The sequence below is a fragment of the Camelus ferus genome, chromosome 5 (assembly GCF_009834535.1).
Source record: "Camelus ferus isolate YT-003-E chromosome 5, BCGSAC_Cfer_1.0, whole genome shotgun sequence".
NCBI lineage: Eukaryota > Metazoa > Chordata > Mammalia > Artiodactyla > Camelidae > Camelus > Camelus ferus.
Genome location: NC_045700.1, coordinates 34348090 through 34591882, shown reverse-complemented (window position 1 = coordinate 34591882; position 243793 = coordinate 34348090). Strand labels below are relative to the sequence as shown.

Sequence of the window (243793 nt, the reverse complement as noted above, 5' to 3'; positions counted from 1 at the left end):
AAATGCTGCTGGACCTTCCTATAGTACCTGCTTTCCTTGACAGCTGTGTCTAATCTAGGGCTCTTACATATAAATAAATCAGGTAGCCTGAGGGTAATATAAGAGGGAAAGAGTGGGGAATGAGACACACTGAAGAGTATGTGTCCAATCAAAGGAGGCAACTGTTACTCATTTCCAGCTGATTGCTGCCCTACAAAACGATGACCTCAGGCTGCCAAATTTTCCAATTTTTAAGATAAGTCAGAACTATAGATTGTTACATAAAATCTGCCAAATTTAAAAACATTGCAAAACCAAGAGGATCTAAGGTCCAAATTTTCTACATGCATTCTATGTATTTTACTTTTTAAAAAGAGCTAAATAATAGTTGTCTTTTAGATGATTTGTTTAGCATGTAGAGACAAAGACACACAAAAAAAGGTAGTTCATGATAACATGCAGTAACAGAGCCAGACCAAATGAATCATGAGGCTAGTAGATAGAAGCAAAGATTTCAAAAGGAGAGAGAACAAAGGTGGGGAAAGAGATGAAGGGAGAAGTGTAGAATATCTAACTGCTAGCTCAAATAAGGCATTCATTAAATCTCTTCTCTCACTAATGTCTGTTCATAGGCTGCAGCTAAGGGGTTGTAATGCCTTGCTGTTGTGGTGTCAAAGTGACAGGGTGGCAGACTCATCTGTTTGGAGTTTGGGGGAATGTTTTTCTGGGTTGCTTACTTGGGAAAATCTACCTTGTGGAAGTGTTTTCTAGGAACTCCTTTTGCCTACCATCTACAAATCTTTATTAATGTTTCTTATGAGCAAGGCCCACACCTCATACAAGGATATTTTTTTTTTTCACAAAAAGATGATTTTGAAATACCATAGGTTCATATAGAATGCGTTTAAAATTTCTTAAAATTTTTAGAAATCAGAATTTATAGAAAATCTTGAAAGATGGCGTCATCTTCAGGAGATTGAGAAACATTTTCTAATATTTATGAATGTTTGCTCAACACCTTTTATGCACCATGTATAGTTGTAAGCAACTTTCACCGAGCAATGGTAGGTAAGAAAAGCTGTGATATCTACATTTTCAGAAATGTACAATTGGCTTGGGTAGAAAATAAAGCCAGCTGAAGGGGAGTGTGTTGCAAAATAAGACTGAGGAAAGGAGAGAAATCAGAAGAAAACATGCATTCTGACTTTTGGCTGAGAGTTTCTTTGCCAATTTCTCTTCACACATGAAGGCTTATTCTTTGCACACTCTTGAGATCTGTAATATTACAAAACACAGTCAGCTTTTTCTCTACTATTTTAATACTCAACAAGGCCTAGGCCTCATTAGCTTTTGTTACTTGCTGCAAAAACTTAATTGGCCTCTGAATAACATCATTCTCAAGCATGCTCCTAATTGCAATTATGGTACCCAAGGTCACGTTAGATGTTGACATACATGAAAAATGAGAAAGATTAACTGAATAAAACCAGGGTGACATCACCAAGACAGCAATATAGGTCATTCCTAACTTTACTCCCCCTCATAAGAATAACAACTACTCATGGACAAGACACTACTGAGAAAATCCTAGAACATGTGGGTGAGTTTGAGCACCCCCTGCACAACAGAAATCAGAACAGACCACATTAGAAGGGTAAGAAGAATGGCTATACACTACATTGCTCTTCCGTACGCTAGCATAGCACAACATTTGAAAGGTCTTGCTGACCCTCCAGATCCTCCAATGGGAAAAGAGAGCCCAGAGTGGACATTCAGCTTTACTAGCACTGTGGGTCATTTCTTGGAAATCTTGGCTCTAGTCTCACCCCACATAAATTGCAGGGAAGTCTGCTTGTGGACTTGACCACTGGGATTCTGTTTGTGAATAAGAAGGGTATAGGGGCTTGCAACAACTGGCACTTGGATCTTGGCAGACCATGTTCCTACCTGCAGTGCCCAAGCAGTAATCCCAATCAGCAGCTCTGCTCATCTGCAAAACCAAGTCAGTGGTGCCGTTTGATCAGGGAACGTGGTGGGGTGCGGGAATGCCTGATTTGAGTTTTTAATGAAGAGTCATGCCAGCCCTGGACATTGCTCTGCCCCTGCCCGGGTAGGGGAGCTGAGTCATAGCCTGACATACTGCTGAGTATAGGTCTTGACTACACCTGACCAAAAAGGCTGGCCAGAACACCTGGAAAGCGTGTAGCCCAGCAGTGCTAGAGTAGAAAGTAGGGCAGGTAGAGCTGATTGTCCACAGAGCAAAGCCATTTGCCAGGGAACTTGAGGAGTGGGTTGGCTTGACTCAAGACCACAGACAAGAGCCTTGCTAGGCTTGGAGTTGATTCCCCTATTCCACCCAGGGAAGAGAACTAATTCGTAACCCTTTCTGTTGCTGAGAATAGCTTTTGGTCCCTCCCAACCAGAAAGCCTGGTCAGGAACACCTGGGAAGCTGCTTGAAATTGGCCCTCCTGTTCCACCTAGGCAGGGGAGCTAATTCATAGCCTCACCCACTGCTAATAAAACTATCATCCCTGCCTGACCATAAAGACTGACCAGAGCACTCAAAGAGTTGTCTAGCCTAGCAATGCTAGAACAAAGTCCAGCAGGCAGAGCTGATTATCTGCAGAGTAAGGCCAACCACCCTGTTTGGCCAGGAAACTTGGGGCATGGGTCAGCTAAGAGTTAAGACCACAAACAAAGAGCCTTACTGACTTTGGAGCTGCTTCTCCTGCTCTGCCTGGGTAGGGAAACTAATTCATAGCCCTACCTATTACTAAATACAGCCCTCGGCATTCCCCACCCAGGGAACCTACCCAGAGAACAAGGAAACCTGTATAGCTCATCCAGTAGCCCTGCTTACAGTGGCACTTGAGCAGACAGCATAGTCCATGATTTTCCCCATCTATAGAAAAAAACCAAGGTCCCCATCTAGCCAGGAAATTCAGCACATAGTTTGCTTCACTTGGGTTCCCAAAGAGCAAGACATGTGGACCCTCAAGTCAGTTCTACTGTTCTATCGGGACATGAAAGCTAATTCATAGCTCCACCTATTATGAGTATAGTATCATCCCTATCATCTAGGAAGTCAGACCAAAGCACCCAGGCAACTGGGGAACCCGTCCTACACAGGGATCAAGCCAGCGGTCCTGTTAATTTCTTCTCAGTGGCAACTCCCCAAACTGGGAGCTTGGGCAGTGGCCATGACCAACAATAGACAATGCTAGTAAGCCCCATCTACCCAAGAATGTTATCAGTTGACATATCCAGAAATACAAATTGAGCTGACAGGTGAAGAACCGTCCCCATCAAAGGGAATCCATAAAGTCTGGAAGAAGATATCGCTCACTAAAATGCACAGATACCAATGTAAGGAATCAGAAAACATAAAAAAAAATCTGGTAAACATGACACCAAGGTAAATTAAGTTCCAGTAACTGACCCTAAAGAAATGAAGATCTATGAAATGTCAGAAAAGGAATTTAAAAAATTCTCTTAAATGTAGTGACACATATAAAGGCAACAAATGACATTAGGAAAACAATGCATGAACAAAATGAGAGGTTCAAAGAAATAAAAGCCATTAAAAACCCCAGAATTTCTAGAACTGAAAAATACAACAAATGAACTGAAGAACTCAATAGAGAGCTTCAAAAGCAAACTTGACCATAAAGAAAACAAACAATGACCCAGAAGACAGGACATTTGAAATTACCCAGTCAAAAGAGAAAAAATAAAGAATGAAGAGTGAAGAAAGCCTGCAGGACTTATGGGACACAATAAAACCCCCATAACTGCATTACAGAAATTCAAGAAGGAGTAGAGAAAGGGACCAAAAGGATATTTAAAGAAATAATGGCTGAAAACTTCCCAAACTTGGGAGAGAAATGGACACCCAGATTCATGAGGCTCTGACTCCAAATAGGTTGAAACTCAATAGGGCTACACTAAGATATATTATAATCAAATTGTCAAAAACAACAAATTTTAAAAGCAGCAAGAGAAAAGAGAAGTTACATATAAGTAAACCCCATAAGACAATCAGATTTCTCAACAGAAACTTTTCAAGCTAGAATGGTATGAGATATCCAAAATACTAAAAGAAAAAAACTCAACCAAGAATTCTATACTTGACAAAGCTGATCTTCACAAGGAGACTTTCCCAGATAAACAAAAGTTCAGGGATTTTATCACCACGGGACCTGTCTTACAAAATACGCTAAAAGGAATCCTCTGAGTGGAAGAAAAAGGACACTAATTATCACCATAAAAACATAAGACAGTAGCATGAAATTCACTGGTAACGGTAAACATATAGTAAAGGTCTGAATCTGTATAATGATAATAATGGTGTGTAACTTACAACTCTAGTTTAAAAGTAAAAGATAGCCTTGATAAAAATAACCATAATAACAATGTGTTATTGGATATACAACATAAAAATATATATAAACTATAACATAGTAACATAAAATGTGAGGGAAGAAGAAATAAAAGTGTAACAGTTAGGAATTCTATTGATGTTAAGTTGTTATCAGTTTTAAATAGGGTGTTATAAATTTTAATATATTTTATGTAAGCCTCATGATTTCCAAAAGGGAAAAAACCTGTAGTTATTACACAAAAGAACATGATAAGAAAAAAAAGTTAGAGCATCCTGCTAATAAAAAGCTTCAAAACAAAAAACAGCAGGATAAGAAAAAAGAACTGTGGACCAAAGCAGCCAGAAAACAATGAACAAAATGGCAGTAGTAAGTCTTTATCGATCAATAATCATTTTAAACACAAATGGATTTCTTTAAACATAAATTCGCCAGTCAAGAGACATAGAACAGATGAATGGAGGAAAAAAACAAGATCCAACAAAATGCTGCCTGCAAAAGACTCATTTTAGCCATAAAGACACATACAGAACTAAAGAATGGAAAAAAACTTCAAGCAATTTACATAATTGAAATGATCAAGTTAAAGAGGATTCTGAAGGCAGCAAAAGAATCAGTTACAAGGGAGCCCCCATAAGACTATCAGCTGATTTATCTGCAGAAGCTTTGCAGGCTAGAAAGGAGTGGCATGGTATATTCAAAGTCCTGAGAGGGGAAAACCTGTAACCTAGGATATACACAAAGCAAGATTATCAATAGGAGAGAAGAAAGAATCTTCAGACAAGCAAAAACTACAGTAATTTAGCAGTACTAAACATACCCTAAAGGCAGTGTTAAAGGGTCTCTCTAAATAGAAAAGGAGGAATAATCTATAGGAAAGTGAAAAATCCAATAGGAAAGGCAAATATATAAAAGGATTGAAGATTACTTAAATAAACTAGTATAAAGATTAAAAAAACAAAATAATAAAAAAGATTATAAATACAGCACACAGTGAAAGGATACAAAGAAAGATGTAAGATAGGACATCAAAATCACAAAATGTAGGGGAGAGGAGTATAACAACCTAGATATCTTATAATGTTTTCATACTGCTATGACTATCAATTTAAAGCAAGTAGAGACAGTTATGGGTCAACAAACTTAACCTCCATGGTAACCACAAATCAAAAAACATACAGTAGATCCACAAAAACCAAAATAAAATAAAATAAAAGGGACTTAAGCATGCTACTAAAGGAAATCAAATCACAAAAGGAAAAACAAAAAAGTGAACAAAGAACTACAGAAACTACTAGAAAAAAAGGATTAAAGTGGCAACAAGTACAGACCTGTCAATAATTTCTTAAAATGTTAGAGGACTAAATGCTCCGATCAGAAGAGTGGTAGATTGGATTAACAACAAGAACCCAAAATATACTGCCTATAAGAGACTTACTTCAAGGTAAAAGACACATACAGATTGAAAGCAAGGTAATGGAAAAAGATACTCCATGCAAATGGAAATGTGAGGTAATGGAAAAAAGATACTCCATGCAAATGGAAACAAAAAAGCAAGGTAGCAATACACTTATCAGACAAAATACACTTTAAAACAAAGGCCATAAATAAAAACTAAGAAGGGCATTATGTAATGATAAAGGAATCAATACAAGAGGAGGAGATTACACTTGTTTACATGTATGTACCCAATATAGGAGCACCTAAATACATAAAACAGATACTAACAGAACATAAAGAGAGAAATTGACTATAACACAGTAATAGTAGGAAGCTAACACCTTACTGACATCAATGGACAGATCATCCAGACAGAAAATAAAGCAACAGAGGTCTTAAATGACATAATAGATCAGATGGAATCAACAGATATCAATAGGACACTACATAAAAACAAAACAAAACAAAACAAAACAAAACAAAACAAAACAAAACAAAACCAGAATATACATTCAAGCTTGCATGGAACATTCTCTAGGATAGACCACATACTAGGTCACAAGCCTCAAAAGGTCTCAAACAAGCCTCAACAAATTTGGGAGGATAGAAATTATTGCAAGTAACTTTTCTGACCACAATAGTTGTAACTATATTCCAACCACAGAAAGAATAAATACATGGAATGTAAACAACATGCTACTAAAAAATAAAAAATCAATGGCTCAATGAAAAAATCAAAAGAGAAATCAGAAAAGATCTTGAAAAAATAAAAGTATAAACACAACTTTACAAAATCTATGGGATGCAGCAAAAGTAGTTCTAACATCAAGGTTCATAGTGATACAGAACCTCCTTAAGACACATGACAAATCTCAAGTAAACAATCTAACCTACCACCTAAAAGAATTAGAAAAAGAACAAACAAAACCCAGCAGAAGGAAGGAAATAAAGATCAGAGAGAAAATAAATAAAATGGAGAAAAATAAAACTAGAAAAGATCAATAAAACCAAGAGCTGGTGTATTGAAAAGACAAAAATCAACAAACCCAAACCAAAAGAAAAAAAGAAAAAGACATGATACAAAAGAGGAAAAATAACTGATACCACAGAAATACAAAGAATCATAAGAGAATACTACAAACACTTAGATGCCGACTAATTGGACAAAAGAAATGGACCAGTTTCTAGAAACATACAGCCTGCCAAAACTGAATTGAGAAGAAACAACTTGAACAAACCGATCACTAGGAGTGAAATAGAATTTGTAATTAAAACAAAACAAAACAAAAAAAAAAACTGTCCTACAAATAGAATTTGTAATAAAAAAAAATCCCTGCAAAGACCCCAGGACTCAGCTTCACCAGGGAATTCTATCAATCATAAAAAGAAATTATACCTATCCTTCTCTAATTATTTAAAAAAATTGAAGAGGAGGCACCACCACCAAATGCATTCTATGAGGCCACCACCACCCTGATACCAAAACTAGACAAAGACACTACAAAAAGGAAAATTACAGGTCAGTATCTTTGATGAATATAGATACAAAATTCTGCAAAAATTCTGCAACAAAATATTAGCAAACTGAATCCAACAATACATAAAAAGGATCATACACCATGAGTAAGTGGGATTTGTTCCAGGGTTGCAAGTATGGTTCAACAGACCCAAATCAATCAGTGTGATCCACCACATTAACAAAAGGAAAGACAAACCACATAGTCTTGTCAAAAGATGCAGAAAAAGCATCTGACAAAATTCAACATCCATTCATCATAAAACCTCTCATCAAAGCAGGTATAGATGGAATATATCTCAATATAATAAAAACCATTTATGACAAATCCATAGCCAACATAATACTCAATGGTGAAAGGCTGAAAGCCTTTCCACTAAATTTAGGAACAAGACAAGGATGCCTACTCTCACCATTTCTATGTTCAACATAGTACTGGAAGTCCTAGCCACAGTAATCAGACAAGAAATAAAAGGTATCTAAATTGGAAGTGAAGAGGTATAACTGCCACTATTTGCAGATGACATAATACTCTATCAAAAGCCATAAAGCCACTCAAAATATTAGAATCTGTACATGAATTCAGTAAGGTAGCCAGATACAATTAACATACAGAAATCTGTTGTATTTTTTTCACTAAAAATGTAGTATAAGAAAAAAGTAGAAAAACAATCTCACTTGAAATAACATCAAATAAGTAAAATACCTAGGAATACAATTAAGCAAGGCAGTGAATGACCTGTATGCTGAGAACTATAGAACACTGACAAAGGAAACTGAAGATGCAAAGAAATGGAAAGATACCCCATGCTCTTGCACTGGAAGAATACTGTTAAAATGGCCATACTACCCGAAGCAATCTCTATCAAAATGCCCAGGACATTTTTCACAGAACTAAAACAAACAATCCTAAAATGTATATGGAATTACAAAAGACCCAGAATTGCCAAAGCAACCCTGAGGAAAAAGAACAAAGCTGGAGGTATAACTTTTCCAGACTTCAGAGGTAGAGTAAACATAACAGCATGGTATTGGCACAAAAACTGACATATAGATCAATGAAACAGAATAGACAGCCCAGAAATAAACCCATGCACTTATGGCCAATTAATCTATGACAAAGGAGGCAAGATCATTCAATGGAGAAAAGACAATCTCTTCAACAAGTGGTGTTGGGAAAGCTGGACAGTTAGTTACATGTAAATCAATGATATTAGAACACTCCTGCACACCATATACCAAAATAAATCCGTAATGGTTTAAAGAGTTGAATGTAAGACATGAAACCACAAAACTCCTAGAAGAGAACATAGGCAAAATATTCTGACATAATCTGTAGCAATATTTTCTTAGATCTGTCTCTCAAGGCAAAAGAAATAAAAGCAAAAATAAATAAATGGAACCTAATCAAACTTAAAAGCTTTTACACAGCAAAGGAAGCCATCAACAAAATAAAAAGAACCTACAAAATGGGAGAAAATATTTTAAATGATGAAACTGACAAGAGGATAATGTCCAAAATTTCAAACAGCTTATATAACTCAACAATAAAGAAAAAAGAAATCAATTGAAAAATTGGCAGAAGACCTAAATGGACATTTTTTTTTTCCAAAGAAGACATACAGATGGTCAACAGGCACATGGAAAGATGTTCAACACTACCAATTATTAGAGAAATTCACATCAATACCACAAAGAGGTATCAACTCATACCTGTCAGAATGGCTATAATCAAAAAGTTTACAAATAATAAATGCTGGAGAGAGTGTGGAGAAAAGGGAACTTCCTACATTGTGGGAATGTAAATTGGTGTAGCCACTATGGGAACAGTACAAAAGTTCCTTAAAAAAATAAAAATAGAACTGACATATGATCCAGTAATTCCACTCCTGGGTATATATCTGAAAAAAACCCTCTAATTCGAAAAGATAACATGCACTCTAAAGTTCATAGCATCACTATTTACAATAGCCAAGACATGGAAACAACCCAAATGCATATCAACAGATGATTAGCTTAAGATAGGGTATTTATATACAATGGATTACTACTCAGACATAAAAAAGAATGAATTACTGACATTTGCAGCAATGTGGATGGACCTAGAAAATACTATAGTTAGTAGAGTTAAGTCAGATAGAGAAAGATAAATTTTACATGATGTCACTTCTATGTGGAATCATAAAAATACAAGTGAATCTATATACAAAATTCTAACAGACTCACAGACATAGAAAATAAACTTATGTTTACCAGAAGGGGACGAGGGACAAATTAGGAGTATGGGATTAACAGATACAAACTACTATACATAAAATAGTAAGCAACAAGGATTTACTTTATAGCTCAGAGAACTATATTCAATATTTTCTAATAACCTATAATAGAATATAATCAGAAAAAACATTTCTGGGAATGTAATGGCAATAAATACAATTAACAATATTGTGTGTGTATTTGAAAGTTGCTAAAAGAGTAATCTTAAGTTCTTATCACAAAAAATGTATAAAAATGTGAGGTGATGAATGTTAACTATATTAATTGTAATCATTTCACAAGATAATATGAAATCATTATCCTGTACACCTTAAATTAATATGATGTTATATGTTAATTATTTTTCACTAAAACTAGGGGATAGATAATAGAAATTGAATCCAGCAACATATACTTTGCATCCAGCCACAAATGAAAAATGAGGTGTTTATTTCAAGAATGCAAGTTTGGGTTATCATTCAAAAATTCATGTATTTCATTATATATTAAAAGGATGAAAAATACCACATGATAAGATTAGTAGATGTACAAAATGAATTTGACAAAACTTAATTCCTAACATGATAAAAAAAAAAAAAAAGCTCTCAGTGATAGAAATAGAAGGGAATTTCTTCAACCTGATAAATGGCAGCCATGAAGAACCTACAGCTAACATCACGTTTAATGGTAAAATATTAAGTTTCTTTCCCTCTAAGACTAGAAACCAGACAAGAACATACCTTCTTTTTAACCCTGTATAACCCTGTATAAAAGATCCCAGCCAGGCAATAAGGCAAGAAAAAGTAAAAAGCACATAGATTAGAAAGGAAGTAGTAAAACTATATTCCTAGACAACACGATCATGTAGATAGAAAATCCTAAGGATATAGCCACTAGAATAAATGTGGTTAGCAAGATCAATTTATAATAATCAATTGTACTTTTACATACTAGCAGCCAACAATTGGGAACAGAAACGAAAAACAGTGTGTATCACTTACAATAGCATCAAGTAGCATCACATCTGAATATTGCAGGTGGGAATGTCATTAGTCACCAATTCCACTCTCAGGTATTTGCACAAAAGAACTGAAAACATATGTCCACATGCAAATAAGGTAAAAGACATTTATACTTTTGTTAGTGAATTAAAAATAAAACCTATTTCTATAAAAATAGAAAGTGATAATATTGCCTCCTTCCCCAATCCCATTTTCTAGATATATTCACTATTAATAGTTTATCATATCATTCTAGACTTCAATGCAAAAATAAACACTTAAAGCTATAAATACTGTTACACAGTGTTTTATCACAGCATAATGTAGCATGGCTATTATTTGTGTTAATAACTTGGTATTTCCAAACAGCTGTTGATGGTGCCCCACTGCAATTTGCTTAATAGATTTCTTATTAGGCAATGAAATTATTAGTGTTTTACAAAGCAGAAGGTGTTCGTATGTTTTTATATACTTGTGCAAATTATCCTTTAGAATTCTTAGAAATGAAATTTTAAATTCTAATAGCTACTGGCAAATTGCCCTTTAATATTTTGCCAAGTACACAACTACAAACAGCTTCTTTAAAAAGTTACTTTAAAATTGGATAATGCATAAGCAAATGTGTTTATTTTTTCTTCACTGCTCAACTTTGAGAAAGTGTCTCTGTTTTGCTTATAGCTGGGTTAGTTAGGGAAAGCTAAGGGACCATACAATCAACTTCTTTGTAGCTTCAAGTTCAAGATACCAATCTTAGAACACTAAATATCATTCATAGGTGTTATTTATTGAGCATTTCTTATTCCAAATATTTAGAAACATCTAGGGGCCCATATTTTTAAATGGTGAAAATCAAGTGTAAGACTAGTAGAATTCATTTTCTTGATTTTGATTTTGATTTTACCCTTATTGTTTCTTTTAAGACGTGTTCTCTTTTATCTACTGATAAACTTCATACTAATGTAGTTTTTCCATTACGCACTTAATTCACTGAGAATGGAATTCCCTTTTCTACATCTAACACTGCTAAGATCTAAAGCAAGCACTCAAAATACTTTGGGTGGAAGGGTAAGATTTTCAAGCAGATGGGAGTGGTATTTAAAAAAAAAAAACCCCACAACTAATTAACTTTTATATTAATGGATGCTAATGGGCACTTATAATGATAAGAAATTGGTTAAAAATCACTCTCCATCGCTTAGTAAAACTGTAAAACCCTACTGTGTGTAGAACATTGACAGGATTTAAACAGACTGTGTACTTTATCACTCTATTAAGCATTTGATAAGTGAGATCAGAATCTTTAGTAAACTGAAGCCCTGGAAAAAAAAATCACTTATATGAGCTCTTTCACCTTAGGAGAAGGTAATTACTCAAAGCTATTGCTCCACAGGTGGTCAGTACAGGAGTCCTGTCTATCTTCCTCTGAGGGTGCAAGACCTTTATTGGGTAGGGAAATGAACTTGCTTTTGCTTGAGCAAAACTATAAGGCTGCTTGAAATGTAAGTTGGGCTACTTAAGCACAGTTTTTATTACATGGTCTAAACTCTTTGAGCCCATACTCACGCATCTATTCGAGTATAATATTAAATGATGGTAACACATGAGGTGTGAATGTAAAGTAATATATCTTTGGGATTTTTTTCATACCCTTTCTCCCTCCTGACAACCTCACAGCCCAGGAGGACCTGATGCCCAGCTTCTTTAAGGCAAAGCACTGTGTTTGAATTTGAAGAACACTTAATATTAAGGGGGACTGAAGACCACTCAAACATCATTGATTTTGACTGGGGAGAAGTGAGAGCTCCTTGATAGAATGAAGTTTGAGGGAACACAACTTTCTCAGTGCCTGACGTGACACAGTAAATTTAGTGTTGGTGCCCGCAAAGTAGGATTTGTTGGTAATGCCTCAAGGCTTCATATATCCCGCGCTGTACCGCTTGATAAGCCTCTGAAAGAAAAGACTCCAGGTAGTGGTGTGTAGGGGTAGGTATAGTGGAGGAGGGGCAAGTGGGGGGTGGGGGTGGGGTTCCCTGCTCTCTACAGACACTGAAATACAGAATAGACCGTGGGCTGTGCTCTCATAGAGCTTAGAATCTCATACTGGAGACAAATCTCTATATTTACAAATGGAAGTAAGTCCTATGAAAGAAAGGAATTCAATCTATAAAGCAAAGGATAAGCTCCCTGGAGGAAGTAATGTTTGAGGGAGCTCTGAAGGAAGAAATAGGGTTTAATCGTGTACATGGAGAGCTGGAGGGGGAGGGGAGGAATTGAAACATGAACAACAGCCAGTGTAGCTGGGAGTGAGTGCTGAGGGCTGGAGGCTGGGCTAGCTCAGTGGGCACGAGTCTGGCCATGCAGGCCTCGCAGGCCTTGTAGCCGTGGTAAGGCTTATGTTTATTTTAAGAGAATGGACAACCACTGAAAGGCTTTAAGTAGTGAGAGTATGAGATCAGGTTTAGCTGCACTGTAGGAGAATGGATCACCACAGCATTCACTCATTTCTTCCCCAAACCTTTATGACAAACCTACTAGAAAGGCACTGCAGTCAACCAAATTATAGAGAATATAGTGTCATCCTTTTGAAATGCTCAGCCTGATTGGGAGACAGGCATATGTTTTGGGTTCTTAACAAATTACCACGCATTTAAGGCTTAAAACAACAAAATTTGTTATCTTACAGTTCTGGAGGTCGGAAGTCTGAAATGGGTTTCACTGAGCTGAAATCAAGGTGTTAGCAGGATCATGGCTGTTCTGGCAGAGAATTGTCGTTTTTCCGCGTTCACTTTCTAGAGGCCCCCTGGCCCTGCCCGGGCCTCTGCCATCATAGCTCCTCTGACTCTCCTGCCTTCCTCTTTCCCGTTTAAGACCTTGTGACTTCATTGGGCAACACCTGGATACTCTCCCAGCTCAAGATCCTTAATTAATTCCATCTGTGAAGTTCCCTTTGCCATGGAAGGTTACGTATCGACAGGTTTTAGGGATTAGGCCATGGCCATCTTGGGGGAGGGGCACTATTCTTTCTATCACAGCATGTAATTAAATAACAAACATAAGGCTGAAGGGGAAGATTTGAACCAAGACAAGACCATCTCTCCAATTTACCTTATTTTTGGTAGTTACCTAAGAGTTTACTGCCATGATTCTGCAAAGGACAGTTTTCTTCTGTGTTTAAAATCAGACTAATTCTGGAATTGTATTTTATGTCTTAAGTGAAGAAAAATCTACATAGAATTTTTCAAAACATCATTATATAGAGACGAGACTGATTATTATTTTCGTGGTCTGGTAAATAGCAAATTTCATCAAGGTTTATGTCTAGCTCCTAAGTGTAAATTGAACGAAGCACAGAGCAGATCTTTCCAAACTTTAATGCACATTCAGATCTCGTTAAAGAGCTGATTCATTAGATCAGGAGTACAACCTGAAACTTTGCTTTCTAAAATGCTCTCAGGTGAAGTGGTGCTGCTTATCTGAGGACTGTATTTCAAATAAGCAAGGACCAAAAGTTCCGTCAAAAATCCTCCTAATATGTACAAAGAACATACAGAGCGCATAACTTGGGGGAGAAAGCAGACATTAGCTCATGAAGAACGTAGTGAGGTTTGTGTGTGTGTGTGTGTGTGTGTATAGATGGAATAATTTGTTAACTAGTTATACTATTTCATTCAGAGGAAGAGCTTAGTATCTATGCATTTTCTTAGGACCAAGGATGAAGAAATGGAGAAAATGTTCTGCCTGTAAACTTACCTGGTCTGAGTTAGAAAACTGAAGGGCTTTCACTCCTCTAAGGATTATTACAGGTAAACTGTTTTATTTTACCTAATCTGCCTGTTAGTTGAAACTGTGGATCCAGGGAGGTGTCAGTGCTAGTGATTGTGAAAGAGTTAACAATTCTGTGAGCTGGTTGCTAATCCATTGGTAGCCTGATATCATCCCTGGTGGAGTATTTACACCATGGAAATTGAGAAGTGCTACAAACAGGGCTGGCTTGCTTTCCTGCTTTCCCCTAGGGAGCTGGTTTACTAGCACACCACTGCCACAAACCCACTATTTCTTTTAATTTGTACATTTTAGCAACTGGCACAGGTATGCTGGGTCTAGACTCAGTCTTTCTCCCTAGCCCACCTGCCTATCCACGCTGTCAATGGCTTCCCCTCTGTAAATGCGACTCTATGTGGGCAAGTGGTTTCACACAGCATCCTCTAACCCTGAACTTCTCCTAGTTTCCCAGAGTTTGTTGTTTTGGGCTATAAGTGAATTTCTCAGAAGTAATTTTATATACTTAGAATCATAAACTCCATTTGATTTTTTAGACTCTTCTTGTAAGATGCTCCAAGGGCATTTTGGAACAAGCTATTTATCCACAAATCACCCCTTGTAGGAAGAAAGTTGGGCCAGTCATGATATGTACTCTGTAGTTGGTGGTCTAATCTGAAGAGGAACAATCAAGCCTGGTGGGTGTGAGTGGGAAAAGGCGGCCCAGGGTGCAGCTGGAGCAGGTGAGAACAGAGTTCTAGTGGTGTGGTATTTGTGTGTGTATGTGTGTGTTTGAGGCATTATGAACAGGGATTAACAGGTAGGGAATGGGGTGGAGGGAGAGAAAAAAAGAAAACAAAGGTGGTAGTTTTCCAGGAGACCCAATATTAGTTGGTTAAGCCTCCATGTTTATGTATTGTTATTAACTAATTACTCTGGCATTAAGCATTTTATAAAGTGATTTTATGAAAATTGTCTAATCTGATCCTTTCTTCTCATATTTATATGTTAGCTGAGATGGTAGCAACATCCTCATTCACTGATGAAGAAAAAAAACTTTAAGTGACTTCCCCCAAGGTCACAGAGCTGTTATTTATACAGGAAGGGGGCAGAGCCCACCCATTCAAGGAATGCTACAGCAATTAACATCAAAATGGTGAAAGATTCAACCCCCAGTAGGCCTTGAGGCTCAAGATTGTGGGAGATTTAACTTCTAATAGACCTTGAGTTTCATTATACGCCCATTGTAATATATTAGCCTGGTATATAACATGCCCACAGGCACCATGACAGCCCCAAGGCTAGCCACAAAAGGTCAAAGAGTGGGAAATGGCCAACTTCCTGGGAATCCCAGACCCTTCCGCAGGCTAGTTTGACTGGTCCTTCCACTTATTAACATATGAAGCTACTGAGCCCACGGGCAACACTGCCCCTCACAGCTGCCGCCCTCTCTCTCTCCCTCTTTGGAGACGGGCTCACACTCTTGTCTATGGAGTGTACCTACTTTTAATCTGGTCACCCAACCCCCACACCTCGTGGCCTTTCTCTTGCCTTTCAATGTATCTCTCTACATAAATCTACCTTTACGCAACTGTGGCTGGCTCTTGAATTCTTTCCTGCACAAAACCAAGGACCCACACTTAGCGAGGCACGTCCCAGGGGCTCAACCGAAGCCTGGGACACGGCCGTCCTCACGCCCCACATCCGTTTTTCCTGCATAGTTATCAGGCCAAGCTCAGACAAGGGGTGGGCAGACTGCAGTGAGTGCCTGTTTTTATGAGCAAAGTTTTATTGGAACACAGCTACGCCCTACTTTAGACTCCTGCCTGTGGTAGCTTTTGCCCTAGAACAGCAGTTGATGAGTTATGACAGAGAAGTCTTGACAGAAACTGTATAGCACACAAAACCAAAAAAGCTCTATAGTCTGGCCCTTCACAGAAAAAAATCTGCTGACCCCACCGTTAGATTCCTGATTGCACTGTGCCAGCTGAATCAGTCAGACTGATGCCAGCGGTGTATATGACCACAAAGTTGACGTAGCTTTAGGAGTATGACAGACCTCTGGTGCAAAAACAATACCAAAACAATACCATGGTAATTAAAATTCCTACCATTAATCATTTCTGCGAATTAAAACATAGAAGGTTTTATTTAAAATATTATCTAAGGAAAAATGATAACTTAAGTATTAGTTTTTAACATTGTATGAAATAAACCTTATTTATTTATCAGCCAAAAGGCAGGTATGTCCTAAGTGAAAGGGCCATGAGGTAGAAAGTTTTGATGAGACAGCAGATGTCATCTAAAGCAGCATGGTGTGCATCTTAAGATGAAAACTAAGAGAAAACAAGCTCCTTGGTGGCCAGGCAATCAGTGTTCTAAAAACACCAGTTAAGGGTGGCCTTGGAACTTTCTAGGGTTATAGAAATATTCAATATCTTGACCTGGGTGATGGTTACATGGGTACACCCATATGTAAAAAAAACCCCCATCAAGCTGCATACTTAAGAGCTGTGCATTTTGCTATATGTTAATTAGACCTAAATTTTTTTTTAAAAAAAGAATAAAAATGAGAGAAGTTTGCCATTGGTGGTCAAAAACAGCATCTGGTGGTTTAAGAAAGCATTTAAATTAGGTTTTCTTTATGGATAAAATAAGCAAATCTCATCATCAGTGATATACCAATGTTCCCACTCAGATCTCACATCTGATTAACCAGGATGCCTAAACCTGCAAGGGTCTGGAAGTTTATGACACCTGATAAAATAGAGCCTGAATAAAGATCTTAATACAGCCTAGTTATTGGTCTTCAAAAAAGAGTAATAATATTAGCTAACATTTATTGAGTGTTATGTGCCAAGGAATATTGAATTCAGCATGCATTAACTCATTTAATATTCCCAATAACCCTGGTATGTAGGTAATATTATTATCCCATATTACAGATGAAGAAACTGAGACACAGTAAATTGTCTAAGAAATCTAGGCAGATTGGCTCCAGAATTGCACTTTTTACCACTTGGCTACATAGCTTCAAAATAAAGATTGCCATTTCCTTTGGAATTCAATTTTACGTAAGGACTATGATACTTTTTACTGAGAAACATGGGTTTGCTTCTACCACCTCCAGGTCTTTATTTGGATCTCTGGATTATGCTTAGTAAATATGCAATAAATATTTGGCAATTAAATTAAAGCACATGCAGGCCATGACCAAAAGCACAAGCAACAAAAGCAAAAATAGACAAGTGGGACTACATTAAACCAAAAATCCTTGTGATTAAAGGAATTAATTAACAGAGTAAAAATGCATCCCACAGAATGGGAGGAAATAATTGCAAACCATATATTCATAAAGAATTAATATCCAAAATATATAATGAACTCCTACAACTCAATAGCAAAAACAAACAAAAAACAAATATCTCAATCAAAAAATGGGCAAAAGAATTTGAATAGACATTTCTCCAAAGAAGACATACAAATGGCCAACAAGGATCTGAAAAGATTCTCAGCATCACTAATCAACAGGGAGATGATCAAAACCATAATGAGATACTACCTCACATCAATTAGGATGGCTATTATCAAAAAAAAAAAAAATTAAGCACTGGTGGTGATGTGGAAAAGTTGAAACCTTGTATACTGTTGGTGGGATGGCAAAATGGTGCAGCCACTTTGAAAAACAGTAGGGAGGTTTCTCAAGAAATTAAAAAGAACTATCATGAGATCCAGCAATTTCATTCAAAAGAATTAAAATCAGGATCTGGAAGAGATATCTATACTCTCATGTTCACTGCACCATTATTCACAATAGCCAAGCTAGGAAAACATCTTAAAAGTTCATTAGTGGATGAATGGATAAAGAAAATGTGGTATATACATACAATAGAACATCATTTGGCCTTAAAAAAAGGCTGCGATCCTGCCGTATGCAACAACATGGGTTTGCCTGGAGGACATTTTGCTAAGTGAAATAAATTAATCACAGACGGACAAATATCACATGATTTCATTTATATGAGGTGTCTAAAATAGTTAAACTCCAAGAAACAGAGAGTAGAATAGGGATTGCCAAGGTCTGGAGGGAGAGGGAAATGGAGAGTTACTTTACAAAGGGTATAAGGTTTTCGATGTGCAAAATGAGTAAATTCTAGAGACCTGCTGTACAACATTGTGCCTATAGTTAACAATACTGTATTGTACACTTAAAAATGTGTGAAAAGGATCGATCTCATATTGTGTTCTTACTACAATAATAATAAAAAAGGAAGAGAAGCTGGCACCACGCAATATATAATTAGATCATACCATTTACTCAAAGCTTTTTGTCTCTTCCTTTGATGTTCTCCACTCAGCTAAACTAAGTAAACTCTTTTTTATCCCAGTCTTCCTTTGTTTAGCTCTTTGTTATACCTTATCTATAAAGGAGCTCAAAAAATTTTTTTAATGATAAAGCACATAGGTGAAGCCAACAACATTTAGTCAACCCTTAAAAGCCTGTCTCAAATGTTACCTCCTTTGTGAAGTGTTCCCTAAATTTTGAGGCAGGATGAATCTCTCCTTTCTCTCTGTTCTTATAGCTCTGTGGCTGTTGGGTTATTTTGGCATTTATTACATGTGTAACTCCATATAGAGAAGAAGTGTATCATAAACAGTTTTATATCCCAGAGCCTAGCACACCTGGCTTATAGTAGATGTTCTATAAATATTTGATCGCTGAATGAAGGACAGCCCTTTTAGAGGTGCTTGGAAACTTTGTGTTATTTCATATATAAAGTAGCATCCTTAAGTTGATTGAGTGGCAACTGAAACTGACAAGCACACTAACATTAGGCAATGACTGATTGCTAATTAGTAGTCTGCTCCAATCGTCCTTGCATTTGTCTGGTTACTAAGCACAAATTCTTACCCCAAAACTCACAGGTGATTTTTGAAGCTATTGACATAATCTTTTCAATGTGTTTCTCCTGGGTTTCCCCAAGCCCCATCTCTAACCAACCATCTTTAGGAGTCCACTAATGTGTTTCTCAGTTTAATTCTTAAAGTATTTGACAGATTAAAGCATTTTGTAATTCTGATTTCCTGTTTCATGCAGCAGTCTAAATATTTGTGTTTAGGTTTGAGCTTTGGGTATTTACTTAGACTATTCTACCAAGTGGCCTAGAAAGAATAATTGGGCCTGTACATCTCCTACCATGCTCAAGCCCCTGGCTGATCTTTTGAACTAATTATAGCCTTCCTCCCTGCAGCTTCTGAAACTTTCTTAACATATTGCTCAAGACATTTGCTACTAAACAACAAGATGAGGCCTAGGCAGTATTTATGATGCCCAACATTTATCTACCCATACCATTGGTCTACCTTCCATGATTTCCCAATCATTGCCTCTCTCTCTCTCTCTTGCTTTCTCTCTTTCTCTCATTCTCATTCTTTCATATGTGCCTAAACCACCTAAAAACCCAAATCTGAAAAGCTACAACAGTTATCAAGGTTTTCCTTGTCCTGGGGCCTTGAAGTTTTCCCTACTCTTTCAATTCTTGGATGTCTCAAGGCCTCAGTATTTTGCCTGGACTTCAAACAACTAGCATTCCTCTCTCCATGAGTATTTCTTTCCTTCTCACATGGGATTAAGAAGATTTGGTTCTTCCTCTCAGTCTACCAAGGTCTTACAGATGGGACTTTAGTAAGTACAATTCCCTATGCTTCTGAATCCACTGAAAAAGAAAAGAAGTGTGAAGACTACTAGGAACCATGAGCAAAAGAACCTAAAAAGAATCTTGAGGTCCTATTGAACATGCATAGTCTTCATACTCTTCAAAAGCACATTATCATTGTGAGTGCCAGATGTGTTAATGGTCATGCTAGGAGCTGGGTCCCCAAGGAATAACATATTCTCAAGAGTGGGATCTTTGATGATTGGAAATACCTGAAAGATGGGATAATTCATATCTAACATATGTGACATCCCCAGCTGCAACTGTCCAGTCTTTCACCTATGTCTAAAGTCAGTGACTCTTGCTATATACAACCTGAAACTCAAGGAATAGCCATGTTTAACAGTTGATTGGCATAAATTAAGCTAAAATGAGTAATTTCAGGTCTGTAACAACACTTCTTGACTCCCCCTTTCCAGTGCTCCTTTCCACTGAGAAACTGCTCTTTCGTTATCCCAGGTGATTAAGACAAAGGGTGTCAGGTTGACCAAATGGTCTAAGGTACCAGACTCAAGCTCTGCTTCCCATGTAATTAATATTCAGTCAGTCATCCTCTGTCCATCATGACTGGTCCACAAAGCAGGCCAGTAGAGTTCCTCCCAGACACTTCCTAAATATGGGTGCTAAGAAGGAAAGTTCTCTAATCTGAAATGGAAAGCTATACCAGCCACATAAGACTCAAGTTGATGCTCATAACTCACAGCATGTGGAGAAAACCACCAAAAATCAAGCCAACATAGAGTAAAGCAGAACCAAGAGACAGAGAGAAATAAATTCCTCATGACATTACCTGAGCATCTAGATCTATTCATACCCGATCCATTTTATCACTGACCTTGTCAATCACATTGATCAGTAGAATGTTTTTTGGCTTAAAGTAGTTTACAATGTGTTTCTGTCACCAGAAGAAACCTGATTAATACACAAACATATATGAAATATCTATTATTATATTATATTATATTATATATTTTATATATATATATGTATATATATATTTTATATATATATTATATATGATATTCCAACTTGCTTCATCAAAATGACTCCCCTGAGTTCCTACCACCCAAGACCTAAGGATGAGCTCAGAAACAAAAGCAAGAACCATCTTGACTAATTTCACCTCTGGTTAAGTGGATCCACCTGCCCTTTGAATGCAGTTTTCCTACCTCCTTTATATTACATCTAAAGCCATTAACATCCCTACCACTAACATGGCATGTACTCTCTTACTTTATAGTAATACTTATGTATGATGTCTTTCTCCTTGACTAAATTGTAACACCCTCAGTGACAAAAACTTTGTTTCATACTAGTTTGAATCCATCAGAGCTCAGAGATGAAAGTCTAACTGTCTCAAAAATGTTTTCTCGGTTTTTTGTTTTGTTTTGTTTTGTTTTTTAATTGACATGTGAAGCACTGATTTTCCACAGAAGACTGCTTCGGTTATTCATTGTGATTCTGCAAGTTTCATTAGAGGCAACAACTGTAAAGCAATTACTAAAACAGATTCTTAGTGGAAAAGTTTGCTACTGTTGAATGTGGGCTCAAGCCTACAATTCTATAGACTCAGGTTCTTTCATCCCTAAGTTAAATAGTCTGGACAATTGTTAGTTTATTTACTTCTTTGAGGGAATCTAGCATTCTGGTGAATTGCAGTTAACCTGAAATCTCTTCACATTCCACTATTATTGTTAAAAACTTTTCTGAAATGTTTAAGATTCCATCTCATAAAGATAAAACATAATTTTTATTTCATAGAGGTATTAAAATGTCTTAAGGTTATCATTTGGAACATCAATTCTCTTTATCATTTAGATATAAAAGTGTATAGAATGTGGCCCCACATCTCTTCAGCCTCAAGATAGATACCAGAATGTTAATTTTTATTTTATCTAAATTCCTGTCAGGAACTTGTTTCTCTAATCTAGAAACTGAGTGCAGAGGAATAAAATCAAATAAATTGAAGCATTTGCAGATCTACTATATTGTACTTGAATGGTGTAAAAATTCATGAATGAGGTGTTATATAATGTACTAATTGTGTAGCCTTTTGTAAACCCCCAAAAAGCCAGAATTGACACATTAAGAGACACAAATTCTATTATGCTACAAACACATTGAGACCTAAATTTTTCAAGACATAAGGAACAGTAGAATTGCCTCATACGTAATTTAGTCAGCATCTCTATTTGTTAGAGTTGGGGGAAGAGAAGACCTTCAAGTGTATGTTTACTTTCCACTAGAAAGAGATTTGGGAAAGAATTCCACAGTAAGAACAGTAGAAGAGATTTCAGTCACAAATTTTTGGAAGCTGGAAAACAGATGACTTAGCAGACCCCACAAGCTAAATCCTAAATTGATAGGAGAGCTAAGAAGTAACTCATTTTATAATGTAGAACCTCCAAAGGCTCAGAAATTACTCACACTAGGTATCTCTAGAGATGGTGTGAAGGTGGGATTAAAATTAGAGTGGTTGGTTCCAACTGTGTTTAAGAAAAAGTTAGCTTCCAAGATTCCCTCTCCCTCTTGTGAAAAGATCAGAGTTACTCTCTAGAGAAGGTAAAATATAGAGTCTGTGGCTGAGGACCCCAAACCCAGTTGACAATGGGTTCTTAACCTGAAAAAGAAGATGTATAAGAGTTTGCATATTAAATGTCCTGCTCTCAGCCGTTTGCCCCATTTGGATTCCAATGCAGCCTAGCATATACCCTCTGGGTCAAAGATTGTAAGAGTCTCTAAGGAATCTGACCAGCCAAGAGGAAAAGTCTTTGAGACAATGACATTGGAAGCTCTTTAATTAAATGTTTCACCCATGCACAGACAGAGTTCAATCAACTTTTCAGAGTCCCACTCTTACAGATAATCAGCAACACCTGGGGAACAACTCCAACAGGAATACAGAGATCAAAACTGTCAAGAAAAAGATAAAACATAGATAAAACAAAGAATTTATTTTTATGAAGAAGCAAACCTAGAAAACAACACATGAATTATAATTAATATTCAGAAAATTCGAAGACAAATGCTGTAAGCATTGAATAAGATCAGAAATGTGTGTTTGTGTGTGTTTCTGTGTGTGTGTCTGTGTGTACATACATATATTTGGAAACAACAACAATAAAAATTCTTTAGAAATTTAAGTGAGAGTAGAAATGAAGAAATACAAAGAATTAAAAGGTGGGGCTGAGAAAATCTCTTCAAAAGTCAGGCAGTATGACATAGTATGGAAATAACAGAAAACAGAAGATTTCAGGAAGAATCTAGGTAGTCTAAAATCTGATTAAGAGGTGTTCCAGAAAGTGAAAACAGAAAATGAAGACAGGTAGTTGTCAAAAAGCAATTTGAGAAAATTTTCCAAAACTCAACATAATTTTGTAGACTAAAGGGGCTCATGAAAAGCTCAGTATGATGGAAGCAAAAAGACCCACACTGTATCAGACACCTCTTAGTAACACATCAGATCCTCCTGATCTCTTGTTTCAGTCACTGCTATGGCAACCAGATCTGCCGGCTCCAACAAGGTTCACATACATCTCACCTCAAATCAATACTGCATGCCTCTTGATTCCTGCTCTGAGGCTTTTCTGTTGGCACTAAAGAGTGGAATGTCCCAGAAATCTATTTGAAGCTCACACAATTTTAACATTTCCTTACCTAGGAAACCAATGTTAAAATACATGAAGCTATATCGTTATGAAATTTTGGAACATTAGGGATTAAAAAAATCCTAAAAGCTTCTGGAGAGAAAAAAAAAATACATTACATACAGATCAAATATCACAACACCAGAAAGCTAGAAAAAAAATGAAGTCAAGCTTTTCAAGTTCTGAGAGCAAAAATTTTTCTATAACCAGAGTCGTAGATAAGGCATTTGATAAATTTCAACATCTCTTCATGGCCCGTGTGTCTGGGTGGTGGAGTGGTCGCTCGCGGTCACCTCTGCAAATGGGCTCCGTGGCCTAGCATCCTGGTCCCCGCCACCTGTGATCGTGCACCGAGGTCCACGAGGGGTCGCCACCGAGGTTTCCACCAGCCCACAAGCAAAACCACGGCAGCCACCCGCTCCAGCGGCTCGCTCGTGGCCACCCACGACTACTGCCGGCGCCGCCCGGGCTCCACTTCCAGTAACAGGTGCTGCGGAAGTGCGGGGTACCCTGGGGAAGCCATCCCCCCAACCCGGTCTCCCCAAAGCCGACCCGGGTCACTGGTGGGCTAGCTTCTTTTTCAGGAAGTCCACTCTCCCATTCATGGCCACAGTGTTGGAGTCCCCAGAGCACCTGGAATCGCCCGAGAACTCCACCAGCACGATCACCTGTGACCTGGGTCAGGAAGACATGGGGAGGCAGCAGCCTGGCGGCAGCCTGGCAAAACCAACTCCTGGTCTCATCCTGAGTGGCCGCCATAAGCTGCCAGGCTTCCTCCCAAGGCGCTAGGCTCATAAGAGCCCTCCCCGTTCTCTTCCCTCCCCTCCCTGAGACGAAGCAGGCTACAGCCAGCAGAAACAGTTGGGTTCTTTAATATCAAAACAGCGAAACACCAAAAAGGAGGTTGAGAGAACCCCCTCTTTACTACCCAAGCCACATGAGAGCCTTCCTGACACCTTATAACCCTGTGCCTTGCATCAAGTAGAAAATAAACTCCAAGCAGCAATCAAAAAGAAAGAAACCCCAACCCCCTCAAAACCCACCTATTTATGAAAAAATTCTTAGCAAACAAGGAAAAGAGGAAATATTTTTAATCAAATAAAAACTGTTTATAAAAATATAACCTGCAAAACTGTCGACCAAATATGCAGGTAAAATAAAGGCATACAACTTCACAAAAAGCAAATAAATAACATAACGAAACAAAAATATTTTCATGTATCTTTTCTCACGTAGTTACCAGAGGATTTGATCCACCAAAAAATGAAGTGGTAAACCAAGAAGAAAGAAAACAAGGGATACAGGAAACAGGCAGTCTAAATCAATAGACAGGCAAAGGGAATCCCTAGGATGATGGTAAAGGGAGATGTCAGGGAAAATGTACAAAGGATCTGGATGACAAGGAGACCAAGTCAGAGAAGGTCCAAAGGCTCTAGGCTCTAGAAACTTCTTCAGTAAGATGACAGAGCTAGAAGGGACAGAGCTAGAAGGGACAGATGGTATTGGGAAGGAATGAGGGCCAAGTTTTATGTATGGAGTAAGGGTGAAAAATGTGACAAAAAGCCAAATCTCTGTGTTCTCTGGCAGAAATTCAATGTTTAAAAACAAAAGACTCAAGAAACAGCAACATAAGCAAAATTGAAGTAAATATGAAAACAATCAACAGAAACATTTGAAACTGATGGCCTTTGTGAGTGAGTATTGGGGTCAAGAACAGGGGACTGATATTGTTTTGTTTTATTTTATGAAAATACTGGAAAATTGACTCTTAAATCTCTATCTATGTATAACCTTGGATAATAATTAAAATTAGGATTTCTGCTTCTAGCCATTAGGAAGAAATAAAGTTTGGACTTACTGTCAGGCCATAATCAATTAGAAAGTTGAGCAAAATATATGAAACAACAATTCTCAGATATTAACAACAGGTAGCACGGGACTGTGATAGCTGACATATGGGAAACTAACAAGGTACACCCTGTGACTGCCAGGAGTTCTGCCTGGAGGTACTTTCTCAAACTCAGTGCAGAAAGAGGGAACCGAAAGGACTCTAGCAACCTCACTGGGTAGAGGAGACAATTCAGAGTCCAAGGAGTCTGGGGGAGCCAGAGTATACAGGGATGAGTAAGGGAGAGAAAAAATATCCATAGGGTTTCCTTTAGTGTTTGATTAAATATCAATCTGCACATTCTACAAATACACAAAGAATAACTTCTAAGGGGAGAACAATTGCCAGGAAGTTGGAAGCAGAACAACCACAGAGTTCATACATCACTGGAAATATATTGAGTTCCCAATAGTCAGGGTGAAAGTCTTTATTAAACAGAAAAACTATTTGGTAGAGACCACAGAAGAGTGATTAATTTGCCATAAAGTGACGTGTATAGTAGACATGCCCTAATAAAGTCTTTTAAAAATACCCTGGAAAGAATCAAACTGATCTGACAAAAACCTAAATGACTATCGGAACAAAGCTCAAAAAACACTTTTTGAAGGACTACAACAACATTCAGCACTCTGATAACATAAAATTTACAATGATCAGAATCTAATAAAGAATTACTACATATGTATAAAAAGAGAACATATAACCAATAACAAGGAGGAAAATCAGTCTGTAGTAACGAATCTAGAAATTACAGTGATGCGGAGTTAGTACAGAAACTTTAAGACAGCTGTGATCATTATGCTTTAGAATTCAGGGGGAAAGTGAATACAAAGGAGAAGGGACATAGAAAATATAGAAAGAATCAAAAAGTGACTCCAACATATGGAAACTATAAATCTAAAATAAAAACTTCACTGGATAGAATTAACAGCAGATTAGAAATTGGAAGGAAAAAAAAAAAAGAAAAGAAAAGATAGTGGACTAGAAGAAAATTCTATGTAAATTCTCTGAAATGAAGCATAGAGAAGAACAGCAACTACAACTCCAACTCCAACAACTCCAACAACAACATGCGTATGACTGGAATCCCAGAAAAAGAAAAAAAGAAAAAGAAAAAGAAACAAGGGGCAGGGGTGGGCACAGAGACATGTGAACGTGTAATGGCCAAAATTTTTTTCAAATTTGAAGAAGACTGTAAACCAAGACTCAAGAAGCTTGATGATCCCCAAGCAGGACAAGTATAAGGAAAACCACAGTGCATCATAATCAAATTGCTTTAAAAAAAAAAAAGAAAGAAAGAAAACAGTGATAAAGGAGAAACCATTTGAGTCAGCCCGAGATAAAAATGTCATTATATAGAGTGAACAAAGATAAGAATCACAGCAAGTTTTTCATCAAAAACTATGAAATTCAGGAGACAATATAACAATGTATCTAAGTTCTGGGGGGGAAATGTCGATCTAAACTCTATACTCAGAGAAAATATCTTTCAAAAATGAAATATTTTCATATAAATAAAAGTTGTGTGACTGCATTGCCAGCAGAACAAGAAAAAAATTTATATCAGATGCCAGCTTAAATAAGGAGGACCAGCAATGATAAATGGGTAGATAAATAGAAAAGGTATCATTTTTTCATTTAAAAAATTTTAAAAATAGCTATTTAAAGTAATAATGAAAACAATGTATTTGGAGGCTTATAATGTAAAATGCATAAAATTATGCCACAAAAGAGAGAAGAAAGGATGTTAGTTATACTGTTGTAAAGTTCTTACATTTTATATGTGAAGTTTTGTGATGTAGTTTGAAGATAGACTGTGTTAAGTTTAAAATGCATATTGTAAAGCTTACAGCAAACACTTTAAAAGACAAAACACATGGGTATACCTAATAAACCGCTAGTGGAAATAGAATGAAAGGGAAAAAATTGGGAACTAATTGAAAAGAAGGCAGGAAAAGAAGAAATAGACAATGAACAGATAGGACAGATAAAAAACAAATTGTTAGATTTAACCTCAAACATATCAATAAATACATGAAATGTAAAGAGCTTATACTCTACAATTAAATGTCAGAGATTGTTGGGCTGAGTAAAAAAATGCAAGATGTATACCAGCTTTCAACAAATCCTTAAATATAAAGACACCAGTAAGTTTTTTAAAAAGCATGGAAAAGGTATATATTGCAAATAGTAACCAAAACAAAGCTGGAATGGCTAAATTAAAACAAGACAATGTAGACTTCAAGACAAGGCTCATTGCAATGGGTCAAGAGGTTTATGTAGAAATTGACAAGCTGATTCTAAAATTTATATGGAAGGCAAAGGACCTAACATAGCCAAAAGACTATACTCAAAAAAGAAAAACAAAGTTTGAGGGCTTATATACATCTTATTTTAAGGCTTATTAAAAAGCCACAACAATCAAGAGTGTTTGTTGCTGGCATAAGGATAGATATATAGATAATGAAATGGAAATAAATTACATATTTATAGTCATATAATTTTGGACAAGATGCCAAGTAATTCAATGGAGGGAAAAAAAGACTTCAACAGGTAGTACTAGACCTGGGTATCTATATGGAAAGCAGTGAGATCTGTACCTTATATCATGTGAAAAAAGTAACTTGAAATGGACTATCAGCCTAAATATGAAAGCTAAAAAATGTAAAACCTGTACCACTTCTTGGGAAAAATGTATGAGAAAGTCTTTGCAACCTCGGAGTAGACAAAGATTTCTTAAATAGTACACAAAGACCATGATAAAAAAAAAAAATAAACTGGCCTCCATCAAAACTTAAAATTTCTCTTTGAAAAAATGATCTACAGAAAATGACAAGCCAAAAATTGGGGAAAATATTCATAATACATATATCTAAGAAATAATTTACACGGAAAATAACATGCCAAAATTATACAACCCAGTAATTAAGAGAAAAAAAATTAAAAATTAGTAAAATATTTAACAGAACCATCACAAAAAATATACAAAAGGTCATTAAAGCGTGAAACAATGTTTACCATTGTTAGTCATCAGGGAAATGCAAACTAAATCATGAGATACATTCACTTCACACCTAGGATGGCTAAGTTAAAATGACAGAGAATGCCATGTGCTGAAGAGAATGTGGGGCAATGGAAGCTTGCCTACTTTTTTAGGTGGAATGCAACATGATATCAGCATTTTTTATGAAGTTAAATATACACCTAACATATGACTTGGCAATTCTACAAAAGAAATGAGGATATGTATCCTCACAAAGACTTATAAGTGTTCATGGCAGACTTATTCCTGATAGCCAAAATTTGGAAACAACCAAATGCCCAATATCTGGCAAATGATGAAACAAACTGTAATACATTCATAATAAATAGACTACTTCACAGCAGCGAGAAGGAACAAACCCTGGTGCACACGCAACATGGGTAATCTCAGAGACATTATGTCGTGAGAAAAGAAGCCAGACAGAAAAGAGTACATACTATAAGATTACATTCATATGAAACTCTAGAAGAGACAGATCCAATCTATGCTGATAGAACGTAGATCAATGACTAACTATGCTGGGATTGTGAGGTGAGGATTGACTGGGAAGATGTACAAGGCTACCTTTTGCAGTGATGGAAATGTTCTATATCTTGATTGTGGTGGTGGATTTACCTTTGTACACATCTTTCAAAACTCTTCACCTGCACAGCTAAAATGTCTGCATTTCATTGTACATAAAGTGGACCTCAATAACATTGATTAAAGGACTAAATTAAAAGGGGATGAAAAATGAAGAGACAGCAAAGGGAGAGGAAAAAGAATATGTGAAATAAGAGGAAAACTATGACTGGGTTAGGAAAAGGAAGAGCAAAAAGTAAGTTGAAGAAAACAAAAGGGTAAAATGGTGCGGGGGTTTCAAATTAACTCTTACAGTGTACACTACTATGGGCTTGGTCCTTTACTCTTTCCCTTAATCCTCACAACACCTTGCAAGTTAAAGATAATTACCCTCATTTTATTGATATGGAAACCGAGAACCTGAGAGTTCAAATGTTTTTCCATATTTTTACTTTTTGTTATTGGCTCCCAAACTCTTTCTGCTACATGTTACTCACTTCCTTTGGAAGTCGATGTTCATTGAGTGGGTTCTCTAGATGCTGAGATGGAGTTTGCATACAGAGTAATAATCAGGGATCAACCTCTGAGGGAGTCAGGAGGAAGAAGTAGGATTGGACAGCAGCAGAAATCAAACTACAATGCAGGCTCAACAAAGCATCTGCCAACACAAGGGGGAGCACTGAAGAGTATATGGACCCTCAGAGTGTCCCATGTGGCATCTGCTGTGGGGGGGAGTCTTTTCCGAGAGATCATCCACCTTCCACTGAAGTGTTTCCAAGACAAGAAAGGAAGGTAAAAGGAATTATATCAATAACTATAATAACAAAAACTGTAGTAAATATGTTTTATGTGCCAGGCATGGTTCAAAGCATGTTTTAACTCACTGAAAACTCACAACCCTCCCAGGTGAACACCATGTTTAATCTCCACTTTATCATAAAAACTGAGGCTGAGAGAGAGGCTAGCCTAAGGCTACACAACAGAGAGAGGAGAGGCAAGGACAGGATACCATAGTCTGGCATCAGACTGTGCTGTCCCAGGGTCAAAAAGATGCCTAGCCCCTTTTAGTGACATACTCCAGATATACTTCATTAAGTGCCACCTGGAATCTCATAGCTCCTCCAAAAAAAGCCACTCATCAATATCCTCAGGTTGCTCTCCATTTGAAATAAGAACCTTCTAATTAAATACATCTTCCTCCTCAGGCAATTGGTTCTGACCCACATGGCCTTGAAGTTGTTGAGCTTTGCCCATAAGAGTAAGGCTTTCAGATGTGAGGGGAAAGTTCTAGCTAAAGCAAAGAGCCACCCTGAGGAAAACTGGAGTGAATTTACTTTTAATTTGAAATGCAGGGTTTTTGGGTGCCGTTACCCTGCCTCCACCAAGCCCAGATTGGTCTGTAACACAATCTGACTCTTGAATACTTAAAAATAGAGATAATTGAACACCCCACGCTGTGATGTGGGGCCTTGAAATTCAGTGCTGAATTCAGCGGTGGGAGTGCTGATTTGCATTAACTTAGTCATGCCCACCTCATCAACTTAGGTAACTGATGTTAGGTTCCTAGGAAAACACTAGACAAGGAAGCAGACCTAGATTGTATTCCTAGTTCTGCATTTAAGTAATTCTGTGACCTTAGACAACTCACTCTCACTCAGTTTCTCTAGGTTTCAGTTCCTTTATCCACAGACTTTGGGGCTTGGATTGGATAAGGTCCCTTACTGTTAATTCTGCAAGTCTCAGAGATCAAACAGGGAACTTAAAGAAGACTTGAGTATAGGAGCTAAAAGGCTTTAATTGGAAAACCGTCCTTCCATAAAATGTTTTCCTGGGACTTGCTTAATAACTGCAGGAGCATATTTCCTTCTTTTATCCCACAGTAAGCCTCTTAAAGCAAACACTGTCCCCAACATTCTTATGTTTAGATAAATGAGGTAACAGACAAGACCTAAAGGGGTCAACACATTGTCAAGAAGCAGTATGATCTGTGTGAAGAGTCAGGACTGGGAGAGGACTCTGGCATAGCTCTGCCATAACTCAACTTACCTTCCTCACTGTCAGACAGGCTTCATGATAACTGTGTCCTCCCAGCAGAAAGAATCAGAGAACAAAAAGAACTCTTAGGAAATAAATTTTGCCTGTAAGTGATTTGAGCTCAAGAACAAAGAATACAGAGCTTACTTCAATGAGTATGTAGGATGTACTTTGAGTTCACTAGATTTCATTCATCTAAACAGAAGGCATGTATTGAGTATGGCTACCTTCAACTCCACAGAAAATCAAAGGGCTAGAAGGGAAAGCTGAATGGGGCCTCGTATAGACCAGCTTCCCCGTTTTACTGTTAGGGACAGCTAGCAAGAAAAAGTGACTTGCCCAAGTTTATACAGAAAATTAGCTTACAGGTCTATTACTAGGACCCAGATCTGCATTCATTTATTTATTCAACAAATATTTGTATTGGCACCTAGATGGAAAAGACACCATCTTACTCTTATGGGGAGACAATCAAATAATCCCATCAATAAATGTAGAATTAGAGCAGTGGCAAGTGATCCAAAGTAAGGCACACAATGCTAGGAGAACACATAATAGAATATGGTCTGCCCGTAGACCTGAGGAACTCTTCTCTGAGGTTTAAGCAGGAAGGAAGGGAAAGTATGTTCCTAGTAGGCACAATAGCATGCATAAAAGGCCCTGGCACAGGAAGGAACAGGGCAAGTTTTAGAAGTTTAGGGAAAAAAAAAAAAAAAAAAGACTGGAACACAGAGAAGGAGGGGCAGGGTGGTAAGAGAGAAGACTGGAGGGGGACTTTGAAGGTAGACCATGAAACTGTGAAGGTCATGTTCATTCATTCATTCATTTACTTATTCATTCTTACATCATTGATTTATTCATTCAACACATTTTTTGAGCATCCATCAAGAAACAGGTATTGTTCTGAGCACCAAAGTTTGAACAATGAACACAGTAAATTCCCTGCCATCATGGGGATTATATGGGGAGGGAGACAAAGATAACAAATAGATAAACAAAAAATACAATGTGTCAGGTGGTGATAGGTGCCGTGAGAATTAATGTAGCAGGGAAAGAGGAACAAAGAATGGTGGTATGAAGTACTATTTTACAAAGGGTGACAAGGAAAGATTTCTTGTTAAAATAAATTTTTAGCAAAGACAGAAGTAAAGGAGGGAGCCATTTTGCTATAAGAAGAGTGTTCCAAGTAAAGGGAACAGCTCAGGCAAATGTCCTGAGATAAGAACATGTTTAGACTGTTTAAGAAACAGCAGAGAAACCAGTGTTCTTAGAACCTAGCCAGCGAAAGGAAGATTGAGGGTCTGGGAAGAGATCTTAGAGGGAATCTTAGAACATTGGAGCTAAAGTTCTCAACTTTGTATGGGATACGAAACCTTGGAGCATTTTGAGCATAAAAATAAGATAATATGACTTATGTTTCAGAAGGATCACCCTGGCTTCCATGTGGACATAGACTGTAAGAGGGTAAATGTAGAAATAAATGAAACAGTTGGGGATCTATAGTAATAATCCAGGTGAAAAATGATGGTGGCTTGGATGAGGGTGGTAGCAAGAGTGGTGAGGAGTAGTCAGATTCTGGATGCATTTCAAAGATAGACACTACATGATATACAGATAAATTGGATGAAGGATGTTAGAAAAAGAAAAGGAGTCAAGGATGACTCCAAGGGCTTGACCTGAACTGAAGGCTGAATGGAGTTGCCATTCACTGAATGAGGAGAGGCCACTAGGCATTTAAGTTGAAGAAGGAGGACAGCACGACCACATCTGTGTGTCTAAAAGATCACTTGGCTGCAATATGGAAAATGGGTTGGGGACGGTCAAGGCTGGATCTGAGGTGACTAGTTTGGAGACTGACTAGGTAGTCCAGACAAGAGATTCATTAGTGGACCATCCATGAAATTTTTTTCCTATTTTAACAGTTTAATTTAGTAGTTATAGATGTATATTAATGTACATTAGAAAAAACACACCAACCCTGTGACTTCAGAAAATTGCTTAGGAACAGGGAAATATGGTACCTTAAATTTGATCTAAGAAGTATATTTAGTAAATAATAGGGTAGTTGGTTCTTGAAAATGGAAAAAAATTATATTGGTGGTATGCAGATACTAAAATTTGCGAAAGCATACTATATTACACTGTCTGTTTGATAAGTCTCATTGGTTAAGTGAGATTTTTTTGAGTGAGTCACACTTTGGGGTATACACCCAGCACACAGACTAAATTATCCCACACTGTCTTGAGAAATTTTCTTTACTTGAACTGCAGCCATGTTTATTTGGTGTGACTCAGTCACCTGGGTATGGCAAATGGGACCAAGCAAGAACCAATCAGAATGCAGATTTATGACAATGGAATGCAGACTTATGACAATAACATCAAGCTAGTTTCTGTGTACAGACTAAATGATAATTTGTAAACTCAGGAACTTGGGGTGGTTGTTGTCTGATCTGTAGTCTGGAGAGACAAAGGGAGCTGGCTGCAAAGAGAAAGCAGAATGAAGTAGATGCGTAGAGAGATGCTGAGGTAAGAGAGAAAGAGGATTGAAAGATTTTCAGTAACTAGTTCTGGTCTTTTCCTGTGGCTCAGTAGCCTTTCTGCATTTGATGCCTGAGACATTCTATAGCAATAAGAAATACAACTGTTAATTTAGCTCCTTTGATAGTTTTTCATATTTGCTACCAAAGGGTTATACCTAATGGCTACTTCCACAATTAAGAAATGGAAGATAAAATTTTTTCTTTAAAATAAAGAACCACTTAGGGAATTCCTGGGGTTCCTGTATCTAAACTCACAACTCCAACAAAAAAAAGTTCTAAGTTGTCCAATAGTGGGATAGAGGATTCATATGGCTTTGAACAAGCTTATAGAAGCAGTAAAAAGAGTGAGTCTAATGGATGGAGGAAGTAAGCCAACACTGGTTGAGAGAAAAATTAAGAGAAGATGCAGCAGTAATTCCATTTAGGAGGAAGAAAGAATCAGAGATATTTTTCAACGACGAAGTTGCAAAGGAATTGTTTTAAATGAGAAATTTTATTAAAATAAGTTTTAAAATTATTTTCAAACATTAAAAATATTAGAAGATGTCACATAAAAAAATCACCATTTGAATTTCCATATTGTGTAAGACTAAGGGAAATCATATCAAACTGAGAAGTCTATTCCCAGGTGAAGCAATGTTTTGATGTTTTTGCTTAAAAAATATTATAAATCATTGTATACTAGGTTTCTTCACCTCATCCCTAACACTATCTCATCCCCCTCTGCCATGACCATTTTCTCTCTTCTCCCCAAAAATCTGAAAGGGAAAAAAAAAACGTGTGGCTGACAGAAATATTATAGAGCGTGCCAGAATAAAAGAAAATGCACACAGAGAGATCACGACGGTGGAGTAGGAGGACATGGATCTCACCTCCCCCCAAAACACTTCAAAACTGCATCTACATATGGAACAATTCTCACTGAAAATTAACTGGAGACTGGCCGAAAGACTCTCGTGCAACCAAGGCTGTAAGAAAAATCCACACGGAATCTGGTAGGCAGGAAAGAGAAGTGATCAGGTCAAGACCTGTGGCCTTTGGAGGGGACTCAGAGAAAAAGAGAAATTATACAGGCAGAGGTTCTCCCTGAGGAGTGACTAGTTTTAAGCCACATATTGGGTGCGCCAGTCCTGGGGTCCAATACGGAAAGACATGCCCCCTTGGCTGGACTGGAGGGCCAGTAGGACGAACAGGAGGGCCGTGGGAAGCCTGGACCCTGCTCCTGAGGAGCACTTACACACTTGCTGGCTCCTGAATCAGGACAGAGAGGATGGAATGAAAACTGCCTGGGTGGCTGATCAGTTTCCCACAACTGCCTTGAAGCACACGCCAGCCTCAGCCAAGCAAATGCTCCAGTCCTTCTTGCTTTACAACACAGCTCCACACTCGTGCGAGGGTTTAGCTGTGAGACACAGAGGCGGCTCAGATGTAAAGCGGCATCTGAGCAGGACAGGGGCAGCCACTACTGGTGCTTAGACTGGCAGTGCATCAGAGTATAGATTATACTCCATTTAAAGTTATTACAAAATAATGCCTATATTTCCCTGTGCTGTATAATATGTCCTTGTTGCTTATCTATTTAATACCTAGTAGTTTGTATCTCTGAATCCCATACCCTATCTTGTTCCTCTCCCCTTCCCTCTCCCCACTGGTATCCACTAGTTTGTTCTTTATATCTGTGAGTCTGTTTCTGTTTTGTTACATAGATTCCTTTGTTTTATTTTTTAGCTTCCTCATATAAGTGGTATTATACAGTATTTGTCTTTCTCTGATTTATTTCACTAAGCATAATACCCTCTAGGTCTATCCACATTGTTGCAAATGGCAGAATTTTATTCTTTTTATGGCTGAGCAATATTCTATAGTATATATACATATACATTGTGTGTGTGTGTGTGTGTGTGTGTGTGTGTGTGTATATCCATTGGCATTTAAAGTAATTATTGACAGGTATATACTTATTGTCATTTTATTACTTGGCTTCTGGTTGCTTTTGTAGTTCTTCTCTATTCTTTTCTTCTTTTTGTTTCTTCCCTTGTGGTTTGATGATTGTCTTTACTGGTATGCTGTATTCTTTTCTCTCTAGTTTTTATGTATCTATTGTAGGTTTTTGATTTGCTGTTACCAGTTCATATATGTTGATCTATAACTATATCTACTTGTTTTAAATAGGTAGTCCTTTAAGTTCAAACACATTCTAAAATTTCTGCATTTACTTCCTTCCCCCACATTTTGTTTTTAATGTCATATTTTACATCTTCATGTTTATTCCTTTAGTCATAGTTGATTTTATAATTTTTTTGTCTTTTAATCTTTATACTAGCTTATTTAAGTGGATGATCCTCAACCTTTATTATTGCCATTATTAGTCAGATTTTTCCTTTTCTATAGATTCTTACTTCTTGTTATATAGTCTTATAGTCTTTTCTCCTTAGAGAAGACCCTTTAACACTTCTTTCAGGGTAGGTTTGGCATTGATGAACTCTTTTAGTTCATCTCAGTGTCTGAATAAATTCTTTCTCCTTATTTTTTATTTTTTTAATTGAAGTATAGTTGATTTACAATATTGTGTAGTTTCAGGTGTACAACAAAGTGATTCAGTTATATATTTTTTCAGATTATTTTCCATTTTAGGTTACTACAAGATATTGAATATAGTTTCCTGTGTTATACAGTAAATCCTTGTTGCTTATCTATTTTACACATAATAGTTTGTATCTGTTAACCCCATATTCCTAATTTATTCTCCCCCACTTTCCTTTCCCCTTTGGTGACCATAGGTTTGTTTTCTGTGTCTGTGAGTCTTCTGTTTCAGTTTTGTATATAGATTCATTTGTATTATTTTTTAGATTCCACATGTAAGTGATAACATACAGTATTTGTCTTTCTCTGCCTGACTTACTTTACTTAGGATATTCTCTAAGTTCACTCATGTTGCTGCAGGTGACAATATTTTATTTTTTTAAGGCTGAGTAATATTCCATTGTGTATATATTTATCACATCTTCTTTATTCATCTGTTGAGCGACATTTGGGTTGCTTCCATGGTTTGGCTATTGTAAATAGTGCTGTTATGAACTTTGGGGTGCATGTATCTTTTTGAATTAAAGTTTTCATCTTTCCCAGATATATGCCCAGGAGTGGGATTGCTGGATCACATGGTAGCTCTTGTCCTTCAATTCTAAATGATAATCATGCTAGGTAGACTATCCTAGGTTGCAAGTTGTCCCTTTTCAGTACTTTGAAAATGTCATGCCACTCCCTTCTGGTCTGCAATGTTTCTGCATAGAAATCAGCTGATTGCCTCATGGAGGGTCCTTTTGTATGTGATTCTTTGTTTTCTCTTGCTGTCTTTAGAATTCTCTCTTTATCTTTAACTTTTGCCATTTTAATTATGATATCTCTTGGCGTAGGTTCATTTTGTTTGGGACCCTCTGTGCATCCTGTACCTGAATATCTTTTTTCTTCTTTAGGTTTGGAAAGTTTTCAGCCATAAGTTCATCACATGCATTTTTGATCCCTTTCTTTCTCACTTTTCCTTCTGGGACTCCTATAATGCAAATATTGTTATGTTGATGTTGTCTCAGAGATCCCTTAAACTGTTTTCATTTTTCAATTTGTTTTTCTTTTTGCTGTTCTGATTGGGTGATTTCCATTATTCTATCATTTATGTGTTCTGTATCACCTAGTCTGATGTTAATTCCTTCTAATATGTTTTTTATTTCAGTTATTGTATTCTTCAGTTCTGTTTCTTTTTAGAATTTTTAGTTCCTTGTTAAAATTCTCACTATGTTCACCTATTTTCCCAAATTAAGTTAGCATTCTTACTATGAATGCTTTGAGCTCTTTATCTGGTAAAGTGTTTATTTCTGTTTCATTACTTGCTTTTTCAGGTTTTTTAATCTTGCTCTTTCAATTGAGAAAAATTCTTCTCCCTTCTAATTTTGATTAACTTTCTCTGTCTCTATGAAGTTAGATAAAATAGTTGCTAATTGCAGTGTTCAAGGTATTCCTTATGGCTGTCCCTATTCAGTCTGTGTGTGCCCAGAAAGCACCTAAGGATGGGGCAGATTTCCAGTGGAGCTAATCATGTGATTAGAAAGTTGGAACTTTCAGTCCAATCCGCCCCTTTCCCCACACATGTTCCATCACCCCCATGGGGGTTCCATGGGGCGAAGGGCTGGAGATAGAGGTCAATCACCAATGTACAATGATTAAATAAATCATGCCTATGTAGCCTCCATAAAAACCCAAAAGTACAGGTCAGGAGAGCTTCTGGGTTGGGGAACATGTGGAGATGCAGAGAAGTGGCATCCCAGAGAGAGCATGGAATCTCTACACCCTTTCTTCATAACTTGTCTTCCATCTGTCCTGATGTGTATCCTTTTATAATAAGCCAGTAATCTAGTGAGTGAAATGTTTTTCTGAGTAAATTAATCAAAACCAAAGAGGATCATTGGAACCACTAATCTACAGCCAGTGGGTCAGAAACACAGGTGACAACCTGGATTTAGGATTGTGTTTGAAGCAGGGTGGCCTTATAGGATTGAGTCCTTAACCTGTGGGATCTGATGCTATCTCCAGTAGATAGTGTCAGAATTGGGTTGATGTAGGACATCTAGCTGGTGTCTGAGAATTTCTTGGTGATGGGGAGAAAAAAAACCCTAGACATCTGAATGTAATTGATGAATGCATATGGTAGTTAGTAATTAGTAAAAATGGGACTGAAATACAAGGCTGTTGGAGATTGCTGCATTTGAGTGTCAGGATTGATCTTTACAAAGTAGTAGCTGTCTCTCACTCAGGACTGAGACCCTAGAATCTTAGAATATTCTCCTAGCACATGGGCACATTAAAATTAATACAATCACTTTCAAAGTCAGGCTTCACTCTCCTTGAGTGGACTGCCACAGCATTTGAAATTTGAACCTTGGTAGAGATTAAAATAGGAGAACATCAGTCTCAGTTTCTTTGAGAAAACAGTCTACAATCAACTAAGTTTGGATAATATGTTGTTTCTTCCCTCTTGGGGTTCCTCTTGCAAGTTAGTGTATTAAAGGGACTAAGAAGTAAAGAAACCTTTAACTAAATGTTACCTAAAAGAATTCAATCCCAGAATGCTTTTTATCATTTCTAAAACTTTATCTCCAGCTTAACATTTAGAAAATTGAACTCATTACTTCGTTCCAAAAACTAGATGTCCTTCTTTCCTAACTTTCCCAATTTGATAAAATTACGTTCTTGGATATAAGGCAAGATGGCAGAGTAGAAGGACCCTGAACTCACCTCCTCTCAGGAGCACACCAAAATTACGACTATTTAGAGAATAAGTATTGATGAAAATGTCTGGAATGTACCAGGAAAATTCCTTTATAGGTAACAATATAAAGAAGAAACTACAACAAGGTGGGTGGGAGGAGTGAAGTCATTGTATAGTCAAGTCCCATATCCCCAGGAAGGGAGAATAATTACAACTGCAGAGATTCCCCCCAAAGTGAGGCATCTGAGCTCTGCATTAGGCTTTCCAGCCCAGCGGTCCTGCACTGGGAAGATGAGCCCCCAGAACGTTTGGCTTTGGAGGCCAATGGGACTTATTTGGATAGTTTCAGAGACTTGTGGGAAATAGAGACTCCACTCTTCAAGGGCACACACAAAATCTCACATACTTTGGGACCCAGGGCAGAAGCAGTAAACTGAAAGGAGCATGTGTCCGACCTACTTGCTGATCCTGGAGGATCACCTGGAGAGGCAGGAGGCAACTGGAGCTCACAGACACTGGCAGCAGCCCATTCTACCACATGGACACTGGTGCTGGCAAGCACCTATTACCTTAATAGCCTCAACACGCAGACCCACCCTGTCCAACAGCCAATAGAAAAGACTGATGAAAAAACTGATGAAAGAGTTGGCTCTTTGAAAATATAAACAAAATCGATAAGCCATTAGCCAGAATCATCAAGAAAAAAAGAGAGAGGTCCCAAATAAATAAAATCACAAATGAAAAAGAAGTTACAACCAACACCACAGAAATATAAAGGCTCATAAGAGACTATTACAAACAACTGCTTGCCAATAAAATAAACAATGTAGGAGAAATGGAAAAATTCTTAGGAAGGTACGGTCTCCCAAGATTGAACAAGGAAGAAATAGAAAATACTAAAAGACCAATTACCAATACTGAAACTGAATCAGTAATTAAAATATTCCCAATAGATGCCAAAGCACATTATGGATAGCAAATAACTTTTAAAAAGTTCAGTCAGCCTCTCCCCTCTCAAAGCCATCAGTACCAACTACAGCCACAGAGGAAAAGAAATCAGAAACAGTGAGATGGACACACAGAGAGTGGGCATTTTTGTCATTGCAATAAAATGGAGCACTGAGGCATGTAATAAAACAGCAGTTGCTTCTGACCAGCACCATGATCCTTCAGAGTCGCTCTGGGATTCAACAAATGCTCAGATTTGTTCTCCTTCAGAGTCCAAGTATGTGGCTTCTTAATAGTGCAATTTGAGGACTGCTTGGAGTTTCTCTGGCCCCTAGAATAGTCACCTAGTCAGTTTCCATAGTTTTAAGATTCCATTGTTAAGGTTCTGTTCCTTGAGGTTATAAAGTATGGCTTGTTAGCATAATGATACTCCTGAAACCCATAAACATAGGCCACCGTGAGACAGCCTGATAGTATTTGTTCGAGCGCAAGAAATAAGTTGATTGCCATCAAACAATGCTTCCATGTGAATACCAGTAAAAGCTGTAGAATATTCTGTAAGTTACTTAGAGGCAAGGCAGTGAATGTCTCCAGTAGCACATGGTGTTCCTTCTTAGAGCAGGAGATTTGTTTTCCCTCCCCAAACAATCTGAAATAAAATCTGGAGTCATGGACACAGAGTGCTCTCTTGTTGTGGCAAATAAGTGGTTCCAGTGTGTCAACTGGGAAATTTCATAAATCTCATCAGCTTCTTCACTGTAACATTTAGTCACAGGGAGGAACACATGAGAAGTTGGTTTGTCTGCCTGCTTTGGTTGCTGTTGCTTTGCCCAAGATTTTTATTTCACTAACCTTGGGCTCAGATCCTTTTGTCAAAGAGAAAAGAACACTCTAAATCTATTAGCTTATTAATTTGGATAAAGCACACTTTGTATATTTTGGACCCTGAGAAGAGTAGTTCTAATCACTCTCAATTCACCACTGTACCTGGGGACAGGGTTTGTTTAGAAACCGTGGTTTTGATGTCATCTTTTCCTGCCCTTACTACATCCATTTTTATAGCTAGTAACTAATAAATTCAATTGATTTTAATATATTTTTCTTTATCTCACTTTACATTTCCCTGATGCAAATTCAAATGAATCAGTTAAAATAAAAATTATGTCTAAAAGAGAGAGAAACAGAAGAGATCTGGATACTCCAAAATGGATACTCAGGCCTTTGAAACATGTAGCTGGTTCTATAGATTTGCTGAAGCAGGCTCTCAGCTGGGCAGGGTGGGGGACGCTGGCCCAAGGGGGTTGACAGACCTAAATATCGGCGGTGCTCCCTACTACCCTGCACAACACAGTGCCCCGGAGCTCAGGGAGCATTTATACGGATTTAAAATTCTGGACTATGGCAAGTTGTTCTCATCAAATCCTTTGCAGTTATAAATGCAGCCTCCACTTCTAGGGAATGAGGACCCCATACAAATGATCCCTACATCAAGGGTGAAGTCTACCTCCTCTTCTTGAAGCAGGCTGTTTCAACCCAAATAAACTCTGCGAATAAGTGGAATCCACGTCTTTTCCTGCTGATTAACTGATTTAAAAGTTTCTAAGATTCTAGTTCAGCAAATACTACCTGCTCTGGGCCAGGTCCTATGTCTGCACATGCTCTTTCACTCACTCTTTACAAATTACCTTGTAGGATAAAATACTATCATTTCTTTGACAGAGGAGGAAACAAGTATTCTAGCCACTTCACCATGCCACACTGGGTTATGAGTGGGTTAAAAAGACCTCCTTTATTAATTCATTGTCAACAAGTAATGATTAAGGCAACCGACATACATCGTGCTAGCCACTGTGCTCAGTGTTGGGAATACAGCGGTAAATGAGTCACTGTTTTTGCCCTTATGGGGACCTATGCCAAATGGGAAGACATGAATTTCATTTTTCATTACAAACTTGAGTTGCTGCTTTTGTTGTTTCAAATCTCTTGTATTGCTTTTACTTGGCTTTAAGAGTATACTTGCTATACGGCCCGTGCTGAGTAGAAACAGTACAAAATGGCTTAGGCAGAGACTCTGCTCTGAACGTTTGCACCTCATGACAGACATCACAGACATGGAGATGACTGAACAAAACTGTAAGGCAACGACAAGTGTGCTCATTAACTACAACAGCTCACTAACTTAAGAATCTCAAATTTTGAAAGATAACTTTCATCCAATAAGTAAAAAATAAACCTCTGAGTACCCAAAATAGAAGTCACTGAGTCTATTTAAAGCTCATGTACTTTATTTGCAGGGAGACAATTCAGGCCCTCACTTTCAACCATGTTACTCTTACCTCACAGAACTTTAACACAATTGGATATCTGCTTGCAGCTTACGGTAAATTAAAAAAGAAACTTGCTTATCCTTGGGCATTGGATGAAAAAAAGAAGAGATTAGATTACCCCCAAAAAACTTATTAATAATTTTGCTGAAGGCTGATTTTCTCCACTGGAACTGGGAGATAGTGCGGAAAATTTATTTAAAAGAGTTTAAAACAAACACATTTGATTTGGCTTTCCTATGAAGCGTATGATTGAGTTTGTCATTTTCAAAACCACAATACCTTTTTCTGAAAGCAACTGCATCCTTTACCCTTTTGCTGCATCCCCTCTCATCTCTCATTGGTTGGTGAGCATGGCTCTCATGTGTTGATAATAGCTCCTGTCAGTCATTACCTGCAGAGTTTCTGCAAACCTGAAATGAGTGGTTTTCAGTTTTGCACCCCCAGTTTCCCAGGGACATGGACTTGAGGTGGAGAACATTAACCTAGATTTTCACCATCTTTTGGCAAAACAGTGCTTCCTGGAGGCTTGCCTAAGGTGTTTCATGTTGTCATTCACTAGACTAGGCTTCTTCAGGAAACAGCTACTCTGATAAGAGAGGAGTCCTTATGAAGCAGAGGAGAACCAATGGGCACACTAAATTCAGGGACGAAATTCTAGCTATCTTGGCAGTGGGATTATGGATCTTGGCTTAAGAACTTCCATTTTTAGGTGGTATACAGGTTACTTTGTTGACTTGTGAAGAGTCTTTTTTTTCTTCTTCTTAGGAGTATGTGACTAATTATTTCTGAAAATGGATTTATAAACTAGTATCCAGTGGTGGCTCTGTTCTTGAGGGAGAAAAAGAGGAAGTGAAAAAGGGTACCAGAGGGCTCCATTTTGATATTTTGAAGAATTGTTCTATGTCAGTCACCTAAGGAAAGGTGAATCTTTGAATCTGAGAGTGAATTATCAACTATAAGTTCCTGTTTTTCTTTGAATGATGCAGGGAAGTGTAATGTTCTTTCCACTTTTAAAAATTACATATGTGGACACAGAGTAACGCAGAATTTTGACCAAGGGTAGCAGAGTAAGACAAAATGGGGAGAGCCAGAAATACATCACAGATCCCTTCACTCAAACGTTTACATGTTCTAGTCTCATGTTTTTAGAACTCATTTTGATAAATTGCCCACTCTTCCAGGGTTAACATTTTATGACCAAGTGACTGAGAGACATTTGTCTCCAAGTCAGGATGGTGAGAGAAGCATGGTGTGGGGGATACTGTGGGATGAGAACAAAGTAAAGAATAATAGACTTGATATCACTCTCAAAGAATCTCTATGTCTAATGAAAAACTTACATTTGACTCTTTTTCAGTGCCTATAACTTGAAGTCAAATGTTTAAGTTTAATGTGATTGTGTATTTAAAATAATTAATAGAATTGGGGATTTATTTATTCAATGATTAATTGTCTAAGGTAAAAGTTGGCTTAAAAATGATAAACATAGACAAGACTTAACATTACAAAGTTTCTTAACTGAGTTTCTCTTTGATCATTATGTATAATCACATTTTGTATTTTCTAGAATTTTATACAGCTTGTAGATGATCCAAATATTTTTACCTTACTTTTTCCTCTCATAAGGCTCAGTTCATAAAATCACCATCATCAATACCACCACCACCACCACCACCTTCATCACTGCCATCATTATTATTGAGAATGCTATGCTCTTGACACATATTAACTCATTGATAACTCCCAATAATCAAATGAGGTAGATATTATTGCCCTGATTTTCGTGATGAGGCAACTGAGGCACAGAAAATTAATAATCTGCCCCAATATATATACTTAGTATATATCATTGAGGATAGTCTTTTAAACATTATTCTATATTGCCTTAGGCCTGGCAAGACCTTAGGGAAATTTTAATTTTAGCCTTTTATTTTTCAAAATGAGGAGCTAAGGAGCACTGAGAACTGGCTTTCCTTTGGCCAATTCTTGGCAGAACTTTGAGTGCAATTCACATTTTCTGATTTCCAGGAGAGTGATCTTTCTAATATTATACTTTGCCTTTTTTTTCTAGGTAATACAATCTTCACCAGAATGTCCACTTTATAAGGGAAAAAAATGCAGAAACCAAAGCTCTTTACTCTTCCGTAAGTAAAATGTTTGGTAAGGATGGAGACAGCCTATTGATCAAAATAGGATTCTTGGAATATTTTTACATATCTCCCTGGCCCTGTTAGCATGGACATTTCATGGAAGGCATAGAATATCAACCATCTTTAGCTTTTTAGGGAAGTCATTTTACCACCAATGTCCTTAATTATGAAGGATTGTATAGGTCAGTATTCTTACTCATTCTCTTTAATATCATTCAGAAGTGCTTCAAATTGAGTTATACTGTAAAAACACAGTATACATTTCTCATATCTAAAACGATAAAGTTAAACATCCACATTCTTGGAATAAAGTTAAACTGTACTTGGGTAACTCTGAACAGGACTTGACTTACCTTCTTCAGTTCTTGGAGATTTCATAACCATCCCAGGTCTAGTTCGTTAGGCATCTGCAAGATAAGTGACTTCTTTTGAAAATGCAAAACTCATTGTTGGTTAATATCTGTCAAATACAATTAAAGATTCAAGTACGCTAAAGAACATGTGGAAAACATGCTTTCTCTCCAATAAGAGTTGACATTCTAAAAAATCTGAAAGTAAAGTTCTTCTAGTACTTTGGGGAGTGCTCTAGGGTTTTTAAGTGTGAAAACTATAGAACATGATTCTTATAAACTGTGTTAACTACAGAATAGAATTTCTGTATGAAACTGAATTAATTTTAATCCTTCTTTGTGGTGAGGAATTTAGATTATGAAGTACCCAAAGGACTTCATTATGAGGCAGCTTCACTTACAAGCAGAGCAACAACCTACCTATTTTGCTTTTGAGCAAGATTCTAACTTATGGGTAAAATATTCCCTTGAGGTAAAGCATATGCCTTGAGAAGCTGCATTAATAACTATTTGCAGTAACTATTTATGATTCATGAGCTAACTGGGTTATTTTCCTATGGCTCACCAGACCATCTGTAAATTGGCCTGACACAGGGCTTCAAAAGGATAAATACATAGTAAAAAATTTAGAGTTAGAATTGAGGCTGTTTTCTTTTTTTTTCTTTTCTGGGGGGGAGGGATAATTAGATTTATTTATTTATTTATTTATTTATTTATTTATTTATTTATTATTATTATTATTTTTTAAATGGAGGCACTGAGGACTGAACCCAAGAACTTGTGCATGCTTGGCACACACTCAACCACTGAGCTATACTCTCCCCTTCATTTTCTTAACTTAATGTGAAATCCCAGTTGTTGTTTTAACCTAATCAAGCACTTTTTCTTTTCATTGAGGTCTAAATGTTGACTGTAGGTTAATTTCAGCATATAAACTTTAACATATGGTAAACAAGTAAATATTTCTCATTTATTTTACATACATTTCCTAATGTTTGAGTATATTGCATATACTGGATAGAAAATATGCATGTCTGTGAAACTCAGAGAAAAATAATAAAGTAATAATAAAATAATAATTAAAAATCACAAGGTAGTAATGCTATATAATCACCAGGTCTCTGACTTCTCCATTCTCCAAATACAAATAAGGTCTCAGTGACTTTAATTACATGGATAATATATTTAATGATAAATGTAATACATTATCTTGTACAATTCAAACAACACAGAGGTGAATAAAAAACGAGAGTGATTACCTACCACTACCCTGTTTTTCAAGTATCCATAGAGTGTAAAATTCCAGGCCCGGTTTCACGAACACTCCTAGATATGTGCATATACATATACATACGTAGTCTTTGTTATATAAACATTGGGACTAGATTATACTTACTGTATGGTGACATGTTTTTTAATCTTAAAACTGAACAACCATGTATAAACACAAGTTTAATTTTTTAACAACTACACATTATTCCAGGTAACTTTAAAAAGTTATGTCTTTGTTGATAAACATTGAGGTTGCCTTCAACATTTTTTTCTATAAAAAAAAGTGCTTCCTGTTGAAGATATTCTTATAAATTTCCATAACATTAATCACTACTATTTTAATAAGTAAAATTTATACTTGATTCAAAATTCAAAAGGCGCACAGGAGTATATGATGAAAATGAAAAATCAACCTCTCTCACACTCCTATTTTTTCAACCACTCTATCTCCTTCCTTTTCTTGTGAATTCTTCCAGAGATTTTCTGTGTGTGTGTGTGTGTTTGTGTGTGTGTATACAAAAATTTCCCTCATATATGCTGCCATAATCTATACACCCCTCTATGCCTTGCTTTTTAACTTCATAATAGTAGTCTATTTGAGCTGCTATTTCTTTTTGTTGACTCTGAAGTATTCCCTTGTATGGATTAGTGTAATTTATTCACCTTATTAAATATTAAATAGTCCCATATTAAGTTCTACATGATTTAGGGAATTAATTGCCACATCATAGAGAAAACATAGAAACAATCTCAATATCCATCAATAGAGGAATGGTTGATATGAAATGCTATATAACGGTTAAAAATCACGTGGTAAATTCTGAGAAAAGGTTTCCCAAGCATATTATTATAAGAAAAATGCAAGTTGCAGGATGAAATGTATGGTGTGATTCCAGAGTAATAAGAAATCCTCCAGAGAAAAGTACATATGGTGTATGTAACTATGTAGAAGAATGTCTGGGAAAACGCATACCTAAATATTAGGGTGCTTCTGATGAGGAGGGTGGGATCCTTTGGGGTGAGGGAAGTGGGAGGTAGGAGAGAGAGTTTGGGAGATTTTCACTTTTTATTCTCTACACCTTTTGTTGTTTAAAGGTTTCTCACTAGAATGTAGTCAACACTTGTGTGACTAAAACTTAACAAAAATGACATCATGGTTATCCTTACACAGTACTCCTTACCATGAAGTTTAATGGAAGAGTTACTTCTAAAATCTCACCTAAGGTTATTTATATTTTCAGAATACAATTGGAAAACCAATTATGAGATCACAAATAATCAGGGCGTATAACAAGATTGCCACAAACCACTACATTTTGGACTGGCTTTGGCCCAGCACATGTTTAGAAAATGCCGAGGTCCTCATTAGAGCTGGTGCCAAGTTATAATGAGGTGATTTTGCTGACAAACTGCATGAGCCCCATCATACTAAATTCTGCACTGCAGCAAGTAGTGTCACATTCTGGGACGGACTTTCTTTCTCTGCTGCAATCCTACTGAACTTTTACTCTTTAACATATAAGAAAAACAGTGGCAGAATGAAACTTCCCTGGTATCATTAAAATTGTGAAACTGACTTAACAGTTGTTTGGCAAAGCCATTGCACAAGAACATCATTAATCTTTCTTGAAATTTCATGAGAAAGGGATTGATGCTCTAATATTCATGAATTTTCTGCCTCTAAGAATGGCCTTTTATGGTCTGTCATTTGCTTTCCTGCTTTTGACAAAGACAAGGGTCCAAAAAATATTTCACTTTCTTCTTGTCTGTAGACACTACATGCATAAGCAAAGCAAGAGTGAAAGCATAATGTTAAGCAGCAGTGATATTCATCTGCAGTAGCAGGGAGGCATCAGGGAATGAAGAGGACTGTGACAAAATAGTAAGTGCATGCCCCATCCAAAGAGGTGGCTTTGTTCAGTTCTAGCTGGTTGTTACTATGTTGGAATGGAAGTTCAGTGTTACAGGTTTTCTAATTTTTAAGGAGAAGCAAAAAGAATAAATCCTAATTTTATGTGATTTTCCCTGATTTTTACATATTGGGAAATATAAAATATAAATGCAAAATATAATATATAAAAATCACTTAGCCCTATAAAACATATGAAAGAAATTTAGCTTATGGGCCTACCACTTTGCAACTTTGGATCTATGTCATTCCTTTTGTCCTGAATGCTCTGCATCATAGGTTCCCAAACATGGCAGTGCAAAAGGATTATCTGTGGAAGTTATTAAAAATACAGGCTATCACTAAGACCCATTATCATATGATAACACTTATATGTGATATCTTAAAAAAATGATGAATTTATTCACAAAACAGAAATAGACTCACAGACATAGAAAACAAGCTTACGGTTACCAAAGGGGGAAAGGGGAGAGGGATAAATTAGGAATTTGGGATTAACAGATACTACTATATATAAAATAGATAACCAACAAAATAGATAATCGTAAGGAACTATATTCAATATCTTGTAATAACCTATTTTGGAAAAGAATCTAAAAAAGAATAGATATATATGTGTAAGTGAATCATTTTGTTGCACACCTGAAACCTAGTAAATCAACTATACTTCAGTTTTTAAAAAAAGAAAAAGAAGTACATAAAGCTGTAAAACTTACTGTGGTGGTTGGCAACGGTTATATCATAAAATAATGTGAAAGAGCTGAACAGTGTTTTAAAAACATACAAAGTATCAGGGTCCACTCAGTGTACTATATTTACAACTGTATTTTTAACAAGTTCCTCTATTGACTGTATACAGCTAGCCTGACAAGAGCTTCTGGATAGCAGCCCATCAGCTACAATTGGAATGGCAGATGGGATCCATCCTGAATGCAAAATGCAGTCCATTAGTGGTAGTTGCCCTGAGCACTGATTTGAGGAGGGCTGTGTGACTGCAACCAGGTTCAGTGAGGAAAGACTGGTGATCTGTTAGTGACGTCTCCCTTGGGCAAAGACAGGGATAAAGGTGGTCTGTGTATAGTTTCTTTGCTGATCATCATCAATTTGTTATAATCTGTGCTTTTAAAAATAATAAATCACTTCATGTCATGGCCCCACCTACTCCTCTAGTCTCATCATCCACTCTATCCTGCCTCATATGTGAAGCTCCAATGACAGTAAAGTATTTGTTGTTTCCCACATGTGTAGTTCTGGTCCGCTGCTATGTGGCTTTGCTCCTACACTTTCCATCCCTTACCCTCTCCCTTTCTGGCCAGTTCTGCTCTCTGGTTGGGGCTCAGCTTGGACATCTTCTTCCAGAGGAGGAGATTTCTGACCTCACCTCCTTCTCCCTTTATTTCAGGAGGAATTGCCTTGTGCTTCCTTGTATTGAGTGTCCTAAGAATCTCTCTATTATGGCATTTCTTTCATATTATTAAAATGATCAGTTCACACTTGCCATTTCCTCCCTAAACTTGAAGCTTTCCCATCTTGAATATTTATATGTATAAATGCACAATGCATGATCAATTAAATAATTGAACTACATCTGGTACATCTGCAGTGCTGAATTAATATTTATGAAATTGAACTTTACCATTTTTACCATGGATAGCCTTGCAGTATATATATTTGTATTGCAGACTTATCTTTCTTGGTGAATTACAGCTTGCTTAAGGGCAAGGTACATGGAAACAGATATTAAAAAATACTGAAGTGTAAAAGAGCCTTAGAAATTATCTTATTAATATATTTCTCTTGCAATTATATACAAGAGGAAAATGAGGTTAGGAGAGGAGGGAAGACTATGTGGTTAAGCTTAGTTTATGGAATCACACTGTCAGGGTTCAAATCCTGGCTTCACCACTTCCTAGCTGTGTGAACTTACCTGTAAATTCTAGGCTTCAGTTTTCTGATATGAGAATGAAGCCAATAATATTAAGTCCCTACGAGGGATAATAAGTTGTTTAAATGAGAAAACCCCCTTTTTATGCTTGGTAAAATTCCTATCATGTTGCAAGGACTAAATACATGTTGGTTGTCATAATAGGTTAAATAGGTTTGCCCTAAAACACATACTAGTTAGTGGAAGACCCAGAGAAAGACCTCAAGTTTTCTGACCTGCATTCTAGTTACTCCAGCAGTTTACCTGATCCTCTTTTATGGCAGACTAGATGTTTCCTAGTTTTGTCATTGACCTCGCCCCTGAACACCTAAAACTTAGCATGCTTTCTCAGATGAGGGCTTTTTGCTGGAGCCTTTAAAAGTAAATGCTAGCAAAGAGAAAGCATTCTTAAGCAAAAACAAGACAAAATGAGAACAATGACAAAAAATTTGGACTACATGAATAATCCTAGATAGAAAATTCTTTTTCTCACATGTAATATGTTATGTAAAGCATTTACATAAGCTACTGAATACATTTCAAGTCAAGTTTGCTCACAGTGGTTTAAAAAAATCATCCAAGGTGAATTGAAGGGAAACATGACTGGCTGTGTCCTCTCAATGACATCCTGGTTATCAAATGGTGAGCTCTTGCGAGCCCTTACTAAAATCATAACATTTATTTGAGCCATGATCACTTTGAATAGTATGAATAAATTGTGCTGTTAAACATTGTCTGTAGCACTTCATAATGTTGAAGTTCTTGTTTTTAAATCAATTTGGCAGGGATTCTCACAATCTGAAGAAACCAAGGAATATTTTACCATTGCAGTGGGGCAACCGATTATGCGTCTCTTCAGCTTCATATAGACTCTTCTGTCCAGTGTAACCCTGGCATCCATTTCCTTGCCTTGCCTACAATATCCTCTTCAAGACAATTTTGTTAGCCATGCTCACTGGAAACTGATTACTTTGATCATTTATATAATCAAATTAATCAGTTTTTACTAGATATTATTTTTAAATTTATCTATTTTAATAGATATTATCAAATGTCTTTGGATAATTCCAGCTTTGATGCTGACAGAAATCATTCTGTTTTTACTGAGAACAATAATGCTTAACTATAGATTTAGATCAATGTGTGGTAAGAACCTAAGTTCTTTTTCAAAAAAGTAGGGTATACATCATTCATGCAGAGTTGAGACTTGCATGGAACCTTGGTTCTTTATGACAATGTGACCTACCAAACCAACGCTGAGACTGCCCACTTTCAATTTTTTTGTTAACGAGTAAGAACTGTGTCATATGCCTATTACAAGACCAATCACTGGCAAAGGGAGTGACTTGGACCAATGATAATTTATTACAGGGGGCCGGAAACATTGCAACCAACAAATCAGAAGGAAGGAGATAATGAGTGATGGGGCAGTAATCAATAGTATGTGCTCATTCACATCGAGGAATCAATTTGAAGAATAGACTCTAGAGATAGGATGATGAGTGTTATCTCACACTAAAATGGCACTCCTAATGATCAGGCATTTATGTTCATAACGAAAGGTGTACAAAAGCAATAACTATCACGAATTTAGACATACACTGTTTAAAAACGTCTGTAGCATCTATGCATATATGAGATGTATTTAGGGAAATTTTAGTATTTCAGGCCACCAATGGGTGCTAGTTAGTAAAGAGGTATTAGTTAATAACTAGGATTAGTGTTACACAAAGAGTTTCAGTAAATACTAGTTGTTCCCAAACCTGGCTGTGAATCTGAATCACATGGACTTTTGAAATTCCAAGAGGCTGTGGGATAGATGAAGAAGCATTAGTATGAAAAATGGAGTGGTCCAGAGGTGTTTGTAATTTGGGATATTTTGTGACCTATAGAGTTGAGAGTAACAATATATGAAATAAACACAACTACCCTGAGCACATTGGTATTCTTAAAAGACAAATAAAGTGTAGTCAGGTGTGAATAGAAACCTTCATTTAAAAAATGGAACAAACCCGCTTGTGTTTGCCCTATCCAGCGGTTCTTAACTTTCTTGGATCAAGGGCCTCATTGAGAATCTGAACAAGGTTATGGAATGCTTCCCAGTGAGATGCACATTTGCATATTCACACAATGCTTTGAATATTAATACATCCTTCTCTAATGTTCTTGGTCTTATTAGAAAAACTGAAGCAGCATAACTAATAATTAACAATAGATACCATTAATCAAGTCCTTACCAGTTTCCCAAGTTCCACTTAGATCTACTGAACTAGAAGCTTCAGGGGCTCAAAAATACACAGTTTTATAAAGTTCCTTTCATTATTTCTGATGAAATTAATTGTATCCCTCTTGACTAGTCAGAGAAACAAGGGCTTTAGAGTTAGGCAAACTCGAGTTAAAAATCAAAGCTTCACACTCAATGTGCAAGTCACTTAAAATCTGTGTCCACCTCACCTCTAAAATGAGAAGGGTAACTGTCCTTATAAAAGTGTGGTAAAAATAATGTGGGCTAATGTATGACAGCATCAGAGCACACCCCTAGCGTACAGTTAGCACTATATGCATCTTTTCTTTATTGTAGGTAGTCATAAGGGGTCTGATATTTCTGCAGTGAGGATATTGTCCAATTATTAAATAATTACTTGAGCTAAGAAATCCATGGCCATAATATTTAAATTGTTAAAAACAGAATCATGATACTAAAACAAAGATAAAGTAGCAATGGCAAGAGCTGGAGATGGTTTTTATTTGACCCACATAATGTATAAACGTATTAGCAAGGCAGAGCTTCAGAAACAAAGCTCACTAACCCCTAGATCCACAGCTCTCATCTTTAACCTTAATTTTGCAAGGCTCCAATTCCTAAAACTTTAAAATTTTCATATCAATATAGTGAATTCTTGGGTGTGTGAAAGGAGACTCAAGTGTTCAGAATGGTTCTGAATTGGTAAAAGGATGAACAAATCATGTCTTATGTCTAGCAACAAACAAAAAGATCTTTGAGCATGATGCAATAAACACTGAGGAGAAGGGTCAAAAACCTAGACACTCACTATCCCATATTCCAACCTGGGCTCTAAATACAGTGATTAGTGAACCTTCTAAATTTATATACTACATTGTGTGTGTGTGTGTGTGTGTGTGTGTGTGTGTGTGTGTTTGTGCGCGCGCGCGTGCGCGCGCACGCGCACTGTCTGTTTTTCTGGAGACCCACAGCTTTAAGCAGATTCCCTTCGGATACCTAATCTAAAAACGTACAGAGTCAGTCATCTGGTGATGTCAGAGAGTAGCTGTGGATTAAGTTAGGCCATCAGAGCCAGATATTTAGGCCACGCTGACTATCTTCCCTCCACTTCTCTCACCTCACAGAATTGCTGTTATTAAGTTGTTTTTGGAATAATGTCCTAGTCTTGAACTGAAGAATACTGCCAGGAAGGCCTGTATAAAATCTACTACTGCATTTACTTTAGGAATATTTTTGAGTATGTTTAAAAATATATCTTTCAGTGTCTTCTAAACAAAACACCAAGCAATAAATTACTTTTAGAAGAGAGAAAATACGTTCCTTATGTATAGTAAAGAAAGCAATGATGTATCCCTTTACTCAAAAGCCAAATTTTCAGACTCAAATCTGCAATCCAACTTTAGTACCTATGTAGGAGTCTTTGGCGTGCATATTTCCATTTTACCTCAATCTCAGTTACAGCCATCTACTCCAGTTTGTATTTTCCCTTGTTTTGTATGTGTGCGTGTGTGTATAAATAAATAGATATATTTCATTCCATGAATTTTGGTAAGGCATTTCAAATTTCTTATGGAACACAGAGGAATATAAATTAAAAATTTAACTTTTTCTCCTTCTCCTTTTATTTTAAACCACTCCTTGCCTAAAAAGAGGCAGAGATTTAACCTAGCAAATATTTTTTCTTTAATGCCTTAACTTTCAAAGATACAAGCAAATGATCTCCAGTTAAGGCAATATAGCAGATTGAAATAACACAAATGCCTTCAGTGACACTTTTCCTACTGATTAACTTAGTAGAGGACTATATCTTGCTTCTCTCCTCCCCAACAAATATTTTCTCAGACAAAAATGGATTTCTTTCATTCATGATTGGATTTTCTGAGAAGTATCTGCATTGTAGCTATTTTGTGTTGTGAATTAAATGAACGCTATACTCAGATTTGAAGGGCGAAGTTCTCTTCCAATTGTGTACACTTGAGTACATGAATGTGAAGTCCATCCCAGTCAAAAAATCAACACACCAGTGCAGGAGTTAGCCAATATGCTGGTATTTATGCATACAGTCAACATTTTTCTCAGGAAATAACTCTGGATTTTCTTAATCAGCTACAATAAGTAATTGGTTAAGTGTCTAAACCTTGATGCCATAGAGTATGACTCTTGAAAACATTATAAGTCAGATTGAACCAATTGTGCACTCTGTTGGGAGACTATAAAAAATCGAGAAAAACCCTAAGACAGCTACAGTGCATGTCTGCTCTGAAAAACTGTGTGTAGAAAATCTTATCCACAGCCTTGGCTTTAATTACCTCCTGCATACCTAGAGAACTCTCCAATTTTTGCTTCTAGCCAAGACCAATCTTATAAACCCTACACTTTCATATCTCACTGGCTCCTCAGCCTTTACGCATGTCTCGAAGTCACTTCTAACTCAGTATCTGAAGTGAAATGCATACACATCCAGACTGACTCTTCTCAGGGTTCCCTCTTTGAGTGAATGGCCCACCCAGGCCAGGCATCAGAATCCTAGGGGGTACCTTGAATCATTCCTCTCCTTTCCTGTCCCCTCCATCTCCTTCAACACAGTTCTCTCTCTCTTTTTTTTTCTGTCTCCTTTGCCAAAATTGGTTCCTGCCAAAAGTCTTTTTTCAGGCAGATGACTGAGTAATCCTCCCAGCCAGCGACCTAGATTCACTCTGGCCTAGGCACAGCCCCTTGCCCACATTGGAAGCTGGAGTGATATTTTAACATTTCAATCTGATCGTGTCATTACCTTTATTGAAAAATTTCAGTGACTTTCCACTGCTTTCAAAATTAGGATCCAAATTCTTAACGTGGCCTAAAAGGCACCCACCCGACCTAAACACTTCACACTCATCTCTGACACTCTCCACATCTTGCCACATTGGCCTTACTCAGATTCCTCTAAAACCAAGTCTCTTCTTGCCTTGAGTCCTTCATACACACACACACACACACACACACACACACACACACACACACACACAACACCTAACTAATTTCTATCCTACTTTCAAGCTCTGCTCAACAGAAACTTTCCTTGCTGTCTCTGACAGATCCACCCCATTGTAATTTCTAAAATACCCTATATTTGCCATTTCTAATACTTATCACAATTTAACTAATTATGCAACTAGTTGTTTAAGATCTTTTTCTTTTGTTTGACATACATTTCATAAAAAGTAGAGGACATTTTTCTTTTTCACACTGTCTACCCAGGGTTTGGCATAGTGCATTGCACAAAGTACATATTGGCTGAAGTAAGTAACAATTGAATCACCTGCCTGAGTTAGGTGCAAAATGCCACTTTAAACAGTTATATGATTTTACCTTGTGGAAATTATTAAACATTAATGTTACTAACTATTCCTATTTCACTTAGGGAGAGGTTAATTTTAAACACATTTTAATAAAAACTGGGAAAGAAGAGGATGGGGATTTGCATGTACTAAGTGCTTACAATGTAGAAGGGCTCTAGGTCATTAAGTAATACCAATTCTAGTATAAGTCTCATAACTTCCCAGTGAGAATTCTTGAGAAAGGAATGGAGATCTAAGGAGTAGCTTGCCCATAGTCCACAGTTATCAAAAGGCAGAGATGGTAATCATTCAAAGGTCGCAACAAAATAAGTCCACATTTTGAAAACAGCATGATCAAATTTATCTTCTTATGTATTATGGGATTATGAAATAGTACCTTTTATATTGTAGGCATTCAATATTTGACAACAACTATGTCAATTATTTAGATTTTTATTAACAAAGAGATGCTGGGATCTAGTTTTGTTTAACTCAAGTGTCAAGAAACCATTTCCATCATATAATGGTCACTCCGTTTATGGAATGAACGACGAAAAGAAGGCTATTAGCAGTAGTGCTTTGATATATACACTGAAGATGTATTAATTGCCCACAAAACTTAAAAGTAAAGTGAAACTTTGGGGCTTTGTGGGAGCCCTCTTAATTAAATCAAGATAGAAAATAGCACATTTTCCATCTGCTTCTATGCCATGTGCTATCAGATACTTTGACCTTTTAGATTTATGGAAGACTCTGAAAAATATCCTTGTTCTCCATTTTGTTTATCCTAAGGACATAAGAACTTGCTAATGTGTCTTCCACGACCTTAAGGAAGCAGATGACAACTGGTTGTCCACTTCTCTGCCTCTATCTTGTATTCTGGGCTTGGTCTCTTAAGAGATAGCTGCAGCAGAGTAACGAGACAGGCGCCCCCTTCAGCAAAACTCATCTTTGGTGCTTTCAATTGCAGACTTGACTGTCAGTCATCCACAAAGAGATACATCTAATGCTGAATTAGGTCCCTTGCTACTGTGCGTGTGTGTGTGTGTGTGTGTACACACATGAGTGTGTGTCTCTTTTGGTGCTTTGGATTCTGATATGCTTCTCCTATGAAGCGGTAAGGCCACACCTAGGTGGGTGGGGAAAAAAGTAAGGGGCCTCACTTTAAAATGGTGCATATTCCTGGAATCAATGATGCAGTGAAGAGGAGGATCCTCAGAAAAGAATGAGCATTTAGAAGGTGGGCTTTAGAAAGAGAAGTGGGAATGGTGGTTGTTCTGTGGGGTCAGCCTCCCCCTCAGTAAAGATGGTGAGAGTTCACAGAGAAAGGAGCCTAGAGCTGGTGGGGAAGTGCCTCCTTAGGAGACCACAAGATAAAACACAAATGAATGATAATTTATGAACTATGTTGCCTGATTGTATGTTCCTATCTGGTTTTGTTTCCCTTTCTATTACATCTGAGCTTCAAGCGAAGTTTGTTTAAATCCTCCAGCTCTGCATCAATTCTAGTACTTGGAATTTAGAGAACAGTTGTGTTCCACATTTAAGCCGTACTATCATGGGTGAACATTGTCTTCTATTTATGTCCCTCATGTCCCCACTCTCTAGGCCCATGTGCTGGTGGCCAACTTGGTTTTCAGTGATGGACCATGTATTGGGTGACTTTCTCCCCAAATCACAGCAGAGTTTCTTAAGAAGAATCTGATTCCCAGAGAATTCATAAGCAGAAATATCAGTGTATTTTACATCTCTATACAACAGATAAGGAGAAGGGGCACACCAAGAAAATAATGTACCCCATCTTCCAAAATGTCATGGTTTGCTGTATAGTTAATAATCTAACGTAGGAGTCACCTCAAAGGAAATGAGTGGGTTGATAGACTTGTTATGAGCCTCTAAGAGCAGAGGCACGTGTGGGGGCCCTTATCGCAAGACAAGTACCCGACTTGGTCCCAGGACAGTAAAAGCTGTTGGGCCACGTGGACAATCCAACAAGAAGTTGTTGAGTGTGGATTTTGTGAGATCTCTCAGCATCCTTTGCATCACTCTCAAATTTGCTACTCTGGAGATTTGAGCAGTAATGCTTTCTACCATTGTTCTTTTTAGTTTCTCATCCTGTTAGGTTGTGAAAGAATCCTTGACTTCTGAGTTTAGGGACAAGTGGCTTACTCTCTGTGGATAGAAAGTAAGTATTTTTGATAAATATTTTTAGGGCTTTTGTCATTTGCAATCTTTTTTATTTTGTACTTTTATGTTTTACATTTTGTTTTGAAAATCATAGAGAAGTAGGGCTCTGCCAGACAAATACAAAAAACAGGCAAATAGAAAGGAACAAACACAATTATGTGGTCCCTTTCATGTGGAAACAGGTCACTCATGGCAATGAACATCTGTACATAAATTTCATTTATTATCATAACAGAAAAGAAAAACAAACATCCAGTATTTTTTAAAGAATTTCACCAACAACAATACTTGTAAATTTTAATTACATTTAAGTATTCTTTTCCTTCTCAGACAAGCGATTAAAAGTTTGTTCCTTGTATTTGTCCAACTTTTTTTTTTAAATTCAAAAAGCCTTCCAGGTAATTTTTATCTCATTATCAAAAATTTTGTGCATGGGAAAGTAGTATTATTCCAAATTTGTGATAATGATAGTATTAACACATATTTGCATAATAATCCAAAAGTACTGCATTCACAAAATAAACCTTGGAGGTACATTTCCCCATTTTATAGATGAAGAATGTAAAAGGTGGTAAAGTTGTGGGTAAATAGGGCTTACCGGAGGTCTGAAACCTTAATTTCTGGCTGTAATTTTGTAAGGATTAAGTAACTTCCCTAAATTCCGGAAAAGGGGGATTAGAACGGGCTTCCCAGATTGTCATTCCATTTGGACCACCAGTACCTTTGAACATTTCATCCTTTTGAGGGATTTCGAGGGAATTCCCTACTTTATGCATCCTTACCACTCTCTATCAAAACCTGATGTTCAGTCCCCAAGCCTCCCTTGAAGCTCCAGTTAGGGAGAAGGAAGCCACAGCTAGTGTTCAGGTGCAGCAGGAGGAGAGGTCCTAGCACAATCACTCACTGTCCAGCCTCAGGGTGTTGATGGAGCCAGTTGCACTGTCTGTGCCCAGTGCGAGGACAGACCAGAGCATCTCTAGTTCTGTAGCAGGATGTGGCATATTGTCCCTGCCTGTGTTACTTCCAAGCTTAATTCGTGGGCTTTTCCAGAGAATCTATGAGCAACTTAATATTCTCTAACAAATGTAATTCCTGCTTAAACTTATTAAGGTAAGTTTCTTTTATTTCAACTAAAAAACTCCACTGATACAGAGCTCAAATTTCTTTTACTAGGATGACTTAGCCCTCAAGCCAGAGAGTTCTTTAATGAACATTCTTTGGTCCCTTTTAAGGTTTACTCACTCAGTTTTAACATTTGCTCTCATTATGTGAACTGACCCAAACTACCATCTCTGGTTTGGCAATGTGAATACAAAGAGGGAAAAACTTTAGTTACAAAAATGTTGCTGTAGTTGAGTTAACTCATTTATTTAACCAATACAGTGTTAGTGTTGGGGGAGAGCAAGGGAAAGATGAACATACAGTTGGAAAAGCAGGTTTGGAGCAATATGGTTGAGGGTCTTAAATGTCATTTACTTATTCATTCAATCAGTATTTATTGAGTGCTTATTATGTGCCAAGTTAATTTCAGCTGCCAATGTCAAAACTGCCAGTGTTAGAACTAGCAACATGTATTAGGTAGCTTTCAGTGATATGATCACATTTGTGCTATAAAAATATGCCTCTAGCTGAAGAGTCTGTGAGAATAGAGTGAAGAGGAGTGAACCTCAAGGAAGGGAGACCAGATAGGAGGCATTTTTGACATTGTAAGTAAAACAAGATGATGATCTAAAGCAGGATGGGCAGTGAGGTGGCAAGAAGTGAAAAAAAAATTTAAGAGATTTTTATAAAAGTTAGAATCCATAGAAACTGCTGATTAATTGGATGCAGAAGATGAGACAGAGGGAAGAGATAAGAGGGAAAAAACAAGGCATTTGTCAGGGGTTAAAAATAACTGTAATTTGAGTGATTTACCCAGGAAGGAATGGAGCTATCCTGAGTCATCTAACTCTCCTACCTAGCTGTGACCTTACTTTGGCAGAGTATAATTATGGGCCCATTCTAAGGAAATGATCTAAGTGGTGGTGGCTTGCTTACTTGGAACTGAATCTCTGACCTGCCTTTCACAGATAAAACCTGTGCTGAATGCAGCCAATCAGCTCAGCACACTATTAGTCATCGGAAGGGGAAACAGACAAAGTTTGAGTTTGTGGAAAGACCATATAAATAGTATTAGAAGCACATGAAAATCAGTGAAGGGGTGCAGGCATTTTCGGAAGGTGGTGAAAACAGATAGTGGGAATACTTAGAAAAGACTTTAAGCTTCAGGCAGTGGCAGTCGAGCTAAGAAACTGATATTTCCCCCATTGTCATGTCCACAGAGGAGGGGGGTCATTATTTTTCTTCTTTATAAGACCTGAGCTGTCCTTTGGGGTAGACACTTTGAAGGTACAAATTGTGGAATCTCAACAAAGGTCCTAAAACAGATGACTATTTTCATGGAATGGAATTAACAACAGAAGAAGAAGGTGAAGAACAGAAGTGAAACCAAGATTCCCCAGTGCAAGATTTCTAGGATTAAGAGATGAGAAGAGTGGAGATGAATGTGTCATGCACTTCTTTAGAGAGACTGTGAGTTTAGGGAAGGAAAAATGCAGTAAAGTGAGAAAAAAATTAGACCTTGATAGTATATAGGAAAGGATCGTAGTATGCCTCCTCACCATATGCTTGTTTCATGACAAGTTCATGTTCCAAGATGAAATGAGAAATTAAGATGCATGGCGTTGATGCTTCTGAAAAGGACAGTAATAATAATACAAGAAACCTGTATAATAAGAATATCCTAAACAACCACACCCACCCAATAGTCATTTTCAAAGTCCAGTTATTACACATATTTATTTCCCTTATTAATTTGGAATATTATTCTGCAAATGTATCAAATCTTTACAATTTAAAGTCCCTTTACAATTTAAAGTCCCTGCTTCTTTTGGTTATGTAAGATTTACTCACCCAAAGTCTGTTTTGCTGATGGGTTGAACTCCTCAATTATTGATTGTTTCTGTTTTCCTTTGATGATGAGAATCCAGGAGTCATGATGTAATGTTGCTATGGTAATGAATATGTACAACAGATGATTAAGGGTGGGGGTAAGGTTAAATCTTGAGAAACATATTTGCATGCAAATTTCTTTCCAGTGAAATAAAAGAAAATGGCTCACATAAATTTTTTCCAGTTATGTACAAAAATATGAAAAATGTACTATATTATATTACATCTTGAACAATGCATTTGTGCTGCTTATATTAAATAATGAGAGTCACTCACTATGCTCCAAAGAGTACTTTCTTAATAATAGTTCATTAAAAAAGATGTTGATCATCTGTTGATGGACATTAATGTTGCTTCCATGTCTTGGCTATTGTGGATAGTGATGTTATGAACATCGAGGTGCATGTATCTTTTCAAATTAGTTTCCTCCAGATATATGCCCAGGATCATGTGGTAAATCTATATTTAGTTTTTTTGAGGAGTCTCCATACTGTTTTCCATAATGGCTGCACCAAACTACATTCCCACCAACAGTGTAGGAGGGTTCTCTTTTCTCCACACCCTCTTCAGCATTTATCATTTGTGGAGTTTTTAATGATGACTGGATAAAGAAGTTGTGATATATATACACACACAAACACACACACATATACACAAAATGGAATACTACTCAGCTGTAAAAAAGAATAAAACAATGCCATTTGCAGCAACATGGATGGACCTAGAGATCATCATTCTAAGTGAAGTAAGCCAGAAAGAGAAAGAAAAATACCATATGATGTAACTTATATGTGGAATCTAAAAAAAAATGACACAAAAGAACTTATTTACAAAACAGAAACTGACTCACAGACAGAAAACAAACTTATGGTTACCAGACGTAAAGGTGGAGTGTGGAGGGATAAAATGGGAGTTTGGAATTTGCAGATGCTAACTACTATATATAAAATAGATAAACAATAAGGTCCTATTGTATAGCATGGGTAACTATATTCAATAGCATATAATAGCCTATAATGAAAAAGAATATGAAAAGGAATATATATATGTATAACTGAATTACTATGCTATATACCAGAAATTAATACAACATTGTATACCGACTATACTTCAATAAAAAAAATTTTTTTAAAGATATTGGATTAAGACTGGATTGATTTCCATAGGCGTGTTTATGTGTATGTGCATAAAGCGAATAAAGTACACTTTCTTAAGTAAAAATGGGGACAAATTATAAGGATGAAGCTCTTTTCTTGGTTGCTTCAAAAGGTAGCATTAAGGATTCAAGCATATCAGAAACATTTGTAATTGTCTAAGAGTATACTTTGCCAGCCATTGGAATTCAATACATTAAGAGTGATTAACTCCTTACTTCAAAGTTTCCATAGTACTAATGTTGGAAGAACATGCACTTAGGACAGAAGAAAATGGCATCTAAAGATGTGGTTTAAAATAATTCTACAAATTAAGTATTTAGATTTGACATGTTAAACTTTTTGTTGTTGTTGTTGTATCACAGAACTTTGCACCAAGAATTCAAAAGTTCCCGCATCCTTCATTGGCTGGCCACGTGTTGACTGGCAAGGCACCTAACAACTCTTGGCTTTTTTATACTGTGCTTAAGACAAAGGTAATGATCCTTCCCATCTGAGAAGGAGTCATTAGACTAGCACTGACTAATACAGATCGAACGCAAGCCATATATGTGATTTAAAATTTTTCAATAGCCATATTAAAAAGTAGAAAGAAATAGGTGAAACTAATTCTAGTAATATATTTTATTTAACCAAATATGTTCAAAATATTATCATTTCAACATGTAAGCAATATAAATATTATTAATGATATACTTTACATTCCTATTTTGTAGTAAGTTTTTGAAATCCAGTGTGTATTTTATACTTACAGCACACGTCAATGTGGACTAGACACAGTTCAAGTGCTCACTGTTCACATGTGGCTACGGATACCATAGTAGACAGTGCACCTTTAGACTAAGGGGAAATTGCTGTGTTTAGAATATTGAGGTTATTCAATACCAGACTTCTTGAGATAATAGCCTTGCTTTCTTAGAAGATGAGCGCTTTCCAACTTGCAGGGACATTGCTTATTGTATTCAAGAGACACAATAAAATATGGAGGGTGAATAACTGACTTTAATTTAATGCCTTACGGTTTAATGCCTTATGTTCATGTTCACTACCCCTTGTAATCCTATCGTGCTTCTGAGAAAAAGGGAGGAATGAAATGTCATTGACTTTTAGGGAAGCAGGCACAGAGAGGATGATAAATTCCCATCTTTAGGCTCCAAGTCACATGATCCAATGGTGGATACAGTCTAGGGTATAGTTACCAAATAATGAGCAAGCCAAGTCAGCCAAAATATAATGCAGCCTAGCATTTTCTTGCCTTTTTTTTTTTTTTTTTTTAAAAAAAGCATCTGTTTTGTAGGTGTCTGGAAGGGCTCAGGCTTGTCCCACATCTCCATTTTCTGTTTGTTTTGTTTTGTTTTGTTTGCTTGCTAGCTTGGATCCAGAATGAAATGAGAACAAATTCTTTTTATAATTATTAACGTTTAGATTCATTCACGGTGGTGGAGGGGGGGGATGAGATCCTCAGGATGGATACCACTGTGTCTTGGAGTCCGACAAACAACCCAACCCCAATACTGGGCTTCTATGACGAAGCCAATTGTATACTTCATTTCACCATAGATCTTTCATAGACCTCAGTAAGAATACACATTATTTAGGGTTAGGTGAAAAAGCAAGTAATATGTTTTATACTAAAGCAATTAATTTATATGACAATCACTTTTCAAGGATCTCCCTAACAGCAGCAATATCAACACTACTGGATTCTTGGCTTTTTGTATTGTTCAGTTTAAAATAATCCCATTCACTTTAATGTCTAGGCTACATGCATTGAATTCAGGCTAATGTCTATTAATTGGTAACTCTGCCCTTATATTTTCAAACACAGTCCACCTGGGAAGCACGCCCATTTGATAACAAGCCACAGGGATTTAATCAACACACAAAACAAGTTTCTAATGTATTACTTTAAATTATTCTTCACCTCGTTTTAAACCGCCCCTCAGTTTAACAGTCGCTGAAATTGTAGTTGCTGAGGTATCTCGCGAGGACGGGCTCTCTACTCCCAAACCTGGATTACACATTGCGGATGACCACAACACCTGACGCAGGTAGTCCAGCTTCGGCCGCCATTCCTGGAGGGAGGGTCGCCTGAAGTCCTCAGACTAGAGCTGAAGTTTTTGTTAAACCAAACTATAGGTAGCCGGGGCAGTGTGGCAATTGGGTTGTTTCCAGAGCTGGACAGAGAGGGCGCCGTCCACAGTCGCGCGCAGAGCGGCGACGCGGCGGCGTGACGAGCGCGGCGGGAATATCCTGGGTGTCTCAGAGCTCAGTCTACTCAGAAAACCCTTAGGGCACTGGACGAAAACGAACGTCAAGAGTCCTGGACGCTTGGACCTTCTGTGGAGACTACAGAGCCGACCACCAGGAAGCAACTGCTGCGGGGTTTAAGTTTTCCTAAAGTCTCAGGAGGGCCTTCCCTCCTGTCCCGACCCCTGTCCCAGCGTATCCAGCCTTGGGGGCTCCGCGCCACCCCACCCCGACTCTTCCACCCCCACCACCCCCACCACCCACCTCACCCACCTGTCTGGGCGGTCTCACTGCCTCGTTAGCGGGCTGCTTTTGCCCGCCTGCCGGGCAGCGCCAGGCCCCAGGCGGCTGCCAGGGAGCCCTGGGCGCGGAGGCGCGGCAGGGGCGGGCACTGTCGCCCCCCCGCCCCCCTCGCCAGCCCGGCTGACTGGGCCGGTGGCAGGAGCGCCGCGCGCCGCCAGCCGCGGGGGGCGGGGGATGGGGGAGGCAGGAGAGGTGGGCGCCCGCGCGGATTAGAGCCAACCGCACACTTTGAAAGGGTGTCGAGCTGTGCATCGCTCCTGCGCCCCGGGAACTTCAAAGCGGCCCGCGGTGCCCCGGCCGCCTCGCTCCGCTCTGGGGCCTCGCAGCCCGCGCACGGCGCCTGGTGGCCATGACCCGAGCGCTCCGCCAGGCTCTCCTGCTGCTCGCCGCGGCCGCCGCTCTCTCCACAGGTACGGCGGGCGCTCCTTGCTCCACGCCCGCGAGGGTGGGAGTCGGGGGCGGTCTGCGTGTGGGCACCAGGGCTGAGGGGGGAAGGTGCTACGAGCAAACTGACCTTCCTCGGGGCGGAGTGGGAAGCGCCAATTGGACTGAGGGGGCACCGGATAAGGCGCAGCGTGGGCACCTGACGTCTGGCAGTCGTAGGAGTAGACAGGTGTATTGGGGATGAAGCCACCAGGAGGAGGGAAAAAGCGACAGAGACGTGGGGGTATGGGATTAGGGGTGAGGTGGGTGACAAATTTGGGGCAGTTTGCAGCGGAGGGAGTAGGAGAGTGTTTGTGGGTGTGCGCCGGACTGGCAGTTGGGTGGCACCGTGAGTTCACTCTGCAGGGGCTTTGGGGACGCTCTGTGCTGAGCTGTGGAGAGCTGAGCAAGGATGATGGCACAGTGGTGGTGGTGGGAGGGTGGGAAGTGGTGGTGGCGATTCAGTCTGAGTTTTAGGAGATGCGGGATACGTCAAAAACCGCTGCTGCCAAGCTCTGTAGGCGGGAGTGGGAGCTTAAATCTGCGTGGTTTGCAAGGCACAGTGCTTTCGAGGTATGATCTTTACCAAGAATTGCAGGGAAAAAAATTTCTGGCGAACGTCCCAGCTTTTATAACAGGTCTGTTCTTTGATAGGCTAAATAGAGCCCTCGTCCCAGTTAGAAATTAAGCATTTCTTTATAATGTTTACTAGAAACTGGGGCAAATGCATCTTTGGTAAAATCATACTGTGCTATGATGAAAAACCCTTTAACTCAAAAACTCTTTTCATTACAACATTGTTCTAGGTTAAGGAGAGAGACCAAGAGCAGATTCCTTCCTAACTCATTCTTCAAACATTTTAGACACTTAAGACGTTTGCACATAAAAACCTTGTGTTTTCCATAGGGCTGTACTTTGTCCGAAGCTGATTTTGATGCACTTTTGTTTTCTCAGATGACAATCTGTTTGACATTAATAGCTATACTCCAGGGTGGGTAGTTTTCCTCTTAGTGACATTTGGGGGAGAATGTTTTGAATAGTATGACTGCTGTCATGTGCAGATTCCAGTGTTTCAGATGGCCTGAGAGAATCACTAACTACAATATTCAAGGGAAAATTTGATTATTGGAAGCAATCAACTGATACAATATGAAGATTAAAGCATTTTGGTTATCTTTGAAAAAGCACAGCCTTTCAGGAAAGCAGTTACCCAAAGGCTTGTCAGAAAGATGATAGGATAAAGGGAAATATTTGAATTCGGAGTTAGTATATTCATCAATGGGAAGAAAAATGACTATGGAAAAGTCTTTAAAAGAAATGGGTGGAAACTCTGCTAACTTGGAATATCCAAAGTGCTCTTGATGATTTAATAGAATTTACACACATGCACAAAGTTTTCTGGAGATCACAGTTTTGTATGTGTGTGTGTGTGTATATATACATGTATATTTTTTAATTGAAGTATAGTCAGTTTACAATGTTGTGTCAACTTCTGGTGCACAGCACCATGCTTCAGTCATACATGAACATACATATATTTATTTTCATATTCTTTTTCAACATAAGTTATTACAATGTATTGAATATAGTTCCCTGTGCTATGTGGTATGAACCTGTTTATCTATTGGAGATCACAGTTTTGACTCAGCACCTGTGAAATTTCCTCTAAAGGCCATCTGTACAACCCTTTTTTATTTTAGGGAGCTAATGGCATTGTTGCAGACATTTTAAAAAGTAGACACAGTTATTTGCCATCCAGCTTGAAAGGTGTGTTTTGTTATATGACAAAATCTTTAGAAAATTTCAGAGACCTTGGGCATAACAACATAAGAAAACATGCCCTACTATATCCTTAAAAAGTCATGGAAGCATTAGACATTGTAATGTATAAAAAAGAAGAAAAAAATAGATCATCCATTCAAATTTATTTCCTTAAAATTTGAAGGCTAAGAAAAATTCCTGATATGGAGATAAAGTATCAATATAGTAGAGAAATACTTATCAAAATTGAACTTTTACAATGAACCTTTCTATGTCGAATGCAGTCATTTTGAAATCTCTTTAAGAAACTTTACTCCTCTTTGTGTCCCACAGAAAAAAATGTCTATTGCAATCTACACTTTTGATTCTTAAGTTTTATACAAATCTTTGATTATTTAATAGAGGGATTCAAGGTAATTTGTTTATTTCATCTTTTAAATTGTTTTTCTTATGTGGTTACCTTTATTATTATTATTTTCTTTTTTTACATTTTTTTATTGAGTAATAGTCATTCCACAACGCTGTGTCAAATTTACCTTTATTATTTTTAACCTGGTCAATTTTACAAATTTCATTCTTAATCATATTGACCATTTTTGTAAATGTACTTGCCATTGTTGACATGTTATATGAGAAGTGCTGGTGACACAGTGACATAGCAAAACCCCATGACAGAAAACACCACTTTCCACTTTGGCTCTGCTGAGTACCAGGCCTAGGACCCTAAAAATCTGAAGACTTTGATAAACCAATAAACCTTTTTGCTTTGGCTGTTCTTCCCCAGCATTTCTGTCACCTGAGGCCTGTTAAGCATTAACAGAAGAGTAGAAATCATTGCTCCTTGAAGAGAATCTCAGAGGGTAACCGCTGATCTGGTGGAAACTTAGAGAAAATATTCATTGATCTGGACAGGTTAAAAAAATTAGACTGCTCTGAGTTGCTCTAATTATCCAGTTTCTGGGTTCCTTGATGTTTGATAAGAAAGATCTGACATGACCTCACAACATTTATCGTATGTACTAAACAAAGAATTGCCAGAAAATGTCCTGGAGTTCTCAAATTTGAAGCAATGACTTGGATATTATATAGATGTACACATTGTGCATTCTCTACTAATTTCATGAAACTCCTTTATCTTCTGGTTAGAAAAGATTGTTAAGAGTCTGGAAAGCTAGATGCTGTTACTCTAAAAGTAAAAAAAGAACTGTTTTATTTAATAACCAGGGTGGGGGTGGGGTTTCAAGTAATGAATTTTTTTTTTAACCCACTTAACAGCAGTTAGCAGTTCCTACTATAAATTTTAAGCTGTGCTGAAAGTGAAAGCAAAAGCCTTGGATTGACTGAGTTTATAATGCAGAAGATGTCACCTTTGCCCTTCTTTAAGCACAGCTGCTTGTTGCTTGATTGACACAAATGGGGCAAGAGGTTCCCTGGTTCCAAGGAAGAGACATCTCTGGCCTAGGAGAAACTCTGTGCACAAGTTAATGACTTGTTAATGCCCCTAACGTTAGGGGCATATTTCTTCATCGACTGTATCACCTGAACCTGTTTTCTAGCCAAAACTTACAGAAGTATAAAATAGCGAGTTCTTCCGATTTGCTACAATCATGCAAAAATAAAGGATTTGAGGTGTGAGAATGAGAGAAGAGCAAAAGATGATACCAAATTTTGACTGAAACAATGGAAGAACAGACTGCTAAGTGGGATGAGGCAGACTGCAGGAGGAGCAGGGCTGGGGAGAGGTGGGATACGGTGGCCGACACCTGGAGCTCAGTTTTAGATGGGCTGAGTTTTAAATGTCTATCAGACACTGGAGTGATGTCAGGTAGTCAATGGGTTTTATGAGCCTGGAGTTCAGTGGATAAATCTGGCTTGAAGATAAAGAGTCTAGATAGAGCCAAGGGCATTTCCAGGTAATTTTTAAAGACATATAAAATGGGGCCCCAGATCTAGCAAATCACAGAACACCCTGTTAAATTGACTTTCAGATTAAAGAAACCAAATGATTTAACTATATGACAAATATGACATGGAGCATATGTATATTAAAAATCAATTGATGTTTAATTCCAGTTTAGCTGGGCATTCTGTACTTTTATCCAGCAACCCAGCATTAAAGAAATACTCTGGTGAGATGAACTGATTCTGATACATAAATTCCCAGCTATTTTCTAGCCTGACTTCTGTTCTATCTGTGTTGCTGTCCCCATGTGCTATCTCTGAATGGGTCACTTTCAGCTCTTTGCACTGGATGTCTCTACTGCTTCTGAGTAAACAGAGAGGGGTACCCGGCCTTTCCAAATCTTACATAAGTATCTTAACATGAAAGGATGTGTGAAAAAGAATAACTCTCTAGACTTTGCAAATGATTTATTGTTATGTGAAAGCAGTTGGGTTTTGCCCAAAGTTATGGTCTTTTGAATGTGATTGTTATTTTCAAATGCATTTTAGAGTACAGAGGGACCCTTGGGATACCACAATTCAAGTCCCTTGTGTAAAACATTGTAGTATTTGCATATAATCTACGGACATCTCTAGATTACTTGCAATACCTAATACAATGTATGCAATGTGAATAGTTATAAATACAATGTAAAAACTACATGAAGAGTTGCCAGTGCATGGCAAATTCAACTTTTGATTTTTGGAACTTTCTGGGGTTGGTTAGTTGAATTTGCAAATGTGGAATGTTGGATACGGAGGACCACTGATATTTTCCTTTTGAATAAATGTCCATGTGTTTCTCTTTAGGAGAAAAACTTCTAGCAGTAGCTGACATCCAGTTTGTTACATTTTTCTTGGCAGTACTTGGCATCTCTTATTGTAAATAAGAAAGGGCTAAGAGTAGAGGAGAATGAATACAGTCATACAGGACCTGATAATCTGACCCAATTTGAGGTTCCAGAGCAGGTTCCTAGGAGAATGATGCCGAGTCCTTCAGGAGAAGGCCAGGGATACAGAAATATCAGCCAGAGGCTGCTTAGTTCCTGCTCTAGCTAAGTCTTGACCTGCTACCAAATTATGAGTATTGGCTTCCTTTTGAGATTTGTAGGGAAAATGCTTATAAATGAACTGTAGGCACAGATCATTAAAAAGCCCAAAAAGATATATTCACATGTATATAAAGAGTTTAATTTTAATAAATAATAAAACAAGAGGGTTAATTTTCAAATATAAAATAGAAAACAGAACCAAACAGGAAAAAAGGGGAAAAATTCTAAGCACAAATTATGTATGTATTATCTATCATTCCTTATCATTTATATCTGTGAGACTTTTTCTGGATTTTTCATTGTTTAGGACTTTTATGTTTATTATTTTTTAGAGCTAACAGTAAAAATCTCAAGGTTTATCTTTACATTGTTTAAGAAATTGGTATAATGTTGGCATGTGTTTCTAAGTGGTAAGTATCATTTTTGCTAAGGGACCTAGGAATACCTAAATACTGTCTTGGTTCAGCTGTGCCTCTCCAGCCTAAGAGGGGTGACCCTAAGGGGGGCATCTAGAAAAGGGAGGCAAAATAAGGCAAAGAAACTTTTTTTTTTTGTTACTTGATACTTTGGCCACAAATTGCATGGCAGAACTCTAATATACTCTCTTTTTCTAAACTTTTAACAGTTAAATAGCCTAGGAAAAAGAAAGAGGGTTGTGATAAATCAGAGTCCTGGATCCTGACACTGTGATACCATCAACAGGTCTTACAGTGCTTAGGTGAAGCTAGAGTGACCTCTGTCTCCAATAGCTCACATTGGTTCAGCTTTCATGGCAGCTGTAACAGGAGTTCCAGGCCATAATCTCAGGGGTGACTGCTAAGTGAGGAAAAGGCAGAGAGTCTATGGAGAAAGATGTCTGGTTCTCTTCTATGAGGAAGCAGTCCCTGCCTTCCCACACTTGCTATGAAAAGAAGACAGAGCCATGACCAGGAGCCCTGTGCCTTTCGTGTTCTTTGAAAGCTGGGTCCCTGAAACATGTAGGCCTCTTGGTTCCCTGGAATCTGAACAATACAGATCACTACTCCTCTCACTGAGGGATCCAGCAAAAAGTAAAAGAGAAGGAGGAGGTGAGTGGGAGTGTGAAAGAGACAAGGAAGACTTTATTTCCACAGAAGCCAACACTCCATTATTTTTCAGGGGACACTCAAGCCGTTGCTTTATCATGCGGCTTTTGAATTCATTTGCTCTGATTGGCCAACCAGGCTAACAAGGTTCTGTTCTGTCCTGATGCATCCCTTTTTCACCTCTAGAATAACTTCCCTTTTCTGTTGTTTTCTTCTGTTTTTTTTTAGAGTAGGTATGTGACGATACTGTTTCTTTGGAACTGTTTTAAATTAATCCCCTCAAGAATTCATGGGTGAATCATTCAGTATGACTCAAGAGCTTGGCTTATTATTTTTTTTTTAAACAATTTAAATTTGCCAGTGACTTAAGCATCCCAAATTAGATCAATGTACTTTTTCATTAAACTTTTCACATCGAGAAAATGATTAGGATGCTCTAATTTTGAAATCGAAACACATGCATTTTCCCTAATCTGTGTTATCATCCTTGTCTCATGCAAAGGTAAAATGACAGAGATAGATGCCACATCTCTGCATGTTGATTAAGTTCCTTATAAATTTTTCATTCAGTACCATGATTGAACTGATACTCTGTGGTCAAAAATGGGATTAGAAACAAAAATCCAATCCATCAGGAACTGGACAATGATCATTTTAATGCAAAATGTTTAGCTTCATAAATGCATGCTTATCCTAGAGATGCTAACTCAGACAATGGTAATCCAGATTAACAAAGCTTTAAGGAAACAGATTGTTTTAAAACAGAGCCAAAATTAATTAAAGAATATTAACTCATCACATCTCACAATTTAATATGATGGCATTTTCCTGGCCTGATCCCCTAGAAATGTGTTTTTCTCTTGTCTTCTCTCCATTCCCATTACTGCTCTTCAGGAGTAAAGATCTACTCTGTCAGCACTTGCCTCTCTAAAATCATAGCGAGACTGCGTTCTCACTCAAATCCAGTTGGAATCAAGAGTGTGTATTTCCTGGAAAGACAATACACTCTAAATTTGATACACTGAATAAAGAATAATTATATGATTAGCAGAATATTCATTACAGAATAATAAATGCATAGTTGAACGAACCTCCCCCTCTTTTTAAATTGTTCTTTCCTACAGCCGTTCTCTAGATATCCTAGCTATATTATATTAAAAGGTGCTGCTTTTTGACGCATAGAAAAAAGTTGACTTTGTTAAAACAGCCAGACCTCTTTAAAAGGATTGACAGTTATTGTGACAAATCAGGATGAAGATACTCCTTTAGAATTTTACTGAACTCTCCTTTGGGTATTGTCATTATCATAAAGTTTTTCATAATACTTCTTTATTATCTTTTAAATATCTATAGTATCAGTACTGCTGTGCCCTCTTATATTCCTGATTTGAGACTTTTTATTTTCTTTCTTTTTACCTTGATCAGTCTAATTGGAGGTTTATCAATTTTATTGATTTCTTTCAAATAAATAACTTTTGGTTTTATTGATTTTTCTCTATTTTTTCCTTCAATTGTTTTCTGCTCTTATTGTCATCATTTCCTTCCTCTAATTACTTTGACTTTAATTTATCCTTTTGTATTTTAGCTTCTTAAGTTGGTACCTTAGATCAAGAGTCAGCAAACTTTTTCTTAAAGGGTCAGATAGTATATATTTTAGTCTTAGTGGCCATACAGCCTCTTAATTCTGCCATCATAATATAAAGTTGGGCATAGACAATACACAAATAGGTGTTGTTGTGTTTCAATAAAACTTTATTTATAAGTGGGACAGCCAGTGGGCCATAGTTTGCTGATAGTTTGAAGTCTGTTCTCTCTGATATTAATATAACCATACCAACTTTCTTATGCTTTATATTTACATTTATTTTTTTCTCCATCCTTGTACTTGCAACCTATCTGTATCTTTATATTAGAAATGTACCCTTTGTATATAACATGTAATTGGTTCTTGATTTTTATCCTTTAACTATTTGACAATGTCAGCCTATTTGAGTGGTTATCCAATTAATATTTAAAGAAATTATTGATACAGATTTAAGCCTACCATCTTACTATTTCTCTCCTCTTTCTGTTGTTCCTCTGTTTCTTCCCTTTTGCCCTCTTTTTGTGTAATCATTTTTTGGGTATTCACTTATTTCACTTATTGATTTATTTACTCTCACTTTTAATTATTATTTTTTAGTGGTTAGTCTAGACCTAACTACATTCTTTCTTAACTTAATGTTTATTTTGAGTCAATGCAGTACTATTTCATACACCGCTCTTTACAGCTGATACTGCATTCTTCCTACTTTACTCCCCTCTATCCTGTGACACCTCCCACTTTAATATAAAGTCCATATAACAATATGATTGCATTTACCAAGAGTATGATTATATTAATATTAACAGAAATTTACTAGAAACACAAAAAATCAAATAAAAAACCTTACTGCCCAGAGACAGAGCACTCAATAGAATCTGATTTAGATACAATGCAGACATTAGAACTATCATACGTGGGATTAAAAATAACTAGATTAGAAGCTGTGGTGGAAAAGGTGAAAAATATGCATAAACAGATGTGGTATTTTAGCAGAAATATAGAATGTAGGAAGATGTCAAATGGAAATGCTAGATATGAAAACATGAAAATAAGAATGCTCGTGATGTGCTTATCAGTAGACTCAACACAGCCAAGGAAAGAATTATGAACTTGAAGACAGAACAATAAAATTACCTTATAATTATGTAATTATATATTATAAAGTCATTACACTAAAATGGAAGATGTCAGGAGGTAAAGAGGAAATAATGAAAACAAAAACAGAGCATCCAAGAGCTGTAATACAGTATCAAGTGGTATAACACATGTGTAAATGGAATCCTAGATGGAAAAGAGAATGGGATAGAAAAAATGTCTGATGAGACTGGTTAATAACTTTCCAAATATTAATGAAAGTCATCAAGTCACCAACCACAGAGGCTCAAAGAAGCCCAAGCAAGAGAAATACCTCTCTTCCCAAATTCCACACTGTTAGATATATCATACAAACTGATGAGATTCAAAGATAAAGAGTAAATCTTGAAGGAAGCCCTATAAAGGAAGCCCTTGAAAATAGACCTATAACATACAAAGGAACAAAGTTAAGAATTACAGTGGACTTCATTATCCCAGGAATGCAGATTTTTCAATATCTGCAAATCAGTCAAAAGTGATATACCACATTAAGAAATTGAAGAACAAAAACCATATGATTATCCTAATAGATGCAGAAAAACTTTTAAAAAATTCAACATCCATTTATGATAAAAATGCTTCAGAACATGGGCATGGAGGGATCATGCCTCAACATAATAAAGGCCATATATGGCAAACCCACAGCCAACATCATATTCAATGGTGCAAAGCTGAGAACATTTCCTCTAAGATCAGGAACAAGACAAGGATGCCCACTCTCACCACTTTTATCCAACATGGTTTTGGAAGTCCTAACCACAGCAATCAGAGAAGAAAAAGGAAATAAAAAGAACCCAAATTGGAAAGGAAGAAGTAAAACTGTCACTGTTTGCAAACAATATGATACACAGAAATTCCTAAAGATGCCACCAGAAAACTACTAGAGTTCATCAGTGAATTCTGTACTGTTGCAGGATCCAAAATTAATATACAGAAGCCTGTTGCATTTCAATACACTAACAGGGAAACATCAGAAAGAGAAATTAAGGAAACAATCCCACTTACCATCGCATCAAAAAGAATAAAATACCTAGGAATAAACCTACCTAAGGAGACAAAAAACCTGTACTCCAAAAACTAAGACACTGATGAAAGAAATTGAAGATGACACAAACATATGGAAAGATATACTATGTTCTTGGATTGGAAGAATGAATATTGTTAAAGTGACCATATTACCCACGACAATCTACAAATTCAATGCAATCCCTATCAAATTACCAATGGCATTTTTCACATAACTGGAGCAAAAAATGTTAAAATTTGTATTTTAACAAATAAACATAAAAGACCCTGACTAGCCAAAACAATGTTGAGAAAGAAGAAGAGAGCTGGAGTTTTCAATGAACAATGCTGGAATAATAGGCAAAAAAAAAAAAAAAAAAAAAAGAAGAAGGAACAAAAGAACTTCAAAACGTGCCTTGTAAGCTGTAATTGTTAAGTCAGAATGGATCATGGACTTAAAAATAAAACCCAAAACTATAAAAACTTCTAATAGAAAACATAGAAGAAAACCTTCTGACCTTGGGTTAGGCAACATTTCTTAGATAAGAGTATCAAAAGTATGATCCATTAAAGGAAATATTAATAAACTAGACTTTATCAAAATTAAAAACTTCTATTCCTTGAAAGATGCTAAAAGAATGAAAAGATAAGTCAAAAGCTGGGAGATAATATTTTCAAGACACATATTTGATAAAACACTTGAGTCAGAATATATGAAGACTTAGGACTCAGTAACAAGGAAACAAAGAACCCAATAAGAAGTGGGCAAAAGATTTGAACAGATATAAGGAAGAGATTTGGACAGAAATAAGCACACCAAAAATGAGGAAATGCTTATTGAAATCACAATGACATACCCCTGCACACCTATGGCTGAAACAAACACATAACAGTAACAAACAAAACAAAACAAAACCAAAGACTGCAACTTTCATACATTATTGGTGGAAATGTAAAATCTTACAGCCACTTTGAAAAACACTGGTAACTTTCTATAAAGTTAAACACACACTTTCTATAAAACTTAGTAATCCCACTCCTGGATATTTAGAGAAGGGAAATGAAATTTATCTCATATAAAATATATATATTAATGTTTATTACAGGCTCACTCCTAATCAGCAAAAACTGGGGGGGGGGGGGGGAATGTCCTTTAGTGAATGGATCAACAAACTCTGGAAACTTCATTCAATGCACTATTAATATATACAACAACAGGAATGAATTTCAAATACCATAAAGCAAATGACAAGAACCAGAATCAAAAGGCCACCTTCATTTGACATTCTAAAAAAGGTAAATGTATAAGAACAAAAAAACATTGCTTGCCATGGGCTAGGGCAGCAGGAGGAGTTGTCTAAAAGGGTGTATGAGGAAATCTGGTGGGGTGGGGTGATTGAACTGCAGTTGTCAAAACTCATGAGACTGTATACTAAAAAGCGTGAATGTTACCTATGTAAAATACATGTCAATAAACTTGACCCTCCTCCCCAAATTGTAGGGCATGTATAAGAAGTCTTATATAAATTAGGAAGTCAGCAGATAAATGTTCAAATTGGTTAATCAAGAATAGCACTATATTTTTAGAGTTAATGTCCTAAAATAATGTTCTAGAAGCAAGAACAAAAATAGTTAAAAGTGGGTGCATCTGGGAAGTTTGACTGGAGAGAAAAGGGTCACTAGACAGATTCTTTTCATTTTAATTCTTTTTTTTTTTTTACCACTTGCATTTATGACATTGATTAAACCAACAAGAAAATTTTACATTGCAAATAATTGATTTACTTTTGTTATATCTTCCACGTAAGTAAGGGATTTCTGTATGTATTAAAATGTTTTTTTTGTGTGTATCATCTTCAGTGTGTAAAATGGCATAAGGTAGATAGAAATGAAATCAAATTAGTATAAATAAGGCTGTGTTTCATCCATTAGCATGGAGTAAGTGATTTCTTCTGTTAGCAAAGGAAATTACAACTGAGGGACATTATCCATACATAGATAAAGCCTGTTGTAAATGTGGCATTGCTCACCTGCTGTTTTAGGTGAAAGCGTTTGATTCAACTTGAAAGGTCATTTGTCACCTACAAGAGAGCACTTATGGGCTGCTTTGGCTCTTTCTGTTGGTTTACTATAGCATTAAGCTTGCTTATGGAGAATTTTGCTTACATCTGCAGTCTATACACAGACCCATTAATGCATTAACACACCTTATTTTGCTGAGTCAGGATAGAGGTACCCCTTGTTTAGTACAGTGTCATGCACACAGTGGGCAGTCAGCATTTTCTTGGTTGTCTTCTACACGGTCAGGGAAAGTTACATGCCTATTTTGATCACCTTCTAAGACAAATTAAAAGATGAGAGGAAAAGTCATAGAAAGATAATCAGGCTAGGCTAGTCTGTTGGTTTATGTCCCTGAGATCAGCAAAGTTTCTGGTGTAGAGTGGGAGTCATTATGTGGTATTTATGTATCTGAATTTTCAGGGATAACCCTGCTTTCAAATATGCTAGCCTGTTTTCAGAGCACAAATTACAGTTCTTGGACTTGAAAATAGAGTGGCTATAAGCAGTGGGGTGACATGGCAGCATGCATGTGGGTGAATACCAGACTCCACCATCAGTGTTACTTTAAAGGCACATGCAGAAGAGCCGACTGAAGTTCTCCCTGTGATATCCTCAGTGGCTCCTATGAACTAAATATTTTGACAGAGCAAGAATTGATGTTAACAAAATCTTGTTAATTTCTGATTATAGCATTAATATATGTTCATTATAGGAAATTAGGAGAAAGTGTTGAAAAATGTGAAAATCATCTCTAGTTTGACACCTCAGAGATAACCACTATTAATATTTTGATATATTTCCTTCTAGTCTTTATTATATATGCAAATTAAGATCATATTCTATATGTTTTATCATTCTACATTTCATTTAATATTTATAGTGAGCTATTTCTACTCTAAATACTATTAAAACAGAATATTATGCCATCATACTTATTATCAAAATTTATTTAAGCATTTTGATTTGGTGTTATTTAGATTGTTTCTATTTTTTATTTTTGTATATAATAACTCTGCAATGGAAATTTTAAATAAAATTTTGTTTTTCTGATTATTTCATATAGAGAAAGTGGAAATACAAGCACAAAGATCATTAACATTTTTAAGACTCTTGAGACAAATATGTCAGATTGTACTCCCAAAAGTTTGTACCAAATGGTACTTCAGCAACTGTGCACAAAGATGAAATTTAATTGATCCCCTGTCATCATTTCTGGGTGTTATAATTTATAAAATAATTTTAAATAAAATAATTGTCTGTTTTGATTATTGATGAGATTAAACCTTTTGATGTTTATTGATGGTTTTTATTTCTCTGTTCATCTACTTTGTTCATTCTTCTATTGACATATTTGTCTTTTCCAAATTTATTTTTCAAATTCAAGAAATCTTTGATTGAGAAAGGGGGAAAATTAGTGTAATAACCAGTATGAGACTTAATATTCTAGATACTTTTACTCTTTGATCATGCTCAGATGCCAAAGTTTGGGTTTTTGTTTTCTTTTTTTAAACAAAAAGAATATTATGCCATCATATTTATTATATATTGTCTGTTTAGTTTTGGAGCTGCTGATTATATCACCATAGTGGGACAGTTTCTCTACCAAAGAAGAAGTTAATGAAAGCCAGAAAATTTTGTCAGAAACACTCAAAGTTGTTTACAAGGAGTGTGACTTGGGCTTTGAATGTTGAATTCCGATCCGCCCATAACTTATAATAGCAGGAACTTAATTTTTAGGTTTTTGTTTTAACATCTGCTGTGTGTCAAACGTTTTACATAAAATACCTCTTTCAAACATAAAAACCTCTTGGGCTTGAAATTATTATCCTTGCTTCACCAGTGCATAGTCACATGCAGAGAGGTGGAGAGACTTCTGGGCCAAGCTGGCCTAGCCGTGGCTCAGGATTTCAGCTTCCGATGTATAGTCTTCTGAAGCACGGGGTCTTTTCACTACACCTCGCTGAATTCCCCCAATGTTTAACTCTAATGAACAGAGCTACAAAGAAAGGGTTTTTGTGGTTTTTTGTGTTTTTTTTTTTTTTTTTTTTGCTATACCTTTTTGTTTTTGTATTGTTTTATACTGGCTTATCACAGCAGAAGCAGCAAAACTCGGGATGGCTGCCTTAGACTTTCCTTTTTTTCTGGCTTAATATGAATTCTCTGAGACTTCTCTGAGCTCCTTTAATTTCTTTCTTGTATTTCTTCACTTTTCTGTCTTGAAGTAGATTTGTGTAGCTGACAAAAGTAAGCAATTATTTTCATCAATAATGCTTTGATAAACAAAAGGAAAATACAATTCCAGGGAAAGCCATGTAACCACTTTCTAGAGCAGCTATGATAAATCCCTAGAAGTCTGAGAATTACATATAATTTTTAAATTATAGATTTAAAAATTCTGTCTCCCACTCCTCAGCTCCCATTCCTTCCCCATCTTCTTTGAACAGAGGAGCAGTTAATGCTGCCCATTTTATGCCTGTACAATATGAGTTCTTCATAGTACCCAAGCTAAACCTTTGAATTTGGGGGTCAGTGTTAGGAAGAGGCCCAGTTGGGATCAGCCTTAAAGAAAACTTTCCTGTTAAAGCATTTGCCCTCCTCTTCCCCTTTCAACTCTTCACTTGCCAGTCTATTTTTAGTTAGAGCAGCTTCTTACTTTGGATCATTTCTTTTTATTTCTAGATTGAGAATTAACTATTCCTTACCATATCTGATCATAGAAATGAATAACTGTGGATAGTGATAAAAACTTCTGACAAGTGAGTCCTTGAGAACTCAGAGGACTTTAATTTTTCAATTTTCTTTGCTACTTTCTTTCTAAACTTGAGACAATTTTGTCTCTTTTTCTATCTGCGTATTCTTTTAGCCCTGTAGTTTGACTATTCATTATTAGTTTTTTTCTTTATTGATTGTTTTTCATTGCTACCTTTAAATAAGTCAGAGCTTCCTTAGGTTTTAAGACTTTACCTTTTATCAACATTTTGTATTTTATTTCATCTTTCACAAATAGATTAAATATGTCACTTGCTCCTGTTCTCCTTTCACCACCAAATTCTCTGTAATCCTCTCCCATTTGATTTCTACTCCACTTCATGGAGATTGAAAACACAAAACTAGGTTTCTGTGACTCAGTGAATTTCCACAGTATGAATTCCATGATAATACACTTCAGTCTTTATCAGACTGATAAAATAGTCTCCTGAATAAGTTTCTTTGTGAACTATGATTCTGGGACAATGACTTCTTTGTTCTCTTGGTGTGGAGTCACTCCTATTGCTCTTTCTGATATTGCATGGTGGCCATTGATGCATTCACCTCTTAGAGTCATAGAACTTTAGAACTGGGGGGTACACTGGAGATCATCTAATTGATTTCTTTCTTGGATGGATCAGTTGAGATCAGAGAAGTCTCAAACACCAGGTTAATATAACTAGGATCAACCCCTACCCCCAATCTCCTAACTTGGGTCCAAAATACACTGGACTGAATCAGAACTCCTGGGCCATTCTTTTCTTTATGTAGGTTCATTTCTCCATGCAACAGAGTAGGAATCTCTGCTTATCACTACAAGATGTTGCTGGAATTCATATCCTTCAAGAGTTGGTTATAATTGGTAATAATTTCTCATGGAAACAATATTAAACTTACATGATGTGTTCCTGATCAGGAGTTCATCATCAAGTAAATCATAGATTTGAGAAGGAGTATATTGAACACAGATCAGTAATAATTCAAAAATCACCATGTCCAAGAAAATAGACCTAAATATGCAGGTTGATCAAATACAGGGTTAATATCTGTGCCCCAATACTGGTTGAAGCATTACAAAGTCAGTCTCTGGCAGGTGGACATTTGCCTAGAGTCAGCTCGCCGAGTTGAGTCCACAAGGCCCAACAGTCCATTTCCTGAGCAAGGAAATCCCTTCTTAGCCAAACACTGGTCTCTCACTCTTAGTTTTCTTTGTAGCTTGGGGTGGGCAGCCATTATTATTCAGCTTTACTCAGTTTTCTGAAACAGTCCATATTGAAGAAAATTAGCACTATGGAATTTTGCCTCATCCATTTAAGAGAACATTCCTATGTGGATTGTGGCCATGGATCATGGATTTTGGAACAAATACAGGAACAGGTTGAACACTCCAGTTCTACTTTCTGATGCACAGTTCCCCCTCAAATTAACAATTTGTATCAGGAAAAGACAAAAGAAATGTAACACTATAAAATATGATTATACTTTTCAACATTTGAAAATTTAAAAAGATATCCTTGATCTTGGTAAGATTCATTCTTAAATCTGTGGTTTGTATCCTCCTTTACTTGGTTGGTATTATAGTTCCTTTTCTTTTTTGGAAATGATGGTAATAGAAGGTGCTTCCCCCCACCCCCACCCACCACCACCCCAGTATTCTTCCTTGGGAAAGTAGAAATTTAGTTCAACCCTTGATTAAGTCCCAAAATTATTTTTGAAATTTTATAGGTGGGTGATATCCCCAAATCTGGTAACCACTACTATCAAGTATGATTGTATGTTCACATCAACGTAATAGCTCTATGGCCAACAGGATCTAAATGCAAATAGTAATAAGTATTAAAGACTTAGTTACCAATTTTTGTTTTCTTATAATTTGGAAAGACTTCACTAGTAATATTTGGATAGCTGGAATCTTTTGGTGCAAGCAAGAGATTTCTCTTAATAAATTCCTATGTAGCAAGCAGTTTTCAAAGCCTTTCCCCTAGGATAGAGCCATGATATTCAAGGAAGTTAGAGAGCAGAGGACCACTTTTCCAATGGAGAAGCACATTCACATCACCACTGTGTTGATTTGTTTCTAGGTGAGCTATGTGTTTTATTTCAAATAATAGAAAACTAAGAGTGTCTGATTTCTATGTTAAATTAAAAAAGATACGAGTTTTTAAAATGCTTGAAAAACGCTACTCCAGAATTGAGGTCATTCTGTAAAAAGTAGCCCACATCCTTTCTCTGTTGCTACTAGATGGTACCCGGGATCACCAGGAAAGTGTCCCAGGAGTAAGGCTCTCTCTGAGGGCGGGGGGTGAAGCCAGCCAGAGGTGACAGGGTCTGGGATTCACTTACGCCAATGCCTGTCTGAGCACTTAAAATTGTGTTTATAGCTAGAATTCAACTATGAAGAGTTATTACAGAAAAAAGACTAGAAGAAAATATACCACAATGAGAATATTATGGGGTTTTGAGTCTTTTTATGAGTTCAGCTATCCTACATTCTTCTGTACTTTGCAGTTTTTTATAATGTTTAATTTAATGTATGTTTATTGGGCTTTTCTCATATGCCATACCCACTTCTAGATATTGGGGATATGATGGTAGATAAGGTAGGAAAAGATCCCTGTTTTCATGGAATTTTCATTCTACTGAAAGTAGTATAATAATTTCAGTTAGTACCAGATTAAATTGCAGTTAGTACCAGAAAGGATGGAGAGCAGATCATTTGTCAAGAGGAGTCTGTGAAGACTTCTTTGAGGTGGTGATGTTCAAGCTGAGATCTGAAGAATTAAAAGGAAAGAAAGAACATGACAAGCAAAGCAACAGTCTGAGCAAAGGCCATGAAGTGGGAAATAACTTGTTATTTAGAGCTACAAAAAGGAGACCAGTGTGTTTGGGGGGGCTTAGTTGTAAGAAATGAGGTTCAAAGATTGAGAAGAATCCAGACCTACTAGCCTATTAAATCATAGTAATGATTGTGGATTTTAGTTTGTAAAATGCAATTGGAATCCATTGAGAATCACTCGTCTCCTAAGCAGAAGGCAATACAAAATCTGAAGACTTGAAGGAACAACTTGATAAGGAACCACTTAGGCTGCCAAGACAAAAAAATAACTTCTCAAATTCAGCAAAGATTATGGGAGGGTAGCAGAAGAAATATATCGTGCGATTAAGAACAGCCTTTTTTTTTTTTTTTGATATGATGATTTGAAATGGAAGACCCCAAATAAGGTCAGTCCTTTTCTTCTTTACATTGCTACAATCAAAGTCTAAAGTTGTGGTCATGTCTGTACTGGGATTGAGGAATTAGTCAAGAGTCTGGCTGTCTAGCCCAACTCAGAAAGGCTGTGAACTCTCCCTCTACTTCCCAAAAATATCATGCTGATATTGGAAAGAACTTTAGGTTCTCAGATGATAAATATAAAGCAAGATAAATCATCTTTAATATTGACTGGAGAAATTTTGTTGGATTATAAACCACTAGGATCCACCAATCCACTGAAATATCAGTGTGTGAATTTGGGGATGCAAAGCAGTCTTTCACTGGGTGTTCATATTTCTAACTTCAGCTGTCTCTTTATCTATCATAAATAAGATAACCCTAAAGTTACTTATATTGAGAAATGTGACCTGAGCTCAGAGCAACAGAGGGCTGTAAAACCAGAGGAGTCTTCAGAAATCCTCTAATCTACTACCTGACCTTATGATATTTCAGATGAGGAGTTTAAGATGTGGAGAAATTGAGAAACTTGTCTGAAGTCTTAGGTGGTTTATGGTAGAGATGGGCTGAAACCTGTGTTCATTTAGTGCTGCTTTTAGATTGAGGACATTCAAAATGGCTAGTACTAAAATTCAGCATGTGCTGAACTCTTCCTAAATTGAACCCTGCAGCTGGAGGTGAAAGTAGTTCTTCTGGACAGAATCCCTTCTGTTCAGATGGTTCCATTCCTTCTCAGCTGGGAGGATGAGGCCTTCTTGAATAGGGAACATAACTGCCACTTGCACAAAGGAACAATTTTCCTTCATGCTGAATATATAGGCCTATATTGTAGGAATTCTGAATTTCTTTGGATACATCTAGGCAAATAGAATTTATAGAAGTTGAATTTGGCCAAAAGCTGGAAAGTTGAATTTATTGAAAGCTCATTTGGCCAAAAAGTTTGCATTTATATTACTCATATTTTATTAATGCTACTTTCTTTATTTATTCTATTTTTCCTTACCATGAGGAGAGACAAATGCTTTGAAATGACCACATGACAAAAAAATAAAGTTTTGAAAAGGAATAGAAAGGGAAGACAAATCTTTGCCTGGTTTCCCTTGACCCTGTCTGGCTTTACTTCACAGACAGTAGTGTTAGTTGTCCTGGCTCCTTTTCTGTTGCTGTACTTTCATACTCAGCATACTGATGAGCTTGAATTGTTTCTTTGTTAACTCTGGAGTCTGAAATTGATGTAAGGCAGGAGGTCAAATTTGGGACATTTTTCTGAATTAAAAAATATTTTGTGTTTAATGTCTTGCTCCAAAATTGAAATTGAATCAGCTAATGTCTGGAAAAGAGGAAAGAGTATGTGTCAGAAATTAATGTGAAGCACTGGCTAGTAGATATTTTAGCATATAGATCCAAAATGTAGGAAACCAGCTTATTGAAAATAGTATCTAATTCGAAACAACTAATATTTCCCAGCCAACTATTAGTAAGGATGGCACGCAAATGCAAGTGATGCATTTGGCTCTTTTTTGTACTCTGATAGTTTTACGGCTCTAAACACCAGGGTGTGCTTGCCATCACATGTAAATATGGATGAACATTTATTTTCTGGTTGATTAGGAATGTGCACATCCTTTGGTTTCATGTGGGTAACAGATGTCTTGTGGGTAACAGATGTCTTGGCTCTTATAGACTAATTGGCAAAAAGGGGGAAGGAGAGGATAATTAAAAGGGTGGAAGGAGACACAAGAAAAGTACAATCTTCCTTGTAGGGAAAAATCTAATAGACCTCCTTATTACGGATAATTACCTTCTTCTTCAACTTTCCACATGACTCAAGTACAGTATAATGGGAAAGTATAAAATGAAAAAAACTAAGTCTGACCTGTTGTCTGCTAACAACCAGATTTTTCCTGTTATGGGATATTCTAGTATAATTGACTCAACATCATTTAAAAAAAAATATGAACACATGCCTCGTCACTAATGGTAACCTATCCTTTAATTGACAACACTGAGGTTCTACATTCAACCTTGCATTTTCCATTTCCCACCAATCCACTGTGTGCAAGACTGAATATGTTGTAGGTTATGTGTTAGATATACATCATAGGTTCCTTTTGGTTTGCTGTTTCTTCTCTGTCAGTCTACAGTACAGCCAATTGACCTGAAATAATGAGAACATTTAGCAATTGTTGAAAGCCATTATCGTCAACAAATTCTCAATTTTGTCAGTGTTTGCCATCGTGCAAAATTTAAAGTAAGGTGTCATTTACTGTGTCTTAACTATATCACCTCGGTGTGTATTATTATTCTTCTGACTGGTACCTTTTACTTTAAACTGAAGGAAATTTTTATAGCCTGCTAAACCTTCAGTGAGTATACACGTTACTCCTTGATAAGAACTGTTATGTAATCATTTTTATAAGGAGTTAATAGTGCTTCCAAGAGAAAGCATCAGATTAGGTACTTAGAAGCTTATACTTAATACAAAACTTAAACAGAAAGATAAGATTATTTAAACTACATGTAAGACATATGATACAAATTTTTATTTGACCATCTGTCTCACAAAATAGTAGGTAGAATTTGTTTAAAAAGGTAATCAAGACAATAAAGATCAAAATCTCAATTGCCAATCATTAAGTAATTATTAATTTCTTTTTGCTGTATTAGGATTATTTTTTATTCTAAAAATAGAATATTTTATTGTATATAAAATATGAATTTTATGAGTTATATTTTATTCACAGTTTCTAGAAACTGGTGAGGTGGGAGAATGGGTTTTGTATGCATCTTTTTTAAAAATGTCAGCTTTGGTAGGATAGAAACAACATTGTTTGAGTAGTCTAATGATTGCCACATAAATTCAATCACTTAATCTTTTTGAGCCTCATTTCATTAACTGTAAAATGAAGAAAGTGACAGCCAACTCCTATAGTTGTATCAGGAATTATAAGCAATGATATGCACACGTGAAACTAACATATGTTTAGTTGTTGAGTGCTTTTATGGTTGTCTTCATTCAGTGGATCCATATTACTTAGTTACTTGCCTCGATTTCCATGCCAGGCTTATTTATTTATTTACTGAAGTAGAGTCAGTTTACAATATGTCAATTTCTGGTGTACAGCATAATGTTTCAGTCATGCATATACATACATACATTCCTTTTCATATTATTTTTCATTATAGGTTACTACAAGATATTGAATATAATTCCCTGTGCTATGTAGTAGAAACTTGTTGTTTATCTATTTTATATATAGTATTTAGTATTTGCAAATTTCGAACTCCCAAATTATCCCTTCCCACCCCCTTTCTTTGGAAAATAGAAAATCCAAGGAGACTCTGATGAGGAGTCTGGTAACAAATGATTTGAGATTATGTGTCAGGAGAGCTATTCTTCCCAACTTCAGCCTCTTAAAATATGAGACTGAAGAATAACCACAATGGGGTAAGTTTGTTAGTTGTAAAAGAGTTTTCCATATTTTGTAATTGCAAATTTCAACAAGTTTTAAATTCGTAAAGTCATAAAACATTTGCATTCTATGAGACTTTAAGATTTCTGGACCCACTGCCCCTCCCCTGTTTCATTTCCTATTTTCAGAGGAAGGCACTAAAGCCCTGTAAGGTTAAATATCTTCTCCAAAGTCAGTCAGCAAATGAGTGACAGAGCTAGGACTGAAAACTTTGTCTTTTCCTGAATTCTTTATCTGTACTATCACCAGACAACCCTGCTGTCTGACTGGGATCTAGCGGGGACCATTAAAAGAATGAGAGCATCCAACTTACTCGGCAGTGAAGAAACAGATGCATTTCTTTGTTACGCTTTTTAAATGGTCTGTGTACCTTAGTTCATTCAGCCATTCCTCTGTGGATTACAAATATATTTTGATTCATAGGACAACTAGCTTTAACTCCTCCAGTAAAAGACGACATAGTCAGTAATATTTACATAGTACTTCCTATGTGCCAGGCATTCTTCTAAGGACTTTTTATATATTAACTATTTTATTCTCCACAACAGCACTATGAGGAGGTATATCTTATTTTTCATATAAGGAAGTGGAGGCACAGAGAAGCCAAGTAACGTCCAAGATTATAAGCAGAATTTGAAGGCTTTTGTCAGATTGGAATCAGAAGATGCTGGAGAGACATTTTGCTGTCAGAAAATGCCTCAGTGAATGGATCTTTATTATATGAGCTCTCTTTCATAAGACATTTTCAAATCACCTAGATTTTATATATCTAGCTCTACTGAATCAAAATCAATATAGATTAAAAGGTCCTACTATAGCACATCAATATCAACAAAAGATTATATTTGTTTATATTGATAATCACTGGAATAAATAGAAGAATAAGACCAAGAAGAATTTGGTCTAATGTTGATAACAAAATGGTATTTCATTTCATGATTGTAATTCCCTTAGCACACAGTAATAAAAATATTTAAAGGGATGATATTTTACTGACCAAGAAAAATTATTAAAAGTAAGGTAATTTCTACTGATCCATATGTGGTTTGTTCTTTCTTACACATGCAGTCATATAGGAATACTATCCATATTGCTTACATTGATATTTAAAGTTGAGTATAAAAATGGCCACTTATGTATCAGGTATTTTACAGGTATAAATTCAGCTCCAATTTGAATAATTAGCAATTTAAAGGCTTTGAGTAAAAATTATTGTATGGAAAAACTTTGGACATTCAGAAATTTTAGGGGGCTGTTGTGATTTAACAAAAAGTTCATTAAAATATAATACAAAAAGCTTATTCAGCACTGTTCTATTTTAAAATAATTTAATTAAATAAAATTTGAATAAATTGCAACCACTGGACTTTTCATGATGATGGATATTTTATATCAGAAGTACTCTACCACTTTGAACTTGCAAGTTAATGTGTGTATGTGGTTAGTAAGTGAAGAATGTTGAGGAAACTTGTGAAGGGAATAGATTAATATAGTAAAGTCTAGTTTTTGAAAGTTTTATTGATACAGATATATTATTCTACGATTGATGTGTTTTGCTCTATTGAATAGATGTGTTCGTTAAAAAAACATTACCAGAAGATCATGGTCTATGTTCAAATGACTCTCATTCTAAGATGTATTCTTTAGTGAAGAGGGGGAAGTATAATGGCTCATCAGTGCCTTAAAGGTACTATGACAATAACAATATTGTTAAAATGCCACAGAATATAAATGTAAATAATCACACTATTTTTAAAGCCATAAATATCTATAGTTAGGTTTGTGTTTGGCACATTCACTTTGAAGTTTAAAGGAGAAAGAGTAAATGTACAGAATACACAGGATTGTTTGGTTACTCAGGTCCTGTAACAACACTTTAATATAAGTGATCACTGTAAGTGATGCTGGACAGTGCCCCTACGTTGCTGAGTTACCATGTCCTAGCATTTAATAGCAGCTACTGATGTAGGAATGAGCTGATTGAGCTTAAAAAAGGAGGAATTTAGACAACAGATGAGGAAACTGGTTTAAAATATAGCAGCAACTGAATAAATTACTTGTAAAAATATAAACAATAGTAAATGATGATTGGGCAACCTTTCTGATAAAACACATGACAGAGAGGGAGTAACAGCATTAGCAGTTGTGTTTATCCAGTGCTATTTACTTGTTTGTTTGTTTTCGTGGGGGGCAAGGTAATTAGGTTTGTTTACTTATTTTTAATGGAGGTACTGGGGATTGAATCCAGGACTTCATGCATGCTAGGCATGCACTCTACCACTGAGCTATATACCCTCCCCTGCCCAGTGTTATTTAAATCCTCTTTCAATTTTTGTTAAGATTGAATTTCTCTATTCAAGTATTATGAAATAAATTTGCATGATGTCTTTTGTATCTGAAAGCTTTTTTCCTTACCTTTTCCAGGTTTGAAGTGTGTTTGTCTTTTGTGTGACTCTTCAAATTTTACCTGCCAAACAGAAGGAGCATGTTGGGCTTCCGTCATGCTAACCAATGGAAAGGAACAGGTGATCAAATCCTGTGTCTCTCTCCCAGAATTAAATGCACAAGTCTTCTGTCATAGTTCCAACAATGTTACCAAAACGGAATGCTGCTTCACAGATTTTTGCAACAACATAACACTGCACCTTCCAACAGGTAAGTGGTTTGTCTTTGTTCATTCCAAATTTAATTTTACTCTTGAGAAATTATAAGCATGATAGAAATCAAAATGTTTTGTTTCTTTAAATAAGAAATTCTGCTTTACAGTTCTCTCTTTCTTTGACTGGTAAAATTCTCTAGAGCCTAGCTGAGGTTGATTTTTTTTTTTAATTGCACAAGACTATCAAAACACTGACAACAGCATAACAATTTTGAAGAAATTTGTCCATGTGAATTGTATTTTTTGAAGTGATTAATGGACCTAAGATAAAATGTAAATTTTTATAGATTCCTTTAAAAGGAAGAAATTTAAATGTATATCAAGAGAAAAGAAAGAAAAAAGAGCAAAACTAAAAATAGTAGATTGCCAACTTCTATGAAGACAGAATCTTTTTTTCATGGGTAACTTCTGCATATCTTCTTTGCCCACACTCAAGTGAGAGCACTCATTAGCAGAAAGACAGATAGAATGGAATTTGATCTTTATTGTACAGATATATTCCCGCCTTTCCCTCAATTTCATTGAGTTTTATCCTAATTTACAAAATACAAAATCTTAATCTCACCTTTTATCAGTAATCTGGTATCTGAAACTTTGGGTGTTATTAAGATGCAAGTAATTAAAATTAAAAATAATTTATAACATGAAAATATCCTGCTCATACATTTTTTAAAATTTTATTAATACAGTAATAATTCAGTGCTTATTGATATGTTAATACTATATACAGATACATATTCTTTCTTACAAATTAACATTTTAAGGTACTGTTATCCAATCTCAATTATTACTATATCAGTATTCTACTATAGTATTTTTAACCTATTTTTTTTTTAGTAAATTAACTGCTCTTCCCCCCTCCTTTTTTTTTTTTTAACTGAAAAACATTTAGTTTATGCAGAAACTTGGCATTATTACCACAAATGAAAAACCAGTTTGCTTGCCATAAAGAGAAGATAACTACACAAATAAATAAACAAAGGTACCAACTACATTACTATTAGCTATTTTGTATTTTCTTTTTGTTTAAAAGAGAGAATAAAGTGGTGTTAAAGTCATAGTAGCATGAAATGATACATAATGATACATAATCAGAAAAACTAAGAGAACTAGAGAAGAAATCCTTGTGTGATTCAATGTTATTTAGTATTGTGTTTGTTTACCACTCCAGTTTATGTTAAGAACCCTTAAAATCATTTCATGTACCACCTCTAATACATGTCCCACTCTTTGAGGGTATTCTAAGGCATTATCCTATATGTAACAACCTCAGAAGTCATACTTGGCATATTTCATTCCCCAAAGCTACTTTCAGTCTTGGATTTTAGACCATACTTATTCTGTCTCAGGTTGTATTGACTTCTTTGGTTTGGTTGTGACCTGGTAGCTATTCTGATACAAGAATTTTACTTTCCTTTTAGAATCAGTTTGATACTTTTCACAATTTTGATTAGATTGAGTTAAATATAGATTATCTGGGGTGAAAAAGTCATGTTAGTAATATTAACTCTTTTGATCCACGAACATAGTATGTTTTTCCATTTATTTAGTTTTTCTCCGGTTACTCTTAGTGTTTTGTAGTTATCAGAAAACAGGTCTTATACATATTTCCTTGAGTTTATTTCTAAGAATTTCATGCTTTTAGATGCTACTGTAAATGGTGTTTTTAATGTCTCAATTTCTAAATGTTAATTGCTAGTATATGAAAATAAAGTTAATTTTGTATATTGACCTTATATCCTATAAGCTTGTGAAAATAACTTATATTAGTTCTAGTAGCTTTTTAAAAGATTCTTTGGCATTTTCTACATACATAATCATCTTATCTGTGAGTATAGACAACTTTATATCTTCCATTCTGATCTCTGTGCATTTTATTTCTTTTTCTTGCCTTTTTTGCACTAGCTAGGGCCAGTATGATGATGAATGGGAGTGCTTAGAGTAAAGATCCTTGCCTTTTTCCCGGTTCTGGGAGGCACACACTCTTTATTATTAAGTATGAAGGTTTTTTTTTTTTTGTAGATCCTTGATATCAACTGAGGAAATTTGCTGTTATTCCTAGTTTGGGGAAATTGTAAATAAATATTAACATTTCAAGTATTTTCATGATTTTTTTGAGATTATAGCATGATTTTTCATCTTTGGTCTGTTGATATGATGGATTAATTTAATTGGTTTTCAAATATTTCTTAAACAAGAAGATATGTTTTATCTAGCCAGTAATTAATATGGCTACAAAAAATGCTTCATGACATTTAGTTGATAACAAGTTTCTTTACATAAACTAAGAATTTGTTTCTTTTAGTGACTTGTTATGGTAAATTGACATTGAATTGAATAGGATTATATGTGCAGCCATCTTGTGTTGGGTTGTTCTCTGTGAGTCAGCATTGAGTGGTTATTAGCTGTATTTGAAACAGCAGCTTTTGGAGAGGAGTTGGGAACCTCCAGAGTGAGCAGTGACACAACCAGTGCCAAGAACTCTGCTGTTTTTGTGTTATCAGTGAGTGTGATTGATACCTCTTACTCTGCCTAGTAGGAATTTATCAATTTCAAATGTGATTTTATATATATATATATAATATATAAGCACTCTGAAAAGTAGATAGTGTGACATTTCTATAGTGCTTAATACTCTGTGTCACCTTCATGAGCAATACAGTAGGAAAAAAGGTCAGGAGGTAAGCAGAAGAGGTTAGAGAAAATCTAGGATTTACCTTTTCAGTTCCAGCTGAAAGCCAAGTGAAACTTGCCCCTTGGCTCTTTCATTCATCACCCCAGATCGTGGGGTCATTTCTGGATAGTTGACTTGATGTAGGCACAGTAACCCACTCTTGTCATATTTCAGCTGGTCCTTTTCTGTCCTTAGGTCCTGTTTATGATGATGGGGCTCTTGCTTTGTTTCTTTGTGACAAAATTTGTGTCTTGAATACAGCTTGTGACATTTTTCTCCCCACTTCCTCCCCCTACTGATGTAGTAACTCAGCAATTAGAGATCTGTAGGCACAAAATGTTGCCCTCCTAAAAATCCTTTTAAGTGTTTAACTCTAATTCTTAGAACCTTAGGCTAGTGGCTTTCATACGGGTTTCCATTATGATATATAGAAATACATTTTATATAATTTCTCTCAATCTGCATCCATACATATCTGAAACAAGAAATTTACAAAACATTCTTATCCTTAAAATGTGTGAGTTACTCTGTGCTCTTCTATTAAGTAAAAATGCTGGTCAAACTCCACTAATAGGTTGTTGATACATTTACAGTTTAAGAAACATCACTTTAGTTGATATTTAAAATGTGTTAGTTTTAAATAAAGCAGACACTTATTATTTTAATTTACTAGTTCAAAAATCTATTAAGGATCTACTTACTATTTTAATTTGCAATATTTTCCCTTTAAGTGGCCATTAGAAACCTTCTTAACCATTCATTTTTAATACTAAATTGGATTAAAGTTGAATTAATTCAGGTCATTGTAAGCAAGATTTGATTTAGATCACATTAAATTCAATCTCTTGTCCTTAAAAATACTTTCTTGTTTGACTTTGCATGTGGGTTTAATTTTAAGGAGTCAGTTTTTCTTGATAGAAGTAATTTTATGGTTTGGTAGAAATATAGCATTAGAAAAATTACTCCTTTCCCTGAAGCTTATTGAAGTAGGTATCTTTGGTGTCACTGGAGTGATCTTCCAAGTTCAACTACTATCACAAATATTTAGATGATTTTTTTCCATGTAGAACTTTAAAGGCAGCAACCATTTCCAAAAACAGCACTTTGAGTTCATGTCTGTACTAACAGTAAATATGTTATTATTTTCATAAAACATGCATAGTACTGAATACTTAAAAATTAAAATTAAATATAGGCTATGCAAATCAGTTAAACAAGAGAAACGTATATATTTTATGTAGTGTAACCTATCTAATTCTTACTACTGTTTATTTTTAGACTAGGTAAGAATAGCTTTTTCAACTCCAAAAGTATTTACCCACCTTTCTGGTTGCTACTTGTATTGCTTTGATTCCAGTGACCTTTGATTTAGTACTCCCAGACTTTATTAAATTTCCTGCACAGTAACTCAAGCAGATTGTTTACTCACAGCTTCCTCTGAAATTAGGAGAGAAGCCACTTTGGTAGGAAAAATTCACCTTCAAAAGTTAGTGATATATTCTTAACTCTTCAAGAGTATTTCCATTTCAAAAAAAGGACTTATTTATGCAAATTTGTGGATCCTTTCAGGGATGGAGGATGGGAAGGGGGATTTTTGGTAGGGTAAACAAACACCTAATAGGTGACAAAGTTCCATTCACATTTGGAGATGTTTTGGATGTGTGTCCCTGTAATGGGTGTATCTGTGAACCCTCTAAGTTCTCACAGTTCCTTCATTGATTTTGTGTATGTTGGGCCTTCTGTATCTATTCTCCAAGCTTCTTAAACTCTTTTCCCTATATTTTCTAATATTTAAATCTCAGATAATTTTAATATCTATAGGTTCTGTGTTTGAATCTGCTATTTTTGATTCTGCTGACTCATATTCTTGGTGGCTACTTTCTTTCTGTGTTTCGTAATTTTGGGTTATGAGCTCATGTTTTGAAAACCGTATCTGGAGGAAACCTTTGAAGCCTATATTTAAAATATGCTCCTCCAGAGGAGATTTATATTAGCTTCTGCCAGATATCTGGGGCTGCTACCAACTGAAACCCATTCAGTGTTATGATTAGGTTTTTTGGCCAACATATGTCATGAATTCTGGCTCTAAGCCTACCTATATGGATGCACACTTGTGAAGAACTCTTAAAGATAATTTTTTTCTGCTTTACCTAAAGTCAAGACTTGAGACAGACAAATAGATGACTATACACTCTGTCTCTGCAGAACATGTTCTGGTTTATTTTATTCTCAATATAATGTCATTTATATTTGCCTGATTTATAGAAGGATCTCTGATCTGACCTTTCACAATTTCAGGAACCATGTTTTATCTCCTGATCTTGTGATACAGTCTGATAAACTAAGCACTTAACCATCAAGAACCAGCAGATGCCTCAAGGATAAATGGCAGCCCCAGTGCTCAGATATCTCTTTGGATTTACATTTTAATTTTGGCTGCTGAACAATTCATTTATTTTCCCACCAGCTTAATCATGTAATAGAAAAAAGAATTTTTCACTTATATTTTATTCAGCATTTGTGTGTGTGCTGTACCAAGAAGGGCTTCTGTGGACATCTAAAGTGTAAATTGGCAGAAGTGGAAATTCCAGGACAGTTTATTTTTGAAATGATGCTGGCATAATTATCTATCCATCTGGAAGAAAACAGGGCTGTACCACAGTGTCATACCATATACAAAAATAAATTACAGCTTGATTAAATATCTAATTGTGAAACATAAAACAAATTAAATGTCAGAGGAAAATTTAGAAAAAAAGATTTTTATGACTTTGTAGTATGGAAGCTGTTGTTAAATAAGACAGGAACTCCAACTACTATAAAAGGAAAAGATGAATATAATTGACTACATGCAAACTAAAATAAAAATAAGTAATAAAAGACAAATAAACCAAAGATAAATTAAATATGGGTTAGAAATATTTATAGCGCATATAACCGGAAATAAAGGTAACTATTTAAAAGATAAAGAGCCTCTGTGTGTGTGTATGTGCATATATGTGTGTGTGTGTGTGTGGTGAGAGAAAGAGTGGAAAGAAAGAGAAAAAGGGAGATTGCTAAATGAAAAATAGGCAAAAAATACACATGAAAATTTTACAGAAGATGATGTTGAAAGTGGTCAAGTGTTGAAAAGATGTTCAACAGCACTAATAGCTGGAAAGATGCAAATTAAAACAACATATCATTTTTTCCACTCATTAGATTTTCAAAATTTAAAAGAGTAATGTATCAGTCAGGATGTTTTCAACTAAAAGTATCAGAAACTTAGATAATAATATCTTATCCAATAAGGGAGTTAACAGCCTCAACATAAGAAATTAGGAAATAGTTTCATTCTATGATTTGTTAACAAAGAGACTCAACAATGTCACCAGCCTACTTCCAGTTTTCTTTTTATGTGAATTGGTGAACACCATTATTGTTTAAGACACAATTATATAACTTTCTGATACTTTAATCTGATATTTTTTTCCTCATATGTGTCTGCTTTTTCTAACAAGAAAAATGTTAGGTTCTGCTATTAGTAATTTCAAGATTCAGGGAAGAAAAAAGTAAAAAAACATGGTTTGCTCAAATTGGATATTCTAATAGAAACTGCCATGTTTAGCAGAGGTATCAAAGGTCTCTTTCCTTATTGCAAGTTTAAACCAGATATAGTCCCATCTCCTTCTAACCCCAGGGTGGAGGCTTGGGCTTGTTACTAAGCAGAGCAGGAAGCAGGGGGAGAAAAGAAACAAGGAAAAACAATAGCAACCTAAACACAAACCAAAAACCTAACTCCAGAGAAGCTTTGGATATAACCTGGCTATCACATGCATTTTAAGCCTGAGTTCCCATTGCCTGAGTGGCACTCTCCAGAAGAAAAAAATTTTTTAAGTAGTCCCAGACTAATAGTGCTCTCAGTTGCCTACCGGAAGAAAGTTCAAACTCTCTGGAGAAAGGCACTGTAATATTAGGCCTCAAAGAGACGCAACAAACACTTTTGCAAGGACTTGAGCAGTACATAATGAAAAACAAGTACCCCAAGTGTTCAAAACAGCATGAACATGAGCCTGTAGAAGACAACACAGTAGAAACAGATCACAAAGGTTTCATATATTTGAATTAGCAGATGATAATTATAGACCAACTATTCCAAGTTTAAAGAAACAAAAGGCAAATTTGAAAACATTTTTTAGAGACTAGAAAATTGTAAAAAAGTGACCTAGCAGATTTGAACAATAAAGAAGGAAACTTTTTAAGGATACAGATATAATAACAAAAAATAGAAAATTAATGGATAGGTGTAACAATTGGTATAACAACACTGAAGAGAGAATTAGGGATCTGAAATACAGGTCAGAAGAAATTATTTTGTATGTAGTAATATATAGAGAGAATATGTAATGGGAAATATGGAAGAGCAAATGACAAACAGAGGAAAGTATAAGAAGGTTTGATATATATTTTTACATATACCATGCACATACTAAATTGTTGACATTTATATTAATAAGCAAAATTAACATCAATACAAAATTTTACTAGAGTTAAAAAAGTTTACTCTATAATGATTAAATTTTCAACTTACCAGGGATTCTTAATAAATTTAAATTTCTGTGTACTTAAGAATATAGTCTCAAAAATGAAGAAAATAGTTACAAATCTATAAGAAAAAGTAGAGAAATCCATGATCTCAGAAGGAGATTTTAATATATAACTGCTTTGGTAATTGATATATATAGATAAAAAATCAGTGAGACTATATAAGGTTTAAACAACATGATTTATGAGCCTCATTTTTAGAAAAGTATAATGTAAATTATATTAGTCTTATGACATATCTGTAAGGAAAATTTCAAAGCCCAAGAGGTTCTACCAGAAAATTTGGCTGAACTTCCAGGAATGGATAATTTTTACACAAACCCTTCCAAAACATGGACAAAGAGGAAACACTGCTTAACTCATTTTATACATAACCTTGAAATCAAAACCCAACAGAGACAGTATGAAAAAAGAAATTACAAGCCATTCTCATTTATGAATATACATGCAAGTATCCTAACTTTAATCTGTAACCATACAGGAAAAGGGGTTCTGGGAAGCACAGTATAAGCACAAATAAATGATTATTCCCTAAATCAGGATAATGGTTACCCTGGAAGATGGGACAAGGTTCATGTAGGGGTATCTCTAAGTAGGCGAACAGGTAAGGGATAAGGGGGCTGGTGATGGATGGAGGCTTATAGTTACTTTTAAACTCAACCTATATACTGTATGCACATTTCTTTATATTGCTCTCACAACAAAAGAAGAACCAAACATCAAATTTCAAAATAATTTTTGAGTAGGGTAAATATATGGAAATTAAAAAAATTTTATACTGTATGATTTGGTTTTTTTGCACATATTCTCTCTCTAATGAAAAAAATCTAACAGATCAAAGTTTACTAAGAATATAAATGTGTTTCAGAGACATCTAGTTTCCTGCAATACCCATTTAGTAGCAAACCCTAGACTTAGCTCGTTGTATGGCTGTCCACTTAACAGACAGTATTTTCAGCTACTCTACAGGTAAGTGTGGCCATGTGACTACATTCTGGCTAATAAGATGACTGGCAGTGTTTTAGAGAACATCTGAAAAGACTCATTTAAAACAGAATTGGCACCTTATTATGCCATCCTCCATCATGCTGCCTGGATATAAAGGATGGAGTTTAGCACTTGCCTTGGACCATGAGGATAATGACTACATGATAGGGATGGAAACAAGGGAAATGAAAGGAGCCTGACCAAAAACTTCATGGAGCCACCCTGCTGACATTGGACTACCCATCTTCAAATTTCTTTCACATGAAAGAGAAAAGGAAACTTCTATATAGTTTCCTCTGTTATTACTAGCTAAACCCATTCCTAATGAATATAGAAACAGCAAAGCAAGTCATCCAGAGTCCTACCTGCTTACAGATTGTATCTGACCCACAGATAGGTTTTGTTCTACCTATGTAGTTTCTGGAGGGAAAAAATGAATTTCTGTACAATGTTAAAAATTAAGAGTCTTAATATAAAAATCCAGATGTCTGGTTTGTCTTGAAAAAATCCAAAGATTTGGCATCCTAGAAGTCTCCTTGCTGTCAATTGGCTGAAGCAGAAGTGACTGACTCCCTTGTTGGGCATGGGCTTTTGCTGTTCATTCGTTCATTCATTCGTTCATTCACTAACTATGTATTGAGCTTATATACACTGGTCTAGAGTTCCGACTATCAGTAATTTAGTATATTTTCTATTTTAATATAGTTGAGTTATTCTGTTTAATACAATTTTATATCTGACTTTTCTTTCTTATTATTAAAGCATGTCTTTTCCCATGTGAAGTAATCACATTTTGTTGCTTGTTTCTCTCCTAGCTGGGTTGCATTTCGATTTGTAACAGAAGTGATTTCTGGTGACTCTAGGTGACATCAGAGACATGCTCAGAAAAATAGTAATGATGTCAAGTAGTATCAAGAGCACTCTAAAATTGTCAATGAAAATTGATTCAGGATAAGGTTAGGAAACCTGGGCTGGAGAAGCTGGTTATTTATAGGGTTAATTTTTATAGGAATTGCTATTAGTTTATGCATGCACTAATTACCACCCTTCATATGGAAATAGACTGTTCAACAAAAACATTCAAATTCTGGGTATCTTTGTTCCCATTTTGCTACCAAAACACACAGTGCTTGAAATGGTAAGTGTAATAATAATTTCTTATTTTTTCCTTTCAGAGTTCAATACACTATTTTAATAATGCTATTGTATTTTTGACTAATTCAAATAATTATTTTCAATAAAGAAAGTACACGCACAACATTAAAATGTGGGTGCTTTATTAACCTCAGTAAAATTTTCACCTTCTTGTTCTCTTCTCAGCTGTGTAAAGAAAAAAGAACAATTTATGATTTATATCAGCTAGGATAAATGAACAATGCATATTGATTAGGCGCATGTCTAAATTAGACTTTAGTTTAAACCAAACTGAAGCATTGCATTTGAAGGAAGATAAACTGCCAAAACATTAGAAGTAATTTATCAAAAATTAGTAATTTTAAAGTGTGCTATAATTATAAAAATTTGCAGACTCAGATAGTAGTATTCTTTGGGAGGTTGGGAAGTCTTGTTATTTTAATTCCTTTAAAAATCCATTGTATCTTAACTTTTATAGTTTTCTATTTTAAACATATAAATTCATTGCTCTGGTCAGCGTAAGGTGACATCAGCATGCTGAGAAATACTCATGGGACCCCTTGTGGAATTGTTCTGCCATCACATGAACAAATCCATTTATAGCTCATTCTCTGAGGATTCAGTGCACACCTGACAGGTGTGCCAGAAAGGATTTTTTTCCCCCTGTAAACAGAAAGATGCTATGATTTTTACATTTTGGAAAGCCTATGCAATATAAGCATTCAAGAAAGTCAAACTTGTGCTTTAAAAGTTTGATATAGGAAGCATTTCTTGTCTTAGGAAACAAGTACGCTGATTTCAATGATGAAATTTTTGTTCATAGGGATGTAATATGAAATTGAAAGTAAAATTTATAACCAATTCTAAACTGAGGATTTTACACTATGTAAGCCCTACTCTTCTCAGTTATGTAAATACTGTTACCTGTTTACTCAAATATTTTTGGGGTGATTATCACATACAGGATGTTGAGCTGGGTCAAAATATTATTATCTCATGTTGATCTTTCCAAGTGAACAAAGTGCTTTGTGTGAATGTATTAGCTGTGGGAGAATTTATATGAGCATGAACTTTAGGACAGAGGGGTGTAACTTTCCCTTTGTCATCAATGTTTTTGAGTGCCTTGTCTGAAGAACATGCTCTCTGCTGTGGGATAGGGTGCTGCTTCCAAGGAACTATCCTTTTTCTTATGTAAAGAGTTAGCTTAAGAAAAGAAAAACTAAAACATTCCTTGTATAATTATGATCTAATTTCTTTACAGATATGTATCATTTGAGAATATGTGTTTTGATGGTAGATTAAGAAGGCAATCTCTGGGTGCATGCCCTGAAATTAAGAAAACCTGTGGAGCTGATTTGAGTTTTTCCTTCATTGTATTAATCTCACGCCTGCTTGAGTCAAAGTTCTTTCTTCCCCTTATTCCAAAGACGATATTCTTCAATCTAACATTCCTATTTCCTTAAAATATAAAAACATTATTTTTCTTAAATTCAGTTGCTAGTGGACAAAGATTGGAAGCTTCTCAGTGTTCTTCATGTATTCCCAGAAAACCAGCAGCACAAGGAGAACTAGCCAGGAAATATTTTAATGCATAGTGCTTCCTGTCTGTTACGCACTCATGAAATCAGGCCAGATGAAGACAGTGTTTATAGACTGAACACCGGAGGATGGATGGCCCATCAGTATACCATCTGATTGAGTTAAAAGGCACAAATAAATTCTTATGTTATTTCTGTCACCGTCATGGCTCTCGAGTTACGGTGACTCTCTAGATTAGAATAGAAAATATTCTGCTGTTTTTCAGTACTTGAGGTTCATGTTGATTAGAAACAACCCGTTGGACATGATTATTCTCGCTTTGTGAAGAAGAGAGACCATTTGTTGTTCCCTATAGTGAAGCATGTTGGAGGGATCTAACCGAATTAACTTCTAACTGCGTTTTTCCTGATAACTTTTATAAGGATCACTGTGAAAAAGTAGGAGACTAGGACAAACTCCAGTGGGTGGCAGTCGGGGGGCTTCTTGTAATCAGTGAGTGAAAAATTACATGAAAGTGTTAGACAAATAGAACTGGTGTTTGTGACTTAACTCTTCAGACCCATTCTACTTCCCCTGTGTGTACTTCACACATACAAGTGTAGTTGCATATTCTTTATTGCTGGACTGATTCATCACAAATGAAACTCTTCATGATGATTTTTTTCTTATCTCCCATATTCCTTGCTTCTTATATACTTGCAAAGTTGCTTTGGAATTGTACCCTACCTAGGTCATGTATTCCTTAGTAGATTTTAAATTCCACAAAGATGTGAACTGTTCCTCAGTCTCTGGCATCTTCCTCCCTGCCGCCCCCACCATGAGAGTTGTTCTCAGTTATACACACCAAGCCATTTAGTTTCAGTCTCTGAACCAATTTAAGTAAAGCAACAAGAAGCCAATTAGAAATGTATTTTCATTACATCAAGCAAATGTTTGAAATTATGGTGCCCATATTTAAGGATGCTTTGAAATGGCAGGTGAAGAAAGTTCATCTTGAAGATTTGGGAGATTTCTCATTGCTTGGCATGTCACTCTTTTTTTGACAAAAGAAATTATTCTTGTTGAGCTAATTAACAAGGTAGCTTTGAATATCTTAGAGGTAATGTATTTCTGTCTTCTTTTTCAGCTGCACTTATTATTTCCACATTCTCCCCTCCACCCAGAAACCTGTGAACTAAACAAAAAGTCCTTTAATTGAAGTCATAAGTCATAAAGGTTTATGGGGTAGATAGATGGACACTACATCACCGTGTCATTCAGTTGGTCCCGGTGTAAGGACAGAAACAGACCCATCAGAAAGAGTCTCAGACAACATCGTCTTTTTGATTGGTTTATTCTGAGAACATTTCAAAGCCACAAACTGGAAAAAGAGATACTTCCCTTTTCTAGGAGTGAGGGGACAGTGGGGAGGCAGCAGAAGGCCTTATATTTATACGTTTATGGGTTCAACCTTGAAAAATAATATCTTTTCACTTGGGCAGAATCTTTAATAAAAGGAAGAGAAGTGGTTTTAATGCTAAATTAGCCTGTGGTTTCTTTAGGGGTGTTTTGGACCCTTTTAAATTTATGTAGCTAACTTACTATAGCAACTTTTGGGAGGGAAGCATTAACCTTGAAATGTTTCATAAAAATTCACTTTGTCTGGATGAAGACTCTATTTTCTTTACTCAGACTTGTTTTTAAATAGCTGTGCAGCCAGTACATAATTCTTCAGTCACTCTAACCTCTTTCTATACATTGCTTTGTTGTAATATCTTAGTTCCTAGTCATCCAAATGTCATTCAAATACAGTGAAAAAATGTGCCTTTAAGTTGAACATTAATATTATACTACAAGATTTTTGTGACAGTGGTCAATATGAGTTATTTGAAGTCATTGATGAAGTCCACACCTCCACTTAGTTCTAAGGCATCTCCTCCTAATTGTAAATTAATATAAAGGTCATTAAATCTCATAAACATCAACAATTTTTCATACTTTTAATAAAGAAAGAGAAGCAGTCCGCAGGGGAGGAAACATGGAGCTCATGCCCACATTTTCTCATCTTTTTCTTTTCATTTTGAAGAGTTTGCCTCCATAAAGCCAGAAATAGGAGGTGGCAAGGAGGTAATGGGAACTGTCCTGGGGAAAATGGAGGCATTTAAACTGGTTCTGAACTTGATTTGGAACCACTGACTTTCACCATCACCAGTTCCACTGAGGTCTCTAGGAAAAATTGCAGATTCATAGAAATAGATTTAAAACATTTCTCCTTTCTTCTTTTTTTCCCTTCTTCCCTCCCTCCCTCCTTCCTTCTTTCCTTCCTTCCTTTATCCTCTCCTCTTTTTTTTTTTTTTTTTTTTTTTTACAGTCTTTTTGCCTGCCGCACGATTTCCTCCAGCTGCCCAGAATCTGCCACCTCACACATTCCCTTCTTCCCACCTTGTTAATACTTCCTTCCCCTGTGCTGTCTTGGTTTAACATGTAGAATTTATAAAGGGGAGATTTTTGTAAACTAGGATCTCATTCCTTTGGGCTAGTGCTTTCTCTTTTTTTCCATCCTCTTCTATTTAATTTACTAGGGAGTGAAATAACTAGAATTAGCAATGCAGCGCTCCCCAGACCTCACTTTTGGGATTAGCGTATGCCCCCATGGAGAAAGCATCTCAGTTAACACAGTCTCAAAAATTGGAAATTATCAAACAATAAGAGTTCTTCTATGATCAAGAATGTAAAACCTGCTAGAAAAATTGATACATGCATCAGAGACAATCTATTAAAATGTATTCTTAACTGCACTATTGTCTTTTTCTACCATGACTCATTGGGTGTAGACTACAGTTTTTCTTCATTTGTCTCCTGTAGAGAGTAGAGAGTACAATCAACATTTGGTTTAGAAGATAGTCTTACAAATGTTTGCTTTAAAAATTGCTCAGTGCTTAAGGAGCTCTTTCTGGATGGTGTTGCTAGCCTTTTTCTAGCCGAGTCATCTTTTTTTTCTTACTAACTTGTATCAGTAAATTTGTTCACAAAAGTAGAAACATTGCCCATCTGTAATAAACATCCCTGAGTGCTGTAGCCATCACTAGAGCAGTGTACTTTTATAGATATTATTCCATTTTCAGGGTTGCTGACCTTTTGCCTCTTTATTGGTTGCCATAGTAATGATCTGAGCTCTGCTTAATAGAGCTTTACTAAAATGATGTATAGAGGCTTTCACAATGCAGTACAAAGCTCACTTAAAAATAAGCATCCTGGTGCTTGGAACTGATACCTCTCAGTGAAGGAAAGAATTTTAGGGAAAAAGAAAAGGTACAGTGCCAAGTGAGACAAATCAACCAAAAAAAAAAAAAAAAGTATATAAAATCCTGTGAATGAAAGACTTGGAAGACAAGTGCTTAGGTACAATCTACAAAATAAAACTATTATCCCCATGAGTCTACTCACATTTTAAATGTATTTAGATATTTTGTGTTTAGCAGTATAGTCTTTTTAATTTTGTTATTATTCATTTTTCATGTTTCATTTTGTCCTTTTTAATGTCCCTTTTTATTTTTTATTTATCTTTTCCAGCAAAATTGCCTTATGTCCAATTAGTTATTTAGCAAAAACATTTTTGGCAAAAATGCTGATAGTGAAAATACTGGACACATTGTAATTGGTCTCTTAGCTTTTATTCTTGCATCCCTAGTGTCTATTCACACAGTGGCCACTCAGAATATAAGTTAGATCTTGTCTTTCATCTGTGCAAAACCCTACCACAGCTTCTACTTGGAAAAAAACTCACAGTCCTTTTAACCTGAGACCCCACATGATCTTTCTCTTTTTCACTTTCCTTACCCCATTTTCACCTACCTTCTCCTTGTTTACTGCACTCTAGGCACAGGTTGCTCCTGAACACGCCAAGTAGGTCTCCACCTCAGGGCCCCTTACACTTGCTTTCCTTCTGCTGGGAACATACTTCCCTGAGAGACTCCCCTTGTTGCTCCCTGATACCTCCCTGGAGCAGCCTTCCATGACCCATCTCTCTAAAGTGGCATCCCACCATCATTGTCTCTTTGCTCTGCTTCATTTTTCTTCATAGCTCTTATGATTTCTTGCTGTTGTATTACATGTCCATCTGTGGTATATGAGAACATAAGCCCCACAAGAGCAAGGATTTGGGCTTTCTCACTGACTGCTCTCTCTCCAGCACCTGCAACAGTTGCAGCCTATTGCAAGAGCTTAGTAATTATTTGTGGCATAAATGAATGAATGTATTTAAAGATGGATTGATTAAAAAAATGGGAAGAAAATAGTAGCAAATACCAAGTTGTTTGGAGGTTTTGAAAAGGAACTCAGGTGCTGGTGCTTTCCGTGAGTCTAATTCTGTCTCCCATTGTCAACCTGGCATAACCTAAGCTCTACTGCATCCTAACCTCAACTCCTATTCCCCATCTTTGCTTTTACTACAGAGTCTTTACCAACCAATATGAGTGCATACTGTGTAGCTGCACGTTATAGATTCACATTATAAATGTGAAATATTGGTGATTGCATTTCCAATTTCTAAAATACTTAAAATGGGTTGACTCATGGTCATGTTCTTTCTTTTTTTAATTAAAGCATCACCAAATGCCCCAAAACTTGGACCCATGGAGCTGACCATCATTATTACTGTGCCAGTGTGCCTCCTGTCCATAGCTGCAGTGCTGACAGTATGGGCATGCCAAGCTCGACAGTGCACCTACAGAAAGAAAAAGAGGCCGAATGTGGAGGAACCCCTCTCTGAGTGCAATCTGGTAAATGCTGGAAAAACTCTAAAAGACCTGATTTATGATGTGACTGCCTCTGGATCTGGCTCTGGTATGTGCCTGTCGTTCATTATTCAGTAAGAAAAACTCTTACTTAAAGATAAAAACTATTTTTAACAAGAAAGGGCCCAAACATTATTAATTCCGTTGTTTAAAAAGCTTGATATGGTACATGACAAATTCTGGCATAGAAACTCTTTCAGGATTTGATCAAGAGAAAAAACTGTCTTGGCCTAAAGAATTAAATCTTCTCAGTTGCTTTTTGGGCCTTTAGGCACTCATAGTCTCATTTTCACATTTCAGAATTTATTTCTAAGCAAGAAAGAATCTCTTTTCTCTGCCCTCTCCCCCATTATGTGTAGGAATAATTGTTGTTGCTGTCTTGGTTATGTTTCATGGGCACAAAACTGTTACGGGGTTTAAGCAGTTGAGTTCTGGGGGAAAGATGTTAGTTATGCAAAGTAGTGTTCTTTGCTTGTGATTATGAAGGTCTTTAGAATCTGTAAGCAACCCCTGGGATATGTGTGTGTGAAGTTAATAGGGAGCGGACCTGAAATTAAAATCAAGAATGTGATCCTAAAGCATCAAAACGGAAGATGAAAGGGAGCAGCATAGCGTTCCTATGCTGGCTTTTGCTGCTAAGGTTCTGTGATAAGCCTCTCCCCTTTTAATGGAGCTCCAGAACCCCTGCTGAAGCAGTTCAAAGTGCCAGGCTGTATTATGGCTTCAATGAGTCTTTCTCATAGCACAGAGCATCTGAGGGCTTTTTGGGTTTCAGATGACAGAGCAGAGCTTCCCCTGTATTAAAAAATCTCTCTGAAAGGACAGAGGGCTCCTGGCTTTTATGTTCCACGATTCCTGTCAGCATGTGGCATTGCAGAAACACGAGCTGGGGTAAGCCTAGGTGAGCCTCTTTAGAAGTGCCTGCATCCCCTCTTGCTTTGGAAAGATCATTAAGGATGATTACCCCAAACAGAATTGGAGGAACTCCCTTGCCCATGGCCTTTGGGAGCGTCCAGGCAGGCACCATTAACAGGGGCAGACCAGACGACAGAGAGGCGGTAGCGTCTATATGAGCATCCGTATTTAACATGAAGCAGCTTTGGAAGTGTTTATCAGAAAAGAGAGGCCTAATTATGTCACCCAGAAACCCCAGATAGTCTGCTGTTTCTGGGGACAAGATTGCCTGTCTCTGCCACTGACCAAAGCCTGCCTCAGTGTTTATACCATTATTGCATAAATAGATGGCATGTTTTCAAAGGAGGAATATTGGAAAGAATATCTCCAAACTGCAAACTGAAATCCAAATTAAATTATTGAATGGAAAGTTGGCATTTTTCCTTTAAAAGTAAAATTTGTTAGGGTTTAATACTCCTTCCTTCCTTAGTGTTACATTTTGGGGGCCACTGTGCTATGTTTTCTTAAGCACTGGAAGCATTTTAGGCATAGAGAGCTCTGATTTGTGCCAAGTTCCTTGAAACCTTATGTAATTTGTTAAAAAGTTCAAGCGATTAAATAACCATGTATTTAATCCCCTCCAAAACATTTTAGTTCCTCTAAAGATATAATGCATAAATGTGTGTTTAGGAGCTACTCCTTAAGTATGTTTAAGATGTATAAGGATTTCCCTTTCAAATAAAAGTAATGGAGATTTTTTTTTTGTAGCTAGAGACTGGATATTTAGTTTAAGAAAGTGATCATGAGCCAGAGCATAAAATGAAAAATTAACATTATCTTTTTTTGGTGTTTTGGCCCATCTTGAAACCTAAATTGACTTATTGACCACCAGCCCTCTTCTCTTTAGATTAGTTTAAGTTCTCTCTTAAAAGAAAGCTGTAAATATACCCAAGCACAGATGACTTCTTTAATGACCAACTTAAAAGAATTCTAGACACCTTTCCCCAAAGCCAGTTGCATATGTTTGGCAGTGGCCATTAGCTAATAGTAATGGATGGCTGTACTGCCTTTGATCATCAGAGAGAAAGGGTCCATGTGCAGCAAGGCTTCTATCCCAAAAGCTCACCCATAGGAAAGAAATAGGGTGTTCTCTTTCCCCTCTGCTTCTCTTCCTTGGCTGGTGACCTTATGCAAGAATTGGCTTTGTCAGATGTTGAGAGACAAAAATTGTGAAGCATATTCCAACCTGGTCAGGGACAAATTTCAAAGAGATGCAATGCCTATGAGAGGAAATGGACTGATGTTTTACTGGACTGTCTTTGAGATATAATGGTGTCTCAGGTGGCTTCCAAGAGACCGGGTAAGTTGGTGATTTCCTGTCATGATATAACACTTCTGAGGGATGGCGGCATTTCCGTCAGATAAGCATCAACTTCTACAGCCCCTGGTGAAAAAGAGTAACATAGACCTGCAGGGAGAGTGCAAGTCCATTTCTCTTTAAATAAAATCTTTAAGTGTGTAGCACAAAAATCACTCAGATTATTTGTGGTGGTTGCTTTGAAAGATATTGAAGCAACTTTCATTGAGTTTTACTGTCTCAACTTAATTGCTGTGCTGATACCTTATATGATACCTTACTTTGTCCCTGGGCTGCAGCATTGATCATATGCTTAATCAATTTGCAGTTTGAAAACATTGGCTTATCTTGTTCTTTAACCACTTGTCTTTGTGTTGTTGTTGGTAATAATTGGTGGTGGGGATGTTTCTGTCAGTGTGTGTGCACGACGAGCGGAGGGAGGAGAGAGATTGAGATTGTAATTTGGCTTGATAATTGTTAGTACAACTTCTGTTGTTTGGTCAGGTAGTATAACGGAGTGTAGGTTTCAAAAATAGCCTGTATAGTTTGCTGCTTGAAATCTTTCCAGCAGGGGAGTAGCCATATCCACTGAATGGTGAGAGAGCAGGAATTTGGACTGAAAATCAGTGTTTTAGTTATAGGTCTGCCTTCCACTTACTGATTACCACAGGGCCTCAATTTTCTCATCTCTAAAATGATCGAGTTGAATCAGATAATCTCAGAAGAACTTTCTGCTCGTGGAGCTTTAGGACTAATTGCTGAGACCCGTAATAGCAAACGTATAGTCTGTGCCTATTTAGCCAGAGTGGGTGGTTCTCATGAAGATGAGAGCACCTGAATAAACTGTGGCTCATTTCAGGAGTAGAGGTTGAAGCCTGCAGGAGCTTACTATAAAGGCTGCTGTTACCATAAAGGTTTCCCAGCCATCTGAGTACAGTGGCAACAACTAAACATGACTTTCTTGTCTAAATTATACTGTGACCTCTTTAGCTATTTTCCCTCTAATTATGAGAGTAATAAGTACTGGTGGGATATTATGGAAAAATTAAGAAAATGTACAACATTAGAAAGAAAAATATCACAATTCACTTCACTCTGATTCCACTAAATAGAAATCACCATCATAGCATTTAGCATATTTTCTTTTCAGTCTTCTTCCTGTGCATATTTTGAATAGCTAGATATATTTATTTAGATGGATAGAATTTGCTATGCTGTTTTTACATTTAACAAAAGTATTCGTTCATTTAACAAAAGTACTGCTTTTATTATAGCAAAAGTATTTTCCCATGTCATTAAGAAATACCTTCTTCATCATTATTTCCAGCTCTGGATAATCTATCCTAAGACATAATGTTAAGGGCAAACCATTATTGAACACATCATATGCCAGATACCAGGCTAGAGTCTTAACATGCGTATCAATTCTCACAGTATTCCTAGGAGACAGGTAATATTATTACCTGCAGTTTTTCAGACAAGGAAGCCAAAGCTCAAAGAAGTTCGATAACTTGCCCGTGGCTACCAGCTGGCACACCCAAGTCTTTCTTATCTGTGGTCTCAACCTCTGTACTATACTTAACAATTTCTCTATTGTCACACTTTTCCTTTGTTTTCCTATGAATAATAATAATAATATATTAAACATTTAAACACAAATTTTCCACATTTTGAATTAAATCTTTAGAATTCTGGAGGTAAAGCTGTTGGTTCAAAAGAATCTAAACAATTTATGTACACTCAGAATGTATTTTCTTTGACTTTCTTTTGTTCCACAGAAAATATCATTTTGATATTTTCTATGACTGTACCTTGCTTTTAGTGTAACATGACTGCCTCACTTGACATTGAATTTGGTTCTTTACTTTCCCGTTTTAATTTGGCTTTTTAAAAAAATTCATAAAGAATTCTTCTGCATTCTCAGTTGTACCAGGAACCATATATTTTATTTTAGAGGCTAACAACAACATATATTTTTTTAACCTTTGTGTATTTAGTAACCTGACTGGCTTTAATATTCAAATCAGGGAGATTTGTAACAATTCTGGAAAATTAGATATCTGCAATGACAGGCTATGTTCAAGAAATTTTTATTTGTGAATATGAGAAGAGAAAGTCACAGTAAGAATTTGGATTATGTTTTAGGCATGCTTTGACATTATATTAAAGTTTGGTATAATGGTGCTTATTTCTTCAAAAGCAGTAAAATTATTAAAGTGGTGAAACGCTTTTTATGTGAAAATCATGGTCATTATGACAGTTATTTTCTGGCAGTTACTTGTTTTTAATGATCAATTTTGTCTTTTCTTTGGTTAGGTCTACCTCTGTTGGTTCAGAGAACAATTGCGAGGACGATTGTACTTCAGGAAATGGTAGGAAAAGGTAGATTTGGTGAGGTCTGGCATGGAAGATGGTGTGGGGAAGATGTGGCTGTGAAAATATTCTCCTCCAGAGATGAAAGATCTTGGTTTCGAGAGGCAGAAATTTATCAGACAGTTATGCTGAGACATGAAAACATCCTTGGTTTCATTGCTGCTGACAACAAAGGTATTTTCAATCTAATTGGGTTCAGCAAATAATATGTTATGTCTATTATCAGATAAGAATAACTAATCTGTTTGTTTTAATAAAACCTGCATGAAAGTCTGATTTCTTCTTTGAGGAAAGAAAATGCTTTCCTCTTCTTCACAGGTAAATGTGCATAACCATACAATAAAGCAGGGCAAATGAGTGATATGAAATTATGGTGACACTATAGCCAGCTTGATATTGAAAATATTTGATGAATGGTATGGCACAGGAACTAACCAATCAGAACAGCAGCTTCAACTGGAACAAAGTCCTGGAAGAACACTGCCATGCTGGGTTTTAACCCTTTACTTGCTGGGTCGTGAAAAGATCTGGAGGTATTTTGTGGTTTTGGGAGTTGCTTTGGGTATCTAGGCAAAGGAATACCATTGGAAGTTTCGAATATCAGCTGTTAACAATTGGCACAGAAATATTTCAATATTTTGATAACTAGTACAAACATACCAACGAATGCTAGCCAAATATTCATCTCTGTTAGGACTGTATTTTTCATCTGTACAACAAACTTTAAGTTTAGGACTCAAATTTTCTAAGACATTATCAGAATGGTAATGAGCAAGATAATTTTAGTGAAATTTTCTATTAATGTGCTGTGAATATGGTTTATATCTTGAGGTTTAACGTTAACAACCCCAAATGGTACTACTTTCTGAGATTTGTGTAACAAGACAGGCCATCAACTTTTTGGTATTTAAGTCAATAGTCATAAAGTATTTTATGTATGTCCACTAATCAGGGACCAGATATAGAGTTTGTGAATTACCTATGCTCTCTTTCTTCTTTTTGCATTGCTTTTACTCATTTAACTGTGCAGTACTTCCTTTAAAGGGAATCAGGGAACAAAGGTGAGCAAAACTTGATCCAGTCAATTTTTTTTTTTATTTGAATCAGTAATACTCATGAAGAACTTTGGAGAGGTAGATATTGTAACCTTTACATAAAGAACAAATTATCTGTGGATATCAGATACCTACCATTACCTATGAAAATTAAGAATCTATGGTTATTTCTATTTAATATAGATTATGAAAGTATTCATTATTAATTAGATGGCCAAAGAGACACATTGTTATACATTCTGGCCATAGTTAACATTTGCTAATGATTTATCTTTTCTGATTTGTCAGGGAGAAACTGAGTAAAGCCAAGTAAAGCCAGGGACAAACTGAGCTTAAAGAAAAAGTTTCTTTCCAAATTCTTAACTGTAGTATTCAAAATGAAACATTTCTTATTAAGCTGTTAAGAACTTTTACTTTTCCTTAGTAACATGGAACTAAACTACCTACCAGTTAGCTTAATTTACAGTGTTGTGAAAGCAGAGATGACTGTAGTTATATGGATCATCTTGATGAGGCTAATTTAATCATGACATTTATTGGGTTATAAAACATTGTGTGCAAGAAAGAGCACCCTCGATTTTCTCTTCTTCTGTTTAACTGGTCTTTCTCTGTTAATGATTTGTCACTGGCTTTGATTCCAAATGCTCTCTAATATCACTTTCTTCATGCATTTCTGTATCTCTTGCAACATTTACAGTTTCACTTTTTAGTCATCTGCCTGATAAACACATTGACAAAGACATTGAAGTGGGAGGGCAAAGATAGCCACTGGTGTTAAGCAGGGAGAGAGGTATGAGTAAGAATTGGTTTGATATGTGGTCAGTTTATTAGTGAACTTAATCATGTTATGTTGACTTTTGCACTCCCAGGAAATTTTATCACTACCCGGATTTGGAAATTAAATATTTGGATAACCAAGAGCTCTTGAACATAAAGCACTAGGTAGAAAAAGTCCTTAGCAAATGTTCATTAATTATAATTTCCTTTCTCTGAACATCAGAACTGGTCAGGACTGCCCAGGGCTACTGTAGACATTTGATTCCGAGAGTTAAAGCTAACTGTAGGGACACTGATAATACCTAGAGAAATTTTAGCATAATTTTTCTTCTGATAAAAATCTATTGTAAGCTGGATTAGCTTTTGGTTAAATGAGGTAAATTATTTGAAAATGTCTAGTAATTGTGTTTGGCACCTAATATAAGCTTTGAGGGAAATCATAAACTTCCTATTTTGAAAGGTGAATAACATGAACATTCTTAGAATGTTGGAGCTTTTATGATAGTAATAATGCTTTGTGTGAATTTGTTATATTTCTGTTTTTTATTGGTATAATCTTTCTTAAAAGCTCAAGAATAATTTATAACACAACAGTGAGCCTAAATGCATCTCTCAGTAGTTTCTCCTATAATGTGGTTGCTATTACCAGCAGGTACTGATATAGAGGGAATAAGAAAGGAGTTGTTCAGTTGTTAGAATCACTGCCTCACAGCTCCCTGTAGCTATGGTGGGTACATATAACAGGTTCTAATACATCAATAGGAACTCATGGAGAATTTTCACTCTACTAACTTGGACTGTGAGTATTATCACTGAAGGAATTAACTTTGCTTTGTTAACAATACAGATTTACTTTAAACACTGACATTTGTTAAAAGCTTCTGGCTTCTTTCTCAACATATATTTATAGCAATAAAATAATTTTTTTCCTGTTAGATAATGGAACTTGGACTCAACTTTGGCTTGTCTCTGAATATCATGAACAGGGCTCCTTATATGACTATTTGAACAGAAACATAGTGACAGTGGCTGGAATGATCAAACTGGCACTTTCGATAGCTAGTGGTCTGGCCCACCTTCATATGGAGATTGTTGGTACACAAGGTGTGTATTTTCTTTCTGACTTTTTTCTCCTTGAATAAGAGGGTAGAAACACTAAGTTGTATTTCTTTGTTCAATTGTGTATTAGTTTATTACAAACTATTATCAAATGTAAAAAACCACTGAAGGTATCTTATAAAGCTGAAAGTTTTGTCATGATATAGCCAGCTCTCACCTACATACTTGTCATTTATCCATAATAATATTTTTATTCCTAGTGGCTCTATCTTTGCCATTTAGCATATATACCTGGAAGATCTTGCTCTGGTAGCAAATGCTCTGTTTTCAGAGAATGCAAATAATTTAACTGTTTACCTTTGATAATTAAAATAATTGGAAAAGGTAATGGGATCTTGAAAAAATATTTATATATCATGTACTTAACGCCAAATAATACCCACTGTGTTTTCTATTTATTGAGATAATAGTGAAATGGCTCTAGAAAGTCATTAGTCTAGTTAGGGTAGTGCTTCTCAGATTTGGATCCCTTTAAACGCTGAAAAATTACTGAGGACCCCAAAAGTTTCTGTGTATGTGGATTATATCTATTAACATTTACTATATTAGAAACTGAAATTGAGAAATTTAAAATATGTATTAATTTACTTAAAATATAATAATTAACCAATTAAATATTAAAATAAATAACATAGTTTTAAAATTTTACATATTTTATAATACAAAAACCAATCTAGTGAGAATAATGGTTTTGTTTTACATTTATGCAAATCTCCTTCATGTCTGGTTAAATGTCTGGATTTTCATACCTGTTTAGTCTGTCCCAGATTGTTGTTTTGGTTGAACTATATGAGGAAAAGGTGATATTACACAGATATGTAGTTAGAAAAGAGCCTCAAGTACCCCCAGGGGATCTTTGGGTCACATCTGAAAACTGCTGGTCTAGGGTAATACAGGTTTGAAACTTGTTTTGTAAGAGAATATTTGCTATGTTCTTATGTGGATATAGCAATGTTAATTCTTTCCCTATTTATTCAGCAAATATTTATTAGTGGTTACTAAATGTTACCTAGTGTTCTAAGCATTGGAGGCATGGTGATGAGGAAGGCATAGCCACTGCCCTTATGTAGCTTACAGTCTAGTTGGGAGGGATAGATACTTATACATGCATGTGAATAAATAAAATAACTTAGATAGTGGTAAGGACTATGAAGAAGGCAAAATGAGAGACTGTGATGGAGAATGACTTGGGATGTAGAATGAGGCTTGGGGAAGACCTTTCTTAGAAGGTGACATTTGAGCCAAGTCTTCAAAATGACTCCTTTTGGAGAGATTCGATCTTCAGTAATGAAAAAAGTTAATATATTTATCTCATGCTTCATAGGTAAACCTGCTATCGCTCATCGAGATATAAAATCAAAAAATATCTTAGTGAAAAAATGTGAAACTTGTGCCATAGCAGACTTAGGGTTGGCTGTGAAGCATGATTCAATACTGAACACTGTTGATATACCTCAGAATCCTAAAGTGGGAACCAAAAGGTAAGATAACTTACTTTGGTAGCATACTAAGACTTATGACTGCCTTATGAATGGGACATGAATGACTGGGATATGTGTATAGGGAGAGGGTGGTGGATTCAAGTGGGAAATCATTAGGCCCAAGACAACAAGAAGTCTTCTCTGGGTGACTGAGAAATCAGTGGCACAATGGTAATAAAGCAAGGAAAGTTGGCATTTTGATCATATTGAAAGTAGCGATTTGGGTAGGGAGTCCAGTGGAGATGAAGGGTGGAAGTGATGGTGCTATATTATTTTTAGTGTGCCACATTCTGAGAATACATTTTTTCACAAAGAGGGGGAAAATGTTAGTAGTGTGTATCTCCTCCAAACCCTTTATACGTTGCAAATGAAGGTGTAGTTCTACACATTCAGGTTAAAAACAACAGATACAGAATCAGCATATGGGACTAGATAGGTGAGGGACTCTATATAATAAATATATTTATGTGCTATTGTATTCTCTCAATATTTAAAAATATTATGTAACATATTCACCTATAGTTGTACTCAACCTTAAATCTCCCAAATTGATGTACATTAAGATAATATGAGTTTGGATACAAGTCCCACTTTCAAAGAACAGAATCTCCGAGAGTTAAGAACAAGTATGACATAAATAGAGCATATCACACACATGTCAGGACAGGCTCATTAGTAATGAGATTTCTGGTGTTTTCTTGTTATAGCTAGACTGTGGCCATATGGCCAACATACTTCCATTTCTTTTCATTTGAAATTCATGCTCTGTGCTACTTTGGCATAATTCCAGGTTTCTTGACCTTGAAATCAGAAACAACCAAAACTCCCTGGAGTTGTTAAAGGCCCTTAAGAGTAGAGAATTTCTAAGCTGGTATAGTTAGCCTCCAAGCCATATTTGACATTCCAGGCCAGTCACTCTGAGTCCTTCACTTGGTTCCCTGGGAGACTTTAGTGGGACCCCAGAAACACTTCAGGATAGTTTATTCAGACTGGGCAGCCCTAAGGGATCTCTTCTCTTTTCCCTTTATAAAACGAGATTTAACTTGTCCATCAGGGAAGCCTTGAAGGCTGGATTCCTTCAGAGGATCTAAAACTTTTAAAAGATTTGTGAGAGTATTGCATCTTCACTTCAATATTCTGAGAAATCCTTGAAATATCCCTAGGACATCTAAGCTCAGTTGGGTCCTACGGACTTCTCTGATTGAGTCCTATTCAAACAAGGATGTGGTTTTCTTGGAGCCAATATAATATCTATATATCTATATATCTTAGAACCAATGTATAATAAAATTGTTCATTGACAGCAAATATTTGTGGAATGCTGCTGACCTCCAGTTCTATTTAAAATGTTTTTTAATTAGTTGAATAAATGTATTATTTAATTTTATTCTATTATAGTGGTACAGAGCTACCTGTAAAAATGATGTAAACTATCTTATATTATGTATCAGAATTTATTAAGATTGTGTTTTACTGGATTGCTATAAAGTCATACATAGAATCTGAAATGTGTATGTTTTTGAAGGTACATGGCCCCTGAAATGCTTGATGATACAATGAATGTGAATATCTTTGAGTCCTTCAAACGAGCTGACATCTATTCTGTTGGTCTGGTTTACTGGGAAATAGCCCGGAGGTGTTCAGTTGGAGGTAAGATTTTGGAAATATTCTTTGTGTCTGCCTTTCCTTGATGCTCTAATTCAATGTACTATATTGAATCATTTCTAAATATTTAGAAGATTAACTTTTGGTGATATCTTTCCAGTGGCAGAACTGTAGCATCTTGAACATAATGGAGATTTTAGGTTGTGATTACTGCTTAGTTCTCCTAATAATTCTGACTTCTATAATAATACTTTGCAAAGCACTTGAGAGTTTTCTTCTTCGAGCTTGTATTCAGTTAGCTGTATCCTTACTTTATACCAGAAATGAAACTCAAAGAGGTTAAGTGACTTGCCAAAGCCACAGGATTTAAACTGATGTCTCCTGGTGCTCACTCTTTTCCTGTTCCTTTCTTTCCTGTGATGATGGGGGGGGGGGTTAAAGTGCAGGGTGGAGGTGAGCGAAGACTTAACTTTCTGACTCTACTGCTCCCAGCAGTTTATAAATTAATAATGAGAGGAAGAATTTGGGCAGATGAAACCCTACAAACGCAGTCTGATTTAATTATTGAATCAGTGGAGAAGAGTTAAATCCTGGTAGAAAATGATTCAGAGTTTTCAGTTTCAAGTGAGACAGACTTGTGCCTAAGCTTGGTTTAGCAACTTCCTGAATGTCTGACTTTGGGTGAGTTAAGTGGTCTCACTTTCTTCATCTGTAAAATGAAGATAATCAAACTGACTCTTTGGGCTTTAAGGGTTTAATGGATTAATTCAGTTAATTCATGTGACACTTTTAGTACAAAGCCTACTTATAGTCAACATTCAATGGAAGAATCGTCATTATTAAACCACTGTCAGTTTTTGGATTTTGTGCCTTACAGCAATCTTATTTTTTTTAAATGAAAAGCTTACAAGGTTAAAATTACATTTTAATGAGAAAATATGCTTTTCCCCTTTGATTCTTAGATAAGATAGATAATAAAGCATTTAGGAAGTTGAAACTATACATAGAAGTAATAGAATTTTAGTGGTGCAGAAACAACAGGAACACTTGAATCCCCAAGTCTGGGGTTAAGTTGCAGATCTACCACTTATTAGCTGTGTACCTTGAGCAAACTCACGACACTCTTTGTGCCTCAGTTTCCTAATTCTGTAAAATGGGGTAACATGGTACTTTCTTTAGTCAGTGGTTTTGAGGGATAATTAGTTAAAACATATAAAGGGCTTAGGATAGTGCTTGGTAAATGGCAAGATTCAAACAAGTTTGTTATTATTTTTTTAAATTTCATACTGATATTTGTCTAGATTTGCTTTTAGGATTTTGTCTTTAAATTTTTTTCAACAGTTGAAATAGTAATTTATTTAATATGATTTGAAGTTCATTTTCCAAATTATGGCACATCTTAAATATTTTAAATAAAAGAACTATAATTAATTCAACTGATTATGTAAGGAAATTCTTGAATTCAAGTAATATTCTGATAAGTAAGGTCAAATCTTTGTCTATTATTTGTGACTCTTTAAATGTTAACCTTCATGTTGAACTATCCAACTTTAAATTTTTTTGGCCATTTCTTTGGAACATTGTCAGATGTAGTAGTTCTAAAATCCAAATGTAAAAACTCAGCTTTTAAAAGATTGCCTAATAATTTTCAAAAAGAGAAAGCTAATTTGTTTTGAAAAGGAGAAATATACTTTTTCATGGAGAAATATATTTCATTCCCAAAGCAATGGGACCATGATATAAATTTTGCAATTAAGCATTACTTTTGAATTTCACAATGGCATTTTATGTAAATCAAAATTTATGTAATTTTCATAATATAAAATTATATTTTATAATTATTAACAGTTATATACATGTAATATATTTTATATAAAATTATATATAACTATAACTATATAGTTATGTATTTGATAAAATAATTATATATACTTTTGTTTTATAATATATGAATTATTTAATTATCACATTATATAAATTTTCATAAACTTACATAACTGTTCAACTGAGTGTTTTAAACTTACTTGGTTTTACACTGATACATAATTTTAATAAGCCTGATTTTCCAGTTTTGCAGGGTGCCATTTGTGCCTAGAAAACTTAATTGATATTATTTTGAGATAAACATTTTATTTATTATTCGTACTGGGAAATTTATTATGCAAATTTTTACAGGAATTGTGGAGGAGTACCAGTTGCCTTATTACGACATGGTGCCTTCAGATCCCTCAATAGAGGAAATGAGGAAAGTTGTTTGTGACCAGAAGTTCCGACCGAGTATCCCAAACCAGTGGCAAAGCTGTGAGGTAAGGCTATGTTCTTATGTATATTTTTCCTATTATAATCTGGAAGTAAGTATCAGGGAGGATTTTCAGTGACCATATAGTTCTCTCTTAATCTCGGCATCTAATTCACTTCATATATGTAGGTATATGTCTTTGTATAAGACTTCAGAAGGATTTTGTTCCTTTTACAGTATCTCTCATGATGCTGTTAGGTGGCAGGAACAACCCTAACGTTCCAGTGACTTTACATAAGACTTTATTGCTTGCTATGCCACGTGCCCTACAGGTTAGGCAACTTCCAACAGCATCTGTGCTCTCTGTGGTGATTCAGTAATCCAGGTGACTTTGATCTTGGAACTCTGCTATCTCAACACATAGCTTCCAGAAGTTTGGGTCAGGAGAAGAAAGGAGCTGGAAGGTCACACACTGGCTCTCTAATGCATTGGCTCAAGTGACACATATCACTTCCACTCATGGTTCATAGTCCAGAACCAGCCACACAGTCCCATCTAACTGCAAGGGGGCTGGAAACGTCAGGAGCACAGCACGTCAGCAGGTTGTCAATGTCTGTGCTACACAAGGTATCACAGTTTCAGTTACCCTTACATTCCATCAATTTTTCCTAATCCCTAACTTGCTGGAGTTTGAGTTTATTCTCTTTCATCAGAAAAGCTTCCCCAGGGCAGGGACCATTTTGTTTATCTCCTCTTCCTGAACCACACATACAGTGACCATCATAGAGCAGGCATAATGCAAGGCTTGTTCTGCCTACGTGGAGAGAGACTTTTGTAGCTTTCACAAGGAGGTAGAAGGGAAGGTGAGGAAAAAGACTATAAACCATCTAACTAGTTCTAGAACTATTTTAATGCTTTAATCTCCCCCACTCCGGTTATGACCGTTTATCTTCTGCCATATTTAAACGTGATGCTTGAGGTCTTTTTTTAAGTAACATCTTTTAGTTTGGCTTTGTCATAGGGATTATTTTATATGGTTGCTTTTTTCCCTCATTTTTTTCTTCTTCTTCATGTTTCACTCAACTCGTTTTCTATTTAGGGCAAGATTTATGTCCTGGTATTTCTGTTTTGTGTAGATATCTTACCTACATACTTATTTGAAAAGCAGAATTTGAGGCATTTAAAATCAAATTGAAATTAATTTTTTTCTAATATTAACCATTTCATGCATATGAGAGAATATGTAACATATATGTAAAATTTGAAGGATAATAATAGAATTCATGACCAAGTTTAAAAAATGAGAACACTTCCAATACCTTTGAAGATTCCTTACCCCTCTGAGAGTTTACTGTTGTAACTAACCATTTTATTGCTGCCTGCTTTTCTTTAGAATCTAGCCATATGGCTTACTTTTGTGTATTTGTGAAACTTTTTGAAACTTACTATATTCTTCTTATTTTTACTTTATCTTACATATGTGTAGCTATAATCTGTTTATTCTCATATCTGTGTAGTACTCCATTGTATGGATATAGCACAATTTGGTTTTTTCATTGTTCTGTTGATTGTCACATGTTTGATTTTTAGTTGTTTTTTTTAAACAATACTGCTGTGTGTTTGTGTGTGTGTGTGTGCATAAAAATTTTTTTTAGGGTGAAAAATATAGATTCTTTTGGGGTGTCCATCTAGATGGTCACATCACCAGATAATAGGAGTTCTGGAATCAGTCCTCATGCCTTTCTTTCCTATTGCAGTTTCTAGGACTTCCAGTATAATGTTGCCTGAAAGTGATGATAGTTTTGCTCCTTAAAACTTTGCATGTTTCACCTTTGAGTGTGATATTTACTGTGGGTTTTGTTTGTAAAAACTCTAGTTTAAATATAAGCTGACTTTAGTTTAATGAAAGCTTTCTTCCTGTCTTTGAGGTGATGATATGGCATTTATGCTTTTGTGTATTAGTCTGATAGGTTGCATTTATATTTTGTTCACTGTTAAACCAATCATGCATTCCTGGAGTAGGCCTAACATAGTAATTTTTTATGTGATCAATTTTCTATATTGCTGATATGTGCAATCTTTGTCCATTTTTGCCCAGTATTTTAGTTCTATTTTGTTTTGTATTAATCTCATGTATTAGATAATGGTGTGATTTTATACCATCATTGTTTTTTAGAATTATGACATTTTCTTTGTTCAATATTCCTTCTTGGCTTTCAGAGCTTCCTTTTAAGATTATTTTCTGACTTCCTGATGTGCCAGTTTTGGTATTTTATTTAAATTGCTTTTTAGTTAGGATGAAATGGTTGTAAGTTCTTTCAGTGTTTGAACATCTGAAAATGTCTTTATTTTGTCCTCACTTTTGAATGAGTAGTTTATCTGGGCTTAAAAATGTAGGTTCAGTTATTTTCTCTAAACACTTTAAAAGTAGTATCCCACTGGCTTCTGACTTCCATTATTGCTGCTGAGAAGTCAAATTATTTTAGATTCTTTTAAATTAATTTATCTTTTCTTCCAGACTCCTTTAAGAATTTCTCCATGTCTTTAGTATTCTGTAATTTCTCTATGATGTATTTGGTATAGATATCTCTTGATTAATCTTGCCGGGAATTTTCAGACTTTCCTCAGTTCTCCAAAATTCTGAGCCATTATCTTTTCAAATAATTCTTCCTTTCATTGTCTTTATTGCTCACTTTTTGAGAACTCATTGTATGTATGTTAGACCTTTCATTTTACTTCTCTTGTCTCTTATTCTTCCCTGTTTTCCATATTTCTCAGCTCCATATGAGCTCAGTTTTACTGCAACATTTTAAGGCTAAGTCTTGATTTTTTTCTTTACCAAGAGCCAAGATTTAGACAGTTTTCTTTACAAAGTTCTTTCTAAAACCATTTCATCCTTACAGTCTGGACTTTGTAAACATCTTGATCTGATACCTCTGTGTGCTTTGAGCTATGTTACCTGTCTTTCACATGTGGTCCATCAATTCTGAAATTCTAAACTGTGAGATCAGCAGATGCCACCAGAGCAGCCCCTTGCTTCAATGATTTCTTACGCTTTTCTGGGTTCATGCATTCTCATTGTTTTACCCTCTGAGTATTTATCTTATTTATTTACCAGCTCACTTATACTCGCTTATATTTTTTAATTTAAAATGTTTGATATTTGTACTTAGATAATTACTTTATTGTGGCACAATTCACATATGATAAAATGCACAAATCTTAGTATACAGTTTAATGACTTAAAAAAAAGTGTACATGTGTATACTTACCATCCAGATCAATATACAGGGAATTTCCAACCCATCCCATATCCATTTTTGTCTTTCATGTCCCTTCTTAGAATATTTTTTTGAAGTATCGTTGATTTATAATGTTGTATTAGTTTCCGGTGTACAGCATAGTGATTCAGTTATACATATGTATGTTCTTCTTCATATTCTTTTTCATTATAGTTATTATAAGATATTGAATATAGTTCCCTGTGCTATACAGTAGGACCTTGCTGCTTATCTGCTTTATATATAGTAGTATCTTCAAATCTTAAAACTCTTAGTTTATCCTTTTCCCCTCCTTTCCCCCCGGTAAACATAGTTTTTTGTCTATGTCTGTGAGTCTGTTTTGCATAAGTTCATATGTGTCATTTTATTTTTAGATTCCACATATAAGTGATATCATATGATATTTATCTAGATATTTTAAAATAGTCATTCTACCATATTCCTGGAATTTTCAATTAAAATAGGATTAATAGCCTCCACAGGATAAGTATCTGTGTTTTGACAGGAATTTTAAAAAATATTTTAATTCCACTCATAGATTTTTAAGAAAGTTTATATAGTCTGAAAGCCCAGGGGCAAAATTTGTTAGTTTTATACATAACATATATAATTTGTTAATTGAAAGAATACTATTTTCATGCAGTTTGAAGGAAGAGAAAAATTTTATAAAACATATAAATAAAATGCATAAAAAGAATAACTATATTTCCATGATTATTGATCATCTCAAGAAGATGAAGCTATTCAATTGATTTCACTTATTCTAAAAGGATGTAGTGTAAAGCAGCCATATTCTCTTTCCTAAAATTACATTCAACATAGTACGTGAAATACGAGTGAACAACTTATCACCATACAGAAAAAAACAAATGAAATCGGTTCATTATTTCACATTATGCCAAACTAATATGCCCTTAAAATACTAGTATAATTCCATTAACGAAAATACCAGTGAGCAAAGGCTCCCTGTCATCTCCTATAGCCAACTTCAAGGTACACAAATGATGGCTTCAAAGCAGCTAGCAGAGCAATGGACCTCGTGCCTCTGCCTAAAGCCAGAGGAGACCACGTGGTGTCTTTCTGAGAGGAGACTCCATGGTCTCTGTCTGACTGGAGACGCCCTGATCCCTGGCTGAGGGGAGAAGCACTGGTCGCTGTCTGAGGAGAAATGATCTCGTCTCTGTCTGAGGGGAGATGCCTTGGTTTTTTTTAATGAAAGAAGCAGCTCTGGTACCTCTCTGAGGGGAGACACACGTTTCTCTATCAGCGGGGAGCGCCGTGGTCTCTGTCGGAGGAAAGATGCTTGGTCTGTTTCTCAGAGAAGTCGCCCTAGTCTCTGTCTAAGAAGAGGAGCCTTGGTCTCTTTCTGAAGGGAGATGCACTGTTCTCTGTTGGAGGGGCAGCACTCTGGTCTTTTCCTGAGATAAGTCGCTCTGGTCTCAGTTGGAGGGGAGATGTCCTGGTCTCTGTCTGAGGTAAGATGCCCTGGTCATTTTCTGAGAGAAGTCACCCTGGTCTGTCTCTAAGGGGAGATGCTCTGGTCTCCATCTGAGAGGGGAGAAACTAGTCTCTGTCTGAGGGGAGATGCCCTGGTTTTCTGAAACAAACTGCCCTGGTGCCTGTCAGGGGGAAGACACCTATTCTCTGTTAGAGGAGAAGCTCTGGTCTCAGTCTGAGGGAAGACGCCCTGGTCTTTTTCTGAGAGGAGTCACCCTGGTCTCCGTCTGAGAAGGGACAGCCTGGTGTCTGTTTGAGGGGAGTCACCTTGGTCTTTTCTGGGGAGAAACTGCCTTGGTAACTGAGAAGAGATGCCCTGGTCTCTCTTTGAAGGAAGACACCCTTTCCTTTTAGAAATTGTGAGAATATAGAATTTCTGTGTCAGAAGATAAGCTCTCGTCTCAGTCTGAGAGGAGAGAGCTGTTTCTCTGTCGGAGGAGAAGCCCTCGCCTCAGTCTTAGGGGAGACCCTGGTCTTTTTCTGGGAGAAGTCTGTCTCCCTGGCATCTTTCTCATAGGAGACTCCCAGGTCTCCAACTGAGGGGACCCAGCCTCATCTCTGTCTGATAGGAGAAGCTCTGGTCTCAGTCTTAGGGAAGAATCCCTGGTCTTTTTCTCAGAGAAGTCACCCTGGTCCCTGTCTGAGAAGGGACGCCCTGTTTTCTGTCTGAGGGAAGACATCCATTTCTCTGTCAGAGGGGAGATCTCTGTTCTATGTCTGAGGGGGTGAGTCTCTGGCGTTCTTCTGAGAGAAGCTGCTCTGGTCTCATTCTGCAGAGAGACACCGTGGTCTTTGAGAGAAGCCCTGATCTGAGTCAGAGTGGAAATGTTCTGGCCCCTTTGAGCATAGATGCTCTGGTATTTTTCTGAGAGAAGTCACCCTGGTCTCCATTTGAGGGGGATCCCTTGTCGTTTTCTGAGAAAATTTGTCCCAGGCTCTTTCTGAGGGGCCACACCCTAGTCTCTTTCTGAGAGTAGAAGCCTTGGTCTCAGTCTCAGAGGAGACGTGCTACTGTCTGAGGGGAGAATCGCTAGTTCTCTGAGAGAAATTGCCTTGGTCCCTGTCTGATAGGAGATGGCGTGGTGTCTATCTGAGGGAAGACACCCTTTTATGTCAGGGGGGGAGAACCCTTTTCTCTGTGTTAGGGGAGATGCTCTGGCCTTCTCTGAGAGAATTTGCCCTGGTCACTGAGAGGTGAAGCTCTGGTCTTTTGCTGAGAGAACCCTGGTCTCAGTCTGAGTGGAGATGCCCTGTTCTCTTTCTGCAAGTGGTCCTAATCACAGTCTGAGGGGAAAAACCCTGTCTGAGGGGCGACACCTGGTCTGGCTGAGATGAGCTGCCCTGGTCTCTGTCTAAGGGAAGGGGTTTTCTTCTCTGTCAGAGGGGAGAGCCCTGGTCTTTTTAGGAGAGTCGTTGCCCTGGTTTTTGTTTGAGGACAAACATCCTCATCTCTTTTTGAGAGGATAAGCCCTGGTCTGTGTCTGAGAGGAGACACCTTGGTCTCAGTCTGAGGCGAGATGCTCTGGTCTCTCAGAGAGCTGGGAGGAGAAGCCCTGGTGGCTGTCTGAGAGGGGAGTTGTCCTTGACAGGATTTTTGAAGGGGTTTGGCCTTGATATTCTCATATTGTTTTAAGTTGACTATTTTTATATCAGAGCTTTGTATCAATTCCTGGGTTTGTGGTTTTGCTTCTCTTGCACTGTGTTTTGTGCTAAAGTCTTTGATATCTTCCTCTTTTAAAGGCACTCCGAGTCATGGGGAGAATAATGCGTGAGTGTTGGTATGCCAATGGGGCAGCCCGCCTAACCGCCCTTCGGATTAAGAAGACTATTTCTCAACTTTGTGTCAAAGAAGACTGCAAAGCCTGATGATGAGAATCATGTTAAAAAGAAATCTCTTACAGCTTTCTTTCTCATTTTTCCTTTTCATGTGATTTTTTTGCCTTTGTGTTGTCGTTGTTGTTCTACCTCAGAGATAATACAGTACAGTATTCAAGTGCCCAAAGGCACCATGAAAAAGATAACTCTAAAGTCAAGCATGAGAGGGAGTTGACTTCATCCGCTCCCCATGTTGTCCTTATTATTATTATTTTTTTTGAGAAGCAACACATCTATTCATCTCTTTATTTAAGGAAGATATTGCAAAAGTGTAAAATAAGCTATATAAAATAATAAAAGTTATAAGGTTTTACTTTACTTGAATCAGGAGCACATGAATGAATCGAAAAGAAAATGTAAAAGCCCATTTATTTTCCTGAGATGAAAACATGTTCATAAAAAATGTGAACTGGAACATGTTATATCTAAACAAAGCTTTAGATCATATAATCTATGGTTTTCTCTATTTAAAAAAAATTGAACAGGATCTTTAAAAAAATTAAATATTACTCTGAACCTTAGCATACAAAACATGTAAAAGTGGAGCTGCTTATTGGAAGATGGAAGTGAGGTCAGATCACTTACTTGGTTTCTCCTCCCATGTTCTACTCTTCATAGTTCACTGACATAGCAGCTCCTGAGGCAAACAGTTTGAAAATCACTAAGGGTGTTACTTTCTCATATTTACAAATGAGACACCTGACATCTTGAAACACTGAGAAATGTCCCAAAGTCACATAGCTAGTGATAGAATTGGCACTAGTTCCAAATCTTGTGATAATCCACACTGTAAAGTTAGCTAGATCCCTACTTTTCCTTTAATTCCCATAGTATTTTTCTCCCTATGCAGAAACATCTTTCATGATGATATTTATGGTTTAGTCAAACAGAAGACAAATTAAGTTATTTTGCAGAATCATAGTGGACCTGTATGAACTCTCAGGACAATATCCACCAACATTTTCCTCATAGAAATTCCCTAGTCACCCTATTTGTTAGATGAGTATTAATATTTTCTGAATACTTTCAGAGGTTAATCAGCCATAAAAATCATTGTCAGAGATGTCTTTAGGATGAATTTCAGTGATCCCTACTATTTTGCACATACACATTTAGAAAGAAAAGAACAGAAAAGGAAGAGGCTACTAGGAGGTATTTTGGGGGGAAATGAAGAAAACTCTTATTAAATGAAGTATAATAGCCATACCTGACAGAGGATATCAGTAACTGTGAGGAGATAATCTTTCTCTACCCTTTCAAAATGGGCAGTGGGTACTGAAGAAGTCTCATGATAATTTTGCCTTTATTCTACTTGCTGTGCAGACAGAAGTGATGAATTCTGAATAAAATAAGGAATTCCCTTAAAATCTATAATTCTGCTTCGTTGAAGGAAGATTTATCATGGTATCTTTTATTTTTCTAAAATATTATTTCCTAAACTCAGTTTCTTAGAACCCTTTTCTGAGATGATCCAAGACCAAAAGTGTTCTTTGGTAGATTCTTAGAAAGTGATAGAGCATATTAGCATATCATGTGCTTTGTGGAGTCTAGCAGTAAAGAAATGTTGCTTGAATTTCTTTAAAATGGATTTCCCAATTTTTTTGACCATGGAACTGTTTCATTAAAAATATGGGAAAACTTTCATTTGCCTACATTGTAGTTTCTACAAAGCATGACTTGGATAACAGTGTTCTAAAGGATATACCTATGGATTATCATATAGAGCACAATCTAGGGATTATACTTCATTCTACTATGGAAATATGTTACTGAACCCATCTTTATTTGCCTGAGATGAGACATCAAAAGCAAAAACCTGACACCTTTGTTCTGCATTTACTTTCACTCTCATTCATTTAGTTATCCATTAATTTAAAAATATGAACACTCCAGATCTTCCTTGCTATAATTATGGGTCCAAAAGGGAAATTAAAAGATAGGTAGATTCTGCCCTCAGAGATTTTGCAGTCTAATTTGGGAATGGGAACAGGGATGTGACTGTGTGGGGGAAGTAAATTGAGAAATAGATGTAATATAATACAAAGTAGGATGTCTTGAATTCTATATGATGGTGGGTTTCAAAAACTACTCTCAATTTTCAACACATTTAGAAAGTATCTTTATCAGGTTATTCTAGACAATCTAAATAATATAATAAATTTTTTAAAGTGCATATGGGAAGGGATCTTAAAAAGAGCTTATGTGATGGGCTAATCTTGCTTGTGCTTGTTACCTTGGTTTTTCATAGATTGTTTCTGCATATATGAGAATGAAATTATTTATTTACTATAATTGCACTATAATTTCAAATAAACAAAAATAATATTTCCTCTTTTATTTACTTAAGTTGGATGAGTACATTTATTTAATTTTTAAGAGAGGAGGTTTTAAAATCTCCATTTTCCTTGACATTATGTTTTATAATCTATTTGAAAGTGACCAAATATAATTCCATATTTGTATTAATTCAACTTCATTCTAATTCATTTAATATCACAAATATCATTCAACTTCTATCTATACATTTAGAGATATTTTTTCTTGTTTTTGTGTTGGTTAACTATAACTCCTAACTGAATAGTCTTATGTTTCAATTTCCAAATATATTTTTAAAGAAAGGGATAGGTTAACAAAAATGATAAGGAATAGTTAAAAGTTCTAATTTTTCCTTAAGTCTCAGCATGATTATAAATAGAAAATGCTCACTTACAAAAATAGGATACAGTTTAGAGCATAAGGCAAATTTACTGTATATACCTATGCTGTTAAACTTCATAGTGTTTCTTTTTGATGGAGTCTTATTGTGTAATATTTATTTCTTTTCAATTGTGTTTTAAGCAAAAATTATTCTTCTTAGACTCAAAGTGTCAGTGTTCTTTGCTCCATTCAAATATTTCAGCTTTGGGTATAATATAAAGCTTGGAAAATGCTATTTATGAAATTTCAGTACTGTATAAAGTGGTGATGGGATTTATATGCAGCATCATTTCCTTAAACTAAGGGAAACATCATTTGTTGTCAATATTCCAGCATGAACTTGTTGCCTTGTGAGCTAAGCGTTTAAGTGTGTAATTGGTACAGATTCCGTTGTGTGCTTCCTTCTGTCTAAAATATTTGGCATGTCATATCGAGAATTCTTAATTTGTATTCTGACTTGAAAGTTAAGTGAAACATGGCTGTGTCGTGCACTATTTTAGGTGTACCACTTGCTTCTCATCTTTGTACTTTCAATTAACTTTGCATTTTAAATTTCCATGATAATATGAAAATAGTAACCTGATTGCAGTGTCTGAAGACTTCAAAATCAGCTTTATTTTTAAATGAAAATCTACAATAGATTCATTAGATTTAGACATTCCATAATAATTTATTATTTGTAATACTTCTGCTTTAGTAGAATTACTAAACAAAACAAAACAGAACTACTTATACTATGCTGGAATTTTGCCACCATGTGACTTACTGGGGCAGAGAAAACTCAGGGCTGTCTTAGAGTTTACGAAAAAGTACCAGGGAACCTACTTAGCAAGTCATCTGAAGGCAGGGAGCCCATGTTTGCCATTATACAAAGTTCAACTCAAAATTACTTAGCAGGGAATCGTTTTTGACTAAGTATTTAAAATAAATATGGAAATGTATTTTGTTTAAATAAATTTATTTAAAGTATGGACTTTTTATTTCCCATCAGGAAATTAAGAAAGTAACAGTAGTAAATCAGTGAAGTTGATGGTAGTTGATGTCTTCAATAATTGTTCCTTTAAATAAATTTACAAGTACAACATTTTAAGTTACTTGGCAATGATTAAGAATTAGTATCTTAAAATGGTGTCGTTGTGGTTTTTGAAGATATTCTGAATTTCTTTTGTGGAACATACTACTTCAGTATTTGCTAATGCTTTGTGTTAGCTCCCTCCATAAGCTAATACCTACGTGGACTTGATGCGCTATTTAGTGAAGACAGTAATTCCTTCGCTTCTGAAGGCTTCCTCTAAACAGAAAAAAAAAATGTCAATTGGAATATTAAAATTTCATTAAAATGTTAATATTAAGTAGAAGTCTATAATCTAGGCAGTTTTTCAAAGTGTTTTAATGCAAATTTTCAGATATTTGGCTATTTTTTTACCTCTAGCTTTTCCTTTATGTTTCATTATTTTTCTCACCTCTTTTTAAAATATTTCCTTACTGTCTCCCAAAATTATCTTTAGTTTCTAATTTTAAAAAATTACTAGCTACTATTTAACTTGATCATTAGCCTTTTAATGAAGGAGAATCCCTTGGTGGTCTAAATTATTTCAGAGATGTCACAGACAAAAACCAAAACCAGAATTTTAAAATTGTAAAGAATGTAAGAGATTTCATAACTCAATTTCCATATTTTATAGATGAAGAAACCAAGGATCCAAGATTAAATGACTGCTAGTTATTAGCAGAACTGGTGTGAGGACCGAGTTGTGGCATCTACCACAGTGTCCTGCTGTATCCAACATATATTAATTAAAAGATAATTAGCATCCATCTAAGCCTACCTGGAATGTACACTAACATGACATTTAATGGTGATAATCAAATCCCACTTCTCTTTTTATTTCTGCTAAAATCATTTGTTCATTCATGGTGAGATCAGTGAGAAAAACAAATAGGATGAGGAAAAATTGTAAAATAGTTGTCAAGCTAGGTAGGCAACCACTGGAGGGCTGAACAAAATTTAGAAATTGTGAGAATATAGATTTCTTAGTGCAAGTAATGGTAAGAGATGGATGCCTCATGATTCCTCTCCTTTTTGTAAAGGTTGTTCTTTCTCTTTATGCTTTGGAACAGGAGTGAAAGATGATTTGGTAGTTAAATATGGGACCATGTCTGGTAGCACATTCTCTTTTCTCTTTACTTAGTTTCTCATTAATTCATCTTTGGCATACACATTCTCTCAGTACATTAAAAAGTATCTTTACTGGATTTCATCAGTTCTGGTCACTGTATAATTCCTGTTCTTCTAGTATTCTAGCCCCTGTCCAGATTGCTACACACTCACCCCCTTAACAAGATTTTAATTTCCCGTATCCACATATGAGAGCTTTCATCTCATGCCTTCTCTAGTAATTTTTCATTTAGTGTGGTGAAGAGGATATTTGTTAATAGCAAAGAAGACTTTCATTTAAATTTTTAAAAGGCTAGTGGTTTAGTTATATTCTAGCTTTTAGCTAACATACAAAGAATGTCCACTTTTGCCTTAATGCTAAATTCCACTTAAGAGATGGTGACTTAGATAGGGAACGTGAAATATATGTCCCATAACATGACTGCTAAATTTATTTCTGCTATGTTTCATGCTGTTGCTTTGTTTTGCTTAGACTATCTTTTAAAATTATTATGTCATATGGTTTGGAATATAATATTGAATTAAAATTAAGTAATAATTCTCATTTTAAAATCTCACTATTAAGAACTGCCAGGATGCTTCTTAATTCAGTTATAGAGTAATACAACATTTGGAAGAATATGAACACTATCTCATCCTAGATTTTAATATTCTCAGATATGAGTATAGTTTCTTGCCAGTGGTCCATGTTATCCTACAAGAAGTTTTTCTCTCCATATCTAACAGTTTTAACTGCAAGATTTCTACTCTGGGCTACATGAATGTTAGCATAGCCACTAAGAATCTGAATGTGTTAGGAAGTTAGCCTTATGCCAGGTGTCACCAGATCTATCTGGGAATGTGCTTTATACAAATCGTCTCAGCTGAGAGGCAGGTAGGGGCTGAAATCCAAACTGCAATTGGATCCTGAACTCAGAAATATTTTTATATTTTGCAGGAAATTACCTTATTAGTTTATGTATCTTCAGAAAATGAGAATTAAATTTTTAAATGGTTCCTGACATCTGGAAACTGAATAGAGAACAAAGGGAAAAATACTTTAGATTTCCATCCTACATTCCCAAGACAACAAAAGAGATTGTATCTTTTTGATTTAACTTTCAATCCAGACAATCTGTAGCAAGATTCATGGACCCTAGTTTCTATATCTCCACTGAGTTTTTATTCTATGCCCAAACCTTTCATTAACTTTGCCTTTAAAAAGGTAATTACATGCCCATGTTCTGTCTATCCAATGCAGGATTAGAATGGGGTTTACCAATATCTCCATTTCCTCCAACAGGCTAAATACAAGTAAGTAAACATTTTTACAAATCCAACTCTTTTTCTCTCTTTATATAAAGTAAGTTTATCTTAGCCAAAATATTAGATTCTACTTCATTTCCACAATGCCTAGTGTCAAGCTCTTGTAGTCTTCTGTTCCTAGACTGGAAAAAATTATTCAAACTTCATCTGTGTTTCAGGTTTCAAAATGTCCTAAAAACAGAAAATGATTCAGATCTCAAAAAAAGGAAATTTGGATTGACTTTCAAAGTACTAATACTAATTATACTTTTCTTTTGGTAGTGTGACTTTTCTTATACCTAAGAACATATTACAAATGTCAAAACCATTGCATTTTGACATTGCAAAACATGCCTTGAACTCTTGAACTACTGTGAAAAAGAATCACTGTTGTAAAGACTTATTATGAGGTAGCTGAAATTCTTAAGAATGTAAAAAGATATTACCTTTCCACAGACAGGTTACAAATGAATGTATATAGGAAATATGAAGAAATAGATTAGGTCTTAAAATGAAAATTAGGCAATAAATTATATCAAAAAATATGCAGATGGAAATTTTAGTAGTTGCAATTTAATCATTGAAGCTGAAGAGAATTCCAAATTTCAAAGAGAAATGAATAATATCCAGATGTTTTATTAATTTTTAGCCTGTGTAAATATGCATTTTATAGTAATATATGTATGCTTATTTTGTTTAGAAATAAGACTATTTTAGAATTTAGTAAGAACTCAGTGATAGCCTTCATACCAAAATGTTTAACTTTATCAACAAGTCATAAAAGTATTTATTTTAAAGCTTTTTAATATTATTGCATAACTTTTAGCTGCCTTCAGATGTAAATAGTTATCTGCCTAAATGTTATATTTTTATGTATGCATTTTCCAAAAATGTATTGTTTTGTAAAATGGCAAAGATAATAAATTAAGCACTCCTTGCACTTGTTTCTGTGAAGCATATAGAGCTCTATTTTAAATAAAAAGTGTCATATTTCAGTTTCTATACAATTATGTTCTATTATTTTAAAAATGTATTTATATTTGCATTCACTAGATGGAGGGGATTTTGGAAATTTAAATGCTGGTTCCAGTGGGCTCTGGAATTTTCCTTCCTTCCTTCTTGGAAGAGACACTTGCTTCTTCAACAGCTATTTCTCTACATGACACTTAGGACAATAGTCTTTGTTTTATTTTTCCTGTAGAGTAACAGGAAAAATATTTGAGCATTTATTGAACGACGACTGGGTTGGCCTGCTCTCACTAACAAAGTCTACAGGTGCCCTGGAGATATGGACCCTGACAAAGTTTTTGCCTTCATTTCTGGTATCTTCTTACCTCCAGCCTCAGCTTTCTCTAAACTCCTGCTTCTTGCTGTTCCTTGAACTTGCCATCCACACACCTGTCCAGGGGATTTGCTCTAAGTCCTCTGCCTGGAATGTTATTCCTCAGATATTTGTATGGTTAAGGTTTCTGTTCAAAAACGGTCACACCAAGCAGGCCTTTCTTGCCACTCTTTCTAGAGTGGCACCCTTTGACATTCACCATCCACTCAGCCTGTTTTATTTTTCTTTATGGCACTATGCATTAACTGGCATTATATTACATCATATATCTTGTAGTATGTAGTATCACAGTGCCTAATCCTTGAGCACTAGAATTAGGGGTCATTTCAGGTAAGTTTGAAGATGTAGTTTTAAAACATTAAGAGGAAAATATTGTTTTGCACAGTGAGAAATACTCTGAGGAATGCATTAACCTTCCCCACCCCCTGCAAATGTCTGTAATAAAATTTAAGGGATAGATATAAACCAAATCAAGAATAGTTTAGCTAAATTCATAGTAGCTGTTCCAGACAGACATTATGAGAATATGAGAAAATTCATTTGTTTGGTTTATAGTTCCAACCCTACAAAGACTTTTCTAGGACTCAGCATAAGAGGAGCAGAACCCTGCATTGGTTTTATTTCTGGTATGGGTTCTGTAGCTCTTTTGCTTCCTCATTTTTTAACATTTGAAGGGCAGTTTTTTTAATGCATCCTCATTATCTTGCATTGAATGGGTACTTAATCAGATTCACAAGCCAGATATTCTTGCTCAACCATCATTAAGTAAGGCTTCATCCTTAGTTTCTTCTTGGAGTTGAGGAGATAGGCAAAATATATTTATTTTATGTAAATCTAGATTATGAACTTATACAATAAATAAAACAAATTGTTTATTTTCAGCAATACTAGTAATAGTGTTTTTTCTTCAGTTCTAATTTTGTAATAACTTTTCAACGTTTGATTTTTTTTTAACACTAATGTACACAAAAGTTGGTAAACATTCACACTGATGAAATAATGTACCTAATAAGTGAAGTTAAAATTGAATATTTACCTTTTTTTCCCTTAGGATGGATTCCTGGAGATGAAGAGATTACTAAATCCAGGCTGTTTAATGGGATGTTCTAGAGGTGAGATTTTAAAGAAATGCTGTATGACTTTTAGAGGAAATATACATATGTTCAGTTAAGGAGAGTTATTAAAACTTCGGTTTGAATAGTTTCTTTAAAATTATTTAATGAGAAACATTTTTTCTATAGAGGTTTTTTTTTTTTTTGGTTAATGCTGTATCTAACGAAATTGTAATTACAATCATTTCTATAATTCAAGTAGGTTGCAATTCTTTTCCTCTCATACATTAGTCAACAAATCTTTATCAAATATTGCTGCTAAGTGCATAGTATTGTAACAGTCATTTTAGGTGGTGCTAAGAAAACAGTAAGTTCTTGCATTTAAAAAAATAATCTATTAAGGAAGACAAAGCATGCACAGGAATTGCTATCTAACCTTAGAAGCTAGTAATACAAGAGATGTCATAGGAAGAAAATTATTAAGACTGAGTGTGAGTACAGATATTAAATGACAACAAAGACATAGAAATGACATATGAGTTAAGTTGGAAGAGTCAAGAAAATTAATAAGCTGATGCTGTAAGATGGGAAAGATCTGTATAAGTGGAATAGACTGAGAAGTCCCTGGTAGGAAAAATAACCGAAACCAAGTCAGGGAAGCTCATGGCAGTGAGTAACCACAGAACTAGAATGCACGGTTTGTATAAAGTTCAAATTACAGCATTTAAATTTGATCCTGTCGTTGAGAGAGACTGAAGGTTTCAAAGTAGCAATGGTGATGTGAAGTTGGTATTTAATAAAGGCAGTAAAAGAGTTACCTTCTTAGGAAATTTATCAAAGAAACCTGAAAACCCCACTATTACATTTCTTCCCTAATTGGTGAATATTTAGAGATAGCAGACAAGTGAAGAATTTCAAGATAAGCTATACAGTTGGTGTCTTGTAGGTGTCTTTATGTGGTGCTTTTCCCCTACTTTTTAATGTGTCTTAAAAGAAAAGCAAAATTTATTCACAAGGAAGAGAATAATTAAATGAAAAATTATTAAAGATTATTAGATTTTATCTTTAGTAATTCAGTTTTATCACAGATATGACCTAGGGTATTTTAAAACACACACAGAAACAATCATTTTTAAAAGTCTTTCTTGTAATTTTATCTCTGCATGAAGAAATTTCCAGGTACCAGTGAACTGTGTGCAGTAAATTTCAAATATAATCAAATTCAGTTTAAAAATACAATAGTGATTTCATAGAAGAACCCTTGCTTCAGCAACTTAGGAAATTACACTTGATTTTCTTTTGAGTGTTACTCAATTGTGTTTGAAAGTGTTCATTTGAACTCTTCTAAACAAGAAGCAGGTGTTTAAATGTGGGCACTGTTTAACATTTGCACAAAACATTCCAAACAAAATGCACTTTTGCCATTTGAATGTCAACCAGCTCTCTCTTCTCTCTCTTTGCCTGTCCTTCCTGGGCCATTTGATTTGACCTCAATATACCCCTGAAAGGAGAATTGGTTCAAAAGTAGTTACCTGCTAGGAAGCATTAGACTATTTTTATAATCTTCCAGCTAAAGCTTTTAATGTGGCAACTGCTGGTTACTGAAGCAGTTTAAGAAAAAAGGAATTGCTGAGTTTGCCTTTTATTTTTAAATGGAGAAACACAAGGTGACACAATCACATGAGATATAAGTGAACCAGAACAGGGAAATCCAGCCTCGTTTTCTACATAGAGCAAAAACAAGACTTTGCAAAAACACATTTCAATTCTATACTGCAATCTGGATCTTTGCTTTTATATAATACATGAACTAGTTCATAAAATGTGCTTTTCTCTAAGTCAGCTTTTCCTTTATCAGAAGTAATGGGTGATATCATGAATCTCTTACTGAGAATCCATTTGCTGAAAGGTATTTATTAAATAGCCCAAATTTATAATCAGGTAGGAAGAAGATATTCATAGAAATTCATAGAAATACACAGACTTGGCTATTTCTTTATTTCTTCTTTCCTTTATGAAACAAACTTTTGTAGATGTAGGGTACATTCTCTGTCCCCATCCTCTCTCTGCTCATCCACTCCTCGGCCCACTGCAATAGAACTTTTGTTCTCATTGCTCTTCTAAAATTGCCTTTATGCTCACGAATGACCGTATGTAGCCTAGGGCATAGAACACTTTACCCTTTTTTTCTTAGTCCTTCTAGGATCTTTGACACAGAATATCCTTTCCCAGAATTATTTTCCAAAATATCACTTTCTTCTGGTTCTCTTCCTCCTACCTCGTTTTCTCTTTCTCAGTGTTCTTCACATATTTTCCTTTCTCTGTGTATCCCTAAAATGCTAACATTTACCCAAGTTTCTGCTTTAGCTCTTTCCATCCTTTTCATTTTGGTGATATCATCTACTATTTGTCTTTAGCAACATTCCTGTCACAATAAACATATTCAAATATCAATAGAAAAAGAGATATCAATAGAAATATCAATAGAAATATCAATAGAAAAAGAGATCTCTTTTAGTTGCTTCCTGATATGTCCACTCTGATGTGCTTATAGTTACTTCAGACTCGAATGTTAAAATGTCCTTTTTTGTGTCTGAACTCCTTTGCTTAGCATAATGTTTTTGAGATTCATTCACATTGTTAGATATATCCGCAGCTTTTTCTTTGGTATTGCTGGGTACAGTCTGTTGTATTAACATATCAAAATTTGTTTATCCAGTCACCTTTGGACATTTGGCTTTTCCAGTTTGGAGCTATTATGAATAAATCTGCTATGAACATGGATGTATAAGTTTTATTGTGGATATGTATTTTTATTTCTCTTGAGTGAATACCCAGGAGTGTAATTTCTGGATCAAATGGTAAATGAAAACTATTGTCCAAAGTATTTGCATCATTTTACACTCTGACTGTGGATGTATGAGAGTAATAGTTGCTCCAGATTTTTTTATTTTAGCACTTCTAGTGACAATGCAGTAGTATCTCCTTGCTATTGTAAATTATACTTTTGTGATGGCTAATGATATTTAGCTTCTTCCTGTGAATACTGATTCTATACTGGGAGGTATGTTAAAATACTTCACCCATTTTTAATTGGTTGTTTATTTTCTTATTATTGAGCTGTGAGTGTTCTTTATATAGACTAGATACAAATATTTTGTCACAGTGAACTCACTTTCTTCATGACAAACCTATAATCTTGCCTATGATCCACCCAATAACCACGTCCTATTACTTCTACTACCTTAGTATAACTATCTTTCCTCTCCATCTTTATGCTGCTACTGTTTTAGTTCATTTCTACTCCTGTAAGTTTCCTCCCTTTCAGATCATTAGCAATTGTTCTAAATAATAAGTATGGTGGCTCTAAATCATAAAAAATACAGGGTATAGGAGGGAGCAAAGTCCCGTTCTCCTTTCTACTTAGCAATTAGGAACAAGCAAGTTCTGTATACTTTGACCAACAGATCCCTGGGGAAAAAGAACGTCTTTCCAGAAGCTGGTAGTATGTCCCCTGTGCAGATGACATGTTCTGGCTACCAGAATCAGTCTCCTGAGCGCAAATCTAGTTCTATTTACTGATAGTTTTGTCCTAAGTTGTCCATACTCCAAATGGTTTCTTCCCTTTTTAACTGATTAAGATTTGTTTTATGGTCCAGAATACGGTTTATCTTGATGAGTATTCTGGGTGTACTTGAAAAGGATATGTATTCTGTAGTTTTGTGTATAGTCCTCTATAAATGTAAATAAAGTCAAGTTGCTTGATAAAGTTTTAAAATCTTTTTATACTATCTGATTTCTCTATTCTACCAGTTACTGAAAGAAAGATGTTGAAAACTTCAACTGTAATTGTGGATTTGTTGGTTTCTCCTTTCACTTAGTTGTTTTTTGTTTATATATTTGGAAGCTATTTTTAAGTGCATTCACATTTAGATTATGTGGATAATCTTGAAAATGTATCATTTTACTAGTATAAGATGTCTCTTTTTATGTCTCATAATCTTATTCTGAAGTCTGTGTTGTATAATAGTAATATAGCCACTGTAGCTTTCTTATGAGTAGTATTTTCATGGTATGTATTTTTACATCATTTTACTTTAATATATCTTTGTATTTATATTTAAAGTGGATTTCTTGTAGACAGTGTAGACAGGATACCGTTTATATATATGATGTAGGAATTTTACAAAATATATTTCCATTTTCTCCTTCCTCTATTCATTTGTTGTCATACAATTTACTTTTACATAAGCTGTAATTTCACAATATATTGACTTACTTTTTGCTTTAAACCGTCAATAACATTTTAAGTATATTAAATTAAAAATTCTTAAATGAGCACTATTGTTCATCATATTTACTATAGCTCTTCATCTCTGTGTGTAGATTTAAGCTTTAATCTGATATTATTTTCTTCAGTCAGATTTTTCTTTAATATTTCTTGTACAGCACCAAATTCAGCTTTTGTTAATATGAAAATTACCTCTCATTTTTGAACAATATTTTGGCTGGACATAGAAATGTAAATTAACAGGGTTTGTTTTTAGTTTGTTTTGGGGTTTGCTTGTTTGTTGGTTGATTGGTCATCACTTTAAAGGTGTTGTTTCATTATCTTCTAGTTTGCATTGTTTCTGATAAAATGGACAATGATAATTCTTGTCTTCCTCTGTATTGTGCCCTTTATTTGCTGTCCTAAGATTTTCTCTTTTCACAGGTTTTCAGCAATGTGACTATGATGGGCCTAGATGTGGTTTTCTTTGTTTTTATTCTACTTTTGTTTCATTGAAGTTTTGAGATGTGTGTATAGTTTTCATTATATCTGGAAAGTTTCTGGCCCCTACAATTTCTTCAGATTTTTTTCTTCCCCATGCACTTTCCTATCTTTTATAGAGGACTTCAAATACGTGTATATTAGACAACCTGATATTTTCCTCTGGTAACTTAGGTTTTATTAATTTTTTCTGCTGCTGCTTTTCTCTCTGTGCTTTAGTTTGATCTATCTCTATAGCTTATGACTTAAAGTTTATTGCCTCTTTCTTTTGTATTTTCCAATCTGCTGATAAACATCTCTAGTGAAATATTCATTTCAAATATTACGTTTTTCAGCTCTAAAAGTAATGTTTGGATCTTTTTTATACTATTTCTTTTCTCACTATTTTCATGTGTACTTTTAGTCCTTGAACATATTTATGATAAGTATTTTAAAGTCTCTGTCTTCCTCTGGGTCTGTTTCTTTTAACTGATTTTTCTCTTGTTTATGGATCAGATTTTTCCTCTTATTTGCATGTCTAGTAATCTTTATTAGAAGCTAGACAATGTAAAGATTACATTATTGAGTGTCTTGATTTTATGATCGTCCTATCTGGAGAGTTGAAGTTTGATTTAGAAGGCAGTTAAGAGGCTTGGAGGATAGTTTCATCCTTTGAAATCTTGTTTTTAAACTTTTATTAAGCTAAGTCTAGAGTAGCCTAAATTTAGGGCTAGTTTAACCCTATTACAAAGGTTTGGCCCTCCTAAGGTTTCAACTGAATGCCCCAGGCTTCAATAAGCTCTATACATGCTGCCTGGTCAGTACTCAAACATTTCCAAGTCCTGTGTGAGCTTTGAGAATTGTTGGGTTTACAACTTCTCAGTAAATGTCCTTTGCCTTGTCTGATGACAATTCACCTAAGTATGCACTACACTGTATTTAGCAAAAGACTCAAGGGTACTTCATTGCAGACTTTTGAAGCTATTTCTCTGTGAAGCTCTCTCCTGTTCTACAAAAACAAGTTGTCTTAGCAGTCTCAAACTCCAAACTCTGCCTCCTCAATTCAGTGAGGTTGTTTTCACCTGTCTCCTTAAAATCCCCCAGGAAGCACCATCAGGAAAAGATCATGGGTAATGGTGGGGTTACTTGTTTCATGTGTTTCCCTCAATTTAGTGATTAAAACCCTGTGCTTCTTACTGTTGAATGTCTGAAATATATATGTGTCACTATGTTATATATAGTAGAAAACATATAATATTCCATGTATAATTGACCCTTGAACAACATTGGAACTAGGGGCACCAATCCTCCATGCAGTTGAAAATTCCATTAAAATTATAAACAGCTTTCCATATATGTGGTTCCTCCCCATCTGCCCATCCTACCTATCTGCAGTTTGGCATTTGGGAATTCAACCAACCGTGGATGGTGTAGTACTGTATTATTTACTAGTGAAAAAATCCTCATATAGGTGGACCCGCACAATTTAAACCAGTGTTGTTCAAGTATCAACTGCATATTTCACAAGTTTATTTTACATATTTATTACACACATACACTGTTCATGTATTTCATTAATTTCATATTTTTAGCTGTTTATGACAGGAAGATGATTATAGCACCAGATAGCCTGTAATACATGGAAGCAGAAGTACCTGCTTTTATTTTTAAAGTTTCTAATGTATTATATTTGTTTTTCCAATAACTTATCAAAAAGCTTTTCCATTCTATGGGCTAGGTCTTTTGAGACTGAATCAAGTCAAGTACCTAAAATAAAATTTTGGATGTGTCCAAATGTGCTTATACTATAAAGGGGGCAGGGACAGGGAATGAGAAAGAAAGATCAAAAGAGCTTCACAGTCATTTGTTCATATTGAGTGATGGGTATAGACAGATGGCAGGAAGTGGTGAGTGATAATAACTCCTGAGGGACAGACTACTTGTAAGCAGGCAAATATCTCCAAAGCTTGTCCCTGCAGTGTTCAATTTCTTTGTAGGAAAAGCTTGAATATTTTGTATAGTGCCTATATTACTTGGATCTTTAGTGTTAATTCTCTATGAAATTTGCAATTTTTACAGAACTCTAGAACAAAACCATTGATGAATATTCTAAATGAATGTAGGTAATTATATATACTTTTGACACTTCCATCTTATTTCTGACAGTTACAGTTTTCTCTTCTCTGGAATTGGAGTGGCAAGTGCCTGACATTCTTCCTAATGTAGCACTTACGTCTTTTTTTCTTACTACCACTTTTTCTTTTTCTGATTATGTGTATTCTTCCATTTTCCACTCTAGTTACTCAAGAAGCAGTAGACAATGGGAATTTTAGTGATAAGGCCTAGGTTAGAAGGGGAAAATAATTTTGCTTTGTTACTTCTTCCTTCACAAGGCTTGGTAACCTCTGAATCATGACCCATGTGAATCTAGCTTAATGTCTTTTGAAGCTAGATTCATGAAACCAGAGCTTGTTATCAAAATTTGAGAACAAACAACTCTAGGGACAGGTTGACACAGTCCCCAGTGGCTTTCAATACTTCATAATGTACCTTCTTTGATGCCTACTCTAAAGAAATAGGAAAGCTGAATTACTGCAAATTGATTCTGGTTTCAATTGAGAGAGCTTATTTAAGGGCAGAATAGAGCAGAGAGACAATATATGTTTGCTTGAGACTTTATAATACATATTGATTAGATTATAAAAATGATGAGAAATTTAACTGTTTTGTACCAATGCTCCTTTTTCCTCCTGTTAATTTCTTTGAAGGAAATTTCTGCAAAATTGACTTTCAGCATTACAGGAAATAGGCCCCTTTTCCAAAAATATTTTAAAAATATTGTACTCTGTAGTACAGATCACAGCAATGGTTCTTAACTGTATTTGTTTCTGGTCAATGATATTTTAAGAATGGGATGTATTCTCCCACATAAAAATTATACACACATATATATACCCACAAGATTTTACATTCAATCCAAGGTGTCTTTAAAGACCATGAATATACCCAATGTTAAGGCAGTATTTTGGACGAAGTTAGAAAAATAATGTTTGTTTTGCTTGAGACATAAAACTGAAATGTGTTATTTACTTTTTTAATGTAAATTATTTAACTCTTTAGAGGCAGACTATATTTTCCAAAAATGTCAATAACATTTTTTGGTCTCATGTACCCTTCCAGAATCTAGTGCATGTCCCATCTGTGGAAGGTATTTCTCTTCCACTTGAACTTACGGGGCCTGTGTGACTATCTCAATGAAAAAATGCAGCAGAAGTGACATCCATGACTTCTAAGGGTAAGTCATAAAAGGTAATACATCTTCTTATTGGCTGATTTTTTTCTCTCAAAGTGTTTGCTCTTGCAATCCAATCACCATGTTGTAAGAAAGCTCAGAACATGTGGAAAGATTACATGTAGGTATTCTGGCCAACAGCCCTAGTAAAGGTCTCAGCCAATAGCCAATATCAACCATCAGGCATGTAAGTTAACAAGCCCTCAGGTGATTCTAGGCCCCAGCCTACAAGTCATTTGTAAGCTTTAAGTCTACCAGCTGATGTCCAAAACATCACAGAACAGAGATAAAAAGTTAATTAAGTCATCAGCCTTTAAGCTGCCCCTGCTAAGGCTTGGTTGAGCAGAGATGAGCAATCGCCACAGAGTTTTTCTCAAATTACAGACTTCTGAGCAAAATAAATGTTCTTTTAGGCCATGAGTTTTAGGATGGTTTTATAAGCAGGGGTAAACAGCTGGAACACATTTTGGTTTCAGGAAGTAAAGTACAGGCAAAACTAAACCAAATATATGTGGAAGTAGCTTTAGGAGTAGGAGGCAGGCAGAAATGGGAAGCATCTTTAAGACAGTGTTAGTGAAATCTTAAAGGGGTCAAGGGAACAAGTAAAGGAAGCCTCAGGGGCCTTAAAAAGGCTTTAAGTGAAGACTTAAAGAAAAGAGGGAAATGTAGGAAGCTAGAGGAAAGGGTACTCTTGTTATGTAGTGACAGAAAGTTTAGCAACAATGTCTCCTGCAATAAGGTGGAAAATAAGAAATATACCTATTTTCCAGTGAAGAAAAATTGCTGAAAGAGGGTTGAATGTGCTTTGTCTCTTATCTGCTTCTAGCTGCCTGTAGTAAAATGCAAGGAAGAAAGATGAGCTAAAGAAAGAACTGTTATATATAAAGTCTTTAGGACTTGCTGGATTGGAAAAGAAAACTGTTTCTCATTCCCAGCCTCTCCAGATGGCAAATGATGCTAAAATTAAGATGTGGTTTCTGAGCAGAGATCGAATCCAGGGTGCTGTCAGGAAAATGTGGTCTAAATAAAAAACCTTTTGTTAAAACCTCATAAATTTTTTAGATAGTGCCTTATAGACCATTTCAAACAGACAAAAGGCCCTCTAGGGATTTTAATAGATGCCTCAAAGATTCTTTCTGTTAAACAATAAGTTTTCTAAGAATCTTAAAGGAGATGTCCTTAAAGAGAGCTCAAGTCAAAAAAATGTTTATCCCAATGAGATTTGGACATATTTCTTTTGTCTAATGGGGTGGATTATAAGTTGATTTGTAAGAAACCCACAAAATGTTTAAAGGAATTTAATCTCCTTGTACTGAAGAGTATAGCAATAGTACAACATTAAAAGATACATTTGGACCTTTCAAAATCTATGGGCAGGAAGCAGACTAAAAAAACCACTCAACTGTTACTCAAAGGTGACATTCATTTTATGGAATAGAAAAGATAAATAAGTGGTTGAAAAGAACCCAAAAAGCAAAGCAAAGCAAAGAGCCACAGAGATCTCCTGGTAGTAGGACTGAGCACTTATCAAGGAACTGGTAACGTGTACCTGGCTGTATTTCAGAACTGTTAATAACCAGTGACTGCTGTGTTTCATCTGTTTTACCTCTTTTTTGAGTATGAGTACATGTAGTAGTTCTCCATCTAACACATCATTGTATGTCAAGTGTATGTGGAGTGGGTGAATCATCTCTTTAGTTCAGAGACATGCAGATCAAGAGGAATGGCACTCAAGCTACTAAACCCAAGGGACTGCACCCAAAAACTTTCATCTGATTTAGATGACAAGATCCTAGACCTCAAGTCTAAGCCTGATGAGCTTCAGAGAGAGGTCTTGGGGAAGAAAGTGAGTGTATTTTGCATGTGTAAGAGGTGTGAAATGGTGTGGCCTGAAAGTTGATCGTGGCAGATTTCAGTTTACAAGAACAGCATCCACATGACTTTTGGCCCCCAGTGCTCTTCTAGAGCACTGCCACTCCCTCATTAATGGAATATATGTCCCATTCCCTAAAAGTTGGGCAGACCTTAGTGATTACCTCAAAGAATAGAATGCTACAAAGAGTGATGCCATGTAGTTTCTGAGGCTAGAGCATAATAAGGAATAGAGCTTCCACCTAACAGCTCTTTCTCTTAGAATGCTTATATTTGGGAACCCATGTTGCAAGGAAGCTTGAGCTAAAGAGAAAGGCCCTGTGTGGATGTTCCGGCACCAGCTAAGGTATTAGACCACAGCTAGAATCAGTTGTCAGAGTCGTGAGTAACTAAGCCTTTACATGATTCTGGCCCTCGCCTTCAAGCTGCCCAGCTGATACTAAGTACAACAGAGATGAGCTGTCCCTACCAGACTCTGATCAGATCACAGAATTATTAGCAGAATAAATATCAATTTTTTAAGTCACTAAATTATAAGATGGTTTGTTATGCAGCAATAGATAATTCAAATAACCACCAATAATACTGTAAGCTAGGTATGATCACCTATTTTACAGACAAGGAAATATGCTGACAGCCACTTAGCACATAAGAGGCAGAGATGAATTGTGGATCCCAGGGTGTCTGAATCTACAGTTTGAATTCTTTCCACTCTTTGACACCCTTCTCTAAGAGGGCATAGGTTGACCAGAAAGACATTGAGACGAACTAGAAAGTCCAATAAGCTGTAGACCGAGAAAATTGAGCCGAAATGAAGGAAGATGAGATTTGTAGCCTGCCGAATGTAGAAGCCTTCCTTGAAGATAAGGGACATTTTTCAGTCAAAAAAAATTTTTTTTTGGAAACTGTAGTCAAATTCTGCCCTTACATTTATGTAGTTTGGTGTGACCTCGAGCAAGCTATGTAATTTTTCTGTGTGCAAGTTTCCTCAATCAGGAAATGATGATATAGTATCTGTATTGCAAAATTGTTGTAGGAATTATAATTTTTGTATGAAAATAAGAGAAATTATTATTATTAGTCTGACTATCTTACTGTAGTCATCTGAAAGTCCTGCTGGAATATGAGTTGCCCACATCCCTTGCTCTTTGCCTCTGATCAAAATGTCAACACTGAACTTGGCCATTGCCCCTTTCTCTTTTGAAACCCTGCCATCTCTTTTCCTAGTTTCAGATGCTCACTGCCTTTTGGGTCTCTAGCTATGAGGAGTCTACCACTTCCCCTAATCCTCAGAAAGTTTCTTCACATCTCCTTCCCCTACCACAAACCTTTCTGCCTTACTTGAATTTTAGCTAAAATGGATTATTTGTTTAATGACATTATGGTGCAAATGAGGCTTAACCCTATAAGACTTTTGCACTTTAAAAGAACAGCTCATTAAGTACTATGAATCTTTAACTGATAGAATTAGTGGGAGAGACAATTTTGTTCCCAGAGCTCTTTGCCTACTCTCTCTTTCCTCCCACAATAAGCAAAAAATATTCTTGAAAGCTACTTTGTAACCTCTTTGCACCCCTTTTGTAAAACACTCTATATCCCAATTGGGCCCAATAGAAATGAATTTTTTGCCTGAAGAGAGAACTGAGGTTGGTAGCAAAAACACAAGTGAACTTTATTTTAAAATTGCAACAATTTCTTTTTTACCTCTCACCCTCCTCAAATAGTGGATGAAATCATTTGGGGGAGAAGAGGCTACCATTTATTGACCACCTTAAAGTGTTTGATGTAGCTCTTATTTTATGCCATAATTTGCTTGTGTATTTACTGTCTGAATTAGCCAAACTTTATTTTCTTAAAAATATGTTCACTATTAGTGATCATCTGAACCCTAAGAGAGAGAGAGGTAATTATGTTGTTCCTATGACTATGGAAGTGTGACTTCACTCCCTTTTGTTTGACACTGAACACAAAGCACTATTCTATGCCGTGCTGTGGAGGTTCATGAGGACGAAATGATAAAGAATACCGTGTATAACTGGAAAGTCTTTGGAACAGGCATTTGATTCATTCTCTCTCTTTTTTAAAATTGAAGTATAGTCAGTTACAGTGTGTCAATTTCTGGTGTACAGCATAATGTTTCAGTCACACATACACATACATATGTTGACTCATTCTTTAGGAAATATGCAAGAGATTTTAAGCTCAGGCTAACTAGAAAGATGAAGAAAGGGAGTAAGAGTAGATAGTTTCAAAGCCTTACATTGACAACATTAAAGAAAAAAAACCTCTTATAATTCAATTATAAAAAAGATAAATGCTACCCTCCCTACTGGGCCAAAGACTGGGACATCTTCCAAAAGAAGACTGACAAATAGTCAAAAAGCACACAAGAATTTGCTCAGTATTAGAAATCTAAGTTAAAACCACAATGAGATACTACTATACACTCAGTAAAATGGCTAAAAATATAAAAACCATAGAACAACCCCAAATATTGTGAAAACATGGCGCAATTGGAGCCGTCCTACATTACTTATGGAATATAAAATTATTCAATCACTTTGAAAACCTATATGGCAATTTCGTACAAAGTTAACATAGGTTTTCCTTATGACTCACCAATTCTACTCCTCTTTAATTATCTAAGGAAAATGAAAACATATAACAACAAAAAGATTGTAGAGGAATACTCATAATATCATTGTGTATAAAAGTCAATAACTAGAAACCACTTACATGTCTTTACATGGGAGATGAGATCAATTGTAGTGTATTCATGCAGTGGAATAACACAGTGAAAAGAGACATAATACACATACATCTCATAGCTGTGATGCTGAGAGCAAAAAGCAAGACACAGAAGAATAAAAACTAATTTAATTTACAGAAGTTTAAAATAAGTAAAAGTCATGTATGGGAATAGAAATCTGAATAGTACTTACCTTGGCAGACAGTGTACAGACTGGAAAGGGTCATGAGAAAACTTTCTGGTATGATGGAAATGTTATATATCTTAATTGGAATGTGGGATTTTCAGGTGTATACATTTGTCAGAATTGATTGGCTCATGTGCATTTCATTGTCAATTATACTTAAGTAATAAATGTAAAACAAAAGTTGTGGATATAGTGCAGTCAAACTACAAGGACATGCAGGAACCCAAGTCTACTAGCAGTAGAGCTACTAACATCTCTAGATGGAAGCCCTGGGTGAAAGGAGAGATTTCTAAAATTCAGAAGGAGAATGAATCCCCTACAACAAGCCAGTGAACTGACTTCGGTTAGGGACACAGACAGCCTTTGATGAACTTGCAATGAAACTAGTGAAATAAATAACCAGAACTGTATTATCCTCTATCCCTTCTATTTTGTGCTAGTGTTTTCCATTGGTTGAACTATTTGAAAGCCAGAGGGCATGAGGACACTATATATATTTAGTCCTTACAGATCAGCTTCCCAGGGCTTCTAGTGGGGAGTAGAAGAAAAGAGAATCGATCTTAAGGGGAAAACAATACATCAGCATATGCCTTATTTTTACACAACTTCAAAGGGCATCATTTATTATCATCGTGGTGGCTTGGCCAAGTGATTATACAGATTGAGAGGGACCTAAGTGAGGTGTGAGTACGTGAGAGAGAGTGATAACAATGACTAATTCTGGAATTTAAGATGTTTAATAATGAAAGTGAGCATATGATGAAATGAGGGACAGTCCAGAATCAGTGGAATACAGGACCTAGTAGGGTCAAAAAATATTGGCGTTGCAGTAATACCAAAAGGAGGTTTTTGTTTGTTTGTTTTGGGGTTTTGTTGTTGTTGTTGTTTTGCAAATGAGACTATGGAAGGATTTCAGTTAATAGTAGTGTAAGGTCAAGTATATGTCCATGGGAATCAGTGGCTAAGGTAACATAGAATACAGGATGATTGAAGGAGAGGAAATCAAGGAGCTAAGCACCCAGGATAATGGAAGGATTTTCTACCTATATATTGAAATGATCAAGAATTATCACAAGATAGAGAGAATGACAGAGAGCTAGAGCTAAAAGTTTAAAAAGAATGACGAGGAAGGCCATAGAGGACTGAGATAAGAAGGAGAAGCGGGTGGTACAGTCTGTTAACTTGAGTCATCCGTGTTGCCTTTCTCACTCTCAGCCCCCAGAGTCAACCAATCATTAAGTCCTGTCTGTCTATTGTGTTTCTCAGTATTAGCATCATTGCAGTCACCCACTGGGTTTTTTTTTTTTAATCATTTCTCCCTGTTTCAAAGCATTAGATTTCTAGCTGATTTTCCACTAGCTACTTTTGCCAGTCTGTTTTCTTTGCTTCAGTCACAGTGAACTTTTCTCAGTAAATATTTTCATGACATGTAATCCCCCCATCTTCCTCTAATCCAGCATTTAAATTTTTTCAGTGAGACTCCATTGCTTTTAAGATTAGGAGCAAAATCCTTCAGTTCTCTTAAGAACCTGGATGATCTGGCCTCAGGTCTGTTTGTCGAGTCTTATCTAGTAACATATTTCCCATTATCTCTCTGTGCACTGGTCACACTAGCCTTCCTGTTCTATCCTCCTGCGGGGTCTTTGCATATGCTGCTTGCTTTGCCTGGGATGTGCCCTCCCTCACCTCTCTGTGTTGCACCAAGTTAATTAGTAGACATCAGTTAAAGCTCTGTTCAAGTATCACCTGCCTAAGGAAACCATTTCAACATCTCCCAGACTGAGTCCCTGTTAGCCACACCCTTTATATGTAGAACAGTAAGAGTGCTTCTCAAGGGAGATATTCAAAGGAGTATCTCATATTGGAGATATTTAAACTTTACGTTGGCTTTTCCTTTGTTTACGGTTATGCTCAGCTGGTTGCTGAGGTAGACGGAACCAACTGACATGAAAAAGAGAATGCTCTTTAAAAAGTCACAAATGAAGTCTGGTTTAGTGACATGCACAAGAGTCTAGTGGAGAACTGGTTTGGACAAGTGTGTAACTTTTTCTGGAGGCTGCCTCAAATGTAGCTCAGGGATTTTGATTGAACTTTGGAGAATGAAGACTGATTTTGAGCTGCAATTTATTTAATGCGAAACAGGTTCCACTGGATCTAAACCAGAAGGGGCGCTGCAGTATAGGAGAAGCCCAGTGTTTCCAAGTAGCAGATGGGCCTCTAATAGTGACACCCTGTGGTAGCAAAAAGCACCAACAATTGTGGGCCAGTTTAGTGGTCTTAAACTCTTGACTGTCATTAGAATCACTTAGGAAGCTTTGAAAAGACACTAATTGTGGTGATGTTTGAACAAATATGCAAATTTACTTTAAAATTATTGAGTTGTACATTTAGAATATGGGGATTTATGGTGTAAGTTACACATCAATAAAGTGATAAAAAGTGAAAAAAAATGATACTAATGCTTGGCTACACTCTTTAGTCAATTATATAATTCCTTGCTTTGTTCACTTAGAAAGACCAGAAGCAATGAGACCCAGCAGCAATGAGTATACCTATAACCCAGAAGTTGGTTTCTAAGTACTATTTTTCAATAAAATGACTGAATCAAGGACTGGGTTCAGAAAGTACAAGATAAGCCTGGATCACCTTGTGGTGCTAGAAAGTAAGTGTTCAATAAATGATGGGAACATATTGAAAACCTTAGACACCAACCTGAATTAGCTCTTAATTGTCAAAGCTGTGATAATTAGGGCAGCAAAATAAAAAATGATAATATTGAATTATAACCCACTGAATAAAATAAATATCCATGAGTCTGTACTGATAAAAGCAAATGATTGAGTAAATAAGTAAATACAGCAGGAAAGACTGCTTTTCCTTACAGTAAAATTCCAGTGAGTAAATGTAGAAGGAATGGCGGAAATATAAAACCAGTATTTGGCAAATGCCACAGTAATAATTGTCTTAGGAAAAGACTCAATGGATGCTAAAATCAGTGGGCAAAATATAATTAGAAACAAGACACCTGCATAATCTCAGAATCTCTCTCGACAATATACTAATTACAAAGAGAAAGTAGTATCTTCACAATGGAGAATCTTGGCAGACACTAACTTAAGGGGCCAAAGTTACATTACCAGTAATGTGTTATGCTGACATCATGGATTTCCTGATAGGATGCACTCACTGAGAAGGGCACATCATTTCTTGGTCTTCTTCCACAAATACATAACTTTCATTTAATTATGAGAAAACATCAGACAAACCCCAAATGAAGAATTTTCACCCAAATTGAAGACCAGTCTACAAAATGCTCTGTACTGAACAGTACTCTTCAAAAGTGTCAAGGTCATGAAAGACAAATTAAAAGTAAGACTGAGGAACCATCTCAGATTGGAGGAGACGGAGAGACATGAGGAATAAATGCAATGTGGGATCCTGGATTAGATCCTATCTTGAGGACAGGGACATTCTCTGGAGAGCCAGGCAGAACTTTCTGCTACTACAATAGGTGATTACTTGAGTAATTAAAGAGATGGGGTCAAATGAATAATTGAGCAGGTGGTGCTCATCATAGAAATTGAATACTCTTGTAGCACCCTGTAATTCTTCAGGGCAGCATTTAACAAATGTCTGTTCTCTCCTACTAGAATGTAAGCTCTGTGAATACAAATAAATGCCACATTTATCTCATTCACCACTCTGCCCCAGTGCTTAACACATTGCCTTATACATAGTTAGTGCTCAATAAATGTACTGCAAAACACAACCTTCATCTTCTTTTGCCAGTCAAGTCCATGCAAGCACATTTATTTCTTTCACTTTACTCTGAGCAGCTGCACTGGTTGGAATGCTCTGTCCACTGGTGACTGAGGGCTTCATTCCTTTGTTTAATGCCTCCTCTTCCTTCAGGCTCAATGTAAGTCCCAGCTCTTAGTGAAAAGCATCTTGAGCTTTAGAGACTGGATGTAAGGACTCAGGTCCCAATTTTCTCACCCTCCAGCCTGCAGCCCACCTCAGTCTTTCCTCCTCTTCAGGCGCTGTTTCTTCAAGAGTAAAGAAAAGCCTTTGGAGTGTGTGTGTGTGTGTGTGTGTGTGTGTGTGATAAAATACACATCACATAAAATTGACCATTGTAATCATTTTCTTAATTTTAGCTTTTTATTATAAAAAAGTTCAAACATACATATAAGAATGACAAGATAATGAATCCTTTCATAGTTGTTCACATTTTGCCATGTTTAATTTATCAATCTTCTTTGCTGCTGAAATAGTCTGAAGTAAATTCCAAATGTTGTAATCTTACCCTCAAATACTTCAATATGCATCTCTATACAAATAAGACATTTTCTTATATAATCAATCATTAAGACTTTAATAGGCCTTTGGATTTTTAAGCAATGATTTTCAAACTGTTTTTAAAATTTGTTTTGTTGCTGTTGTGATTATTGGTGAGGGGACTGTTTACTTGTTTATTTTCAAAGGCCCCTTTTCTTTAAAGGAAATCTGTATACAGTACCCAGAGGTGTACAGGTAAAAACAGAATTGCTCCATTGGGAAACATGAGGCGAGAGGAGTGTGTATGTAGGAGAGTGATGGAGAGCCTGCCAAATAACCATCCCTTCCCCAGCTGCCACCCAACTCTGGGAGCCTTTGAGGTACCAGTGACACTTCTAGTCCATAGTTTGAAAACTCTAGCAGATTGTTGCAATTTCTCTAACAACTTCAGAAGCACTGGTTTGTCTCCTGTGAACTATGGTGTTTATCGTTGCTCCCTCTGTTTTCATTAACCATGCTACTACCTGGACTAGGAGGAATGGGCTGTATCTTTTTAGATCCAAGACCTGGTACAAAACCTTCACCGAATAGTTATTTCTTGATGATGATCACTGGGGGCTGGGATCTCCAGAAACTTCCTGGAGGAAGTGGCCCCTGAGTGGAGCCTGGAGAAAGAGAGAGGATTTGAATTAGCGGGGCAGGAGGTCATTATCCCTTATCAGTGGGGGCTATGAAGGATGACAGGCAGAGAGGGGCAAGCGATGGGAAGCTATGAGGAGTTTCGAAGGACAGAGAGAGACAGTAGGTGCAGGGTGGGCTGAGGTGGGTGACCCGAGACGTCACAGCATGCGAGTATAACAGCCCAGCTGTGACCTGAGAGTGTCTAAAATCAGAAACAGAAATTATCATGCCACATTTTAAATTAATTCCCTAGTGTTCACTCTTCAGCAAGATAGTCCAGGAAGATAATTGGAACTGGCTGGTTTCCAGGTATCTTAAAGATCAAGTCCCAAACAAAATGTGGGCAGTCTCTAAAGCAAAACTTTTCCTGACATTTCCCAGGCGAAGTCCCACAGCCACTATTCTCAGCTCAAGCCTACATCCTTTTTCAAATCCATGTGAGAAAATGATGATTGCTCTAATGTCAGGACACTCTACCAAGTTGTTGCCCTGGTTTGGCTGGTAGCACCAGCCAGCTGGCCGTTGGTGGGAGCATTCTGCCCTCTGCTGGATTTGGCAGGAAAAACAAATTTGCATTGCCTGCTAAAGAATTAATGAAGGTTGAAAGTTTTTGGTTTTATCTGAAAATAGATATTTGCCTGAATGTAGATGAGGTCTAATTAATCAAGGTATGCATCCCCTAAATGACATGTATCTTCTTAGAGGATTTCCATGTATCCAGGAAAAAAATATTGTGTATTGTGTGTATACTTCTTGCTCAGTAAACAGGGGTGCAAAATATGCAATGTTGGTATTTTTAAAGAAATGTAAAAAAAAAAACAACAAAGCTGCATCTATAATAATTTTTAAAGCATTCATATGGTACAAGACAGAAGGAATCTCCAGAGTACCATCAGATAGTCTAGGTTTATATATTAATTTTGCAAGTTACTAACTCTGTCTGAAACTCAGCCTCTTCATCTGTAAGGTGCATACTCACCTTAAAAATTTGCTGTGAGGATGAGCTAACAATGAATGAGAAAGCATGATACTATGCCCACTGGAAGTATGAGGTCTTAAATATATGTGCTATGCACAGGTTCACACAAGAATATACACATACACAAAGTATAGGCATACCTCAGTGATATTGCAGTCTTGGTTCTAGACCACTGCAAGAAAGTAAATACTGAAATAAATCAAGTCACACAAACTTTTTGTTTTCCCAGTGCATGTATAAGTCACGTTTACACTATACTGTAGTCTATTAAGTGTGCAATAGCATTATGTCTAAAAAACCCAATGTACATGCTTTAATTTAAGAACATTATATTGAAAAAAAAAAAAGCTAACCATCGTCTGAGCCTTCAGAGATTTGCAATATTTTCGCTGGTGGAGCGTCAGTGTTGGTGGCTGCTGATTGATCAAAATGGTGGCTGCTGAAGGTTGGGGTGACCATGGCAATTTCTTAAAATAGGACAACAATGAACTTTGCTTCATCGATTGACTCTTCCTGTCGTGAACAATTTCTCTGTAGCCTATGATGATGTTTAATAGCATTTTACTCATAGTAGAACTTCTTTGAAAATTAGAGTCAATCCTCTCAAACCCTTTTGCTGCTTTATCAACTAAGTTTATGTAAAATGGTACACACAAGAGTTCACACAATCAGACAAAGCAATGTTGTTCAATTATTGACTTCTTGAAATTTATGTAGGTAAAACTAAAAACTAGATTGTTAATATTTCAAATCTAGAGGATGAAAGGAAGGCAGGACACATTTCAAACAACTTTTGTAAGAGGCTCTAGAGACAGAACAATTTTTTTACTAAGTAGAATTTATCTTCAACTGCCTATCATTGTGTTCTGTCCAACCTATAAGAACATCTATTTTTCTCTTTCGTAAAGAGAAAATGGCCAAAATGAATTTGAAGGATAATCTTTTACAGCAATCCAATCCCTCCCTTTTCTCCTCTCCTCTTTGTTCTGGGTCCTTCCTTATTACCATCTTCTAGTCTCCTGTTTGACTTGAAACCGGAGATAAGTAGTTTCAGCTAGCATTGTCATTGCTGTCAATGGTTAGCTACTTCTCGTCCCCTGTAGCAATTCCACCAATATACCGTTTTCTTTTCAGTGTTATTATTGTAACTGGAGTAGAATATGACCCTGGCTCATTGAAGGGTAACAAGCTGAATGACAATGGTGTCGATATTACTAATATTACTATAATAGCTGTTTAATTAGAAAATAATAGATTTTTAACTTAATAATGTATTCAATTGATTTTATTCTCCTTATCAGCAGCTCTGCTTAATAAAGGGTTTTTAAACATCCCATTGGTGCTTTCACCTGAAGAGTAAACCCAAGTATAACGGATCACTTTCTTAGCTCCAGTAAGTACTATACTGATGTTTTGTAGGAAATTCAACTTCAACAAAGATTTAGTGCCCCAGTTGGGCAAACAAGAGGGCCTGGACTACTTGCGAAGGATACAAAGGAGTATCTCTATACATGAGACAAGCAGGCTTTAGTTACGTACCTATATAAATAAATATGGGATGAGCTAGTGGTGTGGGAATTGGGGAAGAAACAACTAGAAGATGTCGTCTGATCTTAAGATGTGAACAATTTCCCAGGTGGGCAGAGTGCTGGTGTGCATGCATCGGAGTGGGTGAGGAGCTCTTTCAAAGCAGAAGGTTTCAGATAAGCATGATGTAGTGAAGATCAGGAAAATCTGTGCTGGAGATGGAATAATAGGGAAGAGATGCTGAAGCGAGACAGGTAGTTTGCGGCCCGATGCGAAAATTCTTTAATAAAATGGAGCTTGAATTTCACTAGTTGCGTGTGTTAACTAATACCCTGGAGTGACAAATCAACATTATACGTCTGTTATACTCTGTTTAGTCAGGGAGGTGTTACTAGGGAGGGAAGTTGAGTTTTAAGTGGTGTCATAGTTCCCTCTGACTTTCAAAATATGTGTACATTGCTGAGTGAGAACTGCAACAGCCTCTATGTTCTGTCCAACCCGGGTTGGGTTAGTGACTCCCAGAACAGACTAGAATCCTTTCTTGCATCTTTAAAACATAACAACTTAAATCTCTTTTGATTCATCAGAAAGACACATTTTTAAAAAGCAGCCTCTTTTTCCAGGTAGTCTTAGATCACCACGTCCCCTAAAATACCTGGAGTCCATTGCCTAAGAAGAAGCATTTAGAAATGCCATAAGTCACTTTCTATATCTGACCTGCCATTTTTGTCACATAAAATAAAAAAGAGGTCAGAAAAGAAGCTCTCTGCTTCACCAAATATGCTTACGCATCTGAATAATCATTTTCAAAAAGCCAGATTATTTACACAAAGTGGTTGGAATGATATCTTAACCCTCCTTGTCTGTCTATAGTAAGTAATTCCACAAACATTGCAAGAAACAGGATGGCTCACAATGAAGCTTTGTTTATGGCATCTTAAAAGAAAGCACTTAGAACTGATATTCCCCTATTCCTATCATCGTAATGAGATTTCTGCGTAAGTTAAGAAATTTTTCTTTTGCGTGTTTGCTCAGCACTTAGCACATTATAGGCATTCTAAAGGATGGAGCACATTCCATTAAACAATTTGGGCAAAAATAAATTGTAAACAAGTGTAATAAGTAGTGTAGTCAGGTGCTTAGTGCCCCAGTTGGGCAAACAAGAGGGCCTGGACTAGCACAAGAGCCTGGACGGGCTGTCTTGGTTTTCTGCCACCAGTGCCCAGCACATAGCAGGTGCCCAGTAAATATCTGGGGTATAATGAAACAATAAATAGACTCTTTTTCCTCATGATTTTGCTTGCAGTGGTTATCTTAAGGGCATAATAAAGTAATAATTGTTCCATGACTTCTTGGGTTCATAAGTTAATATTTGCAAAGAGCTTTGAACTTCTTGGGGAAAAGGAATGGTGTTTTTCTTGGCAACATATCATGTTTGCAGTGGCACACAAATTACTCCTCCTCTTCCTCCAGCTGCCCACACTGTGCCCTCCCCTAGCTCTTTGCGGGGCCTGGATTTCCCAGAAGGCAGCCACTCTGCTCTCACTGCCTTCCTCCAGCCACCTCCAGTTCGACAGGAAAGGTAGGGACGGGGCAAACGCCGAAAAGATTTCTTTACGAATATATGTATGCATATGCATGACTGGGACATTGTGCTGTGCACCAGAGATTAACGTATTGTAACTGATGGTATTTCAATTAAAGAAAAACAAAAGAAAAGATTTCTTTAAGACCTGTCAAGAGACTCTGAAGAAATGGAATATGGATTGATCCTAATAACGCCTAGAGGAATTGGTGTGTAGAGGGATGCAGGTTCTTGGTCAGCCATGGAAGAAGCTACTGGGACAGGCAGGTTGATCCATGAGGACATATCAGACTAGACCCTGAAGGGGAGATAGAGGGTGTCATATAGGCAATTGGGAGCATGTGCCAAGGCAGCTGGATTCTAAAGTGTCTATGGTTTTATTCACACAATACAAAACCTTGACTAGTAACCGGCAGAAAATACTATAGTTTTGTTAGAAGGAACTCATAAGACAAGATGGGTTTCTTTTATATGGGTAAAAATTTCAACTGTTAGGATTTCTTTCCCTACAATTTTTAAAAATATTTAATGATAGATAAAAAGACATTCTATCTCACAATAGATAATCATAGGCTGCAATGTTTTCCAATTTTTTTGCTGTAAAAATTGCCTTGACTTTTAGAAACTCAATAATTAAACAGTTCAAATGTGTTTTGGGGAACAAAAGCTATTTTCTATTAAGAATGGCTGTCCTTTATGAACAAATTCAAGAAAAAAGAATTTTTTCTTTTTGAGGTTACAATATATTAACTTTCAACTGGTGATCAGAATACACATAATAAATATCTCAAGGTAATTCAGGAAAGCCAGTTACAGGTACAGAATAACTAGAATGACTATCAGTGGCAGTTCTTGCCTTAAAGGTAGGAACAAGTCCTATTTTCCACAATTTACAAATGATTTTTCCAAACACAATAGTGACGTTTTCTCTGTGTGTGGAATATTTTCCGTGATATATATTTATATGCTAGTTGCTGAATGTGTGGCAAATTTTCTCTCTCTAGAAATTGTTTCTAGGGACTGGAAATAAATGTTATGTGAATAAAAACTAACATGGTTTTTTATTGAAAAGATAGACCTATGTAATGTCTGCTTTGCTTTAAAGGGAAAGTTCAGGTAAGCCTGGCTTTAGTTGAACGGCATGAAGTTAACCAAAAGTCTTAGCTTTTGTTTAGAAAAAATTATGGAAGTTCTTTCCAATTAAATTGCATTCATTATTAATCTGAAAACAAAAGCAAGGAGTAAAATTTGTAGATAGATTAAAATAAGTAGCATTTGAAACCCTGAAAGCTCAGCGCCCCCATAAAAGCCACATGTAAAACATTTAGATGGGAGTGACTCCAGATAAGAAATAGTTTCTTTCTCTACCTAATTCATTTTAGAATGAAGAACCCAGATTTTCCATTCGTACAGGGCTTGAGAATTACACAGGCATTACTGAAATTTTGCTGTTTCTCTCTCTTTGTGAGGTATTTGATACTAGACAGTCTGTCTTGTCCTGAAATAGATGGGAACCCCCTTCAGGAAAGACGAGGAGGGCAGCATGAGTTCGGCTGAGATTGAATTTCCTTTTCAGAATCTCAGTGTCCTGTTGCATTGCAGTGGGCTGTAAATTCATTCAGAGCCGACTAGACGATACCTCAGTCCTCTGGCGTGGAGGCCAGGAGGGATCTGTGACTAAGATTTGCCAACTAAACTTCTATGGTAAGTTTGAGTTTGAAATATGGGGTTGATTCTCATTATGTTACTTTCTTTGATGTGGGGGAGGGGAGGAAGTGAGCTAGTTTTAATGAAGTGTTATATAATAAGATAAAATACTGAGGGAATTATTGCTAGGAATTCTTTTTTTAATTTCATTTTTTTACTGAAGTGTAGTTGACTTGGGAATTCTTTATTCGTGTATTTAATGAGTAAGCTGATTGGCTTTTTAGGGTTTCTTTCCTAAATATTTTGGACTTCTACTTGTCACTAGCTCCCTCTTTTTTTGTTGTTGTTTTTGTTACTGTGTCTCTTCTACTTTTTCTGCCATCATAGGGTCAGTAGATTTGAGGGTAAGGATGTCTTCTATCAAGGCAAATGCTGAGTTTGTAACATCCAGACAATTTTTGGTAATAGAAAGTTCCAATAAACACAGGAGTGGGACATGGTTGCAACAAGGGAAAAATAGAAGAGGCTGATCTAGAAAGTGGAAGATTCTGACTAAGAGAAAAGAAAAGAGAGAGCTGGTGAGAAGCCAAGTTTAAACTGACTGAGCAGTGGAGCTCAAACGTGATATTCTAATGATGAAGACTGGGTAAGTCAGCTAATGGAAATTTACCACGTGTGGGTGTGTGTGCGTGAGAGAGAGAAAGAGAGAATAGCTTATTTTCTTACCTATATCCACACTAGCATTTCTGAGGACAGGGACCCTGTTCTTAGCTCTGTATCATTTACAAAGAGCAGATAATTGATAAACATTTATTTGTCAAAAAAAATTTCTTTTTGTAGCTGCTACAAAAAAAAAAAAAAAAGTCAACAAGCTAGTTCTTTTTCTGTGTTTTCTGTGAGATAGGCCTGAATAAGGTAATCAGAACTCAGGCAGAGGCAGCTGGAGCTTAATCAAATAAGTTGCAGCCAAAAGGTGAGCTGGGAGCTGGTCACAGAGCATTCCCTCAAATCCCCATCATGCCAGTCACACTTTTGGATTAGAGCACCGGGATCAGGACATTGTCTCCAGGAAAAGCTCTGTTAAAGGACACTTTTGGTTTCAAAGGAGAAAGACACAGGACAGTGGATCTTGAACTTTAAAGGATAAAAAGCATTCAAGGACTGGTTTCTGGGTGTCACTTGTGGTGACTCTGACTCAGGAAGTCAGCCGTTGGGGTGTGACGGATCTCCCTGGGAATCTTTACTTTGTAAAAGATGCAGATTTTGGAGGACCTCACTTCTGGGAAAAATGTGTAGGTTTCCTAGCTGTTGACCTCATTAGAGGGCTGTTGGTTCATAATCCACCAGACGCCTGGCTCTGAGAGGGACTGAGCAGCTTAGAAGAAAAGACAGTGCCTGTGCCACACAGACCTGGGTTTAAATCCCCTGTGGCTTTGCCCAAAGTGCTTTTCTTCTCTGAAATTTAGGTTCCTCCTTTTAAAGGGGAGAACTCTATTGTCTATGTCATGGGATTTAAAAAAAAAAAAACGCACACAAGGCACTTTGCAGAATGACTGGCACATAATAAAGCAATTGGTAGCGTCTTGTGGTGGGGAGAGAAGGAAATGTCAGTGATAAGCCCTCAGAGGCCAGGAAAACGGTTTGCAGAAGACAGAGCAAGGCAGGACCAACTGGGAGGCTAGTTCTAGGATCCTGCGAATCCAGGGGCAGCATCTGAAGATTGATCCTAGATGAATAAACATGACCTTAGGAAACATACTTTCTCACCATTATAAATACTTCCCAAAAGTGGTAATGAGCAACCCAGATGGCACAGTTCGTTGGAATTATAATTGATTCCTGATTAGTATTTAAGCCAATAGTTTAGTTGATTTTCCTCAGGAAAACCATTATAAGAATGTCTAAAAGGGAACAAAATGAAATGCATCACATTCAGTGATTTGTTCATATCTGTCACCCACCCTACATGGAAGGAGTAATGAATGAAGAGAAAAATGGTGAAAGGGAGGGAGAGAACTAGGACTACAACTTAAATAGACTGTCATTAAATGGAATCCTTTTCTGGTAAATCTGTGGGGCAGTAGGCTGTACTGAACCAGCTGGCCAGTTTGCATGTGGCTGCTGCCAGCTACTCTCCCAGGAAGAAGCATAAAGAATAGAGGAAATGGGGCTGATACCTTGGTTAGGTGACTTTCTTAAAAGACAAAGATGAAATTTATTGGCACTTGAATGTATGCTATGGCTGAACCAGCCAAGTTAATAGATGAGAGATATGAAGGTTGGGTGGGGGTGAAGTGGGATCAGACTGTCCATGGGCAAATAATTTAGCCTCTTTGGGCTTTACTTTCCTCTCTAAATGTCCTTCTAGTCCTGATACATTGTGATAAGGCATAGATGGTGGGCCAAATCCCAACGCTTTATTTTATATTTTTCTCACCTAGAAAGCAGTCCCTAACCAAGGTCCCTAAGTTATTGCCAAATGCTAGCTATTTTGAGAAATTTTGGTTACGCTCAACTATGAACTTTTTAGATTTTTTTCCCCATAAGTCCAAATTTCAACTTAAATATGTTTTTAGCAACGATGTTAATTTTCTGGATAAATAACTATGGTAATAGACGGTAATGAAAAATAGTGAAGAATAAAATACTGATAAGAGTAGCAACTGTTTTTTGAGTAATTGTCATCTGCTAGGTATTATACTTGTCACATTGCATCTTTCTTCCTTACACTAACCCTGTTAGGAGGCGTTACTGTGGCCATTTTCTATGAGGATTCTGAGAGGTCGAAGAGACAGCAAATAGCAGGGTCAGGATTTGAAGCAGGTCTTTCTAATTCCCAAACCCATATTTCCACTCCTTTAATATACCGTCAATTTGCCATACTGAGTGCATTCATGATAATCCTGTATAGTTTGTTCTTCGATTCAGTCTTCTAATTTTTATCCAGAAACACAATGCAAAGTGCTTTGGTGTCCTACTCCTTCACCTTCCACTTGTGATCACTTAAGTGGAGCACTTCTGTTCCTAACAGCAGTATCATAGTATTTGTTTACTTTCAGTAAAGAATTTACTGACTAGTCTGAACTTGCCTGGAGTGTATACATGAAAGTAACAATTTTTTCTTCTCCTATTACTGAAGTGTTGTCAAATTTCCCTTTTGTTTGAGCAGATACCATGTTCCTCTGGTCAGTTTTTTCTATAAAATAAAAACAAAAACACAACCAGTTCTGTGTTATAGAAACTCAATCTCAATCCAATTAAAAACTGTCCCTTCAACATCATAGGCTAGATGTAAGGTTTTGAGATCAGAAGGATAGGGCTGTGATATGTCTCTGGAATACCATTTCTCTCTCCTACTTCTAGGCTACCCCAGTTTTGGGAGATTTGGGGCCGGGAGGAAGGTGAAGAAAAGAGGATAAGTCTGTTACATTTCTGTACTCTTGGGGGCAAAAATTAATTTATACAAAATTTAAAGTTTCTTATCTGTGAAGGACACTGTAGAATGAAAAGGCAAGCCACAGAATGGGAGAAAATACTCATAAAAGACTTACCCAAAATATGCAAAGAACACTTAAAATTCAACAATAAAACAAACAACCTGATTAATAAGTGTGCTAAAGATCCAAAACAGATACCTCTTCAAAGAAGATATAAGGATTATAAGTAAGTATTTGTAAAGATGCCCAACATCATGTCATTAGGGAACAAATTAAACAATAGTGAGATTCCACTGTACACCTATTAGAATGATGATAATACAAAACACTGACAACACCAAATGTTGGACAGGATGTGGAGCAACAGGAACTCTTATTCATTGCTAAGGGGAATGCAATATGGTACAACCACTCTGGAAGATAGTTTCTTTTAAAATTAAACATACTCTTACCATACAATCCAGTAATCGCACTCTTTGGTATTTACCAAAATTGGCTGAAAAATTATATCCACTTTATAACCTGCACATGGATGTTTAAGCAGCTTTATTTATAATTGTCAAAACATGAAAGCAACCAAGATGTCCTTCAGTCATTGAATAGATAAATAAACCGTGATATGTCCAGACAATGGAATATTATTCAATATTAAAAAATGAGCTAGCTATCAAGCCACGAAAAGACATGGAAGAATCTTAAATACACATTACTAAGTGAAAGAAGGCAATCTGAAAAGGCTGCATACTGTATGATTCCAAATTCCAACTATATGACTTTCTGGAAAAGGAAAAACTATGGGGAGAGTAAAAAGATCATTGATTTCCAGAGGCTGCAGGGAGTGAGAGATGAACCAGTGGAGAACAAAGGATTTTAGGGCAATAAAAGTTGTCTGTATGATACCACAATGGTGAATACATGTCATTATATACTTACCAAACCCCATAGAATGTACAACATACAAAGTAAACCTAACGTGAACTCTGGACTTTGGGTGATAATGATGTTAGCGTAGGTTCATCAACGGTAACAAATCCCCTGGTGTGGAATGTTGGTGGTGGTGGAGGCTGTGCATGTATGAGGACAAGGAGCATATGAAGACTCTCTGTACTTTCTGTTCCATTTTGCTGTGAACCTAAAACTACTCTAAAAGATAAAGTCTACTTTAAAAATTAATCTGTATTGAAATATTATAAAGAGTCAAAAGGAGCCAAAACAGAGAAGTTTGCTTTCTAAATGGATAGCAGATTTTCCATTTTTGTATGTTTTGTAATAAGACTCCTTCCCTTGGACAGTGAACATCTAGCAAATGATAGAGGCATTCAGTCTTCTACCGCCTCTGTATTTTACCCTCGTTAATGCTGATCCTGAGATGACTAGGCAGCAGCTCAGGTGGCTAAATAGGGGCACCTCTTCTTGGAAGCCTTCTCCTTGATAGTGCAGCTACCTCCAAACCCACAGAAAACTGCGCCACAGTTACTGTTCTGAATGATGTAACCCTACAGTGACTCACTGTTACCTAAAAAAAACAGCAGTCCCGAAAAGTTGGGATTCTGTTTTCTTAGAACATTCTTTCCTTTATTCAATACTTTAGTTGGTCTTTGAGCCAGGTTAAAAGAAACAGGGAAAGACAAAACTGAAGCTGGCAAATTATACATGAAATAGCTCTGAGAAATTTAGTCCCTTGGCCGATTGGCCTTTGCCTATTATGTTACTCTTTCACATTTAGCTACGGACACCCACTCTGTGCCTTGGTCTCTCAGACTATTTCCTATCAAAAGAAGAGGTTTTGCACAACTAATGAAAAGTTAATATTTGGAGATTTCCTAACTAGATGTTAAGAACATGTATCTCTGGGTGATATAATGACAGGTGATTTTAAATTATATTTATGCATTTTCTGAAAAACATTCTTATAATGGACATACATTTTTTACTATCAGAAAAATTAAAGATATCTGTTTTAATTTGAAAATAAAGCTTACCTGAAAGAATAACAGATAAAGTAGGTATGAAAATTTTGAAAGATGAGAGTTGCAAGAAGGACTTGCCCTGCTAGCATAGAATAATGACAATAATAATAGCCAATACTCCCGTGGCACTTTGTGCCAAGCACTGTTCTAAGTTCTTTATTTTATTAATCAATTTAATCTTCATGACAATCTCATGATGGAAGTAAAATTGGTATACCCTTTTTACAGATGAGGAAAATTGAGTCACAGAGAGGCCATAAACTAGTTTACTGAAAGCTAGCTAGTAAGGAGTAGAGTTGAAATATAAGAACAAGCACCAGTACTAGCTAAAGATCAGAGCTATTAATATAATAAAAATAAATAGGCTAGAATATAGAAAATCTTTATGGGATAAATGAAGCACCATAAATCAGTGAGACAGGGGATTGGTAATTTAAAATGCTAGTTGGGGAAATTGATTATTTAGATTAAAAAATTCAGTTTAGTCCATCCCCTATAAAAATTATTACCCATTTTATTCCAAATAGATTAAAGAGGTAAGTCTAAATATTTAAACCAAAATAACTTGGAAGATATATAGATGGATATTTATCTGATCTCTAGATGAAAAAGGATTTTCTAAACTTAAAAGCAGTGAAGGAAATCACAGAGGAAATAAAAAATTTCTGTATACCGTAAACAAAATGAAAAGATGAACAACTAACACATTTAAGAAATTGTGATTTTTCATACATATTTGTAAGAAAATCACAAAAGAGGTTAACAAAATATGAAAAATACTCACCCTCTTTTGTAATTTAAGAAAGGCAAATTAACAAATTCAAATTAAAACAAAAATTAGGTAGCAGTTTTCACAGAGCACATTTTAACAAAGATTTTTAACCGATAATCAAAGTTGTCAGGAATTCTGCAGGATGGACGGATAATTTCATGTGCAAGCTTTCTGCCAATAATTTAGCAATATCCATTGAGAACCTTAAAAACAGCCATATTTTTAAAACCAATATTTTTTCATATAAGGATTTATCCTAAGAAAATGGTTATGTGGACAAAGATTTATGTTCACATTTTAAAAACATCACTTCTAATAGTGAACTATTAGAAATAATAGTGAAAATATTAATAAAATTGGATTAGTTGGTGGTAACTGGAAAATACGGTACAGCGATAGGACGGATCGTCACACTACTATTAAAATCATGTTATGAGTAGTTCTTAGTGAAAAAGGAAAATGGTTATTAGTGTTCTAAGTGTAACAGGAGAAGATACACAATTATTTATGGATAATTGTCTCATCTAGTTAAAACTAATAACAATAAAAAAGGACTAGAAAAGTCATGACAAATGTTTGTAATGATTATTGGTGGCGGAATGGATTTCTATATTTTATCAATTGCCTAAAACAGAGACAATCATGAGGAAAATTGTTTTAAACAAGAAAAAAGAAAGACAGGGTGTAGTACAAAGACAAAGGAAAAAGGGAAGATGATTGAAAATGGTGAGAGGCACATGGATATAATTGAAAATCTGAGATCATGATAGAGCTGGAATGGAGCAAAGAGCAAATACAAAAGCTGTAACAATGAATGCTTTTGGCTCAAACTGGAGTCAACAGAACAAGTGCAAGGACAGACCTGTGCTTTTCACTCAGCCCCTGGGGACAGCAGCCAACCCATCCCCAGGGACATGATGATAAAGGCAATGTTTCCCTAAAATAAACCAGTTCTTTGCCCAAACTCATATTTTTACAGACGTCATGTAGATTTTCAACATTACCTCTAGAATGTCTGGTTAAGGTATTTTCAAATAAATGAGTCTTGGAATATAGTCACTAGCATTTTCCATATTTTGTTTAAGACCATAAACATGCTTTCCAATGCATGCCATATTATAAATTTAGGGGCTGCGGGAAGCAGGAGCAAAAGTAGATGTAATTTGTTAACTGTTGTTTTTATTTCTTTATAGTCTAAATATACAGAAGTTTCCAGCATCTCCTACCCTCATGTCAGTCGGAATCCTCTGTCTTAGAGGAGTTTGAAAGTCTAATTATTTTCTTTAAAGGCTTTCTTCCCCTAAAGTTAGATATATTTGTCTCTTGCTTGTAGTCTCTGTTCCATGGCCGGGAGAATTTATTTCCCTGCATTTTTAGTTCTCAACTGGCCCTCTTGGTTCTAATCAAACCCTTTCAGAGTCAGGCTCTTACATGCTTGCTCTTAGCGTAGTGTATCCCTGATTCACACACTCAAGTTTATATGTTCAGCTTCTGTCTCCTCAGATTACTCTGGCATCTCTTCCTGTCCTCCCTTGCACTATCCTGCCTACCACCTCCTAATCCCATTTTCCAAGAGTGAGTGACCACCTAGGTAGACATGATAGAAAAGATTGCTGTTTTTCTTAATTCCTTTTTAGGAAGTATTGATGTTTTTTGGTTAAAACATGAATTGAATTATTTATGTCTAATAAACTTGAATAGAAACAAAGTATATTTAAAGCTGTATTTTCCACTGAGTCATCCTTGAACGACAATATACAGAGAGTAGCATTTTCTTTCCCTTCAGTCTCAGTAAGATTCCATGGAGTTCTCCATCAGCCCGGGATGTGACATTCTGGTTGTTGGATCTCCAAATAGTGATGTCACCAAATCCCAAGGCATTAATCATCATGGCATATGTATTATTTTGCTGCTTTGCTCTGCTGAGCCAAGGAGATAATGCTTATGAATTCATATTCCTCCACTCTCACTTTCTTTCATTTCCCATTCCACTTTCTCTCTGAAGGCAGTTTTGGCTGCCACCAAATACTGTACCCCAGTGCCAAACTTTTAAATGCAAATGGTGTTGTGCCTTTTTACAGGAAAATGTCATCACTTGAGCCAGTTCATCTTTCAGTGGGCACATACCTACTGGTAGGACAGCTATGATTTGGGCTGCTGCTTTGTAAATGTAAAAGTTGCAGCCAGAATTGTAAAATGCTAATTTAACATTGGAATGTCTATAGGTAGGCTTCAAAACCTCTGAGTCACTAAGTCTCTTTAGAAGTGTGGAGTTATATCAACCTGTGATATAACTGTGTATTATATAAGCCCTCTGTTCCCTCTTGGAATTCCTGTTGCTACTAACCGCTGCTATAAACCCTTCTACCATTGCTTCTGCTTCTAGCATTCAGTCACTCATTTAGCAAATATAGAGCAAGCACCAGCCACTGCCCAGCACTCTGCTAGGTGCTCAAGGTACAAGTGAAGAAGAAGAAAGAGGTCCTGCCCTGAAGGAGCTCACAATCTCTTGGAAATTATAGAAAAGAGAGAGTCAATTACAACATGATGTGGTAAGAAAATTCCAACATGCTGTGGCAGAACATAGTACACAAGAAGGACACTCAGACTGGCGTTTGGAGAGAGCAATCAGGGAAAGTTTCCTGGAGAAGCAATCTAGAACCTGAAGGGGAGAAGCTGAAAGCTGTGGGGTTTGATGCTTCCAGGTCCCTCCTTTATGAGAGACACGTGCATGAAGCATGTGACACAAGCATACTCTGAGACTCCAGAAGCACCAGGATGACAGAGAATAAATCATCCAGACCGAGCTTGGCTGGGATCTGGAAAGCAATGGGGAAGTGAAAAATCATGGTTTTGGTGGTGTTTTGGTTTGTTAAAATTCTGGGATGCTTTCTCAGTGTTACTTAATACATGTTAAAAAGGAAAAAAAAAAAATCCTGAATGTGCCCTGCTGGATCCAGGAGTTCATCTGGTGTCTAACTGCAGATCCTGGAGGTTGGTTTGAGGCCCATCAAGTGACCTCTTAGAATGGACTCATTTTGTGAACAGCTTCATCAGAGAGGATCTGTGTGGCCAAAGCTGAAGTGATGCTGCCATTTCTCCAGGATGCCTTTTGTAGATTCTTCCTTGCTTGGCTCAGAAGTGGACTTCACTGACTCAAATTTCTTGAACCTTACTGTCCTAAAGCTTGGCATGCTGGCCCATTAACACGATCAGCCTGTACTGTCCCAGGTCTCAACTTATGTCTCCCTTCTCATCATCTTCTAATAGCATTCCAGATGTCTTCATTAATGTTACCATGACTACCACCACCACAACTACTTCTGCTCCTACTCTTACTTCTGTTAGTACTGCCACCACCACCGGTACCACTACTACCATTACTTGTACTGGTACTGCTGCTGCTCCTGCTGTGACTACTAATACTACCTCTACAGCTGCTGCTGCTTCTGCTCCCTCTAGGACTATTACTACTTCTACTACTACTACTACTATTACTGCTATTACTTTTGCTGCTACTACTACTGGTACTATTTACCACTATTACGACAACTACTGTGACTATTTCTACTATGACCACTTCTTCTCTTTCTCCTCCTACTCCTCTTATCACTAAGGCTTTTTTGGAGTGACTATATTCTAGGCACTGTCCTAGGCATTTTTTCATATCTTCCGAACAACCCTGCAAAAACAAATATATTATCTTCATCCTGTAGGTGAGGTTACTGAGGTTGAGAAAGTTTAAGAAACTTTGGTTTACTGAATATTATTCTCAGCTTGTAGAACACAATAAAATTTTAATATGCACAATCTTTAACACCAAATCGCGCTTGAGCTCTATTTACAATTCCCTTGATTCCGAATGCCAGGCGTGTCCCAGCAGTGCTGACTGGTATGGGGCTCGCTGGCAGTAACATGACTGGAACGGCCTGGTGGGCCTTGTGGGGTTCACAGTTATCATAGGCTTCAAGTGTCTTAGTCTCAGGCTGCTATAAAACATACCACAGACTGGGCAGTGTAAACAACAAATATTTATTTCTGAAGACTGGGAAGTCTAAGATCATGGGCCTTGCATGGTCAGATTCTGCTGAGAGTGTTTTGTTCTTGCTGTGTCCTTACATGGTGGAGAGAACAGAGAGAGGCAAGCTCCCTTGTCTTTTTCTTGTAAAGGCACTAAGCCTATCATTAGAGCGCGGCCCTTATGACCTAATTGTCTCCCAAAGGGCTCATCTCCAAATACGGTCACACTGGGTTTTAGGGTATCAGTATATAAATTGGGGAGGGGAAACATGCAGTCTACTACGCAAGGCAAGCAAAGGGTCTTCTCGAGGGCAGGTGGGCTCCACCGGAGGAGAAACACCGTCAGACTCCAGAGTCAGCAAGCAGTAGGGAGGTGTGGGGGCAGAAGTGTCATTAGGTTTTAGTTTTCTCTTTTCTTTTGTTTTGTTTTTTGTTTTTGTTTGTACTATCTGCTGAGTGTTGGTTGCTACTGGCTTAGAGCTGTTAATTCTTGGCCAGAAAAAAAAAAATGAATTATAGTTGAAACCACTCCCCTTGAAGACAGGGAGAGAAGTGCTTGGATTATCAGATCAACACTGATAACAGCAGCAATTCTGATGTAACCCTGCAAATATACTGCGGTTTTGGCATGCTATAAAAGTTTTATTAGTGAAAAAAAAAATCCCCACTTTTTTATGAAAATAAACTTTTTTAACTTTTAAAAAGAATACATAAAATAAGAAAGAACAATAACAAATTGAAATTTTTACTCTCTATGCTAGGTAAAGGGCTGTGTGCAAGTGTGTGCTTTGGCAGATGGATTAAAAAAAAGTGTAGAAATTTCTTACATCGAAGGGCTGAAGTTAGAGGAGGTGTCAAATTGGCTCTAATCAGATCATTGAAGAGGCACTTTCAATGATGGAGTAAGAGGTACGCCCTGGGAGGCTAAGAATAGAAGATATGTTTAGCTGCAGGCCATGCATCAGTGGAGCTCTGTTTTTCGCTTTGAAGTAATGTCAACCTCAATAGACTTCTTTTTCTCCCCCTCCAGCTTTATTGAGGAATAATTGACAAAACTGTATGATATTTAAAGTGTACAACATGATGATTTGATATATGTATACATCCTGAAAGGATTCTTCACATTGAGTTAATTAACATATCCATCACCTCACAGGTTTACCCTTTTTTTCTTTTTTCTTCTTGTTTTTTTTTTTTTTTTTTTTTTGGTGAGAACATTTCAGTTCTATTCTCTCAGCAAATTTCATTCATACAATACAGTGCTATCAGTTATAGTCTCATTATACTTTAGATCCTCAGACCTTATTCATCTTATACTGAGTAGTCTTCTTGTGAAGCAACCCTATTGCTAAAGGCCTGTGATAAAAGGGTGCTTAGAAGATATCAAAGGGAATCCCTGGCTCATTGTTATCTGAAGATGGCCTTCCAGTTCCTTTTTTCAGAATGTTGCCATAGGCAGAGACATGAAGTGGAGGGGGAAATGGTCTGGAAAACAGCTGGGGCTGACTGTTGGTTGTGTCACATAAATCCTGTGTCCTTTTTTTTTTTTTTTCTAGTGGCTTGGACCAACTTTCAGAAGTCCTAGCTAAGGGTTGTCACAAAATCTTTGTAGGTAAATTGCTCCCCTTCAGGAACTTCACATAGAGCTAATTGAGAGGGAGCTTCATGCCCCTATACAATTACACCAGTATATCAGCAAGAATTTTGAGTATACAATTTGTTCCGTCCATTCTCCACATTCATCACAATTCACATCCACATTTGTTCATACTTGCTACACAGTGACGGAATCAGCCAGATTTTGTTTGTTATTTAGTCAGTCTCTTGGTTTATTTAGTCTCACCCCTGTTTATACTAAAAGGGATTTAAAGTGGCTAAATTTTAGTTAAATGCAACCAGTTGGCTCTTGACAACATTTAGCATGGTTTCTCTTTTCTTTGGAAAGCTTGCTTGCTTGCTTTCTTTCTTTCTCTCTCTCTCTCTCTCTTCCTTTCTTTCTTCCTTCCTTCCTTTCTTCCTTCCTTCCTTTCTTTCTTTCTTTCTTTCTTTCTTTCTTTCTTTCTTTCTTTCTTTCTTTCTTTCTTTCTTTCTTTCTTTCTTTCTTTCTTTCTTTCTTTCTTTCTTTCTTTCATTTAATTCATTGTGAGTACAGAGAAGTTTCTTACAGTTGAGAAGCTGGAATCATCTCTAAGTTAAAGAAGGGAAAATGGAGATATAAAAATTCTCCTAAAATGCCAGAAATTTGAATGAGGTAAAACACCTGGTTCATAAGAAAAAACATTAAGTCTTGCCACCTTTAAGGAGCTGAAGTAATATTTTATCTGTTTCTATGATACTTGGGTAAGTTAAACCAAACAGGAAATAACAGAAATTCCTGAGTCAGAGAGGAACTATTCATTAGTCATTTGAATTTGCAAGCAGAGTGATGATGCCATTACCCTGAAATATACAAAACTTAAGGTCACTCTTTGTCACTTATGAAATACTATGGTTATAGTCTCATGTCATCTCACAGACAACTGCACCTTCTCCACTTCCAACCTTTTAGAACTAGATCGTGTTTTCACAAACATTTTAGAACATGAGACACTTTGGAGAAGAAGAAAGTAACACCCTCCATCTTTTGGGTATCCCACCCCATCCTATATAACTTGAGTGAGAAAACTACACAGAAGCACAAATGGAAAGGTAGTGAGCTATTCCTTTGACATAGTTGAGATAGTGCCTGGTTTCTTAAAATACAGGGAGAAGCTAAATGTTAGATGAAAAGTTATTGTAAACCTCTAAACACTTTGGCCTCCGATGGATGGCAGTCATCTGTAATACACAGACAACTCGTCACACCCAATGAAAACCGTGAAGGGGAAGCAGAATGGGGAAGTGCAATGGAAAGTTTTAATTTAGTGGTCTTTTAACATTCTGGAAAATGCAAGTCAATGTGGCATTTGCAGAAGTTCTCACATTGCTATCAAAGCCGTCATATACTCTCTCTTGTAATTACACCTAAGAATGCAAGTTCCTTTTTCTCCTTTAATCTAAGCAGGAGAGAGAATGTCTTTCTTCCTAAAGCAATGGTCTGAGTCTACCATTTGTGACCCTGTGTCCACATATCATGCCAGTGCTCAGCCACTCAGAATTTCTTAGATATTTTTATTAATATTTACTGAGTACTTAGTATTGTGTCAGGTATTTCCACAGCACTTTAATTTTCACAAAAACTATATGTGGTTGGTACTATTTGTATATAGATGTACCTGAAGTACAGTCTTCATGTGAGATCAGCAGCACTTGTTTAGCTCTTTTCTTCTTCATTTTATCATTATTTTAGAAATTTAAACTGTTTTTAAAGCTACAGAAGTAGGTGAATGCATAAGGCAAGGACTAAAACATACAAAGATAGGCAAACAAAAAGACATCTTCCTTCCCTTGCACCCAAGGACTAGTCCACAGAGGTAACTAATATTAATTTTTAATGTGTTTTGAAATTGTCTATGCATAAATCAGGATATACACACATATGTGTGCATATCTTTTTAGTTTATGGATCTCTTAAGTTACTTGTGTCATACCTTCACATAGAGTTATTAGTGAACATGCTTCCCTGAACTGACTGTAAGCTCTCTGAGGTCATGCTATGTGTGCCTTCCTGGTTACCTTTTGTTATGTAACAAATAATCTCAAGACTTAGTGGCTTAAACTAAAGACAACATTTATTTTGCTCACAGATCTGCAATTGGGGTAGGGCTCAGTTGGGAAATCTCATCTTTGCTGCACTTAGCATCAGCTGGGGTGACTCAGAGGCTGGGGGCTGGAATCATCTGGAGTCTCAGTGGTTCACATGTGTGGCGTTTGATGCTTACTCTCAGCTAGGAACACCATCCAATTTGGTGGCTGGGACACCTACATGTAGCAGCTTGGCTTCCTCAGAGTGTGGTGACTGAGTTCCAAGCATCCCAAGAGAATCAAGAGAATAGTGCAGAGGCTGTAATTTTCTTTCATAACTTACCTTTGGATGTCACATAACATCATTTCTGTAGTAACCACAGTCCCACGCAGACATTGTGTGGGATGAGCTATATGGATGAAGCCATCTTTGGAAAATACAACTTGAAACAAAGTATCTTTTATCTTAGGCATATCCCTCTATTGTCCAGACCTTTATTTCCTGAATTTGTTTATAGTAGGTGTTTAATTAACATCCAGGAAAGTGAATTGTTGATTCCAGGTTGGGAGGAGGCAGCTCTTGGCCTGAGATGGGCAACAGAGGGAGGGGAGATGGTGGCTCATGCTTGTGAAGATCCTGCCCATTATCTCAAAAGTAGCCTCCAGGGTACGAAATCTCACCAGGGACAATTGCTAGGGGTTACTAGAAAAAGTTCTTATGAAATGATTCCCCTGGGGTAACTAGCTGAAGCTTTGAGCTGTCTTCTTTGCCTGGGAGGTTTCTGAGAAGTGCCATTTTGATTGTGAAGGGGAAACGGGCCATGCCAGGCTGAGTTTCATGTGAGCAGGTGCACTGAAACTTTGCATCCTCTAGGAACCACAGTCAGTGTGTAAAGCCCTGCCCCTTTCTAGTGAAGCTCACCTGAATTGCTCAAAATCTTCGCACATTTGGCAGTGGTTAAATTAGTATGAAGGTGAAACTCTGGGTAGAAAAAGATGAGGACTAAGTGTGAAGGTTGTATCTTGTTTATTCTTAGATTTTAGAGGAATGAATATTATAGGTGTCTATCAGAGCAGGGCCTGAACCACTGACAGTATCTATGTTGGCCTTCTGGTCTTGAGACTAGTCTGTAATACCTACTGAGGTCTGGTTTTGAAGAACACATCTCTTGACTAAGCCAGGCAAAGTAAGCTGTGCAAAAGAGAGACGTGGAGACAGGATGGAAGGCCCTACTCACAGAATTTGTTTCAGAACCCATTCCTGTTCTGTCTTATTTTGGGTTTTTTGTTTGTTTGTTTCTCTGTCTTCTCCTCTGTGCTGTCCTTCATCATCTCACATGTGTTTTCCTCAGCCAGTTCTCCACACTCTGCTCACTGAAAATTGACATATTTGTTCTCTCTTGGTGTCATGTCATTTGAACTAATAACTCTGAATCAGACCCACCTGGTCCTTAGGAATAATCTCTGACCCCCCACCACATGCATATGTACAACTTCAATTCACATACCTGTGGTCTTCCCTCAGAGGGGTCTTAATTGGGGCATTCAAGTTCCAAGTGCTCTGTTCTTCCTCTCATTTTGGCCTTGACAGAGTTAGTGCAAGCAGTCATTAAAGTTGAATGATAGCACATTTGCAAGGGCTTAGAACCAGAGATACAATGTAAAAAGAGCTTGTACTCATATTTAAGTGTGTTTGGAAAATTTCTATCAGAGAAACAATGTCAATGTCTTTGGATAAATATTTCTAGCTACCTGTATAAACTTTCTGTCATGTTGCCTACTGACTTCTCCACCCAAGTGGGTGTCCTTAATATTGCTTTACTCCATTCTCCCTTTAATTTAGTGCTAGCAAGAGAGGTGAAATGGTAGTTTATGCTTTATTATTATTTTTACCATTTAAATTACTTTAAACCATTATTTTTGAGTAGATCACTAAATGCCAATCTCCTGCTGCCTGCTTGTCACTGTCCATGTTTTTCTCCTACTGACAAGATTCACTGGTAGAATATGACTTCATGGTAACCATTGCCTGATGTAGGAAGAGAAAGCAACTGAAATGTGAATTTCATGACAGCCTTTTGATACTCAGATCAGATTCTCTGATTGAACATTGATCTAAAGGGAGGGTCAGGCACTTCGTTATCTAGTTGAGATCAAGCTGTACATTTAGTGTGGATTTCAAAATTGTTGTTTTTGGAAAGCTAGAGAATCTTGACACTTGTTGCCCTACCATTGGAAATGGCTTCTGTAGTGTGGAATAAAGAGAGAATTAGATTTCCCAATGTGATTTTAATTTTTGGACCTCAGAGGGTGAGCACTGTTTGCTAGATCTTGACTGCAGTGGTGGCAATGAAATTAGGATCAAAAAATGGAGCATACTCATTAGGCAACTTGTCATCGCTGCCCATGATATCATCACCTTCCTGTTCCCCAGGATGGTTCAGAGACATCACCTCCTTCTCCCATTGCTACCTGCATCTAAGAGTCACAAAGTCCTGTTGCTTATTCTTTTCCTGTGCTTCTGCCTTTTGCATGTGAAATGTTGATTCTTCCCTGGCCACCATATCTAACTGTTGAAATTACACTGATTCTCTGAATTTGTCTGCCTCCTTCAAAGACAACTCCCATCCCATCTCAAAAAGAAATGAATTTCTCTTTTCTGTCTTCTTGAAGAGCTTTGTGCCATTTTTCTGTTTTGTACACTAAGGAAATGAGCATGTTGATTTCTTACCCGACTGTAGGCTCATGCAGGCAGAGATGAGGTTTTAATAATTCCAGCATTGCTTTCCTTTAGCTTAGAGCCAGATTTTTAGTAGACCTTTCCTAAAGATTGTTGTTTTGAATTGATTTTTCACAGATTCTCTCCGGAGAAAAGTTAAGTCTAATCCAGATTATTAACTCCAGTTTTTATGTATGTAAAGAGTGTAAAGCAAGTCGTGAAAATGTATGATTGGGTTTGGTGTCTAATTACTCAGATTATATTTTCTAAGCCAAAAATTTTAAATACGATTTACTAAAGGACCGAAGAGGTATAATTGTCAAAGGACAATAGGATTGTTTCCTCAAAAATTCAATGTACAGTGATTGTTCTTATGTGTCAAAGCTTATCAACTCTAACCAAAAACTCTTGTAGACACTAACTCCAAATAAAAGTAATGCCAATGATTGTTTACTCCATATGTTGACATGTGAATTCTTTAAATATTTTGGTATGTATACATCATGCTTTTTTTTCTTCAACTCTTTTTAGAGTGAACTTTATCCTGTGGGATGCTTGTAAGAAGTGAGAATCTCCAATGTGTCTTTTCATCTTCAACTATACTAACAAGTTCCAACTGATGTGTAAGCTAGTATGAGAATTAAGGTCACAGAAAACTGCATATTTAAGTCATAAAACTGCTATTTTTAAAGAAAAGCTCTTTCTCTTGATTTGTTGTTTCAAATCTTTCTTCTTTGATATTAAAGATTACAGTGTTCAGAATTGATTATCTTTGCACCTCTTAACAATATTTACTTATCCTGTTTCCAGTTTTGAAGTATGTCATTTTTCCATCACTGCCTTCAGGTAATACATACACATACATATTTTGGTGATGTTATTCATAATCGATCTGATTTTCAGTCCCTACCACACATTCAACTATTTCTTTCGGGTACAGAGCTTCCTTTGGGGCCAGCCAGAGCTTTGTTCATAAATGAAATGTGTAGCAGGAAGGAGGATGCTTCCCACCTTCCTCTCTCTCTGACTCTTTCATGTGTAACAATGTTTTCCATTCCTCAGTAGATAAGAATCTTTTTGTGACTTTTCTATATTTAACACCAACACTGAGAGCTGTTAAGCAACATCAGCCATTCTCACCACATCCACCCAGATTAAAAGTGAGTCAAAGACAATCAGGTTACCCTGGCAGGAACTGTGACCCCACAAACTGATCATTGTTGATAGTATCTTCCAGTCCTTATAGATGCAAGCAATATGTTCTCTTCTGCAAATGCTAAGAGACAGATTAAGGCAATTTCCATTTTACTTCTTTTTTTTTTTTTTTTTTTAAGATAATAGGATATATTATCTTGTTTCCACATTTTTGGTCTTTTGGGCTAGATGGATGCTTCATGATACTCAGTTCTTACATGTAGTCACTGGATTTCATCTAGCCTTCTTCCCTAGGTATCCTGCCTAATTTTGTAAAACTTCAGAAACAGACACTCCACAAATTCTCTTGACAATACATGCTAATTCGAATGGTCTTCCTTTCTGGAAAGTGCCACTACAAGTAATCACTTGAAGAGTAATAACCAGGTTGTTCTTTTCTGGACATCTGAGGACGTCAGTCATGTCCTCTTTTAGGAAATCAAAAGACTGGTATCAGGTCACTTATCATGCTTTATCCAAACCCTGTCATTAGAGTCTTAGCTTCTTTCTGATTTCTTCTCCAAATCACTTTCTAGATACGCACAATCTATGGAAGCTAAAATTGGGGCTTTGTTTAAATTTATTTTCCATATTTAAGTTTCTTCTACATGAATAAACTCAGTGAAGGAAGGTTGCTTTTCACCAACCACTTCAGCTCCAACTCTTCTAGTTAAGAACCTCAAGGACCAGGAAGATAAACTCCTGTGACAACTTTTAATAAAATATCATTCTTAGTCTTTTAATTTGAGTGTCCTTATATGCATAGAATTGAACTCTTGAGGACAGACAATATATCCTTTCTAACTATTCAGTTATTAATTACTGGAAAACTGATCTAAAGGACCAACATACCACCCCCTGCCCAAAGTTATTTTGTTTTGGAATTAATTTATTTCTTCTAACTTATTTAAAATAATTTTCTATGCCTGCTTGGGAAAATTGAATACCTTGTTTCTACCTAAATTTCTTTGTCTGTGAAATGAAGCAGAGGAAGGGGAATTATCCCAAGGATGTGTTTTACTCCAATCATATCTTTTGTTTTTGAGATTCTAGATGGACTTCAGTGTCAACAGAAAGGTGATGTGAAGGGACAGTTGGGCAGAAAGACATGAATTATAAAGTTAAAAAAAAGTTTGAGAGTTAAATTGGATCATCTTTCTCCTGCTGAGAGAGTCTTCATATAACTCAGGGAGAGTCTTTAAACTTCTCCTCCTCCTGATTTCCTCCTGAGGAAATTATTCTTCACCTCTTTTCCCCTCATTTTCCTCCTCTTTCTGTTATGCTCCTCTTTCTTTTTCTCTTTCCATTTTATTCTTTTTTTTTTTTTTTTTTTTTTTTTTTTTTTTTTTTTTTACTTTAAGATACAATTTAAGGCAAGGAAATCAAGGGTCAGAATTGCAAAATAAGTTACCCAAGCCCACAGAAAGTAAAGGTGAAAAAACAGAACACAGGTCTTCTCATTTTCAGGCAGTTGCTCTATCCAAAACTTTTCTGGATCAGTCCTCAATAAGCATTTGTTCAAAACGATTATAAATACGGTCCAGATAATCTCCTTCCCAGCCACAATACACATCAGGGCTCACGGAGGCTCTTGTCTCAAGCCCTCTCACCCCATTTCATTTTCCTAGAACACACTACCTCTAGAGAGCCACACGACTCACTGCTTCTCCTCCTTTAGGTTTTGCTTAAATGTCACTTCTCACCGAGGCATACCTTCCACCGACCACCCATTACACTGCTATCTTCCCATCGCTAGCCCTCCCAATCCCTTTATTCTCCTTTACTTCTTTTTTTTTAAATTTTTTATTGATTTATAATCATTTTACAATGTTGTGTCAAATTCCAGTGTTCAGCACAATTTTTCAGTTATTCATGGACATATACACACTCATTGTCACATTTTTTTCTCTGTGAGTTATCATAACATTTTGTGTATATTTCCCTGTGCTATACAGTGTAGTCTATTCTACAATTTTGAAATCCCAGTCTATCCCTTCCCACCCTCCACCCCCCTGGTAACCACAAGTCTGTATTCTCTGTCTGTGAGTCTATTTCTGTCCTTTATTTATGGTTTGTTTTTGTTTGTTTGTTTTTGTTTCTGTTTTTTAGATTCCACATATGAGCGATCTCATATGGTATTTTTCTTTCTCTTTCTGGCTTACTTCACTTAGAATGGCATTCTCCAGGAGCATCCATGTTGCTGCAAATGGCATTATGTTGTCGGTTTTTATGGCTGAGTAGTATTCCATTGTATAAATATACCACCTCTTCTTTATCCAGTCACCTGTTGATGGACATTTAGGCTGTTTCCATGTTTTGGCTATTGTAAATAGTGCTGCTATGAACATTGGGGTGCAGGTGTCATCCTGAAGTAGATTTCCTTCTGGATACAAGCCCAGGAGTGGGATTCCTGGGTCATATGGTAAGTCTATTCCTAGTCTTTTGAGGAATCTCCACACAGTTTGCCATAGTGGCTGCACCAAACTGCATTCCCACCAGCAGTGTAGGAGGGTTCCCCTTTCTCCACAGCCTCTCCAGCATTTGTCATTTGTGGATTTTTGAATGACGGCCATTCTGACTGGTGTGAGGTGATACCTCATTGTAGTTTTGATTTGCATTTCTCTGATAATTAGTGATATTGAGCATTTTTTCATGTGCTTTTTGATCATTTGTATGTCTTCCTTGGAGAATTGCTTGTTTAGGTCTTCTGCCCATTTTTGGATTGGGTTTATTTTTTTCTTATTGAGTCGTATGAGCTGCTTATATATTCTGGAGATCAAGCCTTTGTCGGTTTCACTTGCAAAAATTTTCTCCCATTCCGTAGGTTTTCTTCTTGTTTTACTTCTGGTTTCCTTTGCTGTGCAGAAGCTTGTAAGTTTCATTAGGTCCCATTTGTTTATTCTTGCTTTTATTTCTTCTAGGAGAAAATTTTTGAAATGTATGTCAGATAATGTTTTGCCTATGTTTTCCTCTAGGAGGTTTATTGTATCTTGTCTTATGTTTAAGTCTTTAATCCATTTTGAGTTGATTTTTGTATATGGTGTAAGAGAGTGTTCTAGCTTCATTGTTTTACATGCTGCTGTCCAGCTTTCCCAACACCATTTGCTGAAGAGACTGTCTTTATTCCATTGTATATTCTTGCCTCCTTGGTCAAAGATGAGTTGACCAAAAGTTTGTGGGTTCATTTCTGGGCTCTCTATTCTGTTCCATTGGTCTATATGTCTGTTTTGGTACCAATACCATGCTGTCTTGATGACTGTAGCTCTATAGTATTGTCTGAAGTCTGGGAGAGTTATTCCTCCAGCCTCTTTCTTTCTCTGCAGTAATGCTTTGGCAATTCTAGGTCTTTGATGGTTCCATATGAATTTTATTATGATTTTTTCTAGTTCTGTGAAATATGTCCTGGGTAATTGGATAGGGATTGCATTAAATCTGTAGATTGCCTTGGGCAGTGTGACCATTTTAACAATATTGATTCTTCCAATCCAAGAGCATGGAATATCTTTCCATTTTTTAAAGTCTTCTTTAATTTCCTTCATCAATGGTTTACAGTTTTCTGTGTATAATTCTTTCACCTCCTTGGTTAGATTTATTCCCAGATATTTTATTACTTTGGGTGCTATTTTAAAGGGGATTGTTTCTTTACTTTCTTTTTCTGTTGATTTATCGTTAGTGTAAAGAAATGCAACTGATTTTTGAACGTTAATTTTGTAACCTGCTACCTTGCTGAATTCTTCAATCAGCTCTAGTAGCTTTTGTGTGGACCTTTTAGGGTTTTCTATATATAGTAACATGTCATCAGCATATAATGACACTTTTACCTCTTCTTTTCCAATTTGGATCCCTTTTATTTCTTTCTCTTGCCTGACTGCTGTGGCTAGGACTTCCAGGACTATGTTGAATAGGAGTGGTGATAGTGGGCATCCTTGTCTTGTCCCAGATTTTAGTGGGAAGCTTTTGAGTTTTTCACCGTTGAGTACTATGCTGGCTGTAGGTTTGTCATATATAGCTTTTGTTATGTTGAGATATGTTCCGTCTATACCCACTTTGGCGAGAGTTTTTATCATAAATGGTGTTGAATTTTATCAAATGCTTTTTCTGCATCGATTGAGATGATCATGTGGTTTTTGTCCTTCTCTTGTTGATGTGATGTATTTCACTGATTGATTTGCGTATGTTGAACCAGCCTTGTGTCCCTGGGATGAACCCCACTTGGTCATGATGTATAATCTTTTTTATGTGTTGTTGGATTCTATTTGCTAAAATTTTGGTGAGGATTTTGGCGTCTATGTTCATCAGTGATATTGGCCTATAATTCTCTTTTTTTTGTAGTGTCTTTGCCTGGTTTTGGTATTAGGGTGATGGTGGCTTCATAGAATGAGTTTGGGAGTAATCCCTCCTTTTCAATCATCCAGAAGAGTTTGAGAAGGACTGGTATGAGTTCTTCTTTGTATGTTTGGTAGAATTCCCCGGTGAAGCCGTCCGGTCCTGGACTTTTATTTTTAGGGAGGTTTTTAATTGCTATTTCTATTTCCTTTCTAGTGATCGGATTGTTCAAATGTTCAGATTCTTCTTGATTCGGTTTTGGTGGACAGTAGGTTTCCAGAAACTTGTCCATCTCCTCTAGGTTATCCAGTTTGGTTCCATATAGTTTTTCATAATATTCTCGTATGATATTCTGTATTTCTATTTTGTTTGTTGTAATTTCTCCATTTTCCTTCCTTATTTTGCTAATTTGTGCTCTCTCTTTTTTCTTCTTTGTGAGTTTGGCCAGAGGTTTATCGATTTTATTTACTTTTTCAAAAAACCAGCTTTTGGTTTGGTTGATTTTTTCTATGGTCTTGTTAATCTCTATTGTATTTAATTCCTCTCTGATCTTTATTATTTCCTTCCTTCTGCTGCTTTTTGGGGCTTTTTGTTCTTCTTTTTCTAATTCATTCAGGTGGTGGGTTAAATTGTTTATTTGAGATTGTTCTTCTTTTTTGAGGAAGGCCTGTATCGCTATAAACTTCCCTCTTAGCACTGCCTTTGCTGTGTCCCATAGGTTTTGAGTGGTTGTGCTTTCATTATCATTTGTCTCAAGGTATTTTTTAATTTCAGCTTTGATTTCCTCATTGATCCATTGTTTTTTCAATAACATATTGTTTAATCTCCATGCTTTCCTTTTTTTCTCCTTTGTTTCTCTGTTGTTGATTTCCAGTTTCATGGCATTGTGGTTAGTAAAGATGCTTGAGATAATTTCTATCTTCTTAAAATTGTTGAGGTTTCTTTTGTACCCAAGTACATGATCGATCCTGAAAAATGTTCCATGTGCACTTGAAAAGAATGTATATCCTATTTTTTGGGGGTGTAATGCTCTGAAAATATCCACCAAATCTAGTTTTTCTATTGTAGTATTTAATTTCTCTGTTGCCTTGTTTATTTTCTGTCTGGAAGATCTGTCTAGTGATGTTAATGCAGTGTTAAAATCTCCAACTATGATTGTATTCCCATCAATATCCCCCTTTATCTCTGTTAGTAATTCTTGTATGTACTTAGGTGCTCCTATATTGGGTGCATATATATTAACGAGTGTAATATTCTCATCTTGTATCACTCCTTTAATCATTATAAAATGTCCTTCTTTATCTTTCTTTATGGCCTTTGTTTTAAAGTCTATTTTGTCTGAAATCAGTACTGCAACACCTGCTCTTTTGGCTTTTCTGTTTGCATGGAATATCCTTTTCCATCCTTTCACTCTCAATCTATATGTGTCCTTCTCCCTAAAGTGGGTCTCTTGTATGCAGCATATTGAAGGTTCTTGCTTTATTATCCAGTCTGCCACTCTGTGTCTTTTGACTGGAGCATTTAGTCCATTAACATTTACAGTAATTAATGATAGATGTGTGTTTATTGCCATTTTGAACTTATCTTTGCAGTTGAATTGGTATATCCTCTTTGTTCCTTTCTTCTTCCTTTTGTGGTTTGGTAATTTTCCTTTGTATTATCATGGATTTTATTTAATTTTTGTGACTCCTTTGTAAATTTTTGGCTTGTGGTTACCCTTTTTTGTAAATCTATCAACCCATTACTATAACTGTTTTTATTAAACTGATAGTAACATGATCTCAAACCCATCCTACTGTTAAAAAAAATTAAAAAAGAAAGAAAAAAATGTTCTATATTTCCCTGCCTCCCTCTCCCACTCTCAGTGATTTGTATGTCTTCTTTTATAATTTCATGTTTACTTTATTTGTAATTCATGAGTTATCACCTTTCCAGTTGTGTGTTTCTCATTTCTGTAGCATCCTGCTGCTTTTCTATTTAGAATAGCCCTTTCAATATTTCTTTTAGCATGGGTTTAGTGTTGCTAAACTCCTGCAGCTTTTTTTTGTCTGTGAAACTCTTTATTTCTCCTTCTATCCTCAAGGATAGCCTTGCTGGATAAAGGATCCTAGGCTACATCTTTTTTCATTCAGGGCTTTGAATATATCTTGCCACTCCCTTCTGGCCTGTAGTGTTTGTGTAGAGAAATCAGCTGAGAGCCTTATGGGGGTTCCCTTGTAACTTACTCTTTGCTTTTCTCTTGCTGCCTTTAGAATCATTTCTTTATCCTTGACTCTGGCCATCTTGATTATGATATGTCTTGGTGTGGTTCTATTTGGGTTCTTCCTGTTTGGGACCCTCTGAGCTTCCTGTACTTGGATATCTGATTCCTTCTTTAAGTTTGGGAAGTTTTCAGTCATGATTTCTTCAAAAACCTTTTCAGTCCCCTTTGATCTTTCTTCTCCTTCTGGGACCCCTATTATGCGAAGATTGGGACGCTTTATATTATCCCATAGGTCCCTTATGCTATTTTCATTATTTTTTATTTGCTTCTCTTGTAGTTCTTCTGAATGGGTGCTTTCTATTGCCCTGTCTTCTAGATCACTAATTCGTTCCTCTGCATTATGTAGTCGGCTTTGCACAGCTATTAGATCATTCCTCATCTCTGTCAATGAGTTTACCCATTCTACTTGGCTCTTCTTTATAGCTTCAATTTCATTTTTGACATATTTTATATCTCTAAACACTATCTCTTTTAATTCCTTCAGCAATTCGATCACTCCTTTTTTGAAATCTTGATCTAGTAGGCTATCGATGTCTATTTCATTGATCTTTCTTTCAGGGGATTTCTCTTGTTCTTTTAACTGGGAAAGGTTTTTCTGCTTCTTCATCTTGCTCATACCTCTTTGGCACTGTGGTTTATGGAGTATCAGTTGTTTATTTTGGTCCTTAAGGATTTTATCTCTCGGATGCCTATTTAGGAATAGAACTTAGGAAAAAAAGAAAAAAAAATAAGAGAGAAAGAATTTTAAAAGAAGGGAGAAAGAGGGTTTGAAAACAGTGTATAATGAATAATAGAAGAGTGAGTTAAAGCAGAGTATTAATCGGGTTGAGACGTCCTTTTGAAACCTTTACAAAAAAAGGGGGGGGGAGATGAATAGATGTATTTGAAACCTGTGTCTAATCAATAGCAGGACATCAAAACCCAAGAGAAATAGAAATGAATTAAGAAGTAAAGATTAAGAGAGTAATAGAAAATAGAACAGGTAAAAACAGATTTAAAAAAAAAAGGGGGGGGGTGTTTGTCGGTGTTCTGGAGTCTGTGTGCTTTTAATGTGAAGTCTTTCTGTCTTCATCCTGTTTTGGAAGCTCAGCTTGCTGTTTTCAGAGGCCCTCTGTTGGCGCCCTCTTCTGTGCTGCTCCCAGCACCTGTCCGCAAGCAGATCGCGCCTCCTCCTAACACTGGGTCAGGTGCAGCTCTCTGCTGTGGGCGGGCGGGTCGTTGCCCCTCCGGATGCCGCAGTCAGATGTTGCAGACTGGCCAGATAGGAGGGTGGGTCGCGCCCCCTCCCAGCACCTCGGTCAGGGGCTGTGTTCCTGCCCGAAAGGCGGGGGGGCCGCTCTCCCTCTACCTGCGCCGCCGGTAGTTCCGCTCTCTGTGCGGCTGCGCGCTCCGCCCTGGTCGGCGCTCCTCAGGTGGGCTCGGGGAATACTGAGGGACAGCCTTGTCCCTGCTCCAAGCCAGAACCCAGCTCCTTGTTTGTCTTTGTGGAGCAAGTTCTCTGAGGGACCTGGATGGAAGGATCCTATCTGCCCTGGGCTGCAGGCCAGTCTCAGTCTGGCCTTTGAGGCTGCTAAGCCCTTCGGTGCGGATGCAGGTTTTGCCCCCGCCCCCGCCTGAGTGCTAAGCGCGGAGGATATGGCGGCTGTGCCTGAGCCCCGCCTCTCTTCCCCCGAAAACTTTCCGTGGGTTTTCAGAGATGGGGGTGTGCACCCTTCCCCCGAGAGCACATCAACCTTGCTGTTTTATGGAGGGCCCAGGTTGTTCTGCCCTGTGCACCCACAGCCACAGCGCGCAGCCCCTTGCGTTCCCCCCGGGCCGCCTCCGTGCAGCCACTTCCGTCCTCCGACCGGCTTGTGCAGCCTGGCCCTGCCCGCCGCTGCCGGCCCGCGTCTCAGGCTGGGTGTCTGGGGGACGCTCTGTGCCCGTTTAACTTAGTTCTGTTAGTCAAGGGCTGCTCTGTACAGATCCGAGCCTCGGAGGCTCCCCCTCCGTCCCGCTGGCCTCTCAATTGGAGAGGGGAGACCCAGCGAGCGAGCGCCAGTCCTCCTTTGCCACTCCCTCCCCGCGGGACCCAGTCCCGCGCTGCTTTGCCTTTTGTTCTTTCTTTATTACTTTTCTCCTACCAGATTTTTGGCGTCTTTATCTTTTGAAGAGGGCGATGTTCTGTCGGAGTTCCACAGGTGTTCTGGTTGGCTGAGTGGGTCTGTAGATGTGGGTCTTGGTGTATTTGTGGGAGAGGGTGACCTGCGAGCGTCCTTCTACTCCGCCATCTTCTCCCGGAAGCCTCCATTTTATTCTTACAGAAGAAAAAAGACATACTTTTTCTAGGCAGCCCACTTAGAATGTATTGTAATTACTAACCCAAATTCCCATTCTTATGTAGACTGATGGTGAACAGAAAGACTGTGGCAATGTCCATGTGTGTTTTTAAAATTTTACTATGTGCAGATTAAACTAACTTTGCCTTTTCCACCTGAGACAATCAAAGGTTTGGTGGATAGAATCATTTATTAGAGTGTGAGATCCCTTATGTCCACAACATTTTTACTTTTCATGAAGAAAGGTCATGCTAATTCAGTGTGTATATTTTAGTACAATGGATTTTTTTTATTGCTTTAATATATTAATTTTATTTTCTAATGAAATTCTAGTTACCATGATTGAACCTATATTCTATCTCCTTTCCTTTCTGCCTCAAATAATCAAGCATAAAAACTGTGGTAGATTTATTTAATTTAAAAGAACAAATAAAATAGAAAGAAAAGCAGTTTCATTTAGAGTTGTTTTATCTCGGACTTTTTCCAGGGTTTTTGTTTTTTTTTTTTTTGCTTTCCTATAATTATGTTTTAGTATTGCAGGTTATTTTTTGTCAGAGTATATTTCTAGCAATTTGGTATAATGTTGTAAATCAGTCAGAGTCTTTAAAAAATTTGTCCTGCCAAGACTGTGAAATGCATTCCTACATATTCATTTTTGAATTGATGGACGGATGACAGGCAGTAGGCAGCAGAATTGAGCACTAAACGATTCTTGTGTCAGGCTTCAGAAATCTTAGCAATCTGATCTGTAGCACATGAAAAGGAGTAGGAAAGTAGCAAAAACAGAAATATGTATGAGAATTTGGTCTAAAGTCAGGAAATAGCAGCAAAGAATTATTTTTATTAGGAGGAAAAGAAAGATAGTAAGGTTAGAAAGCTGGAACTTTTGATACCATTATGAAAAAGGAACTGATTATCTTATATTTTCTTGAAAAGTTACTTGTTATCTTATGCCATGTTGAAATTTTAGGATTAGTTGAAAGACCATAAAAATGATTAAAAGTTTAGAAGGTTGGGTTTATGAAGAAAGATGAGAAAAAGGCAAAGTGGGTTCTAATGATGATCTTCCAGTAAAAGGTAGTGTGGTTTGGCAGGAAGAGCATTGGTCTGGAAAGGAGAAGACCGTTGCCTCCTTCTACAGCTGCTCGCAATGATCCATGTCTCCAGGCAAGTTGCTTTACCTCTTTGTGTCAGATTGTCTGTATCAGTAAAGTGAGGACTTTGTATTGGGTAATTTAAAAAGTCTCCCAGGTCAAACTTTATAGTGGCTTCTCATCTACCAGAAATATGGAACGAGAAGAAATGTGCAGAGTGTATGGAGTTAACCTTGATAAGAAAAGAAAAATATATAGCATTTTTAAAACTAAGGATGAAACACTCCTAGAACTGGGGGAAATGTTTTTGAACCTATGATGTTGGCAGTTGGGTTCAATGCTTATCTTCTTTCCTTTCCTTTGCGGAGCCCATTGTGCTTTGCTTATTCTTAGCAGTATTCAAATACCAGCTGTGAAGAAAGAGGGAAAAAATGTAAATAGAAAAATTAATGCCAAGTACAATTTCTTCTGGAGAGTCCACTGGTTTCCTCTCAGCCTGCCCTACTTTTTTTCAAACCTGGTTTGCATGCCAATTTTGTTTGTTTCTTTGCAAACTGTGTTAGAATTTCTGCAAAAAAAAAAAAAAAAAAAAAAGATTAAAAAAAGGAAAGGAAAAGAAAGACAATTACAAACTAAATAAAACTAACAGATTTCCAGTACTTAAAAGCTAGATAACAGAACTGCATTCCTCTCTGCACCTAAATCCTTCAGGAGCCCGTGGAATTGCATGAATAATTAACTACTACTCCCTTGGAGAATGACAAAGAGGGCTTCAGGGTTTGTTGAGCAAGAGCTAGTTGATCTTCAAAGACCCATGCAGTCCAGAGTTTCTAGGACATGATTCCTGACCTTGAAAATCACACTGCAAAAGTGGAGGAAAAGAGAATTTACACCAAGGCAAGGTAGTTCACTTGAAAATGACAAAGGCTGTTTTACTTCCTAGTTTGTCCCCAGCACTGCAGACAAGTACATTGTTTTTTCTGGAGAGTTCAGTAATTTAGGGGATTCTGTTTTTTTGTTGCTTGGTTGAGTGAACCATGTTCCAAAACCAAACCATTAAGCAAAGGGAAGCGAGCAAACAGCAAGCAAGGGATCCAGTGGGGAGTGACAAATGGATAATGGCAGGCACTTGTGAACTCCTTACTATTTGAAGGAATTTTTACCCTTTGAAAAAATAAAATCATTGGTTAGTAGTAATTAGAAAACAAACCAGTTAATTGTAGTGAGCACCATTGTTTATGTTATCCCTGCATTTTAGGAAGAATATTTCAAAAGCCTCTGCTCTCAAAGCCAGGGAAAAGTGGGAGTCTGTAGCGTGAAAAAAAAAACACCTTGTAACCCTTGGTCCTGGCAGTAAAATCTTGGGTCTGTTTTCTGGAGTGAGGAGGAAAGGTAAATATTCCCTATTTGGTTTTCTATCGGCATGTAAAATGTATAGAATTTTTTGCCGTGTGTTAGGGAGACAAAATATGTAACACAAACACACTTGGCCCTTATGATAGCTATTATTTAGGGTGATGAAATACAGCAGCATAAGAAAGACTAGGGAATATTAACAATCTGCTTACCAGGGAGGGAAAGTGTCATCTTACACACCGATGATGGAGTTGAATATCATACCATAGAAAGGAGTGACAGATCGATACAATCTGGCATTTCCTTCATTCATTTTTTTAGCTTGTGGCTGGAAGCCAGGGATATATTTTCCTGTCTTTGTTCCTCCCTCCACACGTGCTCTGCAAAACAGTTGTTATACTTTCCTTCCATTGCTCAGCCATGTTCAGCGTGCTTCTTTGAGGTTCTAGAGAGAATTTTAATCAGCCCTGGCCAGTAATTACTGTCTCTTTCCAGATGCATCTCTTACACAGACTTCATTTTTATTCTTCTCCAGTCTTATGGAGAAGGGTGGTGCTGAAATTCTCTGTGTTACAAGAGTTTATCAGCTGAAGTCATACCACTAGCAGGAAAGACATAAAAATGCTTCTTTTTCTCTTCCTGCAAAATGGCATATTTTCCCTTCCTTCTCTCTTACCTGCAAAATGGTGATGATATTTTTTCCTGACACTGCTAACCTAAAGTACAGGTATTTTTGGATTACATACACCCTAGTTTTTCCCTTCCCTGAGTCTGAGAATATGTAACATTTTATCATTTGCACTTGTTCTATTTGGTCTAAAAAACCAAGTTGGCCAGAGACAATGGCTATTTTACCTTCTGGTGTGTTCTAAACATGCCCACTGTTCCTCTACCATGCTTCTGAGTGTCCCACTAAATAAGCATGTCAAATACATGGAAAATTATAAATTTCAGTAATTTTTATTTGCTCTGACTCCATCCATGTCACCTCAGAACCCTCCATGTGACGTCTAAACAGCTAAATTATCTGCTTCAAAAATCTTATTTATTTTATATATGTACAATCAAGTTTTACTAAGCCAAGATGCTGTTTAAGCCTATAAGGATCACACATATAGGTAAAGGGGTTTCTGTCCTAATAGGAGAACAGCCAAGCAAATAAATAACTGGGTTATATGGTGATGTGTCAAGGGCTGTGTGAATGGGGCAGATACTAAATTTTAGAGGAATTCAGTAGTGGTATGAGACATTCTGGCTGCTGTCAATGGTGAATGCTTCACAGAGGAGGTGGCATTTGAGCTCAGCTCTTAATAGCAGAGGGAATTTCAATAAATAGAAATGGGGAGAGGGTTTTAGGAAGAGATAATAGTTTAAATAAGGATGCAGAGGTATGACATTGTTAGGTATAGTCTCAGGAGGAAGGATATTATATCTTGGAGGCTCTAAATCAATTTATTTAGATTAAAAGTTAAGACTGGAAAATGGGTGAGAATTTATATTGTGGGTGCCTTTTTTTTTTTTTTTTTTTTTTGGTTAAACTATTTTATTACACACAGATGTTTTGTTACCAATTTGGAAGTATTTCTTTTTTTTTTTTTCTATATACGTATTTTCATTGAAGTATAGTCAGTTTACAATGTTGCGTCAATTTCTGGTATACAGCATAATGCTTCAGTCATACATGAACATATATATTCATTTTCATATTTTTTTCACTGTAAGTTACTACAAGATATTAAATATAGTTCCCTGTGCAGTATGAACTTATTGTTTATCTATTTTATATATATTAGTTAATATCTGCAAATCTCAAACTTCCAATTTGTCCCTTCCCATCCCCTTCCCCCCTGGTAACTATAAGTTTGTTTTTTATGTCTGTAAGTCTGTTTCTGTTTTGTAAATAAATTCATTTGTATTTTTTTTTAGATTCCATATGTAAGTGATATCATATAGTATTTTTCTTTCTCTTTCTGGTTTACTTCCCTTAGAATGATGACCTCCAGGTCCATCTATGTTGCTGCAAATGGCGTATTTTATTATTTTTTATGGCTGAGTAGTATTCAATTGTATAAATATTCCACAACTTCTTTACCCAGTCATCTGTCGATGGAGATTGTGGGTGACTTTTAATGCAAGGCTAAGAAGTCTAAACTTAATTCAGTAGGCATGGGGTATGACATGATTTGATAATAATAGATAGGTTGGGGAGACTGTATATTGGGAGACCAGTTGTCTACTATTATGTTGCATTGAGGACTGAACCCAGGGCTTGAGCTTGGAGGAAGCAGGTGGTCATGGAAAGGGGGAGACAGATGTTAGAGATTTTAGAGGCAGAAGTCACAAAATGTGAGGTCCAATCAAATAGAAGAAAAGTCTGAGACAAATGAGGTGGGAGGCTGCATTCTGCCCTGCAGGACTGGCTAGGCAAGTCTAGTTAATGCGCGTACATCCTGGGGCATGGAGGGGGCGAGGCTGGGAGAAAAGAGCCCTGACTGCACTTCTTTAATCCTGACGCACAGCTTCTTCCCACTGTACATTTCTGAAAATAGGATGTTTCTTACCATCTTTGGGTACATTTAATGTGGAAGTTTTTCTTGAAATGTAGTTAGAAAATCAATGGTGAATATTACAATTGATGGCCCCTTATCATCATAGAAATAAAGTATAAGATGTATATTATTACCGTACTGGGTTTTCCTTTCAAACTACCAAATTATTTCAGACTCATTATAATTAAGCTGAACAACTCAGTAAACATAAATTACATTTAAGTATTAAACATACAGTAAATATTATTCATCAAATACCTACATTGCTCAAAGGAAAGAATCACTGGGAGAATAAATCAGCTGCCAGAGCTTTGGGCAGATTATGGATGTATTCGTCAAATGTGTACTGAGCGGCTTTTATGAGAAAGTCACTCTTCCAAGTGCTGGAGGGATACAAAGATGAATGAGAAAGGAACTTTGTCTTGGGGTGGGGCTGGAGGAGGTGAGCTCACAAGTTATTATCGAAGAAAAGACAGGTACACATAATTTTAACAAGGCAAAGTGTGATTTATCATAACAGAGACCCTTTAAACTTGCTTTGGATGCCCCGGGGAGGTGCTGCTCTGCTACAGGATATCAGGCAAGGCTTCATGAAGGATTTAGCATTTAAGGTGGGCCTGGGAGAATGGGTAGGATTTCTACGGAGAGAGGTGGAATAGGTAAATCCAAGTGAACAATATGTTGTGAACAAAGGTTAAGTTGTAAAGAACTATGTATTTTCAGGGAACACAGTAGCCTAGGGTAGCTGGAGGGCAAACTATGAGTAATAATAATAATGATTACAGGAAACATTTATTGAGCAATTACTATGTTCTGGGTACTGTTATGTTTTACTTGGTGATATGTATAATGCTCGGTTCCATTTTATAGCTGAGGACAGTGAAGCTCAGATGAGTTAATTAACTTGCCCAGGGGCTTAAGACTCAAGCTGAATCAGTTGGCCTTTTTCCTGTCATAAGTAGTGTGTACCTAAGGGCGCACACACACAGGAACATACAGTTGTGAAGGATGCTGGACACAAGTTAGGGAAGGTGCCGCGAACTATGTGAAGGAGTCTGAAGTTTGCTCTGTAGCTGATGTGCTGGCATTCTTTGGATTTGGAACACTGTGCCCCCACCCTCAGGGTGTGTGTTAATAGATTTGGGCCAAAATGATCTTTAGAAATATGGTACTAGAGGAATGTAAGTTATGTGTCAAATTCTAGCAGCCTCCAGGAAACTTTAAACCCCTTAAATTTTTATAAGACTTTACATTCTCAAAGATATTTTCCATTTCCTGTGTCACTTATTTTGATCTACAGAATGATGTGGCATTTCTTCCTGCATTGGGTATATAGGGAAATGCACCCTACACTAGCACTAACTTTGGAAATCCTAAGTAGAAGACAGTACCTTTGCCCAACAAGAGAGACAGATCACGTTCTGGCCGAGACTGGCAGGACCACGTGGTCAGGTGCTTGTGCAGAAGGCAGTAGCTTCTGTATTTTTCCACTGGTGAGGAGGGAAAAATAGCTGCTAGCTGCTGCCTTTGGAAACAGTGTCTGAACTACGTGGCGATTTTCCCAGACTTCTGTTTTGGGAACCAGGCCAGCTGTCCAACTATCTTAGGTTAAATCATTTGTTTCACAACCTTTTTGACCCCTACTCCCCAGCTTATTAGTGAAACAGAATGCTCACAGTGCTTGGCTAAAGACAGAGTGTCACTGTTTCTGAATTCATCTGAATTCTGCATTCAGATAATTCTTTGTCATATGTTTGGGCATGAAATTTCAACACTTGTTATTTCAAAGAACTTCGACTGTAATTTTGAATCAATATGCTGGCCAAGGAGGTGCTGAACAATCACCTGTTCTTGAGATTGAGAGCACATTCCACTTTTAATAGTCATAATATCTCTAAATGTGAGGAAGAATGGATAGCATGTGAGTTTCCTAGGGTGCGGTGGCAAATTATCACAAATTTAGTGGCTTAAACCAGCAGAATTCTTTTTCATCGCAGTTTCAGAAGCTAGAAATCTGAAATTAAAATGTCACCAGGGCCTTGCTCCATCTGAGACTCTAGGCAGAATCCCTCCTTGCCCCTTCCCAGCTTCTGGTCGTGGCTGTTGATACTTGGTGTTCCTTAGCTTACAACTGCAAAGCTTGCAATCAAAAATCTGCCTCTGTCATCACATTGTGTTCTTCCTGTGTCTCCCTTCAACATGGCGTTTCCCTCTTCTTATGTGGACACCAGTCATATCAGATGAGGGCCATCCTAAGACCTCACCTTAACTTGTTTACATCTGCAAAGACCCTATTTCTAAAATGGGTCACAAGTACCAAGGGTTAGGACTTGAACATATCTTTTGGGGTGATACAGTTTAATCCATAAGATAGTTACCAATAATTGGCACTTTTCCTTTTATTATGATTAATTGTATATGGATGATACCGTTTTATTTAGATTGTAAACTTCTTAGGGCTATGCGTTGAAGTAAAGGAAATACTTTATTTTGTCCTTCTTTGGTAAATCCATAGTTGTTGTTAGAATCACTAATTTTACTTACTATCATACTGAGACATTTTTTCTCTGTCTTTTCTTCTGGATTCTGATCTCTGTGAGGCAGGGGTCATATGTGGTTCATCTTTATAGCCAAAGAATGTTAGCACAGTTTGGGGGTGGGGGGCAGTATGGCACAATGGTTAACCCTGTTATCTTTGGAAATGAGTACTCTGGATTCTAATCCTGGCTGTCATAGGTATTAGCTGTGTAACATTAGGCAAGTGTGTTGGCCTCCGTATCCTCAACTGGGAAATAATGTTAAATATAGTACTATACTCATTGTTTTATGAGGCTAAACGATTTAGCACATTGCTTAGCTGTTACTATGACTGTATTCTCAGTAAGTACTTACGGAATTGAATTGAAGGAGACCAAGCAGTCTAGTCATAGTTCTGCCATTAAATTACTCTGTCTCTTTGGCAAGACTTAAATTTTCTAGGCCTCATTTTTTTTTATCTGAAAATTAAGGGACTTAGATTAGTTGGTTCTGAGGTTCCTTCCAGTCTAACATTCTGTAAATTTGGTTAGCATCTTTTCAAGGAGATATATATATCTGTGTGTGTGTGTGTGTATATATATATATATACACACACACATATATATATACTCTCTAACAAATACTATGGATTTATCAAAGAGGGATGTATTATTGTTGGTTTCTCTCCTGTGCTTACTACCTTCTGCTATATCTGTTTGGCTTTATTATTTTAATTCAATAAATTTAAGATATATTTACTGATGTCCATTGTTAGGCTCTGTACTAGGTTAGGAACACACAGAAATGACTAATATACTATTCTTCCCTGAGTTACGTTTGAATCTCAAATAAATTGAGATTTTTATATCTTTTTTTGAAATTTTAAGTAGAAAGGGATTGAAAGAAAACAGAAGATTCTGATATTCTAAGAAGTTACCTTTTTGCTCTTCTGTACTTCTTTCTTGCACGTGCACACACACACGCACAAACACACCTACCTTTCTAGACCCTGAAACAAAAATGGAGAAGCAATCCATTAAGTTGCTTCCTGCTGGCCCTACTCTGCTGATTCTCTTGCTATTGTCAAAGGCAAGTCCTCTACAGGTGGCAGGGCCAGTCCAGGCAGCTCTGGGTGGTGAGCAGATTGGAGGGGTGCCTAACTAGGGAACCCCAAAGTGAAAGCTCTCCTTAGAGCTCTTCCATTTGGATGCAACTTGTTTAACACCTTTATCCATTCAATTGGGAATATTTGGGACCTCTCTAGTAGATAATATTTGAGCTGAGATTTGAAGAGAGAGAGAAACAGACAGACAGAGAGAACAAGACAAATGAAGATTGATGGCGGGGTTGGGGAGCAGTGTTTCAAGCAGAGGGAACAGTGAGTGCAAAGGCCCTGAGGAGAAACTGTTTTCTTTTGGAGGGTTAGTAAGAAGGCCAGTGTGACCAGAATGTGGTATGATATGACATCATAAGTTCTACTAGAATATAAGGAACTCAAACGACAGGCTAAAAAGTTTGGATTTTATTTAAAAGCCAGGGGAAATTACCTAGATCTCAAACATGTATTTTGTTGCTCCAAGCATTACACAAAATTCCGGTCCCACAACAGTTTTCTTGCTTTCTAAGAAGTTACTTTCTAAAGCCCTAAAGCCCTTCCCAATTCTGTGGGGTAACACTGTCCACGCCCATTGAGCAAGTTAAGTAAAAGCTGAGCCCTGATGGTGACACAGCATATTAATTAAGGGAAGAGGAAGGAACACTGTCACTTGTTTACCCTGAATTTTGATAAAAGATTTGGATTTTGAAATGGAGCTGTGTAAATGTGGTTGGGAGGGTGGAGGTAATAAATGACGAATGAGAACTGAATTAGGCAGTTGAGAACTGCCATTTGAGAAATGTGGGTTTCAGCAGGACAAACCAATGCCCTTTGCTTCCATGAAAATTAGTGGCCTGTGATTGTGTTACTCTCCTTTAGTATTTTGTGGAAACTCCAGTAGTCTTATTTGAAGAGAAAATTTACTTGGTTGAAAAAAATGATAAAGAAACATGGAAGAATTACCTAACAGGATGAAAAAAACCTCATTAAGCAAAATAAAGTTTTAACCTATAAACAAATGTCAAGTGTGCAGTGGATAGACTAATAATTCCTCATCAGTAAGCATAAACAGTATGAAGACCTAGAAAATCATGAAATATTATCAACAAAATGTGATAGGTTTTTTAAAATTTTCTGTGAATTATTGATGTTTTTAAAGTTGACCAACTAATATATGAATGCATACTTATTATAAAAGCTTCAAACCACATACAGAATAAATTTTGAAAGTCTTCCTTTACAACCCTCCCCACTTTCTCCCTTAATTTCTTCTCCAGAGGTAACAGATTAGTATATACAAACCTTCTTCAACTTGTGATGGGTTACACCCCAATAGACCCACTGTAAATTAAAAATATTGTAAGTTGAAATGCATCTACCTTACTTAACATCATAGCTAAGCCCAGCCTACCTTAAATATGCTCAGAACATTTACATTAGCCTACAGTTGGGCAAAATCATCCAACACAAAGCCTATTTCATTTATAGAATCAAATACCTCATGTAATTTATTGAATAATGTACTAAAAGTGAGTGAGCACAGAATGATGAAGTGTACCGGTGGTTTTCCCTTGTGATTGTGTGGATGACTGGGAGCTGTGTCTCCCGCTGCCCTGCCCAGCATCACAAGAGAGTACACTCCTAGCCTGAAAAAAGGCTGAAAGTCACAATTCGAAGTTTACTGAATTGTTGAATGCTGCTGCTTTCATCATAAAGTCAAAAAATCCTGTCAGACCATCATAAGTAGGGCACTATCCTTATCTGTTGTAATCTTTTTTATGTCTATATATGTTAGTGTATGTATAGATTTGTGATCTTTAAGAAAAAGGAATAAATAGGATAATATGCACATTGTTTTTCTATCTTTTCTCCTACTTTGTCTTAAAGATCTTTGTGCATATGGATGTTTATTTTATACTTTCTAATGGGTGCAAAGTTTTCCATTGGAGTAAATTATCATAAAGTATTTAGCTACTTCTAAACTGACATACATTTAAAACTCCCACTTTTCACAATTACAAATAATGTCACAAGAAATAGTCTTGTTTTCTGCACTTGTAAGAATACTTCTGTAGGGTACATTCTTAAAAGTAGAATTCCTGGTGTGCATGTTTCATATTTCATACTGTCAAACTATCCTACTAATATAGTTTTATTGATTTATAGTTCTACAAAGTGCCAAGAGCCCATTTATTTGTAACTTCACCAATACTGGATATCACTAATTTTTGCTTTTCTATTCATTTTTTGGTGCCCAAAAATTAGTATCTAACTATTGTTTCAAGTTTTACTTTCTTGACTACTAAAAAGTTTGAACATCCTTTAATAAGTGTATTAATGATTTGTGCTGCTTCTGTAAATTATCCATTAATGGCCTTTGCTCATTAAAGAATACTTCTCTTCAAAGCACAATTTGAAGTTTTTTTTTATGTACTATGGCCTTTAATAAAATGTGTATCACAGATAATTTCTTGCTGTCACTTAGTTTAACCCACGTACGTTATAGCTTTCACTGAACAGAAGTTTTTAATATTTATATTACTAATGCTCTCTAGACTTTTCTTTATTGTTAGGAAAACCATTCATAATCTAATCTTACTAAAATAGTCTGTTTTCTGCTACTATTTTAATTTTAAAGTTAATTTTACATTTAACTCCCTAAGTCATCTGGAATTTATTATTATAATTAATAAAAAACTATGACTTAATTGTTTCCACGTGAGTATCAACCTCATTTATTGAAGGGATTATTCTTCTCTTAATGAATTAAAATGACTTCATGGTATAATACATTTCTGAATATGCATGGATTTGTTTTGGGATTCTCTATTCATTTGATAATATTTAATTTGTCAATATTCTTTTCATTGATTTATTCTATTTGACCCTATAGTTCTAGCTCTTGTAATTTTTCCTGATACCCAAGTAGGATAATTTTCCCAAGGACCATCCTTACCCCTATCCCCAACCATTATTATTTTCAACTTCTTCATAATTAGTCTTTGCACTTTCTCTTTCAGACGAATGTAAGAATGTGTGTCAAATTTTATAAACAAGCAAGCAAACAAAATCCTGCGTGGATTTTGACTTGCAGTACGTTGACTATTTTAGAAAACTGGGGGATAATAGAAATTTCACAAGAAGGATTCTTCTCATATGGAGACACGGTATTTTTCCCTTACTTTATAATGTTCTTCATAAAATCTTAGAAATGCTTACTAAAGTCCATTCTTGTTTTATGACTTTTTGGCTATTTTGAGAATGTTTCTCTCTTCCAGTATTACAAGTTCATGTCATCTACTGCTACTGTTTGAGAAATCTGTTTCTTTTTTGTATGTTATCCCTCGAGTCCTACCTTTAGGAAAACTGTCCTACTAAGTCTGTTCTTCAGTAGATTGTCTTGGATATTCTAGTTATGCAACCATATCATCAAGAAACCTTACAGTTTTGTCTCTTTCTTTACAAATTCTGTTCCTCCTACCTGAGATATGAAGTACAACAGTGATGAGAGGACTGCTGTCCTCAAATAATAGTATTGATTTAAGTCATGTGCCTTATAGCCTGGAGATGTTTTCAGAATCTCTCTCTCTCTCTCTGTCACACATGCATATTACATATACGTCTTTATAATTGACCCTATTCTTCAATTGCCAAAGTCTCTATCACTCCCTTTTGTTTTACGCATTTATATTATATTATTTTACCTGACTGAACCCCAAAGGCATATGTTTGTAATCCCTGATTTAGATCTTTACAGGTTTTTGGAGACATCATTTTGTTCATGTCACAATCCAGTTCCAGTGGTAATGAATCATAATTATAGTTTAAAAAATTTCTGAGGTGGCTGCATCTCTGGAGGCACTGTGAACTCAGAAGATTTTACTATTTACATTTGGCAGGTTCTGCATGAGCTTAATTCACCTTGACTTCCATTTTAGTTTAAAGACTTTCTGACTCTATGAAATTCTACTATTGACCTTCCAAAAGATTTCAAAAATGACAAGTTGACATTTTATACTATGCAAAACTTCTCATTTTGATTTTTGTTGTGAATCTTCCTTCTACTTCCATCCCCTGCTCCTCCTCTGAAACCAATTCTCTTAAAACCACATGTCCCAACCCCCGCCGATAAAAGCATCTGTGATCTTGGGTACTTCACAGTGGTGCCCTTGGCCCCCATGCACAGGCAGGGATCAGCTGCAGGCACATTCTTGTGCCACCTTGGTTTGTCTATTACTTTTATGGCCTCTCCATTCCTCTCCTGGGACGACTTGCTGATGCTGCAACAAAGTCCAGTCTAAGATACAGCCAAATTTGTGCTCTAAATGTGCTGGTCTTCCCCTCCCATTTTTCTTTGTAAAGATGATGGATAATTTTAGTGAGGACAAAGTAGTAGAAGGGCAAGCCAGGAATGCTGAATGGTCACAGCCCAAGTGGCAGATAAAATGTCTTTTTGATGAACATTAGTGAGCTAGGGTATACTCTGAGGAAAGTACGTTACAAGGACTTTGTGAGAAAACATTATGACTGGACCCTGTAAGTCATGCTTATATTCACAAGGATTCAGTGGCCACATACCCTGACCTTTACATTGCACTGCCCATATTAAGTAGGAGAGTACCTGGCACACGAATGGCAGAACTTGAAGTTTTTTCTTTTTTCCTTTAAAAAAAAAAAGGCAGATGATATTTTGAACACAACTTGCTATAGAACATGAAAGTGTAAGAGTTCTGGCTGTTTGAAGGAGAAAAGAAAAATAAGTCAATTTATTTTAATGGTAAAATTAGCTTTAGGTTCTCTCAGGGGCTTAAAGAAAAAAAAGCATTGAAAAATGGGAGTGAACTGCAAGATAGGGTTTGTGTAAGGAGGACCTCAAACCACAGAAGTCACATGGGCTCTTTCTGCTTTGCTGCTCTTGACTCCTTGTCAGAGGGTTATACTTTGAGCTTCCCCCATCCTGCAAGGCCACTCAACCATGTGCTAGCTGGAGTAATCTTTGTTCACAATGTCTCTACAAAGGCTCGTGCAGCAGAGCAGCAATGGCAGTTTTGTGGAGTACTGCGCTGGTCCAGCGTATGCCTCTTACTCCACGCTCACAGGCAGCTTTCCCATGGATGATAACAGAAGGCTGCAAATGCTGGCAGACACTGTGGCTACTCTGCCTCGGGGAAGAAAGCAGGTATGATTGCTACTTTGTACCTTTCAGAGTGTTCATGTTCTCTTGAGAGCAGAGTGATATGCTTGTCTGACTTCATATTAAAAATGCTATTTTAGAGGCTTTGGAATTAGTGGCTCAGCGTATAGAATAGGAAGGAGGCGAGGAGCCCAGAGAGCTCATGGACTAGACCTTACATCTTAATTTTAAGGTTTAAGACCATGAAAAAACAGTTTTTAAGGCAGAACTTGAAAGAAGATTGTTTTCCTCAGTTGAAGAGGTGTTCGGGTAAAATGATACTCATTAAGCACGTCAAACTTGAAGGTGGTGTATGTAGATACAACGGGTTTGAGAACTGTTGATCTGTTTTCCTGCATGTCTCCCATTGATTCCTTCTCTCCCAGCCTCTCTCCTAGCCCTTGATAGTCATTTCAGTTCATAATCCACTGAGAACACTTCTTTTTAGGACAAATTTTGTTGCTTAAATTATCTTCAGTTCTGGGGCACTGGCACATACCTCACGGTATTGGGAATTAAGACTTTTATTGAATAAATGAGCGCAAGATTGGCCACTTACTAGCTGTGGAATCTTGAGTAAGTCACCTGCTTCTCTAAGATTCAGTTTTCTTTTTTTTTCTAAAATGAAGATAATAATAGAACTACCCTATGGGGCTCTTCTGCGGCTTAAGGGAGGAAATGTACAGTGACTGACATGTAGTATGTGCTCAATAATTATGCTGTTATTTTAATTTTTATTGCAAAGTATTTCCATAGAGAGGAAAACTCTTTTGGAAAACTCCATGTCCAGCGGGATTTATTGTTAATTTTTTAATTTTTCAATTTCTAATTAGTAAAAGAAAAAAAATTAAACCAAAACACCTCTGCAGATTTTGGTTAAATAATTTGCTATAATGCCCCAAATACATATCTGAATTTAGATATAGCACTCCCACAGAAAATATTTAGGATTGCTTAAAAGCATGATTTTTTTTTTTTTGCCTTTAAATCTTGCATGTACATCATGTGTTCCTCTTAAGCCTTCTAATTTCAGTATTAGAGAGTTATAGCTTAGTGGGAGAGTCAGGATCTTTTTTCAGTGAGGTACATAGCTGATTCCATGGTATTTTTCACAATGAAGATAAGGGCATAATTTACTGTGGTTTGAATGATTGATCTTTTTCAGTCCAAAAGTGCTTTTATGACATTAAGTTTAATATAATGATGAACATTCCTATCCATTTATACTGTCTGAAAATAAAGCAACTGTGAGGAATACCAAAATCTTTATTCATTTTTCAGATATAGAGCGGTGTATGGTGTACAAAGATGAGAAGGACTCATTTCCTGGCCTTAGAGGGTTTACAATTCAGTAGGCAGAACAAACATAAAGTAACATACGTGCCCTAATCCAAGTACATGTCTTTGACCCTTGAAGGATAGATATTCCAGACATTGAAGGGTACTCCAGAACAAGGGACTGGTTAAAATGCTGAGGCACAAATCTTGGGGCCTTAGGGCAGTTTAAGTAACAGCACACTAGTGTGTTAGGTAGACCTGATGAGTGTCTGTGTGGAGGGGAAGGGAGACCTCAGAGCTGGGCTGCTTTACACAACACCTGAACACTTCCCCTGCGGGAGCAGTAATTGACCAGCACAGGGAACCAACTGAGCATGTTTGACTGGAAGGTTTTAGGAACCTTACTCTAGAAACATGCCTGTCAGTAAATGGGTTAAGTCGGTAAGTCACTAGTGGTGAGGGAGCAAATTTTGCAGTAGTTGGAGAAAGAGGAACCCAGGGAATGGGGAAGAGACACGAAGACTTGACTATGAAAGGCAATGAAGAAGGAGTCACATCACCTTCTAAGCCTGAGTGAAGACAGTGTGAACCGAAAAGAGGCAAACAGTAGGAGATTACTGGAGGAAGATAATCATCGGGATTTAGGCAAATGAGATGCACATGTGTGTGTATGTATAATATGTATAATATATGTACACATACAACATTCCCACGCCAGTTATTTTATTCATATGTTCTCATCTTTCTCAGGTTTTCTCTTCTCCCTTTTCTCACGTTCTTCCCCATGGTAACACTTTCCTATTCAAACAGCTTTTTCTTACTGCTGTGAGAATTACTTTAAGAAAAAAAAAAGGCAAAACAAAACCTGTTGTATGTGATACATATGATTCTGTACAGTTATCATCAATGAGATGATGCAAGTTTACCCCAACGGTTCAGAATTCGCCAAATGGATGTTCATTTCCTTTAACTGGTTTTTAGAGAGTAATCATCCATTTGCCACTGACTGAATTGCAGGCAACGAGATCCCTGTGAGCAATCCCACAAGCAGGTGTTTCTCTGCCCACTGTTATTTTCAACCCTTTCAGGGCTGACGTCAACAATTCATACTTCTTGTTATCGTTGGCTTTGGTTTCTGCAAAGCTGGTTAGCCTGTAGTTTCAGATTAATCTTCAGAATCATTTGGGTGTTTACACTTAAAATTGTTTAAAAATAGATTTTGGTATCTGAGGACCTGAATTTGTAGGAGGTGACACACCCACCAGTACCACTCCTACTTCTGAACATAGTTTTAGAAAAAAAAAAAAATCCCTACAATGGGAAAACGCTGTATGAAGGAGACAGGAGGAAGTAAGGGTTTCTTGATAAATGTTGTGATGCTAAGGAGTAGCCACTGGACCTTATTCCCATTCTCCCAAGGTAGTAGGTTGCCTTTGGGAAGTAGTTTTCTCTGAAAGCTATAGTGAGAACCTGACAAACAGACATTTGCATGTGCATTAGTGAGACCGCAAACGGAATCTCTTAGCCTGGGGGTGTTTGTTTATTTGTCTTCAAATTATTACTAAATAGACAACTTCTGGAAGGGTGGTTTCATTAATAAGTTCAGATACAAAATACTGTACAAAGCTCTGTAATGCATGTATTTCTGGCATGGGTTTTGCCCTTCAGGAGCTTTCACATTATTTCTGGACACACATCCATCTGTTACCAAAACTCCCAAGTGTTCCTAATGGCAACAAGATATTTTGATTATTGAATGAATACATTCAGTAGAAAACTGCTAATTTCACTATAAAAAGAATTTGAAAAGTGTTCTCTAATGCATAATGTGGAATATTTGGAATCAATATTTAACAATTTTTCTTGAAAAAGAAGTTTGTGAGTCCACAAGGAGACTTTTCTGGGAAGGTGCAACATTCTATTTGGGATACTTAAGGGCACCTATAAATTAGGAAATTGAGAAATAATTTTGTGGAGCCCTGGTATGCTAAAACTCCTGGCTTAAAAGGGGGGTGGAAAGGCTGTATTCATCAGAGAGCCGGAGAGGATGAGGTAGGGGACTAGAAACGGAGCAGAGCACATAATTTGGGGACTTTTGAAACAAACAACAAAAACAAAGTATCTCACCTGCCAACTCCCCTCCCCCTACCCTCAACACTTTCAGGAAATGAGTAGACAGTGGGGACCAGGAAGTAACAGGCTGTTACTTAGCAGCAGAAGTGGCTACAGTATTGAGCTTTGAGCTCCTCTGAGGGGCAAGGTGTCTAGCTCGGCTGTAGATTTCTCCTATGTTTTGCAAACTGACAGCTGAAGTATTTTGGTTTCCCACTAAGGGGGGACATTGTGAATCACTGCATAGCAACAAAAATTCCTTTTTTAATATTAACGTGTGAACTTTTAAGCCTTCTGACTAAAAACAAGAGGCAAGATTCTAAGCCCAACCCCAGGCATTTTTCTGTTAGAGCTAGCAAGGGGTTAAGGAGCTTTGTCTACTCAGCAGTCATAATTGAATGTGTAGTTTGCAGTCCTGCCAAATTGCTAAACCTAGATTTCTCATATTAGATAATGTGTAATAAAAGACAGCTGTTGCCAGCATATGCTGTTCGTTGCACACCAGCTCCTCATTCATGAGTTTTAGTACCATCCCTGCAGCCCTGAGATCTGGCTGGAAGGGCAGTCTAGGGAGCAGAGACTCCACTGGGCAGGTCCTAGAAGAATGCTGCTTACTCTAGGGGAAGGGCTGCAGGGAAAACTTTTTCTAAAGTCTAAGACCTTTGTTAAGACCTCAGATGTTCTTTTCAGTTAGGCAGATAGTTTGGTGTGCAAGCAAGGTCAAACCCTGAGAATGTTCCTTTCCACATCGCCTGAGTCTGACAGCCCAGATCAAAAACAAGTAGGCATTATGTCAAGATGTGGCACGTGTCAGAGAATTTGATGGCACCTAATTTATTTAAATTGTTTTTTATTTAAATGTTAGGTGCCTATGACAGGCTCATTGCTAATCCAGAGTGGAATCTAATTTATAATTTGACTTAGTCTGATTTGTGTGTATGTGTCACTGATGACCCGGATCAGTCAGGCCACAGGAATTGAGTATCTGCTCTGCATCTCACATGGTGCTAGGCGGGTATTTCCATTTTCATCTAGTTAATTAGCTAGATAGGAATGTTAGCAAGAGAGAGGTGGGGAAATTTCCTTCTCTATAGAGTTCTTGGATTTGTCTTGTGGACTTAAACGATTTTATATTTGATCTTTCTAGAAAGATTTTTGATTTGGAAGGCAGGTTAATGGTGGACAAGATGAAATCTTGAGGTTCCCATCAATGCTACAATTATTTACTAAGCAAAAGGGTATTTAAAATGGCCAAGGAAAGCCTCAAAATTTTGATGATTCAATAATTCTTGCTACCATTCATTCATTTAGCAGTTGTGTATTAAGGCATGACTAACTTACTTTGTTTTCTGTTAGTCCTTTTTTTAGGACTGAGTTTTAGGATTGAGTTTCTTGCTGTTTTAGGATTGAATTTTTTGTTGTTGTTGTTTGTTTTCTTTCATTTTTAATTTTATTTTATATATTTAAATGGCTACCCTTGAGGGTTTTTTAATGAATATGTAATGACAGGCAGAGTTGAGGACTCTTTTACTTTGGATCTCCCACTACCACTTACTTGCTTGAACTGTTGTCTAGCAGTTTTCTTCTTTTTGCCTATTTAGTTGTTCTCAAGTTTCCGCTGTATTCCAGACCCTGTGCTGGGCACTGGGGTAGAAAATAAAAGATACATTCCCCAAGAGGCCCAAAATACAGATAATTGTGAACAGAAGTGAGGTATTTAATCCTATGTCCTTCATATAAATACATATATATACCTCCATGTATATGAATATGTGCATAATCTGATGACTATTGATAGCAAGAGTAGATTTTAAAATATAAACCCAAATTATGACTTACAGATAGACCTACCTAAATACTTTATAATCTGCAATAAGGGTAAAAGTCAAGCAAATGCAAATATAGATTTAAAACTAGATTAAGAAAATGTGAGTACAATATAAGGAAGAGACTGAGAATGCTTGGGCAGATCAAGTTCACTGACCTCTTTCACAAGAAGGCAGTCCACTGCAGAGCTGAGTGGTCCCCGCCCTTGTTAACGGTTCTTAGTGGGACAAAATCAGGCTGAAACAACCCATGAAAACTGTTACAAGCCGTCTACAGTAAGTCCTTACAAACTGAGCATAGATACTTTTTAGTAAATATAGAGAAGGAGTTTTTTGGTTCTGAGCCTTCCTATGGCAGACTTCAAGATGATATAAATGATTTGAACTCCAGGACTGACAAGAGAGGGAAATGTAATCAATTTACATCAAATCATTAGGAAGAGATCAGCTCTTCATTACATTAGCATTACTGACCACTGGCCAAATTATCAACACTGAGCCATTCCAGAAACCGTGTGAGAATGCTGGCCTTTAGTATGCAGTACTTCACACTTCCCACTCGATGATGTAGTCTTCTCCCCTAATAAATGCCTTAACGAAGATCTCATTTGTGCATTAATTTCCTCTATGTGTTTTTCTCCTTGGGGCTCTCATCCCATATTTTATTTTTATTTGTTTGTACTGACTTTGCATTGATGTCCTGACATTTTCTGTCTTCACTGATATATGACAAGCATAATGGGTTGCCAGTTAAACACCATGGGTTAGCTAGTAGCATGAGCTTTGGAGCCCTGGACCAACACTTGAGAAAGAGCTAATTAACATTTGTTAATTCCTAAGCAAATAAACTAAACAAAACCCACACAAAAACTCACTTCAATTACCTTTAAAACAAGATGCCACCTTTGTTAACTTTTCCTTTGTTTATAATGGTAGAATGTGTCCAGGAAGCTTATGTTTATATGAGCTTTTCCCCAAAACATGGCAGAGGACTGAAGGTGATGTTATACAATTTACACCATTCTGAGGTTCCTTTCCTGTTTTGGCTGGAATCTCACTGCACTTTTTAAAAATTATTGCAAAAATAAATCATAAATAAATTGGGATTTTGAGTCCCTGGTTTCACCCGAATTGTGTTTCTGGATATTTGTTGGTTCTTCAGAGGTGATTTTATCCTGATGAAAACAGTAACGTATTCAAGTATGACAATAAACACAGTCATTTCATTAGCATCTCCAAAAACTATCAAGTATTTGGGTTTTATATGCCATTCTATGGGTGTTATTTTTCTTTGGATTTCATTGTGATTATAAATTGCTGTGGTTAACCTTTCAGAGGCTATTTTAAATACAGATTAGATATGAAGTTCTTTTGGAAGCTTTGGAGTTTTGCCACATTACATTAACTCTTTTGCCATAGGGTGTTATTATTGGACCCTCTTGTAATCTTTCAAATGGAATGCCTGAATGGTCCTTTCCTCAGCTCGCCTTTGCTATCGCTAACAAATAGAAATTACTGCCTTTTCGTAACAATTTCCCAGGAGCTGGCCAAAGAAGGTGATAAAGAACAAAGTCCTTTGTGATTCAGAACATTTTACAGATGTGTCTCAAGGACCTCTGGATAACTGTGTGCTTGTGTTTTTCAGCTTGCTCTGACGAGATCAAGTTCTTTAGGTGACTTTTCCTGGTCTCAAAGGTAAAGAGATTCATTTATTTTTAGGTCTCTCACCAAGATATTTAGGAATACAGCTTTCTAGGCTGTTTGTTGATAACACACACACACACACACACACACACACACAGTCATACATACAACAATTTACATAAATGTCAGCTATTTTTAATTGACAGTTATTTTTAATAATAGGTATGTGCCAAATGTGATACTTTGATTTTCATGCATAGTTTTTTGTTTTTTGTTTTGTTTTTTGATTACAGAAAGCTTGTTACTGTGGAAAAGCAGGATAATGGAACATTTGGATTTGAAATTCAGGTGAGCAGTTTTCAAATTTTCAAACTTCTAATGAAGAAAGTGGCACTGGTAATGTCATATTTGCAGAGAAAGAATGAAGTCAGGATTAGAGAATGATGAAGGCCGTGACTTGTTTTCAATGTGTGGCTGTTTTTGGTGGTTTTTCAGTGTGTTGGGTACCATCAAGGAAAGAAAACATGCAAGCGGATAAAATCAACCCCTTAGACATAATCAGCTCCTTGCTCTCAATTACTTTAGCCTTCCTGTAGGTCTGAGACTGATCAGAAATGCTTGCTATCAGCCAGCTCATAAATAAGAGAGTGAAATACTCTTTATAATGTGCATTTTATATATTTGCATTACTGATGTGTTTTGCATAATCATTTTTATACTGTATATCAGATTCTAAATCTATACCTCTGTATTCAGAAATACTTGAAAACATATATACTTGTGTATGTGGACTGCATGTATTCATGTATAGTTCCTGATACATTTTGAAAATACTAAAGTTCTCATACTGGGTATAATGAGAAATTTGTACTTTTTTCCTTAATGACATTTTATAATTGTTATTTGAAACACTTAAGAACATTTGACTCTACTTGCTTATTGCCTCATGCTCTAGGAAAATTTTAACAGTCTTTATGGGTTTCTATTTAATAGCCTAAGAATTTCATTTCTTATTTGCTGTCTGGTTTTTTCATGGCCATATTTGTAAAGATGGTGAGTTAGGTCAAATGAAGTCTAGTCCAGTCAAGTGCAACAGAAGTAGCTTAAGTATTGCTGTGTTCTTTTTCCATTACACTTCTGCATTTCTTTTAGATGTGTTTTGCATAATCAGATTCTTATATTGCACATCAGGTTTTAATATCTTAACTTTGGTGCTGCCTTCAGAAAACTTTGGTAACTAGACAGCCCTGCAACTGGAAAGTCTGTGTTTTAAGATTAGGAACAGGAAGTTGCTTTGTAAAATGTGCTTTATGAATAAAGAAACAAAATGGAACTCTAGCTGCAATGAACAGGAAGAAGGCTCTAGGAGAAAAGAAGATACCTTCTACTTTACAAACCCTTCTACTTCTGAATTTGGTGAAAGCTATAATTCTTCCGTCAGGTTTTAGAAGCATAGTATGCTCTCTTATTCCTCATTCACATGAAACACTCCCTATTCTGTTGTAGAGACATTGTGCTTTTTGTGACCACTTCTTTTCAAATAAGAGTTATCCATAAGGATATGCAGCGGTTGCTACTGAAAACAGGAGTGGAGGCTACCCATTTATCCTTACTTAACGTGGTACATGAGGATTTTTTCCCTCACTTTTCTATGATACATAGCACTGCTTCTGCATGTTTCTCCCTCATACCATAAACATTTACTCTACATGGAGCAAGAGTCAAAATTATCATTAGTAGACAGCAGGCTTCAGTGCCTTGAACCTTTGCGGATCCATGTGAACTAATGGCTTCACCTCTGAACTGCAGCATGTCTGTGTTATCTTACTAATGCAGGGGTCCTCTCTGCAAATTCCCTCTTGGTGTGTGCTTTCCATTACCAGCTCTATGCTATAGAATAGAATAATCTATTCCATAACCTATTCTTTAGTACTCATAAGATTTGCAGTAGTCATCAAATAGGATACATGCTCTAAGAACTTTTTGAAGATCAAATAGAACCTCATGTACCCTTATCGTGCCTCCATTGTTAACAAGTATTTGGGTCCTGGTCTACCAGGTGCAGGGCATGCTGGGAGAGGACAAGTCTGCCTCCTCTGGTCTCCATGGGTGCTATTTCCTGCTGCTATAGATAGTAATGCCGCATGACATGAATGCAGACCTTAGATTCACGTACACCCGAGTTCACGTTGTTTCAGTGCTACCTTATGGGGATCTTAGGCGCTCCAAGTGAAATAACACATATAAAGTACTTAGTAATGTGTCTGGTTCCAGTAGATCAGCAAATGATGAGTGCTAGAATGAAGGTCATTGGGCATGAGAAAGGCAATGTGACTTTTGTGTCTCTAGGAAATAACTGAGCTAGAAGACTGGGTAAAAGAAAGGGAGAAATATCTGACTATTTCTTTCCATACTTCTGGAAACTCTGCCTTTCCTTTTCTATGTCTAACCCACAAGTTGTACACCCGTTGCAAACATACATGCAGATGCTGTCTGCATCAGTTAACATGTTTTCCCTTAACTGCACTCACCTTGCTCCCTGGACACAGAGGGTAGGCTCTCACTGCTAAGAAGAATCGTCGTAATAGTAGTTTCCCAAAGGAATGTCTCTTATAGCTTTGGTTCTCACACTGCATAAACCAGACCACTCTTCCATGTCTGGAAGGGCCCCGGCAGTGGCAAGAAGACTCCCTGGCAGAAAAGCTATGAAACGGATCTCTAACACAGATGGAAAGCAGACCACATGATCTCTGAAAATCCCCTCTACCTTTAAGATACAGGGAGTCCTCCCAGCGTGAATAGAAATTGCTTAGAGATTAACAAAGTCCAGTTTCTAGAAGTTGCTTGCACGTGACTGACTTCTGGCTCTGCTGGTTCTGGAGCCTGTAAGTCTGTAAAATAAGCAGGAATGAACATGGACATTAATTTCTCCACAAGTAAGCAGTGTTGAACATGGTTTACTTTTAGGAACCAGATGTTTAGAAGACTTACTCAACTCAGCATACTGATTTTTACTCTAAATGGAACTAGACTTCATAAAGAAAAATACAGGTCATTGGGCCACTATATCCAGCAAATATTTGTACAGTGTTCTTGATGCAAGTTAAAAAAAAAAAAAAGAAGAAACAAAACAAAAACAAAGACAAGCTGCTTTTGCCAAATTGAGGCAACAGGCAAAGCATAACTTTTTCTAATTTAGTCAGGTGGCTAATGAACTAGTGAATATTCAGGGCAAATGTAGCAGCGAGAGCTCAGAAATGAAGGTAATTGACTCAATTATAGTACTTTTGAATTAATGCAGGACAGATTGTCATTATTTGCAGAACTCTGATTTAAAATAATTATTGTTGGCATAGCTGCCTTGCTGGATGTGTACTGTTTCATACGCTCCTGTAATGAATCCTTTAGCTTGGGAAAACCACATAGAGATTTTTCTCTCTGCTCTTGGCCATTATTATTTCATCCCATCGGGAAAAGAGAAACTGAATTTTTCTTGATAAATATGCAATAATGATAGCATCAAGTGGCCTCTAAGGCTTGAAAGTATAAAATCTTAAGCCAATGTTATCCTATTTTCTTTCTCAAGCCAGATGTGTTTTTATGAATGGGGTCAGCTACCAACTGTGTGGGAGAAGTGCAAGATTGCAACTTTGATTCAGTTTCTATTCAGGAAAGCCTTTCCTAATTATTCTTTGCACTTACCTATTATACCACTTAAGGTAATTGATACCATTTAATTTTCTGACAAACAGATTTTGAGTTTTTTGAATGATAATTATGTATCCCTTTAATTTTTACAGACTTACAGGCTCCAGAACCAGAACACCTGCTCCTCAGAGATGTGCACTCTGATCTGCAAAATCCAGGAGGATAGCCCAGCGCACTGTGCTGGCCTGCAAACTGGTAACTTACAGTTTTGTTCATGTTAGGAATTAAATAGCAAGGAAAAAAACTTTTCTGATAGTGAAGGTTGAGGGTGATTGTTGCTTTGAATTTCCTTAGCTCCCTTATGTGGCCAAGGTTTGGGGCTTGCTGGCTTTGTTTCATTTGCAGATCAGGAAAGATGATTTAGCCAACTGTTTTAACATCCATTTTTCTTGGCATCTCCCAGGTGATGTCCTTGCAAACATCAATGGTGTGAGCACAGAAGGCTTTACTCACAAACAAGTTGTTGACCTGATCAGATCGTCAGGAAACCTGTTAACGTAACTATCTGGCTGCTTCCTATGGGGCTTCAAAAATGTTATGGTCTCTCATGATGCTTGTTGAGTGAATGAATAGGCTTTTTGTTCAGGATCACAAGGGAGGCAGTGCACCGTAGCTTGGGGATTGGGTACAGACGTTTTTATCAGTTCCTTTTGTTTCTCAAGGTTTCCTCAAACTTGAACATATTGTCAACATCTGAAGTCAGAGGACATCAGTAGCCCAAACATCTGAGTGGGAGGGATAGCATTTAAAAAATTTATTTTTAAGTCAAGTTCAATTAAACTGGCACATATTCTGTTTGGACAGAGGGGAACGGGTCCAATTTCCATAGCTGATATAATCCTGTGGTTAGAACAAACAGAAGGTCAGAAGGGTTGAGTTTTTCCTCTTATACCACCAGCCAATTGTTTTTCTCTCCTAGCGTTCTGGTTGGAAGGTTAAAAAAAGTCTGTTCAACCTTCCTGCCCTGCAACACACACACTCACATCTTCTAATACTCCCAGACTACTAATGGAACATTTGTCTCCCCAAGTAGAGATTCAACTGCCATTTCCACCATGCCACCGTTAGAATCTAAGAAGGCCTTAGTAATTAGTTAAAAGATGGAATTCACCCATTCATTCAAGTGATACTTACTGAGCAAATACTATGTTTCCAGTTCTGTGGCAGGCTCAGGGGAGATAAATACAAAGATTCTTCTAGTGCTTTATTAATTGTGGAAGGAGATGGGTGAGAAAAGACTGCAAAAATAAGTAATTTGGTATTTCAATTGATAACTGCTATGAAGAAAGTAGAATATGGGATGGAATAGAACACTGAGTAAGAGGGCTGCAACCTTAGCTTAGGTTTTTAAAGTGTCCTCTTTGAGGAGGTGAACTTTGAGCTGTGAGTAGAATGAAGAGAGGGGATGGTTAGATTAACCCCTGGTGAGAACATTTCAGGGAAAGCGAGAGGTCTCTGAGTTCTCAAAATGGGCTTGGCATATTCAAGGGACAGAAAGAAAGCCAGTGTAATGGGTGGCTGGTGAATTAGGAAAAGTATAATAAAAAAAAAAAATGAAGACAGTTTTTCAGGAAGCAGAGTAGGGCTCTCATCAGCTAGGCTTAATAGTTTATTTACACTTTTTTCTGCTTCTCTCATTTATTCTTCACAGCTGCCTTATGAGGCTAGTTTTATTCCTGTTTATAGACGAAGTGACTCAGGCTGAAATGAGGGTTTTTTTTTTTTTTCTTTTAGTTAAGACCAACCAACTAGTAAGTGCCAGGGCTGGGATTTGACCATCTATTCTGGATGCCAGGATCTATTCTCCAGCTACACCACAGCTGCTCCTTGCAAGCTGCCAATAAAAAAATTTGCTGGACATTCTTCAGTGATTCTAGTCTAAAACTTCAAAGGACATTTTTTGGGTGTGTGAGAGTAGTTTTGAGAGATGACTGGTAGTGGTGGAGGACTGAGTCCAACTCCGTCCTGGGAATTCAGGGTAATGGGTGAGGGGTCCTCTAGCTCCAGAGAAACTTGAATGTATAAGGTAGGAACCATGTAGAGTCCGCGAGAACATGCTGGTGGTTAGAAGCAGAAACCTATGCTCCAAATAGGTGAAGTGGGCAGAACTCAAGTGGATAATTAAGGAGTATTGGGTGGAGACAATGTGAAATTTAAAGATCAGGAAAATGAGAGACACTGAAGAGAGCAGTCAGCCTGTGCCAGCAGTTCTGCCCGCAGACATCTACTGCTTGGGCAGGGCAGGTCAACACTAAAGTCCCAAACAGATTCATAGGGATCCTAACTGTGGCCCAGAGTCAAGACGCCCTACTGAGAAAGCAGACAACTTGCTATCATCCCATTATCTTGGGTATAATGCTATTGGAAATAGAGGGAAATTGGGCTCTGCAATTAATACTATTATTTTACCATGTGTTAAAAAATTTCTTGCATCTTTATAAACAGAGTTACAGCTTATTTATCAGAATGAATTTGAACCGATACTTTAAAAATACTTAGTTGTGTAACTCATACATGAAATTTGTCTTATTCAGAATGACTGCTTAGTAGTCCAAATAAAGGCCTCTAAACTGAGCCCACAAAACAAATCAAAGCACTCAGGATAGAACAAGTCTTTTTATTTTTAGAAAGGCATTTGGTATAGAGAGAAAGAGCACCACTAAATTGATAATTCTAGGATTAAAGTTTGAATACTTAAAAAGTTTTGAGATCAGAGTCATATGAAAGTTATTATCTCATAGCAGTTCTGGTTCTATTTGTTCTAGTTCCAAAATTAAGCAAACGTACAGAGGTAAAGTTTCCTAGAATCCTAGGGAAGAAAGAATTTTTCCCTGTTTCAAGAAATAGTGGTTGATTTCATTATTTAAAAGTCCCAAGTGCCTGTTGTTTTCACTGCTGTACCCCTCATGCTTAGCACAGTGTCTAGAGTCTGGCACGTAGTAGATGTCCAATGAATATTCACCAAATGAATGAAGTGATTCAGCTGAACCCCACAGGAACAGGTTCTAGCAGAGAACAACCGTCGTTGCCATATAGTGGCTTCTATAAAATGAGCTACAGTTTACAAATTAACCAGAGTATTTTCTTTAGTCACCCTTTCAAAGGGAGTATTTTTTCCATATTCTTTCTTTGAATGTTGTCAGAAGGTTTGGCTTAGGTCCAGATTCTTGAAGAGCCATGAGAATTGTAACATTAACGTTGCTTTTTGAGGATACTCTGTGCTCCAAGTGTGGTACTCCATGGGGTGATACTTACTTGAAAGAATCACTCATGTCATTTCCCTCCCCCCTCCTTTTTGTCTTAAAACAGGATAGAGACTCTTAATGGAACAATGATTCTCAAAAGAACAGAGCTTGAGGCAAAGCTGCAAGTTTTAAAGGTAATTTAATTTAATACAGTGAGGCACATTTTTCATCCTTGAATGTGTGAGTGGTAGAATAAAAACGTAGTTGAAAAATTGAGATAGCCCTTGAAGATGAAATGTCATGATGAGTCTAAACTGCTGAATTATCAAGAGCTGTACAATTACCTTTGCAGGAATATTAAATTCCACAAACCAGTGCAAATCACTTTCTTCCTTCCTCCTTCTGCGTGTCTATGAGGCTCAGAAAAGGAACAGGAAGGCACATCACCTGAAGAACTATTCATTAATGCACCTGCGATCTCTTCTGATTTACATTTTGTTTGGAAAAACAAAGGAGGAGGAGCTGGTCTTTTTGCCATTTTCCCAAGAGCTGCATATATGTGTGTACAGAAGGGCCTGGGAATTTTGCTTTTCTATTGTCCTCCTCTGTGTCCCTCCCTTCTGCTTCATTCTTAATACAAAAATCATCTCCCTCTACGCCTGTGTCAGTCCTTGAATCTACTTTCATCGGCAAATACACTACCAAGTTTGAAGAGGAAATTAAAGTTTCCAGGAGATAGTGCACAGTGCAGGATGTTCCATGAAAATTCTCTGGGCTCTTCGAGAGTCTTAAAAATCTCAGTTTGCTAGACTGGTGAGCTTCTGGCAGGCCATGAAGTCTAGGCCCTCACGCGCATCTGAACCATAGCCCTGGAGACCCCTCCTCAGTCCCACTTGACCTCTCTGCATCAGTGCTGCTCCCTGTAGGACAATGGGGCGGCCAGTCCAGCAGCGATTGTACGGCTGACTACAGGCAGGTTGCTCAATTGGACTTAGTTTAGCAATAGCTGCCATTTATCAGTTTTCTTTCTGGAGTATGCACGTCTTAATTATTGAGCCTAAGAGCGTAGAGTTACTATGTTTCTATTTTAAGTTTTATGTTGTATTCTTCCCTTGCCCCACAACTAATTCGTCAACAAGCCCTGTTTTCTTCTCTGTCAACATTGGCTTTATATTCTTATCATTTTGCTTATCCTCGTGATTTTTTGAATCAATTTATAAAATTCCTTGACAAAAATCCTCTATTCAGATTGTGATAGGAACTGAATTGTATTTATAGAAAACATGAGATCAGTCGACATCTTTATGGTTTTTCACTTTCCTTACTTCAAACACAGGATTTTTGTCTTTCCATTTCAGGTCTTCTATGTACTTGAAAACCATTTTATAATTTTTTCATACATTTTTAGATAGCTTTTATTATATTTATTCCTATGTATCTTCTAATTTTTCTTTCTATAATACATGTAGTCTTTTAATTTTGCAAATGTTTATTGCTGTTGACTTTTACATAAATTTTTAAATACAGGAGTCTTGCTGATCTCCTTTTATTCTAGTAATATGTTTGTAGAGTCCCTTAGATTTTTTAATATAAACCTAATATCATCTTCAGATACTGAGAGTTTTGCCCCTTTACCCCCAATTATTCAATAGTTTTTTTTTTTTCTCTTATAACATTGGCTAGGACATTCAGGATATTGTAAATCGTCTTAGTCTTCACACTAAAAGGAATACCTCTAACATTTTATCATTAAACTTTTTTAAAGGGTAAACAGTCCCTCGTATTATATTTAGGTTTTTAAAACTGTTGAAAGTTAATTTGTTTTGCAAAAAAGAGAGAGAGCCTTAGTGAACATCTTTTTCAAAAAAGAAAAACTGGCTTTTTCAGCCTTTCTGTAAAAAAAGGAAAGAAATGTAGAACATAAACTAGTGATGCTATTTAAAACTTAAGTGAAAAAAAAAAAGGTTTATGTTTCATGGAGTAAAGGACTCTTGCACAACACGTTTTCATACTTCGAAGCATCTTCTGTTCTTTGAATATTTTCTCTTCAAGTTTTAATACATACTTTATTGTTTCTTCTAACTTTGACATTTTTTCAACATCTCCAACTTCTGCCACATCATGAGGAGCTTAATGTGTTTAAATGTCCATTTAAGACTCTATCTTCTTTATGATTACTTACTTTAGAGAATTTTATCAATTTTTTATGAAAAAGATGCAGGCTGTTGTTTTAAATAGCTGGTGGTGAACAAGTCTACCCACCTGTGAACTAATGTACTTGCCCTTGTTTCTTGTATTCTGTGCCTTTCCACTGGGTTTACTTTCCTTCTTGCCACAGTACTTCTTTCAGTGAGGATAAGTGGGTCTTTATTGAAAAATATCTTTATTTCACTGCTATTATCAAAAGAGAGTTTTATAGGTAATTGAATTATTCTAAGGTGATGTTTTGTCTCCTTAGCATTTTGAATGTATTGTCCCTTTGGTATTTTTGTTTATGAGGGGGATCCTAATTGTTTATTCTTTGTAGGTAATCTGTATTTTCTATAATTCTTCTGAAAGTTTTAAAGATTTTTCTTTTTTACAGTTAAGTCTTTAATTCATTCAGAATTAATTTTTGTGTATAGTATGAGATAGGATTTTATTTTCTTCTGTATGAATACTCAGTTTTCCCAGTGCTATTTATTTTATACAGTCCTCCTTTTTCTTCAGTGGACCTCAATGAAACCTGTATTTTTAAGCAAATTCCACATCTGAGTGGATTGTCCTGCAGGCTTCCAATTCTGATCCATTGATCAATTTATCTCAAACTCAGCTATTACGCCTTTGTAATAAATATTGATATCTGATTGGGCAAGTATTCCAGGTTATTCTTGTCCCTGTAATTGCCTGTAAACATTTTAGAATAGACTGTCAAATTCTATCAATAAATGTTGGAGTTTCGATTAATAACACATTTTATATAAATAGATCAATTTGAGGAGACTTCACATTGTCTGGTATTGAGTTTTACTGAGACTATCTCACTAAATAACTTTAAATTATTTTCTTTGTCTTTCAATAAAGTTTTATAATTTTATGCAAATAGATCCTATGCATCTTTTATTAGATTTATTCCTTTGTAACATGATTTTTTTCTTATTATAGCTTCTTTTTAAAAATAGCTTTAATTGATGTTAATGTGTAGACATCTGAAGTAAATTTTTCTGTGCTTTTTCTATTCAAACATCTTGCTAAACTATATAATTTCTCATAAATTATCTATAGGTTATTTCGTTTCCCATGAAGGTAATAACTATCTGTTAAGAGTGTTACACAGTTAAAAAAAAAAAAAAAGGGTAATATTCAGTTCTTTTTCTTACTTTGCTATACTGATTAGGGCCTACAATACAATGATGAATAGAACTATAATAGTAGGCATCCTTGCTTTTTCTTGACCTTAAAGGGAATTCTTTTGACTCTTTTCTATCTCTGTGAATATGCTTTTAAGGTTAAGGTGGCTTCTATACTAAGTGTGCTGGTATTTTTTAGTGTATTAAATTCTATCAGATACTTTCTTCTGTAGTTGTTAAGATGATCTTCTCATTTATTTATTTTTTAAAAGTTGTCAATATGGTGAATAACATTTAAAGATTTTCTAATGTAAAATCACCCTCGCATTTCTAGAACAAACCCAACCTGGTCATAATTTATCATCATTTTTCTGTACTTGTAGATTTTATTTGCTAACATTTTCTTTAGGGTTTTCGAGAGTGGCTCCATCTTACAGGCAGAATGGCCTGTAATTTTCTTTTCTCAGACTATCTCTCTTTAGATTTGGTATCAAATTTACTGGACTCTTAGCATGAGCTGGGGAGTCTCTTCCCTTTTTTGTCCTCTGGTAGAATTCTTGTAATGCTATCTGAATCATCTGGGCTTGAGGTTCTTTTTGGTGGCGACACTTCTAAACTCTGTTTCAGTTTCTTTATTAGTTATAAGACTGCTCAGTCTTTCTGTTTGTTTTTTGTTTTTTTTTTTTTTTGAGCCAGCTTTATTGAATGATGTTTTTGTTAATAAAGTTTTAAAGTTTTCAGATTTATTGCATGATGTTGATAATAAACATTCTTTTTCTTTACTATCACAACTGTGATTATGTCCCCGTTTCATTTGTACTACTTTTTATGCTTTCTTTTCTTTTTCTTGGTAATTTTCTCTAGAGGATTTTGGGGTCTTTTAAAAACCAACATTTCAGTTTTGGGCAATCTTTCATCTTTCGCTGGGTTCTTTTGTCTGCACTGATCTGCAGTTTCACCACTATATGATTAGGTCTGGATTCATTTCTGAATTTATTCTACTTAGAACTTGCAGTGTCCTTTAGTCTAAAGACTTGTGACTTTCTTCAGTTTTGGATAATTAGCAGCTCGACCTCTTTGAATATGCCTTCCTCACCATTCCCTGGATTATCTTCTGGAATTCCTTTTAGACATATTTCAGAGCCTTTTGACTTATCTTCCATGCTTCCTAACCACTCTTTCAGATTTTGTAGCACTTTGTCTTTTTTCATATGTTATTTTTGAATTCCTTAGTAATATCTTCAGTAATGTTGTCTGTGTTCTATATAGAATGTGCTCTTTCTATCGAGTTTGTTTGTTTGGGTTTTTTGTGGGGGAGAGAGGTAATTAGGTTCATTTTTTTTTTTAATGGAGGTACTGGGGATTGAACCCAGGACCTTATGCAAGCTAAACATGCACTTTACCACTAAGCTATACCCTCCACCCTTGAGTTTTAAAAATTAAATAATTTTTTAATATTCAAATAATTCTTTTTTGTGTCTATCTGTCCTTGTTTTATTTCTTTGTTTCAAATTTCTTGTTCTTACAAACATCACATTTCTCTCTCAGAGTATTGTAAATATTCTTATTTTAAAGTCTTTGAACATTTTTCTATTTAAACTTCCACAGAATTCTGGAGTTTGGACTGCCCACTTTCCCTGGCCTCTCTTTCCCACTCAATGTGAGAGGTGGGCAGTTGTCTCCAGTCTACACCTAAGACTTCTGGTCCAAAAAAAAAAAAAGATTTTTGGTCCAGAGCCAGGTCTGGCATCTTGGAAGCTTTCCCTGGAGGGCCAGTGTGCTGCATGGCTCAGGCCATGAGGCTGCATATATGTACCCCCGGCTCTCTGGGTACATGCTCTCCATGAACTGTAGGCACCCTCAGCAGCTTTGCTCAGCCTGCTTTTCATGGAGGTGGAGCTTCAGCCAAGTTTCTTTTCTCAAGCAGGAATCTTGTCTTTGTCTCTGCCACACGGAAGTGCATTCAAACTATCTATCACGATAGGGCCCAATTTCCTTGTTACCTCCTTTTTCTCCACACCGAGCAGACCTTTGGGTTTAGTTCTGCTCACCTTCTTGCATTTCTGTTCCTTTTCTAATCTTGAAATTATGAGATTTCCAGCTCATTTCTTGAGTCAGAAATGTCTGGGTCAGACCTATAACCAGAGTTAGGTTGGCTTCCCCTTTACACGATGACATTTAGTTTGTGTGTCCTATGTAAATATGCATTGTGTCCCCCAAAGACTCTCTGTGGAGCCACAATCTCTTCTTTAGAAACAATGGTCCCTTCTGAGCTATGTTTCCAGGGATTTCCTTTCTCATGACCTATGATTCAAATAGTTAACATGAAAACAGCACATCCAGTGGGTTAGTTGAGGGAGCTACTGATATTTACTGTGTTTGTAGCCCTTGGGAAACATTTTGCTATATTTATTATATAACCTCTATTATATATTATATAACCTTTATTTTCTAATCTGGAACTGTTTAGGACTAAACAGCATGTTATCCATGAAATCACTACAAAAGTAGTAAAGTGTCATGGAAATGTTTAGCTATACGTCTCACATAGATGAAAACTTGGAAATATGTTCAACCAAGATATCCAGTCTGTGAAAGCTGAGCATTGTTTTAGGGAGCCATCCTTTCATACATTCGTTCAGCCAGTATTTGCTGAGCAGCTGCTATGTTCCAGGCACTGAGGTAGGCACAGTGAGGTGTGGTGGCCCAGTATGGTTGGATCTCACACATGCTTTAATTTTCTTCTAATAGTGAGAGGTTAGATTTGTTCGAATACACAACTGTAATGTCAATAACAGGCAGAAATAGACTCTGAAGAAAATAAGAAACCTTCAATACAGACTAAAACCTCTTAGTCGCTTTGCCACATCTGCTCTTTACCCTAGTATTTTCCTGGTTTAAGTGACGGCGTATTTAGATGACTGGGCTGAATCAACAGATTAGATATTTTAAAACCTTTATTTTCACAGAAATTACTTGGCAAGCCCTGACTTTGTATTTCTGGATAGTGAGTGCAGAAATACAACTTCCTCTTCTCTCTATATTTAGTTTTGACTGTCAGTCTATCCTTATCCTCCTCAACTGGACTCTATTCTCTTGAAGGAGGTAAACTTCTTTAAGAAAGAAAAAAAGGGTTTGGTATATATGCCAGATCCTTGCTAGTTCTGTACTTCCTAGTTTTCTAACTCTGACCTTCACTTGACCGCAGGTTTACCTGGATAACAAGAGCTGTGATCCAGTTAGCCCGTCAGTCCTATAGCCAGATAGACAGTATTACAGTACAGAAGGAACAAGAAATTAACCAAGCCAAGTGTTCTATGGCTTTGATTTATTGATTGCATATCATATTGACAACCATAAGGATTGCTGCTAAATATTACTGTCATCAAGGCTTGGAAAATCCTCTCCAGTGATTGTTCAACCCCTGAACTGAGGAACCAGCCATTTTTCTGTTAAGCATTTAATGACATTCTTGTAATATTTTCTTTTCCTTCAGTCTTCCCATTCCAAATGTACTTTTTTTCCTCTTCCTTTTTGGCCTTCATCTGCCCTTTCCAGATTGCTTTGTACAAAGGACCGCTTGTTTCCAGCTAGGCTGCCTTTCCTTAAGGATAAATGTCCACAGGCAAATCTGAGCTGTACCAGCGTATTGGGCTTGCTGTGTGGCCAAGGAAGGGGTGGGGTAGAGAACAAAGGGCGGGAGGGAGTAGGAACCTTTGTGCCTTGTCAGATGCCTGCCTGGTTTGCTTTTGATTCCCATCACCCAGGCTGGTCTGTGGGCTAGGCCAGGCTTCACGTGCAGCCATGATCATTACAGCAGCTGCTTCATCCCAACCTGGGCCACTGCTTTCAGGCATGGGGAGGCTGAGGAAGGAAGCAGTTAAGAAGTCAGGGTGCTTAGAGTGTTCTAAGTTGAGCCTTCCAAGGGAGCTTTTAGAACTTGTCGGCTTCCCCTTTTGGGTGTAGAAAATAAATAGATAGAAATCCAGTAGAAAAGACTGTTTTAGTGCCCCAGGCTCATAGAATGATGATGGTATTTTTTAAATTGAGGTATTTACAATGTTATATTAGTTTCTGGTGTACAGCAAAGTGACTCAGGAATATATATATATATATGTTCTTTTTCAGATTCTTTTCCATTATAGGTTATTATAAGATATTAAATGTAGTTCCCTGTGCTATACAGTAGGTCATTGTTGTTTATCTATCTTATATATAGTGGTGTGTATCTGCTAATTCCAAACTCCTAATTTATCCTTTCCCCTTTGGCAACTGTAAGTTTATTTTCTATGTCTATGAATCTGTTTCTGTTTTGTAAATAAGTTCATTTGTATCATTTTTTACATTCCACATATAAATGATATCATATGATATTTGTTTTTCTCTGTCTGACTTACTTCATTTAGTATGACAATCTCTAGGTCCATCCATGTTGCTGCAAATGGCATGATTTCATTCCTTTTTATGGCTGAGTAGTATTCCATTGTATTCCATATATACTACATCTTCTTTATTCATTAAAAATTATGGTGGCATTTTTTTTTTTAACATTTACTAAGCTCTCGTCACTGTTCTAAACATGTTATATCTACAATGTAATGCAGTGAATCTTCATGACAATCCTGGAGTTCAGGTTCTGTTATTGCCCTCATCTTGCAGATAGAAGAAGCCTAGAATGTAAAGTGTTTCCGAAACAGCTAGTAAATGGACACAGACCCAAGCAGTCTGGTTCTGTAATACTTTTAAATAAAAAAAAAAAGTGTCATTATTTATATTCTCTATTGCTTCTGTTGAAATGATGTATTGTTTCAACTTGTTGGTGCTACTAGATTATTTCTTGAGAAATTAGTGTCCCCAATATCCCTGCTTATATAGAAAAAAAACCACCTTCAAATGAATGGGAGGGATTGTTAGTGCTAGAATGAAATGAAAAAAAAATTTACTGACAAATCTCAACACCTGGAAGTAAATTGTTATCTTCACTGGGGTTTCCTAATTATTATCACTTGTTTCTTCTTTCTCAGCAAACCTTGAAGCAAAAATGGGTGGAGTTCAGATCTCTGCATTTACAGGAACAGCGCCTGCTTCATGGTAAATGTGATTTCCTGTTCAGAAACCACACTTACATCTCATCATTTCAGTATTTCTGCTTCTAAATTGTTTTAAGATTATCATCATTACAAGAAAAAACTGTCTAGCATGGATCAAGAATAGTAGTCTGTGTTTCTTTTGCGTGGCCTCTGGAGTGACCAGTGCATTTGGAGGAGGGATAGGTCAACTCACACCCCCTCCTCCACACACATAGCAAGTATGCACATGAAAACATGCATACAAGCGCATGCATGCACACGCTCGCAAGAGGCACCTGGAGGTTTCAGAAGAGCAATAAGAATGATTGCCTGTTTTCCCTACTGCTTCAGCAGATGAGTTAAATTCCTGAGAACGTCCATGTCTCAGGCTGCATAGTTCTTAGAAACTCTTGAAGCTGGAATGGTAGCCTGCTTCTTGGATAGAACTCCTATTATTTGTTTAAATTGTGTAAATTATATTAAGGCAGAGAAATCCCTCTTTATGGCCTCCAAATCCAAGACAGAAATGTGAAGGATCATTGTAACAGTAAATGAATAGCTCTTGCCCTTGTGTGTATTCTGAAGAGAAGGGTTGAGTTTAAAATTTGTTGACTTGGCATTTGCTATGTGACAGGTGTAACCTGAGGAATGAACTTACATATACAAATAATTCACTGAAACCACTAGCTATGTGGGTGTGAAATATAGGCTATGTCTTCTTCAGATAATACTGAGCTGATGTCTCTATTTATAACCTAGAATATCTATTTGTTAAAACTGATCATCTGTTTCTGGACAAAAAGATACATTTAATTCTTAATTAGGCACTAATTTATGGCTTAGAGGTTTGTGTTGAAGATCTGGTTTTTTTTTTTTTTTTTTTTTTTTTTCAGAAAATGAAACACATGAGTTACTTCTCTTTTTGTGTTTCTAAATGTTCTTAAATTTTAATAATCTTAAAATTTATAACAGATTTGGGGGGGGCTGAAATTTGCTAGCAAGACAGAAGCACAAAAATTTGGCCACTTCCTGGATTTCTGTAGACTTGAGAGTGTTTGGGATCTCCTTCCTTCTGGAGCATCCTGGAGTGGAGCTGGGGTTTGGTCTAAGTATAGACAGTTCTGCTGTTTTATAGGAGTGACCTTGTATAGACAAGTTCCATAGTTTAGGATCAAGGAGCTTGACTTCTCATACGGCCATTGTTATACACATTTTTTGAGAGATGAAAGGAGTTCTTTAGTTCACTTTTTCTAGACCTATAATAAATATACAGGGCATGAGATTCTAGAAGCCTGTTGCTCTCCAGTCAAAAGGAATTCATCAGTTTGTTGCAAGATGAAATAAAGTAGGTTGTGTTAACAAAAAGGAAAACATTATGACTAGTCACCGCAGGGCTGGCCCTACTCAACCTTGCAGATCAAATGGAAAAATAAACAGTCTGTTTTTACATTGTCAACCAAGGGCAAAGGAGAGCAGCAGTAGAGATTATCAGCCCAAAATAAAACCATTTCTGAGTGTGTAATGTTCTATTACTTTTCCTGAAGCAAGGTCACCTTCTAATGATGCTTTCCTCAGGCTAGTATTACAAATAATCTCCTTTCTTTGAGCAGCATACCAGCTAACTCAGGTAGTACAGAAGTAAGTGGGATATGAACAGGCTGTTGGTGTGAGATTAAAATCTGAGTTTGGGGAGCCCAGATGTAGGTTATAAAAGGCTGATGAAGAAATTCAGCTAAGCAGATAAAATTCAATTTCTTCAAATTAATTATTACTTATTTTAGGACAGGGATGTTTTCTGGGTACCTTATCACTTCAAAGCATTTAAATATTAAAGTATTCTAAGAATAAACTTGGAATATTGAGGCTGGAAGATTTCTTTATGCTTTGAACACTTTTGAATTTTCTAATAATCATCCTGTAGATGCAGGTTTTATAACTATGTTTCCCATATACTTCTAACAATGTTATAATAATTTTATATTTATTAAAAATATAAGATAGTAACAAAAATCAGAAGAACTAAAATAGAGAAAATCCATAAAATGCCATTTCCCCAAGTATATGCTTTGGAACCCATTTCTCTGAGAATTTTAAGGAAAGGTGGGGGTCACTTCAATTTAAGAAATGATCCTTTTGGAAATTCACAAGTCACACTGGCATGCTGTTAGATGAGTTGAACTGCTCTCATAGGAAGACTCTTGTTTAAATTGATTTAATCTAGTATCACCATTTTTGTGACTGTAGACCCTTTTACATGGAAACTAGTCCATGAACAAGCAGTTTGAAAAATCCTACTATAAGATTTATCAAATGGTCTCATAAACAGTCACTTAATCGTACGAGTCAGAGCTTAGTGAAAAGTATTATTCACCCTCTTTCCTGTGCCCTTCAAAGGGAAATCTTGGTATATTTACTTGTAGGGAGTGATGCTCAGATCCATTTCACAATAGACTTTGTTTTCTGCATTCCAGGTGATGCAGCCAACTGCCCAAGTTTGGAAAACATGGACATAGATGAATCAACTTTGTTTGGAACCCTGCCTGGTCCAGCCCTCCTGGACCGAAATCGATTATCCAGCGAGAGCAGCTGTAAGAGCTGGCTGAGTTCCATGACGATAGACAGTGAGGACGGCTACCAGACATGTGTGTCTGAAGACTCGAGCAGAGAAGCATTCAGCCGGCAGACAAGCACAGATGATGAGTGTTTTGTCCCCAAGGATGGGGACGATTTTATGAAGAGGTCTTCTTCAAGGAGGAACCGGAGCATTAGTTCTGTCAGCAGTGGGTCTATGTCTCCCTTGTGGGAAGGCAACTTCTCAAGCATGTTTGGGACCCTGCCCAGGAAAAGCAGAAGGGGAAGTGTCCGGAAACAACTCTTGAAATTCATCCCTGGCCTTCACCGAGCTGTGGAAGAGGAAGAGAGTCGCTTTTAATATGTTGTCGTGCCCTTTCCTATTAGCTTATTTCGTAAATATCGTTTAAATCCGCTCCACCCAGCTTGGTGGGAAAGTGCAGATGGATTGCAAAACTGACATCCCATTTCATGGCAACAGTGACTTTTATTTAAATTTTTGTATCATTATTTTTGCTTCTTAAATCATTTTTTTAACCAGAACAGCTCAAGTTCTAAGTAGGAAGTAGGGAAATTAAGTAATAAGTCAGAAAATATAATAAATTAATATAAGTGCTTGCTCATTTCAGTGCTGCCTGTGAAGGCAAGAGTAGTATTTATTTTCTATATTTTTCATGTGAAAAGTTGAGAACTTTTTGGAGTCGAGTGTGAATAAGAAAGTGACAAAATATAATTATTTGGAATACCTTCTGTAGGTTAATTGGTAGGTTATAAAACTTTGCTTAAGCTCAGTTGCCTTTGGGAAGGCTTAATAATAGGTAATTTTGAATGTTTCTGTTCAACTCTATGAAAGATTATAAACAAAGGTGATCATCAGCCATTTTTACATTCACAGTGACAATAAAGCAGGAAATAGAAGATTTCATATGGAGGTTTAAATTTTATGAGATCCATGGAAAGATGTTATCTAAGATGGGTGCTGAGGAAGATTATAATGTCTTTTTCATAGGCAGCCTAAACAAAATGAGTGGGAGTGTCATTCTTACCTGATTCAGCTTTTCTTCTGCCTAAATGCTAATGACAAATCTGGAACTCTCAAGATCCTACAGCTTTGTAATTTTTCTTTCAAACAAATGTCTAAAATTTGAAAAATTAGAGTCAGGAAATGGATTTTTCCCCGGCAGATTTTTTTCACATTACTCCTCACTTCATATTATATATTCCAAATAGTTATTGCCCCATCATGCTTTTGTCTATTAGTTATGTTAGTGTCACATTACTTTTCTTTTAATCACGTTTTTACTCAGTACCTATTAAAGTCCACGATTTCTCTGTTCTGGTGATACAGCTGCTCATTGCCTATATTCTAGAGTAGATAACATGGACAATGCAATTAATAGTCCTCACTGATTTTAAACTCTGTGTGTGCGTGTGCGTGTGCCTGTGTCAAATAGAGACATTTGATAGTTGACTTTCAGTACAGCTGCTACACCTAAACTAAGCAAAGAGTGAGTCATTTTGAGGGGGAAAAAAAAAGGTGAGGGTAAGAAAGCTTGTAGGGTAAGTAATAAGTAATAAAATTAAATACAAAGAGATTTCTAATTGGGACTTGCTTTCTATTCATTCTTTGAACTCAAAAGCATCCAGTGGGCTCTGCTTGAGAACCATTCATGTAAAAGGCAGGGTTTTCACAGGAGCAATAGCAATCTTGTTTGTTATTTACTGAATGCATAGTAGGTTAAAAATGCTTTCCATGTGATCCCAGAAGTAACCCTGTAGATAGATGTTAGGCATACAGATAAGGAAGCAGGAATTCAGAGAAGCCCCTGAGATCAGAGGCAGGGATGTTGGAAGTCAGTTCTTCCCACCCTGGCCTATCTTCTTAGTTTCTCTAGATATTTGATACCCTTTTGCTGGTTCTGTGTAGTTATCACCGCAGGACTACCCCCGTCCCAATCCCAGGAATATTTTAAATGTGCGACTGTAGATACTACATGGATAAGGATATTGTAAATAGGATAAAAAGTTCCTACTTGGTAAATAGGAAAACAAACACACATTGAGGCTGACTTTTTCTCCTGGCCTCCACACCAAGTTTTTAGATGTAAGCACATTAATAACTGCATGGTTAGCGATACATTTATTTTCAACAAGAGTTTGCAAATCAATTGTAAATCAGTAACAATTGCTATTGCTCATTTCTCATCATAGCCTAGAATTATGTTAAAGATCTGCTTACATGAATGCAGCATTTTCTGTTAACCCTATTTTTGCCAAGTTCAGGGGAAAGAAATAACATATTTATGTGAGGAAAGATGACTTTAAAGCCTTCTACGGTGTGAACAATGTTTCAAGAACTACCACAGTTCACCTGGAAAACCAGACAGTATATCATTTGCTTTTCTGTGACTTTAAGTGTTAAATATAGTGTAATACTTCTTTTTTACAGTAAACATCCAACCCAAAATGGTACTGGGAAGAAGCACAGGAAGTTTCACTGTAGTCTGTGATAAGAAGAATTAAGAATCAAGAGTTCAGTATGTTCTGAAAAAAACTAGAAAAGCACTTTTTAACCCAAGTACAGGAAGGAAGGGTATGTCCTGTTCTGTGTGTTCACAAGTTGTAAGAAAACTGTTGTTTAGTGGAAATGTGGGTAAATTTCTCACAGCACAGTTTTTCAGACTGAGTCTGACCTCAGTGGGGCTTTAGAAGATTTCATTTTGCTAATCTTCTGGTGCACAATGACCACAATGACTCACTTTGATGTAATTTACTGGGAAAAGAAAAGTGAAGAGTTTTTTTTTTTTTTTTAACCTTAAAGTTGTCAAATAAGTAATATTAGTGACTTTAATTAATTGGCAATTTGTTTTGAAAATGCTTTTTTCTAGTATGGGATTGATTGATAAGCCAAATTTCAATCAAGCATATTCGGAGTTACTCTGTCATGTGACTAAAGGAACACCACCATGTCAAATAGATTGGAGCTATATTTTTTCAAATGAATTTTTCTTTATCACTTTCTACTTTGCAGTTCCTTTATATCTTAGTTGCATGATACAAGCAGTATTAAAAATCCTAGTTTGAACTGAAGAAATCAAACTGGGACACAATTTTGTGTGTACTTACCATAAAGTATACAATATAAGCACAGTAGATAAATATCACAACTGTATCAAACCCTTCAGATCACAAAATTACTGGTGCTTTATATCTATTTCCTTATAGAACTATAGGCAATAAAATGAAAATTTGATACTTTTCTGAAATAAAGAACGTTATTTTTCAGTTCAGAACTTTCTCCTCTCTCTCTCTTTACCTACTTTGAATGAAATAGTTGTTTTTAAAAAGCAGATTTTAAAAATGTGGGGCGACCTCTTGACACCTAACTCTGAGGTTCTTAAAAAGCAATGCCTACTTAATTGAGATTTGCACTTGTATTAGCTTTCTGTTATTGTTTGACAAATTACTACAAACATGGAGACTTAAAACAGATTTATTATTTCAAAGATTTTGTGGGTCAAGAGTATGGACAAAGCTTAGCTGGGTCTGCTCAGAGTTTCACAGAGCTGCAGTCATGTTGTCACCCACCCCACTGCGTACTCACCTGCCAGCTTAACTGGGGAAGGATTTTTTACCAAGCTCCTTTAGTTGTTGTCGGAAGCATTCCTTGTGGCCATAGGTTTCATGGCAGCTTGCTTATTAAAACTCAGCAACAGAGAGGAAGAGATACTGCAAGCAAGACGGAGTCTTAATACATTGTAATCACTGACTGACATCCCAGCTCCTTTGCATATAATGTAACAATCATGGGAGTGGCATCCCAGCACCTCTGCCATATTGCAAAATACAGTTACAGGAGTGACATCCTAGCAACTGGACCATATGTGCATTAGACACAAGTCATGGGACCCACCCACACTCAAGAAGGAGAGATTGCACAAAAGCATGAATGTCAGAAGGTGGGGCCCAGGGGCTACCTTAGAGTCTATTCACACCACTATTCAACAAGTTCACAAACGATAATATAAAGATACTGAGTTTTCTCTAAACTCCTTTGAGCAAAACAATTGTGAATGTTACCATTTTTAATTTTTATATAAGGAAATGGTAAGATGAAAGACTTTTGAAATTAAAGAACCTGGCCAAGATTGTATAACTAGCCAAAAATCTGAGTAGAAAATCGTATCCAAGTCTATTATTGACTCCCAACTTAGTCTGCAAGTACTTGAAATGATAGAAGATTTTTAAAAAACATACAGTAGTGAACCAGTTACTTGATTTCACAGTCTGCTCAGGGAATCTGAATGTGGTTAAGTGATTTCAGTGATTGACATGCTGGACTCTATCACTTCTATGTGGGTGCATATTTGTGAGCAGAAGACAGGGATTCCACAGAAAAACAAAACAAAACTTCCACAATCAAAATTACAAAGCACAAAAGGAAATGATCGACCATGAGCAAAAGTCAGGAGATTCCACAAATAGCAGAATTATCAGAACTTGAGAAAATAATACAGTTTGAAAAAAATATAAAACATGTATATCTTAGGAACAGAGAATAAGTCGCACAACTTGATGAAGAACAACTACAAAAAGCCTACAGCCAATGTGAGAAACTGGATGCTTTTCCCCTCAGATCAGGTACAAAGCAAGCATGTCCTCACACCACTCTATTTACCACTGTACTGAAAGTCCTAGTAAGTGCACTAAGACAAGGAAAGGAAATAGAAGATATGCAAACGGGGAAGGAAGACATTAAAACTGCCTTTGCTTTCGGATGATATAATTGTCTATGTGGAAAATCCCTGCAAATCAATAATAGCAAAAAGTCTGAAACTAATAAGTGAGTATAGCAAGGTCACAGGATACAAATTACTATGCAAAAGTCAACTGATTCCCTATATACCAGAAATGAGCAACTGGGATTTAAAAATCAACAAACAGTACCACTTACAATAGTACCAAAAAATGAAATACTTGAGTATAAACCTGACAAAATATGTATCTTTTGATCAGAATCTGTATGTGGGAAACTCTAAAACTCTAATGAAAGAAATCCAAGAAAATCTAAATAGCTATTCTATGTTCATAGATCGGAAGACTGAACAGTGTCAAGATATTATTAGTTCTTCCTAACTTAATCTATAGATTCAGTGAAATCCCAATCAATATTCCAGGCAGCTATTTTGTAGTCAGTGACAAACTGATTCTGAAGTTTATATGAAGAAGCAAAAGACCTAGAATAACCAATGTGATACTGAAGAGGAAGAAGAAATAAAAGAAGAAGGAGGATGAGGAGGAAAAGAAGAAACTTGAAGGAATCACAATACCCAGTTTCTAGATTTTCTATAAATCTACAATAATTAAGACAGCTTGGTATTGGCAAAAGAATAAACATATAGATTAATAAAACAGATTAGAGTGCCCAGAAATAGACCCACACAAATATAGTCACTGATCTTTGACAAAAAAGTAAATGCAGTTAAATGGAGAAAGGACAGTATTTTCAAAAATGGTTCTTGAACAATTGGACATCCATATGCAAGACTTTACACATCTCACAAAATTAACTCAAAATGAGTCATAGACCTACATGAAACATAAAACTATAAAACTTCTAGACAATAACATAGGCGAACATCTAGATGTCTTTGGATTTAATGATAAATTTTTTAGATACACCAAAAGGATGATTCATGAAAGGAAAAGTTGATTAAAATTTAAAAACTTCTGCTTTGGGAAAGATACTGTTAAGAGAATTTTTAAAAAAGTTATAGACTGGGAGAAAATATTAGCAAAACATGTATTTTTTAAATGTTATTTTTTAATTGAAGTATAGCTGATTTACAGTGTTAGTTTCAGGTGTACAGCAAAATAACTTAGTTATACATATACATACATGTATATACATAATATACATAAGATAATACATAATCTTTTCAGATTCTTTTCCATTATAGCTTATTCTAAGAAATTGAATATAGTTCTCTGTATTATACAGTAGGTCCTTGATGCAAAATATGTATTTGAAAAAGGACTTGCATCCAAAATATAAAAAGAACTTTTAAAAGTCAAAAATAAGAATGCAAACAACCCAATTAAAGAATGTTCAAAAGATCTGAACACACACATCTCCAAAGATGATAGATAGATAACAAATAAGTGCATTAAAAGAGCTCAGTATCATTTGTCATTTCAGATTTGCAAATTAAAATAGCAATAAGATACTACTACATGGCTATTAGGATGACTAAAATCCAAATAACTGACAGTACCAGTTGCTGGCAAGGATATGGAGCAATAGGAATGCTCCTTCATTGCTGATGGGAATGCAGGCTAGTACAGCACCTTCGGAAAACAGTTCGGCAGTTTTTCACAAAACTGAACATAGTCTTACCATATGATCCAACAACTGCACTTTTAGGTAAAGGCATACCTTGTTTCACTGCACCTCATTTTATTATGCTTCACAGATATTGCATTTTTTACAAATTGAAGGTTCATTCTTTTACAAATGGAAGGCAACCTCACATTGAGCAAGTCTATCAGCACAGTTTTTCTAACTGCATTTGCTCACTTCATGTCTGTGTCACATTTTGATAATTCTTGCAATATTTAAAATTTTTTCATTATTATTGTATTAGTTATGGTGATTTGTGATCAGTGATCTTTGATGTTACTATTGTAATTGTTTTGAGGTGCCACAAACTGTGCCCACATAAGAAGGTGATCTTAATTGATAAATTCTATGTGTGTTCTGATTGCTCCACCAACTGACTGTTCCCCCATCTCCTCTCTTTTCTTCAGGACTCCCTATTCTCTGAGACACAACAATATTGAAATTAGGCCAGTTAATTACCCTATAATGACCTCTAAATTTTCAAGTGAAAGGAAGAGTTGCACATCTTTCACTTTAAATCAAAAGCTAGAAATGATAAAGCTTAATGAGGAAGGCATGTCGAAAGTTGAAAAAGGTCAGATTTAGGTCTCTTGTGCCAAGTGGTTAGCCAAATTGTGAATGCAAAGGAAAAGTTGTTGAAGAAAATTAAAAATGCTACTCCAGTGAGCAGAAAGCAAGACAGCCTTGTTGCTGATACGGAGAAAGTTTGAGTGGTCTGGAGAGAAGATCAAACCAGCCACAACATTCCCTTAAGCCAAAGACTAATGCAGAGCTAGGCCCTAGCTTTCTTCAATTCTATTAAGGCTGAGAGAGGTGAGGAAGCCACAGAAGAAAAGTTTGAAACTAGCAAATGTTGGTTCATGAGGTTTAAGGAAAGAAACCATCTCCTTAACTTAAAAGTACAAGGTGAGGCAGCCAGTGCCGATGTAGAAGCTGCAGCAAGTTATTCAGAAGATCTAGCTAAGATAATGAAGGTGCCTACACTAAACACAACAGACTTTCAATGTAGACAAACAGACTTTTATTGGAACAAGATGCCATCTAGGACTTTTTGTATCATAAAGAAGAGAAGTCAATACCTGGCTTCAAAGCTTCAAAGGACAGGCTGACTTTCTCATCAGAGGCTAATGTAGCTACTGGCTTTAAGTTGAAGCCAATGCTCATTTGCATTTGCCATTCTGAAAATCCTAGGGCCCCTCAGAATTATGCTAAATATACTCTCCCTGTGCTCTATCACTGTATCAACAAAGCTTGCATGACAGCACATTTGTTTACAACACAGTTTACTGAATATTTTAAGCCCACTGTTAAGACCTACAGCTCAGACAAAAAAAAAAAAAAAAATTTCTTTTCAAAATAGTACTGCTCACTGATAATATACTAGATAACCCAACAGATCTGACGGAGGTATGCAAGAGATTCATGCTGTTTTCATGCCCCTGCTAACACAGCCATTCTACAGCTCACAGATCAAGGAGTAATTTTGACTTCTAAGTCGTATCATCTAAGAGATACATTTTATAAGGCTGAAGCTGCCATAGATGGTTATTCCACTGATGGATCTGGGCAAAATAAATAGAAAATCCTTCTGGAAAAGATTCATCATTTTAGATGCCATTAAGAACATTTGTAATTCACAGGAAGAGGCCAAAATATGAACTTTAACAGGAATTTGGAAGAAGTTAACTCCAACCCTTGTGGATGACTTTGAGGGGTTCAAAACTTCAGTGGAGAAAATCACTGCAAAATTGGTTTCTAGCAAGGAAACTAGAGTTAGAAGTGAAGCCTGACGATGTGGCTAAATTATTGCAGTCTCATGAGAAGACTTTAACTGATGAGGAGTTGTTTCTAATGGATGAACCAAGAAAGCGGTTTCTTGAAATGGAAAACACTCCTGGTGATGATGCTGTGACGGTGGTTGTAATGACTCAAAGGATTTAGAATATTACATAAACTTAGTTCATAAAGCAGCAGTAGGATTTGAGAGGACTGACTCCAAGTTTGAAAGGAGTTCTACCGTGGGTAGAACATTATTAAACAGCATTGCATGCTGTAGAGAAATCCTTCACGAAAAGAAGAGTCAACCAATGCGGCAAATTTTATTGTTGTCTTATTTTTAAAAATTGCCACAGCCACCCCAACCTTCAGCAATCCCCACCTTGATCAGTCAGCAGCAATCAACATTCAGGCAAACCCTCCACCAGCAAAAACATTACAACTCGCTGAAGGCTCAGATGATGGTTAACATCTTTTAGCAATAAAGTATTTTAAAATTAAGTTATGTACGTTTGTGCTTTTTTAGACATAATGCTATTGCACACTTAATAGGCTACAGCATAGTGTAAACACAACTTTTACATTACCTGAGAAACCAAAAAAATCAAGTGACTGTATTCATTGCAATATTTGCTTTATTGTAGTAGTCTGGAACTGACTGAAATATTTCCCAAGTATGCCTATATTTACTGGATTGATTTGAAAACATATGTCCACACACACAAAAACACACACATTGTAGCAGTTTATTCACAATCACCAAAAAATGGAAGCAGGTAAAATGTACTTTAATAGGTTAATGGATAAACAAACAATGGAATATTATTCAACTATTGAAAAAATGAGCTACATCCAGCCAGGAAAAGACTTGTTGAATCTTAAATGCATTTTGGTAAGTGAAAGACGCCAGTCTGAAAGGGCTACATACTGCATAGTTCATTTACATGGCATTCTGAAAGAGGAAATACTACAGCAGTAGTAAAGAGGTCAGTGGTTTGCAGGGTTTTTGGGGTGGCGTAGGGTGGTGTGTTTGTGTAGAGAAGGTCGAATAGTTGGAGTACTGATGAATTTTACAGTGTTCTCTTAGTCTACTTGGGCTACTGAAACAAAAGACCACAGACAGGGTGGCTTAAACAACAGAAATTTATTTTCTCACAGTTCTGGGGGCTGACTGCCTAGCAGAGCCTTGGGGGTAGGGAAGCTATCTGAGGACAAAGAAGCCATCTGCAAGTTAAGAAGAGTGCTCTAACCAAAAACTGAACCCTGGCAGAAACTTTATTTTGGACTGGATCTGGAACCTGCATCCAGAACTATGAGAAAACAAATTTCTGTTGCTTAAGCTACCCAGTGTGTGTGGAATTTTATTATGGCAGCCTGAGCAGACTAAGACAAGAGTGGTAAACTACTCTGTATATTATTATAATTGTGGATACATGACACTATGTGTTTGTCAATACCCATAGAACTTTCAGCACAGAGAATGACTCAATGTGCGCAAATTAATAAAAGCTCACTTAGCAGGTTGGGGGATCCCAGAAGTGAATGCAGAATGTGACAAGACAATCTAACTACATTACTAAGTATGAAACAACCTATGTAAGAAAGCAGAAGGAAAAGAAGCTGACCTAAGTAATTTTGGAAATGATTGAATTCCGTAAAATTAAAGGCAAAAGAAATGATACATAAATATTGTACTCTAGTTGAAAAAGTTGTTTTCCATGGGGGTACCAGTTAAACATTCTGATGTTGTTTCACATGTCTAGTGGAATTAAACTATTATAAATAAATGGCTAATAATGGGAACCAGGTTTTTCACTGTTGGAGTGGGAGTTTACAGATAAGCAAGGAAAAGGTTAGAATGATCCATATGGAAAAGGATTAGAGTTGGAGACATCAGAATGTACTATTATATTAATATAGACAGAGATGGTTCTACAGAGAAGTATTTATATGTATGCCATGCATATACATATATTAGCTTGCTCTGTCAGCTGATAGGGCCTAGAAGCAATGACACTCTGGTAGCAATGAGCATACGTAGAACTAAGAGCTTGGTTTCTAATACTGTTCTCCAATAAGATAAACCAGCATTTCTTGAAAAAATGACTGAGTCTGGGACTGAGGCAAAAAATGTACAAAAACAGCCTGGAGTGTTTTATAGTGCCAGAATGTAAGGAAGTATTTAAAAACTAAAACAAGACAAAACCTTACAATGATGGGGATGTATCAAAGGGACACAGAAGGCAATTGAATAAGCTTCCAATGGTCAAATATGGAACAGTTTGAGCAACAAAATAAATAATAGAGTATTAGATTATAGCCCAAAATATAAAATAAATATCTATGTATGAGTCCATTCATACTGATACAAATAGATAACTGAATAATAAACAGGCGAATGGACAAATCTGTGCAGAAGGATTCCAAGTAATTTGTGTAGCTACTCCACCTTCAAGGCGGTGGAGTGTATGTCCCAGTTCTTTAAGTATGGTGATTTCCTTCCAAGGAGTACAACATAAGAGAGGAGGAAAAAGTAACTCTACAGTGAAGATACTCGATAAACACTACTTCAGCCAGGTGTTCAAGATCAACATCAGTAGTGACAGGTCATGTTGATATGAGAGAGTGAGAATGGCACTTTATCTCTAGGCTCTTCCTCCCCTAAATGTATACCCTGAGTCTAACAATGAGGAAAACATAAAAAAAAATCACAGTTCAGAGATATTCTACAAAATACCAACCAGTACTTCTCAAAACAGTCAAGGTCATCAAAACAAGTAAAGTCTGAGAAACCGTCATAGCCAGGAGAAGCCTAGGTAGATATGATGACTAAGTATAATATGATATCTAGATGGCATCCTGGATCAGAAAAGGAAATTGAGTAAAAACACATTCTGAATAAAGTGTGGGCTTTAGTAATAATGTATCAAAATTGGTTCATTGATTATGACACATGTACCATACTAATAAAAGATGCCAATAACAGGGGAAACTAGGTGCAAGGTATATGGGAACGCTACACAATCTTCACAATTTTTCTGTAATCTAAAATTGTTCTAAAAATTAAAGTTTATTACGTTAAAGGACATTGAAGTTGATTAAAGAGAATACAAAGGATAGAAATCATAGTGGAATAAAAATATTAACATTAATTGGGAAGATTTAAGTAAATATAAACACATTTCTAAAAACATTGTCACTGAAATTAAATCTTCACAATGGGTGGAACAGCATATCACACATAGATACAGAGAGAATTTGTGAACTGAAAGATGGAGGAAATTACCTTAATGTAGAGAGAGTGATCAGAGAGTGAAAGTATTAAAAACAGGCTAAAAGTGGGGGAGGCAATAGCTCAATGGTAAAGCACATGCTTAACATGCATGAGGTCCTAGGTTCAATCCCCAGTACCTCCAATAAAACAAACAAACAAACAAACAAAAAACCAGACTAAACACAAGGTGAAGAGAGTGAAAAGTCCCCATGTACAACTTCTGGACATTCTGGAAGGATGAAAATAGAGAAAATAAGAGGGAGGTGATATTTGAAGATCTGATGATTGAGAAATTAGCAGAATTGATAACAACCTAAGAATGTATAAGTGAATTTTTAAACTATTTTTTAAATTAAAAAATAACCGTAGAAGATGATAATGGGTACAAGTCTGATCCTCACTAGCTGCACCTGAAGGCACAGTTGTCATTTCCTCACCACAGTGTGTGACACTTTTATTTTAGTTTTAAAACTGTAGACACAGCCACTGATTAAAAACAGGATGTGGGTGAGTAGTCATGCACAGGACTCGCCAGGCTAGACATGAGCTAAGACAGTGGTTCTGAAACAACAGTCATCAGACCAGTGCTGATTTGCTGTGTAAGAATCACCTGAGAAACTTCTTAAGATGCAGATTCCCAGGCATCAGATCCCAGAGAGTCTGTCAAATAGATCTGGGCAGGGTCCAGGAATCTTCCTTTTAAACAAGCCCCACGAGAGAGTCTCACATGGATAGCCAAGGAACCACACTTTGAGAAACACTGCTCTAGAAGCTTACTGTTTCTCTGCCAGCTCTGGTCGTGGTGAAGGGTTGGATTCTAAATGATAAGGAAAGTACAAGGAATATTATGAGAAATGTCAAAAATATTAAGTGTCTTTAGAAAAAAGCTGCTTCCTAGGAATTCCCTGTTTGATTTCCCATCATGGCTGTGGGAAGGCTTTACTCTTTCCAGTATCTATGACCCTCTCACTTTCAGCCAGTGACCTGGACTCTTACTTCACTGAGGTGGAGGCCGTCTGGGAAGTTTCCTTAATTCTTTTAGCCCCAGTGATTTCTGTCTCTCCTTCCCTTTGCCCCATTTCTGAGATAAGATACTGACTGAAGCCATTCCATGTTTTTCTCACCTCTCACATCTTTTCTACTTACAGTTTTCTTCCATCAAGCCTATAAATGTTTTCGGTTTTCCCTTATTCTGAATTTAACCAGCTAGAACTGCTTTACCAGCATAAAGTAAAAAGAAGATCGTATCTCTTCAAAGATCGTATCTCATCTCTTATGAGACCATAATCTGCTCAACTTCTCAGGAGAAGATTAACACTCATAGATCCCATTCCATCTTTCTTCCTAAATTCCCTGAAAATCATGGGTCCTTGCTTGGCTGTGCTTCCAAACTTCTTGAAAAGAGAAATGGAAAATTTGAAAATCCAACAGTGGGCCCACATTCAGTTCCTGCTGCATCTGTTGCGGTCACAAAATGGCATTACCAAAATCCTGCTCCAGAGAGTTCAAGGCACTGACACCATTCCTGGTCCTGAGTCTTCAAGATTTTGATACTTTTTTGAAGAGAAGCCAGTCTAAGTCATTTGGTATTTAATTCAGCCAAAAGAATGTGAGCTCCCAAGATGGCAATTCTTTTAATTTTCTTTCATGTGCTTGGTCTTTTGTCTTCAAGACCCCTCTCATGAGAGGATGGCTGAGTTGGAAAGAGCTGTGGTCTAATTTTCACACTGGAACAACCTCTTTTTGCATGCCTTGCAAGCTTCTGGTATTGAGTAAAGCCCACTGGTTGAGACTGCTCCTTCCCTTGTGGTGAAATCTTTTTGTGAACTTTTCCTGTTAGTGGACCTCATTAAGTACAATCTCAATTCATCAGAGGTCTTAAATAACTAATTACAGAGTTTAAAGAGAGAGATCAATGTTTTCTTTCCTGACTTCTTGATTCTCCTCCAATGTGTCCAACTTCAGATACCAAGGGCAGCCATCGTTAACTGAGGAAAGGTCGTTTTATCTTTACATCTGGGATGTAGATTGCAACTTGGGTTACAATTAGCTAATTAAAGAACCACTCTAGTGATTCTTCCCTTAGTAACAAAATCATACTCCAACATAACGTGCTATCTCCTCTTCTAGACTTAGAGAAACTTGTCATAATTTCATGTGCCTTAAATATATGTGTATATATACAGATACATGTCTCATGAAATTAATTTTATATATATATATATATACACACATGCATATGCATACATCTGTATATATGCATCTTCTTCTGACTGATTTCTTCTTGCATCTGTTGCTGAATTTTTTTCCTTCTGTTAACAACCAATCTTGGAAAGTTTCATTGACAACCTTCTAAAGAGCAGTGCTATGTCTTTTTCATTAAACCTCATCTTCCTCAACCTCTTTGTAACATGTGATATCTGCTTTCAGACTCTTCATGAAGTATTCTACTCTTGCCTTCCTGATTGTTCTTTTTCTAATTCAGCCACCTACATGGAGCCATTCCTTAGGTTCTCTCCTCTCGCCTCTCCTTTCCTGGGGTTTCTCATCTTCTGTCACAACTTCAAATATCACTTCTGTATATCTCAGCTATTTTCCCAGACCAGAATTGCTTGCTCTCAGTCTAACTCTCTGACCATATCTTTCCCTGTCTCTCTTATATATCCTGTATTTTAATTGTATTGAATGAACAAACACTTCTGTCTATGACTAGAAAGATTAGGGAAGATACATAAATGAGGGGTGTGGGCCAGGTAAAGACAAATCACTTTGTGATAGACACTCAGCCTCAGTGTGAGGACAACAAGGAAAGAGGACATTCAAGAGGTCATGGCCAGGAGGCCAGCTGCTACTCAGCTCTAGTGAACTGCTTTTTAGGTTTTGTCTCCTTTCTTTTTTCCTTCCTTCCTTCCTCCTTCTTTCCTTCTCCCCTTCTCTCTCTGTCTCTCTCTGATCCCCTTCTCCCCCCCACCTCTTTCTCCCTTTCTCTCTTTCTTTCTTCATAGTCTCCTGGTTTCTAAATATTGACAGCTAAATTTTAAATTTTAGAAAACACAGTACAAGCCAAAGAAAATACATTTGCCAGCCATATGTAGCCTGATGAAAATCATTTTGCAACTTCTGACCTAAACATAGATTATTGAAGAAACTCCCTGCACAATCCACACTCCTACTCTAGACTCTGCCTGCTCCATTCCTCCTACACAATTGCTAGGTTAATCTTTCTAAAGGTGAAGTGAAATGCAGATCAAGTCATGTCCCAAGTGAAATATTCCTTTGTTGATCAAATTAAGCATAGAACCTCAGAAAAACCCTAAAATGTTTTCAACGTGGTCATCATTTTCCTCTCTAGCCTTACGTTCCCTGCTCCCTTGCACGTGTCTCCTGCCTCTGGGCAGCGGTAAGGGCTCTCTCAACAGATCGCTCATTAACGGCCTCACCAGAGGGACTGAAGCTCTGGGTTCCTTCCCTCACTCACATTTGGTGTGCCCGTGCACTTCTGCTCCTGCTAATTGAGATGTGCCATTCAAGGTTTTGTTGTTTTTGTTCCCAATTGTACTTGTTATTTAAAAATTGTTGCTGAAACTGGGTAGGCAGCGTTAAAAGATTGGAAGAAAATAGCAAAAATCCAAAATTCTGCACCTAGATTGCTTCATAAAGGTTTTAATTCTCCTTTTGCTTTTAAGAAACTGGGATTAGATATTCCAAATAATGTTTTATACAAGAATGATGGCATTGTAATTCCAATTAGCGGACCCATACTCAAAGAAGAATATGTGGCCTTCGGTCAAAATGGCGGTGAGTGAATCTATACCTGTATATTTTAGGTTAAAAAAAAGTCTTCAGGTGCATATTATTTTATGATTACCTGCTTTAACAGATTTTGTAGATTGACCAATTATGTGTCAACATTAACTTGAATTGTATTTGGTATTTTGCACCCTCACTCCACCCCAAGATTTCCTGATATTTTTGTTTTGTTTATGCTGTTCTTTCAGCCCATATGTCCGTCCTCTTCATTTCTAATTTTCTGAAATTCAATCCATTATTTGTAAATTGGCTCAAATATCACCCTCATCACTCCACATGTGTACAAACATGCACATGCATGCACAGCTATACCATGCCCACAATTTTCCCCTTGATTTCTCCACTTAGATACAAGCACTTCACCCTTTATCCATCCTTGGTCTTTTTACTTCTCTTCCTTGACGGCACTGATTCTACTCTTCTTTTTTGTACTGGATAGTTATTTGTGGTTTTATATTATGCCTTATTCCTTGAAGGCAGATTTATTTACATATTCAATCTGTTTCTCACAGTACCTAGCATGGTACATACACATGGGACATATCTAGACTAGTTGGTTTCTTATACCCCCAAACTCTTTCCTCTCCTTTCACTTAGGATCAAATAATGCTGACTGGCAGGCTTATCTGGGCCTCGAATGGGTGTTCCAACTTGTTGGTAATAAAAGAGTTTTGAGTGATTGTATTTAAATATTCAAGAGACTTTACCTCAGAATTTGCAGGCTGGTCAAACATTAAGTGAATGCTTCTCTTTCTCTGTTGGCAGAGTTGGCACATGAACCAACTCTTGGTAAAAAGATACACTGAACTTAGAAGTGGTATATTGCCAGGCCAGTGCTGAGTTGATGTTCATTGCTTTTAGAAAAATCTTTGGATTTTAATGTGTGATCATGTTAGCAGTATCTACGCTGATTTTACAATTTGAGACATTATTTTAAAAATCCACATGATTTACCTTTGTGTAATTGGAGGTTTTTGATTGTTGCCATTTTAGGGGGAAGAACTTCACACTCAAAATGGTCCAAAAGATATTTATTGACATTTTTGTCTTAAAAACAAAAAAAAATTTTTAAATGTTGTGTATGCATCACTAAGCATGGGACAGACAAAAATTTGGCAGTCATTCTCAAAAAGCAATAGAAATATCTGTGCCCTTCAGGCTTATTTTGGTAACAAAAATGAATTTGAAAATGTCAGGTTTACAAAAGCAGAATCCCCTTGTGAGGTGCCAGAACAAGGAACACGTGTAACAGGAATCAAGCACGGATTATTGACAGGCCTCAGATGAGAACGTTCATGAGCATAGTTGCCTGACAGTGACAAAACAATTTTTTATATTTTATTAAACAAGTTTAAAATGTTCACAGTTAACTCCTTTCCACTTCCTCAGAGGTATTTTTGTTAATACCTTGATGAGTTTTCTTATAGGCCTTTATCTGGGCATTGATATATTCAATTGTGCTTTAAAAATATTTATTACATATATATTAAATTATAGCCTTTAATATCTAAAAATCCAAAACTTCATATTTTTATTTATACTGAATCACACCATACATAATGTTCAGCAACTTGATATTTTAAATTTCATTAGAGGTATGTTTCTGAAGACTTTGATATATGAAAATATCTCTGCTTTCTCAGGTGAATGTTATGCAGGTAAGTTAGTATATCCTTAGGATCACAGCCCTTTGTCAAGATGGTAATAAATATTGTTTGCTCTTTGGCTTTTAGTTTTGCAGGAAAACAATCCAAAGCCAGTTTGTTTCTCTTGTAAAGTTTTTTTTTTTTTTTTTTTAAATCCTTATCCTTGGAATTAAATTTTTTGCCTATAAATCATACAAGGAGCGTGAGAGGTATGAGTTTTTATTAAATTTGTCTTTTGATCTTTTAACCCCCCAAATTAATCTTCTTTTTCATCTCTGTGTTAGTTTCCTTCTTTTTTTTTTTTTCTGTGCTTATTGGCTCTGCACCGTCTCTCTTTTCTTTTTCTTGTATGTCCATTTTTCATCGGTTCAAAATTTTAATATTCTATTCTCCAAGTCTTTGATCTTTTTTTCCCGATTTCCAGCTTTTTCTTTTTTCTTTTTTGTTTATAAGCCTGCTCTTCACAAATCAAGGACTATTTTTCTATTCAGTATGTACACTTATTTCTGTAAAATTTAGAATCAAGTGTTTAATGTCTAAAGCTTTCTTAAATTTAATTAAGTCCCTTTGAAATTTCTTATTACAGGTAAAAATTTTTTTCTTCTAATTAACATTTTAACCACATCTTTTTCAGTTTTGTCTTGGGGGAGGGGGGAGGGAAGGCAGGGGGAGGGGCAAGGAAACGGTGGGGGAGGGGCGGGAGCGGGGGAGGGGGAAGGCGGAGGGAACCACCTGAGGTTCTGAGATGAGTAGCGGGGAGTGTCGCCTTTCTGAGGTAAGGGCGGGGACCGTGTAGGGAGCGAAGGAGGGGGACGGGAATGTCAAAAGAGAGAGAGAAGAGAGAGGTATTGGGGAGTCCGAGGGCGCTGAGTCTGAAGGACGAACTGTGGTACTTTCCTTCCTATCTCTGAAGGGGAGTTGAGGCGACGGGGCTGAACTCCGGGCGGGGAACATGGCGGCAGCTCGTCTACGGGAAGGGGCGCGACCCGGGGCTGGAACCTGAGAGGAGTCAGGAAGGGCCCCACGCGGGGCTCACGATGACAGGTCTCAGAGAGAGGATGGGGGAAGTTAGGGTAAGGTGGGAGGGAGGGGGCTTGAGGTGAAATATCTCCAACATAATGCCGGGTTTGAGGAGACCCATCAGGAGGTGGAATGTGGAGATACTTGAAGTAGGCGCTTTAAAGGGGAATGGATTGTTGGGAGGGAACCTCCTTCTCCTCAGAGAATCTACGAGTTGGGGTGACCCTTCAGGTTGGGGTGAGGGCGTGGATTTGATGAGTGTCAGAACGAAGGGGGAAGACACTTGAGGTGGTGCCAGCGGGGGTGGAGTGGTATCTGTTCGAGGGGATGTGGAGGAAATCTGGCGTGCAGTGTGACCGGGGATCCAGGGGTTGAGAAGAATCATCTTGCCAACTATGAGAAATAGTGGGTTAACTATCTTAATCAGCCTCCTGTTCATTGTGACTGCCCTTGCTTGTGCTAATGATTTCCTGATTTTCTTAGTCCTTGCCTGTGCTAGTTACAGATATCCAGTCACCCCACTCCCACCCCATCCTCCCTATCCTATTTGAGGTTTAAGATTATCCAAAACTTTTTAGTCCTGATGATGGTCCTGACTCTTAACTGAATCATTGTCCTCATTGTAGCCCTGTGGACTATCAAGGTAATACTAACCCTTAGGTTTCAACTGAGGAATGTCTTCTATTTCTTTATTATCCTGGAGAATTTTTGAAAGATTGGCATGGTCTGGTACCTGAAGGCTTGGTAGAACTTAACTGTAAAATCATCTAGATTTACTATTTTCTTTGCAGAAAAAACTGTAAAATTTGATTTGATTTTCTCTACTAATTTTTGGATTATTCAAGAATTCTGTTGTTTCTTGAGACTTTTTTTTTTTAACAGTTTATGTATTTCTAGAACCCTTCATTTTGTGTAACTTTCCAAAGCCTTTAGCATACTATTTTTCATAGTATTTTATTTTCTTTTTAATCTCTGCTAAATTTTTAGTTATGTTACCTGTTAAAAATCCTAATATTGTTTGTCTCTTTCCAATTTCCTCCTTCAATTTTGGCAGAAGTTTGTCTGTTTTATTAGTCTTTAAAAAACAAATTTTTATATTTGTTGAATTTATTGTATTTTTGTCTTTGATTTTATTAATTTCTGCCCTTTAAAAATTTTTTCCTTCCTATTACTTTCTTCAATAGTCTACTGTTATATTTCAAATTTCTTATAATAGATTTGTGTTTTCTAAAGTAATAATTTAAGGCCATAGATCTCTTTCTAATTACTAGTTTAGATGTATCCGACAGGTTTTGACAAATATTTGATATTTGTATTTTTATTTTTGTTTAGTTCTAAATATTTTAAGTTTGCACTAATGTTACTTATTTTACAAATGAGCTGTATAGAATTGTGTTTTATATTTCCAAGTGTATAGGATACTTTAACATTTTTGTTATTTATTTCTTAATTCATTACAATGCAAAGAATATGGTTCACATCATACATATTGTTTAACATGAGCTGAGATTTTTCTTTAACTTGATACATGGTCAACTTTTTTTTATTCCATGTGTATTAGAGCAGATGTCTGTTCTCTAATTTCTGGCTACAGAATTATATATAATTCACTTTTTTATGTATAGTCAATGAGACAGGTGAGTGGAAGTCTTCCACTTTGGGTTAGATTAATCAATTTCTTGTGTTTAAGTGAAATTTTGCTTTATATATTCTAAAGCTATTTTATTAGATGTATAAAAGTTTAGAATTATTGTATCTTTCTGATGGCTGGCAACTTTCACACCATGTAGAGATGTGTTTGTCCCTATAATACTTTTTGTATTAAAGTCCATATTTTAAATATTAATACAGGTATTACAGGATTTTTAAATTGTTGTTATTTGCTTGACATATTTTCCATACTTTCAGTGTTTTGGGATCTTTAGTTTTTAGATGTGTCTCTTGTAAACAGAATAGAGCTAAATGTTAAAAATCTTATCCTTAAAAATGTTAAAATCCTTACTCTTTTTTAAAATTTGGAATATTTAGTTTCATCTTATTTATTTTGATTACTTATGTTAATAAATTAATTTTTTTGTCCTAGCATTTTTATATTGTGCTACTAATTTGCTTTTTCTGTGCTTTTAAATATGCTCCTTTTTAAATTAGCTGATTTTGTTTTTGTTTTTCACTCTATTGTGTTGGGTTTGAGATTTTATTTCCTATTTCTATTCTTTCAACGGCACTTTTGAATTTGTAGTATGCACTTACTAACCTAGCAAGGTTTGAAGTTAATAAAAACAACCTCCTCTTTTGAGGAAAGCAAGAATATTATCCATTAACTCTAATCACTCTTCTCTTCATTTGTGTGCTGTTGTTTTCCAGTATTTCACTTGTCTTCTAACTCTACAAATTAAATATAATAACAATTATTATTTTGTAAAGACAATATTTATTTACCCTCATCTTTGTTGATTCTTACTATTTCTGTTTGTATCTCAGACAGTCCTGAGATCATTTTCTTTCTTCCAAATATTGATCCTTTAGAAGATCCTTTAGTTAAATTCTAATGGTGAATCCTCTTTTTTTAATACAAAAGATTTTATTTCACATTTTTTTAAATAAAGATTTTATGGATTCATAATTATAGGTATGTGGCTTTTTCTTTCAATGCATTGAAAATTTTACTTTATGACTTCATTCAATTTTTTGCTCTTGAGAAGAGTGCTATCATTTTATTATCCTTTATAGGTTTTTTTCTAAGTGAATAATTTTAGTATCTTTTTTGTCTATGATAATCTGCCTTTTCACTATAATACGTCTAAGTGTTGATTTCTTTTATTTATCTTGATTGGCATATATTTTGCTTTCCATATCTAAGACTTCTTATCTTTTATCAGTTCTGGAAATTTTTGAGCCATATCTCTTAAATATCACCTTGCCTTCATTCTGTTTTTCTCCTGCATATTTAATTAGGTGTATGTTAGATAATTCTATTCTATGCTTCTGTGTTTTAACCTCTCTTTTGCATTTACCATCTCCTAGTTCCACTGTTAAGTTCCATTTTGATTTCTTCATATTTAATTAATTTTGGATAATTTCTTCAGATTATTCTTTCTGCTCTGTCTAATCTCCTATTTGATTCATCCACTGAATGTTTAATTTTGATGCTTATATTCTGTGAATGTTCTACTTGGTTCTTTTTCAAATTTTTATCATTGCTTAGTACTCTTTTGTTCCCTGCTCTTTTAAAGAAAATCAGTCTTTCATTTTTAAAAATACCTAGTACATAGCTATTTTATGGTCTATATCTGATAGTTCTATTCTGAAGATCTTGATAATACAATCTGTTGTTTCTGGTGACTCTTACTCAGAATGACTTGTTTCCTTGGTGTGTTCTTGATAACTGTGGCTCTTCATATCTGAGTCTCTTTTCAGAGTTCATAATCCTTTGAATTTTATAAGAGCATAGGGTAGTAGAACTTAATTTTCTTCTTTTTGATTCTTTGCTTGTTCTTGTTCTTTTATTTATTTAGTGTACTATTTGATTCTTTGCTTGTTCTTGTTCTTTTATTTATTTAAAAAAATTTTGTAGCTTCTAGTTGAGTCTTATGTTGGAATCTTCGTTTATTACTCTTCTTGAATGAAGAAATTAATGCATACCTGCACTTTGATTAAGAGCAGTGTAAACTGACTATACTTCAATTAAAAAAAAAAAAAAAAGAGCAATGTGAACCAGCACCCCTGGCCTGAGCTGGGGGCATGGATAGCTTCAGATCAGGAATGTTGCCTCACAAGTCTTCATCAATTCGTTGTAGTTTCCTGACCTTGCAGCACATTTCCTTTCAGGGTGAGCAGGTGAACTAGTCAGAGGTCATACTGGGTTTCAGTAGAGCATTTTGGCTTACCATGGTCTTGAACATGAGCATTCTGGATTTATTTCTGCTCAGTTGCATTCATCTTTAATTGCAAATCTGGCCTTTGTTCCCCTTTTATTCTCCTTCTCCTCGTGTTACTTCCAGATGGTGATTTGAGATCAAATATCCTGGCCTAGGTGGCAGTTTCTCCTGTGCTATTTGCACAATACTGGCTTTGACTTTCTTTGGGCTCTACCACAAGTCTTCTGTGGAAGCCATGCCTTTAATCCTCCCTATATTATATAAAATGCCATTGGAAAAGTCTTTGAGCGATCTTCTGGCTTACTTTGAGATGTTTAAGTTTATAGCTTTCTCCCTTATTTTGGCCCATATTTTACTGAACTCGGTAGATTTTGTATGAGTGTCCCTCTTGATTTTTTGTTTTTATGTTTGGTTGTTTTATAGCTCTTTTCTGAACTTGTGACTGTAATGTTCTTTTCCACTTAAAACTTTTTTTTGGTACTTTTGGTAGATTCCAAGGAAAAGTATAGAATAAATATGCATTTAATCTGACATATTTTCCTATAATTTCAAGCCAAACAATTTTAGAAAGATATAGTTGAATGCAAAACCTGATTCTTTTTCAGCGTAAGCCTGCAGGATGTGATTTGATATGAGATACCAGTTACGGTGGCCAACCCAAGCAGCAAAGCAAGAGAAAAGGTTTATACACTATGAACTTCTCCCCAGAAAAACATTTTTAGGAGACTCTCTTTCCCTCATTTTACTTCGATCATAAAGAGTGATACCTTGCATTCCTGTTTCTATCCACCAGTCTTATAGGTATTTTGGGTCACAAATATACTGTGGGAGCCTTTACTTACAGCATCCTCTCTCCATAGAACTTGGACACTAGTTCACATGGAGAGTGGGGTTGACAAGTCCAAGCAAGATTAACCATCACCAACTGTAGTGTTTCAACAGTATGTGATCAGGTTGAAGTCTTTCCAGGAAGCTTCTCTGT

At 36.6% G+C, this 243793-nt stretch overlaps 3 protein-coding genes and 1 long non-coding RNA gene across 17 annotated transcripts; all 4 read left to right on the top strand.

The window, feature by feature from the left end:
* The first annotated feature begins 1642 nt into the window (after positions 1-1642).
* Positions 1643-26873, top strand: LOC106728682. The gene is given in 3 exon segments (XM_014552403.2): positions 1643-1768; positions 23914-24221; positions 24223-26873. Coding segments are annotated over 3 exon segments (696 nt in total). The 3' UTR covers positions 24485-26873.
* Positions 26874-30208: 3335 nt separating this feature from the next.
* LOC116663636 lies at positions 30209-49656 on the top strand. Its single transcript, XR_004319874.1, has 3 exons — positions 30209-30220; positions 42347-42352; positions 49229-49656. It is a non-coding gene; the product is annotated as an uncharacterized LOC116663636 (long non-coding RNA).
* Positions 49657-64469: 14813 nt separating this feature from the next.
* Positions 64470-130884, top strand: ACVR1C (activin A receptor type 1C). Its single transcript, XM_032479490.1, has 9 exons — positions 64470-64764; positions 88237-88467; positions 103974-104213; positions 108732-108962; positions 111557-111724; positions 113064-113220; positions 114746-114870; positions 117001-117131; positions 123583-130884. Exons 1-9 carry the CDS (start codon positions 64704-64706, stop codon positions 123706-123708), a joined length of 1470 nt encoding a protein of 489 aa, XP_032335381.1. The 5' UTR covers positions 64470-64703; the 3' UTR covers positions 123709-130884.
* A 1330-nt stretch (positions 130885-132214) lies between these two features.
* CYTIP (cytohesin 1 interacting protein) lies at positions 132215-224297 on the top strand. 14 transcript variants are annotated; one of them, XM_032479482.1, is made up of 12 exons: positions 132215-132331; positions 140202-140316; positions 155774-155875; positions 156287-156464; positions 196132-196291; positions 203147-203196; positions 203439-203493; positions 206946-207048; positions 207257-207350; positions 210163-210232; positions 218392-218458; positions 220908-224297. In XM_032479482.1, the coding sequence occupies exons 4-12, from the start codon at positions 156451-156453 to the stop codon at positions 221366-221368; spliced, it is 1074 nt and encodes a 357-aa protein (XP_032335373.1). In that variant the 5' UTR covers positions 132215-132331; positions 140202-140316; positions 155774-155875; positions 156287-156450; the 3' UTR covers positions 221369-224297. The 14 variants fall into 14 exon arrangements, with proteins under 14 accessions (XP_032335373.1, XP_032335377.1, XP_032335378.1 ...); XM_032479480.1 differs by lacking the exons at positions 132215-132331; positions 140202-140316 and adding exons at positions 152361-152452; positions 154060-154168 and having other exon boundaries at positions 156306-156464; XM_032479476.1 differs by lacking the exons at positions 132215-132331; positions 140202-140316 and adding exons at positions 152361-152452; positions 154060-154168.
* The last annotated feature ends 19496 nt before the right edge of the window (positions 224298-243793 follow it).

Coding starts and splice junctions, on each gene's coding strand:
- CYTIP (XM_032479482.1), top strand. Junction 207,351..210,162: donor TCGTCAGGAAACCTGTTAAC/GTAACTATCTGG, acceptor GTCTTAAAACAG/GATAGAGACTCTTAATGGAA. Junction 218,459..220,907: donor GGAACAGCGCCTGCTTCATG/GTAAATGTGATT, acceptor TCTGCATTCCAG/GTGATGCAGCCAACTGCCCA.
- ACVR1C (XM_032479490.1), top strand. CDS start 64,704: ATGACCCGAGCGCTCCGCCAGGCTCTCCTGCTGCTCGCCGCGGCCGCC. Junction 108,963..111,556: donor CATTGCTGCTGACAACAAAG/GTATTTTCAATC, acceptor TTTTCCTGTTAG/ATAATGGAACTTGGACTCAA. Junction 113,221..114,745: donor CCTAAAGTGGGAACCAAAAG/GTAAGATAACTT, acceptor ATGTTTTTGAAG/GTACATGGCCCCTGAAATGC.